The 288,358-nt window shown below is 44.4% G+C and overlaps 10 protein-coding genes and 1 pseudogene across 17 annotated transcripts; 3 read left to right on the forward strand and 8 right to left on the reverse strand.

Moving 5' to 3' along the window:
* Positions 1 to 15,495: 15,495 nt before the first annotated feature.
* LOC123439398 (cytochrome P450 84A1-like) lies at positions 15,496 to 17,858 on the forward strand. The gene is made up of 2 exons (XM_045116115.1): positions 15,496 to 16,468; positions 16,801 to 17,858. The coding sequence occupies exons 1-2, from the start codon at positions 15,530 to 15,532 to the stop codon at positions 17,470 to 17,472; spliced, it is 1,611 nt and encodes a 536-aa protein (XP_044972050.1). The 5' UTR covers positions 15,496 to 15,529; the 3' UTR covers positions 17,473 to 17,858.
* A 7,836-nt stretch (positions 17,859 to 25,694) lies between these two features.
* Positions 25,695 to 28,210, reverse strand: LOC123442753 (chaperone protein dnaJ 20, chloroplastic-like). The gene is made up of 2 exons (XM_045118884.1): positions 27,252 to 28,210; positions 25,695 to 26,158 (listed from the first exon to the last, which is right to left on the reverse strand). The coding sequence occupies exons 1-2, from the start codon at positions 27,711 to 27,713 to the stop codon at positions 26,018 to 26,020; spliced, it is 603 nt and encodes a 200-aa protein (XP_044974819.1). The 5' UTR covers positions 27,714 to 28,210; the 3' UTR covers positions 25,695 to 26,017.
* Positions 28,211 to 31,021: 2,811 nt separating this feature from the next.
* LOC123442752 lies at positions 31,022 to 36,132 on the reverse strand. Of its 2 annotated transcripts, XR_006630520.1 has the most exons (4): positions 34,949 to 36,132; positions 34,121 to 34,631; positions 31,396 to 33,007; positions 31,022 to 31,269 (listed from the first exon to the last, which is right to left on the reverse strand). XR_006630520.1 is itself a non-coding variant. In XM_045118883.1 (3 exons), the coding sequence occupies exons 1-3, from the start codon at positions 36,003 to 36,005 to the stop codon at positions 31,603 to 31,605; spliced, it is 2,973 nt and encodes a 990-aa protein (XP_044974818.1). In that variant the 5' UTR covers positions 36,006 to 36,132; the 3' UTR covers positions 31,022 to 31,602. The 2 variants fall into 2 exon arrangements, 1 of the variants encoding a protein (XP_044974818.1); XM_045118883.1 differs by having other exon boundaries at positions 31,022 to 33,007.
* A 386-nt stretch (positions 36,133 to 36,518) lies between these two features.
* LOC123441425 lies at positions 36,519 to 104,834 on the reverse strand (annotated as a pseudogene).
* Positions 104,835 to 105,321: 487 nt separating this feature from the next.
* On the reverse strand, positions 105,322 to 179,630 carry LOC123441426 (putative xyloglucan endotransglucosylase/hydrolase protein 1). The gene is made up of 3 exons (XM_045117867.1): positions 179,289 to 179,630; positions 105,811 to 106,010; positions 105,322 to 105,694 (listed from the first exon to the last, which is right to left on the reverse strand). Exons 1-3 carry the CDS (start codon positions 179,628 to 179,630, stop codon positions 105,322 to 105,324), a joined length of 915 nt encoding a protein of 304 aa, XP_044973802.1.
* Positions 179,631 to 193,549: 13,919 nt separating this feature from the next.
* LOC123439399 (xyloglucan endotransglucosylase/hydrolase protein 3-like) lies at positions 193,550 to 194,750 on the reverse strand. The gene is made up of 4 exons (XM_045116117.1): positions 194,570 to 194,750; positions 194,360 to 194,460; positions 194,036 to 194,235; positions 193,550 to 193,922 (listed from the first exon to the last, which is right to left on the reverse strand). Exons 1-4 carry the CDS (start codon positions 194,748 to 194,750, stop codon positions 193,550 to 193,552), a joined length of 855 nt encoding a protein of 284 aa, XP_044972052.1.
* A 4,913-nt stretch (positions 194,751 to 199,663) lies between these two features.
* Positions 199,664 to 205,195, forward strand: LOC123442754 (snurportin-1). Of its 6 annotated transcripts, XR_006630524.1 has the most exons (12): positions 199,664 to 200,040; positions 200,318 to 200,501; positions 200,616 to 200,866; positions 200,962 to 201,076; positions 201,231 to 201,323; positions 201,689 to 201,832; positions 201,920 to 202,034; positions 202,135 to 202,228; positions 202,359 to 202,421; positions 202,517 to 202,672; positions 204,688 to 204,750; positions 204,865 to 205,195. XR_006630524.1 is itself a non-coding variant. In XM_045118885.1 (8 exons), exons 1-7 carry the CDS (start codon positions 199,679 to 199,681, stop codon positions 202,031 to 202,033), a joined length of 1,263 nt encoding a protein of 420 aa, XP_044974820.1. In that variant the 5' UTR covers positions 199,664 to 199,678; the 3' UTR covers position 202,034; positions 202,135 to 202,845. The 6 variants fall into 6 exon arrangements, 2 of the variants coding, with proteins under 2 accessions (XP_044974820.1, XP_044974821.1); XR_006630523.1 differs by lacking the exons at positions 204,688 to 204,750; positions 204,865 to 205,195 and having other exon boundaries at positions 202,517 to 202,845; XR_006630522.1 differs by lacking the exons at positions 204,688 to 204,750; positions 204,865 to 205,195 and having other exon boundaries at positions 202,359 to 202,845.
* On the reverse strand, positions 202,273 to 206,835 carry LOC123442757. The gene is made up of 11 exons (XM_045118889.1): positions 206,158 to 206,835; positions 206,000 to 206,057; positions 205,840 to 205,907; positions 205,583 to 205,762; positions 205,378 to 205,474; positions 205,179 to 205,285; positions 204,903 to 205,036; positions 204,742 to 204,778; positions 203,114 to 203,637; positions 202,905 to 203,023; positions 202,273 to 202,634 (listed from the first exon to the last, which is right to left on the reverse strand). The coding sequence occupies exons 1-11, from the start codon at positions 206,407 to 206,409 to the stop codon at positions 202,537 to 202,539; spliced, it is 1,674 nt and encodes a 557-aa protein (XP_044974824.1). The 5' UTR covers positions 206,410 to 206,835; the 3' UTR covers positions 202,273 to 202,536.
* A 9,381-nt stretch (positions 206,836 to 216,216) lies between these two features.
* On the reverse strand, positions 216,217 to 217,623 carry LOC123442756 (RNA-binding protein 4.1-like). Its single transcript, XM_045118887.1, has 2 exons — positions 216,894 to 217,623; positions 216,217 to 216,583 (listed from the first exon to the last, which is right to left on the reverse strand). The coding sequence occupies exons 1-2, from the start codon at positions 217,285 to 217,287 to the stop codon at positions 216,540 to 216,542; spliced, it is 438 nt and encodes a 145-aa protein (XP_044974822.1). The 5' UTR covers positions 217,288 to 217,623; the 3' UTR covers positions 216,217 to 216,539.
* A 1,302-nt stretch (positions 217,624 to 218,925) lies between these two features.
* On the reverse strand, positions 218,926 to 224,515 carry LOC123442758 (pentatricopeptide repeat-containing protein At3g09040, mitochondrial-like). 2 transcript variants are annotated; one of them, XM_045118891.1, is made up of 6 exons: positions 224,232 to 224,515; positions 220,696 to 223,575; positions 220,526 to 220,621; positions 220,322 to 220,438; positions 220,120 to 220,206; positions 218,926 to 219,211 (listed from the first exon to the last, which is right to left on the reverse strand). In XM_045118891.1, the coding sequence occupies exon 2, from the start codon at positions 223,491 to 223,493 to the stop codon at positions 220,794 to 220,796; it is 2,700 nt and encodes an 899-aa protein (XP_044974826.1). In that variant the 5' UTR covers positions 223,494 to 223,575; positions 224,232 to 224,515; the 3' UTR covers positions 218,926 to 219,211; positions 220,120 to 220,206; positions 220,322 to 220,438; positions 220,526 to 220,621; positions 220,696 to 220,793. The 2 variants fall into 2 exon arrangements, with proteins under 2 accessions (XP_044974826.1, XP_044974825.1); XM_045118890.1 differs by having other exon boundaries at positions 220,322 to 220,441.
* Positions 224,516 to 286,986: 62,471 nt separating this feature from the next.
* LOC123439400 lies at positions 286,987 to 287,654 on the forward strand. Its single transcript, XM_045116118.1, has 2 exons — positions 286,987 to 287,104; positions 287,388 to 287,654. Exons 1-2 carry the CDS (start codon positions 286,994 to 286,996, stop codon positions 287,586 to 287,588), a joined length of 312 nt encoding a protein of 103 aa, XP_044972053.1. The 5' UTR covers positions 286,987 to 286,993; the 3' UTR covers positions 287,589 to 287,654.
* The last annotated feature ends 704 nt before the right edge of the window (positions 287,655 to 288,358 follow it).

Genomic DNA, 288,358 nt, shown 5'->3' on the forward strand with positions numbered 1-288,358 from the left:
CGTCGCGTCCACTTTAGATCGATCTGCTGCTCGTACTTCCATTTACCAGCGTAGAATTTCCTCATCAAGCATCCACCACGAGTGATCCATCTTGACGAATTTTACTCCACCTCTAGATCAACAACCACGACCTCTTCGAACTTGCTCTGATACCACTTGTTAGAATAAATCCGAGGTACGCGGTCGATCCATCGAGGAACAAGCAATCACAGCACGATGACGACATCGAGATTTGTTAACGAGGTTCGGCGAACTCGCCTACTCCCCGGGGCAATGACTAGGGGCGCTCCTCCCCGAGTGTGACAGCCCGATGCCGACGTTCCAGGAGATTCCCCCCTTTATTCCGTTTTCGTCGCGTGTCTATTTTCTTTTGTCGCATCATCATCACATCATGCGCATCATCTGCATCGCATCGGCATCTTCGTTGCTGCCAGTTTTCAAACTTGCATCCGTTGTTAGTTGCCAGTTCTCGCCGTTGTCCGTTCTCAGTTCGACCACACTCGCATGCGACCACGGCATCGTCAAATCTCTGATTTCAAAGTGTGCGTAAAACATTCTTCGATGAGGTTGAAATTTGATGTGCGGTCTTATTTTAATATAGCTAGGCCGCCTCTCGAATTTCGTCGCGATCGGAGACCGTCTCGTACCCGAACGGTCGACCGTAGCGGCATCGTATTCGGTCTACCGTCGGACGTTTGTCGGTGTTTTAAATCGCGTTGCCACGCCGCCCGTTTTCCCTCTCGTCTCCGGTAAACCACCCTACACGGCCACTTACCCGTTCCCGCGTGCGGAATCGTCCGAATCCGACCGCACGATTGGATCCGGAACGCAATTCCGGCTAAACTAGCCCCCCCCCCCATTTGTCTATAAATAGACCTTGTGCATTTTTTTAGACAGCCCCTCCTTCCACCTCGGGAAACGCGCCCACCTACCCCCTAACCCTAGCCACGCGGCCACTCTCTCCCACCAGCCGCCAGCCACCGCGAGCCCGCTGAGCCCATCTGAGGCCCGCCCGGGCCCGAGCCGCCGCCGCCCACGTTCTGCCCCCGATCTCCCCGAGCTCGTCTGCTCTGCGTGCCCATGCCCGCCGGCCACCGTTGCGGATGCCAGCGCGCCACCCCGTTCCCGTGCTGCTCTGCCCTGGGCCTCGCCGCAGCTTGCAGGAGTAGGCCAGTCCCGTCGCCGCCGCCCTCCCAGGTCGGAGCTCACTCTTCTCCTATCTTCTTCTTCTATCTCCCGGCGCTCACTCTCTCCCTCACAGGTCCCGGGCGCCATGCACGTGCAGCTCGCAGCATAGGGCCTCGCCCTCGCCGGAAAGGGACGGATCCAGCGCCGTCGGTCCAGATCTGTCCGTTTCCCCTCGGGTCCCGTCGATGGGCTCGCTCGCCGGAGCCCCCAGGAACCGCCGCCGCCGGCCTCCATGTTCCAGCGAGAACGGAGCCAGCGCTCGCGCTAGCGTGCTGCTCGCGTCGCGTCAGTGGGTCGCGCCACGCTCCTGCGCCGGCCTCGCCCTGCCTCGCCTCTCTTGGGTCGCGACTCCCCAAGGCCCAGCCGAGCGCCTCCACCTCCCTGCAGCCTTCCTCCACGTCTGGGCTGCAACCCACTAGGGTGAGCACCCCTGCCCTGAGCTATATGGCGCCTAGGCGCATTTTAGATATCTTGCGCCGCTGTTAGGCCCGTTAGTGTATTAGGTTATTTTTGGATTTTTATTTAATCCAGAAAATAAGTAAATATTTAGATGCCCGTATCTTTTATTCCGTGTGTCGGATAGCGACGTGTAGCATATGGTTTTCGGGTAGTTTTGCGTGTAGAATTCGATTATAAAACTTGCATATTTGTCGTTTAGCGTGTCGTATGCCTAGAAACGTGTGCTGTTCCAATAGGTTTCGTCCCGTTTTATTTTCTCGTGCGTGTCCGGATTGCCCGAATGCCTTAGATAAAATATCCATGTTTTAGGAACCACTTTTCCATGTATTTTAGAGTAGACGTTGGTATTTTTGCGTGTAGGGATTGCCGTTAGTTTATTTTTCCGTGCTTAGGACATTATCTCGCATGTACGTGTGACATTATTTTTGTTGTGCAACCCCACATATTTTATATGTTTTCGGGGTAGAAATGGATTTTCCTGTGCAATTAGTTTTAGCTTTTGTGTAAATTAGTTCGCGCGATATTTTGTCATGTTGCCCTCTTGTCTTTTTTGTAGGATTTATTCTATGCTTCGTTTGAAGGAGGTGTCAACTAGAGAGTTGATCTTTGATGTTTAGTCTAGCCCCTGGTATTTTTGGTTGCAATAGAAATGCATGTCTAGGTGTGGTTTGCTTGCTCTCAAGTTGCTAGAAATAGTGCTGATTTGGAGGTGCTGAAATATTTCTATGTCTGAAATCTGTTATATTTTGTTGTTGTCTTGTCTTGCTTCTATCTTTTGAACTGTAGCTCTTTTGAGGTTGGTGCAATGGAGTAAGTTGTAGACATTGTGATTCTCTAGCATGCGATATATTTTCATGCCATTGGAGTCCTGTAGCTATAGGTTTTGGTGTTGTCAATATGCCTTCAGATCGAAAACTGCACTTTCATGAAGTGTAATTTTCACCAAGTCTGAAATAGTGTGTGAGATGCCATTTTGTGTCTTCTTTCCCTAGTGATCCATGATGCCATGCTAGTTGTCTTTAGTTGTTTGTTGTAGTGCTTCTTTCCCTCTTTCGTGTCATGCCTTGGTTGATTATATTTGAGTTGAGTAGCTCGTAGTTGTGGGGTGTAGAAAATGCTATGTGGCTGATTTTGGCAGATTGTAGTCATTTTTTGTTTTGCTCGTAGTTTTTGAACGTAGCTCCATTTTGATCGTGTCCTATATGAAACTTGCTTAGAATCTCGTGTAGTTTAATTTTCTTTTGCTGTTTGTATGTTTTGAAGTGCTCGTGACCGTCGTTGCACACATATTGCATTCATGCCATCATATCTTGCGGTGCTTGTAACTTTTGATCCGTAGCTCCGTTGGAGATGTTCTCTATGTGTAAATTGCTTGTAACGACGCATAGAATCACGTGAACCTATTTGTTTTGGTGTTTAACAACAAATTAAATGTGTTAGTTCAGATCTGGACAGAATTGTAAATTAACATGTGAGGTCATCTCGGAGGTGTTATATGTCATTTCCGACCTCTTTTAAAATGCCTAGATAGGTAGTTTAATTATGCTTCACCTCTTGCCATGTTTAACCACATTTAATATTGCCGTTTATCTAATCGGGATAGAACTAAATAAATAAACGTGGAGTTTCGTCAATGTGCAACTCGTTGCATATTGAACTTCACTTAATGTGTAGTGTTTGATTGTGTGAATTGTCATGCCGTGACTTGCATGTATTCAACTGCTCATGCATCATATGTGTTGTGCATCGTGTGGTGTATTCCGTATGTTGATTTATGTTTTCGGTTTGCTTCGTCTCGATAGAGTCCCGCAGCGTGCCGGATTGTGAGGACCCGTTCGACTATGTCAGTTCGTCTGCTTCACGGAGGCATTCTTCTTCCAAGCGGGATCTCAGGCAAGATGACCATTTCCCCACATACCATTACTATCATTGCCATGCTAGTTTTACCGCTTCTATCGTTAATGTCTCGTTGCCTACCACATGTTAAAAATCAGCCTCTCAACAATGCCATGATAACCTTCAACCTATTCGACCTAGCAAACCACTGATTGGCTATGTTACTGCTTGCTTAACCATGTTGTTAGCGTTGCTAGTTGCAGGTGTAGTTGCTTCCATGTGAAAACATGGGTCCCTTGTAATATCACCATATTAATGCTATTTAATTTAATGCACATATATACTTGGTAAAAGGTGGAAGGCTTGGCCTTTCTAGCCTGGTGTTTTATTCCACCTTGCCCCCTTAGTTTCAGCTACCGGTGTTATGTTCCATATTTGAGCGCTCCTAACACGATCGGGGTTGTTATGGGGACCCCCTTGATAATTCGTTTTAGATTAAAGCTGGTCTGGCAAGGACCAACATTGGTACTACATTTGCTCAACATAATAATTCTTTTAAATTGAAATGCATAGGGAGTTAGCGCTACCCCAGGAGTAACTCTACATAATTCAGGGGGGCCAGTGCTAATGGTGTTGGTCCCAAAAGGGCAGACTGTGGGGCCACCACGGGGCAACTCGAGGTTTTATACCTATAGGCTTTTCCATCTGTCGTGTCCTGAGAACGAGATACGCGGCTCCTATCGGGTTCGTCGACACGTCGGGCGGCCTTGCTGGATTAGTTTTACCTTTGACGAGATATCTTCTGCATCGGGGTTCCGGTGATGCTTTGGGTAATCTCAGAGTGGAGGTTTTCCACTAAGGAATCCGAAGAGATCGCGAGTGTCGTGATCGAGGATTTCTATGCGGCTTGTGGTAATTTGTGATGGACTAGTTGGAGCACCCCTGCAGGGTTAAATCTTTCGGAAAGCCGTGCCCGCGGTTATGTGGCAACGTGGAAACTTTGTTTAACACTGGTTCTAGATAACTTGAAGTTAACTTAATTAAAATATGCCAACTGTGTGCGTAACCGTGACTGTCTCTTTCGTGAGTTCCTTCTGAAAACGGATGCGCTAACGCGCAACGGCTTTCGCGCTAGTTGCTCAAAAAATCGGGCAAATAGGCTTCCTTTTTTAAGTGAAATAGCCTTTTCTTTTCTTTCCTTTTCTCGTTTTACTGGGAAGGATCGAACCATGGGAACGAATGAACAGGGCTATCACCTTCTTTGGCCGGATCTTCCAATCTTTTTGAGGACACGGCGGGGTTATGTTTGACGTAGGTAGGTGTTCAGGATCATTCATTTGATCAACAGTAATTCACGTCCGTTATGCGTAGATCTTCCCCCTCTTATTTCTTGTACTCGTAAGTTTAGCCACCAAATATATGCTTAGCCGCTGCTGCAACCTCACCACTTAACCTTACCTCACCCATTAAGCTTTGCTAGTCTTGATACCTTTGGAAATGAGATTCCTGAGTCCCTTGTGGCTCACAGATTACTACAACACCAATTGCAGGTACAGGTAAAGGTTACTCGACGCGAGCGCGTTTATTGTTCATTTGGAGTTGCTTCTTCTTCTTCTTCTTCATCGATCTAGGATGGGTTCCAGGCCGGCAGCCTGGGACAGCAAGGATGGTCGTTGTTCTTCTTTTCTCGTTTGTTTTCGTCCGTAGTCGGACCCTGCTCTTATTCATGATGTTGATATATTGTACTGCTATGACTCTGATGTAGCTTGTGGCGAGTGTAAGCCAATTCTATTATATATCTCTTCTTTTCAGTACATGTACTTGTAACGATATCCATTCTTGCGACACCATGAGATGTGCTTCTATCCCTGACGAGGCCCTCGTGCCAAATTGAGGATAGGGTCGCATCTTGGGCGTGACAAGTTGGTATCAGAGCTGTACCGACCTAGGAGCCCCCTTGATTGATCGAACTTGGCCGAGTCGAGTCTAGTGAAAAAAAATACTTTGAGTCTAGTTATATATCGGAGAGTAGGATTCTTTTTTCTCCTCTTCTATGCTCTGCTGAGGAATCTTGACGTAATAATTTATTCTACTCCTCTTCTCACTCAAAATTTTTTTAGGATCACGCGGATATTTTTGGAATCTATATGATGCCGATGTGACGGAGTTCTGTCTTGGTGCCTCCTGTCTGACTTGATTTTCTTCCGGGGAGTTGAGCTCGAGAGGATTCTTGAGCACATCGTTATCATTCAGATTTCTTAGTGTCTCAGAACGAAGGATGTTTGTAATTGCTTCAATACTAGTAGTGGCGAGATAACCCTGATGTCCCCAGTACTGGTGCAGATTGTTCGGGAGTACTGCCATACTTTGTATCATTGTGATCACGAGGGTCTGTTGTAGATGAAGGTCCGAGATTTTGGTTGTGTATTGACGGATGTGATACAGGTGACGGGTTAGTATAGGAGTTGTGTGAATATTACTCCTTGTATTCGTGTACCACCTTGCATGACAAGATATTTCGGGAATTCATAGGTGGGAGTTCAAGTAGTTGCTTATAGGACAATCTTCCAACAAATGCATGATGTTAGGTTGGGGTTCGACATCTAGTGGATTCGTTTGTTGACGGTCGACTTACAGCGGTACACGTTGTGTCTTAAAGAGTCCTTGTAGCTTGCTACGACTCGGGGACGCTTCGTATGTCGGGTGCACTGCCTTGCACTTGATGGCTACTGTAAGGTTCGAGCCCGTGCGATCATGTCCACGAAAATATCGGACGAAATCTTTCTCATGAGTTTGTTCTGGCTATTTGTAAGCCGCATCCTTTGTTTTGTTGAATATGGTAATTCAAGTTGCTTCGATGTCAAGTGGTGATTTCAGATCTTTTCGAAGAGGTGTTCTCATATTTTTATGTGAGAGTGCAAATTCTTTTGTTCATTCAAATTGTCATATCAATTATTGTCAGCCGGAGTTGTTATGTTAATTCTTTTCCAACCGGTGTGTTTCTCTCCAAGTAAATTCAATCCTCTCTAATTTTGCAGGATCATTCTCTCATTTTATTCCGGAGTTCATCTCATCTGTCCCAAGTCGTCTTTGTTTTTTTCCCGCCCTCCCACCCTTTTTCTTCGGTGATTGGATTTCATCCAAGCGCATTCACTTCATTGTGCTTGTGCTATCTCTTCTTCCTTTCGTATCCGTTTATTCATTGTGAAGATTTTCAGGAGCTTAGTGTTCATCTTTATTGAGTCTTGTTATCTTTTCCGGTGAATTCAGTTCAAGCTATCTGTGTTCTTCATATCGTTTTCATCCTTTCAATTCTTTCCCATTATGGAGATTCTTATCAACCTATCTTGTTTATTCAGTTATCTCTATTCTATCTGGAGCGTTGAAGTTATCTCAGAATTCTTGTTCTCAATTCTTAATTATTTCGAGGTTCTCAACCTCATCTAGTTCTCTTCATACCGGTGCAATATCCCTCTTTCAAGCAATCTTTTCAACGGTGGTTTCTTCGAGTGGGCCCATAACCCACAGGTTTTTCCCAGGATCTTATATAGCTCTGTAATTTTTCCGGAGATCTCTATATTCTTTTCAACTATGATGTAATTATGATTTTCATCAGTCATATTCCTTCTTCAAGATCAATTTGAATTAGTTCTCATATTTGGATCAATCTTGCATTATTCTTTATTCCGGAGTGTCTCAGTTATTCTTGGTGGTGTTCTCCTCGTCATTGTCAGCTTCAAGACCGAAGGAGTGTTTTTCTCAATCTTGGTCCATTCTCTTCATGATTCATCGTTTCAGCCTTCTGGCATCGTCTTGAATTATTCCCAATCATGAGTAATTCTTTTCTTCCTATCCGGTGCATTTTTGAGTTGTTTTCATTCTCGTTCCTCCGAAGGCCATCATTTTAGAAGATTCTTCATTCTCAGCTTTCAGCTTTCATCCTCAATTCTTCTCCATTGTTGTCTCTTCGTTCGTCTCTCGTTTATCCGGTGTCTTGTTTAAGTTTTTCTCTTAGGTGGCTCATGATCTCTTCATTCTCATGTGTCTCCATTCATTCATGGTGGCCTCATTATTTCAATTCTTACCGGTGCTTCCTGCAATTTTGCCTCAAGTGGTGCTTATCTCTCTATCTCTTCAAGATTCTTTCAAGAGGAATAAGTTGTATGCTAAATCCGTTGCTTGTCATCAATTAAACTTTATGAAGGATAAGCATAACATAATTCTTATTCTTGTTCATAGTAATCTGAATTCTTCTTCCGGAGTGGCTCATGATATCAATTCTTTTTTCTCAAAGTGTTCTTCAAGATTCTTGTTGGAGTACCTCAAGTATTATTTCTCTTGCATTTCCAATGTGTTGTTCTTCCTTTATCCTTTGAGGTGGTATTATAGATTTCTTGTAGTGTAGGAGCCTCAAAGAGTTTTCCTTTCAAGAATGAGATAATTAAACCCACCAATTCTATGTTCATGGGATATTTTTTAACCCATGATTTCTTCATTGAGCTATTTCGGGTTGGATTTCACTTAAAGCTTTTCCTATGGATTGTGCTATCATGGTGCTTGTCACTAATCCAAGTTCTCAATGTATCCTCTTGGTGTAAGAAGTTTCATATCTTTGCTTTCAACCTATCCTTGTTTCTTTTAGTGGTTGGTGTCACCTCATATATGTTGAGATGAATTTCATAAGCCCACTACGATTTTGTTCTTCGTTGTTGGTTTTCCAACTACTACGTCAATTCTCTGTCCGGAGACTCTTCAGTTCTATTGTGATGGCAGTTGTCATTCTTTTCTTCATTCTCTTCTTCCGGTTGAGCTAGTTCATATTCTCTTGTTCCGCAGGCATTATGATGTTGCTCTTTGGGTCTATTAACTTGTTCTATCAAGATCTTGGTGTTCCCTTGCTCTATTTAGTTGTTTGTTATGTATATTGTATAATTCTCTCTTCTTATCGAATTTTTTGTCCCATTTTCCTACCGAAGTGCTGCCGAAATTTTCCGTGAATTCTTGCTTGTTTCTCGTATCATTCCTCATCTCTTTGCAACCTTCAAAGATCGTTGGTTTCACTCGTTTGTCAAAGAAGCGACTAAATATTTACCTCTTGTTCTTCTCATCCTCTCCCCCTTTCATTCTTGGATCTCGGGGCGAGATCCTCTTGTAGTGTAGAAGAGTTGTGACAGCCCGATGCCGACGTTCCAGAAGATTCCCCCCTTTATTCCGTTTTCGTCGCGTGTCTATTTTCTTTTGTCGAATCATCATCGCATCATGCGCATCATCTGCATTGCATCGGCATCTCCATTGCCGCCAGTTTTCAAACTTGCATCCGTTGTTAGTTGCCGGTTCTCGTCGTTGTCCGTTCTGAGTTCGACCACACTCGCACGCGACCGCGGCATCGTCAAATCCCTGTTTTCAAAGTGTGCGTAAAACTTTCTTCGATGAGGTTGAAATTTGACGTGTGGTCTTATTTTAATATAGCTAGGCCGCCTCTCGAATTTCGTCGCGATCGGAGACCGTCTGGCACCCGAACGGTCGACCGTAGCGGCACCGTATTCGGTCTACCGTGGGACGTTTGTCGGTGTTTTAAATCGCGTTGTCGCGCCGCCCGTTTTCCCTCTCGTCTCCGGTAAACCACCCTACACGGCCACTTACCCGTTCCCGCGTGTGGAATCGTCCGAATCCGACCGCACGGTTGGATCCGGAACACAATTCCGGCTAACCTAGCCCCCCTTATTTGTCTATAAATAGACCGTGTGCATATATTTTTTTAGACAACCCCTCCTTCCACCTCGGGAAATGCGCCCACCTACCCCCTAACCCTAGCCGCACAGCCACTCTCTCCCACCAGCCGCCAGCCACCGTGGGACCGAGCCGCCGCCGCCCGCATTCTGCCCCCGATCTCCCTGAGCTCGTCTGCTGTGCGTGCCCATGCTCGCTGGCCGCCGTTGCGGATGCCTGCGCGTCGCCCCGTTCCCGTGCCGCTCCGCCCTCGGCCTCGCCGCAGCTCGCCAGAGTAGGCCAGTCCCGCCGCCGCCGCCCTCCCAGGTCGGAGCTCCCTCTTCTCCTATCTTCTTCTTCTATCTCCCGGCGCTCACTCTCTCCCTCGCAGGTCCCGGGCGCCATGGACGCGCAGCTCGCAGCATAGGGCCTCGCCCTCACCGGAAAGGGACGGATCTAGCGCCGCCGGTCCAGATCTGCCCGTTTCCCCTTGGGTCCCGCCGATGGGCTCGCTCGCCGGAGCCCCCAGGAACCGCCGCCGCCGGCCTCCATGTTCCTGCGAGCACGGAGCCAGCGCTCGCGCTAGCGTGCTGCTCGCGTCGCGCCAGTGGGCTGCGCCACGCTCCTGGGCCGGCCTCGCCCTGCCTCGCCTCTTTTGGGCCGCGACTCCCCAAGGCCCAGCCGAGCGCCTCCACCTCCCTGCAGCCTTCCTCCACGTCTGGGCTGCAGCCCACTAGGGTGAGCACCCCTTGCCCTGACCTATATGGCGCCTAGGCGCATTTTAGATGTCTTGCGCCACTGTTAGGCCCGTTAGTGTATTAGGTTATTTTTGGATTTTTATTTAATCCAGAAAATAGGTAAATATTTAGATGCCCGTATCTTTTATTCCGTGTGTCGGATCGCTACGTGTAGCATATGGTTTTCGGGTAGTTTTGCGTGTAGAATTCGATTATAAAACTTGCATATTTGTTTGACGTCGTTTAGTGTGCCGTATGCCTAGAAACTTGTGCTGTTCCAATAGGTTTCGTCCCGTTTTATTTTCTCGTCCGTGTCCGGATTGCCCGAATGCCTTAGATAAAATGTCCATGTTTTAGGAACCACTTTTCCATGTATTTTAGAGTAGACGTTGGTATTTTTGCGTGTAGGGATTGCCGCTAGTTTATTTTTCCGTGCTTAGGACATTATCTCGCATTTACGTGTGACATTATTTTTGTTGTGCAACCCCACATATTTTATATGTTTTCGGGGTAGTTTTAGCTTTTGAGTAAATTAGTTCGCGCGATATTTTGCCATGTTGGCCTTTTGTCTTTTTCGTAGGATTTATTCTATGCTTAGTTTGAAGGAGGTGTCAACTAGAGAGTTGATCTTTGATGTTTAGTCTAGCCCCTGGTATTTTTGGTTGCAATAGAAATGCATGTTTAGGTGTGGTTTTCTTGCTCTCAAGTTGCTAGAAATAGTGCTGATTTAGAGGTGCTGAAATATTTCTAAGTCTGAAATCTGTTATATTTTGTTGTTGTCTTGTCTTGCTTCTATCTTTTGAACTGTAACTCTTTTGAGGTTGGTGCAATGGAGTAAGTTGTAGACATTGTGATTCTCTAGCACGATATGAATTTTCATGCCATTTGGAGTCCTGTAGCTATAGGTTTTGCTGCTGTCAATATTCCTTCAGATCGAAAACAACACTTTCATGAAGTGTAATTTTCACTAAGTCTGAAATAGTGTGTGAGATGCCATTTTGTGTCTTCTTTCCCTAATGATCCATGATGCCATGCTAGTTGTTTTTAGTTGTTTGTAGTAGTGCTTCTTGCCCTCTTTCGTATCATGCCTTGTTTGATTATATTTGAGTTTAGTAGCTCGTAGTTGTGGGGTGTAGAAAATATTATGTGGCTGATTTTGGCAGATTGTAGTCATTTTTTGTTTTGCTCGTAGTTTTTGAACCGTAGCTCCATTTTGATCGTGTCCTATATGAAACTTGCTTAGAATCTCGTGTAGTTTCATTTTCTTTTGCTGTTTGTATGTTTTGAAGTGCTCGTGACCGTCGTTGCACACATATTGCATTCATGCCATCATATCTTGCGGTGCTTGTAACTTTTGATCCGTAGCTCCGTTGGAGATGTTCTCTATGTGTAAATTGCTTGTAACGACGCGTAGAATCACGTGAACATATTTGTTTTGCTGTTTAACAACCAATTAAATGTGTTAGTTCAGATCTGGACAGAATTGTAAATTAACATGTGAGGTCATCTCGGAGGTGCTATATGTCATTTCCGACCTCATTTAAAATGCCTAGATAGGTAGTTTAATTATGCTTCACCTCTTACCATGTTTAACCACATTTAATATTGCCGTGTAGCTAATCAGGATAGAACTAAATAAATAAACGTGGAGTTTCATCAATGTGCAACTCGTTGCATATTGAACTTCACTTAATGTGTAGTGTTTGATTGTGTGAATTGTCATGCCGTGACTTGCATGTATTCAGATGCTCATGCATCATATGTGTTGTGCATCATGTGGTGTATTCCGTGTGTTGATTTGTGTTTCCGGTTTGCTTCGTCTCGATAGAATCCCGCAGCGTGCCGGATTGTGAGGACCCGTTCGACTACGTCGGTTCGTCTGCTTCACGGAGGCATTCTTCTTTCAAGCGGGATCTTAGGCAACATGACCATTTCCCCAGATACCATTACTATCATTGCCACGCTAGTTTTACTGCTTCTATCGTTAATGTCTCGTTGCCTACCACATGTTAAAAATCAGCCTCTCAACAATGCCATGATAACCTTCAACCTGTTCGACCTAGCAAACCACTGATTGGCTATGTTACTGCTTGCTTAACCATGTTGTTAGTGTTGCTAGTTGCAGGTGTAGTTGCTTCCATGTGAAAACATGGGTCCCTTGTAATATCACCATATTAATGCTATTTAATTTAATGCACCTATATACTTGGTAAAAGGTGGAAGGCTCGGCCTTTCTAGCCTGGTGTTTTGTTCCACCTTGCCCCCTTAGTTTCGGCTATCGGTGTTATGTTCCATATTTGAGCGCTCCTAACACGATCGGGGTTGTTATGGGGACCCCCTTGATAATTCGTTTTAGATTAAAGCTGGTCTGGAAAGGCCCAACATTGGTACTACATTTTCCCAACATAATAATTCTGTTAAATTGAAATGCATAGGGAGTTAGCGCTACCTGAGGAGTAATTCTACATAATACAGCGGGGGCCAGTGCTGATGGTGTTGGTCCCAAAAGGGTAGTCTGCGGGGCCACCATGGGGCAACTCGAGGTTTGGTACCTGTAGGCTTTTCCATTCGTCGTGTCCTGAGAACGAAATACGCGGCTCCTATCGGGTTCGTCGACACGTCGGGCGGCCTTGCTGGATTAGTTTTACCTTTGACGAGATATCTTGTGCATCGGGATTCCAGTGATGCTTTGGGTAATCTCAGAGTGGAGGTTTTCCACTAAGGAATCCGCCGAGATCGCGCGCGTCGTGATCGACGATTTCTATGCGGCTTGTGGTAATTTGTGATGGACTAGTTGGAGCACCCCTGCAGGGTTAAATCTTTCGGAAAGCCGTGCCCGCGGTTATGTGGCAACGTGTAAACTTTGTTTAACAGTGGTTCTAGATAACTTGAAGTTAACTTAATTAAAATATGCCAACTGTGTGCGTAACCGTGACTGTCTCTTTCGTGAGTTCCTTCTCCGATCAAGGACACGGTGGGGTTATGTTTGACGTAGGTAGGTGTTCAGGATCATTCATTTGATCAACAGTAGTTCACGTCCGTTATGCGTAGATCTTCCCCCTCTTATTTCTTGTACTCGTAAGTTTAGCCACCAAATATATGCTTAGCCGCTGCTGCAACCTCACCACTTAACCTTACCTCACCCATTAAGCTTTGCTAGTCTTGATACCTTTGGAAATGAGATTGCTGAGTCTCCTGTGGCTCACAGATTACTACAACACCAGTTGCAGGTACAGGTAAAGGTTACTTGACGCGAGCGAGTTTATTGTTCATTTGGAGTTGCTTCTTCTTCTTCTTCTTCATCGATCTAGGATGGGTTCCAGGCCGGCAGCCTGGGATAGCAAGGATGGTCGTCGTTCTTCTTTTCTCGTTTGTTTTCATCCGTAGTCGGACCCTGTTCTTATTCATGATGTTGATATATTGTACTGCCGTGACTCTGATGTAGCTTGTGGCGAGTGTAAGCCAATTCTATTATATATCCCTTCTTTTCAGTACATGTACTTGTAACGATATCCATTCTTGCGACACGACGAGATGCGCTTCTATCCCTGACGAGGCCCTCGTGCCAAATTGAGGATAGGGTCGCATCTTGGGTGTGACACTGAGATACCGCAACACCGGCCACCCGGGTGCCGGCACAAGCCGCCGGCTCCCCCTTGCGAGCCTGTCCCTATCTAGTCGTCACAGGTTACAACGTGGGGTGCCTCCTCATATATAAGAGGCTAAGGGTACGACGTGTCCGACTACGACACTACATGTATCCTACCCACACTACAACACCAAGTCCATATGTAACCCAACTCGTACATCAATATTCGACACAACTCTAAGCCTTCGCGGCAACTCCGACGACCTCGCAACACCGGCTCACAGCATGGCAGAGCCGTCGCAGCAACTTCGACGACCTCGCAGCACCGGCTCGCAACATGATGGTGCCATCAATGCAACTCCGGTGATCTCGCAGCACCGGCTCGCAGCACGACGGAGCGGTCGCAACAACTGCGGTGACCTCGCAGCACCGGCTCGTAGCAGGACCGAGCCGTTGGAGCAACTCCATCGACCTCGTAGCACTTGCTTGCGGCACGACGGAGCCGTCACAGCAACTCTAGTGACCTCGTAGCACCGGCTCGCAGCACGGCGGAGCCGTCGCGGCAACTCCGGCGACCTCGCAGCACCGGCTCGCAGCACGGCAGAGCCGTCGCAACAACTCCGGCGACCTCGCAGCACCGGCTCACAGCACGACAGAGCCGTCACAACAACTTCGACGACCTCGCTGCACCGGCTCGCAGCATGATGGAGCCATCAATGCAAATCCGGTGACCTCGCAGCACCGGTTCGTAGCACGACGAAGCCGTCGCAGCAACTTCGGCGACCTCGCACCACGGGCTCGCAACAACTACGATGACCTCGCAACACCTGCTCGCGGCACGGCGGAGCCGTCGCGGCAACTCCGGTGACCTCGCGGCGCCGGCTCGCGGAACGACGGAGCCGTCGCGGCAACTCCGGCAACCTCGCAGCACTAGCTCATAGCACGGCAGAGCCGTCGCAGCAACTCCGACGACCTCGCAGCACCGGCTCACAGCGCGGTAGAACCATCGCAGCTCACGCAACAAGCGCAATGGTAACCATCCGTTTCTCGAGTGAGATGTGAAACGAGAGAGTGGAAGACGAGAGACCGATTTAGATTAAAAAAATGAGTGGTGGAGGTGCTTCGGGAGGAGATAAAAAAAGAAATAAGCGGTTGTAGGCCTCATTAAACAGGTGTCCCTCGCGCGACGCTGCTACCGGTTAGGCTACGTGCATCCGAGTGTTTCGAAGTTGTTTCCCGTATATAAAGGGAATTGTTTATACCCGGCGCGCCGGCCGAGTCTTCCGCCGGTCGCGCGCGGGACATGAGATACACTTTTAATCAAGTGGTCCTCGTTCACCCATCCAGCCCATGTGTGGTAGACTCTTTTCTAGCCACATATCCAGTGCCTTATCCATCCACCAACCGCTCTTCTTCCTCCACCAGTTCTTCTCCTGGCCACTGAAAAAGCTTGGAGAGCATGGAATGAAAAGCTTCAATCCATGAGACAAAGCTTCAATCCATGAGACAAAGCTTCAATCCATGAGACAAAGCTTGTTCGGCGGCTCCAGCGAACAAGCCGACGAGCAGCTCCAGCGAGCGGCTCTGACAAGCGCGCCGACGAGCAGCTCCAGAGAGCGGTTCCGACGAGCATGCTGACTTGCACGCCGACGAGCGGCTCCGACGAGCGTGCTGGTGAGTACGCCGACGAGCAAGCTAGCAGGAGGCGGTGAGAGCGAGGTGAGGATTTTTTTTTCTGGATCGGACGATTTCATGTACATGTATCTTACGCTGGGGCGTTGACCGGTCGTAACGTCTGCGCCGGCACGCCGACCCAGAGGGTTGCCCATATATAAACCCTCCATGACGAAGAAAATTTATATAAAGCCGGCAGGCCGGCATCCTCAACTTCTCTCCTCGGTTCTACCCGAAAGCCGTTACTCCTAAAAACCAAACAGTAGAATAGAATACCCCAAGAGAAAAACACAAAGAACTAGAGCTTCTAGTTCGGTCGAGTATCAGGCTATCAGCAATGGTAGACTTGACCAAGATCGCCATGGAAATGGACTGGCTCCAAGATCCGCTGAGCTGGCTGTTCGTTGCCTCCGTGGTCTTTGTGGTGCTGCGGCTGCGCCGGCGGGACAGGGCGCCGCCTCTGCCTCCAGGGCCGAACCCGCTGCCGATCGTCGGCAACATGTCAATGATGGACCAGCTGACGCACCGGGGTCTCGCGGCGCTGGCCAAGAAGTACGGCGGCTTCCTCCACCTCCGCCTCGGCAAGGCCCACGTCTTCGCCGTGTCTACGCCGGAGTACGCCCGGGAGGTGCTGCATGTGCAGGACGGCGCCTTCCTGAACCGGCCGGCCAGCATCGCCGCCACCTACCTCACCTACGACCGCGCCGACATGGCGTTCGCGCACTACGGGCCCTTCTGGCGCCAGATGCGCAAGCTGTGCGTGATGAAGCTCTTCAGCCGGCGCCGTCCGGATACGTGGCTCGCCGTGCGCGACGAGTCCGCGGCGCTCGTCCGCGCCGTGGCCCGGCGGAGCGGCGAGACCGTGAACCTGGGGGAGCTCATCTTCAACCTCGCCAAGAACGTCACCTTCCGCGCCGCGTTCGGCGCCGGCGACGGCGGGAAGCAGGAAGAATTCGTCGCCATCCTCCAGGAGTTCTCCAAGCTCTTCGCCGCGTTCTGCATCGGCGACTTCATCCCATGGCTCAGCTGGGCGGACCCGCAGGGCATCAACGTGCGCCTCCGCACCGCGCGCGCCGCGCTCGACCAGTTCATCGACAAGATCATCGACGAGCACATGATGAGGGGCAGGAACCCCGACGACGCCGACGCCGACATGGTGGATGGCATGCTTGCTTTCCTCCCTGAGGCGAGGCCCAACAAGACCGCCGGCGACGGCAGGGAAGACCTGCAGAACACGCTCCGCCTCACCCGTGACAACATCAAGGCCATGATCATGGTTCGTATATCGAAACTTCCATCAATTATTTACTGCCATATATACTATGCGCCAAAAACACAGTAATTTTCTAAGAATTACTCCTAGTTTAGTTTTATTCAACTCTTTAGCTCCCAGATCTGGACATCAAGATCCGTGTAGAATTTTTGTTTTACATACAAAACGCTGTTTATTTGTTGATGTCATAAGACCGGACCGAGTGCATTTAAAACCTCAAAATTCAAAAGTGCATGTATATATGGGAAACTAAGATGAATTTGTTAGTACTAGTACAGTATGCTTTTTAAAATAAAATGTGCATGTATATGTATGTATGTATGTATGTACTGCAGGACGTGATGTTTGGCGGGACGGAGACGGTGGCGTCGGCGATCGAGTGGGCAATGGCGGAGATGATGCACTACCCCGACGACCTCCGACGTCTGCAACAAGAGCTCGCCGACACGGTGGGTCTCGACCGGAACGTGAACGAGTCGGACCTCGACAAGCTTCCCTTCCTCAAGTGCGTCATCAAGGAGACGCTTCGATTGCACCCGCCCATCCCGATGCTCAACCACGAGAATGCCGAGGACTGCGTCGTCGACGGCTACTCCGTGCCCCGGGGCTCCCGTGTCATTATCAACGTCTTTGCCATCGGCCGTGACATCAACGCGTGGAAGGACCCCGACATGTTCCGACCTTCACGGTTCATGGCGGGGGAAGGGGAGGCCGCCGGGGTCGACTTCAAGGGCGGGTGCTTTGAGTTCCTGCCATTTGGGTCCGGCCGCCGCTCGTGCCCTGGTATGGCGCTCGGCTTGTACTCGTTGGAGCTCGCCGTCGCGCAGCTCGCCCATGGGTTCAACTGGGAACTGCCCAACGACATGAAGCCGTCGGAGCTCGACATGAGTGATGTCTTCGGCCTCACCGTTCCTCGCGCCACCAGGCTCTGCGTCGTGCCCACGCCTCGACTTACCTGCTCTTTGGTTGCTGATGATGATGATGATGATGATGCGCGCCAGGTGTGATGCCATACGCGCATGCATCTATTATTTTTTTTTTTTGAAAGATCCAGCTGCTGGCTGGCATATATTAAGATAGCAGAAAGCATGGCGGGAATAAAAAGGGTGGGGTTGATCAAAAGATCAAAAGGACATAACAGGAAGAAATCGCGGAAAAAATGCTGAAAAACAGGAAAATCTGGCGCAGACTTTGTACTCCTCACGTGATTTTCCCGAACGGGTGCTCTAGGAAAACTGCTCCAGCTTGCCTCCAAGATTGGAGAGTTGTGGAGATGGAGGTGGATATGCTCGCGGCTCTTGCTGTTTTGTTTCTGAAAGTGCACTCATTTCTTTCTTTCCAGATTTCTGATAGAACGAGGACGATCATTGTCCTAGCTCCTTTTTTGTATTCTGGTCTTGCCTTGCTTATCATGCTCAAGCTAGCACCGAAACATGGCTCACCGTGGCGGAGCCTGCCTCATGTCATCGTCAAAGAGCCTAGGGCGAGGACCTGAGGGGATCTCCTACTCATCGCTAGCTAGCGATTGGGACAACCCACTATAGAAATAGAGACATGTCTCTTGTTTTCCTCTTGATTTTCGACTTTCTGGCTGGTTTTCTCCCAAGGACATCGACCACAATAGAAAGATAGTAAAAAACGTAGAGTTTAAAGATGTACTAAATTTCAAAAAATGCAAATGAAACTGAAAAATGTTCATGTTTAAAAAAGCATGAATTAAAAATATCCAATAATAGAAAGAAAAAAAGTTCTCTTACACAAAGTAGTTTCGAATTTTAAGAAATATTTTCACTTTTTAAAACAAAAGCATGAATTTAAAAATAATAATGTATACAATAGAATTTCTAAAAATATACAAAATTTACTTTTTTTAATAACGAAAAATAAAACCAAAAAAAGAACCAGACCATAGTGGAGAACAAGAGGGAAAAAGGATAACCTGAAAAACCCATGATAGTACGTGCCTAACAGAGAAAATGGAAAAATGGGATGTACTCGCTCCGAACAATAAATGGCCTGACCCATAGCGTTACCCTGGTACGGTTGCTCCATAGAACGTCACAAAGTGTTGTATTGTACGGGGGTGTGGCTATGTCTTGAGAGCAATTAAGTAAGGATGTGGCTAGACAGCACATGAACGCTTGATGGACTCCTCGAACACACCCACCATATTAAAAAATGGGCATGGCTAGGGAGCGTCCACGCGCTCGTTCGCTTGATGGCAAACATTTCCTTTTACGAAGGAAACCACGTGATTTTTTTTATGACTGCGTGATTCTCTAACAAACAAAGATCTAAAAAGGAAATCAATCAACATCTATGTGATGGGCATTTATTTGAGGTTTATTTTAAAAAATACTTTTGATTCGAGTGTCAAAATTGACATCCATTTTCATTGTTGGATTTCTCATGAGGAGTTTTTCAAAACTAGATAATACATTTCGTCGAATTTTTTTGTGAGCAACTTTAGATGCAATGGAGGCAACTTAGTGATATAGAGAAGCAACTTCTTCTTTTTTGGCCTAGTAAGACCGCCAATAAAGTTGGTTTGTGTAAATGAGAAAATTCACACAAAACATGAGGCACCTTTAGTGCTACATACAAGCAACTTCACTACATTATGTGTGCCTTTGGATTTTTCTAACATTATCTCGACTTTCCTATCATCGTTGTTCAGTTGCCTATGGTTGATGATTAGTTACCTATTGATGATGATTAGTTGTCTATTGTTGATGCTTCGCTGTCTATAAATACCATGAAATTGCCTACTATTGATGCACATTTTGCGTGCTATTGGTAATTAGCTGCCTCCCATTACTGCTCTGTTGCCTAACTTTGTAAAATAGTTGCCTACGGTATTGTGAAGTTGCTTATCTTCTCTAAGTTGCCTACAAACACTCTGAAGTTTCCTACCGGTGATGCCTAGTTGCCTACCAGTGCTATTTCAGCTGCTTACAAAACATTGAAAGTTCTCCATGAGTGTTGCAAAGTTGCCTATCTATGAAACATGGTTGCTTACCATACCGAAAAGTGTTGTATGCAACTAAGGATGATGTTAAGCTACTCGCTAGTCATGACAGGCAACTTAGGATAATGTTAGCATGTCTCAAAAACTAAGTTGCTTACAAAACTATCAACTCGGAGGCGAAACTAGTTATGGTAGAGTACTTGCTAGCTTTGGTAGGAACTTAGAGGCAAAACTAGTAAACTTGGTAGTCATGGTAGCCAGGTTTGAAGTTATTTCTGATGATAGGAATTCATACTACGCACACTAACAAAAAGTTGCTTTCCTATAGCACTAAAATTATCTCCATGGCATCCAAAGTTTCTCTAAATAAAATTTCACCGAAAGATACTCATATGGGATCTAGTTTTGCAGAACACATCACAAGAAACACAACCGTGAAACTCGATTTGAATTCCAATGTTCAAATCAACAGTTACAGATTTTTAAGTTTTTTGTAACCCCGAATAAATGCATTCACGTGGGATCTTGCTGAAAATTTGTGGGGCCGGAGGGTGCGGGGGACCAGGTGCTTTTCTTTCACGTTAATTCATCTATGTAAGCCCCACAATGGGTTTGGTTTTAATTCAGTCTCCTCGGTCGAATGGCTAAGATAGTGTGCGCTCGCAACAATGGAAAAGTGCAGGTGCACTTTCTAGCATTTGGGTTAGAAATTTGATGTGACATGTTATCCTAGCCTATCAAAAAAGGAAAGTACATAGTTTTCCATCCTCACTTTACCTCACCCTAGAGAGACCACTTGCATTTATTTGGGGTTTCAAAAAATTTAAGAAGTCATAACTTTTGATCTAAGTGTCATAATTTAGATCCGATTTTATTATTGGGTTTCTTTCGACGAGTTCTTCAAAACTAGATCTCATATGAGTAGGTTTCGACAAACTTTTTTTTGAGCAAATTTTTATGCTATAGAGACAACTTTAGTGCTATAGGAAAGCAACTCCTTGATCAATTGACTAGATTCACCTCTAGGCCGCCTACCATAAGGACAACTTCAATGCAGATCACCAAATAACCCCAAATGTCGGGATCGACCTCTGTAGACACCTTTAACCATCCATTCGAGGTAACTTAATATCGGAGGAGGAAACCATACCTGCCTACCACGAACCTAACACATCATCCACCATCTTCCAGATGTCGCCGATGCAGGCCACATTCTGCATACCTCCCAAGCTCCGCATCGGTTTTGGAGCAAATTAGGTCGCAATGGCAGAGCCTGAGGACGCAGATCCACCACGCGGCCACACCATCCTTAGTTGAATGGACTGGTTTCCAAATCCAACCCCAACGGAGATCGCCTCGTCGGGCAAGGATCTTAAAACATTTTATTCGACATCGCCATCATCACTGTTGAAGCCAATATGATGAACAACCCAAACCCTACAAGCTACTAATGTCTAAAACGATCCACACGCGTGGATCCGACAATCCCCCTCACCACCGACAATCGAGGTCATCGACGCAGGGAAGCCGCCGGAGGACGGCATCCCTCTTGCGACGGCGGAGGCTAGATATCTTTTCTTTATTACCTTTAAAGAAAGAAGACTTGGCTATCTAGTGCTCACAATTTGACAGTAGGACTCAGGATCGGATCCCAGTGTGCACTTTATTATTTTTCATCTTCCTATGTTGACATGTGGGGTTCCTGCATCTATTGTACATTCACATAGTGCCATGTGTATCACGGGGCATAGTCAAAACCATATGTGTAATGTATTCTCAAGTTTCGGGACCGTATTGTAGCATTCCGCGAGTTTGAGGATTGTTTTATTACGTGCCAATTAATATAAGGACCATACATGTAATGTACTCAGGTTTGGGGAACTGAAAGGTCATTTTTGGTGGCCTAGGAGTACGCCAAGTAGTCCATTCAACCGTCGCCACATGTCGTGAGTTGGGGAAAGTGAAAAGAATGGGATTTCAACCCTCTCTACACAAAATTCTACATAGGAGTATCACCTTGACCCGCTCGGTCAGTTCTCGTACATAACTTATCATGGAAGATAAGCTGAGTGAATAGCGAGTTTTCTTATTCCTGTCATACACATACGACCACAACCGCTCGGGTGTTCCATAGTTCCATGCACCCTCTACATTTTATTTGGCTTGTCAACAAAAGGTCAAGCTATTCAACAAAGTCCAAGATGGTCAACAAAAGCCAACCATTTTCAAGGAAATCAACATAAGTCCAAGACAATCAACAAAAGACCAAGCAATTTTTCATGTCACATGTTAAAGAAGAAGACAAAATAAAAAGATCAAACTCAACAATGAAGACAAGAAGATCAGAAGTCAGAGACTAGATGACGTGCAACTAGCCAAAAGCCCATCTATGTAGTGATGAAGTGGAGTGTTGCACCATGGACCATAGACGAGGACGTCAAGCCTCTCGAAACGCCTATATGGACCGACCCACCTATTTGTTAATCAGTGTCACTCGCTTGATGCGATTATTATTATTATTTCTCACGTTGATATGCTCAGCTCGGCTCATTATCGTTCTACTGCTCCGACTATCAGTTTTTTTGTTTTCAGAATTTTTGTTAATTTGTTTTTCAAGATTTTTAAAAAATATCAGGAATTCAAAAAAATATTCATGAATTTTTGAAAATATATCAATAAAAAAATTCCAAATTTTTTAGAGCAAACGTGATTTTTTTACATGACAAGAAAAGGAAGGGGGGAGTACACCCAGCAGCAAAGCATGAAAAGAAAAAGGAAAAATCAAACCAAAAGCATCACTTTTTAGGGTAACCACAACGGCAGTTCCTAGTTCCTATTCGGCGCTTAGGTCGGTGTCTAGCGACCTAGCGCATACCCCTAGTGTGCCTGTCCACAGGATGGGCCGGCCAAGTCTGTTTTTCTTTACCCGGTTTTGGAAAGGTTCTAGAACATTCTATGAACCGTTTTTTCCTTTTTATTCTTATGATTTTTATTCCAAATTTCTCCATTTTTCTATTTTTCATTTTCCTTTTAAATTTTAAATTTCCCTTCTTCTTTTTCATGTTTGCAAACATCCTTTCCATTATTTGGATTATATTTTTACAAAATTGGGTACTTTTTTAGAGATTGTAAACATTTTTGAATTTGTGAATAATTTTTATGACACCGTGAACAATTGTTAAACTTGTGAAAATTTTAAAAATATCCGAACATTTTTTTGAAATTGTGAACGATTTTTAAAAACTTGTGAACATTTTTGGAATCTGTGAACATTATTTAAATGGATGATAATTTTGCTGAATTGGTAAAGTTTTTTTGAATTGATGATCATTTTATTGAAATGGTGAACCTTTTTTGAATCAATGAACTTTTTTGTTTGACAAACACTTTTTTTGAATCAGTGTTTTTGCCCTTGACCATGCCCGAAAAGACCATTGCCGAAGGCAGCGCCAAGGAGATGTCCGGTGCTCGGGACATGCGGCCTGGCGAGAAATTGTTTGACACCCCCACCTTTGACTACTCTTCATGGACTAATGGGTCAAGCTTTATCATACTACCTCTCCTACATACCACCATCAGTGGTACCCTTAGTCATTTGTCAAGGCGCTCCCCCTTTATAAGGCCATCATGGGCATGTAATTCGGTCACTCTCATCATGTTAATAAACTTGAGGGGAGGGCACTAGAGATTTTAGAGTTTGCTCCCAAGACACTCAAGGATCGAGTCATAGATGTTGCATCGCGATTCAGATCGACAATAGAGATCTCGGCCTACTTCCAAAACACTCTAGGGTCAAGACTGTTATGGCGTATCGCAACTTCGACCCACCTTGACCGGGAGTTTAGGAGAGTGTTTCAGGGAGTCGTGTCATGACTCAAAGCGTGTGACGGTCCATCTTATTTTTTTAATACAATACAAACGTTCATATACACGCGCATACGTTCATCTTTATAAACGTACGCACACATATCCCTTATAAGCATTTTTAAAAGACCGAACCGACATATCATCTTAAGATTTATGAACTTACCATAGACGCCTCGTCGTCGATAGGAACGTCTCCTACCACTGAGAGCGCATCGTCAAAAATCCTGAAAAAATCCAGAAATAATCTAAGCACCAGGATTTAAACCCTGATAGGTTGGGATACCACTGTCCCTCTAAGAGCATCTCTAATAGCTGCCCTATATAGGGCAGTGTGGCATAAAAACTGTCATATAGGGCAGAAAAGAGGCAAAAACGTGCTCCAACAGTTGCCCTATCTTCATCAACTGCCTTATATTTTTTACAACACTGCCCTAAATTTGACCCAACTGTTGCAAATATACAACACTTGTGTGGCTGCCCTATTTACCCAACGACGCGCGCGCGCAGCCCAACTGCCACCCGAAAATTTCCCAGCCACTCCCGCCCCCGACCCCGCCGGCGCAAATCCGCCGCCGTCGCCGCAAATCCGCCGCCGTCGCCGCAAATCTGCCGCCCGTAGGCCGCGCCCCTGCCCAAAATCCGCCGCCCGTCCACCGCCGGTCCCTCCCGCACCTCGCCCCCGCCGGAATACCACTGCCCATCGCCGGAATCGTCGATCTGCCGACGTCGTCGCCGCTGTACGAATCCGGGGCACCGACGCCGATTCTGCCGCCGCCACGACCGCGACGACGCTCGTACGCTTCCCCTTGGCCGCCTGCAACACCCAGCGACGGCAGCAGCAGCTAGGAGAGGCTTGCTCCGGCGACGCAGCTGCCACCCACCAGCCCGGCCGCCCGCAAGGTGTTCGAGGTAATGTGTATTCAACTTTTTGTTTGATTTTTGTGATCGTAGTTTAGGATTGCACTTTTTAATATGGTCTAGTTTGTTTGTAGATGGTTTTGATTGAGGATTCATCCGATGAGGAATACGATTTGGAGGATGAAGAAGACATTGCTTTGATTTTGCTTTTGCACAAGAGGAAGAAGCCCAAGCACGGAGGTCCGGTCTATGGCAGTGAGGTGATTCGGAGGGAACGCATTGATGCCGACAACAAGCTCATGTGCACTTGATTATTACTTCTATGTGATGAAACTTGCTATTTGTGTGTTGATTTGTGAACAACTTTGTGAACCATTTGATGAACTATTGTTGTAATAATTAGTACTATTGAATTATTATTTGTTTGAATTATATTTTATCTTATTTATCATATTTTTTATGAGATATATGTGCAAAGATGTAGCAAAATAGGAGTAAATTGTTTTGCAGCCGTGCCCGATATAGGGCAGCTGCTGGGGCGGGTGCTGCTTTATCTTGGGCTGCTGGTAAAACGACTGCTGTTTTGCTGTCCTATATCTCGATTTTGCCTGCCCTATAATTGAAAAGAGGCTGCCCTATATATGGCATCTGTTAGAGATGCTCTAACCATATTTGAAAAACAGCATTGTGTAACACCCTCTCTAGTGTTTTATGATCGCCCTAGTAAAGATATCCCTAATTGAAAATCAGATACAATATGATTTTAAAATAGAACAACACTGAAGATTAATCGTCTCTTGACAACTCAAAGATGAGCGTTGATGGTGTTGCCTCGCCATCCCTCTCACGCACGCGCATGCATCTCCGTTGAACATTTCTTTTTTCTTGCTAGCTAGCTGAAGTTGTTATCCAGTTCTTTTCTTCCACGGTGGAGAGAGGTGCTCTGCCTATTTCCTGATGCTCAAAAGATATACTCCCTTAGTCCCTTCATTCCTAAATATAAATCTTTTTAAAGATTCTACTATGGACTACATACGGAGCAAAATGAGTGAATCTGTACTTTAAAATATGTCTATATACATCCATATGTAATTCATATTAAAATCTCTAGAAAGACTTATATTTAGAAACATAGGGAGTATACTGCATAGAGAAAGACTCCACAATCTGAAAAATCGTGTGCAGATGAACAAGTCAAACCGTCAAAAACAGTTAAACCATATAAAGGATACTGCATCTTCACTCCATCCATAGCTAAGTCCAGTGACTCATCAACTACAATCCACAAGCCACATCCAGAAGGATATCCATCAGCCATCACCAACATGACTCCGCCTAACGGGTGGCATCCAGAAGTACACTGCAAACAAAAATATCAACACCATCACTCACTCCAGAGTCCACACCACTCCTCTATCTGAAACCACTGAAAGAATATCCACGCGCGTATGGCTTCCCTTCTTTCTTTCTAAATACCAACCACTGAGAAAACACAACACAACACATCAACCGGAGAAAATTCCACAGGTCAAATCATCAGTTCGAAATACGACTAGCATTGATTATTTTCATCTCGTTATATTTACATTTCATCAGGCAAGATTCAAGGAGGAGCAACAACATAGGGTTCAACATGCAGCACGGCACCTACTAGAACTATGTATGCTGTGAGCTATGTATGGTAGTATGGTTTAACATGCATCAGGCAAAGACTCAAGCAGTAAGCTAGTGCCATGGCTGTACTCCGGTCCTAGCCATATGCTTCTTAATCATAGCCTTTCTAACTTTGCTACTCAAAGGTATAAACAGTTTAGATGCTACGGACGGCTAGTGTGTATGGCGTGTCAGAGGATCAACTGTCACGACTGTTCGGCCCTTCTTCTTCGCATCTGAGCTCCCCAGGATAGGTTCTCTTCTGCGTCCTTCACCGTGCTCCGCTTCTTCAGCTCGGATATTTGGCCTTCCCAGGACGTCCTCCATCCAGACTTCTCTTCCTGCTCCTGTGGTATGGTTCACAAAGGCGGGAAGTTAGTGGCGAGAAAGAGAAAGCTCTACAGCAAGTTGGAACTTGGCAAGGAGCATGACACAACGATGGTTGACAATTGCCACGGACATTGTTAATTCAACATCATCAACAATGATGCGAAAAGAGACATCACCAAAGATAGCTCACTCCTGCAATTCTCATCCATACACTTGGGACACCGCTTTCCAAATTATTAATCATTTTAGATTTCTTGTCAAATCTGACAACACCAAATTAACAAATCTCACTCATGCGGTTCTTTCTTTTTCTTCTGCAAATCATTAACACGAAAATGACTTGTCTAAATCCTCCTGAACAGACACCAACCATCATCATGCCACACACACATATCTTTTGCATCCGCTGAATTCATTCATATTTGTATATAACATCGTATACGGGAGGGTTTCTGTATTTCTTGTTATGTGTGTTTGTGATTGAATGGTTATACGTCAAGTATATGGAGTAGATAGTGGTCAAGCACCAAATATTGGTTCTAAACTAGAAGATCTCCACTCAAGTCTCGGCTCCTTAGCTGTAGAATACTCCTTGATTGACCGGCCAGGCATCTCAAGCCAGGCTGGAACGCCACATGCATGATATGCTAAACTATGAGCTTACAGGCGTCTTAACTGAATAATTAGGCCAGCACAGAGTAATTGGGGTGCTCTGTTGAGGAACCTTTGTTAAAGGTAGCGGTGAAGATTAGCCTAAAATATACTGTAAGTAATTAGGAGTTAACACAGGCTAAGCCTGGATACATGATTTAGTAACTACTCCAGTAGGAGCATCAAAATGTGAAAGCCCCGCTGCAACAAGTTCATTTGTAGAATCACCCGATGTCCAACTAGTTTGCAGAGGGTGCAGTTTGAAGGATCAATTAATAAGATGACGAGCTGAATTAAAACCGCAGGTGGATTCAGTCGCGGTCAGGAATCTGAGGGGGGCAGATCACGATGCGGACAATTTCCATCCATCCATCCATTATCATCCGCAGACAGAAAAGAAGAAGCGACAGAGATATTGGTGACGGGGGAGACAGACAGACAAGGGCGGGTGGGGGGTACCTGGTGGTAGAAGGCGGATGCGTCGTGGCGTCGCGCGGCGGGGGAGAAGGCGAGGCGGCAGACGCCGCGGGCGAGGGCGCGGTCGTAGGTGGTGCGGCGGCTGGGGTCGGAGAGCGTCTCGTAGGCCTCCTGCACCTGGATGAAGCGGCGGGTGTGCTCCTTGGCGGCGTCCGGCGGGGACACGTCCGGGTGGTACTTGCGCGCCATCCGCCGGTACGCCGCCCGCACGTCCTCGAAGGTGCTCCCCTCCGCCGATATCCCCAGCAGGTCGTAGAACGTCGGCTGCTTCTGCTGCTGGTCCGCCGTGGCCGTCCGCGCGGCCCCTCCGGCCGTGGCTGACGACGCCCGCGCCCGCGTCGACGCGCGGGGAGGGAGGGGCCGGAACCCCGCGCGGCCGCCGCCGCCGCCGCCGGCGACAGCACCGGCGAAGGCGGCCGCGGGGGACGCTGCGAGGTGGGGCATGTGTGATCTGATCTGCGCCTGAGCTTGGCCGTGCGAGCAGAGAGTGGTGGTAGTGGTGGTGGTCGGATTTTTAATCAGGATTTAGGAGAGAGGGGGGCGTGGAGAAGATATACATATTAGGGAGAGAGATCTCCTCCAACGAAAGAAAGATATGTGTGGGGTCGCTTTCCGGCCGTTTGTCCATTCCTTGCCACCACCTTGTTGGTGGTGTGTTGCACCGGAGCCAGCAAAATCGTCAAGAATTACTGTTTTGCATTTGAAACCAAGCAAGCCAAACAGTTATATGTGCTGCGGGTTCCGCGTTGGATGCCGTGCACACATCCGGGTCCGGCAGTAGCTTCCAGAAGCCATGCATCGGTGGCTGTAAATTTTTCTCCATTTTTTCCACTTTTAGAAAAATAGAGGAGATAGAGGAGATTATACGTCGACTCTTGCCACACGTCTGGTCCTTTTTTTGTCCCGCACAAAGATCGTCCAATCTGCCCGGTCTTATCATCTCTGACCGACTTGGACGGTATTATTATTATTATTATTATTAGATCCATCCATCTTGCTTCTCTTCCGTCCTCGTCTAGTCAAGCTGCTGCCGAACCACCCCTAGTCAAGCTGCTGCCGAACCACCCCTAACGACGCACCCAACCATATGTGGAAACGAACTTGGACAACTTTACGAATGTTGACTTGGCCTGATTTGATCTGAACGGGAAAAAAAATACAGACCAGCGCCTTAGCTTTAAGCGGTAAGGTTACGTAGGTCTAGATTTATTGTATGAAAACGACACAAAGCCAGGCGTGCATGCCCCTAGCTAGGCCATGTCAAACGAACGTTGATTGCCCACAAGCAACCCATCAAGGAATTACCATTGGTCAGGTGTGCACGCATCACATTCGTCCAAGAAATGTGCTTACACGACGATAAGACGTCGACGCGTTAATCATGATCCTCGCTCTTGAAAATGCCTAAACTATAGACAATGCGATTACATATATAAACCACACGTGAAACAAAAGGATACGCATACATACAGGCATGCATATTTAGACCGTGTCAACAAACATTCTTAACCACAAACGACCTTTGTGCAGGGCAAAAAGAGTTAGTTACAAAGTGCATAAATATATTTGAATTTTTTTTTTAAAAAAAGGGAGGGAGATAAGACGGCGACATGTTGTCATACACGGATATTATTCTCGGCGTCCATCATCCCAGGTTCCTTTTAAATGATTCACATGCACATCAACGGGATCCGATATGCCCTCCATTCGTCCACATTGTTATTTCAGGGCTCTCTTAGCCGCCTTCTACACAGTAAACAAAGCAACCCTCATCGTGTAACTGGAGAGGGATTAACAACGCGGCTCTCAGCTTGGACACAGGAAAAACATTTATGCTCGATGGAAACGAGGGACGACGCTTTGCCGACCACGACTAGATTCAATCAAATAATCCCAAATGCCCTAGTACCCTTTTAACAGCGGATGGAGGTCAGCAAGTACATGAGCCAATGAGCGTTGCTGATTGCTTGGCTGATGTCAGTCAAGTATCTGACACTCGGGCCTAAATATCCCTATTGTTAATGGTCAGGTATATCTAGTATAACCAACTATCTCGCAATAATTCATACATCAATCCGGAACCCAGCACCATATTGCCAGGGATGAATCCAAACAACAAGTAACTCGATGGTAAGATTTAATTTGGTAATCTTGTCAACTGGTAATAAAATACAATCAAAACTACGGTCTAGCAGGACAAACTCGCTATGTTCATTTATCCATCTTTGTCGGAACAAGGAAATACAAGCAACAAGGAAATACAAGCACATGAAAAGAGAAAAGGAAAACGATTACCAAGACTTATTCAGTAGCATGCCTGTAACTCGTTGATTTCTGGACCATCATAAAGAACACCAAATTTACCATCATAAAGAACCCAGCATAATAACACATTAAAGGCCAGATTTCTGGACTTGACTAAGTACTGCTGGTGTTATTGCTACACTACATCTCATGAAACAAGTATTGAGCATGTAGCACGTACATGCATGATGATACTTGTCACCTACTTCTCCCTAGACAGTTAGCACTGATATATCTAGAACTAAGCCCTCACAAATACTCCCTCCGTCCCAAAGTGACTCAAACTTGGTACAACTTTAACACTTATTTTGGGATGGAGGGAGTAATTCATACATCAACCCAATACCAAATGTCAAGGGATTCATTTCATAGATCATATATCCAAGCAACCACATTATAAGACTCGACGATACTTTTTAGTTTGCTCAGTCTGTCATCTGCTAGACACTACTCGATCATCCAGTTACAGGGCGACACTAGAAAAACTATCTAGCAGGTAGTTAAAAAGATGAGGATCCCTGGAATAAACTTGCTATGTCCATTGTCCAGTAGTCAACCTATTCAACAAAAGCAAATAAAGAAGGCAAAAAAGGCATCAAGTTTATAACTACAAAACTGACATGGTTGCACACTATTGTAACTTGTTAACAGTGAACAAAATCCTATCAAGAATCTAGTCCAATGGACAATGGAATAGGCTATATGGCACAAAAACATATCTCGACATCTATCAAGACTGGGTTTCTGGACATGGGTAAGTATTTCTGGTGTTCACTCTAACCAAGTCCACAGCATAAATCCTTACCTCTTCTACACACAAAGGAGCTTTTAAAGTTAGCATGGCCTGTCCCCTCCCAAACATGTTCCAAATTCCAATGGCAACCACCTTTCAAGAAACCTGCACATGTTTTTCCAACCACAGGACCAATCATAGCAGGTGAGCAGTAACTAGCAAAGTTACTCTTTGCAGAGGATAGGTGCTTCCGAAACAAACAAACATATATGCAAGTGCGAAAAGAAGACAAGGAATGATAATATTTGAAGACATGCTGCTTATCTCTGGAACTATCAAGGGAACACCCTGGAGTAAATGTTCCGACTTTATCAACAATTGCCTCACATCAGTCACAGACAATGCCTTCTCAAGCGAGCCCCTGTCACTCAGGAAAGGGGGAAAAGGAAAAAGGAAAAGGGAAGGAAAAAAGAAAAATCATGAATGCAATGGCACAAACTCAAGACATGTATTTTAGGCAGACTTGGTGAGAATTGAGCAGCACACAAAATAACAAATAAATTTTACAGCACAATTGTCTACATTCATCAGGAGTAAACAACCAATGAACTTATTTGTAACAAACAGATCAATTAAGCTGCTGAACTTCTTGAAGCATAAGATCATTACTGATAAAAGATGCACATGAGGGAATCATACGCAAAGACACAGCACATAAATGCAAACTCAATCAGAATATGTTCACAGTATGTAAATAAACATCTCTCAATCAGAATATGTTCACAGTATGTAGATAAACATCTCGGACCATTGCACCAGCCAAAGCATGCCAACTGAAATGTAGCATAGCCTAGAGACAAGTTGTTTAATCTTTCATAATGGACTTTACTTGAGTATGGATAAGTGCGCACTCCCTTGAATCTTCAATTCACACCGCAGAATCAGCTCCAACTCTTCACAAGCCTGCAACGACAAATATATATGGTTGGTTTGACCTCACTGTGCTAAATCACCTTACAATCTCCAGTGTTACATTTAAAAGTTTACTCCAAGGAGCAAATCTCCATCAATTAAGTTAACGAGGAATACATTTTTATAGATCAGATGAACACTCTGGTCGACACTGAAGCTCTCCAAAAGATCTTCATATCCTGCAAATAAAACTCCTAAATCAGAGAGGAGATAACAAACACCAGTTCAGCTATGCATCCATTGTATGAGTACACTCTGCAATCAGCCAACTGAACGATGTGGCAGGTACTGGTTAATATCACATGTCAGACTCTTCAGTGCCCCTTAAGCGCCATCTCCTTCAAGTCCATGTTGCCCATTAATGTCGGACACGGTAGAGCAGATATCTTCCTTGCCTTTCTGCTTTGATGCAGGCAATATTGCATCTGCTGAGGATTTATCTGTACCAGTTTCATCCGCAAATTTCTGGTCTTCCTGGATGACCAGATCTGCTTCTCCTAATGAAGCATTCCGCAGCCTAACTTCAGTGTCATGCTTGAAGCCATCAGAGTCCAAACCAGTTTCCGACTGATTAATAATCCTATCAGGAGAGCTCCCCTTATGAACTTTCTTTTTATCTGAAGACAGGGGATCATCAAGGGAAGAATTGTCTTTCCTAGCTCTTCTAGCACCCTCTTCTGATTTCTTTGATTCATGCTGGTCAGTACCATCCCTATGGTATTTTTCCCTGGAATGCCTTGAACTTCTATGGGACCGTGAAGATGAATGACGAGAACTTTTATCTCTAGAATGTTTCGATTCATCTTCTCTGTGTTTTCTGTCCTTTCGAGAAGAATCGGCTCTGTCATACTTCTTGTCATCTGTCTTCATCTTAGTATTCCTACTTGTGTCATGTTTCTGGATATTATAATCATCCTCTCCCAAGCTTCTCTTCTCATATTTTGACCTTGGAGAATCCACATCCTCAATACCGTCTTCATTCTTCCTCTTTTCATGCTCCACAGCAGCAGCAGCAGCATCATGTCTGGATTTCTTGTGATTGCCATTATCAATATCAAGCAATTCATCTTCAGATACAGATGAACTCCTTTTATGAGCAACAACAGAAGTGTCTGCATTCTTATCTTCCACAGCATCCTTTACAGACCTTTCATCTTTGCCACCTCTATTACTTCTATCAGATCTTTTTTTGTCATCCTGCACCTCGGAATTTTTTACATTCTTCTTATCACTGCTACGATGATGCTTTCTCTCCTGAGATCTGGATCTTGAATGCCTGCTACGATGAGAAGAACGCTGCTCACGTGTTGGTGATGATTTGCTTCCTTTATGATGCCTTGGTGACCTTGAACCAGCACGAGCTGCCCTTCTTGATTTCGATGGGCTTAAACTTTCTTCCCGTTGCCGCTTCGGTGACCGAGAATCAGCTCTTGATGGCTTCTTAGACCTTGGGCTTATACTTCTGCTCCTGTTCCTCCTTGAACTAGATGAATAATGATCACGAGACTGGTCACTCTCTCTTCTCCCAGACCTGCTATACTTGTCCCTATCATCCCTATATGACCGGTCACTGCCATACTTTGAGTAGTGAGATCTTGACGGAGATCGTGATCGGTGATCTCGGGGGCGTCTAACTGGCGGAGAGTAAGAGCGGTCCCGCCTACTCCGACGGTACTTGATAGGTGATCTTGACCGAGACTTGGATCTACGAGAAGGGGGTGATGGAGATCTGTAAAGCAAATAACGAACTGGTCAGGATTACTTCTGCAGTTAAACCCAAAGAAATGATGTTGTTGATAGTCCTATTCTCAGATCTCGCATTCTATTTCACATGCTTCACAAAACCATAGATGCATAAACGGACATGGTGAAATGCATGCCAAATAACAAACCATGCCATTTGAAACTGAAGCTATATCTTCAAAACAAAGCACGTGTCTCTATCTTTCCTACTTATAAATGTTGGAGTTGGTGGTGAGTTCACATGTGGGACCAACAATCTTCATCAACAAACAAATGCACCCCTACCCATATTGAGAATAGCAACCTTCCATGAACATAAATAAACAAATGTATTTGTGCTCACATGTGGGACGAAACACAAATAAACAATACACTACTATTCATGTGAGACTAACACTTGGGACACAAATAACAAATGCAGAAATGCGACTCCAACTCAATATAATGCTCTTGTTTTTCTTTTTCTTTTTTTCCCAGCCAAGTTATTTCAGTTATATATCACAGAACAAGAGAGTGAACAGATTGTAATTAGAAAACGATGATAGACCTTATCCTTCTACCGGATCCACGACCTTGTGCAGTACCATTGTCTATTCTCATATGTTTCAACATTCGAAATGTTGTGTTTGTAAAGGATCATGGTCACTTCAGATTCTCCAATGCCCGACGCATGATTTTTTGTGGTATTTTTTATCTTTCCAATAGTGAACTGCGAGCAAATTCCGCATGGCGCCACCGTATTTTAACAATTTTCTAAGTCAGTGACCCAACTCCTCGTACTTTATAGTTTCGTAGCAACACACGGGCATTGTGCTAGTCTCTTAAAAAATAAAGCATGAATAGGTCTAATAAAAACTAGAAGATCCTTTTCCACACAGACAACAACTAAAAGAACTGTCCAGATAAAACGTGCTTCTAATCTCATCTTGTAATGTACTCCCTCCGTCCCAAAATAAGTGGCTTTACTTTGTACTAACTTCAATACAAAATTAGTACAAAATTGAGTCACTTAATTTGGGACAGAGGGAGTATAAAGTAGACCAAAATTAGCAAGAAGAACAATCTGTTACCAAAATAATGAAAAAGATCAAAACATTACCTTGACTTCTCTTTGGCATCCTTTTCTTCCGCGCTTTCCCCACCAAAGCCCTCTGCTTTCAACTTCCTGCTTATCTCAGCAGCACGTGCAGCTGCTGCATCAGTGGCATTTTTCATGGTGGCTGCACGTACAGCGGCCTGCTGAGCAGCTATTGACGTCTGCATCAACAGTGACTGCTGGAATTGCATCTGTTGCATCTGAACAGCTTGCTGCATCATCATAGGTAAATTGCTATTTGCAATACTAGTTTTTTGAGGAAGAGATTTAGCCATCTCAACATTCAAGGGGCGACCACCAACATCCACGTTACTGAGGGCCAATGCCGCAGTTGCTTCTTCTGGTTTGGAGTACTCCACATAAGCAATATGCTTCGATTCTGTGATAGTACAATCAACAACTTTGCCACAGTACCCAAATAGCTGCTTAATGTTCTCCACTGTAAGAACTGGGCTCAGGTTGCTAATCTGAACAATTTTCTTCAGAGCCTCAGCTTTCTCGGCTTCCGTCATACCTACAAGGACTCAAGATGCAGGTGAGCAACATGACTAAAAAAATAAGTGCATGAAATCATTCATAAGAGCATACAGTATACAATAAACCTTAAGGCATAGTCATGCTAAATAATACTTACAAAATAGCGTCAAGATTTTTTAACTGAACTTGCTACATAGGCACGCAGTGTAATTTAAGAACCTTAGATTATACAGAGAGCATTAGAGGCTTGCGACCTAACATGTCTTCATTATTGATTCGGCAATTTTTAACCCTACTAATTCAACAATGAAGCGCACATGTTATGAGAATTCCTTAAGAATTGGCAGGTATTACCTGATGAAGCCTGCTCTGCAGCTTTGGAATCTGCTTGCATCTTAGCAGCATGTGCCTGAAGAGCCTGAGCAGCCATGATAGCTTGAGCGGCTGCCATGGCTGCAGCTGAGGGTGCCATGGGAGCATGGCTGAGCGCACCCATGGACGTAGTGGCAGCCATGACAGACACGAGCAGCTGCTGTGGCGGGTGGCTGAACTTGCAGCCCGTTCCCTTGGTGCACTTCCCATTGATGTGCTCCCTGCATATCTCCCCCAGCGAGGCACCAACGCCTGGCAGGACGACACCACCAGAAGCGCCAGAGGAGGCACCCGGGATGAGGCCGAGCAAGCCTGGGAAGGAACCGGGCATGGAGCCAGCGTAGTTTGGCATGTTAGGCATGGTCTGGTTGAGCATATTAGGGTAGGCGGATGAGGAGGAAGGGTACGCGGACGAAGTGGTGGGGAAAGCTGCGGCGGCGGAGGCGGCCGTGGCCACGCTGAAGAAGACGGGGAAGGGGCTCCCCATGATGGGCGAGCCGTCGAGCTCGATGTGGACCATGTAATTGCCGCGCTTGGGGACGGCATAGGTGACGCCGTAAGATCCGTCGCCGTTGTCCCGGACGCCGCCATCTAGGTCGTCGCCACCGACGCCAGCCGCGGGGCAGATGCGGACGCGTACGCGGGCGCCGCCTACGGAGACCCTCCGCCCGTCGCGGTCCTTCCCGACGACGGTGAAGGTGGCGGGCGCGCCCGCGGAGCCACCGGCGATGCCGGGGCCCGCGGCAGAGGACTTAGAGGGGTCGACGGGGCCGGGAGGCGCGCGGGGGCGGTCGTCGTCGGAGTCGGAGTCGGATTCGGGGTCGGGGCGGAAGGCGGGCTCGGCGGGCTCGGCGGGGGAGGAGGGCCCGTCGTGGCCCTCCGGGTCGGCGTCCTGGGGGGACTGGTCGGCGTGGGCGGTCGCGGAGAGGGCCTTGAAGGTGGCGTCGAAGGCGGCCTTGGCGGCGGCGGCGGTGTCGGCCTCGGACTTGAGCTTGGCCTCCTCGGCCTGGCGGACCCAGATGGGCTTGGGCGCCGCCATGGGGAGCGAGATGCGAGATCTCGGCGACGGCGGAGCTACGGTAGCTTCCTAGGGTTTGGCTCTTGGCTTTGGCTTGGCTTCGCGGAGAGGAGATGCGGGGAGGAGCAGATTGGATGCCGGGATAGATTAGGACGAGGGGAATCAGAGGACGACGGTGATACTGCCACCGCCTTCTTGGGCCTATGTGGGCTCTGCCTTGCACCTTCTTGGGCTTACACTGGCCTTCCTTTCCGATCAGGGGCAACCAAGATTAGATAACCAGGACGTGATCATGATTGTCTCAAAAAAAAAAAAAAAAAGGACATGATCATGGAAGTGGGGTGAGAATTCAAATCCGTTATTATCTCAATCAGTATATTTTTTCCTTCTTTCGCCCGGGAAGCACAAGGCCTTGCTTGTGGGTCCAGATCGAGCAAGACTACGTCCTATCCATCTACGCCTCTTAAAACACAATATGTGTTGCAAAAGCGCGACTATAGCCCCTATAATCTCCAACTCCTCATTTTTATGCAATTATGAAATGACCAAATTTGATGGATTTATAGCAGCATTCAAGTAAATACTAATTGAGATCATAGAAACCATGACCTTGTGATATAACACCTGATTCCAAATCAGTTAATGCTATAACTATAAATAAGGGACCAACCGACCAAGGTCTCCTTTGAATAGTTCGGAAATTGCATAGTCCAAACGAACCTATTTAAATATTTACTAGATTGTGATTGGTCATCATATTAGCAAATAAACATATTCCTAAGCTTAATACACGAAGACAGTAAAAGATTAGCTCAAGAGTACTAAGAAAGTGCTAACGGTAGTGGGACTCCTGCATGTAATAACAAGCTAAAAATGAAAATCGTGTCTTTGAAATCCAACTACCGTAATCGCTATAAAAATGAAAAATGGAAGAGCCATAATGATAAAGTGACTTGTCATTGTGAAGCTAATCATACCACCATACTCTGCAGATTGCGACATAATGAAAAAGTAAAATTGACTGAGATGTAACGGAAAAGATTTTGTTTCACATTTCTAGAAAGACCACATATTTATTTGTAGGTTTAACATCAAATCATAAATAAGCCTGACCAAGGATTGTCATGCATTTGCCACTGACTTTCCACCTCCCTTTTTCATAACAGCAAAATACAAAAGTACGGCCAAACCGAGAGTGAGCAGCATAGACAAGGATGGATTTGTAAATGAAAAGTAATGGTTGGCTATATTCAAATCAATTATTGGTTTACTCGCAAATTGGTCGAGCGGGCTCTCCAGAACATTTTGGACTGGAGCAACCTTAAAGGCCTCAACAACTGACTGGGGGCAACACCCTTAAATGAATTTATGGATCGCTTATTTGGCTACCTGACAGTGCGACTTTCCACATTTCTTCCCAAACATGAGTCACACCTCTCTCCCAAGTGAGTCCTTGAGCCTTAAAAAATAAATATGCGAAAGTTTCCTGAAGACTCCGGGAATCAGGGCCTAAAAACTGATCACATAAGTCAGAAACATCACATCCGGGTGGCAAAACCATTTATCACTTCCATAGGTACAAATCTATTAAGTTTTAAAATTCAGAAAACTAAGGCTCGTTAATCTCGCAAATGCCATACATTCTGAAAAGTTGGTCAATCGGGGCGGGCAGCTCCACCCCGTCGTATAGATGCCGGAAAACGAAATTCGGGTTTAACTCAAGATGGGTAAAACCTCTACTATAAGAATGGATGTGAGGGACTAACTTGTATCTGCTCGTTTTGTAGGGCAACTCAATCCTTTTGAAAGGGTTGCTCTAATGTTTCCTTTTCTTGTAGATAGTTGTACTAGTGGCATTCTATACACCAAATATTCTATACATTGAATATTCTTGAAAAGTTGAAAGTGTGTGTGAGTCTATCAACTACGTTACATAATGAATTGTATAAAGGTTACATAATGAATTGAATAAAGAAATGAAGGAGAACTAGTAAAGTAAACATGCACACGCCGTGAATTCACCTAGGTTGGGGTTGAGAAGCTCGTACAATTCATATATATTACCTGGTCGTTGAATCTAATATAAATTCAGTGGTGGGAGGGGTATCCCTTTTTTTGAATACATAGGAGGGGTATCCTTATTATCTTTAGCAACATATTTTAAACAATAATAGGGTTAACATGTTTATTAACAATAGTTTCTCTAACAATTTCAAGTTCACTGACCAGATCAACATATGTGTAATCACAATCAAAAATAGTTCCCAAAGGAATATAATCGCAATCATGAATAGTTCTCTAAATCATGTTCCCGTATATTAGATACCGTGTGAATTTTTTTATATATCGAACACCATGTGAAATGAAAAGACTTGTATCGAATAAATAGGCACCCCCCCCCCCCGGGTATGACCTCGCTCAATGTTCATTTGGTTCAGCTCACATGCCACCGTCCATAGTCTAAATTGGATACCGTGTGAAGCGCTACTTTCCACATTTCTTGACAAACATGAGTGAGACCTCTCTCCCAAGTGAGGCTTCCTTGAGCCTTAAAAAATAATTCTGCGGAAGTTTCCTGAATAATAGGGGAATCAGGGCCTAAATCTGATCACAAAAGTCGAAAACATCATATCCACGTGGCAAAACCATTTATCACTTCCGTAAGTACAAATCTATTACATTTTAAATTTCAGAAAACAAAGGCTCTTTATTCTGACCATTGCCATGCATTCTGAAAAAGGTGGTCAATCGGGGCGGGCAGCTCCACCCCGTCATATAGATGCCGGGAAACTAAACTCGGATTTAACTCAAGATGGGTAAAATCTCTGTTATAAGAATGGACGTGAGGGACTAATTTGAATTTGTTCATTTTGTAGGCTAACTCCAGCCTTTTGAAAGGGTTGCTTTATCGTTTTCTTTTCTTGTAGATAGTTGTACTAGTGGCAATTCTAGACAACAGATATTCTATAAGGACCCGGTTGACTACGTTGGTTCGTCTGCTTCACAGGGTCGTTCTTCTTCCAAGCGGGATCACAGGCAAGATGATCATTTCCCTAGATACCATTACTATCATTGCCATGCTAGTTGTATCATTTCTTTCGCTATGTCTCGTTGCCTACCACCTGTTAAATATTAGCCTCTCAACATTGCCATGAAACCTTCAACCTTCTACAACCTAGCAAACCACAGATTGGCTATGTTACCGCTTGCTTAACCAATGGATAGCGTTGCTAGTTGCATGTGCAGTTGCTGCCATGTGATAACATGGGTTGCTTGTTATATCATCCTATTAATTAATGCTATTTAATTTAATGCACCTATATACTTGGTAAAAGGTGGAAGGCTCGGCCTTCTAGACCAGTGTTTTGTTTCACCTTTGTCACCTTAGTTTCGGCTACTGGTGTTATGTTCCATAAATGAGCACTCCTAACATGCTTGGGGTTGTTATGGGGACCCCCTAGATTCTCGTTTTGGGATAAAGCTCTTCTGGCAAGGCCCAACGTTGGTACTATATTTGCCAAACATAATAATTCTGATAATACTAAAAACATAGGGCGTCATTAACCCGAGGAGTAATTCAACATAATAAAGGGGGCAGTGCTGATGGTGTTGGTCTCAAACTAGAGCACCGTGCGGGCTACCTGGGGAAACCCGAGATACCGTACGCTTCGCTTATCCGTTATGTCCTAAGAACGAGATACGCGGCTCCTATCGGGATCGTCGACACGCCGGGTGGCCTTGCTGGACTTGTTTTACCTTTCTCGAGCGTCTTGTGCGAGGGATTCTGAGGATACTTTGGTCTATCTCGAGGTTGAGGTTTTTCAATAGGAAACCTATGAGATCACGGGCTATCCCTGATCGAGGTCATTCCGGCGCAGCGTGTGGTAGTTTGTGATGGACTAGTTGAAGCACCCCTGTAGGGTTAAATCTTTCGGAAAGCCGTGCCCGCGGTTATGTGGCAATGTGGAAACTTTGTTTATCATCCGGTTCTAGATAACTTGAAGTTAGCTTAATTAAAACTTGCCAACTGAGTGCGTAACCGTGACTGTCTCTTTCGTGAGCTCATTCTCCGATCGAGGACACAGTGGGGTTATGTCTGACGTAAGTAGGTGTTCAAGATTTTTCATTTGATCATCAGTAGTTCACGTCCAATTATGCGTAGATCTTCCCCTCTTATTCTTGTACTCGTAAGTTATGTTGGGAAACATTGCATGGGAAACAAAAAATTTCCTACGCACACGAAGACCTATCATGGTGATGTCCATCTACGAGAGGAGATTTGGAACTACGTACCCTTGTAGATTGCACAACAGGAAGCGTTAAGAAACGCGGTTGATGTAGTGGAACGTCCTCACGTCCCTCGATCAGCCCCGCGAACCGTCCCACGAACCGTCCCGCGATCCATCCCACGATCCGCTCCGATCTAGTGCTGAACGGACGACACCTCCGCGTTCAGCACACGTACAGCTCGACGATGATCTCGGCCTTCTTGATCCAGCAAGCAAGATAGAGAAATAGATGAGTTCTCCGGCAGCGTGATGGCGCTTCGGTGGTGGTGAAGGATCTACTCCTGCAGGGCTCCGCCCGAGCTCCGCAGAAATACGATCTAGAGGTAAAACTATGGTGTCTAGATCTGAGTTGCACGTGGCAAAAGTTGTCTCAAATCAGCCCTAAAATCACCAGTATATATAGGAGGTAGGGGGAGGGACTTGCCTTGAGGGTCAAGCCCCCAAGGTGCGCCAGCCAAGAGGAGGAGTAGGACTCCTACTCCAATCCTACTCAAAATAGGATTGGAAAGTGGAGTCCGTCCCTTCCTTCCCACCTTTTTTTTCTTTGGTTTTCTCTCTATGGCACATAGGCCTTATTGGGCTGTCCCACCAGCCCACTAAGGGCTGGTGCGCCACCCATAAGTCCTTCGGGCTTCCCCCAGGAGGGTTGCCCCCCTCTCGGTGAACTTCCGGAACCCATTCGTCACTCCCGGTACATTCCCGGTAATGCCTGAAAACTTTCCGGTAACCAAATGAAGTCATCCTATATATCAATCTTCGTCTCTGGACCATTCCGGAAACCCTCGTTACGTCCGTGATCTCATCCGAGACTCCGAACAACATTCGGTAACCATGCATATAACTCAACTATACTAAAACATCGTCGAGCCTTAAGTGTGCAGACCCTGCGGGTTCGAGAACTATGTAGACATGCCCCGGGGTACTCCTCGGTCAATATCCAATAGCGGGACCTGGATGCCCATATTGGATCCTACATATTCTCCGAAGATCTTATCGGTTGAACCTCGGTGTCAAGGATTCATATAATCCCGTATGTCATTCCCTTTGTCCTTCGGTATGTTACTTGCGTGAGATTCTATCGTCGGTATCCGCATACCTATTTCAATCTCGTTACCGGCAAGTCTCTTTACTCGTTCCGTAGTACAAGATCTCGTGACTTACACTTAGTCACATTGCTTGCAAGGCTTGTGTGTGATGTTGAATTACCGAGTGGGCCCCGAGATACCTCTCCGTCACACGGAGTGACAAATCCCAGTCTTGATCCATACTAACTCAGCGAACACCTTCGGAGATACCTGTAGAGCACCTTTATAGTCACCCAGTTACGTTGTGACGTTTGATACACACAAGGCATTCCTCCGGTGCTAGTGAGTTATACGATCTCATGGTCATAGGAACAAATACATGACACGTAGAAAACTATAGCAATAAAACGACACGATCAATATGCTACGTTCATAGTTTGGGTCTAGTCCATCACATGTTTCTCCTAATGATGTGATCCAGTTATCAAGCAACAACACTTTGCACATAGTCAGAAAACCTTGACTATCCTTGATCAACTGGCTAGCCAACTAGAGGCTTGCTAGGGACATTGTAATGTCTATGTATCCACACATGTATCTATGTTTTCATTCAATACAATTATAGCATGGATAATAAACGATTATCTTTAAACAGGAAATATAATAATAACTATTTATCATTGCCTCTAGGGCATATTTCCAACAGTCTCCCACTTGCACTAGAGTCAATAATGTAGTCCTCACATCGCCATGCGACTTACATTGTAATAAATCGAACACCCATACAGTTCTGGTGTTGATCAGTTTTGCCCGTGGAAGAGGTTTAGTCAGCGGGTCTGCTACATTCAGATCCGTGTGCACTTTGCAAATATTCACGTTCTCTCCTTTGACTAGTTGCGGATGAGGTGGAAGCGTCGTTTGATGTGTTTGGTCTTCTTGTGAAACCTTGGTTCCTTTGCTAAGGAATGGCACCAGTGTTGTCACATAACAGAGTCAATGGATCTAGTGTGCTTGGCACAACTCCAAGATCTGTCATGAACTCCTTCATCCAGACACCTTCCTTTGCGGCCTCTGAAAAGACCTCGATGACGCCTAGAGGGGGGGGTGAATAGGCTATTTAAAAACTTCTTCAGATTTGGCTTGGACCTAATGCGGAAATAAACTAAGAGGGTACTTGTCAAGCACAAATCCTAAATGCACTAGGCACTGCAACGTGTATCAACAACACGATCTACCAAGATGGACACAATGCCGTTACTAACAAGCACAAGTAAGTTACACAAACTTACTTGAGCTATATCACACGACAAGTAGGTGAACAACACAACATACTAGATCACACTATATCACACGATATATCAAGGGCTGCAAGTATGTACGTGTGGATATAGAGGGTATGCTTGAATGATTAATCTTGTACAAGAAATAGCCAACACAATATAATGAGCACAAACAATATGCAATGTATGTATGCTCAAGTAACACAAGTAAACCACAAGTAAGGATTTAGGGTTAAGGATAACCAAGGTCACTGAGACGAAGATGTATCCCGATGTTCACTTCCTTGGAGGGAAGCTAGTCACCGTTAGAGAGGTGGATGTTACCACGAAGGCACACCAACGCCACGAAGGCTCACCCTATTCTCCCTTTGAGATAACACCACGAAGGCGTTTCTCAACCACTAGTGGTAAGCCTTTTAGGTGGCTTCCAAACCCTCACAAACTTTTCCGGGGGAAATCACACAGATTGATTCCTCTCAGAAGAACTCCTACCGCCTAGGAGTGTCCAACCTCCAAGAGTAACAAGATCACGGGGAATGCTCAAAACTTGCTCAAATCACAAGTAGCTTGGGTTGAGAGAAGGAGAGGGAGACGATCATTTGCATGCATTACAAAAATCCTGTAGTGTCATGCACTGGGGGATATCGTACAACATGGACTCAACCATGGGAGGATTATTCCTCGGATAAAAGTTGAAGCTTTGAACAAAAATATTGGTGAGGAGGAGGTATTGTGAGCACTTATCTTTAACGAACGCGGTACGACCTGCGTTCTCCACCAAGTAATAAAAGTCTTCATAAAGCCCGGCAGCGCGCAAAAATTCATCACTTGGCCACTCGCACGCTCGAACTTCTATGACTCGAGGAACCACGTACTTGGGGTGGTTCTTCTCATCCTCCTTGGGGTTACGGCTTGAAGAGCCTCTCAAGAACCTCCTCATCTTTTTCCTTTTCTAGCTCTGAAAAACTCTAAAATGTTTAGAGACTTCGAAATAAAAGTGAATAAAGATTAACCCAACTCATAGCAACTACTCCTACTAGTGCCTAGAGACCGTATCACATGCTAAAACTTCTTTGGACCAGCTAAAATCAACATTTAAAGCTCAAGAATAGGGTCACCAAGGTAGCAAGAATACGCAAAGGATAAAGCACTAGAGCAAAAAGTAATTGGACCAATGGAGGAGTCACTTACCAAGGAGTAATTTCCCCAAAACGGTTCGGAGAATGATGCTTTGAGCAAGGAGATCAAAAATCACAGCCAAATGAGCAAGAACACGGTTTTGAGCTGCGAAACAATTTTTTCTGTAGGTAGAGGAAGAGGATGGGAGCTGGAGTGAGTGGAGGGGGTCCCTGTGGGCCCCACAAGCTTGCTTGCCGCGGCCAGGGGGGTGGCAGCAGTGAGAGGGCTTGTGGCCCACTGGTGTGGCCCCCAGGCCAGCTCTCAGTCCCAATTTTTTTCAAATATTCCAGAAAAAATCATACTAGATTTTCAGGACCATGGGAGAACTTTTATTTTCGAGGTATTTTTCTCCGGGACGCTAAAACGGAAAACAGGAAAAACTAAACTAAACCTATCATTTTTCTTCTAAGCAAAAGGAATATGAAAGCTTAAAACAGAGGTATGTGACTCTTTGATTCATCCATTTCATGGTCATCGAAAGAAATCCGTCAATGGGGTTGATCAAATCCTTATGACAAAACTTTCTCGAATCGCAAAAGAGAACGAAGAATTTTCGAATGGCCACTAAGTCACCTCAATGGGGATATGAATCTCCCCAACAAGCAAATCATACTTCATCTTGACACGAGGAATAGGGCATTCAAAGCTCCCAATAAGAATCGATGAAGTTTTTTCGATAGCATTGATGCAATGTACTGGATATCGTTTCTTTGGAAAGTGCACGGTATGCTCATTACCGTTGACATGGAAAGTGACATTGCCTTTGTTGCAATCTATAACAGCCCCTGCAGTGTTTCAAAAGGGTCTTCCGAGGATGACAGCCATGGCATCGTCCTCGGGAATATCTAAGATAACAAAGTCTGTTAAGATAGTGGTGTTAGCAACCACAACAGGCACGTCCTCGCAAATGCCAACAGGGAAAGCAGTTGATTTGTCGGCCATTTGCAGAGAAATTTCAGTGGGTTTCAACTTATCCAGTTCAAGTCTACGATGGAGAGAGAGAGAGGCATAACACTAACTCCGGCTCCAAGGTCACATAAGGCAGTTCTTACGTAGTTTCCCTTAATGGAGCAAGGTATAGTGGGTACTCCGGGATCACCAAGTTTCTTAGGAGTTCCACCTTTGAAAGTGTAATTGGCAAGCATGGTGGAGATCTCAAGATCTGGTATCTTCCGTTTATTGGTCACGATATCTTTCATGTACTTGGCATACAGAGACATTTTGAGCATATCAACTAACCGCATCTGCAGAAAGACGGGTCTTATCATTTCAATAAAGCGCTCAAAATCCTCATCATCCTTTTTCTTGGATGGCTTAGGAGGAAAGGGCATAGGTCTCTGAACCCATGGCTCCCTTTCTTTACCATGCTTCCTAGTAGTGAAGTCATTCTTATCGTATCTCTTATGTTGTGGGTTATCAAGAATAACTGTAGGTTCAATCTCCACATCCTTATCATTGCTAGGTTGAGCATCATTATGAACATCGCTGTCCATATTGTCACCAGGTTCATGTTCATCACCTGATTGTGTTTCTGCATCAGACGCAGAAATATCATTTCGTTCTTCAGGTGTGACAGTATTTGGTGAACTAACATGCAGGTTTCTATCATCCTTCTTCTTCTCCTTAGGATGACTAGGTGCATCTGCATTAATTCCTTGAGAATCTTGATCAATTCTCTTAGGATGACCTTCAGGATACAAAGGTTCCTGAGTCATTTTGCCTCCTCTAGTAAGGACTCTGACATAGTTGTCATTTAATTCATTGAGCAGGTTATTCTGAGCTTTAAGTACTTGTTCTACCTGAGTAGTAATCATAGAGGCATATTTACTCAGAAGCTTCAGATCATTGACATTTCTGTCTACACAAGCACTTAAATGGCTAAGCATACGAGTACTTTGTTCCAAATGTCTGCTAACATAATCATTGAAACTCTGTTGTTTGGCAACAAAGTTGTCAAATTCATCAAAGCATAGGCTGGCAGGTTTATCAAAAGGAATATCACTCTCATCAAACCTACACAGAGAATTCACTTCTAATACCTGTATCGGGTTATCGAGACCATGGATCTCTTTGATAGGTGGTAGATTTTTGACATCTTCAGATCTAATGCCTTTCTCTTGCATAGATTTCTTGGCTTAGGAGGTGGTTCGGGACTGAGGAATAGAATACCTCTTTTCTTCGGAGTTGGCTTAGGAGTTGGTTCGGGAATAGTCCAAGCATTATCGTTGATCAAAATGTTATTCATTAGAGTCTCAGCTTGTTCTACAATTCATTCCCTAAAAACACAACCGGCACAACTATCTAGGTGGTCTTTAGAGGCATCGGTAAGTCCGTTATAGAAGATATCAAGTATCTCGTTCTTCTTAAGAGGGTGATCAGGCAAAGCATTCTGTAGCTGGACGAGCCTCCCCCAAGCTTGTGGGAGACTCTCTTCTTGGAGTTGAGCAAAGTTGTATATTTCCTGCAAGGCAACTTGCTTCTTATGGGTAGGGAAATATTTCTCACAGAAGTAATAGACCATATCCTGGGGACTACTCACACATCCAGGAGAAAGAGAAGTGAACCAGGCTTTAGCGTCATCCTTTAGAGAGAAAGGAAACGGCTTAAGGATATAGTAGTGGCGGATCTTCTCCTCACTAGTGAAAAGGGTGGCTATATCGTGTAGTTTGGTAAGATGGGCTACGACCGTCTCAGACTCATAACCGTGGAAAGGATCAGATTCGACTAGAGAGATTATCTCAGGATCGACAGAGAATTCATAATCCTTATCGGTGATAAAGATAGGTGAAGTGGCATACTTCGGGTCGTATTTCATCCTAGCTTTCAGAGATTTTTCCTTCCACTTGAGAACTAGTTTCTCAGCGTCATAGGCATCCTTACACGCAAGAAAATCCTCAGCTATCTCTCCCTCCATAACATAACCCTCAGGTATATCAGGCAATTCATATCTAGGAGAGCTAGATCTAGCAGGAGAAAAAGCAGGTTCTATCTCAATAGTATCGGCAGTTTCAGAAGCATCACGAGCATTGGCAGTAACTCTAGCAATATGAGCATAAAGGAATACCCCTAGTGGCACATCACGCAAAGTAGTATCTCTAGCAGTATCAAGCATAGCATCATCAGGCAAAATAGAATCTCTAGCATCATCAGGCAAAGCAGTATCAAGCATAGCATCTCTAGCAGTATCAGGCATAGCATCTCTAGCAGTATCATAAGCATCATCAAGCACACGCGACATATCAAGATTTCTAGCAGGAGGTGATGTCGCAAACTTACTCATAACTGAAGGTGAATCAAGTGCAGAGCTAGATGGCAGTTCCTTACCTCCCCTCGTAGTTGAGGGCAAGACTTTGGTTTTTGGATCTTTCAGATTCTTCATAGTGATCAGCAGATATAAATCCCAAGTGAGTCAGAGAATATAGCAATGCCTCCTCGGCAACGGCGCCAGAAAAATGCTGCTAACGGCAGTCCCCGGCAACGACACTAGAAGAATGTTGTTGACGAGTCCCTGACTTGATGCCTTCGCGACAACAGAGCGAGAACCGCTCCCAGTTGCTCAACAATTAGCAATTGTCTTGCAATGGCCCACGAGGGCGTGGGTTCGCGACAGTTTTCGAGGGTAGAGTATTCGACCCAAATTTGTTGATTCACCAGACAGGAGGTGAGAGGATACTCTCGAGTATTAGCAGCTGAATGTATCAGATTCAACCACACCTGAAAGATTAGTATCTGCGAGCAAAGTATCAACAACAAAGTAGTCTGATAACAACGGTGTCAGAAACGATCTGTTGATGACAGACTATTCCTAACTGTCGTATCAATGGCGCCAGAAGTTGCCCATGGACGGGAAATATTCTTCCCCGTCAACGTCGTGCGAACAAGTATTGTAGCAGGTAGCAGCAGTGTAACGAGTAACAACAGTGGCAAGGAACAGTAGTAGTAACATCAGTAGCAAGTAGCAGCAGTAGCAAGCGACAGTAGTAACAGCAGTAGCAAGTAGCAACAGTAGTAACAACAGCTGAGCAAAACAAGTAACAGCAGCAGTGGGACAAATTCCTAGGCAATGGGTCGGTGATTCGTTTGGATGATATTCATCATGCAACAGTTATAACACGGAGAGATATGTGGCTAGCTCCCATTCGTCAATGTGATGTAGGCATGCATTCCGTGTGTAGTCATACGTGCTTAGGGAAAAGAACTTGCATAACATCTATTGTCCATCCCTCCCGTGGCAGCGGGGTCCAAAAGGATACTGCAGGATATTAAGGTTCTCCTTTTAATAAAGAACCGGACCAACACATTAGCACTTGGTGAACACATGAACTCCTCAAACTATGGTCATCACCGGGAGTGTTTCCGGTTATTGTCACTCCGGGGTTGCCGGATCATAACACATAGTAGGTAACTATAACTTGCAAGATCGGATCTAAAAAACACATATATTGGTGACAACATAATAATTTCAGATCTGAAATCATGGCACTCGGGCCCTAGTGACAAGCATTAAGCATGGCAAAGTAGTAGCAACATCAATCTCAGAACATAGTGGATACTAGGGATCTATCCCCGTCAAAACTAACTCGATTACATGATAGATCTCATCCTACTCATCACCGTCCAGCGAGCCTACGGATAGATTACTCACGAACGATGAAGAGCTTCATCGAATTGGAGAGGGAAGAAGGTTGATGATGACGATGGCGACGATTTCCCCTCTCTGGAGCCCAAAACGGACTCCGGATCTGTCCTCCAGATGAAGAACAGGATGTGGCGGCGCCTCCGTATCGCAAACGCGACGAAATCTTCTCTTCTGATTTTTTTCTGGGAAAAAGTGAATTTATAGAGCTGAGTTGGGGGCGGCAGAGCCACGTGGGCCCCACAAGCTTGGTTGCTGATTGCAATCTTTGGCGATGGCTAGACGAATGCTGATGACAACGAACCTTCCCCTGCAACGGCACCAGAAGAATGTTGCTAGCACTCCCCGGCAAAGAAACTAGAAGAATGTTGCTGATGGCCCACCAACGCCTGGGTTCGCAGCAGTTTTCGAGGGTAGAGTATTCGACCCAAATTTGTTGATTCGCACGAGGGGAGGTGAGAGAATACTCTCAAGTATTAGCAGCTGAATTTGTTAGATTCAACCACACCTGAAAGATTAGTATCTCCAAGCATAGTAGTAACAGCAAAGTAATATGATAAAAACAGTGTCAGAAACGATCTGTTGACAGCAGACTATTCCTAACGATTGTATCAATGGCGCCAAGTTGCCTCGTTGACGGAAGTTGTCAGTTCCCGTCAACGACCAGTGAACCAAAATTGCAGCAAGTAGCAGCAGTGTAACGAGTAATAGCAGCGACAAGGAACAACAGTAGTGCCAGCAGTAGCAAGAGCAACAGTAGCAAGCGACAGTAGTAGCAACAGTAGCAGCAGAGCAAGACAAGTAACATCAGTAGCAACAGTAGTAGCAGCAGCAGAGCAAGACAAGTAACAGCAGCAGTAGGACAAACTCGTAGGCATTGGGTGGGTGATTTGTTTGGATGATATTCATCATGCAACAGTTATAACACGGAGAGATATGTGGCTAGCTCCCGTTCGTCAATGTGATGTAGGCATGCATTCCGTGTGTCGTTATACGTGCTTAGGGAAAAGAACTTGCATGACATCTATTGTCCATCCCTCCCGTGGCAGCGGGGTCCAAAAGGAAACTACGAGATATTAAGGTTTTCCTTTTAATAAAGAACCGGACCAACGCATTAGCACTTGGTGAACACATGAACTCCTCAAACTATGGTCATCACCGGGAGTGGTTCCGGTTATTGTCACTCCGGGGTTGCCAGATCATAACACACAGTAGGTAACTACAACTTGCAAGATCTGATCTAAAACACACATATATTGGTGACAACATAATAATTTCAGATCTGAAATCATGGCACTCGGGCCCTGACAAGCATTAAGCATGGCAAAGTAGTAGCAACATCAATCTCAGAACATAGTGGATACTAGGGATCAATCCCCATCAAAAATAACTCGAGTACATGATAGATCTCATCCTACTCATCGCCGCCCAGCGAGCCTACGAATAGATTACTCACGAACGACGAAGAGCTTCATGGAATTGGAGAGGGAAGAAGGTTGATGATGACGATGGCGACGATTTCCCCTCTCCGGAACCCAAGACGGACTCCAGATCTGCCCTCCAGATGAAGAACAGGTGGTGGCGGCACCTGCATATCGCAAACGCGACGAAAACTTCTCTTTTTATTTTTTCTAGGATGAAAGGGATCTTATAGAGCTGGAGTTGGGGGCGGCAGAGCCGTGTGGGCTCCACAAGCCTGCCCACCGCCACCAGGGGGGAGGTGGTGGAGCGAGGGCTTGTGGCCCACTGGCCCACCCCCTGAGGTGGAACTTGGCGGAGATATTTTTCTTATTTTCCAAAACTGCTCCCCGTAAATTTTCAGGGCGTTTGGAGAACTTTGATTTTTGCACAAAAATAACACCAAGGCGATTATGCTGAAAACAGCGTCAGTCCAGGTTAGTTCCATTCAAATCATGCAAATTAGAGTCCAAAACAAGGGCAAAAGAGTTTGGAAAAGTAGATACGATGGAGACGTATCAACTCCCCCAAGCTTAAAACCTTGCTTGTCCTCAAGCAACTCAGTTGACAAACTGAGAGAGAAAGAAAAACTTTGACAAACTCTGTTTGATCTTGTTGTTGCAACTATGTCTAACTCATAACCAGAATTTCAGCAAGATCACAAGTTAACCACATAAGCAAATGACACAAAGGTCTCACGGTAAACTAATATCAATGGCATAATCAACTAACGAGCAAATAATAATGAGTTTCAAATACCAACACTTCAATCAAAAGAAGCATGAAGCAATATGAATAGATGGTATCTCGCTAGCTCTTTCTGAGACTGCAAAACATAAATGCAGAGCACTTTCAAAGATCAAGGGCTGACTAAACATTGTAATTCATAGCAACGAAGATCCAGTCATAGTCATACTCAATATCAATCAAAAGCCAAGCATAAAAATGACAGAGGTTCTCTCTAATTGGTGCTTATATAAGAGGAGGATGACTCGACAGGAAAATAAATAGACAGACCCTTCGTAGAGGGAAGCATTGATTTGCAGAGGTGCCAGAGCTCAAGCTTTGAAAACAGAGATAATAATTTTGGGTGGCATGCTTTCATTGTCAACACAATGACCAAGAGTTCTCAATATCTTCCATGCTACTCATGCTATAGGCGGTTCCCAAACAGAAAAGTAAAGTTTTAACTCCCCCACCACCAATCAATCACACTCCACGGCTAGCCGAATCCTCGGGTACCGTCCATACTAACATCAATCCGGGGGAGTCTTGTTTTACAGTTATGTTTTCGATTTAAGCGTGGAATTGGGCATTCCAATTACCGCCCCCTTTCTCATGAATGACTGTGAATAAACACATGTCGAGGATAACACTCCTAGCATGGAAGATACCAATATCCCTCTGTCACCACATGAGCGGTCCGGGCATGCAAAACAGATTTTTTCTTGAAGGTTTAGAGAATGGAACATACAAATTTACTTGGAACGACAGGTAGATACCGCAAATAGGTAGGTATGGTGGACTCTCATGGAAAAACTTTTGGGTTTATGGAGGTGGATGCACAAGCAGTATTCCGCTTAGTACAAGTGAAGGCTAGCAAAAGACTGGGAAGCGACCAACTAGAGAGCGACAACAGTCATCAAGATGCAATGAGTTTGACTGACATTGAATGCAAGCATGAACATGATATAAATCACCATGAACACGAACATCATAGAGGCTATGTTGATTTTGTTTCAACTACATGCATGAACATGCGCCAAGTCAAGCCACTTGAAACATTCAAAGGAGAATACCATCCTATCATACTACATCATAGTCATCTCAAAATCTATGTTGGCATCCAAGACAAACCATTATAAGCTCTCAGATAAATAAGCATGGCATCAGAAACTATGATCTCTAAGTTGTCATTGCAAACATGGTTCTCTCACAACAAAGCTAAATCTGGGTCGACAAGCTAGTCATATTTACAAAAACAAAATAGATAGAGTTCATACCAGCTTTTCAGTCTCAGTCACTTCATCATATATCATCATTGTTGCCTTTCATTTGCACGATCGAACGATGTGAACAATAATAAGCGCATTGGACTAAGCTGAATCTGCAGACAAACACAAAGGAGAAGACAAAATAATATGGCTCTTTGAAAGCTAAACAGGTAAGCATGTAAGAACCACTAAACATTGTAACCAATATCTTCTACCTTGACACAAAGAAAAAGAAAACTATTTACACGGGAAAACTCCCAACAAGCAAAAGAAGAAAGAAAAATATTTTTGGATTTTCTCAAAAGGGCACAAAACAAGAAAACAAGAAAACGAAAAGAAACTAGCATGGATAATACAGTGGCAAAGTGTAAACACCGGCTAACAAAGTGAAAGCATAAGCATGAATGTAAAGTCGGTGAGAACACGTACTCCCCCAAGCTTAGGCTCTTGGCCTAGCTTGATCTACTCCCTTGGATGATCCTGGCGAAACCCAAAGTCATAATGGGTGTTATACTGGAGTGCTGCAGCCACTGCCTGAATAGCTGCCTCACGAAGTCGAGCAGCCGTCGCCTCCCTCTCATACTCCTCTGCCTCTCCTATGGTTATGTAGTATCTTCGTTTAACCTGAAAGTCAAAGAAAGCAGGAGCAGGAAGGGTAATATGGAAAACACGCTGCCGGTTAAATATCAAGCGGTATAGGAGGGATCCATGATCTCTCTCAAGGAACTGGTAGCGTGTTAGAGCGACACGATCAAGGTAGTCTGTACGGAGAGGAGGGTCTTCTGGACGGATGGATACCCCAAGAAAATTTGCTAAGCGTGTAGCATAAACTCCACCAAAGAAATCCCCCTCACTGGCATTTTTATTCAACCTCCTTGCTATAATAGCTCCCATATTGAAGCTCCTGTCACCTGTTACTACGCTCTTAAGGATACTAAGGTCGGAAGAGCATAGGTGACAATGTGCACCCTTGCCGTTAATGCACCTACCTATGAAGAGGGCAAGGTAGTGCAAGGCAGGGAAATGGATGCTTCCTATGGTGGCTTGCGTGATATCTCTGGTTTCTCCAACAGTTATACTCGAGACAAAGTCTCTGACCGAAGACTTAGGAGGATCATTAACACTACCCCAATCGGGTATCTTGCAAATCCTATTGAAATCCTCCAGATCGACGATATAGGATTTATCGTACAGATCAAACAGTATGGATGAGTCACGGCCAGCTAAAAATTCAAATCTATGCATGAAAGAGGCAGTGAGCATAGCATACTCTTCACATTTATCTGAGAGGAGTTCTTCTAACCCGGCATTGCGAGCAAGTGCATCAAACTCATCCTTGAAACCTGCTTCGATCATAAACTCACCGGAAGGCCATTCACATGGTTGTACCGGTGCGTCCCTTAGTTGAAAACGTTCGGGCTCCCGAAAAGAGAGACGAGGACCCTTCTTACTTGAGGAACCACCATGAAACTTCCCCCTGAACATAATTTCCTTATGCTGAAATTTTTGAAGTTCAAGAGAAAAGTGAATAAAGACCCACCACACCTTGTAACAACTACTCCTACTAGTGCCTAGAGACCGTATCACGCGCTAAAACTACTTGGGACCAGCTAAAATCAACATTTCTAGCTCAAGAACAGGGTCACCAAGGTAGCAAGAATTCGCGAAGGATAAAGGACTAGAGCAAAAACTAATTGGACCAATGGAGGAATCACTTACCAAGGAGTGATTTCCCCAAAACAGTTCGGAGAATGGTGCTTTGAGCAAGGAGATCAAAAATCACTGCCAAATGAGCAAGAACACGGGTTTGAGCTACGAAACAATTTTTTCTCGAGGTGGAGGAAGAGGCTGGGAGCTGGAATGAGTGGAGGGGGTGCCTGTGGGCCCCACAAGCTTGCACCCCGCCACCAGGGGGGTAGGTGGTGGTGGCAGGGCTTGTGGCCCACTGGTCTGGCCCCCAGGCCAGCTTTCAGGCCCAGAAATTTTCAAAAATTCCAGAAAAAATCATACTAAATTTTCAGGACCATCGGAGAACTTTTATTTTCGAGGTATTTTCTCCAGGATGCTAAAACAGAAAACAGTAAAAACTAAACTAATTCTATCATTTTTCTTCTAAGCAACAGAAAAAAGAAAGCTTAAAATAGAGGTATGTGACTCCTTGATTCATCCGTTTCATGGCATCGAAAGAAATCCGTCAATGGGGTTGATGAAGTCCTTATGACAAAACCTTCTCGAATCGCAAGAGAGAACGGAGAATTTTCGAATAGCCACTAAGTCACCTCAATGGGGATATGTATCTCCCCAACAAGCAAATCATACTTCATCTTGACACGAGGAATAGGGCATTCAAAGCTCCCAATGAGAATCGATGAAGTCTTTTCGATAGCATTGATGCAATGTACTTGATATCGTTTCTTCGGAAAGTGCACGGTGTGCTCATTACCGTTGACATGGATAGTGACATTGCCTTGTTGCAATCTATAACAGCCCCTGCAGTGTTTAAAAAGGGTCTTCCGAGGATGATAGCCATGGCATCATCCTCGGGAATATCCAAGATAACAAAGTCTGTTAAGATAGTGGTATTAGCAACCACAACAGGCACATCCTCGCAAACGCCGATAGGGAAAGCAGTTGATTTGTCGGCCATTTGCAGAGAAATTTCAGTGGGTGTCAACTTATCCAACTCAAGTCTACGATAAAGAGAGAGTGGCATAATACTAACACCGGCTCCAAGGTCACATAAGGCAGTTCTTACGTAGTTTCTTTAATGGAGCAAGGTATAGTGGGCACTCCGGGATCACCAAGTTTCTTAGGAGTTCCACCTTTGAAAGTGTAGTTGGCAAGCATGGTGGAGATCTCAAGATTTGGTATTTTCCGTTTATTAGTCACGATATCTTTCATGAACTTGGCATACGGAGACATCTTGAGCATATCAATTAACCGCATCTACAGAAAGACAGGTCTTATCATCTCAACGAAGCGCTCAAAATCCTCATCATCCTTTTTCCTGGATGGCTTAGGAGGAAAGGGCATAGGTCTCTAAACCCATGGCTCCCTTTCTTTACCATACTTCCTAGCAGTGAAGTCATTCTTATCGTACTTCTTAGGTCGTGGATTATCAGGATTAACCGTAGGTTTAATCTCCACATCCTCATCATTGCTAGGTTGAGCATTATTATGAACATCGCTATCCACATTGTCACCAGGTTCGTGTTCATCACCTGATTGTGTTTCTGCATCAGATGCAGAGATATTATTAGGTTCTTCCGGTGTAACAGTATTTGGTGAACTGGCGTGCAGGTTTCTATCATCCTTCTTCTTCTCCTTAGGATGACTAGGTGTATCAGCATTGATTCCTTGAGAATCTTGATCAATTCTCTTAGGCTGACCTTCAGGATACAAAGGTTCCTAAGTCATTTTGCCTCCTCTAGTAAGGACTCTGACAGAGTTGTCATTTAATTCATTGAGCAGGTTATTCTGAGCTTTAAGTACTTGTTCTACCTGAGTAGTAATCATAGAGGCATGTTTACTCAGAAGCTTCAGATCATTGACATTTCTGTCTACACAAGCACTTAAATGGCTAAGCATACGGGTACTTTGTTCCAAATGTCTGCTAACATAATCATTGAAACTCTGTTGTTTGGCAACAAAGTTGTCAAATTCATCAAAGCATAGGCTAGCAGGTTTATCAAAAAGAATATCACTCTCATCAAACCTACGCAGAGAATTCACTTCTAATACCTGTATCGGGTTATCGAGACCATGGATCTCTTCGATAGGTGGTAGATTTTTGACATCTTCAGATCTAATGCCTTTCTCTTGCATAGATTTCTTGGCTTCTTGCATATCTTCGGGACTGAGGAATAGAATACCTCTTTTCTTAGGAGTTTGCTTAGGAGGTGGTTCGAGAATAGTCCAAGCATTATCGTTGATCAAGAGGTTATTCAGTAGGGTCTCAGCTTGTTCTACAGTTCGTTCCCTAAAAACACAACCGGCACAACTATCTAGGTGGTCTCTAGAGGCATCGGTAAGTCCGTTATAGAGGATATCAAGTATCTCGTTCTTCTTAAGAGGGTGATTAGGCAAAGCATTTTGTAGCTGGACGAGCCTCCCCCAAGCTTGTGGAAGACTCTCTTCTTGGAGTTGAGCAAAGTTGTATATTTCCAGCAAGGCAGCTTGCTTCTTATGGGCAAGGAAATATTTCTCACAGAAGTAATAGACCATCTCCTGGGGACTACGCACACATCCAGGAGCAAGAGAAGTGAACCAGGCTTTAGCATCATCCTTTAGAGAGAAAGGAAACAACTTAAGGATATAGTAGTGGCGGATCTTCTCCTCATTAGTGAAAAGGTTGGCTATTTCGTATAGTTTGGCAAGATGGGCTCTGACCGTCTCAGACTCATAACCGTGAAAAGGATCAGATTCGACTAGAGAGATTATCTCAGGGTCGACATAGAATTCATAATCCTTACCGGTGACAAAGATAGGCGAAGTGGCAAACTTCGGATCATTTTTCATCCTAGTTTCCCGAGATTTTTTCCTTCCACTTGAGAAGTAATTTCTCAGCGTCATAGGCATCCTTACACGCAAGAAAATCCTCAGCTATCTCTCCCTCGATAACGTAACCCTCAGGTATATCAGGCAATTCATATCTAGGAGAGCTAGATCTAGTAGTAGCAAAAGCAGGTTCTATCTCAATAGTATCGGCAGTTTGAGAAGCATCACGAGCATTGGCAGTAACTCTAGCAATATGAGCATCAAGGAACACTCCTAGTGGAACATCAGGCAAATGAGTATCTCTAGCAGTATCAAGCATAGCATCATCAGGCAAAATAGCATCTCTAGCATCATCAGGCAAAGCAGTATCAAGCATAGCATCTCTAGTAGTATCAGACATAGTATCAAGCATAGTATCATCAGGCATAATATCAAGCATAGCATCTCTAGGAGTATTAGGCATAGTATCAAGCATAGCATCTCTAGCATTAGTATCACAAGCATCATCAAGCACATGCGACATATCAAGATTTCTAGCAGGAGGTGATGTCGCAAACTTACTCATAACTGAAGGTGAATCAAGTGTAGAGCTAGATGGCAATTCCTTACCTCCCCTCGTAGTTGAGGGCAAGACTTTGGTCTTCGGATCCTTCAGATTCTTCATAGTGATCAGCAGATATAAATCCCAAGTGACTCGGAGAATATAGCAATACCTCCCCGGCAACGGCGCCAGAAAAATGCTCATTGCAATCTCTGGCGATGGCTAGACGAATGCTGATGACAACAAACCTTCCCCTGCAGCGGCACCATAAGAGTGCTGCTAGCACTCCCCGGCAACAAAACTAGAAGAATGTTGTTGATGGCCCACCAGCGCGTGGGTTCGCAGCAGTTTTCGAGGGTAGAGTATTCGACCCATATTTGTTGATTCGCACGACGGGAGGTGAGAGAATACTCTCAAGTATTAGCAGCTGAATTTGTCAGATTCAACCACACCTGAAAGATTAGTATCCGCAAGCACAATAGTAACAACAAAGTAATATGATAACAACGGTGTCAGAAATGATCTGTTGACGGCAGACTATTCCTAACAATTGTATCAATGGCGCCAAGTTGCCTCGTTGACGGAAGTTGTCAGTTCCCATCAATGACCAGTGAACCAAAATTGTAGCAAGTAGCAACAGTCTAATGAGTAATAGCAGCGCCAAGGAACAATAGTAGTGACAGCAGTAGCAAGAGCAACAGTAGCAAGCGACAGTAGTAGCAACAGTAGCAGCAGAGCAAGATAAGTAACAACAGTAGCAACAGTATTAGCAGCAACAGACAAATACAAGTAACAACAGCAATAGGACAAACTCGTAGGCAATGGGTCGGTGATTTGTTTGGATGATATTCATCATGCAACAGTTATAACATGGAGAGATATGTGGCTAGCTCCCGTTCGTCAATGTGATGTAGACATGCATTCCGTGTGTCGTCATATGTGCTTAGGGAAAAGAACTTGCATGACATCTATTGTCCATCCCTCCCGTGGCAGCGGGGTCCAAAAGGAAACTACGGGATATTAAGGTTCTCCTTTTAATAAAGAACCGGACCAACGCATTAGCACTTGGTGAACACATGAACTCCTCAAACTATGGTCATCCCAGGAGTGGTTCCGGTTATTGTCACTCCGGGGTTGCCGGATCATAACACATAGTAGGTAACTATAACTTGCAAGATCGGATCTAAAACACACATATATTGGTGACAACATAATAATTTCAGATCTGAAATCATGGCACTCTGGCCCTAGTGACAAGCATTAAGCATGGCAAAGTAGTAGCAACATCAATCTGAGAACATAGTGGATACTAGGGATTAATCCCCATCAAAACTAACTCGATTACATGATAGATCTCATCCTACTCATCACCGCCTAGCGAGCCTACGAATAAATTACTCACGAACGACGAAGAGCTTCATGGAATTGGAGAGGGAAGAAGGTTGATGATGACGATGGCGACGATTTCCCCTCTCCGGAGCCCAAGACGGACTCCAGATCTGCCCTCCATATGAAGAACAGGTGGTGGCAGCGCCTCCGTATCGCAAACGCGACGAAAACTTCTCTTTTTATTTTTTCTGGGACGAAAGGGTTCTTATAGAGCTAGAGTTGGGCGCGGCAGAGCCGTGTGGGCCCCACAAGCCTGCCCACCGCCACGAGGGGGATGTGGCGGAGCCAGGGCTTGTGGCCCACTGGCCCACCCCTGAGGTGGAACTTGGCGCAAATATTTTTCTTATTTTCCAAAACTGCTCCCCGTAATCTTTCAGGACGTTTGGAGAACTTTGATTTCTGCACAAAAATAACACCAAGGCAATTCTGCTGAAAAGAGCGTCAGTCCAGGTTAATTCCATTCAAATCATGCAAATTAGAGTCCAAAACAAGGGCAAAAGAGTTTGGAAAAGTAGATACAATGGAAACGTATCAGTTGCCGCGTCCAGGGGGGTGGCCGCGGCAACAGGGCTTGTGGCCCACTGGCCCATCCCCTCCGGTGGATCTTTGCGCAGGTATTTTTCTTATTTTCCAGAAAAATTCTCCGTAAATTTTCAGGACGTTATGAGAACTTCCATTTCTGCACAAAAACAACACCATGGCAATTCTGCTGAAAACAGCGTCAGTCCGGGTTAGTTCCATTCAAATCATGCAAATTAGAGTCCAAAACAAGGGCAAAAGAGTTTGGAAACGTAGATACGATGGAGACGTATCATACCCCTTCTGTCACCGGGTAAGGTCACCGCACGGTATGAACCCAAAACCAAGCACTTCTCCCATTGCAAGAATCATAGATCAAGTTCGCCAAACAAAACCCACAACTCGAAGAGAATTACAAGGATATGAAATCATGCATATAAGAGATCACAAGAAACTCAAATAAGATTCATAGATAATCTGATCAGAAATCCACAATTCATCGGATCTCGACAAACACACCGCAAAAGAAGATAACATCGGATAGATCTCCATGAAGATCATGGAGAACTTTGTATTGAAGATCCAAGAGAGAGAAGAAGCCATCTAGCTACTAGCTATGGACCCGAAGGTCTATGGTGAACTACTCACGCATCATCGAAGAGGTCATGGTGTTGATGAAGAAGCCCTTCGTATCCGAATCCCCCCTCCGACAGGGCACCAGAACGTGCCCCAGATGGGCTCTTGCGGAGACAGAAGCTTGCGGCGACAGAAAAGTATTTTCGTGGATCTCTCGCGTAGTTTTGGATTTTTCGGGAATTTATAGGCGGAAGAGGTAGGGCAGACAAGCCACACGGGGCCCACAATCCTGCTAGGCGCGGGCCCCCTGGCCGCGCCTAGGGGGCTTGTGGCCTCCCCTGGTGGCCTCTGCCTTGGTTCTCACGTCCCGTGTGTATCTTCTGTTCCGGAAAAATGTTTTCGGAAGTTTTATTCCGTTTGGACACCGTTTAAAAATCTCCTATGGAAGGGGTCAAAAACACGGAAAAAACAGGAACTGGCACTTGGCACTAAGTTAATAAGTTAGTCCCAAAAAAGATATAAAGGGCATACAAAACATCCAAAGTTTGACAAGATAATAGCATGGAACCATAAAAAATTATAGATACATTGGAGACGTATCAAGCATCCCCAAGCTTAACTCCTGCTTGTCCTCGAGTAGGGAAGTGATAAAGACTGAATTTTTGATGTGGAATGCTACCTAGCATAGTTGTCCTTTGTAACTTCTTTCATGTGACATGAATGTTTAGATCCGTAAGATTCAAAACAATAGTGTAACATCCCAAAATTATAAATAGTGAAAAAGGAAAGAAATCGTGTTTAGATGGAAATAAACGGTGGCCCATTAAGACCTTTCCAAAAACTGGCCCAACAGGATCTTCTTCTTCCTCTATCTCCTTCCTCACGTGCACAGGACCTTCCTTAGCCATGGACACGGAAATCCTCCCTTCCCGATCTCCCTCTCCCTTCCATCCCGGCTCCTCCCGAGCCCCCTATAAGAACCCACCCGGCGTCCTCGTTCCATTTTCCCAAAGAGACGCCACCCTCATCGCCTCTAGCCGCCGGCCACCTCGCCGGAGTAACCCTGCCCCGGTCGAGTCCAGGAGCTCCCTGCCGACCTCCCCATGGCCCCTACCCTCGCTGCACCACACCCCTGCGCGCCCCACCCCTCCTCCGCCGATTCCCCACCCCGCCGGCGACCTCCCCACCTCGCCGGAGCAGCCACCTCGCCGGAGTTCTTCCTCTGTGTCAGCCACGGTGAGATTCACGAAATCCCGTATTGCAGTTTTTTCAGAAAAATGCAATCTTATAAAATTCATATCTATTAGTCTATAACTCTGAATTAGGTGATTCTTTTTGCGTTGGATCAGAAAGTTTATGTAGTTTCTGTAGATATATAATTTGTCTATGTTTGGATTTATAAAAATTGAGTTAGATCAGATTTGAATTAAAGCTTGTTTTGCTTATTCCGGGAGTTTAAAAATAGCTTTTAATTTGATTCTTTTTGCTGCTGCTTCCTATTGATCATATCATTCAGTAGTTTAAGTTTCAATTTTTTTAAATATTTTTACTTAGGGTTTTAAGCAAAACAGATTCTGTTTTAGCCTTTTTTGTTTTCTTGCTATTTCTTTTGTATTAATTGTTCTTAATTTGTTTTTTTTTGTAATTGTGACAAGTTATATTTTGTTTTTTGATATTTAGCAGTAACTTTTCAACAACAACAAAATTTTATTTTATTTATTCTTATTTGTTTGCATGGAATCAATTCTAGTTCTATACTAACTTGCGAATTGATTGCATTGCTAGTTTGATTTCCTATTTTGAAAATACTTATAAAAAATATTGTTTTGTAAATTTTACTTCTGTTATATTAGTTATTTTATATTTTGTTTTCTGTTATTTTTCTATTTTAGTGTTTTTCTTTCAGATATAACAAAAATTATATAGTGTTTGATGTAGTAGAAGGCTTCCTAGCTTCTTTGAAGTTTTCTTTGGATTTTTATCCGCCCTCTCTTATTGATTTTTGATTGCATCAACTTTTATTGCTGTTTGTTAATTGATTGCTAGAATGATTGCTAGTGTGAGTGCTTATGTGAATGATATGTTTGTTATATAGATTTCATCGGAGAGTGACGAGTAGTCTATCAAGTTATTTCTCGAGAAATTCTTCTTCGTCAACATCACCAGGCAAGTCACTTTGATCATACTATCACCTATGTTTTATGCATCGTAGTTCTACCATCCTATGCCCAATTGCATGCTGAGTAGGTACTTGGAAATTTTAGTTTAGATTGTAGTATCATGTGGTAGGCACACAACAACCCCGATACTTGGCCCCGGGACGACAAATTTCATATTGCTATGCTTGAGTAGACGGGATTTCGGTTGAGTGCATAACACGAGTGATGCGAGGTTGATTAAATAATCAAGACCGGTTAAGACAAGATTTTCAAGACCTCAGGACGCAATGCAACTCTGGGTGAAGGACGGTTGATCGGCTCTCTGGAGAACCCAGTGGATGACCCGGGATGCTGGGGACGGCCATGACATCCTGCGGAAAGCTTCACCCAGGCTCAAAGAAACGGACGGAAATATTCAAGACCCATTGCTTACCTGCACAGCCACAAGTCATTATGGGCTCTGGCTTGGTTGGACAACGCGACGACTCTGGACAGGCGGTGCTAGCAGATGTAGAAGAACGGTAGGATTGGATGGGCACCGACAGGGATTCAGAGGGACCCGTTGAAAGACCATGTTTTGATCATCCGGTCTTCAAACACCCTGAAGTGCGAGGACATACACGGAGGCGATCAAATCTTGTGGGGAACGTGCGCAAAACTCTGCAGAGTACTCAAACCTAATCGATTAGCCGTGTCCACGGTCATGGACAACTTGAGCCAAAGGAACTGAAGTTATCTGAATGTCTCAACACAAATAATAATATTGATGTGGGTATTATTGACAACATGGGTACGATAATTGGTTGGTGGAACCATCTCGTTAACAACCAACAATGTAGTAACATTTTGCTTCTAGCCCTCTCTTGATGTAGGAGAAAACTTGCTTTTCGCTAAAAACTTATAGCCCCACCTGCCATATATGCATATAGTATAGATGATTGCTTTTCACCCCTCTCTTATGTGACTTGCCGGCATATTCAATATGCTGACCTACACGGCTGCAACGTCTTATGTTGCAGATATTTTTCTTCGACGAGTAAGATTACGATTCAGGGTTACGGTCTACACTCAACTTGTCGTTGGTGTTTATTGGGACTCCACTCCCTTGACTGCTTCCGCTGAGATATTTAAGGTATATATCAGTTTTACGCTATTTACATGTGATTGCACTTTGATATATACATTGATGTACTGTGTGTGCCAGCATACTGATCCAGGGATGGCATAGAGACACAGAGGCTTGACTCGTTTTGAGTCGGGTCGCTACATAAATGGTATTCAGAGCACATGTTGACTGTAGGACGTGGCCCTAGAAACTGGAAACTTCCTAGGATAGGATCTCTCAACAATCTTATTTTCGAGAACACCTTTCACTTCTCATCTCTTCTGATTTCATCAAATGTTCTCTCTCACCACAAATAGTTATACAATCCCCTTACCCCTTTGACCTCATGAAAAATCAACGGAGTTCTACTTCAAAGTAAAGAGGATTTCATCATGCAATTGAAGCTACACAAATTGAAGACTCTCAAGACCCGAAGAACTCGAAGACCCTGAAGCGTTCGAATATTTATATGACCATTAGAAGTCCAAACCCCAATTATATACCCATGTTAGTTACGATGATTTGTGAGCCGTCATTGGTGTGTGTTTTCCAACGGCCACAACTAAAACCTATTCTCAAAAATATTGTTTGTATTGTGTGTATCTCCCTCCCTCTCTTACCCGTCTCATCCCCAAAACCTCCACCCTACCAGATGGAGTATGAAGCTGGACTTGTAGTCTCTGGACCAATGACCCAGCTGGAGGCTGAAATATGGATTCAGAACATGGAGAACCACTTCGGGAGCAACTTGATCTCAAGGAAGTATGAAGTGGAACACACTCTCTAGTACTTTACCCAAAGTGCTGCTATCTGGTGGAAAATGCACCATGCCATACAAGGATTTAGTGGAGCAGAAACTTGGGACGAATTCAAGAACACTCTGTTAAAATCCCGACTTATTCAGAAGTGCTATGATAATATGAAGGAGAAGGCTTGTGCATGCAAGATCTGTGGAGAAATAGGACACACTCAGGAAGAACACAAGCATGGATGCACTCATTGTGAAGAAAATCACCCAGTTGGGGAGTGCCCAAGCAGTCAGGTGACTTGTTTCCTTTGTGAAGGAACCACCCACTACCCAGCTCAGTGTCACATTTACCCCAAGGTGCAACAAGTTGTCAAGCAGCAGAAAGATGCAGTGACGGAAACCCTCAAGAAGAAGATTCTAGAAGGACCGGTGATGAACGAAAATATTGAAGACCCTGATGGACAAGGCCTGACCAGATTTTTCTCCAATGCATGCTACTCATGTGGAGAAGAAGGACATTATTCACAGGATTGCACGAAGGGAAGCCAAGAGTATCTGGGAAACTTCCCGACGGAAAAAGTGGAGTTTGATCCACTTGAAATAGAAGAACTGGCCAAAATAAAGGAGTCCGGAAAGAAGAAAAAGTACCCTCGAAAGAGCCAAATCTCTGCAGACATAGACCTGAGTCATGTTAGATGTTACAAGTGTATGGAATTCGGCCACCACAAATACATGTGCTCAGGAAGGAAGCCGGAAACCAAAGGAGCAAAAGCAAACACTAAGACGCCTCGAGACTTGTCAGAACTCATTTGCTTTCGTTGCAAGGAAGTAGGACATTTTGCTAGCGATTGTCCACAAAGGAAGAAAGCTAAGAAGGAGTAGTTAAGTTTTGACTGCAACAATTAGTGTAATATGAAGAACTCTTGTTTTTCACCCCTCTCTTATGTGACTTGCCGGCATATTCAATATGCTGACCTACACGGCTACAACGTCTTATGTTGCAGATATTTTTCTTCGACGAGTAAGATTACGATTCAGGGTTACGGTCTACACTCAACTTGCCGTTGGTGTTTATTGGGACTCCACTCCCTTGACTGCTTCCGCTGAGATATTTAAGGTATATATCAGTTTTACGCTATTTACATGTGATTGCACTTTGATATATACATTGATGTACTGTGTGTGCCAGCATACTGATCCAGGGATGGCACAGAAACACAGAGGCTTGACTCGTTTTGAGTCGGGTCGCTACAAATAGTTTGCTATTGACATGAAAACAATAATACTTCAAGCAAACTAGCAAGGTAATCATGAACTTTCGAAATAACAAGGCCAAAGAAAGTTATCCCTACACAATCATATAGTCTGGCTATGCTCCATCATCCCCACACAACTAATTTAAATCATGCACAACCCCGGTATTGGCCAAGTAATTGTTTTCGCACTCTTACTTTCTCAAACCTTTTTTCAACTCTAACGCAATACATGAGCGTGAGCCATGGATATAGCACTATGGTGGAATAGAGTGTGGTGGAGGTTGTGAGGCAAAAAGAAGGAGATGCTCACATTGACTCGGCATATCAAAGGGCTATGGAGATGCCCATTAATAGATGTCAATGTGAATGAGTAGGGATTGTCATACAAAGGATGCACTAGAGCTATAAGTATGTGAAAGCTCAAAAGGAGAACTAGTGGGTGTGCATCCAACTTGCTTGCTCACGAAGACCTAGGGCAATTTTGAGGAAGCCCATCATTGGAATATACAAGCCAAGTTATATAATGAAGATTCCCACTAGCATATGGTGGTGACAAAACGAGAGGCTCTCAATCATGGAGAACATGGTGCTTATTATGAAGCACAAGTGTGGAAAGAGATAGTAGCATTGTCCCTTCTCTCTTTTTCTCTTTTTTTTGTTTGGGCTCTTTGGCCTCTTTCCATATATATATATATATATATATATATATATATATATATATATATATATATATATATTGTGGGCAACTTTGGAATTTTTTTTATTTCCTCACATGGGACAATGCTCTAATAATGACGATCATCACACTTTTATTTACTCACAGCTCAAAGCTTAGAACGATGATGACTCTATAGGAAATGCCTCCGGCAGTGTACCGGGATGTGCAACGATCTAGCTTGGCGTATGACGTTTAAACATCTCGCTAGCTATCTTACGATCATGCAATGGCAATATGAGAGTGACGGCACAAGTCATGAGACGGAACGGTGTGAGTTGCATGTCAATATATCTGGGAATGGCTATGAAAATGCCATAATAGGTAGGTATGGTGGCTGTTTTGAGGAAGGCATATGGTGGGTTTGTGCACCGGCGAAAATTGCACAGTACTAGAGATGCTAGCAATGGTGGAAGGTGAAAGTGCATCTATACCATGGACTCACATTATTCATGAAGAACTCACGTACTTGTTGCGAAAGTTTTTATTAGTAATCAAAACAAAGTGCTAAGCGCATACTCCTAGGGGAAGGGTTGGTAGGTGTCAACCATTGCGCGATCCCGACCGCAACACAAATGATGACAATCAATAGATCAATTATGCTCCGACTTCCTAACATAGCGGTTCACCATACGTGCATGTTACGGGAATCACTAACTTCAACACAAGTATTTCTAGATTCACAACACCCTACTAACATAACTCTTAATATTACCAAATCCACGTCTCAAAACTAATTGAGAGGAATCAAACTTCTCTTTCTACTCAATGCACATGAAAATGGAAGTTCTATTGTATCCTATTTGGGTACCTATCACCTTTGGGACTACTTTCATAGCACAAGCCAACTACCAAGTTACGCACCGCCGTGCTCTAAAAGATCTAAGTGAAGCACACAGAGCAAAATTGTCTAGCTCAAAAGATATAAGTGAAGCACAATGAGTATTCTAGCAAAATCACGATGAGTGCGTGTCTCTCTCAAAAGCTGTGCAGCAAGGATTATTGTGACACAACCAAAAGAAAAGACTCCTACGATACAAGACGCTCCAAGCAAAACGCATATCATGTGGTGAATAAAAATATAGCTCCAAGTAATGTTACCGATGGATTGAAGACGAAAGAGGGGATGCCTTCCCGGGGCATCCCCAAGCTTAGGCTTTTTGGTGTCCTTGAATTTGGCTTGGGATGCCTTGGGCATCCCCAAGCTTGATCTCTTTCCACTCTTTATCCCTTTGTCCATGAGAACATCACCCAAAACTTGAAAACTTCACAACACAAAACTTAAACATAAACTCGTGATATCATTAGCACAAGAAAACAAACTACCACCTCTTTAGGTACTGTAGCAATCTTGATTTCTATTTATATTGGTGTTAGATTACTGTATTCTCACTTTTCCATGGCTAGTACCCCCCGATACTATCCATAGTTTCATCAAAACTAGCAACCAACACAACAAAAACATAATTTGTTAAAAACAGAGCAGTCTGTAGCAATATGTATACTTCATATACTTCTGGTACCTCAAAAATTCTAAAAACTTACGAAAGCCTGGGAAAAGGGCATATCAACCATCAGCAAAAAGAATCAACTCAAAAGCTCTTTCTGGATAAAAATGAACAATAATTTCAAGAGCGAAACATTTCTGTCTTTTTCCAGCAGGATCAAACAACCAACACCAAACTAGTCATAAAGGTTTTGCTTGGATCAAACACAAAAAGAAACACAAACACACAATCATAACAGAATTATAATGGTGTGGACGCAACAAAACAGAAAGAAAAAGATAAATTCATTGGGTTGCCTCCCAACAAGCGCTATTGTTTAACACCCTTAGCTAGGCATAAGGTGATGGAATCACGTATCGTCGTCTTTGGTACTCAAACCATAAGTAGCCCTCATCATGGATTCATAAGGCAATCTTATTTTATTTCTAGGAAAATTCTCCATGCCCTTCTTTAAAGGAAATTGAAACCTAATATTCCCTTCCTTCATATCGATGATAGCACCAATAGTCCTTAGGAAAGGTCTACCAAGAATGATACGGCATGTAGGATTGCAATCAATATCAAGCACAATGAAATCCATGGGTACATAGTTCCTATTTGCAACAATAAGAACATCATTTATCCTTCCCATGGGTTTCTTGACAGTAGAATCCGCAAGATGCAAATTAAGAGAGCACTCCTCAATCTCATTAAAGCTTAGAACATCACATAAAGACTTTGGAATCGCGGAAACACTAGCACCCAAATCACACAAAGCATTGCATTCATAGTTTTTGATTTTGATTTTGATAGTAGGTTCCCACTCATCATGAAGCTTTCTAGGAATATAAACTTCCAACTCAAGTTTCTTTTCAAGAGATTTTATCATAGCATTGACGATATGATTGGTAAAGGCTTTGTTTTGGCTATAAGCGTGTGGGGAGTTTAGCATGGATTGCATCAGGGAAATGCATTCAATCAAGGAGCAACTATCATAATTGAATTCCTTGAAATCCAAAGTAGTAGTTTCATTACTACTCAAAGTTTTGATATCTTCTACTCCACTTTCAATGCTTTTAGCATCAAGATAGATGGACTCCGAATCATTGGGGCGTTTTTCAACCAAAGTGGATTCATATCCAGCCCCATCATCATTAGGTTTTACACAAGAAAACAAGGATTCAATGGGAGTCACACCAAGCACTTTAAGATCTTCGTGATTCTTATCACGAGAACACGCCTTTTTAAGCCATTCATGTCTAGCATGAATTTGGGTGGTTCTTTCTTTGCTCTCATTCATGGAAACACGCATAGCTTTCAAAGTTTCATCCATACTGATCTTGGGAGGAGCACATCTAACTTTCAAAGCATCAATATCAAGAGACATTCTATCAACGCTCCTAGCCAAATCATCAATTTTGAGTAGTTTTTCCTCTATGGACGCATTGAAAATCTTTTGCGAGTTGATAAACTCTTTGATATTACTCTCTAGATCAGAGGGTAATTTATTGTAATTTCCGTGAGTATTGTTGTAGGAGTTGCCAAAGTTATTAGAGGGGTTAGTAGGAAAAGGCCTAGGAACATAGTTTCCTCTAAAAGCATTGTTGTTGCCAAAATTATTCCTACCAACAAAATTAACGTCCAAGCTCGCATTGCTACTCTCAATCAAGGAAGACAAGGGTATATCATTAGGATCTAAAGGAGCACCTTTACTAGAAACCAATTTCATTAACTCATCCATCTTAGCACTCAATGAGTTAATTTCTTCTATAGCGTGTACCTTCTTACTAGTAGGTGACCTTTCAGTGTGCCACTGAGAGTAGTTTGTCATGATATTGTCTAGGAGTTTTTTGGCTTCTCCTAATGTGATTTCCATGAACGTTCCACCTAAGGTGGAGACCAAGATATTTCTAGAAGCGAAATTCAAACCAGCGTAGAAGATTTGTATAATCATCCAAAGACTCAAGCCATGAGCGGGACAATTTATAATCATCAATTTCATTCTCTCCCAAGATTGTGCAACATGTTCATGATCAAGTTGCTTAAAATTCATGATATAATTACAGAGAGAGATAATTTTAGCCGGCGGAAAATACTTGGATATATAAGCATCTTTGCACTTGTTCCAAGAATCAATACTATTTTTGGGCAAAGATGAAAACCAAGTTTTTGCTCGATCTCGCAACGAGAACGGAAAAAACTTCAATTCAATCACATCATTATCCACATATTTCTTCTTTTGCATATCGCAAAGCTCAATGAAGGTATTAAGATGGTATGCGACATCTTCACTAGGAAGGCCGAAGAATTGCTCTTTCATAACAAGATTCAGCAAAGCAACATTGATTTCGTATGATTCCGCACTAGTGGTGGGAGCAATGGGAGTACTAATGAAATCATTATTATTAGTATTCGAGAAGTCACAAAGTTTGGTGTTTTCAGTCATGGTGACTTCAGCAAGCAAACAAGCACACAAGCGAACAAAAAGCAAGCGAGAGAAAAGGGTGAACGAAAAAGGCAATTTTTTTTGTAAATTTTTGTTTTTTAGAAGTGGGGGAGAGGAAAACGAGAGGCAAAAAAGTAAATGCAAGAGATGAGTTTGCGACACTTACTTGGATGAGCATCACCTAGAATAATCCCCGATGCCAGAGATTGACACGTTGACAAGAGACTATTCTTTGACTTGATCCTCCCCGGCAACGGCGCCAGAAATCCTTCTGCTGCCTCTTGAGCTTGCGTTGTTTTTTCCCTTGAAGAGGAAAGGGTGATGCAGCACAGGAGCAGTAAGTATTTCCCTCAGTTTGAGAACCAAGGTATCAATCCAATAGGAGAATCAAGCCAAGTGTACAGAGTACCTGCGCAAACACAAACGAGCTTGCACCCAACGCTATAAAGGGGTTGTCAATCCCTTCAAGATTGATTGCAAAGTGAGATCTGAAGGCGGAAAGTGCAACGAAGTAAAAGTGTAAGGCTGAAAATATGATGTGAAGTAGACCTGGGGGCCATAGTGTTCACTAGAGGCTTCTCTCAAAATAGCAAATATTACGGTGGGCGAACAAATTACTGTCGAGCAATTGATAGAACCGCGCAAAGTCATGACGATATCTAAGGCAATGATCATACATATAGGCATCATGTCTGAAACAAGTAGACCGATACTTTCTGCATCTACTACTATTACTCCACACATCGACCACTGTCCAGCATGCATCTAGTGTATTGAGTTCATGACGAACAGAGTAACGCCTTAAGCAAGATGACATGATGTAGAGGGATAAACTCAAACCAATGATGTAAACCCCATCTTTTATCCTTGATGGCAACAACACGACGCGTGCCTCGCTACCCCTTATGTCACTTGGTGAGGTCACCGCACGGTATGAACCCAAAACCAAGCACTTCTCCCATTGCAAGAATCATAGATCAAGTTGGCCAAACAAAACCCACAACTCGGAGAGAATTACAAGGATATGAAATCATGCATATAAGAGATCAGAAGGAACTCAAATAAGATTCATAGATAATCTGATCATAAATCTACAATTCATCGGATCTCGACAAACACACCACAAAAGAAGATTACATCGGATAGATCTCCATGAAGATCATGGAGAACTTTGTATTGAAGATCCAAGAGAGAGAAGAAGCCATCTAACTACTAGCTATGGACCGGAAGGTCTATGGTGAACTACTCACGCATCATTGGAGAGGTCATGATGTTGATTAAGAAGCCCTCCGTATCTGAATCCCCCCTCCGGCAGGGCACCAGAACGTGCCCCAGATGGGATCTTGCGGAGACAGAAGCTTACGGCAGCGGAAATGTATTTTCATGGATCTCTCGCGTAGTTTTGGATTTTTTGGGAATTTATAGGCGGAATAGGTAGGGTAGACAAGCCACAGGGGCCCACAAGCCTGCTAGGCGCGGGCCCCCTGGCCGCGCCTAGGCGGCTTGTGGCCTCCCCTGGTGGCCTTTGCCTTGGTTCTCACGTCCCCTGCGTATCTTCTGTTCTAGAAAAAAAAATCTTTTTGGAAGTTTTATTCCGTTTGGACACCGTTTAAAATTCTCCTCTGAAAGGGGTCAAAAACATGGAAAAAACAGGAACTGGCACTTGGCACTGAGTTAATAAGTTAGTCCCAAAAAAGATATAAAGGCATACAAAACATCCAAAGTTTGACAAGATAATAGCATGGAACCATCAAAAATTATAGATACGTTGGTCAAAAGCAATTCAACTAAAGTTGAAGAAACCGACACCCGCCAGTCATCTTTATATAACGAGGTTGCATGTCAAGCGATGAAACCAGTCTTTCGTAAGCGTACGAATAATGTCGGTCCGGGCCGCTTCAATCCAACAATACCGCCAAATCGAGAAAAGACTAAGGAGGGCAGCAAATCGAACATCACCGTCCACAAAACCCTTTGTGTTCTACTCGATATTACATCTATGCATGAACCTAGCTCATGATGCCACTGTTGGGAAACGTTGCATGGGAAACAAAATTTTCCTACGCACACGAAGACCTATCATGGTGATGTCCATCTACGAGAGGAGATTTGGATCTACGTACCCTTGTAGATCGCACAACAGGAAGCGTTAAGAAACGCGGTTGATGTAGTGGAAGATCCTCATGTCCCTCGATCCGCCCCGCGAACCGTCCCACGAATCGTCCCGCGATCCGTCCCACGATCCGCTCCGATCAAGTGCCGAACGGACGGCACCTCCGCGTTCAGCACACGTACAGCTCGACGATGATCTCGGCCTTCTTGATCCAGCATGCAAGACGAAGAAGTAGATGAGTTCTCCGGCAGCGTGATGGTGCTCCGGTGGTGGTGAAGGATCTACTCCTGCAGGGCTCCGCCCGAGTTCCGCAGAAATACAATCTAGAGGTAAAACTATGGTGTCTATATCTGAGTTGCACGTGGCAAAAGTTGTCTCAAATCAGCCCTAAATCACCAGTATATATAGGAGGGAGGGGGAGGGACTTGCCTTGAGGGCCAAGCCCCCAAGGTGCGCCGGCCAAGAGGAGGAGTAGGACTCCTACTCCAATCCTACTCAAAATAGGATTGCAAAGTGGAGTCCTTCCCTTCCTTCCCACATTTTTTTTCTTCCTTTGGTTTTCTCTCTATGGCGCATAGGCCTTATTGGGTTGTTCCACCAGCCCACTAAGGGCTGGTGCGCCACCCATAAGTCCTTTGGGATTCCCCCGGGAGGGTTGCCCCCCTCCCGGTGAACTTCCGGAACCCATTCGTCACTCCCGATACATTCCCGGTAATGCCCGAAAACTTTCCGGTAACTAAATGAAATCATCCTATATATCAATCTTCGTCTCCAGACCATTCCGGAAACCCTCATGACGTCCGTGATCTCATCCGGGTTAGTTGATGATCGAACTTGGCCGAGTCGAGTCTAGTGAAAAACTGCTTTGATTCTAGTTATATATCGGAGAGTACGATTGTTTTTTCTCCTCTTCTATGCTCTGGTGAGGAATCTTGACGTAGGAATTTTAGTTATGCTCCTCTTCTCACTCAATTCTTTTTAGGATCTTGCGGATATTTTTGGAATCTATACGATGCCAATGTGACGGAGTTCTGACTTGGTGCCTCCTGCTGTGTTGATTTTATTCCTGGGAGTTGAGCTCCAGGGGATTCTTGAGCACATCGTTATCATTCAGATTTCATAGTATCTCAGGACAGAGGATGTTCGAAATTGCTTGAATACTAGTAGTGGTGAGATAAGCCCGACATCCCCAATACTGGTGCAGAGAGTTCAGGGATACCACCATACTTGGTATCATTGTGATTACGAGGGTGTGAGATAGATGAGTTTTCGAGATCTCTGGTTATGTGTTGACGGATATGATACACTGGACGAGTTAGATGCTAGGAGTTGAGTGATAAATTTCTCCTTGTATCCATGGACACGATTGCATGACCAGAAAATTTCGGAAGTTCTTAGGTGGGAATTCAAGTTTTTTACTTATAGGACAATCTTCCAACAAATGCATGATGTGAGGTTGGGGTTCGACATATAGTGGATTCGTTTGTTCACAGCCGTCTTACATCGGTTCTCATTGTGTCTTAAAGAGTCCTTGTAGCTTGCTACGACTCGGGGACACTTCGTATGTCGTGTGCACTGCCTTGTACATGATGGCTACTGTAGGATAGAGCCCGTGCAAATCTATCCACGAAAATATTTGATGGAATGTCTTTCATGAATTTGTTCCGGCTTGTTTCGTAAGCCTCATCCTTTGTTTTGTTGGATTATGGTAATTCGAGTTGCTTTGATGTCAAGTGGTGAATTCATAACTTTCCAAGAGGCGTTCTCATATTTTTGTGGGAATGTTGATTCTTTTGCTCAATCAAGTTGTATTATCAATTCTTTTCATCCGATGTGCTTCTCTTCAAGTGAATTCAATCCTCTCCAATATTTGCAAGGTCAATCTCTTATTTCTTTCCAGAGTTCATCTCATCTGTCCCAAGTTGTTTGTGTTTTTCCCCGCCCTCCCGCCCTTTTTCTTCAGTGATTAGATTATCATCCTAGTGCCTTCCTTTTCAGTATTGCTTCTGCTATCTTATCTTCTATGTTGTTTCCTGTGATTCTTGGTGAAGATTCTTAGGAGTTATAAGTTCATCATTTTTCATTCTTGTTCTATTTTCCGGTGAATTCAATTCAAGCTCTTCGTGTTCATCATATCATTTTCATTTGTTCAATGCTTTCGGTGTTGGAAATTCTCTTCAAGCCTCTCTTGTCATTCATCTCTCTCTATTCTATCCGGAGTGTTCAAGATATTTTAGAAGTTTCTATTTTCCATCCTTCCGATTATTTCGAGGTTCCCAACCTCATCAAGTTTTCTTTATACCGGTGCAACATCTCTCTTCTCTAATCAATTGTTTCAACGGTGGTTTTCTTTTGAGTGGGCCCATAACCCACATGCTTTTCCGAGGATCTTTCCTGGCTGTTCTAACCTTTTCCGGAGTTCTCTAAATTCTTGCCAACTATGACGTAAGTATGAATTTCATCAGTCACATTCCTTCTTCAAGATCGCTTCAAATTTATTTCTCAGAATTGACTCAACGTTTCCTTATTCATCATTTTGGAGTGTCTTGGTAATTTTGGTGGTGTCCCTTCACTTCATTCTCAGGTTGGAAGACCGAAGGAGTGTTCTCTCAAATCTTGTCCATTCTTTCAAGATTTTCATTTCAGCTTTGTATTATCCTCGCAATTGTTCTCGATCATGAGATTGCTTCCATATCTATCCGATGCATTTTAGATTTGTTTTCATTCTCGATCCTCCGAAGGCCATCATTTCAGAAGATTTTTTCGTTCTCACCTTTCAGCTTTCGTTCTCAAATTCTTCCCAATTGTTGTCTCTTCGTTCGTCTCTCAATTATTCTGGTGCCTTGTTGAAGTTTTCTGTTAGGCGGATCATGACCTCTTCATTCTCAAGGTGTTCTTCAAGATTCTTGTCATAGTACCTCAAGTATTCTATCTTTGCATTCCAAGTGCAATTCTTCTCCCTTATTCTTTGAGGTGGTGTTATAGCATTCTTGTTAGTGGAGAGTCTCGAAGAGAAGTTGTTTCAATCATGAAATATGTAAACCCACCAAATCCTTTGATTATGAGATATTTTGACCCATGGTTTCTTCATTGAGTTATCTTGGATTAGATTTCACCTAAAGCTTTCCTAAGGATTGTTGCTATTATGGTGATTATTGTTGTTCCAAGTTCTCAATATATCCTCTTGGTGTAAGAAGTTTTGCCTCTCTTGTTGCATCCAATCAATCCTTGTTTCTGTTAGTGGCTGGTTGTCACCTCATAATTGTTGAGATGGTTTTCACAACTGCACTACAAGCTTGTTCTTTTCGTTGTTGATTTGCCAACAACTTCATTCAATTCTTCCTGAAAGGCTGCTTGTCAAATTCAATTGTGATAGTAGTTGTCATTTTCTTCTTCATTATTTCTTCTCAAGATCTAGTTTCTGTTCTGTTGTTCCGGAGTTGTGGTGATGTTGCTCTCTTCAAGCTATCATCTTGTTCTATTGAGATCATGTTCTCTCCTTGCTTGTTCAATTTAGTTAGTTTGTTGTGAATCTTTTCAAGATCTTTCAATCTTATCGAATTTTGCCTCAATTTCCTACCGAAGTGCTGCCGAAATTTTATTTTAATTCTTGCTTGTTTCTCATATCATTCCTCATCTCTTTGCAACCTTCAAAATTCATTGGTTTCACTCGTTTGTCAAAGAAGCAACTAAGTTTTACCATTTGCCTTTTCTCTTCCTCTCCCCCTTTCATTCTTAGATCTCGGGGCGAGATCTCTTGTTAGTGTAGGAGAGTTGTGACAGCCCGAGACCGACGCTCCAGAATATGCCCCTTTTATTTCGTTGCCGCCGTGCGATTAGATTGTGTGTCACATTCATCATCGCATCATGCACATCATTCGCATTGCATCGGCACAACGTTGCCACCAGTTTAAAAAACTTGCATCTCTTATTTGTGCTGGTTCTCTCTGTTTCCGTCGTTAACCGTTTCGAGACCAACACAACACGCATGAGCCCGCAACATCGTTAAAATATTGTTTTTAAAGGTGTCTAAAGAATATTCTCGGATTAGGTTGAAACTTGGCGTGCTGCCTTATTTTTATGTAGGTAGGCCGCGTGCCAAATTTCATCGCAATCCGAGTCCATTTGATACCCGAACGGTCGACCGTAGCAGCACCATCATCGGTTTACCGTCAGATGCTTTTTCGGTATTTAAAAATCTCGTTGCGGGGCCGCTAAACCCCTCTCTTCTCTCAACACATCATGGTTACACAACCCACCTAGCCCATTAACACCACCCGTACGTCCGGAGCCGTCCGACCAAGATCGAGCGGCTCGAATCGAGCTGAAATCCCCTAACCCTAACCCCAATCTTGTTTAAACATCTTCTCGTGCCCATTTTGGACCTTCCCTAACCTCCCATCTCACATTCCGTGCCTCCCCAGCCAGCCGCCGGCACTTGGCGCTCGCAGACCACCGTGAGCTCCCGTGAGCCGCAACGCATAGCCAACCCGCGCTCGCCACCTGGCCAGCCTGCCCCCGCGCCGCCATGGCCTGCTCTGGCCCACAGATGGCTTGACCCTGGCCGAACCGGGCCCGAGCCAGCCCGAGCGCGCCCGAGTGCTCGCCTACATCTCCTTCGAGGCACCATCCCCGCCTTCGCCCGCCCCCGGTGAGTTCCATCCAGCGGTCGCCGTCCGTCGAAGCCCTAACCCCGCCGGAGAAGCCGCCCCGACCTCCCTATCTTCCCTCTTCTCCTACCCTCGATGTCACCCCCATTCGTCTTCCCTGTTCTTTGCAGGAACACCGGGCAGCCATGGCCATGGAGCTGCCGTAGCCGCCGCCCCGTGGAGTCCCGTAGGCGGATCTGGTCGGGAATGGAGCATTCCCCTCGCCGACGTCTAGATCGCCCCTAGACGGACTCCCCGCCGTCGTCCACCCCCGGCCTCGTCGGGATCGGTTGCGCCACCACCTCCCTGTGCTCGGGCAGCAGAACGGGGACGAAATCCCGTTGGCCATCGCGAGTGGGCCTGCGTCGCCCCCACGCGGCCCAGCCCCAAGGTGAGCCACCCCCGAGCCTCTATTCCCCGCGCTCGGTGCTGCATTGATATTTTGTGTCCATGCCCCTCTTAGGCCCATTAGGACAATTCGACGCGAGCAGTTTTTTCTTTCTTTTAACATGCGATTTAATTCTTTTTCAGAAAAATGCATTATTTTAAAATGTACGTAACTTTCAAACCGTGCGTCAGATCAGAATAGTTTATACATGTAAAACGTGTAGAATTTTGTGAAGATTAATATTTGTTAATTCTCATGCATATTTAAGACTATTAGCCATGCTATATGCATTGGTTTGCATGCCGACGTTTTAGAAATGGTTTACTTCATAGTTATTTAACCGTAGCTCCGTTGGAGACGAGCCATATATGTAAATGGACTAGAACGACGAGTAGAATCAAGTGAAACACTTTGTTTTGCAGTTTAACTAACATAGAATGTCGTTAGGACAAATATGGACAGATTTCAAAGCTAACACATGGGGTCAGTTTGGAGATGCTATATGATGTTTCCGGCCTCATTTAAAATGTCTAGATAGGTAGTCTATTTGTCCTTCACCCCTTGCCATGTTTAATGATGACCCACAAGTATAGGGGATCAATCGTAGTCCTTTTGATAAGTAAGAGTGTCAAACCCAACGAGGAGCAGAAGGCTCTGATAAACGGATTTCAGCAAGGTAATAACTGCAAGCACTGAAAGTAGCGGTAACAAGTGATGGTGTAGTGAGGTGAAACATAGCAAGCGAAAAGTAACAACTAACAAGTAGTAGCAATTGTACAGCAAGTGGCCCAATCCCTTTTGTAGCAAGGGACAAGCCTGAACAAAGTCTTATAGGAGGAAAAACGCTCCCGAGGACACACGGGAATTTCTGTCATGCTAGTTTCATCATGTTCATATGATTCACGTTCGTTACTTTGATAGTTTGATATGTGGGTGGACCGACGCTTGGGTACTGCCCTTACTTGGACAAGCATCCCACTTATGGTTAACCTCTCTCGCAAGCATCCGCAACTAAAAAACAAGAATTAAGACAAAGTCTAACCATAACGTTAAACTAGTGGATCCAAATCAGCCCCTTACGAAGCAACGCATAGACTGGGGTTTAAGCTTCTATCACTCCAGCAACCCATCATCTACTTACTACTTCCCAATGCCTTCCTCTAGGCCCAAATATGGTAAAGTGTTATGTAGTCGACGTTCACATAACACCACTAGAGGAAAATACAACATACAACATATCAAAATACCGAACGAATATCAAATTCACATGACTATTATTAACATGACTTATCCCATGTCCTCAGGAACAAAAGTAACTACTCAGAAAGCATAATCATAATCATGATTAGAGGTGTAATGAATAGCATCAAGGATCTTAACATAAACTCTTCCACCAAATAATCCAACTAGCATCAACTACAAAGAGTAATCAACACTACTAGCAACCTTACAAGTACCAATCGGAGTCGCGAGACAAAGATTGGTTACAAGAGATGAACTAGGGATTGGGGAGGAGATGGTGCTGATGAAGATGTTGATGAAGATGCCTCCCCTCCGACAAGAGGAGTGTTGGTGATGACGATGGCGACGATTTCCCCCTCTGGGAGGGAAGTTTCCCCGGCAGGATCGTCCTGCCGGAGCTCTAGATTGGATTTGTTCAAGTTCCGCCTCGTGGCGGCAGCGAAACCACGCAAAAAGGTCCCGAATGATTTTTTCTGGAACGAAACCCTTCATATAGCCAAAGAGGGGGGCTAGTGGGCCGTCAAGGAGCCCACAAGCTTGCCCTCCGCCACCAGGGGGGTGGCGGTGGCAGGGCTTGTGGCGCCCTGGTAGCCCCCCTCCGGTACTTCTTTCACCTAGTATTTTTTATAAAATCCCAAAAAATTCCACGTAACTTTTCAGGGCATTTGGAGATGTGCAGAATAGTGGACTAAGATTTGCTCCTTTTCCAGTCCAGAATTCCAGCTGCCTGAATTCTCCCTCTTCAAATAAACCTTGCAAAATAAGAGATAAAAGGCATAAATATGGTACCACAAAGTAATATAACAGCCCATAAAGCAATAAATATCAACATGAAAGCATGATGCAAAATGGACATATCAACTCCCCCAAGCTTAGACCTCGCTTGTCCTCAAGCGAAAACCAAGTTCCTTAAACATGTCCACATGTTGAGGGACGAAGGTGTCGATAAAACATAATATGGACATGAGGGCATCATGATCACACATAGAACAGCAATACATCATAAAGATTCTTATGGGAAAGTAACAATTCCTTCACTAAGCAAAGCATGAAGCAAAAACCTTACCGAGAAGTAACGAACAACAGTGCAAAGTCATTGAAGCAATTGCAATTTATCACAACATCAGAAAGAGTCAATAAGAGCTTCTAAGGCAAACCCACATACTCAATTATCTCATTTGTTTTCCACAATTGTTACAACTCACGTGGTACTCATGGTGTCAAAGTTTTAGCTGGACACAGAGGAAGATAGGGGCTTATAGTTTTGCCTCCCAACGATTTACCTCAAGGGTAAAGTAAACAATAATAAAGCATAAGTACTCAACTCCAAGTTGATATACGAATATAGATCTTTCCCAAGCATGTGACGGTAGCTAAGACAAAGGCAAAATAGGGAATTGGTGAAGATCACCATGACTCTTACAAGGGAAAATGGTAAAGGTACAAGATAGGCCCTTCGCATAGGGAAGCAGAGGTTGTCATGCGCTTTTGAGGTTTGAATGCGTGTCCTCTTAGTGCGGAGGAACGTCACTTTATATTGCCTCTTGTGATAAAGAACTTTATTATGCAGTCTGTCACTTTTATGTCTTCCTCATCACAGGATCGTACAAAGCTTATTTTCCACATACTAATAGATCATACATATTAGAGAGCAATTTTTATTGCTTGCACCGATGATAACTTACTTGAGGGATCTTATTCAATCCATAGGTAGGTATGGTGGACTCTCTCGACAAAAGTGTGTTGAAGGTCTATGGATGCACAAGTAGTATCTCTACTTGGTGCGGGAGTTTTGGCTAACATGAGGTGGAAGCAATCGTCACATGCTAAGGGATCTCTAATCATATAACATTGTTTGGAACCAAGCAAACACAATTCATTATGTTGTCTTCCTTGTCCAACATCTACTCCTAAGCATGTAATAGTTTGGTGAGTGCTCACAATTGTAAAAAGTGTTTAAGATGATATATTTATATGTGAACCTCTCTTTCCTTGTTACTTCTTATTAATTGCAACAATGACTGAGGTCTATGTTGATTTATTCTCAACAAGTTTCAATCATCATACGTGTCATATGTGAAGCTATCACTTTCCATAAGATCGTCTCATGATCTTTCATGCTATCGTTCTTTTCATATTTTTGATCATGGCACAAAGCAAAGCCCTTGAATAAGATACTCTTTATTATATAGATCGCAAGCTAGAATACATCGGGGGTGAGACAAAAGCAAAAGACTCAAACTAAACACTAAATTATTATTCCTCTAAGAGAAGAAATAAAAACTGAAAAGGAAAGAACTAAAACAAAGGTAAAAGCAAAAGATATAAAGGTGATACGATACGAGGGCAACTGCCCCAAGCTTGGCAGAAGCCAAGGGGATTGCCCATACCAATGCTTAGTTGTCTTGCTTTGGCGGTGATGGTCGTGGAGTTGTTGCCTTTGATTCCAAGAGAGCTATCAATCTTTGATTTATACCTTTGAGATCTGCGACATGGTTTTCCAGCAAAACAACTTCATGAGAAAGGGAAATATTTCGAGCACGAGTTGTTTCGCAAAACCTCAAGAGTTCAATCAAGGATGGAGACACCACGTGGAGGAAGGGTTGGAGAAAATCTACTCCTTCTACGTCTTCAATGTTGAACATAGGTTGAACTTCCTCACTAGCTTGGGTTGTCTCCTTAGCTTGGTCCCTGGCTTCCGTGACTTCTACTCTTTTCAGATCAGCATCTACTTCCTCATGAACTTGGTGAAGATCATTCTCCCCAACAGATTCCTGAGACATCTTTGCTCTAAATCTGCGGCAGACAACAAGCTTGAAACGAAAACAAAGGAAAACTGCGCGATACGGAGGTCAAAACCTTCGGGCGAATATATATTGATTTTTCTGGACCAGAAGGAGTGCTCCGCAAGAAAACATAGTCCGGGAGGCACACGAGGTGCCCAAAAGCCCTCCCTCCGCCACCAGGGGGGTAGGTGGCGGTGTCCAAGCTTGTGGCCGCCTCGTGCGCTCTCCGGACTGCTTTTTATTTTTCTAATTTTCCAAAAATTCCAAAACGGAGGAAATTTCGTATTTGAGAAGCATCGGAGTCCAATTTCTTACTGATACGTCCATTTTGCATCATGCTTTCATGTTGATATTTATTGCTTTTTGGGCTGTTATATTACTTGTGGTACCATATTTATGCCTTTTCTCTCTTATTTTGCAAGGTTTATTTGAAGAGGGAGAATTCAGGCAGCTGGAATTTTGGACTTGAAAAGGAGCAAATCTTAGTCCACTATTCTGCACATCTCCAAATGCCCTGAAAAGTTACGTGGATTTTTTTGGGATTATATAAAAAATACTGGGCGAAAGAACTACCTGAGGGGGGCTTCCAGGGCGCCACAAGCCCTGACACCGCCACCCCCTGGTGGCGGAGTGGGGGCTTGTGGGCTCCCTGACGGCCCACTAGCCCCCTCTTTTGCTATATGAAGCGCCTTGGTCCAGAAAAAATCAGACGGGAGCTTTTTCGTGGTTTCGCCGCGGCCACGAGGCGGAACTTGAGCACATCCAATCTAGAGCTCCGGCAGGACGATCCTGCGTGGGAAACTTCCCTCCCGGAGGGGGAAATCATCGCCATCGTCATCACCAACACTCCTCTCGTCGGAGGGGAGGCATCTTCATCAACATCTTCATCAGCACCATCTCCTCTCCAATCCCTAGTTCATCTCTTCTAACCAATCTTCGTCTCGCAACTCCGATTGGTACTTGTAAGGTTGCTAGCAGTGTTGATTACTCTTTGTAGTTGATGCTAGTTGGATTACTTGGTGGAAGAGTTTATGTTCAGAGCCTTGATGCTATTCATTACACCTCTGATCATGATTATGATTATGTTTTGTGAGTAGTTACTTTTGTTCCTGAGGACATGGGATAAGTCATGTTAATAATAGTCATGCGAATTTGATATTCGTTCGGTATTTTGATATGATGTATGTTGTCTTTTCCTCTAGTGGTGTTATGTGAACGTCGACTACATAACACTTCACCATATTTGGTCCTAGAGGAAGGCATTGGGAAGTAGTAAGTAGATGATGGGTTGCTGGAGTGACAGAAGCTTAAACCCCAGTCTATGCGTTGCTTCGTAAGGGGCTGATTTGGATCCACTAGTTTAATGCTATGGTTAGACTTTGTCTTAATTCTTATTTTGTAGTTGCGGATGCTTGCGAGAGAGGTTAATCATAAGTGGGATGCTTGTCCAAGTAAGGGCAGTACCCAAGTGCCGGTCCACCCACATATCAAACTATCAAAGTAACGAACGCGAATCATATGAACATGATGAAACTAGCATGACAGAAATTCCCGTGTGTCCTCGGGAGCGTTTTTCCTCCTATAAGACTTTGTTCAGGCTTGTCCCTTGCTACAAAAGGGATTGGGCCACTTGCTGCACCGTTTCTACTACTTATTACTTGTTACTTTTTGCTCGCTACGTTTCACCTCGCTACACAATCACTTGTTACCGCTACTTTCAGTGCTTGCAGTTATTACCTTGCTGAAATCCATTTATCAAAGCCTTCTGCTGCTCGTTGGGTTCGACACTCTTACTTATCGAAAGGACTACGATTGATCCCCTATACTTGTGGGTCATCAAGACTCTTTTCTAGCACCGTTGCCGAGGAGTGAAGCGCCTTTGGTAAGTGGAAATCGGTAAGGAAACATTTTTATACTGTGCTGAAATTTATTGTCACTTGTCACTATGGAAACTGTTCCTTTGAGGAGTTTGTTCGGGGTATCTTCACCACAAACGGAAGCACGATGAGTTGTTCCTCAACCTGAGGTACCTACTGAAAATATCTTTAATTAAATTCCTTCGGGTATGCTTGAGAAACTGCTGGCTAATCCTTTCACAGGAGATGGATCTTCACATGCAGACTTGCATCTGATCTATGTAGATGAAGTTTGTTGTTTATTTAAGCTTGGAGGTTCGCCCGAGGATGAGGTAAAGAAGAAAGTCTTTCATTTATCTTTGAAGGATAAGGCGTTGACATGGTATAGGCTATGTGATGATACTGGATCATGGGGCTATAATCGGTTGAAATTGGAATTTCATCAAAAGTTCTATCCTATGCATTTAGTACATCGTGATCGTAACTTTATTTATAACTTTTGGCCTCGTGACAGGGAAAGCATAGCTCAAGCTTGGGGGAGGCTTAAATCAATGCTATATTCATGCCCCAATCATGAGCTCTCGAGAGAAATCATCATTCAAAACTTTTATGCTCGGCTTTCTCATGAAGATCGTACCATGCTTGACACTTCTTGTACCGGTTATTTTATGAAGAAGGATACTGATCACAAGTGGAATTTATTGGAAAGAATCAAATGCAACTCTGAAGATTGGGAGCTAGAGGAAGGTAAGGAGTCAGGTATGAATTTCTAGTTTGATTGCGTTAAATGTTTTGTTGAGACAAACACTTCTAGAGATTTTAGCTCTAAGTATGGACTTGACTCAGAGATAGTAGCTTCTCTATGTGAATCTTTTGCTGCTCATGTTGATCTTCCCAAAGAGAAGTGGTTTAAATATCATCCTCCTGTAGAAAGCAACATAGCCAAAACCAATCTAGTTGAGGAGAAGTCATTGCTTTTAGTGATCCTGTTGTTCCTTGTGCTTACACTGAGAAACCACCATACCCTGCTAGGATAAAGGATCATTCTAAAGCTCCAACTGTGATACGTAGGGGTTACATTAGACCACTTGCACCCCCTGAGGAGATTAGAGTTGAACCTAGTGTTGCTATTATCAAAGATCTCTTAGCTGAAGACGTAGACGGGCATGTTATCAAATTCTGTGAGGACTGTGCTAGAATTGCTAAACCTCACGCGAAAGACAAACACGGACCTGTAGTTGGCCTACGCATTGTTTCTGTCAAGATAGGAGATCACTATTACCATGGTTTATGTGATATGGGAGCTAGTGTCAGTGCAATACCCCGTTCTCTATATGATGAAATCAAAGATGAGATTGCACCTGCTGAGTTAGAACCCATTGATGTCACTATTACGCTAGCTAGTAGAGACACTATCTGCACTCTGGGAATTGTGAGAGACGTAGAAGTCCTGTGTGGAAAGACGAAGTATCCTACTGATTTCCTCGTCCTTGGTACTGCACAAGATAGCTTCTGTCCCATCATATTCGGTAGACCCTTTCTCAACACTGTCAATGCTCACATTGATTGCATTAAGCAGACTGTCACAGTTAGTTTCGAGGGTGTGTCTCATGAATTTAACTTCTCCAAGTTTGGAAGACAACCTCATGAAAGAGAGTCGTCTGGTAGAGATGAAATTATTGCTCTTGCCTCTATTGTCGTACCTCCTACGGGTCCTTTAGAGCAATATCTTCTTGATCATGAAAATGATATGCATATGGAGGAGAGAGATGAGATAGATAAAATTGTCTTAGAACAATATCATATTCTCAAGAATAATCTGCATGTTGAACTGCTTGGGGGTCCTCCCCCACCAAAGGGAGATCCTGTGTTTGAGGTTAAACAGTTGCCTGATACTCTTAAGTATGCCTATCTTGATGAGAAGGAGATATATCCTGTCATTATTAGTGCCCTCCTCTCAGAGCACGAAGAGAAGAAGTTACTAAGGACTCTGAGGAAGCACCGCGCTGCTATTGGATATACTCTTGATGATCTCAAGGGTATTAGTCCTACTCTATGTCAACACAAGATTAAAACCGACCCTGACTTTAAACCAGTTGCTGATCATCAAAGGAGATTAAATCCTAAGATGAAAGAGGTCGTTAGAAAAGAAATATTAAAGCTTCTGGAAGCAGGAATTATTTATCCTGTTGCTCATAGTGATTGGGTAAGTATAGTACATTGCGTACCTAAGAAGGGAGGTATCACCGTCGTTCCTAATGATAAGGATGAACTAATCCCACAAAGGATTATTACCGGCTATAGGATGGTGATAGATTTCTGGAAACTGAACAAGGCAACTAGGAAAGATCATAATCCTTTGCCGTTTATAGACCAAATGCTAGAAAGTTTATCAAAACACACACACTTCTGCTTTCTAGACGGTTATTCAGATTTCACGCAAATACCTGTTGCACAATCTGATCAAGAGAAAACCACTTTTACCTGCCCTTTCGGTACCTTTGCCTATAGACGTATGCCTTTTGGCTTATGCAATGCACCTGCCACCTTCCAAAGATGTATGATGGCTATATTCTCTGACTTTTGTGAAAAGATTGTCGAGGTTTTCATGGATGACTTCTCCGTTTACGGGTCTTCCTTTGATGATTGCCTCCGCAACCTTGATCGAGTCTTACAGAGATGCGAAGAAACCAACCTCGTCTTGAATTGGGAGAAGTGCCACTTTATGGTTAATGAAGGTATCGTCTTAGGACACAAGATCTCTGAAAGAGGCATTGAAGTTGATAAGGCTAAGGTTGATGCAATTGAGAAAATGCCTTGCCCCACAGATATCAGAGGTATACGAAGTTTCCTAGGTTATCCTGGTTTCTATAGAAGGTTCATTAAAGACTTCTCTAATATTTCTAGGCCTCTTACCAACCTCTTGCAGAAGGATGTTCCTTTTGTTTTTGATGAGGATTGTGAGGAAGCCTTCGAAATACTTAAGAAGGCTTTGATAACCGCACCTATTGTTCAACCACCTGACTGGAACTTTCCCTTTGAAATCATGTGCGACGCTAGTGATTATGCTGTTGGTGCTGTTCTAGGACAAAGAGTTGACAAGAAGTTGAATGTCATTCACTACACTAGTAAAACTCTAGACAGTGCCCAAAGAAACTATGCCACTACGGAGAAGGAATTTTTAGTAGTCGTGTTTGCATGTGAAAAGTTCAGATCTTATATAGTTGACTCCAAAGTCACTATTCATTCTGATCATGCTGCTATTAAGTATCTTATGGAGTAGAAGGACACTAAGCCTAGGCTGATCAGATGGGTTCTCCTGCTACATGAATTTGATTTGCACGTCGTTGACTGAAAGGGTGCTGATAACCCTGTAGCAGATAACTTGTCTAGGTTAGAGAATGTCTTTGATGACCCACTACCTATTGATGACAGCTTTCCTGATGAGCAATTAAATGTCATCCGCACTTCACATAGTGCACCGTGGTATGCTGATTATGCAAACTATATTGTAGCCAAATATATACCACCCAGTTTCACCTATCAGCAAAAGAAGAAATTCTTCTTTGATTTGAGACACTACTTTTGGGATGATCCTCACCTTTATAAGGAAGGAGTAGATGGTGCTTTTAGACGTTGTGTGCCTGAACATGAACAGGGACAAATCTTGTAGAAGTGTCATTCCGAAGCCTACGGAGGACACCATGCTGGAGATAGAACTGCCTATAAGGTATTGCAATCAGGTTTCTATTGGCCCACTCTCTTCAAGGATGCCCGTAAGTTTGTCTTGTCTTGCGACGAATGCCAAAGAGTAGGGAATATCAGTAACCATCAGGAAATGCCTATGAACTATTCACTTGTCATTGAACCATTTGATGTCTGGGGCTTTGATTATATGGGACCCTTCCCGAGTTCCAATGGGTACACTCACATCTTAGTTGCTGTGGATTACGTTACTAAGTGGGTAGAGGCTATCCCCACTAAAAATGTTGATCACTACACATCTATTAAGATGCTTAAAGAAGTCATATTCCCAAGATTTGGAGTCCCTAGATACTTGATGACTGATGGCGGTTCACACTTCATTCATGGTGTTTCCCGCAAGATGCTAGCTAAGTATGATGTCAACCATAGAGTTGCATCCCCTTATTATCCTCAGTCTAGTGGTCAAGTGGAGTTGAGTCATAGGGAGATCAAGTTGATCCTACAAAAGACCGTCAATAGATCTCGAAAGAACTGGTCTAGCAAACTTGACGATGCACTATGGGCTTATAGGACTGCTTATAAGAATCCCATGGGCATGTCACTGTATAAAATGGTTTACGATAAAGCCTGTCATTTACCTCTTGAGATGGAACACAAAGCTTATTGGGCAATCAAAGAGCTCAACTTTGATTTCAAACTTGCCGGTGAGAAGCATTTGTTTGATATCATCTCGTTAGATGAATGGAGAGCCCAGGCATATGAGAATGCTAGGTTGTTCAAGGAAAAGGTTAAGAGATCGCACAACAAACGAATACAAAAGCGGGAGTTCAATGTAGGAGATTATGTCCTGCTGTACAATTCTCGTTTGAGATTCTTTGCAGGCAAGCTTCTCTCTAAATGGGAAGGTCCCTATGTTATCGAGGAAGTATATCGTTCCGGTGCCATCAAAATCAATAACACGGAAGGAAATTTTCCTAGAGTGGTAAATGGGCAAAGAATCAAGCATTACATCTCTGGTACTCCCATAAATGTTGAGACCAATATCATCAATGTCATAACTCCAGAGGAGTACATAAGGGATGTTTATCAGCCTGTTTCAGACCGAGAAAATGAAGAGGTATCTGTTTCGGTAAGAAATTGGACTCCAATGCTTTTCCAATAGGAAATTTCTTCTGTTTTGGAATTTTTGAAAATTGGAAAAATAAAAAGTAGTCCGGAGAGCGAACGAGGCGGCCACAAGCCCTGCCACCGCCCCCTACCCCTTGGTGGCGGAGGGCAAACTTGAGGGCACCTCGTGTGCCTCCCGGACTCCGTTTTCTTGCGGAGGCCTCCTTCTGGCCCAGAAAAAATCTATATATAGTCGTCCGAAGGTTTTGATCTCCGTATCGCGCGGTTTTCCTCTGTTTTCGTTTCGAGGTTGTTGTCTGCCGCAGATTTAGAGCAAAGATGTCTCAGGAATCTGTTGGGGAGAATGATCTTCACCAAGTTCATGAGGAAGTAGATGCTGATCTGAAAAGAGTAGAAGTCACGGTAGCCAGGGACCAAGCTAAGGAGAAAACCCAAGCTAGGGAGGAAGTTCAACCTATGTTCATCATTGAAGACATTGAAGGGGTAGACTTTCTCCAACCCTTCCTCCACGTGTTGTCTCCATCCTTGATTGAACTCTTGAGGTTTTGCGAAACAACTCGTCCTCGCAATATTTCCTTTTCTTATGAAGTTGTTTTGCTGGAAAACCATGTCACAGATCTCAAAGGTATAAATCAAAGATTGATAGCTCTCTTGGAATCAAAGGCGACAACAACACCACCATCACCACCGAAGGAAGGCAACTAAGCATTGGTATGGGCAATCCCCTTGGCTTCTGCCAAGCTTGGGGGAGTTGCCCTGGTATCGTATCACCTTTATATCTTTTGCTTTTACCTTTGTTTTAGTTCTTTCCTTTTTCAGTTTTTATTTCTTCCCTTAGAGGAATAAGTCTTTAGTGTTTAGTTTGAGTCTTTTGCTTTTGTCTCTCTCCCGATGTATTCGAGCTTACGAGCTATATAATAAAGAGTGTCTTAGTCAAGGGCTTTGCTTTGCGCCATGATCAAAAGTATGAAAAGAACGATAGCATGAAAGATCATGAGATGATCTTATGGAAAGTGATAACTTCACGTATGACACGTATGATGATTGAAACTTGTTGAGAATAAATCAACATAGACCTCAGTCATTGTTGCAATTAATAAGTAGTAATAAGGAAAGAGAGGTTCACATATAAATATATCATCTTAGACACTTTTTACAATTGTGAGCACTCACCAAACTATTACATGCTTAGGAGTAGATGTTGGACAAGGAAGACAACGTAATGAATTGTGTTTGATTGGTTCCAAACAATGTTATATGATTAGAGATCCCTTAGCATGTGACGATTGCTTCCACCTCATATTAGCCAAAACTCCCGCACCAAGTAGAGATACTACTTGTGCATCCATAAACCTCCAACCCAGTTTTGCCATGAGAGTCCACCATACCTACCTATGGATTGAATAAGATCCTTCAAGTAAGTTGTCATCGGTGCAAGCAATAAAAATTGCTCTCTAATATGTATGATCTATTAGTGTGTGGAAAATAAACTTTGTACGAACCTGTGATGAGGAAGACATAAAAGCGACAGACTGCATAATAAAGTTCTTTATCACAGGAGGCAATATAAAGTGACGTTCCTCCACACTAAGAGGACACGCATTCAAACCTCAAAAGCGCATGACAACCTGTGCTTCCCTCTGCGAAGGGCCTATCTTGTACCTTTACTTTTTTCCCTTGTAAGAGTCATGGTAATCATCACCAATTCCCTATTTTTGCCTTTGTCTTGGCTACCGTCACATGTTTGGGAAAGATCTATATTCATATATCAACTTGGCGTTGAGTACTTATGCTTTATTGTTGTTGACTTTACCCTTGAGGTAAATGGTTGGGAGGCAAAATTATAAGCCCCTATCTTCCTATGTGTCCAGCTGAAACTTTGACACCATGAGTACCACGTGAGTTGTAACAATTGTGGAAAACAAAAGAGATGACTGAGTATGTGGGTTTGCCTTACAAGCTCTTATTTGACTCTTTCTAATGTTGTGATAAATTGCAATTGCTTCAATGACTATGGACTATTGTTGGTTACTTCTCGGTAAGGTTTTTGCTTCATGCTTTGCTTTGTGATGCATTGTTGTCCTATGTGTGATCATGATGCCCTCATGTCCGTATTATGTTTTATCGACACCTTCATCCCTCAACACGTGGACATGTTTATGGAACTTGGTTTTCGCTTGAGGACAAGCGAGGTCTAAGCTTGGGGGAGTTGATACGTCCATTTTGCATCATGCTTTCATGTTGATATTTATTGCTTTTTGGGCTGTTATATTACTTGTGGTACCATATTTATGCCTTTTCTGTCTTATTTTGCAAGGTTTATTTGAAGAGGGAGAATTCAGGCAGCTGGAATTCTGGACTGGAAAAGGAGCAAATCTTAGTCCACTATTCTGCACATCTCCAAATGCCCTAAAAAGTTACGTGGATTTTTTTGGGATTATACAAAAAATACTGGGCGAAAGAACTACCGGAGGGGGGCTGCCAGGGCGCCACAAGCCCTGACACCGCCACCCCCTGGTGGCGGAGTGGGGGCTTGTGGGCTCCCTGATGGCACACTAGCCCCCCTCTTTTTCTATATGAAGCGTCTTGGTCCAGAAAAAAATCAGACGGGAGCTTTTTCGTGGTTTCGCCGCTGCCACGAGGCGGAACTTGAGCAGATCCAATCTAGAGCTCCGGCAGGACGATCCTGCCGGGGAAACTTCTCTCCCGGAGGGGGAAATCGTCGCCATCGTCATCACCAACACTCCTCTCGTCGGAGGGGAGGCATCTTCATCAACATCTTCATCAACACCATCTCCTCTCCAATCCCTAGTTTATCTCTTGTAACCAATCTCCGTCTCGCAACTCCGATTGGTACTTGTAAGGTTGCTAGTAGTGTTGATTACTCTTTGTAGTTGATGCTAGTTGGATTACTTGGTGGAAGAGTTTATGTTCAGAACCTTGATGCTATTCATTACACCTCTGATCATGACTATGATTATGTTTTGTGAGTAGTTACTTTTGTTCCTGAGGACATGGGATAAGACATGTTAATAATAGTCATGTGAATTTGATATTCGTTCGGTATTTTGATATGTTGTATGTTGTCTTTTCCTCTAGTGGTGTTATGTGAACGTCAACTACATAACACTTCACCATATTTGGGCCTAGAGGAAGGCATTGGGAAGTAGTAAGTAGATGATGGGTTGCTGGAGTGACAGAAGCTTAAACCCCAGTCTATGCGTTGCTTCGTAAGGGGCTGATTTGGATCCACTAGTTTAATGCTATGATTAGACTTTGTCTTAATTCTTATTTTGTAGTTGCGGATGCTTGTGAGAGAGGTTAATCATAAGTGGGATGCTTGTCCAAGTAAGGGAAGTACCCAAGCGCCGGTCCACCCACATATCAAACTATCAAAGTAACGAACGCGAATCATATGAACATGATGAAACTAGCATGACAGAAATTCCCGTGTGTCCTCGGGAGCGTTTTTCCTCCTATAAGACTTTGTTCAGGCTTGTCCCTTGCTACAAAAGGGATTGGGCCACTTGCTACATCGTTGCTACTACTTGTTACTTGTTACTTTTTGCTCGCTACTTTTCACCTTGCTACACAATCACTTGTTAACGCTACTTTCAATGCCTACAGTTATTACCTTGCTGAAATTCGTTTATGAGAGCCTTCTGCTCCTTGTTGGGTTCGACACTCTTACTTATCGAAAGGACTACGATTGGTCCCCTATACTTGTGGGTCATCACTTACCGAAATAGGGTCTGAAACAGGCTGATAAACATCCCTTATGTACTCCTTTGGAGTTATGACATTGATGATATTGGTCTCAACATTTATGGGAGTACCAGAGATGTAATGCTTGATTCTTTGCCCATTTACCACTCTAGGAAAATTTCCTTCCGTGTCATTGATTTTGATGGCACCGGAAGGATATACTTCCTCGATAACATAAGGACCTTCCCATTTAGAGAGAAGCTTGTCTGCAAAGAATCTCAGACGAGAATTCTATAGCTGGACATAATCACCTACATTGAACTCTCGTTTCTGTATTCGTTTGTTGTGCCATCTCTTAACCTTTTCCTTGAACAACTTGGCATTCTCATATGCCTGGGCCCTCCATTCATCTAATGAACTGATATCAAACAGCCGCTTCTCACCAGCAAGTTTGAAATCGAAGTTGAGCTCTTTGATTGCCCAATAAGCTTTGTGTTCCACCTCAAGAGGTAAATGACAGGCCTTACCGTAAACCATTTTATACGGTGACATGCCCATGGGATTCTTATAAGCAGTTCTATAAGCCCATAGTGCATCGTCAAGTTTGCTAGACCAATTCTTTCGAGATCTATTGACGGTCTTTTGCAAGATCAATTTGATCTCCCTATTACTCAACTCCACTTGACCACTAGACTGAGGATGATAAGGAGATGCAACTCTATGGTTGACATCATACTTAGCGAGCATCTTGCGGAAAACACCATGAATGAAGTGTGAACCGCCATCAATCATCAAATATCTAGGGACTCCAAATCTTGGGAAAATGACTTCTTTAAGCATCTTAATGGAGGTGTGGTGATCAACATTCTTAGTGGGGATAGCTTCTACCCACTTAGTGACGTAATCCACAGCAACTAAGATGTGAGTGTACCCATTGGAACTCGGGAAGGGTCCCATATAATCAAAGCCCCAGACATCGAATGGTTCAATGACAAGTGAATTGTTCATAGGCATTTCCTGATGCTTACTGATGTTCCCTATTCTTTGGCATTCGTCACAAGACAAGACAAACTTACGGGCATCCTTGAAGAGAGTGGGCCAATAGAAACCTGATTGCAATGCCTTGTGGGCAGTTCTATCTCCAGTGTGGTGTCCTCCGTAGGCTTCGGAATGACACTTCTGCAAGATCTGTCCCTGTTCATGTTCAGGCACACAACGTCTAATAACACCATCTACTCCTTCCTTATAAAGGTGAGGATCATCCCAAAAGTAGTGTCTCAAATCAAAGAAGAATTTCTTCTTTTGCTGATAGGTGAAACTAGGTGGTATGTATTTGGCTACGATATAATTTGCATAATCGGCATACGACGGTGCACTATGTGAAGTGCGGATGACATTCAATTGCTCATCAGGAAAGCTGTCATCAATAGGTCGTGGGTCATCAAGGTCATTCTCTAGCCTGGACAAGTTATCTGCTACAGGATTATCAGCACCCTTTCGGTCAACAACGTGCAAATCAAATTCCTGTAGCAGGAGAACCCATCTGATTAGCCTAGGCTTAGTGTCCTTCTTCTCCATAAGGTACTTAATAGCAGCATGATCAGAGTGAATAGTGACTTTGGAGTCAACTATATAAGATTTGAACTTTTCACATGCAAACACGACTACTAAAAACTTCTTTTCCATAGTGCCATAGTTTCTTTGGGCACTGTCTAGAGTTTTACTAGCGTAGTGAATAACATTCAACTTCTTGTCAATTCTTTGTCCTAGAACAACACCAACAGCATAATCACTAGCGTCGCACATGATTTCAAAGGGCAAGTTCCAGTCAGGTGGTTGAACAATAGGTGCGGTTATCAAAGCCTTCTTAAGTATTTCGAAAGCTTCCTCACAATCCTCATCAAAAACAAAAGGAACATCCTTCTGCAAGAGGTTGGTAAGAGGCCTAGAAATCTTAGAGAAGTCTTTAATGAACCTTCTATAGAAACGAGCATGACCTAGGAAACTTCGTATACCTCTGATATCTGTGGGGCAAGGCATTTTCTCAATTGCATCAACCTTAGCCTTATCAACTTCAATGCCTCTTTCAGAAATTTTGTGTCCTAAGACGATACCTTCATTAACCATAAAGTGGCACTTCTCCCAATTCAAGACGAGGTTGGTTTCTTCGCATCTCTGTAAGAATCGATTAAGGTTGCTGAGGCAATCATCAAAGGAAGACCCATAAATGGAGAAGTCATCCATGAAAACCTCGACAATCTTTTCACAAAAGTCAGAGAATATAGCCATCATACATCTTTGAAAGGTGGCAGGTGCATTGCATAAGCCAAAAGGCATACGTCTATAAGCAAAGGTACCGAAGGGGCTGGTGAAAGTAGTTTTCTCCTGACCAGATTGTGAAACAGGTATTTGCGAAAAGCCTGAATAACCGTCTGGAAAGCAGAAGTATGTGTGTTTTGATAGCCTTTCTAGCATTTGTCAATAAACGACAAAGGATAATGGTCTTTCCTGGTTGCCTTGTTCAGTTTCCGGAAGTCTATCACCATCCTATAGCCAGTAATAATCCTTTGTGGGATTAGTTCATCCTTATCATTAGGAACGACGGTGATACCTCCCTTCTTAGGTACGCAATGTACTGTACTTACCAAATCACTATGAGCAACAGGATAAATGATTCCTGCTTCCAGAAGCTTTAATATTTCTTTTCTAACGACCTCTTTCATCTTAGGATTCAATCTCCATTGATGATCAGCAACTGGATTGAGGTCAGGATCAGTTTTAATCTTGTGCTGGCATAGAGTGGGACTAATACCCTTAAGATCATCAAGAGTATATCCGATAGCAGCACGGTGCTTCCTCAGAGTTTTTAGTAACTTCTTCTCTTCGTGCTATGAGAGGAGAGAACTAATAATAACAGGATATATCCCCTTCTCATCAAGATAGGCATACTTAAGAGTATCAGGCAACTGTTTAAGCTCGAACACAGGATCACCCTTTGGTGGGGGAGGATCCCCAAGCAGTTCAAGAGGCAGATTATTCTTGAGAATAGGATATTGTTCTAAGACAATTTTATCTATCTCATCTCTCTCCTCCATATGCATATCATTTTCATGCTCAAGCAGATATTGCTCTAATGGGTCCGTAGGAGGTACGGAAATAGAGGCAAGAGCAATGATTTCATCCCTTCCAGACGAATCTTTTTCATGGGGTTGTCTTCCAAACTTGGAGAAGTTAAATTCATGAGACGCACCCTCGAAACTAACTGTGACAGTCTGCTTAGTGCAATCAATGTGAGCATTGACCGTGTTGAGAAAGGGTCTACCAAATATGATGGGACAAAAGCTATCTTGTGCAGTACCAAGGACGAGGAAAACAGTAAGATACTTCGTCTAACCACACAGGACTTCTACGTCTCTCACAATTCCCAGAGGGCAGATAGTGTCTCTATTAGCTAGCGTAATAGTGACATCAATGGGTTCTAACTCAGCAGGTGCAATGCCATCTTTGATTTCATCATATAGAGAACGGGGTATTGCACTAACACTAGCTCCCATATCACATAAACCATGGTAACAGTGATCTCCTATCTTGACAGAAACAATGGGCAGGCCAACTACAGGTCCGTATTTGTCTTTCGCGTGAGGTTTAGCAATTCTACCGGAGTCCTCACAGAATTTGATAACATGCCCGTCTATGTCTTCGGCTAAGAGATCTTTGATAATAGCAACACTAGGTTCAACTCTAATCTCCTCAGGGGGTGCAAGTGGTCTAATGTAACCCTTACGTATCACAGTTGGAGCTTTAGAATAATCCTTTATCCTAGCAGGGTATGGTGGTTTCTTAGTGTAAGCACAAGCAACAACAGGATAACTAAAAGCAATGACTTCCTCCTCAACTAGATTGGTTTTGGCTATGTTGCTTTCTACAGGAGGATGATATTTAAACCACTTCTCTTTGGGAATATCAACATGAGCAGCAAAAGATTCACATAGAGAAGCTACTATCTCAGAGTCAAGTCCATACTTAGCGCTAAAATCTCTAAAAGTGTTTGTCTCAACAAAAGATTTAACGCAATCAAACTGGAAATTCATATCTGACTCCTTACCTTCCTCCAGCTCCCAATCTTCAGAGTTGCGTTTGATTCTTTCCAATAAATTCCACTTGTGATCAATATCCTTCTTCATAAAAGAACCGGTACAAGAAGTGTCAATCATGGTACGATCTTCATGAGAAAGCCGAGCATAAAAGTTTTGAGTGATGATTTCTCTCGAGAGCTCATGATTGGGGCATGAATATAGCATTGATTTAAGCCTCCCCCAAGCTTGAGCTATGCTTTCCCTGTCACGAGGCCAAAAGTTATAAATAAAGTTCTGATCACGATGTACTAAATACAGAGGATAAAACTTTAGATGAAATTCCAATTTCAACCGAGTGTAGTCCCATGATCCAGTATCATCACATAGCCTATACCATGTCAACGCCTTATCCTTCAAATATAAAGGAAAGACTTTCTTCTTTACCTCATCCTCGGGCAAACCTGCAAGCTTAAATAAACCACAAACTTCATGTACATAGATCAGATGTAAGTCTGGATGTGAAGATCCATCTCCTGTGAAAGGATTAGCCAGCAGTTTCTCAAGCTTAACCGAAGGAATTTCATAAAAGATATTTTCAGTAGGTACCTCAGGTCGAGGAACAACTCCTCGTGCTTCCGTTCGTGGTGAAGATACCCCGAACAAACTCCTCAAAGGAACAGTTTCCATAGTGACAAGTGACAATAAATTTCAGCACAGTATATAGATGTTTCCTTACCAATTTCCACTTACCATAGGCGCTTCACTCCCCGGCAACGACGCCAGAAAAGAGTCTTGATGACCCACAAGTATAGGGGATCAATCGTAGTCCTTTCGATAAGTAAGAGTGTCGAACCCAACGAGGAGCAGAAGGCTCTGATAAACGGATTTCAGCAAGGTAATAACTGCAAGCACTGAAAGTAGCGGTAACAAGTGATGGTGTAGTGAGGTGAAACATAGCAAGCGAAAAGTAACAAGTAACAAGTAGTAGCAATTGTGCAGCAAGTGGCCCAATCCCTTTTGTAGCAAGGGACAAGCCTGAACAAAGTCTTATAGGAGGAAAACGCTCCCGAGGACACACGGGAATTTCTGTCATGCTAGTTTCATCATGTTCATATGATTCACGTTCATTACTTTGATAGTTTGATATGTGGGTGGACCGGCGCTTTGGTACTGCACTTACTTGGACAAGCATCCCACTTATGATTAACCTCTCTCGCAAGCATCCGCAACTACAAAAGAAGAATTAAGACAACGTCTAACCATAGCATTAAACTAGTGGATCCAAATCAGCCCCTTACGAAGCAACACATAGACTGGGGTTTAAGCTTCTGTCACTCTAGCAACCCATCATCTACTTACTACTCCCCAATGCCTTCCTCTAGGCCCAAGTATGGTGAAGTGTTATGTAGTCGACGTTCACATAACACCACTAGAGGAAAATACAACATACAACATATCAAAATACCGAACAGATATCAAATTCACATGACTATTATTAACATGACTTATCCGATGTCCTCAGGAACAAAAGTAACTACTCACAAAGCATAATCATAATCATGATCAGAGGTGTAATGAATAGCATCAAGGATCTGAACATAAACTCTTCCACCAAATAATCCAACTAGCATCAACTACAAAGATTAATCAACACTACTAGCAACCTTACAAGTACCAATCGGAGCCGCGAGATGAAGATTGGTTACAAGAGATGAACTAGGGATTGGAGAGGAGATGGTTCTGATGAAGATGTTGATGAAGATGCCTCCCCTCCGATGAGAGGAGTGTTGGTGATGACGATGGCGACGATTTCCCCCTCCGGGAGGGAAGTTTCCCCGGCAGGATCGTCGTGCCGGAGCTCTAGATTGGATCTGCTCAAGTTCCGCCTCGTGGCGACGGCGAAACCACGAAAAAGCTCCCGATTGATTTTTTTCTGGAACGAAACCCTTCATATATACAAAAGAGGGGGGCTAGTGGGCCGTCAGGGACCCACAAGCTTGCCCTCCGCCACCAGGGGGCGGTGGCAGGGCTTGTGGCGCCCTGGTAGCCCCCTCCGGTACTTCTTTCGCCCAGTGATTTTTATAAAATCCCAAAAAATTCCACGTAAATTTTCAGGGCATTTGGAGATGTGCAGAATAGTGGACTAAGATTTGCTCCTTTTCCAGTCCAGAATTCCAGCTGCCTGAATTCTCTCTCTTCAAATAAACCTTGCAAAATAAGAGAGAAGAGGCATAAATATGGTACCACAAAGTAGTATAACAGCCCATAAAGCAATAAATATCAACATGAAAGCATGATGCTAAATGGACGTATCATTTAACAACATTTAATATTGCCGTGTAAATAAACGGGAGTGAACTAAATAGTTAAATGTAGAGTTTCGTCAATATGTAACTCGTTGCATATTGAGCTTCACTCAACATGTAGTGATTGATTGTCATGAATTGCCATGCCATGCCTTGCATAATTTTACCGGTCATGCATCATATTAGGGTGTGCATCATATCGTGCATGTGTTGTGGTGAATGTCGTGTGATGATTCTTGTTTCTGCTTTGCTTCGTCTCGATAGAGTTCCGCAAGCGTGTCGGAATGTGAGGACCTTTCGACTACGTCGGTTCGTCTGCTTCACGGAGTCGTTTTTCTTCCAAGCGGGATCACATGCAAGATGATCATTTCCCTTGATACCATTACTATCATTGCCATGCTAGTTGTCTCGTTTCTTTCGCTATGTCTCGTTGCCTACCACCTGTTAAATATTAGCCTCTCAACATTGCCATGAAACCTTCAACCTTCTACAACCTAGCAAAGCAGTGATTGGCTATGTTACCGCTTTCTTAATCAATGGATAGCATTGCTAGTTGCAGGTGCACTTGCTTCCATTTAATAACATGAGTTCCTTGTTATATCACCTTATTAATGCTATTTAATTTGATGCACCTATATACTTGGTAAAAGGTGGAAGGCTCGGCCTTCTAGCCTGGTGTTTTGTTCCACCTTTGCCACCTTAGGTTCGGCTATCGGTGTTCTGTTCCATAAATGAGCACTCCTAACATGCTTGGGGTTGTTATGGGGATCCCCTAGATTCTAATTTTGGGATAAAGCTCGTCTGGCAAGGACCAACATTGGTACTATATTTGCCCACCATAGTAATTCTGATAATACTGAAAACATAGGGCGTCATGAACCCGATGAGTAATTCAACATAATACAGGGGCCCAGTGCTGATGGTGTTGGTCCCAAACTAGAGAACCGTACGGGCTACCTGGGGCAACCCGGGACTTCAGTTACCGTATGCTTCGCTTATCTATCGTGTCCTGAGAACGAGATACGCGGCTCCTATCGGGATCGTCAACACGCCGGGCGGCCTTGTTGGACTTGTTTTACCTTTCTCGAGCATATTGTGCGAGGGATTCCGAGGATACTTTGGGCTATATCAAGGTTGAGGTTTTCCAATAGGAACCCGAGGAGATCACGGTTATCCCTGATTGAGGTCACTCTCGCGCAGCGTGTGGTAGTTTGTGATGAACTAGTTGGATCACCCCTGCAGGGTTAAATGTTTCGGAACGTCGTGCCTGCGGTTATGTGGCAGCGTGGAAACTAAGTTAACTTAATTAAAACTTGCCAACTGGGTGCGTAACCGTGATTGTCTCTTTCATGAGCTCATTCTCCGACCGAGGACACGGTGGGGTTATGTCTAACTTAAGTTGGTGTTCAGGATCATTCATTTGATCATCAGTAGTTCACGTCCAACTATGCATAGATCTTTCCCCTCTTATTATTGTACTCATAAGTTAGCCACCTCATATAAATGCTTAGTCGCTTGCTGCAGCCTCACCACTTAACCTTGCCTCACCCATTAAGCTTTGCTAATCTTGATACCTTCGGAAATGAGATTGCTAAGTCCCTTGTGGCTCACAGATTACTACAACACCAGTTGCAGGTACAGGTAAAGAGTTACTTTGACGTGAGCGCGCTGATTTTTCTTTTGGAGTTTCTTCTTCTTCTTCTTCATCATCATCGATCTAGGATGGGTTCCAGGCCGGCAACCTGGGATAGCAAGGATGGATGTCATTCTTTTATCGTTTGTTTTCATCCGTAGTCGGACCCTGCTCTTCTTCATGATGATTGTATATTGTTGTATTGAGGTGATATTGTTGTAGCTTGTGGAGAGTGTAATCCAACTCCTTATGCTCATATTTTCAGTACATGTACTTGTAACTATATCCATTCTTGCAAAACGACGAGATGCGTTTCTATCCCTGTCGAGGCCCTCGCGCCAAAATAAGGATAGGACCGCATCCTGGGCGTTACACAAGGCCTTTCTCAAGCCGATGTTTTAATTTGGAGTTCTCCTCCATAAGATGTGCATGCTCACAACAGGGGTTAGTAACATGGACATTATCAATTAAAACAAATGGAGAGCACAGGCTATTTCCTTAGTGAGTTTTAGTTGGAGTTGAGAATGAGACTCTTTTAAAGAGACATGAGCACTCTTCAAGGCCTTGTGAGCCCGGTCAAGTGTTGCAAGCTCTTCTTTGAGTCTAACATGGTCAAGCCCAAGTGCACCCTCTTCGGATTGAAGCACACGGGTAAGAACAATAGAATGATCAAGATATTTCTTTAACTTACCAAGGTCATCGTTATGTCACTCCTCAAGAGTCAAACAAAGTCCTTGATCTTCTTCAAGATCAATAGAAAGATCCGCAATCTCATCGGCATAGTCACGACTATGACCTTGTAATGTAGAGATAGTTTCTTCATGAGATTCAATGAGGTCATTAGCCTCTCCGAGTTGTTCCAAGAGAGTGACATAATGCTTCTTGGATTTACCCTTGAGTTTCCCCATGAATTTACCAAAGGAGTTTTCCTCCTCCTCTACCTCTTCCTTTTCATCTCTGCTATCCATGGTAGCGGAAATGGTAGCTTTGATGTTGGTAGTTTGAGCGTTAGAGGTTACCTTGTTGGATGCCTTGGTCATGAGGCACTTGGCAATGTGGTTCTCATTGGGGGCCTTGAAGAGAGACACCTTGTTTGGATAAGAGGATGCAATGGCCATCGTGGCCATTCCCATCGCTTCACCACTTGTCTCATCGTCATCATACTTATCGGAGAGGTACTCTTCTTGAACCACCAACACCTTCTGGGGAATCTTCTTGGGGAAGTTGTTCTTGTTTGGGAAGGACTTGGTCTTGTCTTTGCGAATGAGCTTGCCACCATTGTCTTCCCTATGCTCATAGGGACAATCTGCCACATAGTGACTCACATTCCCACAAATGTAGCAAGTTCTCATGCGTTGCTTTCCCTTGGACCCATTTGAGTTGTTTTTGAAGAAGTTGGGCCTTGAGTTTTTCTTGTTGCCCCAAAACTGCCTTGATGTAAGAGCCATGTGCTCGTGGTAAGCATACTTGGTGTCTTTAGGACAAGTTTCTTCTTCGTCTTCCTCATCTTCCTCCAAAGCATCCTTGGCCTTCAAAGCAAGGTTGGGGGAGTCTTTTCTTGACCGTTGAACCTGGGCTAGAGTATTTTCAGCGGTCTTGTTCAATATGTTCATGGAAACAAAGTCATCCAACACATCACTTGAGGACAAGGAATGAAAGTTCGGCCTTTGACGCATGATAGAGGATATGGGCTTGTTGAAAGGCATGATGGCTTTGAGAAACTTACGCTTAATCCAAGTTTCAACCACATCTTTGCTCCCATTATCCTAAAGAGCAACAACAAGAGTTGTAACTCTTCGATATAGTTCATGATGGTCCTCATCCTCGATCATAGAAAATTCATCGGTCTCACCAAGAACCACTTCATATTTGGATAGTTGAATGCTAAATCTTCCCTTGTACATGGAGATGATGTGCTCCAAACAATCTATGGCACGAATGAAGGGATGCAAGTGAGGAAGGTCTTCAACAAGTACTGCTGCTTGAAGAATGAGCAAGGCGGAGTGACTAAGCTGATTGTCGGCCTCTTCTCTTGGCGTGAAGTTTCTTGGATCATGCGGGTAGTACCGCTGCTCAATGATTCTCCAAATTTGTGTTGAGTTGTGGTTCAAATGATACTTGATACGAAAAACCCAATTAGCAAAATAATTCTTAACAAGCTTAGGTGTAGGACCGAGGTTAATAATATGCGGAGGGTGCACCGGTCCTCCATAGACCATGGGAGGAGGAACTAAGGCAAAGGCATTTGCCCCACTCGTTGCTTGAGGCGATTTAACTTTTTCACTACTAGCATTTTCCGTCTCGAAATTGGCCCCCGTAACCGAAGTTGTGGGATTAGCCACCAAGAACGGGTCGGTAGGCGGTTTGTAAATATCAAGGAAATCCTTAAACATGTTCTTGACGTCGATAGCCACTCAGGATTTAAATGTGGACATGACCTCATTTAATTCCTGTCGGGTGACCAAGTTGGCAACAACTCCCTTGGGCACCTCCTCAACCCGGTCCCCATCGTCAACCATACTCTTTGGATGGTGAAACCCTTAATAAAGATACGAGGCTCTGATACCAATTGAAAGGATCGATATGGTTTACTAGAGGGGGGTGAATAGGCAACTAACAAATTCTAAACTTATCTTTAAACAAATTAGGTTTAGCAACAAATAGGTTGTCTAGATATGCAACTAAGTGAGCAACCTATATGATGCTAACAACAACAATAATAAGCAAGAAGTAAATACAAGTAGAGGTAATAAATAACCACAAGGGGAACCGATGAAGACGAGGATGTGTTTCCGAAGTTCCTTCCCTTTGACGGGAAGTACGTCTCCGTTGGAGTGGTGTGGAGGCACAATGCTCGCCAAGATGCCACTAAGGTCACTGTATTCTCCTCACGCCCTCACACAATGCGAGGTGCCGTGATTCCACTAAGCGGTTCCCTTGAAGGTAGAGACGAACCTTTACAAACAAGGTTGAGGCAATCTCCAAAACTTAATTGAAGGCTCCCAACAAGACCACGAAGCTTTACCACAATGGAATATGGCTTCGAGGTGACCTCAACCGTCTAGGGTGCTCAAACACCAAAGAGTAACAAGATCCGCGAGGGATTAGTGGGGGGGGGGAATCAAAGTTTTCTTGGTGGAAGTGTAGATCAAGGTGCTCTAAACCAAATCCTAGAATATAAACAACTTTTGTTGTATAGGGACAGAGATCGGTCTAAAATGGAGCTTGGAGCAACAATGAAGCTTAGGAGGGAAAATGTGAAGTTTTCAGGGAAGAAGAACCCATTTATATAGTGGGTGAGGGAATCTGCCCGTTACCCACCCCCTCTGCACGAGTCAGAGCGGTACTACCGCTCCCGGGAGCGGTACCACCGATGATAAGAGGTAGTACCACTCAGGGGAGCGGTACTACTGCTCAAGTTGAGGGAGGCAGGGCGAGAGCCGAGGCAGTGCAGCTAGTACCGTCGAGGGCGGTAGTAGCAAGAGGGCGGTACTACCGTCTAGTACTAATGCAAAACTCGCCCACAAATGTGTTCGCATTTCTGGAGAGCAGTACAAGCCAGCGGAACCAGCAGAGCACAACAGCTCTGAGCGGTACTACCGCTGACCGGGCGGTACTACCGGTGATAAGAGGTAGTACCGCTTGGAATTTGCATGGCAGGGTTAGGCAGGGTAGAAAGCTCCATCGAAGCAGAAAAGGGGTGAGAAAAAAAGTGTACGTGATGATTCCACCAAGATTTTTCCAAAGCGGATCCCCTCTTAATAGTACGGCTTTTCCTACGACTCAAGTCCACCGACAACAAAGCGTAAGAGCGAAATCCGTCTTCACATCAAAACACCGAGGGGCACGAATCGTCTTGTGCCAACAAAGAAAATATCTGAAAAGCTTACCGCACACGATTTGTCCGCAAAAGTGTCGTCACCAATCACCAAAACTACTGGGGTGGAAATATGCCCTTACAAACGTAATAACTTTATTCCTCATATCATAGCAAGGTCGTTTACGTAGTCTAGAAGAACAAAGTCAGGGACGGAAATCTCCCAAACCTCAGAAAAGCTAGTGCTTACACAATGCTTTGCTAATCCATCCGCTACCGTATTAGCCTGTCTATTACAAAACTCATAGCTAATATTCACATACTCCATTGCCAAGAGGGAACATTCTGTCACCACAAGAATATCAACTCCTATGAAAGCTTCTGGGATAGAAACAACTTCCAAAGCATTCATACAATCCGATTCAATGATAATGTTTGCGCAACCCAGGTTCGCTTCTAGATATAGCCCAGAACGGATGGCCAGGAGTTCAGCTGATCCCGCACTCGAGACATGAGGTAGTGCTTTGTTGCTGCCCCCAAGAACTTGCCATGATCGTTCCAAGTGACAACTCCACATGCTCCACGAAAAGTCTCCTCATGCAATGATGCATCCACATTCACTTTTATAACTCCCCTACTTGGATTCTTCCATCTTTGGTCATTCTTGCGGATGGCCTGTTTTGGTGTATTTGATCGAACAAAATTTGTAGCAAGTACCCAGATTGAGATGGTTGTTTGCTCTGGAGTCATAACTGTCTCCCCCTTCGCCACTTGCCTCTTTTGCCACCAAATAAACCACATAGCAACCAAAATGAGCTTGACAATAGGAATGTCATGTAGTATCATATTCAGACGGATCAAAATATCCAGGCTGATGGAGCCAGACCGGTCCTGTACAACTGCTTTGTCAATCTCCCTTCATAATCCAAGAGATGACCACACTTGCCGCGATCTTCCTCATGTGAACAAGCAACGTTGAATGTCCTCCAGACCCACTTTGCAAATTGGGCATTGAGGGATCAAGGGTCTATGTCTGTCCGCCAGTACACCGTAGCACGGTAGAATTCCCCGAAGAACTTTCCAACCAAAGTGTTTGATCTTTCCCGGTAGCCTGAGGTGACATAATTCCTTCCAGACCCCATTAAGTTGAGCATTCCCTGGACAGTTTGGGTTTGAAAAGTGGCGCCCAAACTAGTGTTCAAATTCTGCATGGTATGCCGAACGAACACAGAAAGTTCCAGACTTTGTATAGTCCCATGCCACAAAATCTTCAAGCGCTTCAACATTTAGTGGAATCTGTAATATTCTGCAAACATCAACTAAAGAGAATACACTGTGAATGAGTGCTTCATCCCACTGACCCGTATGAGGATCAATTATATCTTCCACTTTTGACAACATTATTCCACCTCTAGGGGTGATAATCTTCCTTGACGGACTTGATGGGATCCAAGGATCGTCCTAGATGCTAATATGTGACCTAGTGCCCACCCTTCAAATACATCCTCTCTTGAAGGTTTGTATCCTAGCAACCACACTCTGCCATGTGAATGAGGAGCCTTTCTTCGGGCCAGCTCTCAAAAACATTCCCATCAGGATAATATTTCATACTTAGAACACGGGCACATAAAGAATCAGGATTCTGGATGAGACGCCAACATTGCTTTGCTAATTGAAGGCACCATATGAATCTCCACATTGATCCACATTACTAAAATTAATTACACCATTGATATATATATGATTGATCAATCTTAGCCTCACGATTTATGTTACTCCCACGCTGAAAAAATAGACCAAACAACATAGACGTGACAAATATTTTTTTTATTTCCATGTGACAAAGTCCAAACATGAAACCTACATGGTGTTCAGAAAAAATAAATTAAATCTACACGTATGACCTACATGATTCCACGTGCTGGCTGCTCTCCAACCTGAGTAGCATCAGTACAGCTGTACAGGTATACGCCTCAGAGCCAGGATTTCATTGGCCGTCCACCTGCAGGCTGCTCTCCAACCTGAATAGCATCAGTATAGCTGTACAGGTATACATCTCGACCTGATTCATTATCCCTGAAAAATTTCTCTGTATTCGTTCTCTCCACATTTGAAAAAAGATTCATCTGATCTTCCATCACATCCATGTATTCAGATGATACCGTAGCAAAACTTAAAAACCCACATCAAGATTCACGGTGGATTCCCCAGCAGCTACATGTTCTGACGATGTCCACAAACGTCTGATGGGTATCCTCATGTGTATCTTTTTTATTTGAGGGATAGTGAATCCGTAAGCATCAATTTCTGATGGCAATATGCAAATATAGGGATTGTGATTTTTCTTATGTAATTTTTTACAGCTAAGTTGGAATTACTTATTTAATGGTGATTATTATAGAAGCAGAAGTGTTGATGTTTTCCTGATTCTCAGAGGGAAATAAAACCTAGATCTGTGGATGTTTACGGATCCTAAATGAGCGATCTCCATGAAAACAAAAATACCAACTTGGCATGTAATTTAAAAACATGGAAATCTGCAAATGCGATGCAAAACAAGAATGTACGACGGTCGCCGATCTCATGCGTTCGTGAGCGTCTTGTAATAATAATCTGAAACCATAAAGCTACTGGTTAGTTATTGCCGCACTCCCCCGGTAGATGGAAGCTCGGCCTAGACATATCGGCACAGTAGTCGTAGGTCATGTACTTGCTCTTGGCGTTCTTGTACGCGGCCTCCTGCGCGGGCGTCAGGCTCCGGATCGTGTTCCACGACTGGCTCAGCGAGCCACACGGCGCGCCTTCGGTGGCAGGGCAGCCGTAGACGTCGAAACCCTGTAACACGGCGGTGAACGGCGCACGGTTCCAGTCGACCCTGTATTTGCCGTTGTCCGTCGCCCAACCGGAGCCGTCCCAGAGGCTCCCTCGGATCTTCATCGGCCTCGTCAGGAACTGGCCGGGCGTGAGGTTCTTCAGCACCCGTATGGGCGTGTCATCGACGAACATCCTGCGGTCGATCATGGTTGCATCTTGCATGTGATAAATATACATACAATACATGCATTGATCCGCTGGTGCAGATTGAGAAAGCACTAGCTTGGGGATGATTATTGATGGACTTACACGAGCTGGTAGGGGTTCCAGAGTATCTTGTAGTCATGGAAATCGGCTCCTGGGTCGAACCAAAGGTCGAACTTCTGCTCCCTCTCGCCTTTGCCGTTCAGGAAGATGTTGGTCTGGAGAGCGACCGGCTTGCCCTCCACGTTACCCAAGAACTCGAAATCCACCTCGTCGTGGTCACCGTACTCGGGTTCCGTCGTGAGCTACAAGAATACATATGCATCTGAGTTATAGTTTTCATCAAACGGAGGATGAGGAAGGGAAGCCATGGCTGCAAACTGGAAGCCATTGTTAGCTGCATTGGTCAAAGAGATCTACCTACGTGTGCTTCCTGCTTAACCAGGTTCTGAGCTCCTTCTCACAATGCTTCACTCACGCCATGACCCTTATATATAAGGGTAGATGTGTCACATACACTAACGCTATTCTAAAAAATAATCAGCTAAGAATGGTAGTAAGTAAATAATTGGCAAAAATGCAAATTGCTGGGCAATTAAAACATTGAATTGCCACACACTAGAAAGTACTAGAGTAATGTACGTATCTTGTAGCATCTTTTTTTTTTGTTGCTAAATTTGACATATTCTCAAACACTGCATTTTGGCATGTAATAAAGAAATGATATGCATTGTTTGATAGTTTACAGTTATTTTGCATGCTTGTAAATTCACAATAATATTTCTTTGCTATGTTTGGCATATTATCATTGCATTATTATATGAATTATTGCCTATAATTTTAATATAGACCACCCCTCTTAATTGCTCTTGTATGAAGTTGGAATTGTATTATCAAATAGGAAATATATATTTTCTCTCCTCTTCTAAAAAACATAACGCCTTCTCTACCTTTTATATACTATATCTAAAAATAATGTAAGGTTTCATCTTATGTCAGTTTTATAAAGTCTAAAAAATGATGTAAGGTTTCATCTCAAAACCGTATGGTCACTGTTACACGAACCATACCATATACCACACACAGTCGTCAGAACCTATTAAACCATGCTTCAGTCCATATAAGAGCCTGCATACCTTGCCCGTGGTATGTGAAGTACCAAAATCTGGTATTATATACACTTATTTCTATAGTTCACCATTGCGCCTTCTATACTTTATATATATATATATATATATATATATATATATATATATATATATATATATATATATATATATATAATATTTTCTAATATAGTCTAATCTAAAAAAGGCTTAAGGTTCCATTTTCCGTATATTTTTTCCATTCATCCTTTGTCCACCCTCCCTTCGTATGTTACATCAATCGTTACACCAGTTTTTCATCCCTCGTGATTTTTGTTAGAAACTAATTAGTAGATTAGTTTATTAGCAAAGGGATGTGTCCAACCCCGAACAGTCGTGTCTCTTCTCTCTCTCTATTACCAACAGACACCTATTCTGGAGGGATGCCTCCGAACAGACACCTCTTCTTCGCACCTCTTCCAGATGTATATATACCTGAGAATCAATATAAATAGGACTAATCGTCCATTCACTTTCATTCAATCTCGTCTTACTCTAACACGTTATCAGCATATAGTCTCTACCGTTAGTGAAAGAAAAGACCGAGACCACTACACCAGCCGATGGAAACATCGAGCGGGCGTGAGACACTCTAGCACCGCTCACAATTACACAACAGAGAATGAATCTCTACAAAGGACTTGCATGCATGCACCCGACATGCATGAATCTCTACGCAGGACTTGCATGCACTAGTAGAAAACAGGGCTATCGTTCGTCCCTGGCCAGCCCATTAGTCCCGGTTCTTCAAGAACCCGGACCAATGGGGGGTATTAGACCCGGTTCGTGAGCCCAGGGGGCCGACCGGGGCCTCGTGGCCATTGGTCCCGGTTCGTGTAGAACCATTTGTCCCGGTTCGAGCCATGAACCGGGACCAATGGTCCTCGCTGCTGGCGCACAACCATTGGTCCCGGTTCGTGGCATGAACCGGGACAGAAGGGGTGGCTTTAGTCTCGGTTCATGCCACGAACCGGTACAAATAAGTTGCCTATATATACCCATCGCCGCGGCAGAGCACTCTGTTTTTTTGGCCGGCGAGGGGAGGGCATTTTGGTGCTCTAGCTCAGCTCCTATGCACATGAAGTGTTCGATGAAATGCCCGAGCCACACTAGTTAAGCTTTCTCCTCTCGAAGCTCGACCTAGGAGCTTCATTTTTCCTGAGATTTGTCTAGATTTAGGGGTCCGTCACGCCCCGTCCCCGTTTTCACCGCCGTTGATCGCCCGCGCCGATCTTGTCGCCGGCACCACCGTGGTGAGCCTCTTGTTCTTATCTTCTTTATGATACTTGTCTGATTTTCTTACTTTAGATGGATATTTGTCTGATTTTCTTAATTTTGACACACATAGTTATATGTAATGCATGCAGATGAACCGGCAACGGATGTATGGTGACAGACACACCTCCGAGTACATTAAGGGCGTGCATATTTTTCTCCAAGTGGCTAAGACAAACAAGCAGAATGGTTTTATGTGTTGTCCATGCAGTAAATGTGGGAATACGAAGTCCTACCCTGACCGGAAAATCCTTCACACCCACTTGCTTTACAAGGGTTTCATGGCACACTATAATGTTTGGACGAGGCACGGAGAAATAGGGGTTATGATTGAAGACGACGAAGAAGAAGAGGACGATGACAACTATGTGCCCCCTGAATACGGTGATGCTGCAACGGGGGGAGCTACTGAAGATCAAGAGGAACCAGATGATGTGCCCGATGATGCTGCAACGGGGGAAGCTGCTGAAGATCAAGAGAAACCAGACGATGTGCCCGATGATGATCTCAGCCGGGTCATTGTCGATGCAAGGACGCAATGCGAAAGTCAAAAGGAGAAGCTGAAGTTCGATCGCATGTTAGAGGATCACAAAAAAAGTTGTACCCCAATTGTGAAGATGGCAACACAAAGCTGGGTACCGTACTGGAATTGCTGCAGTGGAAGGCAGAGAATGATGTGCCTGACAAAGGATTTGAGAAGCTACTGAAAATATTGAAGAAGAAGCTTCCAAAGGATAATGAATTGCCCGACAGTACGTACGCAGCAAAGAAGGTCGGATGCCCTCTAGGATTGGAGGTGCAGAAGATACATGCATGCCCTAATGGTTGCATCCTCTACCGCGGTGCGTATGAGGATTTGAACGCATGCCCGGTATGCGGTGCATTGCGGTATAAGATCAGACGAGATGACCCTCGCGATGTTGACGGTGAGCCCCGCAGGAAGAGAGTTCCTGCGAAGGTGATGTGGTATGCTCCTATAATACCACGGTTGAAACGACTGTTCAGAAACAAAGAGCATGCCAAGTTGATGCGATGGCACCGTGAGGACCGTAAGAAAGACGGTAAGTTGAGAGCACCCGCTGACGGGTCGCAGTGGAGAAAAATCGAGAGAGAGTACTGGGCTGAGTTTGCACGTGACCCAAGGAACGTATGGTTTGGTTTAAGCGCGGATGGCATTAATCCTTTCGGGGAGCAGAGCAGCAATCACATCACCTGGCCCGTGACTCTATGTATGTATAACCTTCCTCCTTGGATGTGCATGAAGCGGAAGTTCATTATGATGCCAGTTCTCATCCAAGGCCCTAAGCAACCCGGCAACGACATTGATGTGTACCTAAGGCCATTAGTTGAAGAACTTTTGTAGCTGTGGAATGGAAAAGGTGTACGTGCGTGGGATGAGCACAAACAGGAGGAATTTAACCTGCACGCGTTGCTGTTTGTAACCATCAACGATTGGCCCGCTCTCAGTAACCTTTCAGGACAGACAAACAAGGGATACCACGCATGCACGCACTGTTTAGCTGACACCGAAAGTATATACCTGGGAAGCTGCAGGAAGAATGTGTACCTGGGCCATCGTCGATTTCTTCCGACCAACCATCAATGTCGAAAGAAAGGCAAGCATTTCAAAGGCGAGGCAGATCACCGGAAGAAGCTTGCCATGCGTACCGGTGATCACGTACTTGCTATGGTCAATGATTTACACGTAATCTTTGGAAAGGGTCCCGGCGGGCTAGCTGTTCCGAGTGACGCTGGGGAACACACACCCATGTGGAAGAAGAAATCTATATTTTGGGACCTACCCTACTAGAAAGACCTAGAGGTCCGCTCTTCGATAGACGTGATGCATGTGACGAAGAACCTTTGCGTCAACCTGCTAGGCTTCTTGGGCGTGTATGGGAAGACAAAATATACAACTGAGGCACGGGAGGACCTGCAACGTTTGCACGAAAAAGACGACATGCCTCCAAAGAAGTATGAAGGTCCTGCCAGTTACGCTCTTACCAAAGAAGAGAAGGAAATCTTCTTTGAATGCGTGCTTAGTATGAAGGTCCCGACTGGCTTCTCGTCGAATATAAAGGGAATAATAAATATGGCAGAGAAAAAGTTTCAGACCTAAAATCTCATGACTGCCACGTGATTATGATGCAACTGCTTCCGGTTGCATTGAGGGGGCTTCTACCGGAAAACGTCCGATTAGCCATTGTGAAGCTATGTGCATTCCTCAATGCAATCTCTCAGAAGGTGATCGATCCAGAAATCATACCAAGGCTAAGGAGTGATGTGGTGCAATGTCTTGTCAGTTTCGAGCTGGTGTTCCCACCATCCTTCTTCAATATCATGACGCACGTCCTAGTTCATCTAGTTGACGAGATTGTCATTCTAGGCCCCGTATTTCTACACAATATGTAACCCTTTGAGAGGTTCATGGGAGCCCTAAAGAAATATGTCCGTAACTGCGCTAGGCCAGAAGGAAGCATCTCCATGGGCCATCAAACACAGGATGTCATTGGGTTTTGTGTTGACTTCATTCCTGACCTTAAGAAGATAGGTCTCCCTAAATCGCGGTATGAGGGGAGACTGACTGGAAAAAGCACGCTTGGAGGGGAGACAATAATATGCAGGGACAGATATTCTTGGTCTCAAGCACACTGCACGGTTCTATAGAACTCTACCTTGGTGACCCCTTGTGTCGATGAACACAAGAACAGTCTGCCCTCCAAACACCCGGAGCAGTGCGACGACTGGATTACATGTGAACACATCAGGACTTTCAGCAGTTGGTTGGAAACACGTCTCAGAGATGAAAACACTGTTTGTGATGAGCTGTACTCGTTGTCCAGGGGACCATCTTCGACTGTTACGATTTGGAAAGGATACGAGATAAATGGGAATACATTTTACACAATCGCCCAAGATCAAAAGAGCACCAACCAAAACAGCGGTGTCCGCTTTGATGCAGCCACCGAGAGGGGAAAGGACACATATTATGGTTACATAGTGGACATATGGGAACTTGACTACGGAGTAGATTTTAAGGTCCCTTTGTTTAAGTGCAAATGGGTCAATCTGTCAGGAGGCGGGGTACAGGTAGACCCACAGTACGGAATGACAACAGTGGATCTGAACAATCTTGGGTACACTGACGAACCGTTCGTCCTAGCCAATGATGTGGCACAGGTTATCTATGTGAAGGACATGTCTACCAAACCGAGAAAAAGGAAAAAATAAGGAAGCGAATACATCATACGATGAGCCAAAGCGCCACATAGTTCTTTTAGGAAAAAGGGACATCGTGGGAGTGGAGGGCAAGACAGACATGTCCGAAGATTATGAAAAGTTTCAGAAATTCCTCCCTTCAAAGTCAAGGCTGACCCAAGCATCCCGATAAATGATGAAGATTATCCATGGTTATGGCGCAATAAGGAAAGGACACAAGCGAAGAAAAAGTGAAGACTTTCTCCACAACTATTATGATGATACCATGCCAACTTTCAACCTTTTTGTAGTTCATTTGAAATGAATATTGTAACAGACAGGTGAGCACTGCGCTTCTCCCTTCATCGTCTCTACACTCAGGGCTTATAAACCGCTGCGAGTGCCTCTCGCTTGGCGAGGTGGGACTAAAAAACAGCTGCAGAAATAATCAACTAAAAAACTCTTTTACCGGTTCATGCCACAAACCGGTACTAAAAGGTGCTCGTGGGGCCCAGCCTTAAAATCTGTACCAAATAAAATGCCTTTGTACTAAAATTATATCGAATTTTGTTCAAAACATTAAAAGAAAAAAGAATTATCATAGAAGAAAATAAATAAGTAATTAGAATTTTGTTACAAACTTTAATAGCAAAAAGAATTATCGTATAAGAAAATAAATAAGTAATTAGAAACAAAAAAGAAAGCAAAAAAACTGGGAAAAAATTAAAATAAAGGAATCAACTAAAAAGCTTTTATAAACGTCTAGTATTCGTACCGCTCGACATTGCAGCCGCGGCGGAGCTTATAAACAGGCTCGGCAGCCCTTCGCTTGGCGAGGTGGGACTAAACATCCAACCGCACCGCGGCTATGGCACGCACATGCCTTTAGTCCCGGTTGGTGGCTCCAACCGAGACTAATGCCCCTCTTTAGTCCCGGTTGGTGCCACCAACCTGGACCAATGCAACCCTTTAGTCCCGGTTGGTGCCAAGAACCGGGACCAATGCTTCTGCTATATAAGCCAACACTTTGGAAATTTTCAGATTTGACGGCGCCGCGAGCTCATCCACGCCCGACGACGCCGCGAGCTCATCCACGGCGCCGCCAGGCTGCCCCGTCGCCGTCGCCCGTCGCCGTCGCCCTCCGTCCCCTAAGCCCACACCGTCGCCCTCCGCCCCCCGCCACCGTCGTCGTCGCCCTCCGCCACCCCCGAGCCGTCGCCACTCACCGTCGCCCTCGCCCTCCGCCCCCGCCGCCGTCGCCGTCGCCCTCGCCGCCCACACCGTCGCCTTGGCCGCCCCCAATGTGAGCCGCCGCCATGGCTCTGTTTTTTTATTTATTGTTTTAGTTTTTGATTTGTAACATTTGATTTCTATATACATATATAGTTGTAGAATGCTCATTTCATGCATGTATGTTTGAATTTTTCATATATGTATGTTTGCAGAGACCGGGGGTCTTAACCTTCTTTTCAAACAAAAATATACCCATATGACCAACGTCTGATGGGTAGCGTGAGTCGTTGCCTTCTTTGTGCGCGATATTTGGCACAAATATGGCCTCAAATCAAAAAAGGTTCAACAAGAAAGTTGTTTGTATCACCCATATATATAAATTTGAAATTGGGTGCACCTCCATCCGAGATCATATGTGGACTGTGGTACCCAAAAATGAAATTGTTGTCTCAACCATACTTAATCCGAGTTCGGTTAATTTTTAAAGAATGTTTAAAGGATTTGGAATACTTCCATTTTATGGGAAGTCCAGCAACATCATAAATAGATGTGAGGTCACGGTGCATTGAACAACACATAGCAAAATATTCAATCAACCACTTTTTACATTTATATACCTTTTTATCTCTCCCTTGTTTATATGCTTTCACGTTCTTCATTGTTCGTCATTCTTGCTATGAATAGATCATCAGCATGTGTTTGTTATCCGATATACCCAACCACTTTGTGTAGTGGCCAATAATTCATATGGTGTTTCTAGATCGTTCAGTGAATATACTCTATCAACCATCCCTAGTTTTATCATTCATGCATCTAATTACATGCAAAGGACAATTCAAACTAATATCCACTAGTCAACAACCCGTGCATTTGCACGGGCTAGATTTAATGCATGGTTACTTAGCAATGGTCTCGTGAAAGTATATTGATTTTGGAAATAGTGGTTAGTCTTATACTTGTCAGATTTTTTGTTATGTGTGTAATTCCTTCAAAATAGATGTGAAAACCAAAGTGCTAATTTTTGTGGGTATCTTAAAACGGAAATCAAATGCTTTATAATTTTAACATTTAAATGAAATATAATAAAGCATAGAATAGTTTCATTCAACGTATTGATTTTGGTTTTTTTCCATGCCTTATATAAATGTTATTTTTTTAGTTCATTTTACGATGCCTATCCTGCATCCTCGTCGTCGACTCGGCGGAGGACACCTCCTTGATCAGAGGGGCCATGTCCAGGACTGGGCTCCGCCCGGCTCGTATTGGGAGGTGCTACCTTCTGGGGAACGTAGGTTGGTGAGGAGGCAGCCCGTTGTTGACCTGATCCTTGTTTGGTGGTGGTCGCGTGGGCCAGTGACGGTGCCGAGGCTTTCGGACACCGCGGAGGTGGTACGTCACCGTGTCAGCGAGGAGGACGAGCACGTCCGTCGCTACATGGTTGCATTGGAGGGCAGGTTCGACAATACCTGGCAAGTTCTTCAGGGATCTCACTGGAGCTATGATCCTGTGATGGTTCCTTCTCTTTGGGTGTCCACCGTCCGCGACGATACCCGACGGGCGCTACGGTTCTAGCTGTATTAATGATGCTTTATGTATGATAGTATTCGAGGAGTATTAATTAGTGATAATATTCGACGATGTATGGACACAAGAGATCGATGATGTAGTCTTGCTTATAATTGAATGCATGCTAATTTGAATACTACTTTATTTTACGATTTGTTTTTGCTTATTGAATGTTCAAATTGGAAAACTACTCCTACTTTGAATGCTAAAATTAGAGAGCACTATGCAGAAATCTAGGAGCCCCCCTCCATCATCTGCGCCGTTGTCCCCGTCACCGACCCGCCTCCGACCTCGAGTCAGGGTCTATATTGTTTTATGCTATTTTACCTTAAATAGGGTATTTAATTAGGTCATCCCTAATACTAATGGTCATGTTGCTGGAAATGTTGTATGATAATGTTGTAAAGGGTAGTAATTGGTCTCTTCTGCTGCTTTTCAGAGATGGAGTTCTTCACGGTTATACTAGAGAAATCCTCCAGGCTGGTGCTGCCGCACAATTTTGTGAAGATGTTGGACGGCCATCGGCCACAGAACATGAATCTGAGGCAGGCCGGCAACGGGCTTCGCAAGCTGTGGGACGTGGAGGTGGTGTTCGACGCGGATGGCCGCATGTACCTAGATCGTGGCTGGAAGCAGTTCGTCCGTGCTTACGACCTGGGGATCGGGCACTTCCTTGTCTTCAGGTACGACGGCAACGCCACATTCGCCGTGAAGGTGTTCGACATGACTATGTGTCGGGGGCGCTACCAGGACGACGATGATGCCGGTACGCTTTGTCTCTTCTTCATCTCCATTAGGCTATCTCTTACACCCATTTTTAAAAAACTTTTTTGCATTTGGCAAGGCAATGGGAGCAGGAGCATCGAGTACTGCGACAAGTGCTATGTCTACGGCAGCAGCGACTCTGGTAGCAAAAGAAGCAGCGACCCTGGCGACAGCAAAAGTAGCAGCGACGATGGCCTCGCGATGGATGTCCCACAGCTGGGCGACAGGGCCATGCCAATTGTGGTAGAGGAGTACATCCCACAGCCTGGCCTAGGGCTTCGCCGCTCTAAGCGCATCAAGATGATGAAGGAGAAGGTGAAGAAGCAGGAGTGGATATCTTAAGAACCTGATGGCTTTAATCTTTATGGTATAAACCTTTTAAGTACGATAGTGTTGAACTGCTACTTCACTTTTAAGTATGATGGTGGTGTGCCTGATGAAATTTTGTGCATGCTCATGGATGATCCTTGTTATTATGATGTATGATGATGCATGATTAGTAGGACTTGTTATTATATATGATGATGTATGATGCGAGCATGAAGAGTTATTATATATCAGCGGGTGAAATGAACATAGCAGTAGCATTGGTAAACCAAGCATGAAGATAAGAGAGGACACTTCTCTCTATTAGCTAGCTAATAACAACCTAAATTAACCCCCAAAACCCCTAAACCAGCCACTTTCAAAAAAAACCTCAGCTGCAGCCAGTTTCTGACGCGTGGATGCCTTTTGGTCCCGGTTTATGTCACCAACCGGGACCAAAGGCCCCCCTGCCTGGGCTGCCCGCAGCGGCCACGTGGATGCCCATCTGTCCTGGTTTGTGTAAGAACCGGGACTAAAGGGGGGAGGCATTAGTAACGACCTATTAGTCCCGGTTCAAGAACCGGGACAAATGCCCTGTTTTCTACTAGTGATGCATGCATCCCTCGAGGGAAATCGGATGAGGAAACATTAATTTATTGTCCTTTTGTGATTAAGATCGGTAATCTGAAGATTGTGATTTCATAAATGGCAACCGTCGGTGGAAAGCTTCCTGCGCGGCGGCACCATGGAGCGTGTATCCATCCGTACAAAGACTAATCATGAGAATATTAATTTGTATGTCTTCTTGTGATTAGCAAATACAGAGACCACTGCTACTGCCGACGATCACAAATCACGGAGCAGAGGCTGTTGCTCCCATGGCATGCCGGAGAGGCCTCCAACGTAGAATCCTGCAGAGCGACGACGCCTTCTTGTGATTAATTCCGTTTGTCTTCTTGTGATTAAGAGGAATCCCATCTATTCTGCCTTATGCTAGAATCCCTTCATCAAATCATCCATGAAGAGGCCGACGGCAAGCATGGTTGCGTGACGCCAGCGGCCAATTCCGTGAAGAGGCCGACTTCACTTCATCCACATCGCGAAGGCATTACTTCTACTTGCAAAAATGATGTCCGGCGTGACGAGGCCTCGATCCATGCGAGACACCCTGACTACGGGAGACAACACCCGCCTTGACGAAACGGCGGGCTCCATCCCGGAGCGCACGGCGACCCTCGGCCCCGTCGCTATCCTCTAGCGCGCAGCCCCGTCATGGCCATCAACCGGCTCCAACAGACAAGACACGAGTCCCGGTGGTGCGTCCTCAGACGCGACCATCGTCCAACACGACGACCCGAACTCTTGATCACGCTTGATCGCGGGCCCTCGCGCCAGCCAAGAGGCAACATCCTCCCCGATGGCGACCCAAACGAATCAGTTTGATTCTTATCCACGCAAAGGAAGACAATCCCTTACATATCCCCATTGAGCCCTCAGGCTTAGAATACGTTGCAGGTTAATCGTTATACTTTCTGCGAATGAAATTACAAAAATATGTTGGCTGCACTTTGAAGCCCTCTGATTTTCATATATTACATAAATATGTCAATTATTAAGGTTTGCATCCATATGTATTATCACAGTAATACTAAATGCAAAAGAATATTTTGCGTGCATTTATTCCTTCGGAATTTAAGACAATATATACGTATTTTCCGCAAACATTTCCTAAGGCATGCTTTTTAGGAGAACAACTATTTTTGCAATTAATTTTAATTTTTGCAAATCTTATTGTAATTCAAAAAAGGATCATGTATTCTCATACTTAATATGATGGCACACAAGTTTATTTGTGGATTACAAGGTATTTGATGGCATCTGCTGCATATTTTTGCAGATTATCCATCACTACTGTAAGATCTACGTTTTGTCATTTTGGCAAGATGACTATCTTCAACGTGCTCTTCCAAATATTAATGTGTATATAGCACAAATTTTTATTTGTGAATCACAAGGTATTGATGACATCTACTGCACAGTTCGCAGATTATTCATCACTACTATGAGGTCTACATCTTGTTTGTGTTTACAAGATGATTACCTTCAAAGTGCTCTTTCAAATATTAATATTTAATGAGACTACCTCAAGATATCATAAGGTAATACTGGCATCTATTGCAAAATTTTGCAAACTACCCACTAATACTGCAAGGTCTACATCATATCATTCTGACATATGACTACCTTGAAAGTGATTTTCTTAAAAACAGCATAACATAAGGTAATAGAATTATGAACATCTAATGACAAAAGTCAGACTATGTTTTCCATTACTGCGAAATCTACACCATATTTGTGATTATCTTCAAAGTGTTATTCTATATCAATTGAGGTCTACACATATAAGGCAGCAGCCAAACAAGAACTTGCTCCTCTGAAGCATTTATTGTTGTTGTTCACTAAAATATTTTACTCTCATATTAAATATTTTTCTTGCACATTTTGCTTGAATATGTCATAGGAAACTATGAAAATATTTGCATATACGTGTGATTACCTTCTACTACATTCGTAAAATGCATGGCAATGGAGCCTACGTCACTATTTCTAATTATAGTGTCATCCATCCATCAAGATGGATGCCATAATTTACAGTGAGTGTCTCAAACACTATTGCAAGATCCACATTACATCGTGGTTGTTATTTTCATAGTGACAAAGCAATGTTAAAATTACAAAGTCTATCTTTTTGGCCGTGACTCTAAAGTTACACTTTTTATCACGAATGAAGCCCAAAACATTAGCAACGATTTCATCGCATGCACTATATTCACTACAGGAATCTGAGAATTTGCCGTCTGCCATGGCTGACGGCAAAGGCTTTGCCATCCGTTAGCAGACGACAAAATAGAGAGCAAAAAAAATATCTGGTGAAGAGGTTCTTTGTCGTCTGCTTTTGTAAGGCGGACAGCAAAGAATCTTTGCCATGAGGGGGCAGACGTCATACTAAATGGGATGATAGATCCACAGACGGTCCCGTTAAGTGTTAACGGCAGGCCTCCCATCTTTGTCGTCTGCCCCCCCCCTTTGTCATGAGGGGGCTGACGGCAAAGGGGGGACCCAACCCCTCTCTCTCTCCCCTCTTTGCCGTCTGCCCCCCCCATTGCCATGAGGGGGTTGACGGCAAAGGGGGGACCCAGCCCCTCTCTCTCCCCTCTTTGCCGTCTGCCCCCCCCCCCTTTGCCATGAGGGGGCTGACGACAAAGGGGGGACCCAGTCCCTCTCTCTCTCTCCCCTCTTTGTCGTGTGCCCCCACCCCTTTTCCATGAGGGGACTGACGGCAAAGGACGGACCCAGCCCCTCTCTCTCCCCTCTTTGCCGTCTTCCCTCACCCCTTTGCCATGAGGGGGCAGACGGCAAAGGCTGAAAACAACCCCTTTTTATTTTATTTCCTATTATATCCAGCAATTTTCACAATAATCAGGATATATATATATATATATATATTTGACAAAAATAAATTTGTTTCCGTACTCATAACCATATTAAAATAACTTTCATCCATAGTACATACATACTATGCAAGTTGCATCCGTACCAAACCATATATTACACCAGTTTCATCCATGCATACAAAGTTTCATATATATCCATATACTACAATAGTTTCAATACAAGCTTCCGTGAAGCCATGGTACAAGAAATCATATTCAAGCATTTCATCAATATAATCCAAGCTTCCCGTGAAGTGAATGTAATCTGCAAAATGACAAATAAGAAAGTTAGAAGAAGAATACTAGATGAAGAAGTATATATAGGTTATTTCGGAGATAACTTAGCTAAGTATAGGCCATTTAATAGCTGATTTAGGTGGAATAGGTCATCTTGGAGCTACATAGCCTTATTATGTCATTTAGGGGAGAACTTAGCTAAGTATAGGTCATTCTAGAGCTAACTTGGATAAAATATGTCATTTTGTAGCCAACTATGATTATTAATCCATTTTGACCTTATTATGTCATTTTGGAGCTAAATTAGTCATTTTAATGAGCTAACCAAGGTTCTTATGAAGTTTTTACCTAACTATGCTAATGATGTCATTTTGGAGGATAATTAGCTAAGTATGTCTTTGTTGGGGAAAATAACCTACGTAGAACAAGAAAGAGAAGAAGCAAGAAGAGAAGAAGCAAGAAGAGAAGAAGAAGGAGAAGAAAAAGAAGAAGAAGAAGGAGGAGGAGGAGAAGGAGAAGGAAGAGGAGAAGAAGAGAAAACAAGAAGGACGAGAAAAAGGAGAAAAAGGAGAAGGAGCTTATCTCCTCCTTCTCCTTCTTCTCCTTCTTCTTCCTCCTTCTCCTTATTCTTCTTCTTCTCTTCTTCTTTTCTTCTTCTTCTTCTTCTTCTTCCTTCTTTTAAATTTTCCTCTTTCTTCTCCTCTTGTCCCCTTCTTTAGGCTAAATTAGCTAATTATGCCTTTTTGGAGCTAATTATGACATTTTGAGGATAATTAGCTAAGTATAGGTCATGTTTTATTAAATAGACCATTTTGGACCTAACTAAGCTAATTATGTCATTTAGGTGGAATCCTAGCTAACTATACGTCATTTCGGAGCTAACTTGGGTAAAATATGTCATTCCGGAGCAAACTATGCTTATTAAGCCATTTTGGATCTAGCTAAGCCAATTATAGGCCATTTAATACCTAAGTTAGGGGGAATAGGTCATCTTGGAGCTAAGTTAGCCTTATTATGTCATTTAGGAGAGAACTTAGCTAAGTATAGGTCATTTGTTTATTAAATAGGTCATTTTGGAGCTAACTAAGCTAATTATGTCATTTAGGTGGAAGCCAAGCTAACTATATGTCGTTTTGGAGCTAATTTGGGTTAAATATGTCATTTTGGACCTAACTATGCTTATTAAGCCATATTGGAGCTAAATTGGCTAATTATATCATTTAGGTGGAAGCCAAGCTAAGTATACAATATTCATGAGCTAACCAAGGTTCTTATGCCATTTTGAGCTTATTATTTCATTTTTGAGAAAAATGGTCATTTTAATGAGCTAACCAAGGTTCTTACGATGTTTTCACCTAACTAAGCTAATTATGTCATTTTGTAGGATAATTAGCCAATTTAGTCTTTGTTGGATGAGTCTAAGCTACGTAGAAGAAGAGAAAGACAAGAAGCAAGAAGAGAAGAAGAAGGAGAAGTAAAAGAAGAAGGAGGAGGAGGAGGAGGAGAAGGAGGAGGAGAAGGAGAAGGAAGAGGAGAAGAAGAAGAAAAGAAGAAGGACAAGAAGAAGGAGAAGAAGGAGGAGAAGAAGGAGAAGGAGCTTCTCTCCTCCTTCTCCTTCTCCTTCCTCCTTCTCCTTCTCCTTCTCCTTCTCTTCTTCTTCTTCCTTCTTTTCAATTTTCCTCTTTCTTCTCCTCTTGTCCCCTTCTTCGGGCTAAATTAGCTAATTATGCCTTTTTGGAGCTAATTATGTTATTTTGAGGATAATTAGCTAAGTATAGGTCATCTTTTATTAAATAGACCATTTTGGACCTAACTAAGCAAATTATGTCATTTAGGTGGAAGCCTAGCTAACTATAGGTCATTTCGGAGCTAACTTGGGTAAAATATGTCATTCCGGAGCAAACTATGCTTATTAAGCCATTTTGGATCTAGCTAAGCTAATTATAGGCCATTTAATACCTAAGTTAGGGGGAATAGGTCATCTTGGAGCTAAGTTAGCTTTATTATGTCATTTAGGAGAGAACTTAGCTAAGTATAGGTTATTTTTTATTAAATAGGTCATTTTGGAGCTAACTAAGCTAATTATGTCATTTAGGTGGAAGCCAAGCTAACTATATGTCGTTTTGGAGCTAACTTGGGTTAAATATATCATTTTGGATCTAACTATGCTTATTAAGCCATTTGGAGCTAAATTGGCTAATTATATCATTTAGGTGGAAGCCAAGCTAAGTATATAATATTCATGAGCTAACCAAGGTTCTTATGCCATTTTGAGCTTATTATTTCATTTTTGAGCTAAATTGGTCATTTTAATGAGGTAACCAAGGTTCTTATGATGTCTTCACCTAACTAGCTAATTATGTCATTTTGTAGGATAATTAGCCAATTTAGTCTTTTTTTGATGAGTCTAAGCTACGTAGAAGAAGAGAAAGAGAAGAAGCAAGAAGAGAAGAAGAAGGAGAAGTAAAAGAAGAAGGAGGAGGAGGAGAAGGAGGAGGAGAAGGAGACGGAAGAGGAGAAGAAGAAGAAAAGAAGAAGGACAAGAAGAAGGAGAACAAGGAGGAGGAGAAGGAGAAGGAGCTTATCTCCTCCTTCTCCTTCTTCTCCTTCTTCTTCCTCCTTCTCCTTCTCCTTCTTCTTCTCTTCTCCTTCTCTTCTTCTTCTTCTTCCTTCTTTTCATATTTCCTCTTTCTTCTCCTCTTGTCCCCTTCTTCGGGCTAAATTAGCTAATTATGCCTTTTTGGAGCTAATTATGTCATTTTGGAGGATAATTAGCTAAGTATATGTAATTTTTATTAAATAGACCATTTTGGAGCTAACTAAGCTAATTATGTCATTTAGGTGGAAGCTTAGCTAACTATAGGTCATTTCAGAGCTAACTTGGGTAAAATAGGTCATTTCGGAGCAAACTATGCTTATTAAGCAATTTTGGATCTAGCTAAGCTAATTATAGGCCATTTAATACCTAAGTTAGGGGGAATAGGTCATCTTGGAGCTACGTAAACCTTATTATGTCATTTGAGGAGAGAACTTAGCTAACTATAGGTCATTTTTTAGTAAATAGGTCATTTTGGAGCTAACTAAGCTAATTATGTCATTTAGGTGGAAGCCAAGCTAACTATATGTCGTTTTGGAGCTAACTTGGGTTAAATATGTCATTTTGGAGCTAACTATGCTTATTAAGCCATATTGGACCATTATGCGGTTGTTCAGCAAAACACTGAAAATAACATACCATTATCATCATCACGGCGGTGAAGCACGGTGGCTCTGGCTTGTTTCACCTGGAGAAGGCTCCACTATAGAAGGGTCGTGTGATGCGTTTCGGGAGATATTCTGCACCAAACATCGTTTGCAATGTGTCGTTAGCATGAGGACACTCTTAAGATCACTGCACTGAGATGAAACTCACCGTCCCCACCATGTTAATGACTGGCATCGCCGGAGGGACTTGGCCGGTCTTCTCGCACACAGACTGTACATTTGGTTTCGACAAGTCAAACTTTTTAGTTATTAATGAAACGGACATTAAAATGCAAGATTTGATATAATATGAAGAAGAAACTTACCACGAAGAGCTCGTATATGGCCCTGTTAGACGCATCATTCCGTGCCCTCTCCGCCTCCACCAATGGAGTTGTCCTCTCCTCCAGCTCCCTCATCTCCTTATCCTTCTCCGCCAAAACCGCCTGCATTGCCTCTCTCTCTTTCAGATAGCAGCGTGCAACACAACTCATTGTCAACATTGTAATCATATTGGTTCCAACGCACAACATAATGCGGAAAGATAGTTGAGTCCATTAAACTAACCTCGATGGCGAGCTCGACTGGCCGTGGATGAGGTGTTATCTCAGGACAGGAGCTCGTTTGGCGTGCCTTTATCTGCCGGAGAGTGCTAGGACAACATATAAGGCCGTCTCCAATGGCGATCGAGCCATGGGGGCTCCTGTTGCCAGCTATCATCGCTAGCTCTGGATCAATAGGCCCCTCGCTCGGGTTAAAGTCCTCCTCTTTCCTCGCCTTCCCGTGATCTCTGTACTTCACGAGCTTGTGGTGGGAGGAGATGTTGGTGAAGTTTTCTGGATGCTCGAGGTCAGACTCAGAGAATGACTTGACCTTCTTGGATCGAACTTTTTTTGGATCGCCATCATTGTACTGAGGCTTCGGGTTATGCAAATGATGATTTTTGGCTTCGTAGTGTGATGTCACGAAGTTTGTCGCCTCCTCAGTAATGAATGCCTCAGCCATCGATGCTTTAATTCTACGTTTATTTTTACACTTAGCTCGAAGCGTCTTCTGCATCCTCTCAGTTGAGTAGCACCATCGATTTTGAATAGGCCCCCCATTCTTGCCTCGGTCGGGAGATGCAAAATCAAATGCTGCATGGGATTAAAGAAGCCCGGTGGAAAGATCTTTTCTAATTTGCAGATCAACTCCGCCGCCAACTCTTCCATTTCATCTAGCACGCCAGGCGATAGTTCTTTCGCACAAAGAGAACGAAAGAAATAGCTCAGCTCTGCCAGTACTAGCCATTCATCCTCAGGGATAAAGCCACGCAACATCACCGGCATTACCCGCTCAATCCATATGTGCCAATCATGACTCTTGAGACCAAATATTTTCAATTTCTCAAGGCTCGCTCCCCTCTTTAGGTTCGTAGCATACCCATCGGGGAACATCAATCGCATTTTCACCCACAATAGCATTTCCCTCATAGTTGGCCTTTCAAGATTGAACCATGCCTTTGGCTTCGCTATGCTTTGCTTTCCTTTCTGTTGTCGCAAGTTTTGCAACGGTCTATCACATAGATCCTCCAGGTCGATTCTAGCCTTAGGATTATCTTTTGACTTCCCCTCTATGCCGAACAATGTACCAAAAATGGCCTCCACAATATTATTTTCAGTGTGCGTCACGTTGATGTTGTGTGGGCAAAGGAGGTCTTTGAAGTAAGGCAGATCCCATAAGCATGACTTGTGAGTCCAGGCGTGTTCCGTATTATGCCCTTTGAAGTATCCTGGACGCAAAGGATCAGGCTCGAGAGCGTTTAACTGATCAAGGGTCTATTGGCCTGTCAACGCAGCTGGTGCAGTGTTTTTGACAACTCTACCTTTGATGAACTTCTTCTTGTCTTTTCTGAACTTAGGGTCAGGATCCAGGAATTGTCTATGCATGTCGAAGCAAGAAAACTTGCGACCAGCCTGCAGCCAACGGAACTCAAGAGCTGCCTTGCATGTGGTGCACGGGAACCTTCCATGCACACACCAGCCAGCGAATAGCGCAAACACCGGATAATCATGCGCCGTGTACATGTACCACACATGCATTTTGAAATTAGTTTTGGTAGCCGCGTCGTAGGTCTTGATCCCATTATCCCAGGCTTCTTCCAACTTATCCTTAAGCGGCTGCATGTACACATTCATATTCTTCCCCGGATAGTTGGGCCCTGGAATTATCAACGTTAGGAAAATGTTCTTTCTTTTCATAATCTCTCCGGGTGTCAAATTGAGTGGAATGACAAATACAGGCCAACAACTATATTGTGCTGCCATCATACCATACACATTGAACCCATCCGTGCTGATGGAAACTCTAGGATGCCTTGGATCTTCTGATTTGTCCTTATGTAATGCATCGAAGTGCCTCCACGCAAAACCATCTGAAGTGTGTACCAGCATCTTGTACCCATCCGCATCTAGTTCGGTTCTTTTGCCCAATTTGTGCCATGTTATCTGTCTGGCCGTCTCTTCGACCATGAAAAGACGTTGAAGTATTGGTACGATTGGCAGATACCTAAGAACACTAATGGGGATTTTGGTCTGATTCTTCTCACTCATACCATTGTCTACCAGAATATACGTGGAAGAATTGCAAATGGGGCAATAGTTCAAGGCCGCATACTCAAGCCTAAATAAGGCACATCCATTCTCACAGGCATGTATCTTCTCATAGGGCATCTTAAGTACACGGAGGATTTTCTCTGACTGGTACATGTTTGCAGGCAGTACATGGCCTTTGTGTAGAAAGCGTCCAAATATCGTCATCATCGCGGCGTAGCATTCTCTGCCTAGGTTGAATTGAGCCTTCAGAGCTATTACTTGCACGATGGCATCCAGCTGACAAAGCTCGGTCTGCTCGTGGAGTTTACGTTTTGAAGACTCCAACATTTCATAGAAGGTTTGCAGATTCCTCCATCTCATCGTCCGGATCCCGAGCATCATCAAAGTCTTGCACCATGTCTTCGATCCCGGTACCATGCTCGTCGGTGCGACGACGAATCACCTCAGCTCTGGCACGTTGGTCAGACTCACCATGAAAAGTCCATACCGTATAATTAGGCGTAAAACCCCACTTCTGCAGGTGTTTACCCATTTCAAACTATGTCTGCTTTTTCCAGTTGCGAAGTTGGGACAGGGGCACCATGTTTTTTGCTGGCCATTTGCAAATGCGGCTCTCACAAACCCCCTGGTTTTTGTTAACCATTCATTGGTCATGTCTTTCTAACTAGGGTGACTAGTGTACATCCAAGCACGATCACTCATGTTGCCTAGCTACCTATGGGAGCACAAGAAATAAATATATAATTCATCATCTATATTCATCCGCTAATCAAGTTGTTCAGTTTTATTACATCCATGCAACCTACACGCTAATAGGTAAAGATAGGTCCTAATCCCACCCGAGTATGTATAGATTGGGTTCGTTTTCCCATGCTCTGCTCCAGATGCGACGCAGAATTCCGGCAGCACCTCCCCGTTGTTCTCCTGATACACGTCTCGGCAATAAGCAGAGAGGATGTGTACCCGGAGAACAACAGGGAGGCACTGACGAAATTCCGCATCGGATCCGGAGCACAACATACGGGAAAACGAACCCAATCTACACATACTTAGGCTGTCCATGGATAATGTTGGACAATTCAAAAGGATGGCGGTTATAAATATGCAAAGACATGCATATTTATAAATGTCGCCCTTTCGAACGGGAGACGCATACTGGTCACGCATACTCATGATTGAAGAAACCTATATCTAGCAAGTTTCATCGGCACGAAGACCGAAACAGAGCAAATTAAGGGGGTAGGAGGAGAAGCCGTTTGTGCTCACCAACAAACAAAGGGGCGTAGCTCGTCCAACACACGTTGAGGTCGTCGAACAACTGCACATTGAAATTCACACGATCAACACAAATACGATGTTTTTATAATTAACATAATCCGAAAATATGTGGCCTAACTCATAATTTACAAAACTATGACCCCCGTCGGCTTAGTGGCGTCGATGTGGGTGGTGTCGGGTGTCGGTGGCGTCAATGGTCGGTGGTGTCGGGGGTCGGGGGTTAGTTGTGTCGGTGGTCGGGGGTCAGTGTCATCGGGGGTCGAGGGTCACTGGCGTCGGGGGTTAGGGTCTTTTCGGTCAACAAGAGGCCGAAGAGGTGTCATGGTCGGGGTTGGGGGTCAGTGGCATCGGGGGTCAGGGGTAGGAGGTCGGGGGTCGAGGGTCAGTGGCGTCGGGGGTCGGGATCGGGGTCGAGGGTCAGTGGCTCGGGAGTCGAGGGTCAGTGGCGTCGGGCGTCGGGGGTCGGGGGTTGAGGGTCAGTGTCGTCTGGAGTCGAGGGTCAATGGCGTCGGGGGTCGGGGGTTCGTGGAGTCGGGGGTCGGGGGTCAGTGGCGTCGGAGGTAGGGGGCGAGGGTCGGGGGTTGGTGGCGTCGGGCGCCGGGAGTCGGGGCGGGGGGTCGGGGTCCTCTTCTTTCTTCTTCTCCTCTCTCCTCTTTTTCTTCTTCTTCTTCTTCTTGATCTCTTATTATTATTATTATTTGTCTTTTTTCTCCTCCTCCTCCTCCTCCTCCTCTTCTTCTTCTTCTTCTTCTTCTTCTTCTTCTTCTTCTTTCTTTTATCTTTCTCCTCCTCTCCTCTTTCTTCTTCTTCTTCTTCTTCTTCTTCTTCTTCTTATTTCTTCTAGTTTATTATTCTCTTATTTTCTTCTAAGTTTTTTTCTATCTATTTTTTTCTTTTCTATCTACTTTTTCTACCTATTAAACTAACTATCTAATTTAACATAAAAAACAGGAAAAAAAATAAACCTAGCACTAGACTACATATTCTTCTTCTACTTTTTCTACTTTTTCTTTTTATTATTCAGACATTCTAGCAAAAAAGAAGAAGAAAAAACAGGAAAAAACAAAAAAAATGGAAAATAGTACTAACCGGAGGGGAGAGCGCCGGGGTCGCCGGCACAGGGGAGGTGAGGCTGGGGCGGCGACCGGGAGGGACGTGGGAGGGGGCGGCGGCCGGGAGGTCGGTGACAGGGGAGGGGGCGGCCGGGAGGGAGGTGGGATGGGGGCGGCAGCAGGGAGGGAGGTGGGAGGGTGCGGCGGCCAGGAGGGACGTGGGAGGGGGCGGCGGCAGCCGGGAGGGAGGTGGGAGGGGGGCGGCGGTCGGGAGGGAGGTGGGATGGGGGGCGGCCGAGAGGGAGGTGGGAGGGGGGCGGCGGTCGGGAGGGAGATGGGAGGGGGGCGGCGGCCGGGAGGGCGGCTGCGCGGGTGGCTGGGGAGGGGAGCTACGGCGGCGGCGGGTGGGCACACGACGGCGAGAGAGAGAGAGAGAGAGAGAGAGAGAGAGGGTAGGCGGGCAGGGAGTGGGTGCATGTTGGGAGCCGTTAGAGGCGTCGGAGCCATTAGGGTCATGCCCCCTTTGCCGTCTGCAAAGGGAGGGTGGCGGACGGCAAAGGGCGGGGTGGGTGGGGTGGGGTTTCGGCCGTTTGGGGGGGGGCTTTGTCGTCTGCCCACCCTTTGTCGTCCGCATAGGGCTCCTTTGCCGTCCGCCAGCGGATGGCAAAGAGGTGGCCGACGGCAAATTAAACCTTTGCCACCTTTGCCATGCGTCAGCACACGGCAAAGGCAAGGCAGACCGCAAAATTCTGAATTCCAGTAGTGATTGGAGGTTTACACCACATGTTCACCAAGCATCACCTTGACAGATTGTGCTCAACAAGATCATTTCATCCATATATTTTATTTTACTCTAAGAAGTAAATTAAACAATGCATGATCATTTCGTTTAACACATGGCTATTCTATTGAGGCACATATGCATTGTATATGTCACCAACTTCACTTAGTTATCAAACTAAGTACATAATGGATGAATATTTATTAACCTTGAATATTTCCCTTAAGAGAAACATGCTGCCATGAGCACATCGCGAATAATCACCCATTCGTTTCTCTAGACCTCAAGTCTATCGAGCTCACATTTTTGTCACTCAATCAACTTTAAGTTGAGATCTCATGATCAAATATTTTCATCTAAAGATCCAGTTGAAAAGCCCTCAATACACTTTACATCTTCTTATGATAGTCCTACCATTTTCATGATGAAGAAACATGGAATTTCATAAAATCATCAAATTCACCCAACGGGTGCTATTCCATTATTTGAAATTCTTACTAGTATTGTGAATAATAATCAAGTCATTGGTCACAAAATAGAACCATGATGTATTCAAAGTCTAGTGGAGGCTAAAATACAACCAAAGACGTAATTATTTCTTAATAGGGAATATATCGTTTTCAAACGATTAAAGACAACTCTCAAGTTTGTCTAATGTGTGGTTATTTAAACATCGTACCTATGACTACCAAACCCTCAAACATATGGTCAAACCACACCACAAATTTATTAAAAAAGCAAAGAAGTCATTGGGATAAATTTGAAAAACTACAAACTTATAACTGGAAACTATTCTCGTAAATGATTGTTCTCAAATCTTCCTCAGAAGGAGAACCAAAAATCTGGTGCAAGAAAAGGTTGGTCAATTTCTTTGCACCCAAGATATGTTTGCATATATAAAAAAATATCACTAATATTGGAGACGTCATGTAATCTCCTGATTATTCCCAAAATATCATTAGCCTATGCTTGTATTATTACATGTAGAGTGATGTCCAATATCCTATTTTTCGGGCATGATATTTGATAAATTTTGAATGTATGAATCAATTCATACTCAATATTGTTGCGTACACAATGATTTTCTAAGTATTAAGAAATTAAATATTAAGCTTGATATCCTTAGCCATCCTGGTTTGGGGATGATTAGAAAATTATTGATAATTCTATTGGTCACAACTTAACAAGTTGCAAAATTTTCCAAATCATCAGATTTTATGTGCACCACATGTGCCATAGGGGAAATTAATTTAAGGAACTCTCACCTTACAATTCTAAATGAGCCAACTCATTCTTCCTTGAACACATTCAGAAGATATGTGGATTACTCAACCATTATGTGGTATTATATAGATACTTCATGGTACTCATGGAAACATTTATAAAATGATTTCCAGTGTGTCTCTTGTCACACAAACCATGAACGATATAACTAAATTAATTGCTCAAATTCTCAAAGTAAGAGCAAGTTATTGTAAACAAGGGATAAATCCATTCAAATGGACAATTCCGTTGAACTCATTTCACAAGCAATGTCTGATTATACATAATACTTTAGGTACATACACATAGTGGCTTAGTTCAATATCTTATCAAAGTTAATGAAATTAATAATATGACCAAACTTATAGAATCGTAATTTACTAGCCTCATGCTAGACAAATACGGCATTACACACCGTAAGTATGATATAAATCATACCAACTGCATAGCATACTACTTTCCCCTTGTAGTAATTACGTGGAAATCAACAAAGTATTTCCTATCTACGATAATTCGGTTACATACCGATATCACCACTCCAACATACATCAATGGGCTCTCACAGAACATTAGGGATCTATGTGAGGAATAACAATTTATTCGTCAATCAAAATTATTCATAGCCCGTATGCTGATTGCATGAGCAATAAGGACATTTCTGGCATTAGGGGGAGATAAGTACCACAAAGAATGCCAAGAAATAAATTAGAAATGTTATTCAGATTCAGTCCTTATATCCACGTACTCAAAGAATCTGAACTAGAAGTTTAGAATCACATATTTGCAACTCATTGCAAATCTGCCACATATGTTTAATGATGACAAAGGTGTCACTCAATTTTATATTCCTGCAGTAAAGTGTCAAAAAGAGTGGAGGTGCCTGATAAAACACTCTTCTTCCCAAATGAGAGAAATAGGGGGAGAAATCTGACCACACGAGATACTTTCTCGCATATGCTTCCGCGGAAATAGAGGAAATCAAATCCTCTATCAGTAAATTTAATTCAACATCAAGTTGAAAGACACCTCACTGGATGCTCATCATCCAAAGCCCGATATAAATGTGCACAAATGTTTTCGTGTCGGGACATCGAAACACCTTGACTCCATTGTTGTAGGAAATCACAAGGAGATAAAAGGAATAAATACATTTCCACAAATTTCATTGATTCCTCCAGAATCATATAACATAATTCTACATTTCTCGACATATATTTCTTCTGAAAATTGCTAAAACTTTTTGGGCCCTGAACCAAAATCCATGGTATAGTGCCTCTTGTACTCATATTGGTTCACATAAAAGGAAGCAAGTAATGAAGAATAATACTCGCTCATCAAAGAGTGGTATTTACCACAGTAATACCTACTCCTCATAAGTATCTCCCATATGGAATACTAAAAACTTCTCATTCATAGACAAAGTCAATGAGGTGGTGAAAAAGCGAGGTTTTTAGCAAAAGGCTTCACGCAGAGACCCGACATCGATTAAGATGTAACATACCTTCTTGGTATGAGTGGAACTATGTTTCGATAATAAATACCATTGCCAGTACAAATAATATTATCCATGCAGTTGATGGATGAAGTGGCTACGTACTCATATGAGTCACTCATTTCGGAAATCTATATTAAAGTCCCTGAAAGGCTTACATTTCCAAATCCAAAATAAATTGCAACATATTTATGTAAAATTTGAGAAGTCACTCCATGGCTCGAAATAGTCGAAAATCATATGGTACTATCGACTAAATAATTTTCTTCTTCCGAAGGATTACTAAAAGAATGATGATTGTTTATGTGTTAACAAAGGAATCCCAAATTTGAAACCCTTATATCACCTCAGTGTATATCGATGATATCATCATCAATGTATCTACAAGGCCTAAACAAACACAAAATCATCTCAAGACGGAAAATTTGGATTTAACCAAATTTAGCTTAAGTTACATTTGTTGGAAATATGCCCTAGAGGCAATAATAAAATGGTTATTATCATATTTCCTTGTTCATGATAATCGTCTATTGTTCATGCTATAATTGTATTAACATAAAACATTAATACATGTGTGAATAAATAGATCACAATGTGTCCCTAGCAAGCCTCTAGTTGGCTAGCTCGTTAGTCAATAGATGATCATGGTTTCCTGATCATGGGCATTGGATGTCATTAATAACGGGATCACATCATTGGGAGAATGATGTGATGGACAAGACCCAATCCTAAGCATAGCACTAGATCGTATTGTTCATATGCTAAAGCTTTTCTAATGTCAAGTGTCTTTTCCTTCGACCATGAGATCGTGCAACTCCCGGATACCGTAGGAGTGCTTTGGGTATATCAAGCGTCACAACGTAACTGGGTGGCTATAAAGGTGCACTACGGGTACCTCTGAAAGTGTCTGTTGGGTTGGTACGAATCAAGATCGGGATTTGTCACTCCGTGTGACGGAGAGGTATCTCTGGGCCCACTCGGTACAACATCATCATGAGCTCAATGTGACTAAGGAGTTAGTCACACGATGACGTCCTATGGAACGAGTAAAGAGACTTACCCGTAACGAGATTGAACAAGGTATTGGTATACCGACGATCGAATCTCGGGCAAGTTCTATACCGACAGACAAAGGGAATTGTATACAGGATTGACTGAATCCTTGACATCGTGGTTCATCCGATGAGATCATCGTGGAGCTAGTGGGAGCCACCATGGGTATCCAGACCCCTCTGATGGTTATTGGCCAGAGAGGTGTCTCGGTCATGTCTGCCTGTCTCCCGAACCCGTAGGGTCTACACACTTAAGGTTCGATGACGCTAGGGTTATAGGGAATTGTTATACGAGGTTACCGAAAGTTGTTCGGAGTCCCGGATGAGATCCCAGACGTCACGAGGAGCTCCGGAATGGTCCGGAGGTAAAGATTGATATATAGGATGGATGGGTTTGGACGCCAGAAGTGTTTCGGGCGTCACCGATAACGTACCGGGACCACCGGGACCATCGGAGGTGGCCCCGGGGGTCCACCGAAGGGGGGAACGACCCCAAGAGGTTAGATGGGCCAAGTGCGAGAGGGAACCAGCCCCTAGGTGGGCTGGTGCGCCTCCCACACCCAGCCCAATGCGCAAGTGGTGGGGAGAGGGGACAACCCTAGGCGCAGGTGGGCCTTAGGCCCACCAGGTGGTGCGCCACCCCCTCCCTCCCTAGCCCCCCCCCTTTCCCATCTGGTGGCCGTCGGCCCCTAGGGAGGGAACCCTAGGGGTGGCGCAGCCCCTCCCCCTCCTCCTATAAATAGAGAGGGGTTTTGGCCCTTGGGAGACAGACTTCTCCCTCTCCTTCGGCGCAGCCCTACCCTTCTTCCTCCTCCTCTCTGTCGGTGCTTGGCGAAGCCCTGCCGGGAGACCTCTTCTCTCCATCAACACCACGCCGTCGTGCTGCTGGAGTTCTTCCCCAACCTCTCCCTCCTCCTTGCTGGATCAAGGTGCGGGAGACGTCACCGGGCTGCACGTGTGTTGAACGCGGAGGTGCCGTAGTTCGGCACTAGATCGGGATCACACCGCGATCTGAATCACTGCGAGTACGACTCCATCAACCGCGTTCTAGTAACGCTTCCGCTTAGCGATCTTCAAAGGTATGAAGATGCTCTTACCCCTCTCTTGTTTCCGGTCTCTCCATAGGAAGATCTGAATATGCGTAGGAATATTTTGAATTTATGCTACGTTACCCAACAGTGGCATCCGAGCCAGGTTTTCTATGCGTAGATTCTATGCACGAGTAGAACACAAAAGTTGTGGGCGATGATTTGTCAATTTGCTTGCCACTACTAGTCTTATTCTTCTCCGGCGGTATTGTGGGATGAAGCGGTCCGGACCGACTTTACACGTACGCTTACGTGAGACTGGTTCCAACGACAGACATGCACACCGTGCGTAAAGGTGGCTAGCGGGTGTCTGTCTCTCCTACTCTAGTCAGATTGGATTTGATGAAAAGGGTCCTTATGAAGGGTAAATAGCTTTGGCATATCATCGTTGTGGTTGTCACGTAGGTAAGAAGGCGTTCTTGCTAGAAACCCAAATCAGCCACGTAAAACTTGCAACAACAATTAGAGGACATCTAACTTGTTTTTGCAGGGTTTGACATGTGATGTGATATGGCCAAAGTTGTGATGTTGCATGTATGATGTATGAGATGATCATGTTATTGTAATAGGTTTCACGACTTGCATGTCGATGAGTATGACAACTGGCAGGAGCCATAGGAGTTGTCTTAATTTATTGTAAGAGATGCAACGCCATGTGCTTACTACTTTTACTTCATTGCTAACGGTTAGCTATAGTAGTAGTGATAGTAGTAGTTGGCGTGACGACTTCACGGAGACACGATGATGGAGACCATGAGGATGGAGATCATGGTGTCACGCCGGTGATGATGATGATCATGCGATGCCTGAAGATGGAGATCGAAAGGGCAAAGATGATAATGGCCATATCATGTCACTATATGATTGCATTGTGATGTTTATCATGTTTTTCATCTTATTTCTTAGAACGACGGTAGCATAATAAGATGATCCCTCTTAAAATTTCGAGAACGTATTCCCCTAAGTGTGCACCGTTGCAAAGGTTCGTTGTCTCGAAGCACCACGTGATGATCGGGTGTGATAGATTCTAACGTTCGCATACAACGGGTGTAAGCCAGATTTACACACGCGAAACACCTAGGTTGACTCGACGATCTTAGAATGTACATACATGACCTCGAATACAAGAGACTGAAAGGTCAAACATGAGTCGTATGGTTGAATACGATCAGCATGAAGTTGCTCACCATGGTGACTAGTCCGTCTCACGTGATGATCGGACACAGGTTAGTCAACATGGATCATGTATCACTTAGATGACTAGAGGGATGTCGATTTAAGTGGGAGTTCATACTTAATTTGATTAAATGAACTTAATTGTCATGAATTTAGTCTAAAAGTTGTCTTTATAAATATTGTAGATGGCCAACGTCAACCTCAATTTCAACGCATTCCTAGAGAAAAACAAGCTGAAAGATGATGGTAGCAACTATGCGGACTGGGTTCACAACTTGAAGCTCATCCTTGAAGCAGCTAAAAAGGCTTATGTCCTTGATGCGCCGCTAGGTGACCCTACCGCTCCCGCAGCAGCCCAGTGACAGCAGTAGCAAGTAGCAACAGTAGCAAGCAACAGTAGTAATAGCAGTAGCAGGTAGCAACAGTAGTAGCAGGAGAGCAAGATAAGTAACAGCAGCAGAGGGACAAACTCGTAGGCAATGGGTCGGTGATTCGTTTGGATGACATTCATCATGCAACAATTATAACACGGAGAGATATGTGGCTAGCTCCCGTTCGTCAATGTGATGTAGGCATGCATTCCGTGTGTAGTCATACGAGCTTAGGGAAAAGAACTTGCATGACATCTATTGTCCATCCCTCCCATGGCAGCGGGGTCCAAAAGGATACTACAGGATATTAAGATTCTCCTTTGAATAAAGAACCGGAACAACGCATTAGCACTTGGTGAACACATGAACTCCTCAAACTATGGTCATCACCGGGAGTGGTTCCGGTTATTGTCACTCCGGGGTTGCCGGGTCATAACACATAGTAGGTAACTACAACTTGCAAGATTGGATCTAAAACACACATATATTGGTGACAACATAATAATTTCAGATCTGAAATCATGGCACTCGGGCCCTAGTGACAAGCATTAAGCATCGCAAAGTAGTAGCAACATCAATCTCAGAACATATTGGATACTAGGGATCAATCCCCGTCAAAACTAACTCGATTACATGATAGATATCATCCTACTCATCACCGCTCAGCGAGCCTACGAATAGATTACCCACGAACAATGAAGAGCTTCGTGGAATTGGAGAGGGAAGAAGGTTGATGATGATGATGGCGACGATTTCCCCTCTCCGGAGCCCAAAACGGACTCCAAATTTGTCCTCCAGATGAAGAACAGGATGTGGCGGCGCCTCCGTACCGCAAACGCGACGAAATCTTCTCTTCTGATTTTTTTCGGGACGAAAGTGAATTTATAGAGCTGAGTTTGGGGGCGCCATAGGCACGTGGGCCCCACAAGCTTGGTTGCCTGGCCGCGGCAACAAGGCTTGTGGCCGACTGGCCCATCCCCTTGGGTGGATCTTTGCGCATGTATTTTTCATATTTTCCAGAAAAATTCTCCGTAAATTTTCAGGACGTTACGAGAGCTCTCATTTCTGCACAAAAACAACACCATGGCAATTTTGCTGAAAACAACGTCAGTCCAGGTTTGTTCCATTCAAATCATGCAAATTAGAGTCCAAAACAAGGGCAAAAGAGTTTGGAAAAGTAGATACGACGGAGACATATCAACCCCCCAAGCTTAAAACCTTGCTTGTCCTCAAGCAACTCAGTTGACAAACTGAAAGAGAAAGAAAAACTTTGACAAACTTTGTTTGATCTTGTTGTTGCAACTATGTCTAACTCATAACCAGAATTTCAGCAAGATCACAAGTTAACCACATAAGCAAGTGACACAAAGGTCTCACGGTAAACTAATATCAATGGCATAATCAGCTAGCGAGCAAATAATAATGAGTTTCATATACCAACAATTCAATCAAAACAAGCATGAAGCAATATGAATAGGAGGTATCCCGCTAGCTCTTTCTGAGACCGCAAAACATAAATGCAGAGCACTTTCAAAGATCAAGGGCTGACTAAACATTGTAATTCATAGCAACTAAGATCCAATCATAGTCATACTCAATATCAATCAAAAGCAAAGCATAAAAATGACACAGGTGCTCTCTAATTGGTGCTTATATAAGAAGAGGATGACTCAAGAGGAAAATAAATAGACAGGCCTTTCACAGAGGGAAGCATTGATTTGCAGAGGTGCCAGAGCTCAAGCTTTGAAAACAAAGATAATAATTTTGGGTGGCATGCTTTCATTGTCAACGCAATGACCAAGAGTTCTCAATATCTTCCATGCTACTCATGCTATAGGCGGTTCCCAAACAGAAAAGTAAAGTTTTAACTCCCCCACCACCAATCAATCACACTCCACGGCTAGCCGAATCCTCGAGTACCGTCGATACTAACATCAATCCGGGGGGAGTCTTGTTTTACAGTTATGTTTTCGATTTAAGCGTGGAACTGGGCATTCCAATTACCAGCCCCTTTCTTGTGAATGACAGTGAATAAACACATGTCGAGGATAGCACGCCTAACATGGAAGATACCAATATCCCCCTGTCACCACATGAGCGGTTCGGGCATGCAAAACAGATTATTTCTTGAAGGTTTAGAGAATGGCACATGCAAATTTACTTGGAACGGCAGGTAAATACCACAAATAGGTAGGTATGGCGGACTCTCATGGAAAAACTTTTGGGTTTATGGAAGTGGATGCACAAGCAGTATTCCGCTTAGTACAAGTGAAGGCTGGCAAAAGACCGGGAAGCGACCAACTAGAGAGCGACAACGGTCATCAAGATGCAATGAGTTTGACTAACATGGAATGCAAGCATGAACAGGATATAAATCACCATGAACACGAACATCATAGAGGCTATGTTGATTTTGTTTCAACTACATGCATGAAAATGTGCCAAGTCTAGCCACTTGAATCATTCAAAGGAGAATACCATCCTATCATACTACATCATAGTCATCTCAAAATCTATGTTGGCCTTCAAGACAAACCATTATAAGCTCCTAGCTAATTAAGCATGGCATCAGAAACTATGATCTCTAAGTTGTCATTGCAAACATGTTTCTCTCACAACAAAGCTGAATCAGGCATGATGAGCTAGTCATATTTACAAAAACAAAATAGATAGAGTTCATACCAGCTTTTCCAGTCTCAGTCACTTCATCATATATCATCATTATTGCCTTTCACTTGCATGATCGAACGATGTGAACAATAATAAGAGTGCCCGTGCATTGGACTAAGCTGAATATGCAGGCAAACACAAAGGAGAAGACAAGGTAATATGGCTCTTTGAAAGCTAAACACGTATGCATGCAAGAGCCACTAAACATTGTAAACAATATCTTCTCCCTTGACCCAAAGAAAAAGAAAACTATTTACACGGGAAAGCTCCCAACAAGCAAAATAAGAAAGGAAAATCTTTTTGGGTTTTCTCAAAAGGACACAAAACAAGAAAACAGGAAAACGAAAATAAACTAGCATGGATAATACAGTGGCAAAGTGTAAACACCGACGAACAAAGTGAAAGATTAAGCATGAATGTAAGGTCGGTGAGAACACGTACTCCCCCAAGCTTAGGCTTTTGGCCTAGCTTGGTCTACTCCCAAGGACGGTCCTGGCGAAACCCAAAATCATAATCGGGGTTATACGGGAGTGCTGCAGCCACTGCCTGCATAGCTGCCTCACGAAGACGACCAATCGTCGCCTCCCTCTCATACTCCTCTGCCTCTCCTATGGTTATGTAGTATCTCCGTTTTACCTGAAAGTCAAAGAAAGCAGGAGCAGGAAGGGTAATATGGAAGACACGTGGCCGGTTAAATATCAATCGGTATAGGAGGGATTCATCATCCCTCTCAAGAAACTGGTAGCGTGTCAAAGCGACACGGTCAAGGAAAGTTGTATGGAGCAGGGGATCTCCTGCGCGGATGGGTACTCCAAGAAAATTTGCTATGCGAGTGGCATAGATGCCGCCAAACAAATCTCCCTCAATAGTGTTCTTATTCAGCCTCCTTGCTATAGTAGCTCCCATGTTGAAGATTTTGTCACCCGTAATTGTGCTCTTAAGGATACTAAGGTCGGAAGCGCATAGGTGACAATGTTCAACCTTACCTTTAATGCATCCACCTATGAAGAGGGCAAAGTAGTGCAAGGCGGAAAATGAATGCTTCCTATGGTAGCTTGCGTGATGTCTCTAGTTTCTCCAACAGATATACTAGAGAAAAAATCTCTAACCAAAGATTTAGTAGGATCTTTAACATTACCCCCATCAGGTATTCTGCAAATCCTATTGAAATCCTCCAAATCCATGGCATGGGATTTATCATACAAGTCAAACAGTATGGATGAGTCACGGCCAACTGAAAATTTAAATCTACACACGAAAGAGGCAGTGAGCATAGCATATTGTTCACATTTATCTGGGAGGAATTCTTCTAACCCGGCATTGCGGACAAGTGTATCAAACTCATCATTGAAGCCTGCTTCGATCATGAACTCATCGGAAGGCCATTCACATGGTTGTACCGGTGCGTCCCTTAGTTGCTAAGGATCGGGCTCCCGAAAGGAAAGACGGGGACCCTTCTTACTTGAGGAACCACCATGAAACTTCCTCCTGAACATAATTTCTCTTTGCTGAAATTTTGAAGTTCAAGAGAAAAGTGAATAAAGACCAACCACACCTTGTAGCAACTACTCCAACTAGTGCCTAGAGACCGTATCACGCGCTAAAACTACTTGGGACCAGCTAAAATCAACATTTCAAGCCCAAGAACAGGGTCACCAAGGTAGCAAGAATACGCGAAGGATAAAGAACTAGAGCAAAAACTAATTGGACCAATGGAAGAGTCACTTACCAAGGAGTACTTTCCCCAAAATGGTCCGAAGAATGATGCTTTGAGCAAGGAGATCAAAAATCACAGCCAAATGAGCAAGAACACGGGTTTGAGCTGCGAAACAATTTTTCCTGGAGGAAGAAGGAGAGGATGGGAGCTGGAATGAGTGGAGGGGGGGCCCTGTGGGCCCCACAAGCTTGCTCCCCGCGGCCAGGGGGGTAGGCCGCGGTGACAGGGCTTGTGGCCCACTGGGGTGGCCCCCATGCCAGCTCTCTGTCCCAGTATTTTTCAAATATTCCAGAAAAAATCATACTAGATTTTCAGGACCATCGGAGAACTTTTATTTTCGAGGTATTTTTCTCCGGACGCTAAAACAGAAAACAGGAAAAACTAAACTAAACCTATCATTTTTCTTCTAAGCAACAGAAAGTGAAAGCTTAAAACAGAGGCATGTGACTCTTTGGTTCATGCATTTCATGGTCATCAAAAGAAATCCGTCAATGGGTTTGATCAAATCCTTATGACAAAACTTTCTCGAGTCGCAAGAGAGAACGGAGAATTTTCGAATAGCCACTAAGTCACCTCAATGGGGATATGAGTCTCCCCAACAAGCAATTCACACTTCCTCTTGACACGAGGAATAGGGCATTCAAAGCTCCCAATAAGAATCGATGAAGTTTTTTCGATAGCATTGATGCAATGTACTTGATATCGTTTCTTCAGAAAGTGCACGGTATGCTCATTACCGTTGACATGGAAAGTGACATTGCCTTTGTTGCAATCTATAACAGCCCCTGAAGTGTTTAAAAAGGGTCTTCCGAGGATGACCGCCATGGCATCGTCCTCGGGAATATCCAAGATAACAAAGTCTGTTAAGATCATGGTGTTAGCAACCACAACAGGCACATCCTCGCAAATGCCGACAGGGAAAGCTGTTGATTTGTCAGTCATTTGCAGAGAGATTTCAGTGGGTGTCAACTTATCCAGTTCAAGTCTACGATAAAGAGAGAGCGGCATAACACTAACACCGGCTCCAAGGTCACATAAGGTAGTTCTTACGTAGTTTCCTTTAATGGAGCAAGGTATAGTGGGCACTCCGGGATCACCAAGTTTCTTAGGAGTTCCACCTTTGAAAGTGTAATTGGCAAGCATGGTGGAGATCTCAAGATCTGGTATCTTCCGTTTATTGGTCACGATATCTTTCATGTACTTGGCATATGGAGACATTTTGAGCATATCAACTAACCGCATCTGCAGAAAGACGGGTCTTATCATTTCAATAAAGCGCTCAAAATCCTCATCATCCTTTTTATTGGATGGCTTAGGAGGAAAGGGCATAGGTCTCTGAACCCATGGCTCTCTTTCTTTACCATGCTTCCTAGCGGTGAAGTCATTCTTATCGTATCTCTTAGGTTGTGGGTTATCAGGATTAACCGTAGGTTCAATCTCCACATCCTTATCATTGCTAGGTTGAGCATCATTATGAACATCGTTGTCCATATTGTTACCAAGTTCATGTTCATCACCAGATTGGGTTTCTGCATCAGACGCAGAAATATCATTTGGTTCTTCAGGTGTGACAGTATTAGGTGTACTAACATGCAGGTTTCTATCATCCTTCTTCTTCTCCTTAGGATGACTGGGTGTATCTGCATTAATTCCTTGAGAATATTGATCAATTCTCTTAGGATAGCCCTCAGGATACAAAGGTTCCTGAGTCATTTTGCCTCCTCTAGTAATGACTCTGACAGAGTTGTCATTTAATTCATTGAGCAGGTCATTCTGATCTTTAAGTACTTGTTCTACCTGAGTAGTAATCATAGAGGCATGTTTACTCAGAAGCTTCAGATCATTGACATTTCTGTCTACACAAGCACTTAAATGGCTAAGCATACGAGTACTTTGTTCCAAATGTCTGCTAACATAATCATTGAAACTCTGTTGTTTGGCAACAAAGTTGTCAAATTCATCAAAGCATAGGCTAGCAGGTTTATCAAAAGGAATATCACTCTCATCAAACATACGTAGAGAAGTTACTTCCACTACCTGTATCGGGTTATCGAGACCATGGATCTCTTCGATAGGTGGTAGATTTTTGACATCTTCAGATCTAATGCCTTTCTCTTGCATAGATTTCTTGGCTTCTTGCATATCTTCGGACTGAGGAATAGACTACATCTTTTCTTCGGAGTTGGCTTAGGTGGTGGTTCGGGAATAGTCCAAGCATTATCGTTGATCAAGATGTTATTCAGTAGTGTCTCATCTTGTTCTACAGTTCGTTCCCTAAAAACACAACCGGCACAACTATCTAGGTGGTCTCTAGAAGCATCAGTAAGTCCGTTATAGAAGATATCAAGTATCTCGTTCTTCTTAAGAGGGTGATCAGGCAAAGCATTCTGTAGCTGGACGAGCCTCCCCCAAGCTTGTGGGAGACTCTCTTCTTTGAGTTGAGCAAAGTTGTATATTTCCTGCAAGGCAGCTTGCTTCTTATGGGCAGGGAAATATTTCACACAGAAGTAATAGACCATATCCTGGGGACTACTCACACATCCAGGAGCAAGAGAAGTGAACCAAGCTTTAGCGTCATCCTTTAGAGAGAAAGGAAAGAGCTTAAGGATATAGTAGTGGCGGATCTTCTCCTCACTCGTGAAAAGGGTGGCTATATCGTGTAGTTTGGTAAGATGGGCTACGACCGTCTCACACTCATAACCGTGGAAAGGATCAGATTCGACTAGAGAGATTATCTCAGGATCGACAGAGAATTCATAATCCTTATCGGTGATAAAGATAGGTGAAGTGGCAAACTTCGGTCGTATTTCATCCTAGCTTTCAGAGATTTTTCCTTCCACTTGAGAAGTAATTTCTCAGCGTCATAGGCATCCTTACACGCAAGAAAATCCTCAGCTATCTCTCCCTCCATAACGTAACCCTCAGGTATATCAGGCAATTCATATCTAGGAGAGCTAGATCTAGCAGGAGCAAAAGAAGGTTTTATCTCAATAGTATCGGCAGTTTCAGAAGCATCACGAGCATTGGCAGTAACTCTAGCAATATGAGCATCAAGGAACACCCCTAGTGGCACATCAGGCAAAGTAGTATCTCTAGCAGTATCAGGCATAGCATCTCTAGCAGTATCAGGCATAGCATCTCTAGCAGTATCAGGCATAGCATCTCTAGCAGTATCAGGCAAAGCATCATCAAGCATAGTAGTAGCAGGCATAGTAGCATCATAAGCATCATCAAGCACAGGCGACATATCAAGATTTCTAGCAGGAGGTGATGTCGCAAACTTACGCATAACTGAACGTGAATCAAGTGCAGAGCTAGATGGCAGTTCATTACCTCCCCTCGTAGTTGAGGGCAAGACTTTGGTTTTTGGATCCTTCAGATTCTTCATACTGATCAGCAGATATAAATCCCAAGTGACTCAGAGAATATAGAAATACCTCCCCGGCAACGGCGCCAGAAAAATTCTGCTTACTGTGACAACAGACCTTCCCCGGCAATGGCACCAGAAGAATGCTGCTAGCACTCCCCGGCAACGAAACTAGAACAATGTTGTTGCAGGCCCACCAGCGCGTCGGTTCGCGGCAGTTTTCGAGGGTAGAGTATTCGACCCAAATTTGTTGATTCGCCAGGCAGGAGGCGAGAGAATACTCTCGAGTATTAGCAGCTGAATGTATCAGATTCAACCACACCTGAAAGATTAGTATCTGCAAGCAAAGTATCAGCAGAAAAGTAGTATGATAACAACGGTGTCAGAAACGATCTGTTGATGGCAGACTATTCCTAACTGTCGTATCAATGGCGCCAGAAGTTGCCCGTTGACGGAAATTGTCTTTTCCCGTCAACGACGAGCGAACCAGAATTGTAGCACGTAGCAGCAGTGTAACGAGTAACAGCAGTGGCAAGGAACAGCAGTAGTGACAGCAGTAGCAAGTAGCAACAGTAACAAGCGACAGTAGTAACAACAGTAGCAAGTAGCAACAATAGTAGCAGCAGAGCAAGATAAGTAACTGCAGCAGTGGAACAAACTCGTAGGCAATGGGTCGGTGATTTGTTTGGATGACATTCATCATGCAATAGTTATAACACGCAGAGATATGTGGCTAGCTCCCGTTCGTCAATGTGATGTAGGCATGCATTCCGTGTGTAGTCATACGTGCTTAGGGAAAAGAACTTGCATGACATCTATTGTCCATCCCTCCCGTGGCAGCGGGGTCCAAAAGGATACTACAGGATATTAAGGTTCTCCTTTTAATAAAAAATCGGAACAACGCATTAGCACTTGGTGAACACATGAACTCCTCAAACTATGGTCATCACCGGGAGTGGTTCCGGTTATTACCACTCCGGGGTTGCGGCGTCATAACACATAGTAGGTAACTACAACTTGCAAGATCGGATCTAAAACACACATATATTGGTGACAACATAATAATTTCATATCTGAAATCATGGCACTCGGGCCCTAGTGACAAGCATTAAGCATGGCAAAGTAGTAGCAACATCAATCTCACAACATAGTGGATACTAGGGATCAATCCCCATCAAAACTAACTCGATTACATGATAGATCTAATCCTCCTCATCACCGCCCAGCGAGCCTACGAATAGATTACTCACGAAACATGAAGAGCTTCATGGAATTGGAGAGGGAAGAAGGTTGATGATGACGATGGCGACGATTTCCCCTCTCCGGAGCCCAAAACGGACTCCAGATCTGTCCTCCAGATGAAGAATGGGATGTGGCGGCGCCTCCGTATCGCAAACGCGACGAAATCTTCTCTTATGATTTTTTTCGGGACGAAAGTGAATTTATAGAGCTTAGTTTGGGGGCGGCAGAGCCACGTGGGCCCCACAAGTTGGTTGCCGCGGCCAGGGGGTGGCCGCGGCAACAGGGCTTCTGGCCCACTGGCCCATTCCCTCCGGTGGATCTTTGCGCAGGTATTTTTCATATTTTCCAGAAAAATTCTCCGTAAAATTTCAGGACGTTCCGAGAACTTCCATTTCTGCACAAAAACAACACCATGGCAATTTTGCTGAAAACAGCGTCAGTCCGAGTTAGTTCCATTCAAACCATGCAAACTAGAGTCCAAAACAAGGGCAAAAGAGTTTGGAAAAGTAGATACAACAGAGATGTATCAGGTACTAGCCATGGAAAAGTGAGAATACAGTAATCTAACACCAATATAAATAGAAATCAAGATTGCTACAGTACCTAAAGAGGTGGTAGTTCGTTTTCTTGTGCTAATGTTATCACGAGTTTCTGTTTAAGTTTTGTGTTGTGAAGTTTTCATGTTTTGGGTGATGTTCTCATGGACAAAGAGATAAGGAGTGGAAAGAGCTCAAGCTTGGGGATGCCCAAGGCATCCCAAGCCAAATTCAAGGACACCAAAAAGCCTAAGCTTGGGGATGCCCCGGGAAGGCATGCCCTCTTTCGTCTTCAATCCATCGGTAACATTACTTGGAGCTATATTTTTATTCACCACATGATATGTGTTTTGCTTGGAGCGTCTTGTATCGTAGGAGTATTTTATTTTTGTTGTGTCACAATCATCCTTTCTGCACACCATTTGAGAGAGACATGCACTCATTGTGATTTTGCTAGAATGCTCATAGTGCTTCACTTATATCTTTTGAGCTAGATAATTTTGCTCTATGTGCTTCACTTAGATCTTTTAGAGCACGATGGTGCGTGACTTGTTAGTTGGCTTATGATATGAAAGTAGTCCCAAAGGTGATAGGTACCCAAAGAGGATACAAAAACCTCCATCTTCATGTGCATTGAGTAGAAAGAGAAGTCTTGATTCCTCTCAATTAGTTTTGAGATGTGGATTTGGTAATATTAAGAATTATGTTAGTAGGGTGTTGTGAATCTAGAAATACTTGTGTTGAAGTTAGTGATTCCCGTAGCATGCACGTATAGTGAACCGCTATGTTAGGAAGTCGGAGCATAATTGATCTATTGATTGTCATCCTTTGTGTTGAGGTCGGGATCGCGCGATGGTTAACACCTACCAAACCTTCCCCTAGGAGTATGCGTTTAGCACTTTGTTTCGATTACTAATAAAAACTTTCGCAATAAGTATGTGAGTTCTTCATGACTAATGTGAGTCCATGGTATAGATGCACTTTCACCTTCCACCATTGCTAGCCTCTCTAGTACCGCGCAATTTTCGCCAGTGCACACACCCACCATATGCCTTCCTCAAAACAACCACCATACCTACCTACTATGGCATTTTCATAGCCATTCCGAGATATATTGCCATGCAACTCCCACCGTTCCGTCTCATGACTTGTGTTGTCACTCTCATATTGCCATTGGATGATCGTAAGATAGCTAGCGAGATGTTTCAACGTCATACGCCAAGCTAGATCGTTGCACATCCCCGTACACTGTCGGAGGCATTTCCTATGAAGTCACCATCGTTCTAAGCTTTGAGCTGTGAGTAAATAAAAGTGTGATGATCATCATTATTAGAGCATTGTACCATGTGAGGAAATAAAAAAAAGAGAAAAGAAGAGGCCAAAGAGCCCAAATAAAAATAAAGAGGCCCAAGAGCCCAAATAAAAAAAGAGAAAAAGAGAGAAGGGACAATGCTACTATCTTTTCCACACTTGTGCTTCATAATAGCACCATGTTCTTCATGATTGAGAGCCTCTCGTTTCGTCACCACCATATGCTAGTGGGAATCTTCATTATATAACTTGGCTTGTATATTCCAATGATGGGCTTCCTCAAAATTTCCCTAGGTCTTCGTGATCAAGCAAGTTGGACGCACACCCACTAGTTCTCCTTTTGAGCTTTCACATACTTATAGCTCTAGTGCATCCTTTGTATGGCAATCCCTACTCATTCACATTGATATCTATTAATGGGCGTCTCCATAACCCTTTGATACGCCGAGTCAATGTGACCATCTCCTCTCTTTTTGTCTCACAACCAACACCAAACTCTATTCCACCTATAGTGTTATATCCATGGCTCACGATCATGTATTGCATGATAGTTATAAATTGGTTTGAGAAAGTAAGAGTGCGAAAACAATTACTTGGCCAATACCGAGGTTGTGCATGATTTAAATTAGTTGTGTGAGGATGATGGAGCATAGCCAGACTATATGATTTTGTAGGGATAACTTTCTTTGGCCTTGGTATTTCGAAAGTTCATGATTACTTTGCTAGTTTGCTTGAAGTATTATTGTTTTCATGTCAATAACAAACTATTGTTTTGAATCTTACGGATCTGAACACTCATGTCACATGAAAGAAGTTACAAAGGAAAACTATGCTAGGTAGCATTCCACATCAAAAATTCAGTCTTTATCACTTCCCTACTCGAGGACGGGCAGGAGTTAAGCTTGGGGATGCTTGATACGTCTCCAACGTATCTATAATTTTTGATGGTTTCATGCTATTATCTTGTCAAACTTTGGATGTTTTGTATGCCTTTTATATATTTTTTGGGACTAACTTATTAACTCAGTGCCAAGTGCCAATTCCTGTTTTTCCGTGTTTTTGACCCCTTCCAGAGGAGGATTTTAAATGGAGTCCAAACGGAACAAAACTTCCAAAAAGATTTTTTTCTGAAACAGAAGAAGATCGGGGAACCTGAGAATCAGGGCAGGGGCCACCAGGGACCCCACAAGCCCCATAGCCGCGGCCAGGGGGTCGCGCCTCCCAAGCTTGTGGGCTCCCTGGGCCACCTCTGCCCTAGGTTTTTTGCCTATATATTCCCTAAAATCCCAGAAAAAATTAGGAGATCATCGAAAGTACTTTTCCGCCGCCGCAAGCTTCTGTCTCCGCAAGATCCCATCTGGGGCACGTTCTGGTGCCCTGCCGGAGGGGGGATTTGGATATGGAGGGCTTCTTCATCAACACCATGACCTCTCCGATGATGCGTGAGTAGTTCACCACAGACCTACGGGTCCATAGCTAGTAGCTAGATGGCTTCTTCTCTCTCTTGGATCTTCAATACAAAGTTCTCCATGATCTTCATGGAGATCTATCTGATGTAATCTTCTTTTGCGGTGTGTTTGTCGAGATCCGATGAATTATGGATTTATGATCAGATTATCTATGAATCTTATTTGAGTTTCTTCTGATCTCTCTTATGCATGATTTCATATCCTTGTAATTCTCTTCGAGTTGTGGGTTTTGTTTGGCCAACTAGATCTATGATTCTTGCAATGGGAGAAGTGCTTGGTTTTGGGTTCATACCGTGCGGTGACCTCACCCAATGACAGAAGGGGTAGCGAGGCACGCATCGTGTTGTTGCCATCAAGGGTAAAAAGATGGGGTTTTCATCATTGGTTTGATATTATCCCTCTACATCATGTCATCTTGCTTAAGGCGTTACTCTGTTTGCCATGAACTCAATACACTAGATGCATGCTGGATAGCGGACGATGTGTGGAGTAATAGTAGTAGATGCAGAGAGTATCGGTCTACTTGTCTCGGACGTGATGCCTATATGTATAATCATTGCCTTAGATATCGTCATTCCTTTGTGCGGTTCGGTCAATTGCTCGACAGTAATTTGTTCACCCACCGTAATATTTGCTATTTTGAGAGAAGCCTCTAGTGAACACTATGTCCCCCGGGTCTACTCCACACCATATTTTCAGCCTTACTCTTTTACTTCGTTGCACTTTCCGCCTTCAGATCTCAATTTGCAATCAATCTTGAAGGGATTGACAACCCCTTTATAGCGTTGGGTGCAAGCTCGTTTGTGTTTGCGCAGGTACTCTGGACTTGACGAGATTCTCCTACTGGATTGATACCTTGGTTCTCAAACTGAGGGAAATACTTACTACTCCTGTGCTGCACCACCCTTTCCTCTTCAAGGGAAAAACCAACGCAAGCCCAGCCTCCGTCAACGTGTCAATCTCTGGCGCTGTTGTCGGTTGCCGTAGCAGTACCCAATAGTTTCCTTAGGGTATCCTATGAAGACGCACTTTTCCGCTTTGGGTTCGAGCTTCTCTGGTTGAAGTTTCTTCAGATAAGCATCGCAGCCCCAAACTTTCAGAAACGACAGCTTACGTTTCTTGCCAAACCATAATTCATAAGGTGTCGTCTCAACGGATTTAGACGGTTCCCTATTTAAAGTGAATGCGGCGTTTTCCAATGAATATCCCCAAAATGATAGCGGTAATTGGTAAGAGACATCATAGACGGCACCATATCCAATAAAGTGTGATTACGACGTTCAGACACACCGTTACGCTGCAGTGTGCCATGCGGCATGAGTTGTGAAACAATTCCACATTTCCTTAGGTGTGTGCCAAACTCGTGACTCAAATATTCTCCTTCACAATCAGATCGTAGAAACTTTACTTTCTTGTCACGTTGATTCTCCACCTCACTCTGAAATTCCTTGAAATTTTCAAAGGTTTCAAACTTGTGCTTCATTAAGTAGACATACACATATCTACTCAAATCATAAGTGAGGGCGAGAACATAACAATAGCCACCGCAAGCTTCAACGCTCATTGGACCGCATACATCGGTATGTATTATTTCCAATAAGTTGGTGGCTCGCTCAATTGTTCTGGAGAACGGAGTCTTCGTCATCTTGCCCATGAGGCACGGTTCGCATGTGTCAAATGATTCAAAATCAAGTGACTCCAAAAGTCCATCTGTTCGGAGTTTCTTCATGCGCTTTACGCCGATATGACCAAGGCGACAGTGCCACATGTATGTGGGACTATCATTATCAACCTTACATATTTTGGTACTCACACTATAAATATGTGTAACATCACGATCGAGATTCATGAGGAATAAACCATTGACCAACGGGACATGACCATAAAACATACCACTCATATAAATAGAACAACCATTATTCTCATATTTAAATGAGTAGCCATCTTGCATCAAGCGAGATCCCGATACAATGTTCATGCTCAAAGCTGGTACTAAATAACAATTATTAAGGTTTAAAACTAATCTCGAAGGTAGATGTAGAGGTAGCGTGCCGACGGCGATCACATCGACCTTGGAACCATTCCCGACGTGCATCGTCACCTCGTCCTTAGCCAGCCTACGCTTGTTTTGCAGTTCCTACTTAGAGTTGCAAATGTGAGCGACAACACTGGTATCAAATACCCAAGAGCTACTACAAGTGCTGGTAAGGTACACATCAATAACAAGTATATCACATATACCTTTGACGTTGTCAGCCTTCTTGTCCGCTAAGTACTTGGGGCAATTCCGCTTCCAGTGATCGGTTCCCTTGCAATAATGGCACTCAGTATCAGGCTTAGGTCCTTTCTTTGGCTTCTTCCCGACAACAGGCTTACCGGGCGCAGCAACTGCTTCGCCGTCTTTCTTGAAACTTTTCTTACCTTTGCCCTTCTTGAAACTTGTGGTCTTATTGACCATCAACAGTTGATGCTCTTTCTTGATTTCTACCTTTGCAGATTTCAACATTGAATACAACTCGAGAATATTATTTCCCATCCCTTGCATGTTGTAATTCATCACAAAGCCTTTATACAAAGGTGGAAGCGACTGGAGGATTCTGTCAATGACCGCATCATCCGGAAGTTCAACTCCGAGCTGAGTCAAGCGGTTGTGCAACCCAGACATTCTGAGTATGTGCTCACTGACATAACTATTCTCCTCCATCTTACAGCTAAAGAACTTGTCGGAGACTCCATATCTCTCGACCCATGCATGAGCTTGAAAAACAAGTTTCAGCTCCTTGAACATCCCATATGCTCCGTGTTGCTCAAAGCGCCTTTGGACCCTCGGTTCTAAACTCTAAAGCATGTCGCACTGAACGAGAGAGTAGTCATCACTCCGCGATTGCCAGACGTTCCTAACATCCTGGGTCGCCGCGGGAATGGGAGGATCACCTAGTGGTTCATTAAGGACATATGCCTTCTTGGAAGCCAGGAGGATGAGCTTTAAGTTACGAGCCCAGTCCGCATAGTTGCTCCCATCGTCTTTGAGCTTTGTTTTCTCTATGAACGCGTTGAAGTTGAATGGGACATTTGCGTTTGCCATTGGATCTACAATATTTGTAAAGACAATTTTAGACTAAGTTCATCTAATCAAATTACTAATGAACTCCCACTTAGATCGACATCCCTCAAGTCATCCAAGTGTTACATGATCCACGTCGACTAGCCCGTGTCCGATCATCACGTGAGACGGACTAGTCATCAATGGTGAGCATCTTCATGGTGATCGTATCAACCATACGACTCATGTTTGACCTTTTAGTCTCCCGTATTCGAGGCCATGTCTGTACATGCTAGGCTCATCGAGTCAACCTAAGTGTTTTGCGTGTGTAAACTGGCTTACACACGTTGTATGCGAACGTTAGAATCTATCACACCCGATCATCACGTGGTGCTTCGAGACAATGAACCTTCACAATCGTGCACACTTAGGGGAATACTTATCTCAAAATTTTAATGAGGGATCATCTTATCTTGCTACCGTCGTTCTAAGAAATAAGATGAAAAACATGATAAACATCAAATGCAATCATATAGTGACATGATATGGCCAATATCATCTTACTCCTTTGATCTCCATCTTCGGGGCACCATGAGCAGCATCGTCACTGGCATGACACCATGATCTCCATCATCATGATATCCATCATTGTGTCTCCGTGAAGTCGTCATGCCAACTATTACTTCTAATACTATAGCTAACTCTTAGCGATAAAGTAAAGTAATCAACATGGCATTGCATCTCATACAATAAATTAAGACAACTCCTATGGCTCCTGCCGGTTGTCATACTCATCGACATGCAAGTCGTGAATCCTATTACAAGAACATGATCAATATCATACATCACATATGTAACATCACATCCTTTTGGCCATATCACATCACATAGCATACCTTCAAAAACAAGTTACACGTCCTCTAATTGTTGTTGCAAGTTTTACGTGGCTGGTTAGGGTTTCTAGCAAGAACTTTTCTTACTTACGTGACAGCCACAACGTTGATATGCCAATGCTATTTACCCTTCATAAGGACCTGATGACCCACAAGTATAGGGGATCAATCGTAGTCCTTTCGATAAGTAAGAGTGTCGAACCCAACGAGGCGCAGAAGGATCTGACAAGTGGTTTTCAGCAAGAAAAAATCTGCACGCACTGAAATTGTCTGTAACAAGTGACTGTGTGGTGAGATGATTCGTAGCGAGCAACAAGTAACAAAATAGCAACGGTGCAGCAAAGTGGCCCAATCCCTTTTGTAGCAAGGGACAAGCCTGGACAAAGTCTTATAGGAGGAAAAACGCTCCTGAGGACACACGGGAATTGTTGTCATGCTAGTTTCATCATGTTCATATGATCCGCGTTCGTTACTTTGATACTTTGATATGTGGGTGGACCGGCGCTTGGTTACTGCCCTTACTTGGACAAGCACCCCCACTTATTATTAACCGCTCTCGCAAGCATCGCAACTACGAAAGAAGAATTAAGACAAAGTCTAACCATAGCATTAAACTAGTGGATCCAAATCAGCCCCTTACGAAGCAACGCATAAACTAGGGTTTAAGCTTCTTTCACTCTTGCAACCCATCATCTACTTACTACTTCCCAATGCCTTCCTCTAGGCGCAAGTAATGGTGAAGTGTTATGTAGTCGACGTGCACATAACACCACTAGAGGAAAAACAACATACAACGTATCAAATTACCTAACGAATACCAAATTCACATGACTACTGTTAGCATGACTTATCCCATGTCCTCAGGAAGAAAAGTAACTACTCACAAAGCATAATCATATTCATGATCAGAGAGGTAATGAGTGGCATCAAGGATCTGAACATAAACTCTTCCACCAAGTAATCCAACTAGCATCAACTACAAAGAGTAATCAACACTACTAGCAACCTTACAAGTACCAATCGGAGTCGCGAGACGGAGATTGGTTACAAGTGATGAACTAGGGTTTGGAGATGAGATGGTGCTGATTAAGATGTTGATGGTGATGAGTCCCCTATGATGAGAGGAGTGTTGGTGATGACGATGGCAACGATTTCCCCCTCCGGGAGGGAAGTTTCCCCGACAGGATCGTCGTGTCGGAGCTCTAGATTGGTTCTGCTCAAGTTCAGCCTCGTAGCGGCGGCGAAACCACGAAAAAGCTCCTCCTTGATTTTTTTTCCCTGGACGAAACCCTCCATATAGCAAAAGAGGGGGGCCAGTGGGCCAGTGGGCTTGTGGGCACCCCCTGGTGCCCCTCTGGCACTTCTTCGGCCCAGTATTTTTATAAATTGGGGAAAAAAATCCCCGTTGATTTTCACGACGTTTGGAGTTGCGCAGAATAGGTATCTCAACTTTGCTCCACTGTCAGGCTAGAATTCCAGTTGCCGATATTCTCCCTCTTCATGTAAAACTTGCAAAATAAGAAAGAAAAGGCATAAGAATAGTACCGTGAAGTGAAATAACAGCCAAAGAAGCGATAAATATCAACATGAAAACATGATGCAAAATGGACGTATCAACTCCCCCAAGCTTAGACCTCGCTTGTCCTCAAGCGAAAGCCTAGCTCAATAAATATGTCCACATGTTTAGGGAGAGACGTGTCGACAAAACAAGATACGAACATGCGTGCATCATGATCAAGCTCAGAACAGCAATACCTATTGGGGAACGTCGCATGGGAAACAAAAATTTTCCTACGCGCACGAAGACCTATCATGGTGATGTCCATCTACGAGAGGGGATGTGTGATCTACGTACCCTTGTAGATCGTACAGTAGAAGCGTTAGTGAACGCGGTTGATGTAGTGGAACGTCCTCACGTCCCTCGATCCGCCCCGCGAACAATCCCGCGATCAGTCCCACGATCTAGTACCGAACGGACGGCACCTCCGCGTTCAGCACACGTACAGCTCGACGATGATCTCGGCCTTCTTGATCCAGCAAGAGAGACGGAGAGGTAGAAGAGTTCTCCGGCAGCGTGACGGCGCTCCGGAGGTTGGTGATGATCTTGTTTCAGCAGGGCTCCGCCCGAGCTCCGCAGAAACGCGATCTAGAGGAAAAACTATGGAGGTATGTGGTCGGGCAGCCGTGAGAAAGTCGTCTCAAATCAGCCCTAATTGCTCCATATATATAGGAGGAGGGAGGGGGACCTTGCCTTGGGGTCCAAGGGACCCTCAAGGGATCGGCCGAGCCAAGGGGGGGAGGACTCCCCCCCCCCCAAACCGAGTTGGACTTGGTTTGGTGGGAGGAGTCCCCCTCCCTTCCCACTTCCTCCCTCTTTTTTTTCTTTTCCTTTGATTCTTTATTCTTGGCGCATAGGCCCCCTTGGGGCTGTCCCACCAGCCCACTAAGGGCTGGTGTGTCTCCCCAAAGCCTATGGGCTTCCCCGGGGTGGGTTGCCCCCCCCCCGGTGAACTCCCGGAACCCATTCGTCATTCCCGGTACATTCCCTGTAACTCCGAAAACCTTCCGGTAATCAAATGAGGTCATCCTATATATCAATCTTCGTTTCCGGACTATTCCGGAAACCCTCGTGACGTCCGTGATCTCATCCGGGACTCCGAACAACATTCGGTAACCAACCATATAACTCAAATACGCATAAAACAACGTCGAACCTTAAGTGTGCAGACCCTGCGGGTTCGAGAACTATGTAGACATGACCCGAGAGACTCCTCGGTCAATATCCAATAGCGGGACCTGGATGCCCATATTGGATCCTACATATTCTACGAAGATCTTATCGTTTGAACCTCAGTGCCAAGGATTCATATAATCCCGTATGTCATTCCCTTTGTCCTTCGGTATGTTACTTGCCCGAGATTCGATCGTCAGTATCCGTATACCTATTTCAATCTCGTTTACCGGCAAGTCTCTTTACTCGTTCCGTAATACAAGATCCCGCAACTTACACTAAGTTACATTGCTTGCAAGGCTTGTGTGTGATGTTGTATTACCGAGTGGGCCCCGAGATACCTCTCCGTTCACACGGAGTGACAAATCCCAGTCTTGATCCATACTAACTCAACTAACACCTTCGGAGATACCTGTAGAGCATCTTTATAGTCACCCAGTTACGTTGCGATGTTTGATACACACAAAGCATTCCTCCGGTGTCAGTGAGTTATATGATCTCATGGTCATAGGAATAAATACTTGACACGCAGAAAATAGTAGCAACAAAATGACACGATCAACATGCTACGTCTATTAGTTTGGGTCTAGTCCATCACGTGATTCTCCTAATGACGTGATCCAGTTATCAAGCAACAACACCTTGTTCATAATCAGAAGACACTGACTATCTTTGATCAACTGGCTAGCCAACTAGAGGCTTGCTAGGGACGGTGTTTTGTCTATGTATCCACACATGTAAATGAGTCTTCATTCAATACAATTATAGCATGGATAATAAACGATTATCTTGATACAGGAATTATAATAATAACTATATTTATTATTGCCTCTAGGGCATAATTCCAACAGTCTCCCACTTGCACTAGAGTCAACAATCTAGCCCTCACATCACCATGTGAATTACATTGTAATAAATCTAACACCCATACAGTTCTGGTGTTGATCATGTTTTGGCCGTGGAAGAGGTTTAGTCAGCGGGTCTGCTACATTCAGATCTGTGTGCACTTTGCATATATTCACGTCCTCTCCCTCGACGTAGTCGCGGATGAGGTTGAAGCGTCGTTTGATGTGTCTGGTCTTCTTGTGAAACCGCGGTTCCTTTGCTAAGGCAATGGCACCAGTGTTGTCACAGAACAAGGTTATTGGATTCAGTGCGCTTGGCACCACTCCAAGATCCGTCATGAACTGCTTCATCCAGACACCCTCCTTAGCCGCCTCCGAGGCAGCCATGTACTCCGCTTCACATGTAGAATCTGCTACGACGCTTTGCTTGGAACTGCACCAGCTTACTGCACCCCCATTAAGAATAAATACGTATCCGGTTTGCGACTTAGAGTCGTCCGGATCTGTGTCAAAGCTTGCATCGACGTAACCTTTTACGGCGAGCTCTTCGTCACCTCCATACACGAGAAACATCTCCTTAGTCCTTTTCAGGTACTTCAGGATATTCTTGACCGCTGTCCAGTGATCCACTCCTGGATTACTCTGGAACCTACCTACCATACTTATGGCCAAGCTAACATCCGGTCTAGTGCACAGCATCGCATATATGATAGAACCTATGGCTGAAGCATAGGGGACGGAGCGCATATGCTCTCTATCTTCATTAGTTGCTGGGCACTGAGTCTTACTCAATCTCGTACCTTGTAGAACTGACAAGAACCCTTTCTTGGACTGTTCCATTTTGAACCTCCTCAAAACTTTATCAAGGTATGTGCTTTGTGAAAGTCCTATCACGCGTTTTGATCTATCCCTATAGATCTTAATGCCTAGAATGTAAGCAGCTTCTCCTAGGTCCTTCATAGAGAAACTTTTATTCAAGTAATCCTTTATGCTCTCTAAAAACTCTACGTTGTTTCCAATCAGTAATATGTCATCCACATATAATATTAGAAACGCCACAGAGCTCCCACTCACTTTCTTGTAAATACAAGATTCTCCAACCACTTGTATAAACCCAAATGCTTTGATCACCTCATCAAAGCGTTTGTTCCAACTCCGAGATGCTTGCACCAGTCCATAAATGGATCGCTGGAGCTTGCACACCTTGTTAGCATTCCTAGGATCGACAAAACCTTCGGGTTGTATCATATACAATTCTTCCTTAAGGAAACCGTTAAGGAACGCCGTTTTGACATCCATCTGCCAGATTTCATAATCGAAAAATGCAGCTATTGCTAACATGATTCTGACGGACTTAAGCATCGCTATGGGTGAGAAAGTCTCATCGTAGTCAACTCCTTGAACTTGTGAAAAACCCTTTGCCACAAGTCGAGCTTTATAAACGGTCACATTACCGTCAGTGTCCGTCTTCCTCTTAAAGATCCATTTGTTCTGAATGGCCTTGCGGCCCTCAGGCAGTACCTCCAAAGTCCACACTTTGTTCTCATACATGGATCCTATCTCGGACTTCATGGCTTCCAGCCATTTGTTGGAATCTGGGCCCACCATTGCTTCTTCATAATTCGCAGGTTCATTGTTGTCTAACAACATGATTGATAAGACGGGATTACCGTACCACTCTGGAGCAGCACGTGGTCTCGTCGACCTGCGTGGTTCGACAGAAACTTGAACTGGAGTTTCATGATCATCATCATTAACTTCCTCCTCAACCGGCGTCGCAATGACAGAGGTTTCCCCTTGCCCTACGCCACCATCCAGAGGGATGAGAGGTTCGACAACCTCGTCAAGTTCTATCTTCCTCCCACTCAATTCTCTCGAGAGAAACTCCTTCTCGAGAAAAGCACTGTTTTTAGCAACAAACACTTTGCCCTCGGATTTGAGAAAGAAGGTGTACCGAACTGTCTCTTTTGGGTAACCTATGAAGACGCATTTTTCCGCTTTGGGTTCCAGCTTTTCAGGCTGAAGCTTTTTGACATAAGCATCACATCCCCAAACTTTAAGAAATGACAACTTTGGCCTTTTGCCATACCACAGTTCGTATGGTGTCGTCTCAACGGATTTTGATGGTGCCCTATTTAAAGTGAATGCAGCTGTTTCTAATGCATAGCCCCAAAATGATAACGGCAAATCAGTAAGAGACATCATAGATCGCACCATCTCTAATAGAGTACGATTACGACGTTCGGACACACCATTACGCTGTGGTGTTCCACGCGGTGTTAACTGTGAAACAATTCCACATTGCCTTAAGTGAGCACCAAACTCGAAACTCAGATATTCACCCCCACGATCAGACCGTAGGAACTTGATCTTCTTGTTACGATGATTTTCCACTTCACTCTGAAATTGCTTGAACTTTTCAAATGTTTCAGACTTGTGCTTCATCAAGTAGACATAACCATATCTACTTAAATCGTCAGTGAAGGTGAGAAAATAACGATATCCGCCGCGTGCCTCCACGCTCATCGGACCACACACATCGGTATGTATGATTTCCAACAAGTCACTTGCACGCTCCATTGTTCCTGAGAACGGAGTCTTAGTCATCTTGCCCATGAGGCATGGTTCGCACGTGTCAAGTGAATCAAAGTCAAGTGAATCCAAAAGTCCATCAGCATGGAGTTTCTTCATGCGCTTTACACCAATATGACCTAAGAGGCAGTGCCACAAAAACATGGCGCTATCATTGTTAACTCTAACTCTTTTGGTCTCAATGTTATGTATATGTGTATTGCTATCAAGATTCAATATGAACAATCCTCTCACATTCGGTGCATGACCATAAAAGATGTTACTCATAGAAATAGAACAACCATTATTCTCTGACTTAAAAGAGTAACCGTCTCGCAATAAACAAGATCCAGATATAATGTTCATGCTCAACGCAGGCACTAAATAACAATGATTCAAGTTCATCACTAATCCTGACGGTAACTGAAGTGACACTGTGTCGACGGCGGTTGCATCAACCTTGGAACCATTTCCTACGCGCATCGTCACTTCATCTTTCGCCAGCCTTCGCCTATTCCGCAGTTCCTGTTTCGAGTTGCAAATATGAGCAACAGAACCGGTATCGAATACCCAGGCACTACTACGAGAGCCGGTTAAGTACACATCAATAACATGTATATCAAATATACCTGATTTTTCTTTGCCCGCCTTCTTATCTGCCAGATACTTGGGGCAATTGCGCTTCCAGTGACCCATACCCTTGCAATAGTAACACTCTGTTTCCGGCTTAGGTCCAGCTTTGGGTTTCTTCGTCGGATTGGCAGCAGGCTTGCCGCTCTTCTTCGAATTGCCCTTCTTGCCTTTGTCGTTTCTCTTGAAACTAGTGGTCTTATTCACCATCAACACTTGATGCTCTTTACGGAGTTCAGACTCTGCGACTTTCAGCATCGCAAACAACTCGCCGGGAGACTTGTTCATCCCTTGCATGTTGTAGTTCAACACAAAGCCTTTATAGCTTGGCGGCAGTGATTGAAGGATTCTGTCAGTGATAGCTTCTTGCGGGAGTTCAATCCCCAGCTCAGCTAGACGGTTTGAGTACCCCAGACATTTTGAGCAAATGTTCACTGACAGATGAGTTTTCCTCCATCTTGCAAGCATAGAATTTATCGGAGGTCTCATACCTCTCGATCCGGGCATTCTTCTGAAAGATAAACTCCAACTCCTGGAACATCTCAAATGCTCCATGACGCTCAAAGCGACGTTGAAGTCCCGGTTCTAAGCCATACAAGACTGCACATTGAACTATTGAGTAGTCCTCCTTACGTGCTAACCAAGCGTTCTTAACATCCTGATCAGCCGTAGCGGGTGGTTCATCTCCTAACGCAGCATTAAGGACATAATCCTTCTTCCCAGCTTGTAAGATTAGCTTAAGATTACGAGCCCAGTCTACAAAGTTGCTTCCATCATCTTTCAACTTAGCTTTCTCTAGGAACGTATTAAAATTCAGGATGACTGTCGCGTGAGCCATGATCTACAACACAAATATATTCAAAGTGGACTTATACTATGTTCAAGATAATTTAGAGTTTAACTTAATCAAATTATTCGCTAAACTCCCACTCAAAAAGTACATCTCTCTAGTCATTTGAGTGGTTCATGATCCACTTACACTAGCTCAAGTCCGATCATCACGTGAGTTGAGTATAGTTTCAGTGGTAAGCATCCCTATGCTAATCATATCATCTATATGATTCATGATCGACCTTTCGGTCTCATGTGTTCCGAGGCCATGTCTGCATATGCTAGGCTCGTCAAGCTTAACCCGAGTGTTCCGCGTGCGCAACTGTTTTGCACCCGTTGTATGTGAACGTTGAGTCTATCACACCCGATCATCACGTGGTGTCTCGAAACGACGAACTGTAGCAACGGTGCACAGTCGGGGAGAACACAATTTCGTCTTGAAATTTTAGTGAGAGATCACCTCATAATGCTACCGTCGTTCTAAGAAAAATAAGGTGCATAAAAGGATTAACATCACATGCAATTCATAAGTGACATGATATGGCCATCATCACGTGCTTCTTGATCTCCATCACCAAAGCACCGGCACGATCTTCTTGTCACCGGCGCCACACCATGATCTCCATCAATGTGTTGCCATCGGGGTTGTCGTGCTACTCATGCTATTACTACTAAAGCTACATCCTAGCAAAATAGTAAACGCATCTGCAAGCACACACGTTAGTATAAAGACAACCCTATGGCTCCTGCCGGTTGCCGTACCATCGACGTGCAAGTCGATATTTCTATTACAACATGATCATTTCATACATCCAATATATCACATCACATCATTGGCCATATCACATCACAAGCATACCCTGCAAAAACAAGTTAGACGTCCTCTAATTTTGTTGTTGCATGTTTTACGTGGTGACCATGGGTATCTAGTAGGATCGCATCTTACTTACGCAAACACCACAACGGAGATATATGAGTTGCTATTTAACCTCATCCAAGGACCTCCTCGGTCAAATCCGATTCAACTAAAGTTGGAGAAACCGACACTTGCCAGTCATCTTTGAGCACGGAGTTATTCGTAATGATGAAACCAGTCTCTCGTAAGCGTACGAGTAATGTCGGTCCAAGCCGCTTCAATCCAACAATACCGCAGAATCAAGAAAAGACTAAGGAGGGCAGCAAAACGCACATCACCGCCCACAAAAACTTTTGTGTTCTACTCGAGAAGACATCTACGCATGAACCTAGCTCATGATGCCACTATTGGGGAACGTCGCATGGGAAACAAAAATTTTCCTACGCGCACGAAGACCTATCATGGTGATGTCCATCTACGACAGGGGATGAGTGATCTCCGTACCCTTGTAGATCATACAGCAGAAGTGTTAGTGAACGCGGTTGATGTAGTGGAACGTCCTCACGTCCCTCGATCCGCCCCGCGAACAATCCCGCGATCAATCCCACAATCTAGTACCGAACGGACGGCACCTCCGCGTTCAGCACACGTACAGCTCGACGATGATCTCGGCCTTCTTGATCCAGCAAGAGAGACGGAGAGGTAGAAGAGTTCTCCGGCAGCGTGACGGCGCTCCGGAGGTTGGTGATGATCTTGTTTCAGCAGGGCTCCGCCCGAGCTCCGCAGAAACGCGATCTAGAGGAAAAACTATGGAGGTATGTGGTCGGGCAGCCGTGAGAAAGTCGTCTCAAATCAGCCCTAATTGCTCCATATATATAGGAGGAGGGAGGGGGACCTTGCCTTGGGGTCCAAGGGACCCTCAAGGGATCGGCCGAGCCAAGGGGGGGAGGACTCCCCCCCCCCAAACCGAGTTGGACTTGGTTTGGTGGGAGGAGTCCCCCTCCCTTCCCACTTCCTCCCTCTTTTTTTTCTTTTCCTTTGATTCTTTATTCTTGGCGCATAGGCCCCCTTGGGGCTGTCCCACCAGCCCACTAAGGGCTGGTGTGTCTCCCCAAAGCCTATGGGCTTCCCCGGGGTGGGTTTCCCCCCCCCCCCCCCGGTGAACTCCCGGAACCCATTCGTCATTCCCGGTACATTCCCTGTAACTCCGAAAACCTTCCGGTAATCAAATGAGGTCATCCTATATATCAATCTTCGTTTCCGGACTATTCCGGAAACCCTCGTGACGTCCGTGATCTCATCCGGGACTCCGAACAACATTCGGTAACCAACCATATAACTCAAATACGCATAAAACAATGTCGAACCTTAAGTGTGCAGACCCTGCGGGTTCGAGAACTATGTAGACATGACCCGAGAGACTCCTCGGTCAATATCCAATAGCGGGACCTGGATGCCCATATTGGATCCTACATATTCTACGAAGATCTTATCGTTTGAACCTCAGTGCCAAGGATTCCTATAATCCCGTATGTCATTCCCTTTGTCCTTCGGTATGTTACTTGCCCGAGATTCGATCGTCAGTATCCGTATACCTATTTCAATCTCGTTTACCGGCAAGTCTCTTTACTCGTTCCGTAATACAAGATCCCGCAACTTACACTAAGTTACATTGCTTGCAAGGCTTGTGTGTGATGTTGTATTACCGAGTGGGCCCCGAGATACCTCTCCGTTCACACGGAGTGACAAATCCCAGTCTTGATCCATACTAACTCAACTAACACCTTCGGAGATACCTGTAGAGCATCTTTATAGTCACCCAGTTACGTTGCGATGTTTGATACACACAAAGCATTCCTCCGGTGTCAGTGAGTTATATGATCTCATGGTCATAGGAATAAATACTTGACACGCAGAAAATAGTAGCAACAAAATGACACGATCAACATGCTACGTCTATTAGTTTGGGTCTAGTCCATCACGTGATTCTCCTAATGACGTGATCCAGTTATCAAGCAACAACACCTTGTTCATAATCAGAAGACACTGACTATCTTTGATCAACTGGCTAGCCAACTAGAGGCTTGCTAGGGATGGTGTTTTGTCTATGTATCCACACATGTAAATGAGTCTTCATTCAATACAATTATAGCATGGATAATAAACGATTATCTTGATACAGGAATTATAATAATAACTATATTTATTATTGCCTCTAGGTCATAATTCCAACAATACCAACATATAATCTCTCATACTAAAGTGATAATTCCTTCACAAAGTAAAGCATGGATCAAGAACCTTACCGAGAAGTAACAACCGATAGCCTTTAGTCATTGAAGCAATTGCAATTTATCACAACATCAGAAAGAGTCAAATAAGAGCTTGTAAAGCAAATCCACATACTCAATCATTCTTTCGTTCTCTACAATTGCTACAACTCACGTGGTACTCATGAGATCAAAGTTTCAGCTGAACAGAGAGAAACATAGGGGCTTATAGTATTTCCTCCCAACTGCTTACCTCAAGGGTAATGTCAACAATAATAATTCATGAATGCCTAACTCCAAGTTGACATATGAATGTATATATCTTTCCCAAGCATGTGACGGTAGCCAAGACAAAGGCATAATAAGGAATTGGTAAAAATCACCATGACTCTTTCAGGGACAAAAAGTAAAGGTACAAGATAGGCCCTTCGCAGAGGGAAGTGAGGTTGTCATGCGCTTTTGAGGTTTGGATGCGTGTCCTCTTAGTGCGGAGGAACGTCACTTTATATTGCCTCCTGTGATAAAGAACTTTATTATGCAGTCTGTCGCTTTTATGTCTTCCTCATCACAGGTTCGTCTAAAGCTTACTTTCCACACACTAATAGATCATACATATTAGAGAGCAATTTTTATTGCTTGCACCGATGACAACTTACTTGAGGGATCTTATTCAATCGATAGGTAGGTATGGTGGACACTCATGGCCAAACTGGGTTGAAGGTTTATGGATGCACAAGTAGTATCTCTACTTGGTGCGGGAGGTTTTGGCAAATATGAGGTGGAAGCAATCGTCACATGCTAAGGGATCTCTAATCATATAACATTGTTCAGAGCCAAGCAAACACAATTCATTACGTTGTCTTCCTTGTCCAACATCTACTACTAGGCATGCAATAGTTTAGTGAGTGTTCACAATCATAGATGGTGTCAGAGATGATATATTTATATGTGAACCTCTCCTTCTTTATCACTTCCTATTAATTACAACAATGACAAAGGTCTACGTTTGCCTACCCTCAACAAGTTTCAATCCTCATTCTTTTTATATGTGAAGCCATCACTTCCCATAAGATCATTACATGATCTTTCATGCTTTTGTACTATTCTCACTCTTTTGATCATGGCAAGAGGCAAAGCCCTTCAACTAAGACACTCTTTATTATATGGCTCGCGAGCAAGAATACATCGGGGGTGACACAAAGCAAAACTCAAAACTAAAACACTAAGACTTTGAAACTACTAGAGAAAAAGAAAACTAAAAAGGAACGAACTAAAACAAAGGTAAAGGCAAAAGATGTGATGGTGATACGATACCGGGGCAACTCCCCCAAGCTTGGCACAAGCCAAGGGGATTGCTCATACCAATGCTTAGTTGTCTTCCTTTGGTGGTGATGGTGGTGGAGTTGTAACATGAGTTTGATCCTCCGTCTTCCAAGGCATAGGTGCTCCACCGTGGAAAGATGATCGAGACTCCGGAATCCTCAAATCTGCAGCCAACCTTATTGATTTAAATCTATACTCATACTCACAGTTTTGGTTCTGCACGTCATAGATCTGGCCCTGGAGTTGATCAACCCTGTCATAGAGCCTGGAGAGGTGCTTCCCAATGTCATTGGCATCAATCCTGTGCTTGTTGGTGAACTCCGTGATCATCATGTGGTTGGCGTTGAGTCCACGCTCCACCATCCCTTGGCACTTGAAGACTTGTTGCTCCATTGCTTCGAGCCTCATCTGCACGCTTCCGGTCTTCTTAGGCCCCTCAACATAACGGATGTGCAACATCCTGATACGTCTCAAACGTATCTATAATTTTTGATGGTTTCACGGTGTTATCTTGTCAACTTTGGATGTTTTGTTTACCTTTTATATCTCTTTTGGGACTAACTTATTAACTCAGTGCCAAGTGCGAGTTCCTGTTTTTTCTGTGTTTTTGACTCTTTTCAGATCTGATTTTGGAACGGAGTCCAAACAGAATAAAATCCCCGAAATGAATTTTTCCAGAACGGAAGAAGATCGGGAGGCTTTAGGGCCAAGCAAGTGGGCCCACAGGGGGGCCACAAGTCCTGTTGCCGCGGCCAGGGGGCAAGGCCGCGGCAACCAAGCTTGTGGCCCCCCTGGCGCTCCCCTGCCCTAGGTCTTTGGCCTATAAATTCCCTAAAAATCCAGAAAAAATCAGGGCGTCCACAAAACACTTTTCCGCCGCCGCAAGCTTCCGTTTCCGCGAGATCTCATCTGGAGACCCTTCCCGGTGCCGTGCCGGAGGGGACTTTGGAGTTGGAGGGCTTCTTCATCAACATCATCGCCCCTCCAATGACTCGTGAGTAGTTCACTTCAGACCTACGGGTCCGTAGTTAGTAGCTAGATGGCTTCTTATCTCTCTTGGATCTTCAACACAAAGTTCTCCATGATCTTCATGGAGATCTATCCGATGTAATCCTCTTTGGCGGTGTGTTTGTCGAGATCCGATGAATTGTGGATTTGTGATCAGATTATCTATGATATATATTTGAGTCTTTGCTGATTTCTTATATGCATGATTTGATATCCTTGTAAGTCTCTCCGAGTCTTGGGTTTTGTTTGGCCAACTAGATCTATGATTCTTGCAATGGGAGAAGTGCTTGGTTTTGGGTTCATACCATGTGGTGACCTTTCCCACTGACAAAAAGGGTAGCAAGGCACGCATCGTGTTGTTGCCATCAAGGGTAACAAGATGGGCTTTTATCGTAGATGTGAGATTGTCCATCTACATCATGTTATCTTGCTTAAGGTGTTACTCTGTTCTTTTGGACTTAATACACTAGATGCATGCTGGATAGCGGTCGATGTGTGGAGTAATAGTAGTAGATGCAGAAAGTATCGGTCTACTTGTTTTGGACGTGACGCCTATAAATATAATCATTGCCATAGATAACGTCACGACTTTGCGCGGTTCTATCAATTGCTCGACAGTAATTCGTTCACCCACCGTCTACTTGCTTTCATGAGAGAAGCCACTAGTGAGCACTACGGCCCCCGAGTCTATTCACACCTATCGTTTCCACTTTCGCTTTTACTTTGCTTTGTTTCTTTGTTGCTTTCAGTTCTCACTTGGCGAACAATCTATAAGGGATTGACAACCCTTCATAGCGTTGGGATCAAGATTTTTGTGTTTGTGCAGGCACTTGTGATACTCTTTCACTGGATCGATACATTGGTTCTCAAACTCAGGGAAATACTTACCATCGCTGCGCTACATTACCCTTTCCGCTTCGAGGGAACACCAACGCAAGGCTCCAAGGCCACGGGGGAAATCCTTTGCATATTTGCCTAGGAAGTCCCTTAAGGCGTAGCCGTAGGAGAAGGATTCCTGGTGCTGTTGCTGAGGAGAATCAAGACAAGAATAGTCTCCCGTCAGCACGCTTGTTTCTGGCACCGTTGGAAGGTCTTTTGTTGAACTAGCAGAAGTATTTCTGGCGCCGTTGCCGGGGAAGGAGAGATCTATCCAAGTAGGTCTCACAAACTCATCTCTTGCATTTACTTTTTTGCCAGTTGCCCCTCGTTTTCCTCTCCCCCACTTCACATTTGCCGTTTTCATTTGCTTTTCTCCTTTGCCGTTTTCTTTTGCCTTTTGCCTTTTTGTCGTTTTCCTTTGCCGGTTTTCTTGCTTGCTTGTGTGCTTGTTTGTTTGTTGAAGTCGTCATGGCTGAAAACACCAAACTTTGCGACTTCTCGAGTACCAATAATAATTATTTTATTAGTACTCCAATTGCTCCCGCCACTAGTGCGGAATCGTATGAAATCAACGCAGCTTTGCTGAATCTTGTTATGAAAGAGCAATTCTCTAGCCTTCCTAGTGAAGATGTCGCATCCCATATCAATAGCTTCATTGAGCTTTGCGATATGCAAAATAAAAGAGATGTGGATAATGACGTGATTAAGTTGAAGCTTTTTTACTTTCTCGTTGCGAGATCGCGCAAAAACTTGGTTTTCTTCTTTGCCTAAAACTAGTATTGATTCTTGGGATAAGTGCAAAGATGCTTACATATCCAAGTATTTTCCGCCGGCTAGGATTATCTCCTTACGTAACGATATCATGAATTTCAAGCAACTTGATCATGAACACGTTGCACAATCTTGGGAGAGGATGAAGTTAATGATTAGAAATTGTCCCGCTCATGGCTTGAGTTGGTGGATGATTATACAAATCTTTTATGCTGGCTTGAATTTTGCCTCTCGCAATATCTTGGACTCCGCCTCAAGTGGAACGTTCATGGAAATCACGTTAGAAGACGCTACAAAACTCCTAGACAATATCATGACCAACTACTCTCAGTGGCACACTGAAAGGTCACCTGCTAGCAAAAAGGTACACGCTATAGAAGAAATTAACTCGCTTAGTGCTAAGATGGACGAGTTGATGAATTTGGTTGCTAGTAGAAATGCTCCTTTATATCCTAATGACATGCCACTATCTTCCTTGATTGAGAGTAGCAACGCTAGTTTGGACGTTAATTTTGTTGGTAGGAACAATTTTGGCAACAACAATGCTTTTAGAGGAAACTATGTTCCTAGGCCTTTTCCTAGTAACTCCTCTAACAATTATGGCAATTCCAACAACAACACTTATGGAAATCACAACAAATTACCCTCTGATTAGAGAGTAATATCAAAGAGTTCATCAACTCTCAAAAGATTTTCAATGCGTCCATAGAGGAAAAACTACTCAAAATTACGATTTGGCTAAGAGCGTTGATAGGATGTCTTGTGATATTGATGCTTTGAAAGTTAGATATGCTCCTCCCAAGGTCAACTTGGATGAAACTTTGAAAGCTATGCGTATCTCCATGAATGAGAGCAAAGAAAGAACCGCCCAAATTCGCGCTAGGCATGAATGGTTTTAAAGGGTGTGTTCTAGTGATGCAAATCACGAAGATCTTAAAGTGCTTGGTGTGACTCCTCTAGAATCTTTGTTTTCGCGTGTCAAACCTATTGATGAAGGGGCTGGATATGAATCCACTTTGGTTGAAAAACGCCCCAATGATTCGGAGTCCACCTATCTTGATGATAAAGGTGTGGAGAGTGGAGTAGAAGAAATCAAAATTTTGGGTAGTAATGAAACTCCCACTTTGGATTTCAAGGAATTCAATTATGATAGTTTCTCCTTGTTTGAATGCATTTCTTTGATGCAATCCATTGCAAACTCTCCACACGCTTATAGCCAAAGCAAAGCCTTTACCGCGCATATCGTAGATGCTATGATGAAATCTCTTGAAGAGAAGCTCGAACTAGAAGTCTCTATACCTAGAAAACTTCATGATGAGTGGGAACCTACTATCAAATCAAGATCAAAAACTATGAGTGCAATGCTTTGTGTGATTTGGGTGCTAGTGTTTCCACGATTCCAAAGTCTTTATGTGATATTCTTGGTTTTCATGAGATTGAAGAGTGTTCTCTTAATTTGCATCTTGCGGATTCCACTGTCAAGAAACCCATGGGAAGGATCGATGATGTTCTTATTGTTGCAAATAAGAACTATGTACCCATGGGTTTCATTGTACTTGACATAGATTGCAATCCTTCATGTCCCATTATTCTTGGTATACCTTTCCTAAGGACTATTGGTGCTATCATCGATATGAAGGAAGGGAATATTAGATTTCAATTTCCTCTAAAGAAGGGCATGGAGCACTTTCCTAGAAATAAAATAAGATTGCCTTATGAATCTATGATGAGGGCTACTTATGGTTTGAGCACCAAAGATGACTATACGTGATTCCATCATCTTATGCCTAGCTAAGGGCGTTAAACAATAGCGCTTGTTGGGAGGCAACCCAACGAATCTATCATTTTTATTTCTGTTTTGTGTTTTCCACACTTTCATAATTCTGTTATGATTGTGTTTTTTGTGTTTCTTTTTGCGTTTGCGCCAAGCAAAACCGTTATGATTAGTCTTGGGGATGATCGTTTGGTCATGCTGGAAAATACAGAAACTTTCTGCTCACGAAAAGAATTTTCATTTTTTTCTGTAAGAGATTTTGAGTTGATTCGTTTTTCTGCTGATTGCTACGCAAATTCTTCAGACTGTCGTAATTTTTCAGAATTTTTGAAGTACAGAAGTATATGAAGTATACAGATTGCTACAGACTGGTCTCCTGTTAACAGATTCTGTTTTTGTTGCGTTGGTTGCTTATTTTGATGAAACAATGGATAGTATCGGGGGGTATTAGCCATGGAAGATTGAAAATACAGTAACCCAACATAAGCATAAGTAGAATTTAAGTTTGCTACAGTACCTAAGGAAGTGGTGGTTTGCTTTCTTATACTAATGTTATCACGAGTTTCTGTTTAAGTTTCGTGTTGTGAAGTTTTCAAGTTTTGGGTGAACTTCTTATGGAGAAAAGATAAAGAGTGGCAAGAGCTCAAGCTTGGGGATTCCCAAGGCACCCCAAGATGATTCAAGGATGTTGTAAAAGCCTAAGCTTGGGGATTCCCCGGGAAGGCATAACCTCTTTCGTCTTCAATCCATCGGTAACGTTACTTGGGGCTATATTTTTATTCACCACATGTTATGTGTTTTGCTTGGAGCGTCTTGTATCGTAGGAGTCTTTTATTTTTGTTGCGTCACAATCATCCTTGCTTCACACCTAGAGAGAGAGACATGCACTCACCGTGATTTTGTCGAGCTTCACTTATATCCTTTGGTAGACAATTCAGCTCACATGTGCTTCACTTATATCTTTTGAGCTAGTTACTTTTGCTCTATGTGCTTCACTTATATCTTTAAGAGCACGGCAGTGCATGGCTTGGTAGTTGATCTATGCTATGAAAGTAGTCTCAAAAGGGATAGTTATCCAAAGGGATACGAAAACTTCCACCTTCATGTGCATTAATAGTTAGAGAAGTTTGATTCATCTCAACTAGTTTTGAGTTGTGGTTATGGTAATGTTGAAGTTATGCTAGTAAGGTGTTGTGGATCTAGAAATACTTGTGTTGAAGTTAGTGATTCCCGTAGCATACACGTATGGTGAACCGCTATGTGATGAAGTCTGAGCATGATTAGTCTATTGATTGTCATCCTTTGTGTGGCGGTCGGGATCGCGCGATGGTTTATACCTACCAACCCTTCCCCAAGGAGTATGTGTTGAATGCTTTGTTTCGGTTACTAATAAAATTTTTGCAACAAGTATATGAGTTCTTCATGACTAATGTTGAGTCCATGGTTTAGATGCACTTTCACCTTCCACCATCACTATCTTATTTAGTGTCGTGCAACTTTCGCCGGTACACAAAACCCACTGTTAGCCTCCCTCAAAACAGCCACCATACCTACCTACTATGGCTTTTTCAAAGTCATTCCGAGATATATTGCCATGCAACTACCACCATGACATGTGCCACCACGTCTACATTGCCATTGCATGATCGTAAGATAGCTAGCATGATGTTTCCATTAATGTCCATGCCATGCTAGATCATTGTCACGGTACACTACCGAAGGCATTCCATATAGAGTCATCGTTGCTCTAAGTTTTGAGTTGTAAGTGTGATGATCATCATTGATGGAGCATTATCCCATGTGAGGAAATAAAAAAGGTCAAAGATGCCCACCAAAATAAAAAATAATAATAATAAAAAAGAGGCCAAAGAGCCCATTCAAAAAAAATGAGAGAAGGGACAATGCTACCACCTATCCACACTTGTGCATATTAAGCACCATGATATTCATGATTGAGAGTCTCTCGTTTTTTCACCACCATATAGCTAGTGGGAAATTTTCATTATATAACTTGGCTTGTATATTCCAATGATAGGCTTCCTTAAAATTTCCTTAGGTCTTCGTGAGCAAGCAAGTTGGATGCACACCCACTAGTTTTCTTTAAGAGCTTTCACATACTCCTAGCTCTAGTGCATCATTTGTATGGAAATCCCTACTCATTCAGATGTATATCTATTGATGAGCATCTCCACAGCTCATTGATATGACTAGTTAATGTCACAATCTTCTCCTTGTTTGACTTGCAACCTCCACCACACTTCACACCACTTATAGTGCTAAAACCATGGCTCACGCTCATGTATTGCGTGAGAGTTGAAAAAGTTTGAGAAAGTAAAGGTGTGAAAACAATTACTTGCCCAATACCGGGGGTGTGCATGATTTAAATTTCTTGTGCAATGATGATAGAGCATAGCCAGACTATATGATTTTGTAGGGATAACTTTCTTTTGGCCTTGTTATTTTGAAAGTTCATGATTACCTTGCTAGTTTGCTTGAATTATTATTGTCTCCACGTCAATAGAAAACTATTGTTTTGAATCTAATGGATCTGAACATTCACGTCACATAAGAGGAGTTACAAAGGACATCTATGCTAGGTAGCATGAAAGCATCAAAAATTCATTCTTTATCACTTCCCTGCTCGAGGACGAGCAGGACTTAAGCTTGGGGATGCTTGATACGTCTCAAACGTATCTATAATTTTTTATGGTTTCGCGCTGTTATCTTGTCAACTTTGGATGTTGTGTTTACCTTTTATATCTTTTTTGGGACTAACTTATTAACTCAGTGCCTAGTGTCAGTTCCTGTTTTTTCTGTGTTTTTGACTCTTTTCAGATCTGATTTTGGAACGAAGTCCAAACAGAATAAAATCCCCGAAATGATTTTTTCCAGAACGGAAGAAGATTGGGAGGCTTGAGGGCCAAGCAAGTGGGCCCACAGGGGGCCCACAAGCCCTGTTGCCGCCACCAAGGGGAGGCCGCGACAACCAAGCTTGTGGCCCCCTGGCACTCCCCTGCCCTAGGTCTTTGGCCTATAAATTCCCTAAAAATCCAGAAAAAATCAGGGCGTCCACAAAAACACTTTTCCGCCGCCGCAAGCTTCTGTGTCTGCGAGATCTCATCTAGAGACCCTTCCCGGTGCCCTGCCGGAGGGGACTTTGGAGTTGGAGGGCTTCTTCATCAACATCATCGCCCCTCCAATGACTCATGAATAGTTCACTTCAGACCTACGGGTCCGTAGTTAGTAGCTAGATGGCTTCTTCTCTCTCTTGGATCTTCAATACAAAGATCTCCATGATCTTCATGGAGATCTATCCGATGTAATCCTCTTTGGCGGTGTGTTTGTCGAGATCCGATGAATTGTGGATTTGTGATCAGATTATCTACGATCTATATTTGAGTCTTTGCTGATTTCTTATATGCATGATTTGATATCCTTGTAAGTCTCTCTGAGTCTTGGGTTTTGTTTGGCCAACTAGATCTATGATTCTTGCAATGGGAGAAGTGCTTGGTTTTGGGTTCATACCGTGTGGTGACCTTTCCCAGTGACAGAAAGGGCAGCAAGGCACGCATCATGTTTTTGCCATCAAGGGTAACAAGATGGGCTTTTATCATAGATATGAGATTGTCCATCTACATCATGTCATCTTGCTTAAGGCGTTACTCTGTTCTTTTGGACTTAATACACTAGATGCATGCTGGATAGCGGTCGACGTGTGGAGTAATAGTAGTAGATGCAGAAAGTATCGGTCTACTTGTTTTGGACGTGATGCCTATAAATATAATCATTGCCATAGATAACGTCACGACTTTGCGCGGTTCTATCAATTGCTCGACAGTAATTCGTTCACCCACCGTCTACTTGCTTTCATGAGAGAAGCCACTAGTGAACACTACGGCCCCCGTGTCTATTCACACCTATCGTTTCCACTTTCGCTTTTACTTTGCTTTGTTTCTTTGTTGCTTTCAGTTCTCACTTGGCAAACAATCTATAAGGGATTGACAAACCCTTCATAGCGTTGGGAGCAAGCTCTTTGTGTTTGTGAAGGTACTTATGATATTCCTTCACTGGATCGATACCTTGGTTCTCAAAACTGAGGGAAATACTTACCACGGCTGTGCTACATCACCCTTTCAGCTTTGAGGGAACACCAACGCAAGGCTCCAAGGCCACGGGGGAATCCTTTGCATATTTGCCAAGGAAGTACCTAAAGGCGTAGCCGTAGCAGAAGGATTCTTGGTGTCGTTGCTGAGGAGAATCAAGACAAGAATAGTCTCCCATCAGCACACTTGTTTCTGGCGCCGTTGGAAGGCCTTTTGTTGCAGTAGCACATCCCCTCATGCATCTCGATAGATTGAGGGTGTTGCAGCACTTCCGTGAGGTAGGGATTGCTGACCTTCTCGAAGATCTTGTCCTTCGGAGCTTTTGGGGAAGTCATGGCGATCTAAATCTGCAACAGAAACAGGCTCGAAATGAAAAACAGAGGAAATCTGTGTGATGTAGGGGTCAGACCAAACGGAAGTATATATAATGATTTTTTTCCGGACTAGAAGGAGTACCCTGCACGAAAACGGAGTCCGGGAGGCGCACGAGGTGGCCACAAGCCCTCACGGCGCGGCCAGGGGGTGGGCCTGCGCCGTGCAGGCTTGTCGCCTCCTCGCGCACTTTCCGGACTACCTCCAATTTTTGTATTTTTTCAAATATTCCAAAACGGAGAAAATTTCCTATTGGGAAAGTTTTGGACTCTGTTTTCTTACCGAATCACATACCTCTTCGTTTTCGGAGTCTGAAACGGGCTGATAAATGTCCCTTAGGTATTCTTCTGGAGTTATGGTATTGATGATATTGCTTTCAACATTTATGGGAGTACCTGAGATATAATTCTTGATTCTCTGCCCATTTACCACTCTCGGACAATTACCTTCCGTGTTGTTGATCTTGATAGCACCGGAACGATATGCTTCCTCAACAACATAGGGACCTTCCCATTTAGAGAGAAGCTTGCCTGCAAAGAATCTTAACCGAGAGTTATATAGCAAGACATAATCACCTACATTGAACTCATGCTTTTGTATCCTCTTATCATGCCACCTCTTAACCTTCTCTTTGAAAAGCTTGGCATTCGCATAAGCGTGAGTTCTCCACTCATCAAGCGAGCTAATATCAAATAACCTCTTCTCACCGGCAAGTTTGAAATCAAAGTTGAGCTCTTTGATTGCCCAATAAGATTTATGCTCTAGCTCAAGAGGTAAGTGGCATGCTTTCCCATACACCATTTTGTACGGAGACATGCCCATGGGATTCTTATAGGCAGTTCTATAAGCGCACAGTGCATCATCGAGCTTCTTAGACCAATTCTTTCTAGACCTGTTGACAGTCTTTTGCAGAATCAGTTTAATCTCTCTATTACTTAGCTCTACTTGACCACTGGACTGAGGGTGATAGGGAGACGCAATTCTATGGTTGACATCGTACTTAGCAAGTGTTTTACGGAAAGCACCATGAATAAAGTGTGAACCACCGTCGGTCATTAGATATCTAGGGACTCCAAATCTAGGGAAGATAACTTCTTTCAGCATCTTGATAGAGGTGTTGTGATCAGCACTACTAGTGGGGATAGCTTCTGCCCACTTAGTGACGTAATCAACAACAACTAGGATGTGAGTATACCCATTGGATTTTGGAAAAGGTCCCATATAATCAAAGCCCCAAACATCAAATGGTTCAATGACAAGTGAATAGTTCATAGGCATTTCTTGACGTTTGCTAATATTACCTATTCTTTGACATTTGTCACAAGACACGACAAACTTACGTGCATCCTTTAAGAGAGTGGGCCAATAGAAACCTGATTGCAATACCTTGTGTGCAGTTCTATCTCCCGCATGGTGTCCTTCGTAGGCCTCGGAGTGACACTTATATAGGATTTGTCCCTGTTTATGTTCAGGTACACAACGTCTAATAAAACCATCTACTTCTTCCTTATAAAGGTGAGGATCATCCCAAAAGTAATGTCTCAAGTCAAAGAAGAATTTCTTCTTTTGCTGGTACGTGAAACTAGGTGGTATATATTTGGCAACTATATAGTTTGCATAATCAGCATACCACGGTGCACTACATGAAGCATTGATGACATTCAATTGCTCATAAGGAAAGCTATCATCAATAGGTTGTGGGTTATCAAGAACGTTCTCCAACCTCGACAAGTTATCTGCTATTGGGTTATCAGCACCCTTTCTGTCGACAACATGCAAATCAAATTCTTGTAGCAAGAGAACCCATCTGATAAGTCTAGGTTTAGCATCCTTCTTATCCATGAGATACTTAATAGCAGCATGATTAGTGTGAATAGTGACTTTGGAATCAACTATGTAAGACCTGAACTTTTCACATGCAAACACGACTCCTAAAAACTCCTTCTCCGTAGTAGCATAGTTTCTCTAGGCAGTGTCTAGAGTTTTACTAGCGTAGTGAATAACATTCAACTTCTTGTCAACTCTTTGCCCTAGAACAGCACCAACGGCATAATCACTAGCGTCACACATGATCTCAAAAGGCAAGTTCCAATCAGGTGGTTGAACAATAGGTGCAGTTATCAAAGCCCTCTTAAGTATTTCGAAGGCTTCCTCACAATCCTCGTCAAAGACAAAAGGAATATCCTTTTGCAAGAGGTTGGTAAGAGGCCTAGAAATCTTAGAGAAGTCTTTAATAAACCTTCTATAGAAACCAGCATGACCAAGGAAACTTCTTATCCCTTTGATATCTGTGGGGTATGGCATTTTCTCGATTGCATCAACCTTAGCATTATCGACTTCGATACCTCTTTCAGAAATTTTATGTCCTAAGACGATGCCTTCATTAACCATAAAGTGGAACTTCTCCCAATTCAAGACAAGATTGGTGTCTTTACATCTCTGTAAGACTCGATCAAGGTTGTTGAGGCAATCATCAAAGGAAGACCCGTAAACAGAGAAGTCATCCATGAAAACCTCGACAATCTTTTCACAAAAGTCAGAGAATATAGCCATCATACATCTTTGAAAGGTGGCAGGTGCATTACATAAGCCAAAAGGCATACGTCTATAAGCAAAGGTACCGAAAGGGCAGGTGAAAGTGGTTTTCTCCTGATCAGATTGTGCAACTGGTATTTGGGAGAAACCAGAATAACCGTCTAGAAAGCAAAAGTGTGTGTGTTTGGACAGCCTTTCTAGCATTTGGTCGATAAAAGGCAAAGGGTATGATCTTTCCTAGTGGCTTTATTCAATTTCCTAAAATCGATCACCATCCTATAGCCCGTAATAATCCTTTGTGGGATCAATTCATCCTTATCATTAGGGACAACAGTAATGCCTCCCTTCTTAGGGATGCAATGCACCGGACTCACCCAATCGCTATGAGCAACAGGATAATTGATACCTGCTTCCAGGAGCTTTAGTATTTCTTTTCTTACTACTTCTTTCATCTTAGGATTTAATCTCCTTTGATGATCAGCAACTGGTTTGAAATCAGGATCCGTTTTAATCTTGTGCTGGCATAGGGTAGGACTAATGCCCTTAAGATCATCAAGAGTATATCCAATAGCAACACGGTGCTTCCTTAGAGTTTTTAGTAACTTCTCTTCTTCATGCTCCGAGAGGCTAGCACTAATAATAACAGGATATATCTCCTTTTCATCAAGATAGGCATACTTAAGAGTATCAGGAAACTATTTAAGCTCGAACACAGGATCACCCTTTGGTGGGGGTGGATCCCCAAGCAGTTCAAGAGGCAGATTATTCTTAAGGATAGGATATTGTTCTAAGACAACTCTATCTATCTCATTCCTTTCATCCATATGCATATCATTTTCATGCTCAAGCAAGTATTGCTCTAAGGGATCAGTAGGAGGAACGGCAATAGAGGCTAAGGCAATAGTTTCATCCCTACTAGGCAAGTCCTTTTCATGAGGTTGTCTACCAAACTTAGAGAAATTGAACTCATGTGGCACACCTTCAAAGCCAACAGTGACAGTTTGCTTCTCACAATCAATATGAGCATTGACGGTATTGAGAAAAGGTCTACCAAATATGATGGGACAAAAGCTATCTTGTGCGGTAGCAAGAACGAGGAAATCAGCAGGATACTTCGTTTTACCACACAATACTTCAACATCCCTAACAATTCCCACAGGGCACATAGTATCTCTATTGGCAAGCTGAATAGTGACATCAACAGGCTCTATCTCAACAGGTGCAATCTCATCTTTGATTTCATCATATAAGGATTGAGGTATTGCACTAACACTACCACCCGCGTCACATAAGCCATGATAACAATGATCTCCTATCTTAACAGAAACCATAGGCATGCCAATGACAGGCCTATGTTTGTCTCTAGCGTGAGGTTTAGCAATTCTAGCAGCATCTTCACAGAAGTGAATATTCTGTCCCTCAACTTCTTCAGACAGAAGATCTTTGATAATAGCGATGCTAGGTTCAACTCTAATTTGCTCATGGGGTGTAGGTGTTCTAATATAGCCTCTACGTATCACAGTTGAAGCTTTAGAATGATCCTTTATCCTAACAGGGAAAGGTGGTTTCTCAATGTAAGCACTAGGAACAACAGGATCATTATAGGCAATGACTTTCTCTTCAACAGGAGTGGGTTTAACTACATTGACTTCTAAAGTAGGATGATATTTAAACCACTTCTCTTTGGGGAGATCAATATGAGCAGCAAAGGATTCACACAATGAAGCTACTATCTCAGAGTCAAGTCCATACTTAGCGCTAAAATCACTAAAGGTATTTGTCTCAACAAAGGATTTAACGCAATCAAACGTGAAATTCATACCTGACTCCTTACCTTCTTCAAGCTCCCAATCTTCAGAGTTGCGTTTTATTCTCTCCAATAAATTCCACTAGAAGTCAATATCTCTCTTCATAAAAGAACCGGTACAAGAAGTGTCAAGCATGGTGTGATCATCATGAGAAAGCCGAGCATAGAAGTTCTGAATGATAATTTCTCTCGAGAGCTCATGATTGGGGCATGAATATAGCATTGATTTAAGCCTCCCCCAAGCTTGAGCGATGCTTTCTCTGTCACGAGGTCAAAATTTGTAAATATAATTTCGATCACGATGTACTAAATGCATAGGATAAATTTTTTGATGAAATTCCAATTTCAACCGATTGTAGTCCCATGATCCAGTATCATCACATAGACTATACCATCTCAACGCCTTATCCTTCAAAGATAAAGGAAAGACATTCTTCTTGACCTCATCCTCGGGCACACCTGCAAGCTTAAATAAACCACAAACTTCATCTACATAGATTAGATGCAAGTCTGGATGTGATGTTCCCTCTCCTGTAAAAGGATTAGCCAGCAGTTTCTCAAGCATTCCCGAAGGAAATTCAAAGCAAATATTTTCAGTAGGTGCAGCAGGTTGAGGAGCAACCATTTGTGCTTCCGTTCGAGGTGAAGATACCCCGAACAAGCCCCTCAAAGGATTAGTATCCATAGTGACAAGTGACAATAAATTTCAGCACACTATATGAATGTTTCCTTACCAAGTTCCACTTACCAAAGGCGCTTCACTCCCCGGCAACGGCGCCAGAAAAGATTCTTCATTACCCACAAGTATAGGGGATCAATCGTAGTCCTTTCGATAAGTAAGAGTGTCAAACCCAACGAGGAGCAGAAGGATCTGACAAGTGGTTTTCAGCAAGGAAAAATCTGCACGCAATGAAATTGTCGGTAACAAGTGATTGTGTGGTGAGATGATTCGTAGCGAGCAACAAGTAACAAAAGTAGCAACGGTGCAGCAAAGTGGCCCAATCCCTTTTGTAGCAAGGGACAAGCCTGGAGAAAGTCTTATAGGAGGAAAAACGCTCCCGAGGACACACGGGAATTTCTGTCATGCTAGTTTCATCATGTTCATATGATTCGTGTTCGTTACTTTGATAGTTTGAAATGTGGGTGGACCGGCGCTTGGGTACTGCCCTTACTTGGACAAGCATACCACTTATGATTAACCCCTCTCGCAAGCATCCGCAACTACGAAAGAAGAATTAAGACAAAGTCTAACCATAGCATTAAACTAGTGGATCCAAATCAGCCCCTTACGAAGCAACGCATAAACTAGGGTTTAAGCTTCTGTCACTCTAGCAACCCATCATCTACTTACTACTTCCCAATGCCTTCCTCTAGGCCCAAGTAATGGTGAAGTTTTATGTAGTCGACGTTCACATAACACCACTAGAGGAAAAACAACATACAACGTATCAAATTACCGAACGAATACCAAATTCACATGACTACTATTAGCATGACTTATCCCATGTCCTCAGGAAGAAAAGTAACTACTCACAAAGCATAATCATATTCATGATCAGAGAGGTAATGAGTGGCATCAAGGATCTGAACATAAACTCTTCCACCAAGTAATCCAACTAGCATCAACTACAAAGAGTAATTAACACTACTAGCAACCTTACAGGTACCAATCGGAGTCGCGAGACGGAGATTGGTTACAAGTGATGAACTAGGGTCTGGGGATGAGATGGTGCTGATGAAGATGTTGATGGTGATGAGTCCCCTCCGATGAGAGGAGTGTTCGTGATGACGATGGCGACGATTTCCCCCTCCGGGAGGGAAGTTTACCCGGCAGGATCGTCCTACCGGAGCTCTAGATTGGTTCTGCTGAAGTTCCGCCTCGTGGCGGCGGCGGCTCCTCCCGAAAGCTTCCTTATGATTTTTTCTGGAACGAAACCCTTCATATAGCAAAAGATGAGCGCCGGAGGGGCAACAGGGGGCCCACAATCCACCCAGGCCCGGTCAGAGGGGTAGGTCGGGCCTGGCAGGCTTGTGGCCTCCTGGTGGCGCCCCTCTCGTACTTCTTCTGCCCAGTATTTTTCATAAAATCCAAAATAATTCCTCGTTGATTTTCACGGCTTTTGGAGTTGCGCAGAATAGGTATCTCAAACTTGCTCCTTTTTCAGGTCAGAATTCCAGCTGCCGGCATTCTCCCTCTTCATGTAAACCTTGCCAAATAAGAGAGAAAAGGCATAAGTATTGCACCGTGAAGTGAAATAACAGCCCAAAAAGCGATAAATGTCAACATGAAAACAGGATGCAAAATGGACGTATCAGCATCAAACGTCACTTCATAATTGGGTGATCATAAAGGTGCTCTATAGGTATCTCTGAGGGTGTCTGTTGGGTTGGCATGGATTGAGATTGGGATTTGTCACTCTATATGATGGAGAGGTATCTCTCGGCCCTCTCGGTAATACAACATCATAAGAAGCTTGCAAGCAATGTGACAAAGGAGTTAGTCATGGGATCTTGTATTACGGAAAGAGTCCCAAAGCGACAAGGCACCCCAGAGGTGCCTTGAAGGAAGGGGACTCCTCCCTTCCTTGTGGAGGGAGGACTCCACCCTAGCCACATGCCCTCCATGGAGGAGGGGCCAAGGGCTGCACTCCGACCCATCCCCTTGCTTCCTATATATAGTATAGGAGAGGGGGGAGGCGGACACAACAATCCCACGCCCCGGCGACACCCTCTCCCTCCCGTTACCCCGTTCCTCCGCAGATCAGTTTTTCAATAGTGCTTGGCGAAGCCGTGATGAAACATGCGCCACCACCATGTCGGTGTGCTGGTCATGATCCCGTCTACTTCTCCTCCCTTGCTTGCTGGAATAAGAGGGACAAGAAATCATCGAGACGCACATGTGTTGAACGTGGATGTGTCGTCCGTTCGGTGATGGATCAGATTGGATTGCGATTGGATCGTAAAGAGTATGACTAAAGCAACTCCACATGCTAGCATAAAATTAATAGCCGGAATGAGAAAAAAACTACAAAAGCATGGGGGAGCTCACCCAACACTTCAAATGCATGGTGGAGCTCTAGCTTAGCCCCTTTAATACATTCCCTCCTCTAACTTTGGTTCGACCTCATCTTTACCCCCAAAAATATAGTGCTCAATTATATTCCATTTCCGTTAGATGATATTGTGAGAATACCCTTTCGTGTCGTTTTTGTCTATTCAAAGGCCTTTGACAGTCAATGAGCTCTTATGTAGTCATGTGTACCCCTTGCTGCCTATACAGGTGGGACCCACCCAAAGAAAAGAAAAAAGAAAAAACTACCTCCCATCTCTACTACTTACACATGGGCCCCACCCAAAGAAAATGAAAAAAATAAAACTCTCTCTCTCTCTCTCATCTTCATCCCCGGTGAGCTCTCCGACAGTCTGCGTGTAGCCCTGCCTTCCACCGCCGGAGAGAAGCCCCACGTCGCTAGTTCCTTCCTCTCTCTCTCCACGAGGCCTCCACTCGCCCACACGGCAAGCAACAACACGGCAGCGTGGTAGCAGCAGCAGGATGGAAGCGTGGCGGCGGCAACAGCAACACGATAATGTGGCGCAAGGAGCAGCGGTGGCAGGCGGCGCAATGAGCGGCGTGGCAGCGACGGGCGATGCAAGCAGCAACACGATAGTGCGAAAAGAAACAGCGGGTAGCAGCGGCTGCAAGCAGCAGTGACGGTGAGTGGCACAAGCAGCAAGGCCATCCACCACCACGGGCGACGCCATCATGGCTGCAGGGACCCGATTGCTTTTCTTAAAAATATTATAAGGACCGATTGCTTTCTTAAAAAATGAGGAACGCTACGAATCCATCAGTAGATATCTAATAAAACATCCATCAGCACGATAACCGTCAGATTTCTACCTGCGCAGTCCCCAATAGCCATCCGATCTAACTCCCGGCACACAGTTCGGTCACCTCCTTCGATACATTAATTCCCGAAATAACAAACCAGTTGCGGAAACAACCGCTTTGTTTCGGCCCCGACGAAGCTGCAGATGGTTATAGACTTTTTTCTATCACAAAGATTTAATACGGGGTGATCGACAGATTGAGCTGACAGTTTTTGCAACAAGCATAATGTTGCGTTCGGATGTTTGCAACAGAGACCGTGTTGCGAAACTTTTGCAACATAGACATTATTGCAGAAATTTTTCTGCAACAAAGCTAATGTTGCAGATTTTTTTTAACTTTACCTCGGTTTTATGAAAAATGTTCTGCAACATAACTGATGTTGTAAAAAAAATTCTTGCAACAATGAAGATGTTGCAGGAAAAAACCCAAATCCAGTTGTTCGTCTTCCTAGCCAGACGAGCCCCGAAACACCCCTACTATTATCCAGTATTAGGAATGTTTGTCCCGAAACAACAGGTGAGTTGCAGAAAAATGTAAACGACTACGGCAGACGTGAGAACGTTGTCACCGTCTGATCAACACACAATCAAACGGCCACGGAACCGGTGGACGGCCCCGCGCGATCAACCGGTAGAAGTTAATCTTTTCCCCTAAAAAATTACAAGAACCCGATTGCTTTCTCTACAAAAGTTAGAGAACTGATTGCTTTCTCTAAAAAAGTTATAGAGTACCACCTATATATGACATAGGCAGCAAGGGATTAAATGTCCACATAACAGCTCACTGACATCAAACCCTTTTGACCGAATGAAAACGGCATGGAGGGGTATTTTCATATAACGCCATCTAATGGAAAAGAGGTTCAGTTAAGCACTATTTTCTTTAGAAATAAAGATAAGTTCGGAACAAAGTTAGGGGGGGTGAATTTAGCCCTTAATATTTGTATATATATGAGTGTGAATGATAGTTGCACTCAAGGACCCGACCATACACCGACCAGATGTTGGTAGACTCCACTATAACACATCCACGGTTTCGTTAAAGTTGAGGGCGGCTAGCTGACCTAGCTTGCAGTTTGTTCCGTTCGAGTAGTTTGGGGCCAGCCTGGTCTTAGAAGTCAATATTCAATGGCCAGGGGTGTGACACGGAAAAAAATTGTATGAGACCGGGTCATTTTGCCCAACACGTGAGACCTTACTCGTAATGCGCCACATGGCAATCCGAATCTCAAAGCAGTTATGTTCTTCCTGCAGCTTCTTCACTGATTGTCATCTCGTCAAAAGAAGCGATGTACTGGGAGGCACTCCAGCTATGAACTCAACCGAAAATTCAACCCCATTACGAACCTCGTGTCACCGGGAAGAAGAGCAATTAGTTCTGTGTGACACCTAGCATTGTATGCTTGTAATTTTTTCAAACATCTCTCTAGGCATCTTGCACTGTACATGGCCTTAGTTCTGTGACGCCTAGGCACAACTATTTAACCCAAATGTAGCATTTTTTTCCAAACGCCGTAAATGTACCATCACTAAAGTTCAGGCCTGACTTACACCGAAAACTTAAAAACATGAGAGTAACTTAACTTTCTCTACATCCGGGGGAGTGCCACACATCTCATCTTCGGTGAGCATTTTACAAAACCACTTGCTTCGAAGACTTATAAGTTGTGTGTATTATTGTTATCCAAATTATGCACCCCGAAGGCCTCGTTAGTCTCGACAACTAAGACTAACACGAGACGGCCCGAGCCAGGCTCGGGCTCTAGCTTGCCGCTTCTCAAGAAAGACATAGCAAAATATGCAAAAACAACCTAAGGCCGCTTCTCAGGAAGGACATGGCAAAATACGCACAAAAATCTAAGTGACTATGACTTGATATCGAAGAAGCGAGGCAGATCGTGGGATTATAGCATCTGAAGAGCCAATATGGCTTTGTCTCCGTCCTTTTTTCGAAAAAGAGGATGACCCCCGACTGATACGTCTCCAACGTATATATAATTTTTGATTGTTCCATGCTATTATATTATCTGTTTTGGATGTTTTATATGCATTAATATGTTATTTTATATTATTTTTGGGACTAATCTATTAACCTAAAGCCTAGTGCCAGTTTCTGTTTTTTCCATGTTTTGAGTATTGCGGATAAGGAATATTAAACGAAGTCCAAACAGAATAAAATCTCCGAAATGATTTTTCTTGAAACAGAAGAAACCTGCCATACTTGGAGAAGGGGGCAGGAGACCTGCCGGGAGACGAAAAGCCTGCATGTCGCGCCCTAGGGGGGTCGTGCCCCCTGGCTTGTAGGCCCCCTGCAGGCCTCCTAACCCTAATACTCATCCTATAAATTCCCAAATATTCCCCCAATACAAAAATGACACCAAAAAATACTTTCCCGCCGCCGGGAGCCTCTGTTCTCGTGAGATCCAATCTCGGAGCATTTTCCGGTAATCTACCGGAGGGGGATCGATCATAGAGGGCATCTACATCAACTCCATTGCCTCTCCGATGATGCGTGAGTAGTCCACCACAGACCTACGGGACCATAGCTAGTGGCTAGATGGCTTCTTCTGTCTCTTTGTTCTTCAATACCATGCTCTTCATGATCTTCATGGAGATCTATCCGATGTAATACTCTTTTGCGGTGTGTTTGTCGAGATCCGATAAATTGTGGGTTTATGTTCAGATTATCTATGAATATTATTTGAATATTATAAGAATTCTTATATGCATGATTTCATATCTTAGCAAGTCTCTTCGAGTTATTAGTTTGGCTTGGCCAACTAGATTGGTAATTCTTGCAATGGGAGAGGTGCTTAGTTTTGGGTTCAATCTTGCGATGTCCTCACCAAGTGACAAAGTAGGGGTAGCGAGCATTCGAGGATAAAAAGATGGGGTTTTCGTCATATTGCTTGAGTTTATCCCTCTACATCATATCATCTTACCTAATGTGTTACTCTATTCTTCATGAACTTAATACTCTAGATGCAAGCAGGAGTCGGTCGATGTGTGGAGTAATAGTAGTAGATGCAGAATCGTTTTGGTCTACTTGACACGGACGTGATGCCTATATGCATAATAATTGCCTTGGATATCTTCATAATTATTCGCTTTTCTATCAATTACTCGACGGTAATTTGGTCACCAACCGTATTATTTTCCTTCATGAGAGAAGCCTCTAGTAAAACCTATGGCCCTCGGGTCTATTTTCCATATTATACTTTCAGATCTACAAACCAAAAATACCAAAAATATATTGTTGCTATTTATTTACTTTTGTTTTACTTTTAGTTATAGCAATCTTTTATATCTATCTCTATCAGATCTCATCCTTGCAAATAACCGTGAAGGGATTGACAACCCCTTTTTAGCGTTGGGTGCAAGTGTTTGATTGTTTGTGTAGGTGCTAAGGTTGGGGCCTTGCTTGTTCCTCCTACTCGATTGATACCTTGGTTCTCAACAAACTAAGGGGAATACTTATCTACTTTGCTGCATCACCATTTCCTCTTCAAGGGAAAACCAACGCAAGCTCAAGAAGTAGCACCGACTTCTGCATCTGAAAGATACATGCAGTCATTTTAGTAATTATTCACAAAGACCTTAAAAAGTAGTACATCAAGAAGTCTGAAGTCATCATCTTAGCAACATCTGTCGCTACTCATATCCATTTGATGAAGGTTTCGGTAGTCCGAATCTAATAACAAACAGACATCACACAAATGCCTAACATATAAAGTCGGATGCCCCAACCAAGCCACATACTAGGTTTGGAACGCAAGCCGGTCTGACGCACTTTCATAATACGTCGCCGCCATCTTCCATGGATCCATCTTTTGTCTCGGGCCTTTATGCTTTTATTATGCTAGTTTAGATTTAGAAACGTGTTTAGCGCAAAACGCATTTAGTGCTCAGCATCGAAGTGATAGGATGACAGCATGGCAAGATTGCTTGGGGATCTGTGTCTCTCATCCTTTTATATATTAAAGTTTAGATGATTTAGTGCTACAACTTCCCCTACGTGTAGCCTAGGGTTTTTCTCATCCCTGCCGTCTCCATCGCCAAAGAGTCCCCCGTTACGATCGAAGGCTCCCCCGGCTAGCGATCGCATGCTCGTGGCCGGTGCGTCCCACCCCGGTGGATCGCGCGTCTCCTCTCGGTGGCCAGTGATGGATCCAATGGCGGATACCCTGTCTGGGACCACCGGTGGTGGCGGTGGTGCCGGTAAATCGGATCTCAGTGACTACATGGAATGGCTCAACCTGGAGGACGAAGAGTTTGATGATCTGGTGATTGAAGAGGATGATCATGTGATCAATGAGGGAGTTTGTTGGTTAGCCATGGATAGGGTTCACACGAATAAAACCTTCAGCCCGACTGCTTTCTACAAATATATGTGTGCGGCTTGGAACCCGATGAAGCACGTGAGGTTCGGGCCCGTCGGACCGAACATGTTCGACGTTCACGCGAACTGTCTCGGAGACTGGGAGTGCATGGTGGCACAAGGGCCATGGCTTTTCGGGAACTGGTTAGTACTCATATGTCCATATGATGGTTTCACCAAGGCGGAGGAGGTGCCCATGCTGTTCATGCCAATCTGGCTTCAAATTCACAAGTTGCCAGATGGGTTTTGTAAAAACAATATGGTGGAATCGCTGCTGCGGAACTGTGGGGATATCTTGGAGATGAGATTGAACGGTAACACCTGCGGTGATTATGTGAGGGTTAGGGTTTGCCATGACATCCGCCAACTCCTCACAAAGTTCGTCGGTATTGTAAGGGGGGAGGAGAGGCAGGTGTTCCTTATTCGATATGAGAAGCTTGCTCGCTTCTGCAGCGTTTGTGGCTTAATTGGACATGACTACAAGGAGTGCGACTTCGGGGTTCATGATGAGAAAGATACGAAGTTTGGACAATGGTTGTATGCTGATGGTCCGAACAGAGAAAGAGTTGAGGAGGCGGGGCGTGGGAATGAGAAGCAGAAGCAACATCTCACCCCAAAAAAGGAGAAGGAAGTGAAGAAGGCTACAGACCCGTACCTAGTCGACACGGTGACTAGCCCATCGAAGAACGGCCCGAGGGACATGCAAGTTGATCCGCCGGCCCAGAAGAGGCTGGCCATGGATTCGGTTAGTACAGAGAAGGAGAAGAATGTCTTACCTGCAGCTACGCTAGCTCTGACTCAAGGGTTGGGCGAAGATGGGGGGGGGCGAGAATACCTCACCTGGCAACAGCTCAAACAGCAAGAGAGTGAGGATTGGATCCCAAGATCTGTCTAAAGAAAGATCGGCAGCCTCCCTCGAAGAGGACCATCGGGCACAATGAGTATCTTAATGTGAAACTGCCGAGGGGAACCGCCGAACAGTTTGTGAGGTGTTGGCCCTCTCAAAAACCAATTCCCTGGGGCTGATTTTTCTGTCACAAACTCGTCAAGCCTCAAACAAGATGGAGAAGCTAAAGTGGAGACTTAAAATGAAGGGCTTCACTTGTGTTTCAACTTTCAAATGATGGCCTTAGTGGGGGGCTAGCATTATTTTGGGACGAAAATCTGCAAGTAATCGTGTTAGATTCTTGTGCATGGTATATTGATGTTAAAATTGTGGATAATGCTAATGAAAAAGCTTGGAGAACAACATTTGTGTACGGAGAGCCACGGGTGGAGCATCGTCATCGCATATGGAGTGCCTTGTCAACTCTCCGGGCAGTGTCTTCTAATCTGTGGCTTGTGTGTGGAGATTTCAATGAGGCAATGTGGCAACATGAACACTTCTCGCAGTCGCAACATTCTGAAAATCAGATGCTCCATTTTTGTGTTTGCTTGGAAGCTTGCGATCTCATGGACTTGGGTTTCTCGGGGACACCGTTCACATACGATAATGGGCAGCTCGGAGAAAGGAATGTGCGCGTCTGACTTGACAGAGCGTGTGATGATGCTGTGTTGAACGAGGCCTTTCCGTTTGCACAGGTGGTGCACCTGGCGGCTTCATGTTCAGATCATGTGCGCATCCTGGTGCGGCTAACTCATGTGGAACCAAGATGTCCAAAAAATTCCCCCAGGTATGAAATTATGTGGGAACGGCACCCGAGTCTTGGGGCAGTGATTACAGAGAGTTGGGGTAAGTGCAAGCCGGAGGGACATCTTGGGGCTGTGCGAGATGCCTTGAAGGAGATGATGCAGAAACCGCGGTCTTGGAGCAAGGAAATTACGGCCATGTCATGTCCGAGATTGAAAAGCTTCGTTCTGAATTGGCGGACCTGCAGACTCACGTTGCGTGTAGGGCGACCATTCGGCAGAAGATGTTTCAACTTGACGAGCTTCTATACCGGGAAGAGATGCTCCGGTTGCAGCGATCTCGCATAACGTGGCTCAAGGAGGGGGAGAGGAACACATCTTACCTTCATCGGCGGGCTATATGGCGCGCGCGCCGTAACCATATTCAACGTTCAAGACACAGCGACGGGACATGGTGCTCGGTTCCCTCTCATATGGAGTTGATGGCTACTTCATACTTCAAGGAGGTTTTCATGAAGGACCCGACCCTTACCCCGGAGCCGGTTCTGGAGAATATTACTGGAAAAGTATCCCCTGCGATGAATGAGCGCTTATGTTCGCCGTTTTCCGAGGAGGAAGTGTCTAATGCGCTCTTTGATTTAGGCCCGTTGAAGGCTCCTGGCACGGATGACTTTCCAGCAAGGTTTTATCAGCGCAATTGGGTTGTTATGAAGGGTGAGATCACATCGGTGATACTGGAATTCTTTAATACAGGTGTGATGTCAGAGGGCGTTCACGAGACTGCTATTGTGTTGATCTAAAAAGTTCCTTTTCCCAAGGATCTTAAGGAGTTTCGTCCGATAAGTTTATGCAATGTGATCTATAAAATTCTCTCAAAGTGTTTGGTGAACCGCCTTCGGCCTCTGCTGGTGGACCTAATTTCTGAAAACCAGAGTAGACTCATCTCTAATAATTCCATCATCGCATTTAAGTGCATTCAGCATATCCAATCCTTGAAGCAGAATAGGCCCGCTGTGTGTGCATACAAGCTGGATTTATCCAAGGTCGTATGATCGGGTGGACTAGGATTTTCTTGAGAAGGCCCTAGTCAAGTGGGGGTTTTCGGCGGAGTGGATCACGTGGATTATGGCTTGTGTGAAATCAGCCACATATTCGTTGAAGTTCAATGGAAAGTTATTCGAGGAGTTCTCACCATCACGGGGGCTTCGACAAGGTGATCCATTGTCACCGTTTTTATTCTAATTTGTTGTTGATGCTCTATCTGCTCTTATTTCCAAATTTGTTGGGGACGGCGTCCAGGCCCGGCTCTGAGGGGGGAGGGGTGGCTGCCCCGGGCCCCTGAACGCTAGGGGGGGCCCAGCCTGCATGTTGATCCGCTGAAATCGTCCCTTGCTTTTCCAAACAAAAAAAGGATCGCTCCTTCCAACTGTGGCACTTAATCTTTGGGATTGTGTGTGGTTCCTTATCTAACGGCGGCATGGTCTACGGTGGCGTTAGAAATCCAGAGGTTGGGCAAATCGGCAGCATGTATAGGGTTTTACGACAACCAGCTAACAGGTGTGCCATGCTTATCTCACTAATTGACTGATTGGGAGTTCTGCGGGTCAGCAACTAGGTAGCAACATGGGGTTCTGCTGTGCCTTCTTTTCCACTGATTCTGCGTATGATTGGGGTCATTACATTGTTAATTCTAGCTAGGCGAATTTATGTTGAAATGGTGCCGAAAATCGATGGTTAATCCTCTGCCTGTATTATATCATCTTCCCACATTAACTCTGATTTCGTCAGATTAGTCCAAGTCTGACTGTCCAGTTTTGCCTGTAGAAATACTACACACTTGTAGAACCAAGGAAAAACGATTTCGTCAAAAGATAACTTATTGTCTGCTATCTGTCTAACTTAAATATAAAAATGGGAAAGCCATAAGATAGCATACCACTGTTCTTCTTTACATCAATTTCAATCACCAGCTAACATCATATACCTATTACTCCTATGTGTGAGGCCACATACGTAATTCAGCTATATTGATGTCATTTTGTAGTATTGTGGACTCGTAACCTCACTTATTATTTTGAAATTCTAATCAACAAATTCATGAAGGCTTATGCTCTCACTGATTTTTTATTCATCAACTGAATCACACCATTTTTTCAGATAGATTGCACCTTTTTGTCATTCGACATCCATGATAAAAAACACTCCAAAATTATACACTAGTAGAAAAAGGGGCTTCCGTCCCAGCTCAATTTACACATTAGTCCCGGTTCCATTACGAACCAGGACTAATGTTAGCATTAGTCCCGGTTCGAACGCCAAGGGCGCCGGTCGGTCATTAGTCCCGGTTCGTGTCTCGAACTGGGACTAAAGAGCTTGGAGGCTTTAGTCCTGGTTCGTGTCTTGAGCCGGGACTAAAGGGTAGACCTTTAGTCCCGGTTCGAGACACGAACCGGGACTAAAGGGGTTTTGTATTTTTATTTTTTCCTGTTTTTAAATTTTATTTCTGTTTGTAGTTTCTGTTTTAAATTGCTTATATCTTTTAGGATATTTAATTTTCTTTTGAGTGATTCTTTTTGCATTAGATTCAAAATTTTGTCTAGTTTCTGTTTGTGCAATTAGTTTTTAAATTTGAATGGTTTAAATTTGAATTTGTTCAAATTTGCTTCAAACCCAAATTGCGAATAACTTGAGTTTACAAATAGTTTTTAATTTAATTCTTTTTTCTCCTAGTCATCTGTTAGATTGTTATCATAGTAAGATTTATTTGGTTATTTTTAGAATAATTTAAATTTGGATTTTAATTAAAACAATATTGTTTTGCTTATATAGTTGTTTTAGTCATTTAATTGTTGTTTTTTATTATTTTTAGTTAGTACTTTCTGTAGATTTTAACATGTTATAGTATGGTGCATATTGCATGCATAAAAAGTCCAGAATTAAAATCATTTTAATAAAATGCCTTTGTAGCAGATGGGTTTTCGTATGAAACCTTGATACTTCGAAGGATGATCCAGTTTGTACACGAAGTGCATCCAGTTTTTATCGTAACTCTCTCAACTTTTTAGCACATGCCATGTGGGTGAAACTATGATACCATGCCAACTTTCAACCTTTTCAGAGTTCATTTGTAGTGCTTTTCAATTTCAGGGTCAATTAGCTGAAAAAAGTAAGTAAATGCATGAAAAATACCAAATGAAGTCAGAAAGTATTGAAAATTTATGATGTGGCTTTACATGGTGTATTTTGAACACACAAAAAGTATGGAGTTCAAATAAGTTCAAAAAAATGAAATCCCTTTGCAATAGATGAGTTTTCGTTCGAACCCCTGATACTTCGAAAGAGATTGTTCATTTTGTACACGAAGTGCATCCAGTTTTTGACGTAACCCTCTCAACTTTTTAGCGCCTGCTATGTGGGAGAAATGATGATACGATGCCAAGTTTCAACCTTTTCAGAGTTCATTTGTCGGGCTTTTCAATTTCAAGGTCATTTAGGTCAAAAAATCATTAAATGCATGAAAAATAGCAAATGAAGTTATAAAGGGTCGAAATTTAGGATGTGGTTTTTGAATGGTTTATATTGAATGCACAAAATGCATAAAATGTCTGAAGTTGAAATAAGTAAAAAAATAAAATATCTTTCTAGCAGATGGGTTTTCGTCCGAAACCGTGATACTTCAAAGTAGATGGTCCAGTTTGTACACGAAGTGCATCCAGTTTTTGTCGTAACCCTCTCAACTTTTTAGCACAAGCTATGTGGATGAAATAATGATACCATGCCAAGTTTCAACATTTTTAGAGTTCATTATAGTTCTTTTCAATTTCAGGGTCATTTAGCTCAACATAGCAAATAAAGTTAGAAAGGGTTAACTCTGGCTTGGTTAACCTTAGTTGTAATTCTGGCGGGGACGGTGCTAGCAAATGTAGTCGATGGGTATGATTGGACTCTTGGCTAAAGGGGGATTCTGAATTTTTCAAACTCTACCCTCCGGGACCGTCTTTTTTAGTTTTGTAGAAAATAAACAAAATTGCTAAAATCTTCAAAAAATAAAATCCTTTGAGATGTAGTTAGGTTTTAGTGCCTAGTTGGTATACAAATTTTGAGATATGAATTTTGACCGTTTTTTCAAAAAAGGGGAAAATGTAAAACGGCCATAACTTTTGCATACGACGTAAAAAAAGTTTAATATATCAAAAAAAACTAGAGAAAATTGGGAATCGATTTCATCGGGGCTTGCCCGGTGAAGTTTTCTCAGATGCTCAAAATTCCAAATGTAAAAAAAGTTATGGCAAAAAGATGTTTTTTCCACAAAAATAAGAAAAAATAATTTTATTTAAAATCTTTAGGTTGTTTTCATTGAAATTCACTATTATTATTACTTATTTTGTTTATTTTAATAATTGTTTGAATTCAAAAAATTAAATCATGTGACATGACATCAAACCCTAGGTTGTTTAGGATTGATAGCTTACTATTGTCAGGAAAACAACAAGTGCAGACTTGGCAACTAGGGACGATAGAATCAGGAAGTTAAGCGTGCTCGGGCTGAAGCAGTGAAAGGATGGGTGACCGGCCGAGAAGTTAGACGATTTGAAATGAGTAATCTATGCTAGAGTAGTGAGGATGGGTGATTAGAGATTAAATTGTCAAATAAATCAAAGATTTAAAAATTGAAATAAAACATAAAAACAAATCAAAGAATATTCAAAAATAAAATTTGAAAAATAAATTAAAAAGGTATCTTTTTGGATCAAACAAACAAAATAAACAGACGGGTCCTTTAGTCCCGGTCCGTGTTAAGACCCGGGACTAAAGGGTCTGCCCCTGAGGGCGCTCCGAGGCGCCCACGTGGAGCACCTTTGGTCCCGGATTGGGACAGGACCGGGACTAAAGGTTAGGCCTTTAGTCCCGCCTCTTTGGTCCCGGTTGGTGAACCGGGACTAAAGCCCCTTACGGGCCGGGACTATAGGCCCTGTCCCCACTGATTAAATTGTCAAATAAATCAAAGATTTAAAAATTGAAATAAAACATAAAAACAAATCAAAGAATATTCAAAAATAAAATTTGAAAAATAAATTAAAAAGGTATCTTTTTGGATCAAACAAACAAAATAAACAGACGGGTCCTTTAGTCCCGGTCCGTGTTAAGACCCGGGACTAAAGGGCCTGCCCCTGAGGGCGCTCCGAGGCGCCCACGTGGAGCACCTTTGGTCCCGGCTTGGGACAGGACCGGGACTAAAGGTTAGGCCTTTAGTCCCGCCTCTTTGGTCCCGGTTGGTGAACCGGGACTAAAGCCCCTTACGGGCCGGGACTATAGGCCCTGTCCCCACTAGTGATATGTATCATTTGTTTTTTGGAAAATCAATATATATCAAGTTTGGTCAATAGAAATCTCTCTTTATTGATACTAATACTTTTATATTAAGGGCCCCGTCTTTAAGTTCGCCCCGGGCCCCTGAAATCTCAGAACCGGCCCTGACGGCGTCTTGAGGGGACTTAGCATATGGCGGGGTGCACCGGTTATCTCTCACTTGCTCTTTGCGAATGATACAATGTTGTTCTTTGAGGCTTCAGGCCAGCAAGCTAGCATTGTCAAAGGTTTGTTGAACACTTACACTTCGGTGACGGGTCAACTTATTAACCAAGAAAAGTGTTCCATCTTGTTCTCTAACAATTGTAATGCGGCGGTGGCGGAGGAGGTGAAAGGCATATTGGAAATCACACAGCAAGTTTTTGAACCCAAATACTTGGGCTTACCGGTACCTGAAGGATGAATGCATAAATGGCAATTTGAAACACTTCAGGAGAGATTGAGAAAAAGATTGATAGATTGGAGCGAACAGTTTGTGTATGTGGGCAATAAGGAGATCTTGATCAAAGCGGTTGCGCAGGCCATCCCCACCTATGTAATGAGCGTCTTCAGGCTGCCAGCGTCTATTTGTGATGGGTTGACAAGGATGATGCGGCAATATTGGTGGGGGTGGAGCATGGTAAGAGGAAGATGGCGTGGCTGAGTTGGGAAAAGATGATGTTACCCAAGTCTATGGGGGGCATGGTATTTCGCGATATGAGGGCCTCCAACCAGACTTTGCTGGCCAAGCAAGCTTGGCGCTTGTTGGACTGTCCAGATAGACTGTGTGCTAGACTCCTCAGAGCTAAATATTATCCCCATGATAATCTATTGGATACTGTGTTCCCTGCTACTTCGTCTGCAGTCTTGAATTGGTGAAGAAAGGCATCATTTGGCGTGTGGGAGATGGTATGTTAATTAAAACTTGGAGAGATGCTTGGTACCGAGGGGTCTCAACCTTCGGCCAGTCACACCAAAGCGGAACTGTCATTTCAATTGGGTGGCTGATTTCCTGGATGAACATGGTGCTTGGAATGTGCAAAGACTGAGAGAACACTTTTGGGACATGGACGTTCATGCGATTCTAAAGATTCGTACCTCGCCAAGGAATGGCCAAGACTTCCTTGCTTGCTTCCCGGAGAGGAGCGGGCAGTTCACCGTGCGAAGTGCCTATCGGCTTGCTACCTTGGGTACTATCCCTGATGTCGAGGGCGCATCAAGCGTCATCCCATACGAGGAGTGGCCGATCTGGCGCTGCATTTGGGGTGCGAGAGTGCCCTTGAAGATGAGGATCCTCTCCTGGAAGGTAGTCTCGGGTGCCTTGGCTACTAGTACCGTCATATTGCTACAAGGGATACACATCCCTTATGTGCAAAGGAGAAGGAAACCAGCTTCCACGCCTTAGTTGTCTGTGATCATGGGCGGGAGGTGTGGCTACAAATGGGATCGGTGTGGCGACTGCCGCGGCAGGAGCTGCTGCAAGACTCAGGGCGGGGTTGGTTACTGAATGTGTTGGCAAGCTGTGATGAACTGATGCGAGACTGTGTGATCATGCCGATTTGGCCGATTTGGTCCCTCTGGTTTGACTTAGTGCACGGGAAAGAAGTGCCTACGATGGCTGCAACAGTCCTATATCTGCAGAGTTATTTGCAGTCCCTAGATCTCTCCAGGAAGTACTCGACGAAAGAGATTATCAAAGGCAAGATGCCTTTGGCGCTGGAGGAACCAGCCGTTGTGCTGAAGGAGATCTAGGCCCCTCCATAGACGAGGCCACCATCGGAGCAGGTGGCGTTGTTTGTCGATGGTTCTTACCTCCAATCTGATGGTTCTGCAGCGGTGGGTATGATCACGAGGAGACACGATGGGACCATTATATTTGCGGCTTACCGTTGCATTTTTAATTGCAACGATGCACTGGAGGTGGAGTTACATGCGATTATGCAGGGTATGGCTCTGGCTATCCAGCATTGTGAGCTTCCTGTCATAGTCCAATCGGATTCCTCTCTGGCACTCTCTGCTTTGTCTAGTGACAGCTTAACCAGATCTTTCTATGGACATCTAATTACTAAGATTCGTCATCTTATGGTAGATAGAATTTTTATTCCCTTGAAAATTAGTCGTGTGCAAAATAGTGTATCAGATCGAGTGGCCCTATATAGTCGTATAGAGAGCACTACTGATGTATGGCTTGGTCGAGGTCCACCATGTGTCGACGATCTTTTGCCTTGTAACCCTATACAAATTGAATAAAACTCATTTACCAACGCAAAAAAAATTAGTTTAGATGATTTATTTTAGATTTGGATCACTGGAAAATGTTTCCTTCTTCCTTGCTACTATATAAAATAAAAATAAAATTAGGTCATATTACGTTCGTAGTAACAGAGAGTTGATGGATTCCTTGTATCTGATCCGAAACCAGACCAAAGGCTAGTTAGTTGTTGTTGCACTCCCCCGGCAGCTGGGCGTACGCCCTATCCTTATTGGTACAGTAGTCGTAGGTCGTGTGCTTGCTCTTGGCGTCCTTGTACGCGTCCCACTGCGCAGGCGTGAGGCTCTGGATCCCGTTCCACGGCAGGCTCGGCGAGCCACACGGCGCGCCTCCGGTGGCGCGGCAGCCATCGACGTCGAAATCCTGAAAAACGGTGGTGAACGGCGCACGGTTCCAGTCGACCTTGATCTTGCCAAAGTCCGTCGCCCAGCCGGAGCCGTCCCAGATGCTCGCCCGGATCTTGAACGGCCTCGCCGGGAACTGGCCGGGCGCGAGGTTCTTCAGCACCCGTATCGGCGTGTCGTCGATGAACACCCTGCGATCGGTCGATCCAGGTAAACGCGATACATAAACATGAATTGATCCGCTCAGGCTCAGCAGATGGCAAAATTAAGGAGTAGCTAGGGGATGATGGATGGACTTATATACACAAGCTGGTAGGGGTTCCAGAGTATCTTGTAGTCATGGAAATCGGCTCCCGGGTCGAACCAAAGCTCGATCCTCTGCTCCCTGTCGCCTTTGCCGTTTAGGAAGATGTTGGTCTGGAGAATGACCGGCTTGCCGTCCACGTTGCCCAGGAACTCGAGATCCACCTCGTCGTGGTCACCTTGCTCGGGTTCCGTCGTGAGCTAGATGTACAAGATACATTTATATCTGACTCCTAGTATTCATCATCAAACTACAGGAAATGGCTAGGCTAGCATATAACATATGCAGCATGAGCATGTAGAAACCGCATGTTGCAACACTCACATAGAAGGCCGTTACGACTCCGGCACTATACCCGGGCGGTGTCTTGATCCTCATGTGGAAGAACCCTGAACCATACGCCTCCTTGGAACTAAATCCAGCCCCTGCATTGCAAAGAAGCAAATTTTGGGTCAAGTTCAATCAATTTTTTTTTGTCCAATTCAATCGATCAAATAAGTACAATATGTAGCGGGAAAAAAAATGATAATGTACCAGAGCTCTTATCCAAGACGATGTGAACTGATGTCCCCTGATCAACTAGGTGATTGCTATCTGTACCCCCTACTGCCACGAAGTTATCGTTGAACACCGCCGCAAGTGCCGCCGAGCTGAGTACCAAAGACAGGAGGGGGAGGATGAGGAGGAGAACCCATGGCTGCAAACTGGAAGCCATTGCTAGTTGCATTGGACAAGAGATCTATTTACGCGTGTGTGCTTCCTGCTTAACCAAGAGCTCGCCTCTCACACCGCCTCAATGCATTAGACCACGGCCCTTATATAAGCTAGATTTGTCACACTCTTGTTTGCACAAACTAGGGGCTGTTAAAAATTTAATCGCCTAGAAATAGTAGTAATTGACGAGCAAAAAAGTAGTAATTTATAAACAAATGTTAGGAAAAAGGTAAATTATTGCAATTAGAAAACATTTACTAGAAATAACTATCAAACATTGCATTTTTGGCACGCAATTAATTCATTAATTATATGTATTATATGATAGTTTTAAAGTTTTTTGCCACTAACTCTTGTAGATTCGCCTATTATTTTAACCCCTGGCCCATCACTCTTAATTGTTGTTGTATGAAGTTGGAACTGAATTAATTATTCCCAAAAAGGAAATAGTTATCTTCTCTCTTCATCTCAAAACCGTAGTGTATTTCATGAAAAAAATATCATTCATCCATAGCATGAAACTTCTTAAATTGCAAATTTCATTTGTTCCCTTTTTTGATAATACATATTATCGCCATTTTTGGAAGTGTATTTGGAGAACTCGCGTAACAATATACAACAGTGCATAAAACAATCTCTTGAAAACATAATTATCTCCTTTGCACCAGCTCCATCATCTACTTGTTTGGAAAATCTCCACAACACATCAAAGCCTCTTGGAATGATTTAATTATTTATTAACTTTGAACCAGAACTTTGGTTAAAATCTTGGAGAACATTTAAAATCTACCGGATTATTTCTTTCCACGCGTCAACCTCCTCCCCTCGCTGCCACGTGCCTCTGTACCTAGCGTATCTTTATCGTTTCCCTCCTGGAAGCATCACGAGCCATCCATCCCGGGCCCTGTTTGGAACCACAATAGATTATAATAATCTGAATTATGAAGATAGATTATATAATCTGGTTTATAAAAATAATCTAGGTGGTCATGTTTGGAGGTCAGATTATATAAACTGTAATCCATGTTTTATATTGTACAATGACATGTTTGCCCTCTGTTTTTTAGCTGCAAAGGTAATAATCTAGGTGGACATGTTTGGAGGACACTGACGGTGGCAGTAGGTAATTATCTTTAAGTTTCCAAGGGTAATGGGTCATTATTAATCCATAATCTGATTTTAGCTCGGGTAGAGTAGATTATGAATTTTTAATAATCTGGTCATCTAGTTTTTATAAACTGTAATATAATTTATCCTGTTTGGAGACATAATAGATTATAAAAACCGGATTATATAATCTGAATGGTTCCAAACAGGGCCTTATCCATTCGGGTTGTCTCCTTCATCAACCCAAGCACACAACCACGAGTCCACCACCCCCATGCGAGCTTGCTGTCACCTGCTCCATCATCACACCGTTACCACAGAGAGCTTGCCGTCATCTGCTCCAAGCACACCGCCAAGATGTCGTCGCAACTGCGCAAGGCGAGCCGCCGGCCGTTGCAAGAGCAGACGCGCACCGGGCGGCGAGGTAGGGCCGCGGGCGTCGATGCTCCCATGGGTGCAGTCGGCCGGACCCGAGGATGGTGGAGGTGCTGCAGCAGGGTCCGACGACGTTCTGTCCACGCTTCAAGCTGCGTGGTGCTCCAATGGGGCATCGCCGGGGACCTATCGGTGCTGCAACAAAACATCGCCGGGGGGGGGGGGGGGGGTGTGCTGCGCTGGAGCTCCGTCGGGCCGCAATGGTTCGCTAGAGTTGCAACGAAGCTCCGGCGAGGTTACAATGAAACGTCGTTGAGCGCCGTCGGAGCTGCAGTGAAGCTCCGATGGGGTCGTCGGAGCTCCGACAAGGTTGCAATGAAGCGCCGTCGGGCGTCGTCGGAGTTGCAGTGAAGCGCCATGTGGATCGTTGGAGCTCCGATGAGGTTACAATGAAGCGCCATCGAGCGTCGCCGGAGCTGCAGTGAAACAACACTGCAAAACCCGTCCGAGCTCCTGTGAGGCTGCAATGGAGCTCCTGCGAGGCTGTAATGGAGCTGCTGCCTGTTGCCATTAGAGCTGCTGCGGCGTGGTGCTACCCAGGCGGCTTAAATTTGACTAAAATCACCTGGATGATTTGTAGTAGCCGCCTAAAATCTTTCTAGAAATTTCAAATTTGCTTGAAAAATCAGTTTAAGTTTGTTCCGTAAATGTAGCTCCATTCCATTTTTTTCTCCGCCCATATTCTCTCCTATTTAAAAAGATCATAATGTTTTACGTCAAAATCCCTCCACTTTTACCAAAAATGTAGAGTATTACAAAGTTATACTAAGTCAGCTATCGTTAATATGGATCGGAGGGTATCAATAGTCATAACATGAAATCAATATCGATAAATTTGTTATGGAATATACTTTCATATTATACTACTATACTTAGTTGGCAGTGAAATTTATTATAGAATATACCCCCGTCCCGAAATACTTTCATATGAATGAATGTATCTAGATGTATTTTATTTCTAGATACATCAATTTTATATATTTATGTGATAATTAATTCCGGACGAAGGGAGTATATTTTTATAGACAAACATAATAATATGTGGAGTAAAGAGAAATGGAGGAGATCCTCCCCCCCCCCCTCTCTCCCTCGCGTCACTATGCTCGGGCGACCCGAGGGGCGAAACCCTAGTTGTGCCGCCTCCCTTCCCTCTTCGATCCCTCCTCGCCGCCGCCTAAGGCGGCCGCCGGTCAAGCCTGGAGCACTGCTGATGAAGGTGGTGGCGGGGCCCTAGCTGCTTCGCCTCGCTCGCAGGGGGCCTCGGGGCTGTGGGGCGGCGGCCCCGACTGGTGTGGCGCCTCCGGCCTTCGGCTGCTCGTGGTGCGGGCCGACGTTTCTCGGCCGTGTGGACAGCGAGACCACCGGAGGATGCGGGCCAGGGCACTGCGGTGGCGTCGGCTTCGACTGCGTGAGATCTGGCCATCTCCACGCTACACCTCTCTAGCAAGCTCATCCCCCCACATCCGGCCTGCTTCGACATGGGGCTCCGATTTTCGTCGGGTGGGAGCGGGCGCAGGGATGCAAGGCCGGGGGAAACCCTGCCAGCCTTGTCGGCTATGACGACGGCGACGCCGGCGGGCGCCGCTCACCTTCCTGGAGGCACCGGCCAGGTCTTGTTTCCCATCCCCTTCCCCTTTGTCCCCCGGGGGTAACACCTCAACTCTGTTGGATGGCGGCGATGCCTCTGGTGTCGTAACCTTCTTGAAGGCACCATTTTGGGAACAAGGATGGGATGTGGGCTTCGCGGCGATGTGGACAGAGTGTGTACATTCGGACTGCTTACCTTCTGCATTTTCAGAGCTCTGGTTTCTCGCGTTGCTTTGCTCTAGGCGAGTCATCGGCGGCAAGTGGTGGGGTCGCCTGGTTCCACTCCTCTGGGTTTGTTGGTTGCCAGCCATCCAGGTTCAAGGGTGAACATATCCATCATTCAACAATGCGACGCCCTCGAGACGGACGAGGAGGCAAGGGGCCTTCTTTGATGATGGATCTGGTTTTGACTTCGTCTCCTCCAAGTCCTCGTGTTCTGTCAACGACATGCCTTGCATTGTTGTGGGTTCCCTTTTTTGAGCCGGTTGTTGCCTTCTCCTCGGTCCTGTGCGTGCAAGAGGTCGCTACCATCTCGTGCTCAATGTCTGATTTCTAGCTTTTGAATGCGAGCCTTGTGAGCTTTTCTCCGGTGCCTGTGTATCTTTTTTCCTTTTTTTTTCTAGTCAAGGTATGGATGTAATCATGTATCGTAATCCTGATTGGTTGATGACTTTGTTAATTTCAATGCCGGACTCTTTTTAAAGGGGACTGTTATGCATCTATCGGTGGATATTTATTAAACATCCACCGCCTCGACAGCCGTTAGATCTCGTGCGTAACGTTCGATCCGCTCCGTCCGATCCGCTCCTGTACTTAATTCCTGAAACGACGCTCGAGTTGCAGAAACTTTCCCTTTGTTGCAAGAAATAAACTTTGGATCCGTTAATTCCTGAAACAACGGTCGAGTTTCAGAAACAATTTGCTTGTTGCAGATTTTTTTTTCTTCGTCTTTCTGTAACATAAGTATTTTTACGGAAGAATTTTTTGCAACAACGGTCGAGTTTCAGAAAATTTTGCAACGAAAGTAACGTTGCAGAAGCAGGGGCGGCGACGGAGGGGCACGCGAGGCCGCGGGCAAGCTGGCGGTGCCGCGCGCAGGCCGGCGGCGGAGTGCGGCGGGGTGAAACGCAGGCCGGCGGCGCCGCCGATCAGGGGTGGCGGGCCTTGTGGCAGGCCGGCGGGGTCGCGGGCGGGCGACGAGCAGGGGCGGCGACGGAGGGCACGTGAGGCCGCGGGCAGGCCGACGCCGGAGGCCGACGGCGGAGGGCGGCGAGCCGTAGCAGGCCGGCGGGGTCGCGGGCGGGCGACGAGCAGGGGCGGCGACGGAGGGCACGCGAGGCCGCGGGCAGGCCGACGCCGGAGGCCGACGGCGGAGGGCGGCGAGCCGTAGCAGGCCGGCGGCGGCGAGGGTTGTCGGGCCGAGGCGGAGGCGGAGACATGGACTGGGCAGTTTTCCGAAACAACGCTCCAGTTGCGGAAACAACGATCCAGTTTCAGAAAAGTCAAGAAACGATTGCGATGGCGGGATCGAACGGACGAACAGGTGGTGGATGAATCGCGCAGATCCGCCGGTTGAAGGATAGACTTTTCCCTTTCTAAAGCCTTCGATTCTAAGAAAAGAAAAGAGAAGAGAGGAGTGGAGAGAGTGATTAGATGTTGGAATCCGTATCTGACCGTGTCCCCGTTCCAAATTCGGGGGAAAGAAAAGAAAATCGGATAACCCAGCCCGTTTCGGTCTGGCCCCGAATCAAAGACCATCGTCATAAAGGGGCCCCTGTGCCCGAAGCCGTCAACCCAGCCATGGCGCCGCCGCAGCACGACCCGCGCCGCCCCTACAAGCGCCCCGCCATCTCCGACCAGCAGCGCCGCCGCGACTCCGCGCTCCACACCCAGTCCGCCCGCCGCGCCGACGCCCAGGCGCGCGCGCGCAGCCTCGCCAACTCCCTCCTGTCTCCCCAGCCGCCCCCCTCCTCCCCCGCCGCCTCCGACCAACCCCCGCCCTCCCCCGACGCCCGTGACGAACGTGGCCATGACCCCACCGTCGCCGACGTCGCCTCGGCCACAGCCAAGCTCCGCGGCCCCGACCAGCGCCGCTGGTTCGCCCGCCAGATCATGCTCCCCGAGTGGATGGTCGACGCCCCTCCCCACCTCGCCCGCGACTGGTAATCCCCCCCTCCCCATCTCGACTCTATTCGATTCGGCTCTAGACTCCTCCAAAGAAAGATGACTCTTTGATTATGGATAGCAATACGCATACCCTTGCTAGTTCATCCTCACCCTACTGTAGCAAATTTTGTGCTCTTCTAGCTAGATTACAGTTGACCACACATTTACCTTAGCCTACTGTCGCGAAACAGCACTGGTAGCATTACACTGACAAGTCAAGTTATCACAGATGGAGAAGGATTGACATTGTTTCAACAACTTTTCTGTATGCAGGCACGTTTCTGCCAGACCTGCCGGCAAACGATGCATGGTCGTGTCGTCGAACGGCATCACGATTAGCAGGCTCCGTAACGGGACCATTCTTCACCGGTTCCCCTCGGCCTTGCCCAACGGGTCAAAGAGAGGACTCTCTGGCCCGGCAAGCTCCTACTCTATCCTCGACTGCATATTCCATGAGGTAACCAAGCAAAACGATTTTTATTCGATGCCACTGGCTGCTGGAATAATTTGCTTGCTTGCTTTCGGGCCTGTTTCTAATCTCTTTGTTGCATCTTGTGTTGTTGTGCTGCAGCCCGATGAGACGTACTACATCGTTGATATGATTTGTTGGCGAGGCTATTCGCTGTATGATTGCACTGCCGAGTTCAGGTTTTTCTGGGTGAACTCTAAGCTTATGGAGACTTCTGCTGGTGATCCTCCGTCGACATACCATCGGTATAGATTCAGTGCTGTCCCTATGTATGAGTCGACGCTTGATGGCCTTCAAGCAGCATATTCAGGAAGCACACCTTATGTTAAAGATGGCTTGCTGTTCTATAACAAGTAACTTCTGTTTCCATACCTTTATTAATATGTTCACCCATTTTACAGTTTACAACATTGAATTGACTGATGAGGTGATTTTGTTCTCTTATCAGGCATGCACATTATCAAGCTGGAATCACCCCCCTTACATTAGTATGGAAAGACAATATCTGCAGCCAATACCTTCTTGACACGGATAGTGAGGGACAAGTTCCAACTGAGCAACACGTAAGTTTTGTTTCTCTATTATTCTATTCATGTTGTAGCGACTAAAGATTACTCTTTCTTAAAAATATGTTTTTTTCGATAATTTTTGTGCCTACTACCGCTGCACTTCATCCCTTGATATTTTTACTGACCTTGCTTTGTCATGTGCTATCAGGTTGTGTTGGAACTGCAAGAGGATGGAAAGCTAGTTACTTCTGATGATCCTCCAATTGCATTTGGTAGCTTGGACAACGAATTTATCCAGAAGGTACGATTTCAAAATGCAGCTTATTCCAACAAACTATAAGTAAATTAGCATGCAGGATGTGAGTCGTGTTATTTCCCTCCCTGTTAGGTGCAAATAAACTTCAATTTTTGAAATGTGTTGCCGCGTCGCCTACCATGTAGAGGCTTAGAGCATCAACTTATAGCTGATTATTATCATCTGGTTCATGTCCATGCTCGTTCCTTAATTCTGTGGTGATGCATTTAGGTTTGACAACTTGATGTTTTGGACGTCACATGCTCTTTCTCATTTTACAGGCCTTCCTGTACAGTGATCGCCTGTCTGTATCCCACTTCTGAATATGTTTTAAGCATAAACATACTCATGTGATCATGCTTTTTGTGCAGTCAAACCTGCGGCCAGGTAACCTTCTTCGCTTCAGTGTAAGAGATGAAAGTGTGAAACTTGTGGATGGAAAGATGGAGATTGGTGAGCTGCAACTTGCCGGAAAGTTGAACCGTTCTCGTACTTTTGCTGACAGCCTCTCCAAAGTAAGTGACGACATGTCCATGCCCTGTTTCAATCAATGTTCTTGTATCCATTGCATGTAGTTTACTTGTTGATTTTGTTTGTTTCAGGTTTTATTCCAGTATGCTGCCAGGCATGCTCCTCTGAGAATTGAGGATTTGGTAGCTTCTGTTCAATCAAACAGTATGGAGATTGAATCCACAGATGTTGAAATGCAAGGTTGAGGTGAGGGAGCGCCGATTTCAGTCTTTCTTGTGCAGCGGATTGGCTCCCCTTATTCTGCAGTTTATGTGTGTTTATTTTTCACCTTTTTGAACGTGTGTAGTGGCAGTCATTCAATGCTGAGGCAGTACATGTGCCAGTTTTGGCGTTTGACTGGATACCATGTTAGGTTGAAGTAGATGCAAAGCGAGACCAAGGTTCGGCTCACTCTCTTATTAATGCGTGGTGTTGAACCAGACACTTGTAAAATCACTCAATACCTTATATTTCATGGACGAATTTCAGTACCAGGTTTTTGATTAAATACCCATATGTGTCTGCTTTTAGGAAACCTGCTGATAACGAGTCATGGTTTTACACAAGGGCGAGACAATTGTACCGACTCTTGTGGTTGTAACTTCAGTTGTCAACTGATCTAGCGTACACGGTAAAAAAGAGAGGTTTGATGGTTCCTTTTGTAAATAATACTTGTCTGCATATGGCAGGGGTGAGTTCGTTGTGGCATTCAGGTGGCGATTTGAGCAAACGACGTGATGGTCTGGAAGCCGTGATCCTCAGGGAGCGGCGCGTTCCCAGGTCTGATCGATATAAGCACCTCAAGACCTGCAAAACCAGTAGATGAATCAAGCTACCTCTGACCTGTGAGTATGCGAAAGACAAGCACTATGGATCTACGGCGCAGCTTATATTTTATGAAGCGCTGCTTGTTTATCATGAGCCTAAAACATATATTACTGGCTGCTTTTGAGCTGGGTGGAGGTTTTTCGAACGAAATGCTGTGTTCTATTCAGTTATATAAAATGCTGTTTGAGAATTGGTGAGTTAAATTAAATCAAGGGAGGGGGTGGTGTGATCAGTATGGTTGCTGCTGACCTGCATCCCTTGCAGCGGTGGCTTCTTGGTAGACATCGGTGAGGAAGAGTATCTGGGACGGGCTGTCGACGCCGAGGGTCTGCCAGATCTCGTAGTAACTCCGAGACTCTTTCTTGCCTCTGAAACACCATCATCCATGGCATCAAGTTCACTTCAAATTGAGATGAAATTGAATGTACAATGGTGGTACATTTGTGACTTGTGCGTACCCAACATTGGTGTCGAAGAAGGCGGAGAGGTACCGCCGGAGGTCGCCGTGGGCGACGGTGTTGCCGAAGATGAGCCGTTGTGCCTCCCTGCTGCCACTGGAGTAGATGTAGCTCTTGATGCCTCTTGCGTCCCACTCCGCGAGGGCTTGGACGACGTCGTCGTAGACCTCCCCCTTGATCTCGCCGCTCTCGAAGCCGCGCCGCCACACGTGGCCCTGCAGCTGCTTGAGCGCCGTGAGCTTCCGGTCCGCGTTGATCATGGCCTGCACGTTGGCCACCAGGGCGTCGATGGTCTTGTCCTGGTCGGTGTCATCGGGCGGTGGGAGTGGGACGGCGCCGGGGACCCCGTCGGCCAGGTCTTGGAGGATCTGGGCGTGGAGGAGGGCGATGTCTTCTTGGGTCTGTTTGGTGTGGTATGTGGCGGCGAGGTGGGCGCGGGCGTTGGCCCGCGCGTAGGGGAAGAGCACGTCGGCGACGAAGGAGATGGGGGTGGTGGTGCCTTCGATGTCCATCACAACACATCGCTGCAGACAAGCATAGGTTTACATACTTACATCCATCCACCAGTAAGTAATTCAGCTACCTTGTGCTACAATGGATTCAGTTAGTTCCCCAGCACGAAAGAGCAGTAGAGGGTGCGCACTATGTCTTTTGCCGTCAAGCAGTAGTTGCTGTCAGCTGCTGCGACGCCGCCGCCAGCGAGTGCTTGTCGGAAGTAACGACGAGACGGAGGAGAGGCCGACGAGGAGCGTAGGAGGGGGCTCGATCCGCGCCGGAATCCCGCCCTGCTGAACCCCTGATTGCCAGGATTGGTCGATTCAATTCAGTTGGAGTCCAACAGCTTAGGCAGGAGGAGAAGCTTCTTACCTACCCTGCCGCTGGAGCCGGAGGTGCGGGTTTGGTGATGCCGAACAGTAGAAGCATCTCGGAGGAAGCAGCAGCCGGCGCCGGAGCCGGAGAAGAAGCCGCAGGTGGAGGCCACAGGAGGACGAAGCATGTCGCCGCTGCTGGTGATGAGTCACGCACGCACTAGTGGTGGTTGGCGCTGCGTCGTCGTCATCCCATGACTCCACTCTCTGTCTCTATTCCTGGGCCTGGATCAATGGATGTGGGGAGCCTGATCGATTTTCTTGGTCACCTTTTTTTTTTCTCTCTCCCTCCTTTTCCTTTGTTTTCTTCTTCTAGTGATGAAGACGACATTTCTTGGTTATACCAAGTCAAAAACAAGCAGCCTCACACCTCTCCAGCAAAAAAATAAAATAAAAAAATCATCATCATAGATTCAGTCCTGCCATTCGATCAGGGTTCACCAAGAGCGGATGGATAGAATGCACCTCATGAATGGCCATTCACAAGTTTGATTGAAACATTTACACCCAATCTAATTCCAGTCACATGTACCGATCATGTATATACATACACACACACTATACCCAACTCTACTGATTCCTTAGCTTTGTACCACCACCAGCGCACCCACCCGCTCCAAGGCTAGCTTCTACTGTAATTCAGTTCATTTCATTCATACACAGGCAGGCAGGACAGACATCCTACTGAAACATCTTGTGCAACAGGGTCCTGTACTCCTGGCTCCGCGACCACTCGTCCATCTCCCGGGCTCGCATTACGGGCAAAGGGTGCGACAGCTCCCTCGTCTGAGCGTTCCTGCAAACACAAGCACAAAACAAAACCACATCAACGATTGTGTTCATCTTCACAACAATCTCACCATGTCAGTTAATACCATGCAGCTTCGCGAGATCACGGGTTCATGCGGAAGAGAACTGACCGGATGTACCACCCGACCGGGTTCGACGATGCCTTGTCGTACGACCGGGCTTGCTCCAGGAAGGCGTCCACGTTCAGCTGGTCCGACAGCGAAGGGCATCCTCCCGCCAGCTTCATCAGGACCGAGATGACAACCTCTTGACGGTAAGGTAAAACATAGGGCGTATCAGGTTCAGATTACATGCTGGTTGATGCTAAAACAGTTACATTCATCGGGGATTATCAGCTAGTAATAACCATTGCAAGAACAAACTTCTACACTGAATGTGGATTGTACCTTGGGATCTTTTACTACGAGAAGAGCCGCCCTGTCGCAAGTCAGCTCCGCGGCGCGCAGCCACCTGAACAGCTGTTCTTCAAGGAACCCAGCAACCATACCGAAACCTGAAGAAAATGCACACATGCACTTACCGTCAGATGAATCGCATAGCAGCCTCGCAAATACATGACATTGTGTGAAAGATTAGAAGGCCTACCAGGGACAGTATATGCCCCCATTGTTAGTATGTTGGCAAAGGTGAGCCAGACTCCATGATCGCACTTGAGGTGACCCAGCTCATGTGCCAAAACAGCCTAACCAAAACACACATCTCCACATGAGTAATTCACATGCATTCAGCATGTAGCGGCTACTAGAAATGTGTTAGTAATTCATCAGCCTATTTGGATGGTCCTTCTTGCCTGCAATTCCTTTCTGGTGAGCAGCTCCACGAGGCTCGTGTGGACGACGACGAACGGCCTTTTCCCGTTTATCGCTAGGGTGTAAGCGTTAGGGACGGGATTCTGCCGTATGTACAAGTCGGGCGCCTCCGTGTTCAAGATCTTCGCGGCTTCGACCATGAGCTGGTGAAGTTCAGGCAACTGAAGACAGAAGCAGCATGTCATGCGTTCAGTCCGGGTGCGTTAAAACGTCGTGATTTCGACATGATCGGTTATACCTGGTTTTCAGAGACGAGAACCGACGATCCAATGTTTTGAAGAACCATAACTTGCTCGGAAACCGGCCCTACATCAGCAAGACAGTGTTAGCTTCTGGAAGTAGACCGTGCATCTTGGGTTGTGAAATGATAGACGAGAAGCAGAGAACTGGAGTAGTACCTAGCAAAGCCTTGCCTATATCATTGAGCCCTGGAATTGCTTTGAGCAGCAAGGTGTTCTGCAAAGCAAGAAAATGATGAGGGGCAAAGAAGAAATCAAGCAACACACGCGGCAAAGAGTAGAAAAGGAAACAAATACCGTATGAAGTAGGAACGGACCTGCTTGTCGAGCGGGTGGCGGATGTCGTCGGCGTCGAGGCCCCGGGCGGCAGCGGCAGCGGCCGCAGGGGAGGCGGCGCGGGCGGAGATGGCGCCGGAGCGCGTTGCGACGATCTGGTGCTGGTGCTGGCGGTGGCGCCGGCTGTATGCGGCCGTGGAGGGGGAGGAGGAGGAGGAGGGAGGCTTTGGGGCCCAGCCGCGGCGGCGGTGGACGGTGTGGCGAGGGAGCGTGGGGGAGAGGCAGGCCGCCATGACCGTGGTGCGGAGGCAGCAGTAACCGGCGGTAAAACGAGGGAGCTGCAACTGTGATTGGTAAGAAAAGAAAGGAGGCGGTTGTTTGTACGGTTGTCATCTTCATCTTCTTCCTCCACGTCGCCGTCGGCGGTTCAACATGCAGTACGTGTTCCGTCTCACACCGCTCTCTTGCCATGAAACTTCTGGCCCAAATGTCGCCTCGCACGGAGAAGGAAGACGCCACCTCATTCGTTGAGTAACGAAAGAAGAAGAAAAGATGCTGGATTTATGGCCACGCTTGGCTCCTGGCACGCGTGGAGTAGCCACCACAGATATGAAGGGATTGGGTTGGCAACGGAACGAGCTACTCGTTCTATGCATGTCTACCAAAACAGAGCAGCGTATGAACACGTTGCGCCGAAAATGTCTAATGGAGTTTTGGTGGCAGGGAGGACGATATTCATCGCATATTTTCTTCTCTGCATGCAAGCCATGGAGTTTTGGTGGCAGGGAGGACGATATTCATCGCATATTTTCTTCTCTGCATGCAAGCCTGCTCTGCTCCCGTTCAAGGAAAACGAATTTCACGATCTTTCTGAAAGGAAAGGAGGATTAGGAAAGTCCTAAAAAAGGCTCAAAAATACAACCCAACTCAACTATGTACAAATGAGTGTTTGATGGACCGAAATGTCTCCTCTGTGTGCATAGTTTAAACCTAATATATACCAAATACATGAAAACTTTCATAACAATACATTTTTATACGTGGCGTGCACACAAAAAAGGAAAATACGTACTTCAAACTGTGTTTTCCAAACTTTCTAAAATGACAAGACTCCAAGGAGCCAGGGAGCTGAAAATCCCGTTTTAGTGAACACGCGCAAGATCGATCCGAACCCGAATTCAGAGATTACTTTGAGTCTAATTGGGCCCAGTTATTTGCACTTCCTTTTCTTTTCCGAACAAAATTTAGATAAGACAAAACAAGACTCGTTGGGCCGAGCGAAAATGCAAGTGACCTTCTGCAACGTACAAAGATGAGGGGCCAATATGAGGTGTTGCGCAACGTACAAAAACGGCAAGGGATGTATTCATCAGAAATAAAATAAGAATAAAAAAGTTCCTCCGGATATAAACCTGAACAGTCCGCCGTTGTGAAACGATCATCATTGCAAAACTACCAAAAACTAGTAGTAAGAAAACCAAACCTTCTTTTTAAAGGGACCTGCTTATCCACTAACTATAGCTACCTAGGTGATAATATATATAATCAGTCTGAGATGAACATCATTCCTGTCCGCAGCAAGAATTTTCAATGTGCACAAACCTACGTGCCATTGTGACTTGTCCACAGCAAGAATTTACTCAACGACACCCCTCATCATTGTGCGATTTCTAATGTCCGCAGCCAATGGAGCGCACGGAAGTATGGCGGCAACGGTGATTGCAGTTCCGCCCGGTCATCGGTTAGCCAGGCCGGGAGATGCGCCACTCAAAATTCCTGAACAATAGAAGCTGAAACATGAGAAAAAAGGATCCACATTTATTTGTAAAGTCTCTATTCCTCGGTGATCAAAGCGCAAGGATCTTTGACGCATTGCCCCAAATGCCTCTAGAAAGATCCGAAGTATTTGGAGCTGTAGTTGTACGGCTGAAGCAGAACAAAAGATGCACTAAAACCAGCTAGAAACGACAAGGACGTGTGAGCATGCATCCCTACAGAAGGGGCAAGTTGGAAGATCTCTTTTATAATATGGTAGGCATGTATGGATAGTCAATTTGTCATCACTCGAGCACAATCAACATTAAGCTTTTGTAACTTCTAGAGCAATAATCACATATCCTTTATAACACTATGCTACCTAGTTTTAGAAAGCACACATTCAATTGAGGTTTTCAATTAGAATTAGGTCACCCGATTTTGACCGATCAATAATTTCTCAAAGCCCCCCCCCCCCCCCCCCCCCAATTCAATTCTTTTATATCTCCTATATCATTAAGCTCCCCCATTCAATTCTTTTGTATCTCCTATATCACTAAGCTCCCCAAGGGTGGAAGCCTCGGAGTCGATTGAGCGTTTGATTTGGTTGTGTATTCGATTTTGAGTGGGTCATCGCTACGACTGGAGAGCTTTACATACTCGAAGCTTCGAGGATCAGGTGGGACTGCATGTCAGCTGGTGGTCGATTGGGTTCCGCACCCCCCTTCTCCCAGCCGCCACCGTTCTGCTCAGGCGCAACTGCCCCTCCTCTTCTCCCCAGGTTCCGTTTCATCTACCCCGCCTCATCCTCTTCGCTGCAGCGCCGTACTCTACCAATTCGGAACACATCCCTTTGAACCAACGGGCGACCGTGTCAACTCTCAGCAGGAGCTGTTGTAGCCTCTCCACCTTCTGCTTCGAGTATAGATGATCCACATATTTGTTCATGAGGAAAGAGATGAATCGGCTGGCAAGGTCACCTGTAACGGCGGATATTGCAAGATCCATCTCAAAGTCTTCTCAGCTAGGTGTGTCTGAATACTAACTATAGCCTATAGACCGAAGGTGAGATGAAGAAACTTAATTACTTCATGCCTATGGCAGCTGTTACATCGCATTTATGGAAAAAAAGTTGACTACTGGGATCAAGGTGCCAAGAAGAAAGATCCTAGTTTCACGTCAATCCAAGGCAAAATGGACGAATGAGCTTTCAACATCGCAGTATAATGATACAGAAGTAAACAAATGGACGAATGGTGTCTTTTATTTTTTTACATTGCGGAAAAAAAAAAGACAACCCCTGTATGAGTGTATGGTCATCCGTCATCTTATTGGCCAAGCCTGCCGTCCGCTCGAGGCAAGTGTGGTGCAAAGATATGTTTATCTTTCGGGTCAATCTCATTATACATTATCGTTCCTAAATTTTAAGGCATCACAATTAATCGAGTCTTTAATTTAGAATTGGGTCACCCAATTTTGATCAGGTTAATATTTTTTTCATTCAGTTCTTTTAGTTCTGTATTTCCTATAATTTTGAGGCTCCTTCACTCAGTCGAGGTATTTTATTTTGGATTTGGCTTACGATTTTGACAGGGTCAATAATTTTTTAAATCAATGAGCAGCAATCGGTCTATAAAAACATATTAATCCCGCACACCCCTTCCTCACCACCTAGAAAAAAGTAAGCAATCATGTGATATCGTAACACTAGTATAGTATATGCAACCACCGACGCACAAATTTCCCCATATTATAAATATATGTTGGTTAGCGGATAACACATAGCACACTATGAAAGTACCATCAAATCACCACATTATAAATAAAAATAAACACACTCCATCATCTCCCTCACCCGCCAAATCAAATATTCCATAAGTTCCAAAATATAAAAAGTATTATTTTTTGTAAAATCAAATTTCTTGAACTTTGATCAAGTCCAGAGCAAAAAGTATCGACATACACAATATTAACAAAGGTATGGAAATACATTTCATGGTGAATCCATCATACCAATTTTATATTATAGATTTTGATATATTGTGAAACAGGGTATGTTTTTTAAGAAATTTGATGCTCTTCACACGGCATGGATTTTGATGCTCTTATCTACTAATTTGATCAAACTTAAATAGTTTGACATTTTTAAAAAGTTATATACCTTATATTTTAAAACAGCGTATGTTTTTTCAATAAATCCAACAATACCAACTGCTCAGCAAGGCGCCCGACACTTCTAGTCTAATACACATACTCCCTAACTTTTAAGGTCTTACATTCAATTGAGGTCACCAACTTGGAATTGGATCACCGATTCTATTCGGATCAATGATTTAAGGGTTTCTCCTCAATTATTTTATCATCTAATACAACATGCTCCCTAATTTTAGAGTTCTCACATTCAATTGAGGTGATACACATTCAACTGAGGTCTCCAGTATGAATTTGGGTCATCGATTTTGACCGGGTCAATGATTTAAGAAACTCTCACTTCAATTCCTTTATAGTCTATCTAACACACCATATTGCCTAATTTTGGAGCTCTCCCGTTCAATTGAGGTGTTCGTTGATTCTCGATTTTGACCTTGTCAAAGATTTCCCATGGAGCTCTCTAATTCAATTGAGCTAATTTATTGATTTTGGATTTGATTCATGATTTTGACTGGGTCAACAACTTCTCAAATTAATTGAAAGCAACCACTCTGTAGAAACACCGTACACCCTCTCACCACCTAACAAAAAAGGCCAACACATGCACTGCAACACTAATATAGAACATGCGTCCACCAACACAGATTTTTTTTCACGTATGCATTGATTAGCAGATAACACAAAATCACACTGCCAATAATCACACCAAAACACCGTATTATAAAAAGGAAAACACACTTCACTATTTTCCCACGCGTCAAACCAATTCTGATCTTAATGAAATCCCAACAACATAAACAACGTAACAAATCGCCTAAAACTTCTAGTTATATATTATATCGGCTCTGTGAAATTTACTACGGCCGAGCAAAAGGATTACATCATACATTTGATAGTGAGATATTTATTTTTTACTAAAACGGATATAAGAAAAGAATGGCGCTGAATTAAACAAAGGAAAGTGATCATAAGTATAGTAATGTTGTATTAAAAACGAAAAAACAACAATATTCACTGGGATAAGATTGAAATGGTCAAATAAGATCTCCATATCTCGATGAATCTCAAACTGGGATGTGTCAATATTCAGAATTTCTAATAGCTGCTATAATGCTTTTACAAAATAGAGCTTACCTGAAAGTAAGTAGCTCTAATCTCAGTTGAAATTTTGAGAGCCAATTCAAAAGGCGTCAGATTGTCAGCACCTGCAACATCTGAAGGGACAAGAATACCAGTTTTGTGTAAATCATGTAATAACATTCAACATCAATGTTGAATTTACACAACGATAGTGTCAGCAACAAAGGAACGGTATGACCTTTTTTCTAGTACTACAACAATCACTGAATGTTAAGCTGGCCCAGGACCATGATTATCAAGGAAAAGATATCCCCTTTCAGTCAAAAGCTGTAAAAAAGCACATGACATATCTAGCTAAGCAATGTTGCAAAATTATATGTCTACAATGGCCTAAAGCATGTCAGAGAATTGTCATTGAATGAGATCAAAATAAAAACAATGTTGGCAGATGAAGCTTTGCATTCTCAATAATCTCTCCCTAATAATAAAGCAAATACGGTTTCTGGTCGTCCGTCTTGAAAATTACCCCTAAAGTTTGCATAAATTACCCACCATGCCACCGGTAAGTAATTAAAAACGTTTGACAAAGCGAAAAATCTTGGACTGGGCCGGCCCATGTAAAAACCTACTATATTACGCTCTGCATGGTGGGAGAATATCCAGCACACCATCTGGGCCGGCCCATGCACAGGCGCCTGCTTTTAGTTCCGTTTATTTATTTATTTTTAGTTTCGTTTATTTTTTTATTTTAAATAATTTAGAACTTCAAATAATCTTTAATATTTTAATAAACTGAAAATTATAAATCAACATATTTAAAAAATTAAAATGTTTGTGACTTCAAAAACTGCTCGGAGTTTTGTGAAAAATGCTCGCATATACAATAAAATGTTTGCAATTTTAGAAAAATGTTTGTACAATAAGAAAAGTCCATGATCTCAAATACAATTCCATGTATTAAAAATTATTAAAGGCATTTAACAAAATGATTTCTAATTCAAAATATGTTAATGCATTTTAAAAATGTCCTAAAATTTTAAAAATAGCTAATGCCTGTTTTGATAGTTTCTTTTTTTTATTTAAAATTTTCCATTCCATTTTTGTTTACTTATAATTTAAATAATTTAGAATTACAAAAACTTTTGCATATTAAAAAATAGGAATTTTGAATTAAAATGCTGACGAATTTTTATTTTGAATTAAAAATAGGGTTCAAAAAAAGCGCCGGATTTTTATATTTTTTTTGTGACAATATACATGTGTGAATTTTGAAGAATTAACTGTTGGATGGATCGGATTATTATTGTATGTTTTCTAAGAAAAAATCTTGAAATTCAGAATAAATCTTTGAGTTACCAAGATTTTTGACAACCATGATATATATTTTTTGAAAATGTAAAGATTGCTTCAACTTGTGAATAAATTTAAAAGAAGAAACATTTTCTTACATTTGTGCACAAAATTTCTAAATCAAGCGATGATATGTGAACATAATGTGGTCACCATCATTGGAAATTATGTTTTTTTTCTTCCATGGCAACGCACGGGCCATTTTGCTAGTTTGAACCTAAGAAATTATCTAAATCTCTAAGCTTTCAACCTGATTGACAGAGGGACACAACAACTTATGGAAATAATAGCTAAATCATGATTTGTAGCATTGCATTGTAGTAATGTGCATATTGTGGAACTTAACATATATCTGTAGTAACAACAGATGTAGGAAAGATTTGCTACAACCTATTTAATGGAAGGTTCCAACAAAATATTAGATAGATCGGTCAAGTCACAAACCTGCATTTCCACAGGTGCAACACCAATAACTCAAGATGCTGGAGCTCCATCCAGCTATGCTCATTTGTTTCCAGGAGCCAACAAAATAGCAAATCAAAAGCCCTTTTAAGTAACTGCTACTGAACCCACAATGCTTAAAACAATGAAACATGGCAGGATGCTGCTAGGTAGTTTTCATTGCAATCTAACCGAGTAAAAAAATATAAATAGGGAGATGTAGCTTACCCATGTCATACAAAATAATACGGTGTGGCATGCAACCCAATGCGGCAGTTCTAAAAAGTTAGCTCACAAGAAAGACAGCAGAGTGATTATTAACAATCATATCTGAAACACTGGCAGATATATAGTTCACATATAACTGTCCATCGATTTATGTAGAAACGGGGGGAGAGAGGAATACGGGAGGGAGAGAGGAGTACCTCCAGCACAAGTGTTTTGTGTGTGGCGGCTGTCTCAGAAACGGGAGATGGGTGGGAGCCTCCTTTTAGGTTAGTCCCACTACATGGGCCTGGGCCCTAAGAGATAACTTGTATGGGCTGGGCCATACCGGTTCAACACTCCCCCTCAAGATGGGTGGTAGATATCTATCATTCCCATCTTGTCACATGCCAAGTTACAATCCTTTGTTCCCAGACCCTTTGTCAAACAATATGCAAACTGCTGCCCAGAACTGACATGAGTAAGGTTGATGACCCCGGCATCAAGCTTCTCCTTAATGAAGAACCGATCAATTTCCACATGCTTTGTCCTATCATGTTGAACTGGGTTATTAGCGATGGCTATAGCTGACTGATTGTCACACCACACCTTCAAGGGCCCCTTCCTCAGAAGTTTCAACTCGCTCAGTAGGTACTTCACCCAGAGCATCTCACACAACCCTTGAGATAATGCTCTATACTCAGCTTCTGCTGTTGATCTAGACACAACCGGCTGTTTCTTGCTTCTTCATGATACCAAATTTCCTCCCACAAACACGCAGTAACCAGAAGTTGATCTTCTATCATCTTGACAACTGGCCCAGTCAGAGTCACTATAGCCATCCACCTCAAGATGTCCACTCTTCCCAAACCACAACCCTTTACCCGGAGTCCCCTTCAAGTATCTCAGGATTCTGTGCACAATATCAAGATGCCCACTCCTTGGTTCATGCATGTATCTGCTCACCACCCCCATAGCATACGTAATGTCAGGCCTGGTATGACACAAGTACAAAACAACCTTCCAACCAGTTTCGGATACTCTTCCTTATTCACTAGCTCCCCTGATTGTGCTGTCACTTGGTGATTTTGTTCAATCAGAGTAGGGGTAGTACGACATCCCATCATGCCCACGTCACTCAAGAGATCCAAGGTGTATTTTCGTTGGCACAAAGAGATTCCCTTCTCTGTCCGAGCCACTTCAATGCCAAGAAAGTATTTTAGGTTACCCAAATCCTTTACCTCAAACTCCTTGCTCAAACAACCCTTCAATCTCTCTATTTCCTCCTCATCATCTCCAGTGATGATAATGTCATCCACATAAACAACAACAATGGTGATCTTCCGGTCAGAGTGCTTGTAGAACATCGTGTGGTCACCGTTACACTGACCATACCCCATACCACGGATAGCACGTCTGAACCTATCAAACCAGGCCCTTGGTGATTGCTTCAGTCCATACAAGGATTTCTTCAGCCTGCATACCTTCCCCGTAGTCTCTAAAGTACCAAAACCTGGTGGTATTTCCATGTACACTTCTTCTTGCAACTCACCATGCAAGAAGGCATTCTTGACATCTAATTGATGCAACTTCCACCCAAAGTTTGCAGCACAGGAGACCAATATCCTTACCGTGTTCATCTTTGCCACGGGAGCAAACGTCTCATCATAGTCAATTCCATAAGTTTGACTATATCCTCTGGCGACCAATCTGGCCTTATACCGTTCCACCTTCCCTTCAGGATTCTGCTTCACTGTTTAGATCCACTTACAACTCACTGCTTTATTTTCTGCCGGCAATGTGGTTAGCACCCATGTCTTGTTTTTTCCTTAGTGCTTCCAACTCTTTTATCATCGCTTCACGCCACCTCGGATCTTGCTTTGCAGCCTTCCAATCCTTTGGAATTGACACAGTTTGAAGGGAGGCAACAAACGACTTATATGTGGGTGACAAAGCCTTATAAGACACAAAATTGCCAATATCAAGATCATCACAAGCATCATCCTTTGGTAGAGCCTTCCTTGCTACTTCACCCTTTCTTGCCGCTTCACATGTAGCCTTTCGCAATGCAATGGGCAGCTCCACTATGTCAGATGAGCTCGTCTCACTATCTTGCTGCTCCCCCTGCACTCTTGCCTCATTGCCTTGTTGCTCCCCCTGCACTCTTGCCTCACTGCCTTGCTGCTCCCCTTGCACGCGTGGTTGCCGTCGAGAGTACACTAGGGTGTTCGTCTGCCATCGATCCCGAACAGGAACCAGAAGAGCACCAATCTTAAGTGTATCGACGGTTGGCTCGACAGGAACCTACACATCATCATCAGTGAGAGTACTAACCGGAATTGTCCCCACTATTGGTTGGACCTGAACTTGCACATCATTAGCAGTGTTATTGCCCACAGAATCACCCTGAGTATGAGACACATCCTTCTCCCCCTCTTGACCATCGTGCACATGATGTAGGTGGTCAAGCTCTGCAAATAGCAGTCTGAGATCAGTCGGCGTACCATAGAATGGCTCGGACTCCCTGAAGGTAACATTCATACTCACGAACCTGGGTTTTTCAGAGGGAGACCAACATTTATACCCCTACTGACTAGAAGAGTATCCCAGGAAGACACACTTCACTGCCCGAGGATCAAGCTTTCCAACAGATGGTTGGTGATCACGAACAAAGCAAGTACTGCCAAACAACTTTGGGGAAACAACAAACTTATTATCTCCAATGAGCAACTCAGACGGAGATTTCATACCTAATATCCTGGAAGGCGTCCGATTGATCAGGTACGTGGCTGTCATAACTGCTTCATCCCATAAGAACTTATGCACATTCATGGTAAACATTAATGACCGAGCAACCTCAAGAATATGACGATTCTTCCTTTCGGCCACTCCATTCTGAGGTGGGGTGTCCGGACATGAAGTTTGATGAAGAATCCCTTGGTTAGCCATGAAATCCCCAAAAATATTGTTCACATACTCTATACCATTGTCAGTCCTGAGCACGTTGACCTGCACCTGAAACTGGTTCTTTACAAGAGCATGGAAGTTCTGAAAACAGCTAAACACCTCATCCTTGTGACGCATCAAGTAAATCCAAGTCATACGAGAATAGCAGTCAATAAAGGTAACAAAATACTTCTTTCCATTCATTGACACTACTGGGCTAGTCCATAGATCCGAATGAATGAGCATAAAAGGAGATATGCTCCTAAGCCCCTTACTCACATATGAGGCTCGTGTGTGTTTTGCATATTCGCAAGCATCACATGTCAACTTGCCCTTGCCTATTCCACACATAACATCCGGAAAGATTCTACTCATCTTATCAAAAGATACATGACCCATTCTACAATGATGGATCATCGCCTGCTTCTCCTTGTCCTCCATGGTCGCAACACACACCAAGTCCGGTTGCACCTCCTGGTCCATGTACCAGAGCCCCCTACGCCTGGTGCCAGTCCCAACCGTCTGGCTCGTCTGTCGCTCCTGAATCAAGCAACCGAACTTGTCAAGGATCACACGACAGTCTATTTGATCAATGAGAGCACTGAAGGAAAAGCTGGCACATGCAAAACTGACGATAATGAGATGGTTGAAGTGCATTTGACTGTGTCAACCCCTACGACAGGCTGATTGGTACCATCGTCAGTTTGTATAGTGCCCTTGTGAGTAGGAGCATGCTTATGGTAAGACTCAAACACACAGGAATTACCCGCAACATGCTTAGATGCTCTAGAGTCCAAGACCCACTCTAAAGCACTCTCATTAGGAGGAAGACATGCCTTCATCGAATTACCTTCATCAGTGGAGGCCCAGTGAGCAAAGTCTCCATAGGCAGCCTCATCAACTCCCTTGCCCTGTGACGTCCCAGTGTCCTCTTCAACTACCATATGCGCCCTGCCCCCTGAGTTTCCTGAGTAGCCACCTCTGCCCCTAGAAAGTTGACCCCCTGAGTTCCATGGGTATCCACCTCTGCCTGGAGCATACCTTCCTCTGCCAGTGCCCCCTCTGTTGTATCCCCTGCCTCTACCACGAGTTGGACATTCCCTCTTCCAATGACCTACCTCCCCACAAATATGACATTTGTTGGGATCTCCCCACTCCATGCGCTCAGTGACTGCAAATGTCGAAGCCAGCACAAACTTCACGTTTGCATGCGCAAGAGATAGCCTCACCTCCTCTTGAGACATTGTTGCAATAGTCTCCTCAATAGTTGGCAGGAGAGGTTGGTGCAACAGGGAAGCCCCCTGCCATGAAAGCAACCTTTGAGGCCTTCCAACAGTTTCAGCACGCGCCTGCGTGCAATCCACTTGCGCCCTGACTCGATGCACGCCGCATCATAGAGTTCCAGAGGATCACAGTTATCCTGCTCTGCCCACAAAGCCTGCAGCTCTGCTACATATGCCATCACTGACATGTCATCGCCTTGGCGCAGCCGACTGATCTTCCCCTCAATTTGAGCAATTAGCATGAAATTACCCTTGCCTGAGTATTGGGTGGATAGAGTCTTCCATATCTCGGCGCACGTGGATAGCCCCTCCACAGAGCGACCAATGGAGGGCACCACTGAGTTCAACAACCAACCAACAAGCACATAGTTTATGACCTTCCACCGCTTTCCCTCCGCGATAGTCTTGTCTCCGGGTTCATCAACCGCACCCAATAAGTGCCCATCAAGTTCCTTCTGTTCCACAACCAGCAATGCCCTCCTGGACCAGCTCAAATAATTTGTGGCCCCCTCTAGCTTCATGTCCAGGGTGACATTTCGAGCTCCTGAGCCACTTCCTGTCGAGGAACGATGGCCCCAGAGTTGGAGTTGGACTCCGCGAGGATCTTAGCGAGCTTCTCGAAAGCCTCAGCAAGCGCATTTGGTTCAGCCATCTCCGATCCGGTAAACAGCAGCAGCAGCCCTCAGTAGCACAGCCCTACAGCTGCACGGTTGGTCCCTTTACGCCCCTGGCTAGCAGCAGCACCCAACAACTCAGCAGCTCCAAGTGCAAGCAGCAACCACAGCCTCTTCCTCCAGCAGCAGTTCTCTCCCTTCTTCCTCTGCAAACAACAGCAGTTCTCTTCCTCCCTCCTCTGCAAACAGCAGCAGTTCTCTTCCTCCTTCCTCTGCAAACAGCAGCAGTTCCAGAGGATCTTGGCCTCCAACAGCAGCCAACCCCCGCAGCAGCTCTCCAGCTCCCGGTCCCCTGCAGACACACGCACACACAACAACACAACAAGGAGCTGCCCTTCTCCACTACCCTTCTCCTCTTCTCCTCCCGCAGCACCACAGCCCGTTGGAGACCAAGCCGCTCCTCAGCTTCCTCTTCCTGCCGCGCAGCACAGCAGCTCCACCTCTCCTTCTTCCTCTGCCGCGCAGCACAGCAGCTCCACCTCTCCTTCCTCTCCAACGAGCCGCACCTCCTGCGCAGTCACGCCGCGCCTCCCAGATCCGCCGTTGCCTCGCCGGACGCCGCCCAGATCCGTCGCCACCTCGCCGGACGTCGCCGTCGTCTTCTCAGGCCCCGCCGTCGCTGGCCTTTGATACCATGTAGGAACGGGGGGAGAGAGGAGTACGGGAGGCAGAGAGGAGTACCTCCAGCACAAATGTTTTGTGTGTGGCGGCTGTCTCACGAACGGGAGATGGCTGGGAGCCTCCTTTTAGGTTAGTCCCACTACATGGGCCTGGGCCCTAAGAGATAACTTGTATGGGCTGGGCCATACCGGTTCAGCAATTTATACTGGATAAGATAAGACCTTCCGCAAATCCTGGCCATCGGACATACTGAACACACTATCCTGCAAAAAACAACTTAAAAATGCTCATAGTGAGGCATAAAAAAATGAATGTGCACTATTGTTTTTTTCTTCATGGTACCTAAACGGTTCAGAGGTCCGCATGGATTTTTTTTCTCGAGAAAACACAAAGACTTTGGTGTTTACATGCCTCCTAGGAGGTGGTTTTCAGTTTATGTTACAATGATCTTAGTGGACATCCCAGGTGCTTGGGATCACCAATCAAAGGCCTGAAGTCCCAGCCTGAGCCCATAGGGCAGCCTAATTCGCAAGTAGAAAAATATGATCAGGATGCAAAGTTATCTTTTGTGCTCCCGCGAGACTAATAACCTGAAAAGGAACAAAGAATACATATCTGTTAATAACATGAACACACAGGACTAAGGACAATAGTGATCTACATTAAACACATATGACTTGCAATCATGAGTGAAATACTTCGCATGAATAAAGTTCAATCAAGTTTGTAGCTCACTGTGCCTCGTGCGATGATACCATTCGTCAAGTTCCAAAGCACAAAAGATGCCAAACCAACACAAGCATCAAGCTTCATACGAAAATTTCGAGACATGTGGAATATCAGCGTGGATATGGTGAAACACATAACTAACTGACTGAAAGAAAGATCTATGCCATCGCTGCATGGACCTCAAGAACGTTCAATTTTGCCACAGTAAAAGAAAACACAGCAAGAAAGCATGATTTCAGTACAGTATGATACAAAAATGAAAATAAAAGACAGTATCTCGATGCAAATACTGGCAAACTTGGACAAACCCTGTGTGAACACATAAGCAGTGCAATCAACAAAATTCATGAATCGGCAATGTCCTGCAGAACTGTGCTACCAACTAGTGTATTTTTTGCTTGGGTGATGTACTCCCTCCGTCCGATGAAAAGTGTACATATAGAAATTTTAGGACAAATTATGGAGTGAAGTAAAAAATGCATTGGAAAGGTGCAAAGGCATCATCTCTCCCCTCTTTAATTACCCAATCCCCAATGAGTTAAGTGCATGTAGAAATTAAGAAGACCATGTGTAGAATGTTATTGGTCTTGATTACCGTGTGAAATGAGACAGAAACATTTTTTCTACTTTAAAATGCATTGGGAAGATGGAAGTACACTCTTTTGTGGACAAATTTTAAAGCCAAACATACACTTTTCACCGGACAGAGGGAGTATATGGCTTATGATGGATGGCATGGAAAGGAAACAGAAAGGGGAAAAAAACAGACCAGCTGAATGCATAAATAAGAGATCGGAAAACTGCAGCTGTGCCACCTAGTTGTGGCACCACATCAAATTCGTCAAATAAGCAACATCTGCAAATTTTTAGACAGGAAATCAAGATTAGAACAGATAAAATAAAATTGTATAATCAGAACTACAAACTCACAAAATACAAATGTGTTAAAATGAATGCAAAAGGTGAAGCACCTGAGCATATATGAGTTCTAGTTGCCCCCTGAATCTTCACTGGTACCGCGTCCCCACATCAAGACTGTGACTTTGTGGTAACTTCACAAGCCATCTTGGTATGGTATCAAGTATCAACTACTAGATATGAAATTTTTCGAGCCATCAGAAGCTTACTACCATATTGAAAATTACTTCTCTGAAAGAAATAAACTAGAAACGAACCTGAACAAAGCGGTTTCATCACAGGTAATTAGGCTCCCTTGAGCCGAAATGCAGGGTGAAACCAATAGTCCATAAAGCTGTGCTGATGCAGTGGTGCTACAATTGCAGAAAATAAAGTGATCAGAATCAAAATCGCAAATAAATATGACCAAGCGTATCAAATTCTTTACCTCGGTAACCAAGCATCTACCCAAGTTCTGGATTGGCCAGAAAATGACATCAGGGCCTCATTCTTCAGAGCATTTTAGTTCAAAAGGGTTTTGAGTCATCAAGTAAACATTTCAGCAGAAATAAGCATATCATATTCCTCAATGTCATCATCTTTCTTCATCATTCCAGTAAGATCATCAAGCTTTTCATAGATGCTAAGAGAGTCAGGGTGTTTCTTGTCTTGTACAAGAAATAAGCTTGTCTTGTTCCCTACTGTGACCCAACTGCATCCCGGAAATTTTGTTACTCCATTTTCTCGCATTGCTTCTCTGGCTATCTTAGCTTCACCCCAGTTACCAGCTGCAGCATGTAAGTCTGAAACCAACACATATGTAGACGGGTTTTCTGGTTCCAACTCAGCAAGTTTTTTTGCTGCAACTTTCCCCCTTTCTTCATCATTGTGCATTCTGCATGCTGCAAGGTATGTCGCCCAGATCACACCATCAGGTCTGAAGGGCAACTGGTTAATAACTTCTTCAGCCTCTTCAAGATGACCACCTCGTCCAAGGAGATCAATAAAACACGCATAATGATCTACTCTAGGCTTTAATCCATAGACTTTGTTCATAGAATCAAAGTAATGTCGACCCACAGAAATTAAGCCAGCATGAGCACAAGCGATTAGGACACCAAGTAATGTAACTTCATCAGGCTTTAGTTGTGACTCCTGCATTTTCTGAAAAAGCAGAAGTGCATCGTCAGCATAACCATTCTTTGCAAATCCAACAATCATGGAGTTCCATAACGTGATGCCTTGCTTGTTTTCCAATTGTTTGAACACTTCAAAGGATGAGGTGATATCACCACACTTGGAGTACATGTCTATGAGGGCACTAGTGGAAGTTTCATAAGAATAAAATCCAGATTTAATGATGAGCCCATGTATCTCTTTCCCATCGTTCAGAGCTGTCATCTCTGAACAAGCTTTGAGAATACTAGCGAATGTCGCCTCATCTGAGTGAACATCATAACTGCGCATTCTCCAAAATGATAGCAATGATTGAGAACTGTAACCATTTTGAGCATACCCTGAAATGATAGCTGTCCACTCAAGCAGGTTTTTGTGATCTGGCATCTCTGTCAAGAGTTTGTTGGCATCCTCGAGCATTTTGGACTTCAAATATATCCGGATCAGTGAAACACCAAGGGAAGAATCATCATTCAGAAGACCAGACTTCAATATGTAACAATGAGCTTGTTTGCCAACAATTGAACTGAGAAGTCCAGTGCAACCAGAAAGAATGCTTGAAAATGTAAAGCTGGAGGGCTTTAAACCATCTCTAAGAACCTGCTGAAACAACTGTATAGCTTCATCATCTCTATTGTTCTGCACAAGACCCGCAATCAGAGCATTTATTGGGACTATACTACTTGCATCTACCTGTGCCAAAACCTTCCTACAAGATTCCACATCTCCATGCTTAGAATATAAATCAATCAGAGAGCTACCCACAGCATGATTTGAGCAGATACTATACTTCATTGCTAGGCAGTGGATTTGCTTTCCAGTCTCAGTAGCTCGAATATTGGAACATGCATTAACTATAGTAGCAAAAGACACTTCATCTGGTGTTATACCACCCTCATTCATCAATCCAAGCATACCAATTGCTTCTTCCTCTTCTCCATTACGTGCAAGTCCAACTATAAGGGCATTCCAGGATACACTATCCTTGTAAGGAATCAGATTGAATAATGTTTTCGCATCATCTATAGCTCCAAATTTGGAGTGCATATCTAATGTTGCATTAGCAACAAGCAAGCTTGTATCTATGCATTTCTTGATTGTCACACACTGCACTTGTCTTCCCAGGCAATATGAATCCAAGTAGGCACATGCACCAAGAACGCTGACAAACGTGAACTCATCAGCCTCAAGACCAAGCCTCATCATATACCAAAACATTTGGATGGCCTCTTCTTGTAGCTCATTTCGAACAAGCCCATTGAGCATCGCATTCCACATGACAGTGTTCCTCTCACGGGAGAAATCAAACACATACCTCGCCTCACTAATGCGACCACATTTCGCATACAGGTTGATCAGAGAACTGCCGACGAAAACATTTGCATCCAAGCCATGCCTTACCGAGGACGCGTGGAATTGTTGACCTTCAACAAACGCCCTCATATTGGCTGCTGCACTTAGCATGCTGGCGAATGTCGATCTACTGGGCCATAATCCCTGCCTCCTCATATCCTTATACAATCCAAAGACCCCATGCTCAATCCCACTCTGTTGCGCATAACTGGAGATGACAGCGTTCCAAGCAACCGTGCTAGGCGCCGGCATCCTCTTCAGCAAGGCCTTTGCGTCATCCAGCCTACCCAAGCTCGCAAGAATGGAAATGACGGTGACACATGTCACTTGGTCCGGAGAAGATCCCATCTTCAACATTCTCGAGAACAAAGACAATGCTTCCCAGTAGCTTCCAGCTCGGTGGTACCCAGAGATCATGCTCGTCCAGCACACGGTATCCGGGCATGTGATTCCACCGAACACCCTACGGGCATCCCCCACGCAGCCACACCTGGCATACATGTTCACCAGCGCTGTGGCACAGAAGGCGCCCGAGAAGAAGCCGCTCTTCACCGCGTCACAGTGCACCTGTGTGCCGCAGGCGAGGATATCCAGCCTCGCGCACGCTGACAGGACCGCCGCAAGGTCAAACTGGTCCAGACGGCCACCAGCTGAGCGCTTGATGTGCTTGAACAAATCAAGAACCACCGTCGCTGGATTTGCCCGGACCATCGTCATCGAACCTCCCGAACAAGCCCAATCGATTGAGGCTGTGTTTGCCTCGGCTGTGGTTTGACAGAAAGCAGCTTTGTGAAAATACCTGTGGGAGAGAAGCCGTGAGCTGTGTGCTGACTGCTGTGAGAAAGTTGTAAAGCCATTTGGCAAAATGCTGTCTAAACTGTGGCTGTGAGTGTAAACGTCTGAATACGCCTAAACACAGGAGGGGATGTTTACACGCTGTTTAGCAATAAGGATCTCATTAAATGTTGGTTTAGCTATACATGACCATATTGTAGCTAATTAACACCTAACCAAGCTTAACTTCTTCATAGTATTTTTGAGCCGTATGAACATGGATTTTTCACACTTTGGACAGAAAAATAGTTGTGTGCATCGCAGCGCCCTCAGGAAAGTGCGAGCACACAGATTGATTCCAACTTTCCATCAGAAGTAGTAAAAATCACCAGACACGGAACACTTGAAACAGTTAAGCAAGTACAGCTTTGCTCACTAAAGTAGCATCGTTTCAATCTGTGATTATCATGAACTTGCCAATTAAGAATTGTCAGCAGCAGTACAGTACCAAGCTGAAGCACGGGTAAGAAATGTATCTTGGCATCAATCTTTCCCCAGTCATAAATGTATGTCTCGGGTTAGGTTCCAGAACAACAAAACAGATTAGTGGCTAATTTAACACACATAACTAGTACATCCGGCAGCCTCGATAACTAATAATGATCGTACGGCACGACTTACAGGGCTTCACTTGTTTCCGTTCAGGTTGCGGAACAAGGGACGGCCAATCGCCGACGGCAGCAGGATGTGGACGGCGAGGTCCGGCGTCAGGACGTACGGGGAGGGAGGGAGCGGCTGATTGGGGGCGCTCGAGCTCTGGCGGCGGAGCTGAAGCCTGCGGACGACGTCGGGGGCGGGGTTCAGGGGCGGATGGTGCTCGGGGGCGGCTGGAGGAGAGGCAGGGCCTGCGCGGGAGGCGAATGGTGGACGGGGCAGCGAGCGCGACGACGGAGCGCTGCCGGCGGCCACGAAGAGGGCGGGGCGGGGCGGGGACGGGGGGGCGTCGGAGGGACGGCGCGAGGAGTGAGACGTGAAGGGCCGAGCCCAAGCTCATGCCCCCGTATTGGGCTGTTCGTTCGTTTGGGCTGCTTGGCCTGAATGGGTCGGGGCGGCCGGGAGAGAGAGCTCCTACCTGCTGCTCATTGCGGCAGGGGCTCCTGCGCCGCACAGGGCGGGCGCCCCGACTGGGCTGGCCCAGTTTTGTTTCTTCTTTATTCTGTTACTTTTTTCCTTTTCTGTTTATTTCCTTATTTGGTTCATTCTTTATTTCCTTTTTCCTTTTCTTTAAAATCTGAAAGCGCGTACGAAATTTGAAAGCATGAACATTTTTTGACTTTTGAGAACAAATTTTGAAAAATAAAAAAAAAAAATGCAAGCGCGAACAATTTTTTAAAGCACAAATATTTTTTAAATCATGAGAAGAAATTTTTAAAAGGAGAACAATTTTGAAAAGCCCCGAAAAAATTTGACAGCACGAACATTTTTTGAATTTTGGGAACAAATTTTGAAAATCAAGAACAATTTTAAAATATTGTGAACAAATTTGGAAGCGCGAACAATTTTGAAATATCGTGAACAAATTTGGAAGCACGAATACTTTCTGAATCTTGAAAACAAAAAAATTTAATGGAGAACCATTTAAAAAACGGACAATTTCGAAGCCTGAATTGTTTTTCAAACATGCACATTTTTTGAATCTTTAGAGTAAATTTTGAAATCGAGAAACATTTTGAAAATTCCTGAACAAATTTAAAAGCACGAACAATTTTATAAAGCATGAAAACAAAATTAGCCTTGAAAACACAATTTTAAAACGGAGCACAAATAATTTTTTAAACACGCACATCTTTTAAATCTTAAAAACAAATTTTGAGACCGAAAACAAATTTGAATTTTTGGAACAAAATTTGAAAACCAGAACAATTTTTGAAAAATACAGAACATTTTTTGAAAATCCAAAAACGATTTGTGAAAGAGAAACAGAAAAGAATAAGAAAAGGAAAAGAAAAATAGCGGTTCAGGAAACCTTCTAGAAGTTTTCTAAAACCGAAAAAAACTGTCTGTAACATGTTTCCAAAACCGTGGCACAGCATCAATGTGCGAGCCCATTTGAAACGATCCCCACTCGTTCTGTGCAAAGCCCCAACACCGCTTTCGTACAGAGCGGGGAATAGAGTTTTCCACCGGAAGAGGGGAAGCCTCGTTGAAGGGGAGAGCAAATTGAGCCGTCCAGGCACGCCAGAGCCACAGCCTCTCTTTTTTTACATCTTCTGTATTATTTTTCACTTTAATTTTAACTTTTGTTTAGACAATCAAAATATTATATATACATATATATATATATATATACATATATATTAAATAACACTTTATAGAAAACATTTGAATTTCTTGAACAAGCTTTAAATAAAATTTAAATTTATATAGGGAAGATGTTTATGATGAATAAAAAATATAAAAATATACAATGTAAGATGTGTATATAAATATTGAACATGTATTAAAAGATTAATCCAAGCATTTAAAAAAATGTTAAACAAGTGTTGCAAAATGTTATACTTGTATTATAAAATGTTAAATGCGTATATATAAAATGTTGATCATGTATTAAAAATCTTAAAATTGTATTAAAATGTTAATGTGTATAGAAAACATGTTGACCATTTACTAAAAAAATGATAAAATTGTCTTTGTAAAAATTTAAATGAGTATAACCAAAATGTTAAACTTGTATTAAAAATATTGAACTTGAATTTGAAAAGTATCAAATGTATATAAAAATATGGACTATGTTTAAAATAAATTATACTTGAAATTTTTGAAATATGTACAAAAAATGTTGAAAGGACGTGGATGTCGTCTATAGGGGGGATGAATAGGCGCTTTAAAATAATTAAGGTTTAGTCTTGAACAAATACGGAATAAAACTAATGTTTAATATGTCAAGCACAAAACCTCAAACAACTAGGCTCACCTATGTGCACCAACAACTTATGCTAAGCAAGATAAACAACTAAGTGATAGCAAGATATATGACAAGAGACAATATGGCTATCACAAAGTAAAGTGCATAAGTAAAGGGTTCGGGTAAGAGATAACCGAGGTACGCGGAGACGATGATGTATCCTGAAGTTCATACCCTTGCGGATGCTAATCTCCGTTGGAGCGGTGTGGAGGCACAATGCTCCCCAAGATGCCACTAAGGCCACCGTAATCTCCTCACGCCCTCGCACAATGCAAGATGCCGTGATTCCACTAAGGGACCCTTGAGGGCGGTCACCGAACCCGTACAAATGGCAAACCTTGGGGGCGGTCACCGAACCCGTACACGTGGCAACCCTTGGGGGCGGTTACCAGTACACGTACAAATTGCTCGGGGTAATCTCCACAACCTAATTGAAGACCCCGACGCTTTCCCGGAGCTTCACACCATAATGATTGAGCTCCGAGACACCACCAAGCTTCTAGGATGCCAAAGCATTCACGAAGAACAATATCTAGGGTACTAAGTACCAAAGGTAATAAGTTTCTCAAACTTCACTTCCACGTATCACAGTGGAGAACTCAAACCGATGCAACCAATGCAATGGCAAGAACACACGAAGTGGTCAAGTCCCTCACACTCAAATCCCTCCACAACAACGAAAGCTATGGAGAAATATGAGAGGAAGAACAAGGAGCTCACAAAGAACTCCAAGATCTAGATACAAGGGGTTCCCCTCACATAGAGGAGAAAGTGATTGGTGGAGATATGGATCTAGATCTCCTCTCTCTTTTCCCTCAAGAACAAGCAAGAATCATTGGAGGGATTGAGAGTAAGCAAGCTCTAAGAATGTCAACAATGGAGGTAGAACAAGAGCTCAACGGATAGATTAGGCCAAGGGGGAAGAAGACCCCCTTTATATAGTGGGGGAAGGAATCAGACCGTTACCCCCACTTACAGCCCGAGCCCAGCGGTACTACCGCTGACCCTCCGGCGGTACTACCGCTGAGCCCATGGTAGCACAAAGATACTACCGGGCCAACCACCGCCAAGAAAGTCTTCGCAAAAATGTCCGACGCAGTACAACCGCAAAGATGACGGTACTAAAAACTTGGAGCGGTACTACCGCTGGGACAGCGGTACTACCGCCAGCTCTAGCGGTACTACCGCTAGGGCCAGCGGTACTACCGCTCGCCACTGAAACGGCCATAACTTTCGCATACGAGCTCCGAATCGAGCAAACCCGAGCTTGTTGGAAATCTTAAGACCATGCAGATATGAAAATGCCAATGATATAGAGATGTGAGTCCTCTATGAATGAAGAACCGGCAAAAACTCCAACATCGAAAACATCATAGTAGATGCATATGGACTCCGTTTTCGATGAACTAGAGCTTGTCACGAAGATGACCATAAGCTCTAAAACTCACAAAGAGAAACACCAAACAAGAACCAAGAAGTATGATGCAAGGATGCAAATGGTTTGAGCTCTCAACGAACGATACGATCAAGCTACTCACTCGAGAGCCCCCCTTGATAGTACAACAATCTATCGTAAACAGAAAACCTATCAAGGGCAAACCTATACCTTGCACCTCGTCCTCTTGAGCTAGATGATGATGATCTTGGCTTCCTCAAGATGGACCACCTTTCTTGATTTTGTTGGCTTGATGAAGACTAGTTGATTGCTCCCCCATACTCACTATGGGTGAGCCACTCTTCAGCATATCTTCACAAGTCCATTGCCACCACAATGGATGGCAAGCTTCAAGCATGATATCTTCGTGCTGATCCACTTGAACTTGCACATCGCAATCTTGATGACGATCACAACTTGACGTCATACTTCATGGGTTGTATGAGACCTTTCCTTTGATGCAAGCCCATGGAAACACACCTAACCCCCACATAGAACTCTCACGAAGACCATGGGTTAGTACACAAACACGTAATGGACAATGCTTACCATACCATGGGATCACTTGATCCCTCTCGGTACATCTTGTACGCTTTGTGTGTTGATCATCTTGATTTACTCTTTGTCTGAGATCTTGATCAACCATGTGTCTCTATGACCATTCTTTGGATAATACCTTGAATACTATCTTGGTCATCGTATAAACTCCTTGAACCCAACAGATGGACTTTAAGAAGTGCCTATGGACAAATCCTACAAATGTAACTTAAGGCAACCATTAGTCCATAGAAATTGTCATCAGTTACCAAAACCACATATAGAGATATATGCTCTAACAAATGTTTAACATGTATTAACAAAGGTTAGAGCTATATTTGATTTTTTTAATTAAGCATTTGAGAAAAATGTTTAATCTATATGTTAAAAGTGTTGACCATGTATTCAAAAATGTTGATCTTGTATTTAAAAAGTATTTAACGTGTATTAGAAATATAATAGATATATACCAAAAATGTGTGTTGAAAAACAGTGAAAACTAAAAAAACAAAAAAAGACGTTAAAACAAGAAAAAAAAGAAGAAAATGCCAATGAAAACTAAGAACAAACAAAAATAATAAAATAGAGAAAATAAAAACCAGCAAAAACAGAGGAAAAACGAAGAGTGCAGAGTAAAAAAATATGAAAAAAACGATGAAGAAAACCGGGTGTTTTATCTCAAGTATGGTGCTCCCTATATATTGGATGCTAATGCACCGGCCCAGTTTCTTGCATGAGGTGCTATTTCCTTCCGTGAGAGTTGTTTCTATCTCACTTGAGGCGAGATATAGCTCCCGCGTCGGGGGCTGATTCCGTCCATCCATAAAGCTCACGAAGATAGTTTCCAACACGTGGAATAAGTGAATAACGCGTGGCGACTCGCGATGTCACGCGGCGACTGGAGGCGTACTGAGGCCGACGACGGCGAAGTGCTTCTGCTGCAATTCACCTCCTTCCCGCCCTCCCATTCCTTATTTCTGCTCAGCCACAAGAGGGAGCCTCCCCTTCCCCGTCCACGTCCTCCAACGCCAGCGTTGGCCTAACTTGGAGCCGCCCACTAGGAGCGTAATTTACCTTGGTGTTACTGTCGTCCGTGTATGGGGTAGCACCCCATAGCCGGATGTCGGATGTTTGAACCTACCGCCACTTTTTAGGATATTCAAGAGGACTCGGTGCGGTATTTCGGTGGAATTGCTACCCCCGGAAACCCCACCGACCGGACTAACTCTATCCCTATTGACGAGTAGATCTAGGCCTTTGAATTTCGCCAGATGGACTTTGACTACTGGACTCTTCAACCTCGTTGCGATAGGTCAGACCATAGGAACATCGCCGAGCACGGTCTGGACACAACCCACCATTAGATTCCCTCCCGTCGACCCGACCCGCACGTTTCCCCTCCTCCAAGTGACTGTGGCAGTGTCGTCCGTGGAGGGAGGGCACACTCTGAAACCCCAAGAAGGGCGTCTACGCATGCCACAACACTTTCATACATGCATGAGGACCGTGTGCAAGATCTGGTGGCATAGCTACCCTAGAAGGTCCCGACCAAACTTGTTAACATGCAGAGAATAATCCATGAATAGTAGTTTATTAAGATAGTTAGATATCTTTCAAAATTATGAAAAAAATACCACACATCTTGTATCACATGTCTCTATACTCTGTAAGAAATTCATGAATTTTTCAGGCTCGCACTCTTCACAACAATTCACGAATCAGCAAAATCGACGAGCGTTACCTTGGTGTTACCACCGTCCGTGTAGGGGGTAGCACCCCGTAGCCGGGTGTCGGGTGTTTGAACCTACCGCCACCCTTTAGGACATGCAAGAGGACCCGTTGCGGTGTTTCGGTGGCACTGCTACCCTCGGAAGCCCCACCGATTGGACTAACCCTAGCACCGTTGACTAGTAGATCTAGGCCTTTGACTTTCATTGGACGGGCTTTGACCAGTGGACTCTTCCACCTGGTTGCGATAGGTCAGCTCATAGGAACATCTTTGAACACGGTCTGGACTCAACCCACCACTATATTCCCTCCGGCTCGACCCCACCCGCACGTTACCCCTCCTTCAAGTGACGACAACACTCCCGTTCGTGGAGGGGGCACACCCCGGATCCCCAAGAAGGGCGTCCACGCATGCCACAACAATTTCGCACATGCATGAATACCCAATGTGAGATTATGATTAAAAAATCATGTAAAAATTGTCCGAATCTATGGAAGTATCAATTACTTGTGATTTTTACTAAGTACAAGGACCTATATGCAAAAGTACATGAGGTTACATTTTGACATACTCAAAATAAAAACAAATCGGATAGTCATAATCTATGAAAATTTCTGCTCCAAATTCATATATAATTTGTGTATGTGTAAGTTTATATAAATTAGATTTAATTTAATCAAATATATAAAATATATAATATGTCGGCGGGGGCCGTCGGCATAGGTTTGCCAGGTGGATATTTTGCTGAATAAAAAAAGTTTAATAGATATGCCGACGACAGTCGTTAGAGCTGTCAACGTAGTTATAACGGCGTCAACCTTTCGTTTGTGCCTGGATCGGCAGGACCACCTATGTGCCGACGGCCCCCGTCTACATAGACGATATGTCGACAACCATTCTACGTCGACGGCCTTCGTCGAGATAGATGAAGGTATGCCGACGACTTTACAACCATATATGTTGTATGCTGACGGGGCCATCGACATACAACCATATATGTTGTATGCCGACGGAGCCATCGGCATACAACCATATATGTTGTATGCCGACGGAGCCATCGGCATAAAAATGCTGTCGCACGGGAGTTAGGTCCAGTTCTTTTGACCGATTCTTTTAGAATCTTAAGAATCGACCCTTCATCCAGCTTCTTTCAAAATATTGTATCGTTATGTTTTTTTACAATCCTAACTGTTCACATTCTTAGGATTGTAGAAAAAGAATATGAATTCAAGATTTTGAAAGAAGGTGGGTGGGTTCTTAAGATTACGGCCATGAAGCGGTCCGTGCGCACCATCAATGACTTCGTGTACGCCGTCATCGACAGGAAGATCGAGCAGATGGGCAAAGATGGACACGAATTCGTACGTAAGCTTTCCTTCCTCTTGCATTGCAACATTGGCCTGCAGGTGGTAGCATATTAGTCGTGAGATTTCTTGATTTTTGCAGGCTAAGAAAGGGGACATACTGTCGAGGTTCCTGGTGGAGAGGGAGAAAGACGACCCCACGACTGCGTCGACAGCAAGTACCTACGGGACATCATACTCAACTTCGTCATCGCCGGCCACGACACCACGGCGGGGACGCTGTCGTGGTTCCTCTACGGGCTGTGCGGCAACCAGCGCATCCAGGACAAGATCGCGAGGGAGGTGTGGGAGGCCACCACCGGCGATCACCGCCAGGACGCGGGCGGCGGCGCACGGGAGTTCACGGCGTGCCTGACCGACGATGCCATCGGCAGCATGCAGTACCTCCACGCTGCGCTCACTGAGACCCTCCGGCTCTACCCGGCGGTGCCCGTCGTGAGTTCATCGGCATGGAGCATTTTCACGCCGAGTGAAATGATGAGGTACACCATTGATTTGGGTGTGTAGACTGGGCTCGTAATCTAAGGCTCATCCTACAAGCTGGGAAAAAAGAATTATGTCCTTGATGCAGCGCTAGGAGATGAACCACCCGCTACGTCTGATCAAGATGTTTTGAACGCTTGGCAAGCACGTAAGGAGAACTACTCAGTAGTTCAATGTGCAGTCTTGTATGACTTAGAACCAGGACTTCAACAACGCTTTGAACGTCATGGAGCATATGAGATGTTCTAGGAGTTCTAGTTTATCTTTCAGAAGAACGCCCGGATCGAGTGGTATGAGACCTCCGATAAATTCTATGTTTGCAAAATGGAGGAGAATTCGTCTGTGAGTGAACATGTGCTCAAAATGTCTGGGTACTCAAACCGTCTAGCTAAGCTGGGGATTGAACTCCCGCAAGAGGCTATCACTGACAGAATTCTTCAATAACTGCCACCTAGCTACAAGAGCTTTGTGTTAAACTATAACATGCAAGGATGAATAAGTCACCCGGCGAGTTATTCGCAATGCTGAAAGCCGCAGAGTCAGAACTCCGGAACGAACATCAAGTGTTGATGGTGAATAAGACCACTGGTTTCAAGAAAAGCGGCAAAGACAAGAAGGGTAACTCCAAGAAGAGCGGCAAAGCTGTTGCTCCTCCAACGAAGAAACCCAAGGCTGGACCTAAGCCGGAAATTGAGTGCTATTATTGCAAGGGGACGGGTCACTGAAAGCGCAACTGCCCTAAGTATTTGGCTGATAATAAGGCGACCAATGTCAAACCAGGTATATGTGATATACATGTTATTTATGTGTACCTAACCAACTCTCGTAGTAGTGCCTGGTTATTTGATACCGGTTCTGTTGCTCTTATTTAGAACTCGAAGCAGGAACTATGGAATAAACGAAGGCTGGCGAAGGATGAAGTGACGATGCGCGTGGGAAATGGTTCCAAGGTTGATGCAATCGCCGTCGGCACAGTCTTACTTCAGTTACCATCCGGATTAGTTATGAACTTAAATAATTGTTATTTAGTGCATGCGTTAAGCATGAACATTATATCTGGATCTTGTTTATTGCCACTACAAGGAATATGCTAATACACGACGCTATATTTTCGTCGCTACATCGTCACGGTTTTTAGTTTACGACAATCTCACGACGAAAAACCAAGCGTCGAAAACAGAGCGTCACAAATGAACAACAGCGATGTTTTGATCAAAATCGTCGTTGTTGAGGCATAGTTTATGCCTAAGTAATTTTGGTGATTGATGACAGTACCGTACAGGACTAATCGTGTGTGTCAAGGTGTCAGGTAACACTCGTCAACGGCACAAGACGACATGTCTCCTCTCTTCTGGAACGGAAGCACGACGCTCTCTACGATTCTCTTTATTTGAGTCATAGGAAAGCCGTACTATTAAGAGGGGATCCATAGTGGAAAGGTTTGGGTGGAATCTATCTTTACACATGCACACTTCACATTCTCCCCTTCCTTGTTTGGAGCGGCCCTCGCCTATTTCGTCTTGAGTTTTTCTGCAAAATGGTCCCCAGCGGTAGTACCGCTGGCTCCAGCGGTAGTACCGCTGGCTACAGTGGTAGTACCGCTGGACTGCTAGCGGTAGTACCGCTGCACCCAGCGGTAGTACCGCTAGCCAGCGGTAGTACCGCTAGCCAGCGGTAGTACCGCCCCTGGTCAGCGGTAGTACCGCTCCAGGTGTTTTGTTCCACCTACCTAGCGGTAGTTTGTGGACAGACCCTTTTGCGAAGACTTTCCCAGCGGTAGTAGTGCTCGTGCACTACCAAGGGGCCGGCGGTAGTACCGCTGGTGTCAGCGGTAGTACCGCTGGAGGCTCAGCGGTAGTACCGCTGGTGTCAGCGGTAGTACCGCTGCAGGCCCAGCGGTAGTAACGCCAGGCAGCGGTAGTACCGCTCAGGCTCAGCGGTAGTACCGCTGGTTCTCGGGCAGAGAGTGGGAAAACGGTCTGATTCCCCCCCCCCACTATATAAAGGGTTCTTCTAGCTGAGGAACCCTATCTCTTACCTCTCTAAGCTCCATTGTTGCTCCACAAGCTCTAAAGTGCCCGATCTCTCGCCCTAGCCAATCAAACTTGTTGATTCTTTAGGGATTGGTTGAGAAGGCCTAGATCCACACTTCCACCAAGAGAAAAGTTGATTCCCCCACCAATCCCTTGCGGATCTTGTTACTCTTGGGTGTTTGAGCATCCTAGACGGTTGAGGTCACCTCGAAGCCATATTCCATTGTGGTGAAGCTTCGTGGTTTAGTTGGGAGCCTCCAAGCTTTGTGTGGAGTTGCCCCAACCTTGTTTGTAAAGGTTCGGTCGCCGCCTTCAAGGGCACCTATAGTGGAATCACGGTACCTTGCATCGTGCGAGGGCGTGAGGAAAATACGGTGGCCTTAGTGGCTTTTTGGGGAGCATTGTGCCTCCACACCGCTCCAACGGAGACGTACTTCCTGTCAAAGGGAAGGAACTTCGGTAACACATCCTCGTCTCCATCGGTTCCACTTGTGGTTATCTCTAACCTTTACTTTGTATTTGCTTTTGCTTGTGACTATATCTTACTTGTCTTAATAGCTCTTGTTGTTAGCTTCTATAGGGGTCACCTCTTTGTCATATTATTTGTGAACCCGTATAGTGTTTACCTTAACTTGTTAAGATTAATTAAAAAGTGGTCGTTGTCTATTCACCCCCCCCCCCTCTAGCTAACCATATCGATCCTTTCAATTGGCATCAGAGCCACGTCTCTTTATTAAGGGTTTAACCACCCGAAGAGTATGGAAGGCGGAGAGGAAGTTAACCGTGGGCAACCCGAGGACATGGACTTGACTTTGGTCACAAGGGACGACTTGAATACGGCTATGGCCGCCCTCAAGACGTCCTTAACGAGCGAAGTCAAAACCATGCTTAAAGAATTAATTGATGGTCTTAAAAGTTCACCCGAACCGGCTTTAGTGGTTAAACCCACCATTTACGATTCGGAGGCCAACTCCTCTAAGGAAGCGGCTAAAGGTATGCAACCTGCTTCACCTCACGAAAAGGATGGGACTGGAACATATGCGTCGGTTCCACCTCCCATGACATATGGAGGACCCGTTCTCGCACCTCGTCTTAATCCTGTTGGTCCTCCTCCTAAACTTGTAAAAGGTGACTTTGCTAACTGGGTATTTTCTATTAAGTCTCATTTGAATCACAGCTCAACAAACTTGTGGAGAATTATCGAGCAAGGATATTATCCCCATGACCCAAGCAACCTCACTCCAAGAGAAGATGCAGACAATCAATATAATCACTCTGCGTTGTTTATTCTCCAGTCTGTTGTACCACCTGAAGATTTCCCCACTTGCGTCCCTTCACATTGGCCAAGGATTGTTGGGAGCATATTATGGTACTGTACAAGGGAAGCTCAAGTATTCAACGATCCAACTATGAAGTGATACTTGATAAGGCCGATGAGTTTGTGATGAAGGAAGACGAGGACCCTCGTGATCTCTATCGGAGAGTGACTGCTATAGCTGTGGCACTAAAGGATCATGGGAGTAAGGATGTGGATGATACATGGGTCAAGCGCAAGTTTCTCAAAGCCATCATGCCTTTCAATAAGGCCATGTCATCTGTCATTCGTCAGCGGCCAGACTTCCACTCATTGTCTTCCAGTGAAGTGTTGGATGAGTTCATTGCAATGTCAATCATGAACGAAACAGCCGACAATGCACTTGCTCGTGTCCGATCAAAAACCACTTCACCCAACCTTGCGTTGAAAGCAAGAGCAATGCTTGAAGAAGAAGAAGAAGAAGAGGAGGAAGAGGAGAGCTGCCCTGAAGACACAAGGTATGCTTATCATGAGCACATGGCTCTTGCATCAAGGAAATTCTGGGGAAATAAAAGGAACTCAAGACCCACCTTCAACAAGAACAACTCGAGTGGATTCAAACCCAAACAACGAGTGAGGACATGTTATAACTGTGGCAACGTGAGTCACTTCGTGGCAGAATGTCCCTATGAGAAGAGGGAAGACAACAGAGGCAAGCTAATTCGCAAAGACAAAACCAAATCATTTCCAATCAAGAACAACTTTGTGAAGAAACCTCACCCAAAAGGGATGGTGGCCCTGGAGGAGTATCCTTCTGATGATGATGGCGATGATGATGATACAGTGGCAACGGCAACTGTTGCTATCGCCACTACCTCTTCCCAGAAGGTGTCTCTCTTCAACGCCCCCAACGAGAACCACATCACCAAGTGCCTCATGGCAAAAGGTACCAATCAGGTAACTCCCGTCATTAAGACCAACATTGCTTCTGCTCCTTCATTGTTAAATTGTGTAGAAGGTAGTGATGTTGGAGAGCTTAATGAGCATGATCTTGATAAGTTTCTATGCACTATCAAGGGAGACCCCAAGAAGCACTTTGTTGCTCTCTTGTAACAACTGGGTGAGGCCTCTGACCTCATTGAGTCTCATGTGGAGACTATCTCTGAGCTACAGGGACATAGCCGTGACTATGCCGATGAAATTGCCGAATTATCTAGTGCTCTAGAAGAAGAGCGCACTCTTCGTTTGGCTCTTGAAGAGTCATATAACGATGACTGCGCTAAAATGCAAAAGAAACTAGATCATGATGTTGTTCTTACTCGCATGCTTAAATCTGAGAAGTATGCTCTTGAAGTTGGTCGTGACAGACTCAAAGAAGATTTTGACATACTTGACAAGGCCCACAAAGCCTTGAAAGGTGTTCATTTCTCTCTGAAAGAGTCTCATGATCAACTCCAAGCAAAGCTTACCAAGGAGATCTCTACTTGTCCTCCCTTTGTGTTAATTGATAATACTTGTGCAACTAACCCTTGTTTTGAGCATGTTCATCTTATGGAGGAAAATGCCAAGTTAAAAGAGAAACTTGAGAAGGGCCTTGCGGCATGCAGACAAGGTGAGAAGAGTCTGAACGATCTCTTGAGCACTCAAAAGGGTGTTGTAGGAAAGGAAGGACTTGGACTTACCTCCAAGTCAAAAGGTAAAAAGAAGAACAAGAACAAACGATCTCTCACCCTCATGGACATCTTTGTCAAAGAGGGTGAAGGGACTCAGAAGGTGAACAGGAAAAAGGTGGACCATGGGAACCCCAAGAAGGGCAAAAATGTTCCTACTAACACAGCCGGCAAACTCAATTCTTCTTATGTTTTATGTTGTGCTAGTGATGGGCATGTTTATGCCAGATTTGTTGGTTCCTACGATGAAGATATTGAATGGGCTATCTGGGTTCCTAAGACCCTTGTCTCTAACATGAAAGGACCCATTAAAAAATGGGTACCTAAAACCAAGCCTTGATCTTTTGCAGGAATTTGCTTCCGGTGGGGTGTCATGGTTGCTCGATAGTGGAGCAACAAATCATATGACCGGAAGCAAGGACTTAGTGGTGGATGTGCATCCTTCTCCATCTATGCCCACCCATGTCCAATTCGCCGATGCATCCTCGTCAAAGGTATTGGGATTTGGTAAGGTGGTCGTCTCTCAAGATTTATCTATTGAGAAGGTCATGCTTGTTGAGTCACTTGCCTACAATTTACTTTCAGTTCGTCAACTTGCAATCATGGGTTTTTCCACTTTCTTTAATATTGACACTGTGGTCCTCCTAAGGAGCAAGACTCTTAAAGTAGCCTATGTTGGACATGTCGAAAATGGTCTCTATGTGGTGAACTTCTCAAGGCGACCCACTAAGACTGCGACATGTTTAATGGCTAAAGTTGACGTGGGCTGGCTTTGGCATCGCCGGTTAGCTCATGTCAATATGAGATCTTTGCAAAGTCTCCTGACAGGGGACCATGTTCGTGGACTAACAAATGTGAGTTTTGCTAAAGATCGTGTTTGCAGTGCTTGCATTGAAGGAAAGATTCATGAAACTGCCCATCGTCCAACGACTCTTATCTACACTAAGAGGCCATTGGAACTCCTCCATATGGATCTGTTTGGTCCTCCAACATTTGATAGTCTTGGAGGCAGAAAATATTGCTTAGTGATTGTTTACGACTACTCAAGATATACCTGGGTATATTTCTTCAAAAGGAAGAGTGAAACTCAACAAACAGTCATCAACTTTGCTAATGAAGCGCAACGTCAACATGAAGCAAAGATTTTGATGATTAGGAGTGACAACGGCACCGAGTTCAAGAACTACACCCTAGATGAGTTTCTAGGTGATGAGGGAATAAAGCACCAATATTCTGCACCATATACCCCTCAGCAAAACGGCGTGGCAGAAAGGAAGAACCGGACCTTGATAGACGCTGCAAGAACAATGATGGCAGAATTCAAATCTCCATACAACTTCTGGGCAGAGGCCATCAACACAGCATGTCATGCGTCCAATCGGCTCTACATCCGCAAAGGCTTGAACAAGACTCCGTATGAGATTCTAACTGGAAACAAGCCCAATCTCAAGTACTTCCGGATATTCGGTTGTAAGTGTTTCATTCTTAAAAAGGGAGCTCGGTTATCTAAATTTGATTCTAGAGCACATGAGGGTATCTTTGTTGGTTATGCTACAAACTCTCATGCTTACGGTGTCCTCAACAAGTCCACCGGACTAATTGAGGAGACGTGTAACGTAGAGTTTGACGAAAATAATGGCTCCCAAGTGGAGCAAAGTGGTCTTTGTGATATAGGTGATGAAATTCCTCCCGAAGCCATAAGAAGAATGGGGATTGGTCAAATACTCCCCGTTGAGGAACCCCTTGTGGCCGAAGGAGAAGGACAATGCTCTACTCAAGTGGAGCCATCACCCCCACAAGCCCCGCACGCTTCCGATGGACAAAGAGAAGACTCTCAACAAGTTGATCAAGCTCACGGTCAAGATCAATTGCCTAACAATGGTGATATGCCCCATGATATTCAAGCACTACTACCAGACCCTGAACCAGCACAAGATCAAGATCAAGAGCAACCACTAATACAAGATCAAACTAGTGAACCTGCTCAAGTCGAAGGACAAAGTGATCAGGAGACTGTCTCACAATTCCCGTCTGGAGCTCCAACAACCGGCTCAATACGCAAGGGCAAACAAAAGATACAAGTCGATGCTCCCCCGTTATCTAATGAAGAACTCTTGGAGCGTCGAGCAGCCAAGAATGCGAACAAGCTGAAAGCCAAGTCACATCTTATGAAGAATGTTCTTGGTAGTTTAAAAAGGGGAGTATCTACCCGTCAACAGCTTTGGAATTTTGTGAGCATCACGCGTTTGTTTCGTATTGTGAACCTCAACAGGTACAGGAAGCGCTCGATGATGAGGATTGGCTTATGGCCATGCACGAAGAACTTAACAACTTCGAGCGCAACCAAGTCTGGGATTTAGTGCCACGACCAACGAAGAAACATAATGTCATTGGGACCAAATGGATATTTAAGAACAAGCAAGATGCAAATGGAATTGTGATTCGAAACAAGGCAAGATTGGTGGCTCAAGGCTACTCCCAAGTCGAGGGTATCGACTACGGTGAAACCTTTGCCCCTGTTGCTCGTCTAGAATCTATTCGCATGTTACTTGCTTTTGCTTCTCATCATAACTTCAAATTACAGCAAATGGATGTGAAAAGTGCATTTCTTAATGGTCCTTTAAATGAGTTGGTATATGTCAAACAACCCCCGGGATTCGAACATCCCAAGCTCCCCAATCATGTGTACAAACTCAATAAGGCACTCTATGGCCTTAAACAAGCCCCACGCGCGTGGTATGAGTACCTTACTGAGTTGTTACAAGATCGTGGGTTTGAAATTGGGAAGATTGATCCCACTCTTTTTACTAAGAGGGTTAAAGGGGATTTGTTCATATGCCAACTATATGTTGATGATATTATCTTTGGCTCTCCTAACATTTCATTCAATGAAGAATTTGCTGCGCTAATGACTGAGAAGTTTGAGATGTCCATGATGGGAGAGTTGAAGTTTTTCCTCGGATTCGAGATTAAACAAGGTCTAGAAGGGACATTCATCAAGCAAGCCAAGTACACTCAAGACATGCTCAAACGGTTCGAGCTCGAAGATGTCAAACCGGTCAAGTTCCCCATGCCAACCAGATGCAAGCTTGACAGTGATCCCAATGGTAAAGCAGTGGATCAAAAGGTATACCGCTCCATGATTGGATCCCTCCTTTACCTTTGTGCATCTAGACCGGATATTATGTTGAGTGTAGGGATATGTGCACGGTTTCAATCCGCACCAAAAGAAAGTCATTACATGGCTGTCAAACGAATCTTTCGATATTTGGCTCATACCCCAAACTTTGGCCTCTGGTATCCCAAAGGAGCAAACTTCAATCTAGTTGGCTATTCTGACTCAGATTGGGCTGGAGATTGTGTGGAGAGGAAGTCAACATCTGGAGGGTGCCAATTCCTTGGTCGCTCTTTGGTAAGTTGGTCTTCAAAGAAGCAGAACTGTGTCTCCTTATCATCCACCGAAGCTGAGTATGTGGCAGCTGCAAGTTGTTGTGCACAATTGCTATGGATGAGGCAAACTTTAAAGGATTATGGTGTCACTTGTGACAAACTGCCTCTTCTATGTGACAATCAAAGCGCCATCAAGATTTCCCTCAACCCAGTGCAACATAGCAAAACCAAACATATTGATATTCGTCATCACTTCATCCGTGAACATATCAAGCTAGGTGATATTGATGTTCACTTCATACACACTGAAGAGCAACTTGCAGATATTTTCACCAAGCCACTAGATGAAGCAAGGTTCCGGGAGTTAAGGCATGAGCTAAATATCATTGATTCAAGTAATGTGGATTGAAACTAGGCATGTTGCACTTCACTTTACATTTCATCTTGGTCTAGATGTAGGCATGGACATAGGGGGAGTGTTGTTCTCTTAATGAACTCTCCCCCCCCATTATGCGTAAATCAATCTAGTCTTTCACTTTCGCCATTGTCAAATGGCACTTGTGCTTCAAAGACGAGCATTGGTCATGAACCCAAGGATAATTCTTCGCGGTGTCATACCATTGTCTCAAACATAGGTGGCCTCGGCCACCGCCCCTCCATCCTCTCTTGCGTATAAAGGAGAGGATATAGAATGACAAGTCAGTACATCTTCTTGGATGTCATTCCTTTTTACTCACTTGTCATGTGCCCAAGTTTCCCTTTTTTCCTTAGCCGTGTTGAAACATATACAGCGGTACTACCGCCAGGGTAGCGGTACTACCGCCAGGACCCCAGCGGTACTACCGCCAGGGGTAGCGGTACTACCGCCAGGACCCCAGCGGTACTACCGCCAGGTATGGTGGTACTACCGCCAGGATTCAAAATCTAACACGACCGGCTAGAAAATTTCTAGGGTTTCAAGGGGGAGCGGTACTACCGCCAGGACCCCAGCGGTACTACCGCCGCATCTGGCGGTACTACCGCCAGGCAGCGGTACTACCGCTGGCCCGTACCCCTTGGGCTATATAAAGGGAGGGGGAGCCCGATTTTTGCATCTGTTTCTTCTTCCTCGCGGCTCCTCCCTCCCCTAGCCCGAAAACCCCCTGTTTGGATCTCACTTCGTGGAGCTCCTTCTCCCCGTTGGTGTGGAAGGGTTGCTTCATCTCTTCTTCCTACTCCAAGAGCCATGAATCCCGGTAAAGCTCCTCCCTTCTTCTATTTGGTTGTTCTTCGTGTTCTAGGGTTAGGAGCATTGGGGATTGGATTCATTTTGTTGATCCTATGGCTAGTTATTGGATGGCATGAAGGAAATATTGGAGGGGAGTATAGGTCCAATGGTTTGTTGTTGAGATTGCTGCCATGCTCTAGGATTTTATCGTCTTAGATCGAATACTTGAACTTTTGGATTAGATCTAAAACGTGCTCACTCTTGCCTAGGCATGTTTGTACCTCTTGTTACTATGTGTTCCTCATGACAGTAGGGCTGGGGTGTACGTCTTAGTGTTCATATTCAGTCCATGCCCTCGAAAACGAGTTTTTATATGTCAGATCTGAAAGTCAAACCCCCAGCAGTACTACCGCCAGGGGGTAGCGCTACTACCGCTATGACCCCCAGCGGTACTACCGCCAGGGGTAGCGGTACTACCGCTATGACCCCCAGCGGTACTACCTCTAGGCCCCAGCGGTACTACCGCCAGGGATGGCGGTACTACCGCCGGGAGCATTCACGGTGTATTTTTTTTGTTTTGTTTTATGCTTAGCAATGCATGTTTACTTTTTCTGCGTTTTCAAGTTTCATTGCCTTGACTTTTCTTGTCGCCTCTTTTTCGCTTTGTGGTCTGTGTCACAGGTGGCTCTGCTCGCCGTTCGAACCCCCCACGGGACACGGCATCCAAACAGTTTCGCAACACAGAGGCGCCCGAGGGGTCTGCCACGTCTGGTCTGCCTCCCAAGAAGAAGTCCTTCAAGAAGGCCGCTCACAAGGAGAAGAGGGTCAATATCCGTACTATGTCCCCCAAGGACTTTCTGCAATTTCGCACCAAGAACCCCTATCTCAAGGAGAGGGAAGTGATCGATGGGGTTGAAAATGTCTGGGTGAAGGACCAGTGCAGGATTTATCGGGATGTTATTGCTTCCTTCAAGAAGAACCATGTCTCTGTTCAGTGGATTGATCTGACACATCTTCAGCGGAACATGGACTACTTTGGCGATGCCCTCTCTCTGGTTGACAAATTGGGCATCAAAGACATCATCACCTTCAAGACGGACTTTGATCCCACTGCAGTGGCTCAGTTTTATGTCACAGTCCATTTCTCACCTGATGATCAGCATTCCATGATCTGGATGACTGGGTCAAAAAGGATGACCGGTTCCTGGACTGAGTTCATGCAGTTTCTTCACATTGACTTTCAGGGTGCTGACACTCCTCTTGGGCTGCGTCCTCATGCTGCAGCCCCCACCGATAGGGCCTCCGCAAAGGACAGACTGCAGTCACTGTATCTGAGAAAGGGGGTGCTTCCCAAGCACCTGGACATCATGCATCGGATCTTTCGCAACACCCTTTTCCCTCGGATTTGCAACTTCGATGAGGTCCATGGCTACTTGGCTGAGATGCTGTTACTGTGTGAGGATGCTATGTCTCAGGAGTCTGCTCAGCTGGATATTGCAGATGTGATGTTCACAGAGCTCTGGAACTGCATCATCAATCGTAAGGTTCCTATCTACGGGCCTTACATGTTCGCATACATTTGCCATAAGTGGGAACAGGCTTTTCCGGATGAGGTGCTCTGCGCACAGTCTGATTACATTGTGCATGACCCAATCAGGCTTCGCGTCAAGGACAAGTGGGCCAATCCATCTACATCCTCTCAGCACATGGATACAGATACAGAGACCGCTGCTGACAGAGGAACTGCCTCTCAGTCCCGCTCGTCTGCCATGCCATCTTGGGCTATCAAACTACAGGACAAGATGAAGACACTTTTCTGTATGCAGGCCAAGGGACAGTACCAGACACACGTGGCTCAGAAGCAGAGCCGCCAGAGGCATAAGCGTGTTCTCAGGACCTTGGATGTGGACATCTCCAGCGGCTCAGAGGACGACATCACTCCGGAGGCCACTTGGATGCAGGCTCAGGGGTACCAGTGGTCTGGCGATGAGGCAGCAGAGGAGGAGCAGACCGACCAGGAGGGGACAGACGAGTCTGGTGATCCTGAAGACGAGGAGTAGTTACCTGTGGCATTAGGTGTGCCCCTTTTTGGTGTCTTGTGCCAAAGGGGGAGAGAGTCTAGGATTTGCTTTCATTTCGAACTTTGCATTGCTTTGCTTTATCTCGTATGGTTTGCTTTGAACTTGGTTTGATTCGTTTGCTATCTTGTGTGAGACATGATCTTTCTTATGTGAGATTAGATTTATTTTCATCATATGCTGTGAGTCATATGTCATATATCTCTATCTTTTTATTCTCATATTATTATGTATGCAAATCCGGTATTGTCATCAATCCACCAAAAAGGGGGAGATTGTTGAGGCATAGTTTATGCCTAAGTAATTTTGGTGATTGATGACAGTACCGTACAGGACTAATCGTGTGTGTCAAGGTGTCAGGTAACACTCGTCAACGGCACAAGACGACACGTCTCCTCTCTTCTGGAACGGAAGCACGACGCTCTCTACGATTCTCTTTATTTGAGTCATAGGAAAGCCGTACTATTAAGAGGGGATCTGTAGTGGAAAGGTTTGGGTGGAATCTATCTTTACACATGCACACTTCACATTCTCCCCTTCCTTGTTTGGAGCGGCCCTCGCCTATTTCGTCTTGAGTTTTTCTGCAAAATGGTCCCCAGCGGTAGTACCGCTGCACCCAGCGGTAGTACCGCTAGCCAGCGGTAGTACCGCCCCTGGTCAGCGGTAGTACCGCCCCTGGTCAGCGGTAGTACCGCTTCAGGTGTTTTGTTCCACCTACCTAGCGGTAGTTTGTGGACGGACCCTTTTGCGAAGACTTTCCCGGCGGTAGTAGTGCTCGTGCACTACCAAGGGGCCGACGGTAGTACCGCTGGTGTCAGCGGTAGTACCGCTCGAGGCTCAGTGGTAGTACCGCTGGTGTCAGCGGTAGTACCGCTGGAGGCCCAGCGGTAGTACCGCCAGGCAGCGGTAGTACCGCTCAGGCTTAGCGGTAGTACCGCTGGTTCTCGGGCAGAGAGTGGGAAAACGGTCTGATTCCCCCCCCCCACTATATAAAGGGTTCTTCTAGCTGAGGAACCCTATCTCTTACCTCTCTAAGCTCCATTGTTGCTCCACAAGCTCTAAAGTGCCCGATCTCTCTCCCTATCCAATCAAACTTGTTGATTCTTTAGGGATTGGTTGAGAAGGCCTAGATCCACACTTCCACCAAGAGAAAAGTTGATTCCCCCACCAATCCCTTGCGGATCTTGTTACTCTTGGGTGTTTGAGCATCCTAGACGGTTGAGGTCACCTCGAAGCCATATTCCATTGTGGTGAAGCTTCGTGGTTTAGTTGGGAGCCTCCAAGCTTTGTGTGGAGTTGCCCCAACCTTGTTTATGAAGGTTTGGTCGCCGCCTTCAAGGGCACCTATAGTGGAATCACGGTACCTTGCATCGTGCGAGGGCGTGAGGAGAATACGGTGGCCTTAATGGCTTTTTGGGGAGCATTGTGCCTCCACACCGCTCCAACGGAGACGTACTTCCTGTCAAAGGGAAGGAACTTCGGTAACACATCCTCGTCTCCATCGGTTCCACTTGTGGTTATCTCCAACCTTTACTTTGTATTTGCTTTTGCTTGTGACTATATCTTACTTGTCTTAATAGCTCTTGTTGTTAGCTTCTATAGGGGTCACCTCTTTGTCATATTATTTGTGAACCCGTATAGTGTTTACCTTAACTTGTTAAGATTAATTAAAAAGTGGTCGTTGTCTATTCACCCCCCCCCTCTAGCCAACCATATCGATCCTTTCAGTCGCAACTTTTACGATGATTCATGGATCGTCGTAACCTTTACGACGATCCTAAATCGTCATTGACAATCTAATCCAGTCCTACGTGGCAAAATTACGACGAAATCAAAACATCATAGTTGAAATCAGCCCAACCCATTTCAATTGATCACATGGGTTGGTTTTATTTTTTTGAGCTTTTTCTTATTGGGCCTTAGCCCATTTATAGCCACTTTTAGTTTTTTCCTTTTTGAATTTTTTTTGGGCCCTGGCCTTTTAGTGCCCAAATACATTTGGTCCAGTTTTAGTTTTGGCCTTTTTTATTTTTGAATTCAGCAACTTTTTTTTCCAGAACTTGGTTTCATTTCTATTTATTGGGCCTTTTCAACCAATTATTTTTCCAATATTAAATGCAGCACTATTTCATATTCAAATCAAGAAAACTCCAAGTTGAATTAAAATCATCCATCATATAACATCACATAATACATCTCCAGGTTTACATAATACAATAACTCATCTGATTCAGAGTTGACAATCAGATACCAGTTTTCACAGCTGAAGCATCAACCCAAAAGAATCTCAAAAGAAAATACAGAAATTAGCACTCGCTGTGAAGAAGTCATCATGCTCTTGCTTCCCCACTCCTAGTTTTGCATCCCTGATACCAGCTTTTATGGGCTCTAGTATACCTGCATCCAAACAAAGTAATGTATTGTTGAGGCGCAGGAACTAGATGGCAATGCTAAATTGTAAAACGTCTTTCGAAGAACAAAATATCATCTCACGTGTAACAATAACAGTGAGTAGCTAGATGAGGTGCAAGCTAGCTGAAACACCATTCGTTAAGTACCAAAACTACTCCCTTGGATAATAAGTGACCACCAGGAACTACCCATACATATATTCAGCAAGTTTGCATCAGGTAGGCTAGTGTTAGCTAGCATGACAAGCAGAGAAATGAGCAAACTTTAAAAACAAACAGTGGCATGATGATTATGAAAGTACTCTAGCAGACTAACCAGACAGCCATGGAACGATGGCCATAGACCCACACCATGACCGTGGCTCGAAGGCCACGAGGATCATCAGAGCAACCGGGGACAGGAGGCACAGAGCAGAGGAGGGAGAGGAGCTCACCGTGCCGATGCCAAACAGCGTCGCCGGCAGCAGCGGGGCAGTCCAATGGAAGACGCCGAAACTGAGCCTACCTCCATGCACCTTGCCTGTAAGAGATGGTAAAGTAGTTTCAGATATCACATTATTGAATTGCTTGCAGTGTGACATGAGCTAGCCAAAAGTATGTAAGGGACTAAAAAGTTTTAGAAGTCTAGAATCATATATGCCCTAGCATGCATCTCTCAAATAGTTAATTAATCAGACTTGCACTGTTGTACTAACAAGTATGAGCTTTTAATTTGTACTCAAAACTGAACCTAGAGGATATATATGATAATAGAGGAAGTGGAACCTTACCAGGAAACTATAAACACCGATTGCAATATACTGATACAAGTTCTTCCCAAGAAACGGAGACAAGAAAGCATAGAATGCTATACACAGCAAGAACACTGTTATAGAAACCACCTGCCGAAACAAAAACCATTCAAAGTTTATAGAAGAAGAAAGAGCGTTCAGTATATCAAACCATCGACCGAACGACTGCCAAGAAAATACAAGTCACAACCAACCAAACATAACCTGAACCGAACACTGACAAACACCACTAGGGCTAAAACTAGACAAAACAAAACAGAAAATACCGCTTGGGTATGATCTAATTAAGTGTTAGAGCATATATCTCCATATGTGGTTTTGGTAATTGATGACAATTCCTATGGACTAATGGCTGCCTTAAGTTATATTTATAGGATTTGTCCATAGGCACTTCTTGAAGTCCATCTGTTGGGTTCAAGGAGTTTATATGATGACCAAGATGTTATTCAAGGTATTATCCAAAGAATGGTCATATAAACACTAGGTTGATCAAGATCTCACACAAAGAGTAAATCAAGATGATCAACACACAAAGCGTATAAGATGTACCGAGAGGGATCAAGTGATCCCATGGTATGGTAAGCATTGTCCATTACGTGTTTGTGTACTAACCCATGGTCTTTGTGAGACTCCTATGTGGGGGTTAGGTGTGCTTCCATTGGGCTTGCGTCAAAAGGAAGATCTCATACAACCCATGAAGGATGACGTCAAGTGGTGATCGTCATCAAGATTGTGGTGTGCAAGTTCAAGTGGATCAGCACGAATATATCATTGAAACTGTTGTCAATGATCATGTGTTGATAAGGACAACCTCATGTGCTAACAAGGACAAAATCAAGATAAGCATTCCTGAGCACTACACGCTTGATTCTTGTGGATGTTCACATGGTGGACAAATGAAGATGAATACATAAGCTAGGCTTTCCACATTGTGTATGGGAAAGCTACTTGAAGACTTCATCATGTCTTGCTTTCAACTTGAGCCAAGAAAGAACAACAACATCAAGCTCAGGTGAAAGGGCTAACTCAAAGGTATCAGTTCCTTTGACGTTAGTGGTGCGGAGTGATGATCAGCGAATAAAAGTATACACTCAAGTATGGATCATCAGTACTCTTTTATGATTCTTGAGTCCTTAGGGATCCCGCACTATTAAGAGGGGATCACAGGTTTTGCGATGAACTTGCTCAAACTACATCTTCACTTTCTGCTCAGACCACATCTCCACTGCTTTGCTGTTATCTGAAAACAGAACCAGTGCCTCGGACATCCGGCTTCCTCCGGACGTTCGAGGGCCGGACGACCGACTACCTCAGAAATTCGAAATCCTATACCAGAGAAATCAGAGCCATATAACTCGGACTTCCGGCTCCCTCCGGACGTCCGAGGCCCGGATATCCGACCAACTTCGGAATTCCGGAACTATGCACCAGAGAATCTTGAGCCATATAACTCGGACTTCCGGCTCTCTCCGGACGTCTGAGGGCCCGTCAAGGGTCGGACGACCGACCAGCTTCGGAAATCCGGAGCCCTGCACCAGAAGAACATGAGCTCTATAACTCGGATTTCCGGCTCCCTCCAGACGTCCGACCCCCGTCGGAAATCTGGAACCTACCACCAGTAGAAGTTGAGTTGTATAACTCGGATTTCCGGTCCTCTCCGGACGTCCGGTGGCTGTTTAATTCAAAATAGTTTCAGTCGTATCTACAGGCCTCGGACGACCGACCCCTGTCGGACGTCCGACCCCTCGCGGACGCCCGGACTTCCGGCAACTGTCGGACGGCCGGACCCTGTGTGACTTAAAGTGTACCCAACGGCTGTATTTCACTCCCCACTATAAATACCCCCTCCCAATTCGTGAGAGGGTTGCCCAACACAGCCTTATCCTCATAAGAACACACTTCTGCCTCACACACATTTGCTCACACCAAATCTTAGATCCCAAGAGCATTTGTGAGCCCCTTTGAGAGTTGTTCCAATCAAAAGATAGATCGTCTCCCTCTCCTCCTCTCACCCCAAGCTATTTGAGATTTGAGCAAGTTTTGAGCATTCCCCGTGATCTTGTTACTCTTGGAGGTTGGAGACTCCTAGGCGGTAGGAGTTCTTCGGAGAGGAATCAATCCGTGTGATTACCCCCCGGAAAAGTTTGTGAGGGTTTGGAAGCCACCTCAAAGGCTTACCACTACTGGTTGAGAAACGCCTTCATGGTGTTATCTCAAAGGGAGAATAGGGTGAGCCTTCGTGGCGTTGGTGTGCCTTCGTGGTAACATCCACCTCTCTAACGGTGACTAGCTTCCCTCCAAGGAAGTGAACATCGGGATACATCTTTGTCTCAGTGGCCTTGGTTATCCTTAACCCTAACTCCTTACTTGTGGTTTACTTGTGTTACTTGAGCATACATACATTGCATATTGTTTGTGCTCATTATATTGTGTTGGTTATTTCTTGTACAAGATTAATTATTCGAGCATACCCTCTATATCCACATGTACATACTTGCAGCCCTTGATATATCGTGTGATATAGTGTGATCTAGTATCTTGTGTTGTTCACCTACTTGTCGTGTGATTTAGCTCAAGTAAGTTTGTGTAACTTACTTGTGCTTGTTAGTAACTGCATTGTGTCCATCTTGGTAGATCGTGTTGTTGATACACGTTGCAGTGCCTAGTGCATTTAGGATTTGTGCTTGACAAGTACCCTCTTAGTTTATTTCCGCATTAGGTTCAAGCCAAATCCGAAGAAGTTTTTAAATAGCCTATTCACCCCCCCTCTAGGCGTCATCGAGGTCCTTTTAATTGGTATCAGAGCTAGGTCTCTCTTTAATTAGGTTTCACGACCTAGAGAGTATCGATGTCGACTACTGGATTAGTGCACAATGGCATCTTTGACTCTGATGGCACAAATTATACCCTATGGAGAATTCACATGCTTCATCACTTTCGGGCCATGGGCCCAAATACTTTACGAATTGTTCTTGTAGGGATTGCCGACAAAAAGGATGATGCATCTTCATCTACTAATGAAATGTATCTTGATTGTGAGGCTTTTCTTGCCATTCATCGAACCATAAGTCCTGAAGTGTTTAAGTCTATCTCGACTTGCAAGTCAGCTCATGAAGTTTGGACTAAACTTGAAGATATATATGGTGGGTCCAATATTGATGAAGACGGTATTATGATGAAGGAGTTGGTGCATGAGCTCTTCACTCTTTTCGATCTTAAAGAATCTACCACTACTTCCATATCCGATCTCTTGCACACCTCAGCATCTTCAATCTCACAAGGTAATGACATGGTGAGTGAAGAAATATATGTTGATGAAAATGTCATAGCCTCTATGGACACGAGCACCACACATAGTGTAAATTATTGTGCTGATAGGTCATGCATTTCACCTAAAGATTCCTCGAAAAATGTTAGTGGTGATATGCCTGCTTCCTCGTGTCCTCTTGATCAAAATATCTTGTTTCTCCCTAGTTGCTCTATGACTAATCATTTAAGGGAAATCAAGAAATATGAAGTACTTTTGACTAATGAAGAATCTGATTCACCAAAAGAATCGTCATCAACTCCTCTAGTTCACATGTGCCTCATGGCAAGAGGTAATAATGAGGTATCATCTTCCCTGTGCAATAACGATGATATTTGCGATGAGGATGATGATGATGACTTGACTGAAATATCTATGTGATCAGTAAAATTCTTAATAAAGCTAAAAATAACACTATTCAAAGATTTCAAGATGTTCTTGGTTACTTTGAAAAGTGTAATGATTCACTTAATCATGAACAAGCTAAAAGTGAACAACTTGAACATGAACTTGAGAAGAGTCATCAAGCATGTAGAGACTTAAGATCTTCAAAAGGAGAGATTAAAGTTGCTCATGATAAACTTAAAAAGTATTTTGAGGTTCTTCTCCTTGAATGCAATAATGTCAAGGGAGAGCTCATCAAAACCTCTAAGATCTATGAGGAGCTTCAATCTACTCATGGGAAGTCTCTGTTTGCTACTTACTCCTCTCATATTGTTGATGATACTTGTACATCTAACTCTACCTCATTTGAAGTATCAACATTGAAGGAGAATGTTGAGCTACGTGCTCAACTTGATTTACTAACTAGCAATTATGGGAAGTTGGAAGAAAACCATGTAATGCTCACAAGCTCTCATGCCGATCTTCTAACATCCCATAATGTGCAAAAGTTAGCTCATGAGGCTATCGTCACCAAGGTAACATCAAGTGAGCCTCATGTGGACAATGGCACTACTTCTAGTCAAAGTACTATATTTCCGTGTGCTAGTCCTCGTAATTCGTCTACTCATAATGTTGCTACCTCGTGTGATGAATTACTTTCCTTGCCTTGTTGCTCTAACATTGAAGCTTACACTTCCTCTAGTACTTGCATTGATACTAACCGTGTAGAGGAAATCAAAGAGCTCAAGGCCCAAGTCACTTCTTTGAAGAAAGACTTGGAACAGTGTCATGAAGGGATGCCCACACTCAACAACGTCCTGTGTGAGCAAACATCTCCGAATGACAAAAATGATGTTGGAGTAAACTCAAACAAGAACAAGAAGGGCCTAGAACAAGTCAAGAATTCGGCCAAAATCATTTGCTTTAAGTGCAAAGTTAAAGGGCACCATGTTAGATCTTGTCCTCGGAAGACGAAGTCTCAAAGTCACAAGAAACAAGGGAAGCGGACACAAACTCAATCACATACTCAACTACAAGTTGAAGGAAGGCCTCTTCCCAATAAGACCCAAGCCAACACTCCTCGAGTTGAGAAATCAACTGGGAAGAAAGCAAAGGGTAGATGTTGCTACTTATGTCGTGAGAAGGATCACGTCGCTTCGTCTTGCACAAGAGGTAACTTATCCAACCCAATCACTATTGATGATATCTATTCCCTTGGGAAGGATAAGGTTGGCAATGTGTTTGCCAAGTTTGTTGGTACTCAAAATGGTGTCAAGAAAAGAACCATTTGGGTTGCCAAGCCTATTGTGATTAACCTCTTAGGACCCAACGTAGTTGGGGACCAACAAGCTCAAACTTGATCAGTAGGTGACTATGGAGGACATTAGAGACTTGGATACATAATGAAGAATTAAGTGGTCTTCATCATTCATATTATCTCAAGCCAAGTCATTTGGATTATCGAGTTTCTATCTTATATCCAATGTGCCTCCTTACGGTAACTTATACTTAAATTGTTTACATTGTTAGGTGCTTGCCCCTTTTGCATGTTGTGGTTTTGTACCTTGCATGCGTTTGTATATGTTGTGCTTCCAACTTGCTTATCTTGAGTAATCGAGTATGTGTATGTTGGTTTGCACATCATGTACATGTGAGTCTTGTATTGAGCCTATTTGCATCTTGTCTGTATTTTTGTTGGCTCTTGTGAGAGATTAATGGATTATCCCATTGTGGGGGAGTGATGTGCTTTGCACACCTCACAATCCTATAAATGTGTATACATGGGGAATACCACTTAGTTTTGATGCTTCAAGATTATCTAGTGTCTATTTGGTATGTCTTACTCATGAGAAATTCAAATTCTATATGGTTCATTAAGTATCTCTTGTTGGTTTTAATTTGCCACTTGTTAATGTTATTGGTTTATCACATTATGGGGGAGTAATATGCTATGTTCATATTACAAACCTAGAAAATGTGTACATTTGACGTATTGCCACTTAGTATTGATATTGTAAATTATCTTGTTCCTAGGTGGCATGTTAGCTCTACAAGTGTCATTTGCTTGCGTTTTATGGGTAAAGATGATCTTGGATATATTTGTGATCTACCAATGAGTATCATTTCAAAAATACTTCTTGTCCTTGACAATTGGTATTCCCATCATGAGATTGGAATTGATAATCATCTTTACATTGGATTTTGTGTTTCGTTTGTCTTTCTTGCCTCTTATGAATCTATTTTTAACCTTTCTAGTGTGGTTATAGATATAGAGAAAGTGATGATCCCATCGTGTGCATTTTGTATTCAAATGCAAATTCTATATAATGCACGTCCCTTGGGGGAGCTATCCTATTCTCTTTAAAACACTCTCTTTATTCACCCATCATAAAATCATTTGATCCCCATCAAGTGTGTGTTGATGGGAGGCAAGTCTTTCTCTTTATGATGCTTTGTGCCATCATGAAAATTTGTAGAGGGTTTTGTTTGTTGGAACCTAGCTCTCTCTTGGAAACTAGATACCTCGTGTTTGTTTTTCTTCAATTGGTTTCTTGTTGCTGGCATGTGTCAATGGATATCTCATTCCTTGATGTATCTTTTAATTGATATCCTTCAAGTGATAGTTATTTTGTTTTAGGATCTTATTATCACTTGATACCTTGTCTTTTGATGACTTATCAACTTTGTGTTGAGTTGATTCTTGAGAGTCTTGAGCATGCGTATCTAGCTACTATATACAACTTCTTTTGCTTGCTTTCCTCCTTTGACCCAATATATAAGGGAAACTCCACCCTGTCATAAATTGGCTAAGGTGTGCATGAAATGCAAATTCATATCTATATGCACATATGTGTGTGGAGTTTGTCCTATGTATTGCTGGTTTTCTAACTCTTTGGTCCCAATGAGTTTGGGCACCATTTTGTTTGTTTTTTTGTTGTTCCAGGAACAACTGGAGATGCACTGGATGCTCGGCTCACCTATAAGGAAGATGTTGAGACCATGTGATTATTGGAGCCAAGTTAGGATGATCAAAGAACAACTATCTACTACATCAATCCAATGTTGTCTCGGTAACAAGTATCCACTTCATGCATTCTTTTCTTGCAAAGGACCCAACCTGTCTTTTCTTTTCCAGGTTGTATCATGGCATGAATCTCTTAATTCGTTCTTGCAGTACTTGTTTGCCTTCTCAAAGCATCCGAACGATGATGTCTTACTACTAGTTGGGATGTCTTTGATGTTCGTATGTTGGAAGTTCATATTATACAATAAGAAAATATTAGGCCATGTGCTATGCTTCCAAGCAAAAGATCTCATTGATATATTTATGACTTCCTTTTGGATATCTAGTTTGTTCCTTCTTGTAACCATTTTGTGTGTATATCCTTCTTTGTGGATAAATATCATCATGATTGTATTCCACTTAGAATTTTTTACACATGAGAGAAGTTACATCTCTAATTGATATCCTCTTTTCTTTCACGTCCATCGTTACATTTCCTTTTTCAGTTTTTGGTGGCTTCGTGGAAGGATTTGTTTTGAGTGTGTATCTTATTTTCCTACATCTTGATGCACTCTTTGGCCATGAAGATTATTTTTCCTCATGCTTGTCTTGATGAGGGTTTTGCCATTTTCAATTAGTATCCCTCCTCTTGACAAGGTTCTTACTTCCTAACTTCACAATGGGTTGTCACAAGCGTTGGTTCTTATTTTGTTTATTAGTAAGCTTGTGAACCCATTTTCTAGTATGTGTGTGTGGGAATGATATGTCTTGCACTTTGTATCTCATTTCATCAAGACTATGATGAGTAATGCTTACTTTGTTTGAGTCTATTCTTAAGTTGCTTCTATTACATGTTGCTCAACCATTTGTTTTGTGCAATTCATATGCTTATTGTCTCATCTATCCTCTTGCACTCGTTGTGTGTTTTATAAATTCTGGGGGAGCAACGATCCTATTTTGTGCACCTGTGTCAAATACAAAAATCTCATATTAGTGCACAAATCATGGGGAGCTTCTCTAGTTTTTGATAAAGCACTATGTTGCCTTTATCATAATATCTTTTATTCATGTGGTTCGAAGGACCATATGATTGTTTGTTCCATCTGGAATCTTTTGATTGCCTGCCTCTATCTTTGTATGTCTTTGTGGCATACGATTCTTTTTGCAATTTTTGGGTCCTTAATATAGTTTGTTTTCCTCCAACTACTTATCATTGTATTTGTGTATTTTTCTGCACTCATTTGCTGAGAAGTACACACTTTTTGGAGGACCACCTACTATATTTGCTTTCTAAACTTTTCGTCCATTTTGGCAATCGATGCCAATGGGGGAGAAGTATAGAGAGTTTACTTTGGATATGTTTAGAGGGTTTGCTTTTATTGCGTAAGCATTTACATCTTTCTCACATGCATTATTACCTTGCATGTGTGCGCTTGGTTATGCTTATTTCCTTATATAAACTCTCTTGAAGTGGTTGTCTTCAATTACCAAAATGGGGGAGATTGTTAGAGCATATATCTCCATATGTGGTTTTGGTAATTAATGACAATTCCTATGGACTAATGGTTGCCTTAAGTTATATTTATAGGATTTGTCCATAGGCACTTCTTGAAGTCCATCTGTTTGGTTCAAGGAGTTTATATGATGACCAAGATGTTATTCAAGGTATTATCCAAAGAATGGTCATAGAAACACTAGGTTGATCAAGATCTCAGACAAAGAGTAAATCAAGATGATCAACACACAAAGCGTATAAGATGTACTGAGAGGGATCAAGTGATCCCATGGTATGGTAAGCATTGTCCATTATGTGTTTGTGTACTAACCCATGGTCTTTGTGAGACTCCTATGTGGGGGTTAGGTGTGCTTCCATTGGGCTTGCATCAAAAGGAAGATCTCATACAACCCATGAAGGATGACGTCAAGTGGTGATCGTCATCAAGATTGTGGTGTGCAAGTTCAAGTGGATCAGCACGAATATATCATTGAAACTATTCTCAATGATCATGTGTTGATAAGGACAACCTCATGTGCTAACAAGGGCAAAATCAAGATAAGCATTCCTGAGCACTACACGCTTGATTCTTGTGGATGTTCACATGGTGGACAAATGAAAATGAATACATAAGCTAGGCTTTCCGCATTGTGTATGGAAAAGCTACTTGAAGACTTCATCATGTCTTGCTTTCAACTTGAGCCAAGAAAGAACAACAACATCAAGCTCAGGTGAAAGGGCTAACTCAAAGGTATCAGTTCCTTTGACGTTAGTGGTGCGGAGTGATGATCAGCGAATAAAAGTATACACTCAAGTATGGATCATCAGTACTCTTTTATGATTCTTGAGTCCTTAGGGATCCCGTACTATTAAGAGGGGATCACAGGTTTTGCGATGAACTTGCTCAAACTACATCTTCACTTTCTGCTCAGACCACATCTCCACTGCTTTGCTGTTATATGAAAACAGAACCAGTGCCTCGGACATCCGGCTTCCTCCGGACGTCCGAGGGCCGGACGACCGACTACCTCGGAAATCCGGAATCCTATACCAGAGAAATCACAGCCATATAACTCGGACTTCCGGCTCCCTCCGGACGTCCGAGGCCCGGATATCCGACCAGCTTCGGAATTCCGGAACTATGCACCAGAGAAACTTGAGCCATATAACTCGGACTTCCGGCTCTCTCCAGACGTCCGAGGACCCACCAAGGGTCGGACGACCGACCAGCTTCGGAAATCTGGAGCGCTGCACCAGAAGAACATGAGCTCTATAACTCGGATTTCCGGCTCCCTCTGGACGTCCGACCCCTGTCGGAATTCCGGAACCTACCACCAGTAGAAGTTGAGTTGTATAACTCAGATTTCCGGTCCTCTCCGGACGTCCGGTGGCTGTTTAATTCAAAATAGTGTCAGTCGTATCTACAGGCCTCGGACGACCGACCCGTGTCGGACGTCCGACCCCTCGCGGACGCCCGGACTTCCGGCAACTGTCGGACGTCCGGACCGTGTGTGACTTAAAGTGTACCCAACGACTGTATTTCACTCCCCACTATAAATACCTCCTCCCACTTCGTGAGAGGGTTGCCCAACACAGCCTTATCCTCATAAGAACACATTTCTAACTCACACACATTTGCTCACACCAAATCTTAGATCCCAAGAGCATTTGTGAGCCCCTTTGAGAGTTGTTCCAATCAAAAGATAGATCGTCTCCCTCTCCTCCTCTCACCCCAAGCTATTTGAGATTTGAGCAAGTTTTGAGCATTCCCCGCGATCTTGTTACTCTTGGAGGTTGGAGACTCCTAGGCGGTAGGAGTTCTTCGGAGAGGAATCAATCCATGTGATTACCCCCCGGAAAAGTTTGTGAGGGTTTGGAAGCCACCTCAAAGGCTTACCACTACTGGTTGAGAAACGCCTTCGTGGTGTTATCTCAAAGGGAGAATAGGGTGAGCCTTCGTGGCGTTGGTATGCCTTCGTGGTAACATCCACCTCTCTAACGGTGACTAGCTTCCCTCCAAGGAAGTGAACATCGGGATACATCTTCGTCTCAGTGACCTTGGTTATCCTTAACCCTAACTCCTTACTTGTGGTTTACTTGTGTTACTTGAGCATACATACATTGCATATTGTTTGTGCTCATTATATTGTGTTGGTTATTTCTTGTACAAGATTAATTATTCGAGCATACCCTCTATATCCACATGTACATACTTGCAGCCCTTGATATATCGTGTGATATAGTGTGATCTAATATCTTGTGTTGTTCACCTGCTTGTCGTGTGATTTAGCTCAAGTAAGTTTGTGTAACTTACTTGTGCTTGTTAGTAACTGCATTGTGTCCATCTTGGTAGATCGTGTTGTTGATACACGTTGCAGTGCCTAGTGCATTTAGGATTTGTGCTTGACAAGTACCCTCTTAGTTTATTTCCGCATTAGGTTCAAGCCAAATTCGAAGAAGTTTTTAAATAGCCTATTCACCCCCCCTCTAGGCGTCATCGAGGTCCTTTTATTAAGAGATCACTGTTTTTTCTTTCAAAAATGCAGAATATTATGTCGTGAACAATACTATATATATCGAATATTATGCGGCGAATAAATATATGTCGTGAGCAGTATTGAAACTAAACAACTACTGAAACTAAATAGCTACTGAAATTTCGCCTTAAAGAGTACACGGTGGCATCCCAACATTGGGTTCGTATGCATAAGTCGTGAGTACTTGTACCAAATAATTGTGTAACTGAGAAGAGCTTCTAAATTACTGCAGGACAAACGGTTGTAGAGCAGAATCATACTTGGTAAACAATGCATGAACATCCAAGTCCTTCTCCTTTACTTTTGGACCAGTGTTGTACCAGCCAACAACATGCTCCTATATAATTCAAAACGACAGAAAAGTGACGGCTTAGATGTAACAACAATGAAAGAGTAAAAAAGAACGGTTGCGATTTGCTTGAAAGAATACGTCTATATACATGTCTCCCTATCCCATAAGTTCCAAAAACAAATATGACTAGGCTCACTATTGGAATCGGGCAGACAGAAAAAAACACCATGGACTCATATGCTAGAGGTAACCTGGAGTCCGAAACTAATACATATAAGTGTCTCTCTCTTTCCTTATAATTCAACACAAGATTTTTTAGGTGAACTCATCATAAGCCGTAATCAAAGGGATGGCCAGCTGACGTTGGCAACAAATCAAGGACCAACATTTCTTTCATCTAGCACTTCTTAATTTGCACACAAAGGAGCCAAAAGGATTCGTGCAGCCAAACAAAACATCACGTCATGTTCTTTCATACATATTAAATTTCCCTGTCCGTTAATTCTTAGATATAAACGGTTGACATTTAGAGATTTAATGTGACACAAAAATATTTGTGTACAGATAGATATTGTGTTGCCCATGTCAAGTCTGTCACGCCCATGTACCTTTAATGGAAAAGCACAATCAGAATCACGTAATGAGAAGGGTATGTATTTTTGAAGCTACGTAATAAGGACATGTACTATTGTGACTTCCCATAATATATGCCCATACGTACAACAGTGTTTTTTTCCAAACTACATCTATCTATAATTCAAAACGATAGAAGCATGAGAGATAGAAGTTGAATGGATATAGAAAGAGGAGTCCGATCGTATCACATATGAGTTGATTATAGAATATAAAAGAGGATACAACTTCTACTGGATTGTACTATAAGCAAGCGAGAAAAATATTGTCCTTTATTCGACCTCACGCCAAGCTCTCGCGTATTATTCAACTCCTTTCCTCTTGAAAGCCGAATTACTATACGATAGTTGAGGGCAACCGGCACATAACACAGTCTAAAGCCATGTCCACATACACTGATTTCTTGAGTGCAAATGTCAAAATGAGCTACCACGTTCTTCCACATAGACTAAATTATCTAATCCCCTTATTTTTTCCTCTACCATTGAAATTAACAGTAGAGATTTTAAAACATATGCATGTATGCGTATGGGCAAGCACACGCATACCAATTTGGAAAGGCATGGAGATATAATGGCCTTTAGCGATTCAGCCGAGCAGGGAGATATGATGAACTCCTGTGTAGAATCGATATGCGCCAGCAACATAAGAATGGCTGAGCGGCTTGAGACTCAATAATGCATGCATGCATGGCAATCACGTACAAATCTGACTGATCTAAAAAATACGTCCATGTCAAGCAATCCTTGAAGCCTAATCTCATGCCATATCATTTGAGTTTTTTTCTAGGAAAATTGTTGAATTTAATACGCCAATAATTTACATTCTGTAGAAGGTACACATTTGTATACATAAATTTAATCAGGGTATTTTTGACTGGCATGAAAGTTAAATACAGAAATAAAAAGCACATATTACAGTGTGATATCAACTTGAATTCCACATCATTGTCAAAAGAAACCATTATTTCATAGAGATATGGGTTGGATGGAAAGTTAGCTATGAAAATCTTAAAACTTACGGTCCTCTAATATTTTCTTGCGATGCTATCTGAGCGATATAATCAACTCATATGTTCCAACCTTTGCTCCCCACATAATAAGCTTTCCTTGCGATGCTATCTGAGCGATATAAGCCCTTTAAATAAAGTAGTAAAATTGTGTTAATCCACAAATGTTGAAAGGAAGCTAATACTATAAAACAGGGGGAATCACGCAACTTAAATTGAGCATGGACTTACAGGATGTTAACAGCAAGAAGGACATTAGTCCACAACCTCTTCTTCGAGTTGATCCCACGAGGCCTTCTTGGCTGTAAATGTCCTCTTCTTCAAACTGGCTGTACCGGGCTCGCTAACTCCAAATTGATAACAAACTGGTGGGTATTCCCTACTATTCTTCGGGATACAGATCCGTATGATATATTAGATCTCACGACCTCCAGCGTAGCCCAGGGGATATACGGGAAGGGGAGGATGAGGAACTCACCATGGCTAGGGATGGTCGCCGCCCGCGTAGATCCGGCGAGGCCTGAGAGGAAGGGTGGGGGAGGGTGGGCGTGGCCGCGCGGATCTGGCGGCGAGGGACGACGGGGTGGCAGCCGGTCGTCGGAGAAGGGAGGATCGCCGAGAGAGAGAGAGAGAGAGACGCGGGCGCGAGCGGCGTCGATCGGCGTGTGGGCTGGGCGGGCGCACCGCGCCCTTGCGCCGCGAGAAGCCCCTGGGCTGTATCGGCATGCAGGAAGGTCCACCCTTCATCGGAGGGGGCCCTCGCCCCGCCGCATCAGGCGGTGGGCTCCCTGTCGCGTGCCGGATCGGGGAAACCTCCTCTTCCCACGCGCGGCACTGCGTGTGTGCTCAACCGCGCCACATCCACAGATCAGGGCGGCCGTGGGATCGCACGCGCTTGTAGGGTTTGGCTCGGGCACGCGGGTGGGAAGAAGCACGGGATAGGGGAGGAGCGGAGCAAGCGGATCCATGTCGTGTGGTTGGCACCGTCTATCCCCACCAGAGGTCGCTTGGATCAGGGCGTCGTTGGTGGTGGCGGCGGCCAGAGGGATTCGTGCAGGAGAGGGATGGGGACGAGGGAGGAGTGTGTGGCTGTGTGTGAGGGGTGGGGATCGGATAGTTAGGGTTTGGTTTTTCGGGAGATGCTCCACCGTTGGATGGACCCGTGATGGATGGCTCAGATTGCGTCCGGTGGGGTGATCCGCGTGGAGGAGGTTCCTCGCGTTTCATTGGTTCGCTGGCTCTTCTTATCCTCCGTGAGGTCGTCATGTATATAAAAATTAGACCTAGTCTCTGGAATTTTTCAAATAAATTTTTAAATATGTATACAATTTTTTCACTAGAGTTAGACCGTATTTTATGGATGAGATCCAATTTGTATGCATTTCCGATCTTTCTAGCTATTTTTAACCATTTTCCGAGTGGAAAATATGGATTGTTAGATGGGGTTAAAAATTTGTGGAGATCTATGTTTTGGGAACATAGAAGATGTGAAAAAAATTCAACTCATGAGGATATTCCTATCTAGTACTTCCTTCACAAAGCTATTATATGAACCTAAACTTTGGAAATTTGCTGAGAACGATTTACTAGGCAAATCGTTACGGAAGTTTTCATGAGGCGGCAATGATTTGGGTAGGAAATAGTGCACAAAAAAATATGAGGGTAATCAAAAAAATAGAAATAACACTTCCTTCACAAAGTGCTGTTCTGAAGAGAATAGGAAAATGAATATTACAGAATTATTTTTGAACTATGGAAGAAGGGTTTTCACATATTTGAGGAATGTATGATCGAAAGTATTTATGAGAATTTTTCGAGAATTTTTGGAATGATAGAATAGTAGCTTGCTTCACAAACTAGGATGAGGTGGGATAGAATGGACCCACGAGTGACATGTCAACATAGTTAGAACATGTTACGATATTTTTATAATCGTCGTAGAAGTTATGACGATCTCATCTTATGCGGTTACGACGTTTTTGACTCATGTCGTCGTAATTTATATGTAGATTTGATCCCCTCAAATGGTTTACGACGATCTTGGATGAAATCGTCATAGATTTATGATGAATTCATCAACGACATCTTAAAAAACGTCATGTATGAGCATATTTCTTGTAGTGTGCGAGACAGTTACTCATTTAAGTCAGAATAATGGTTGTTGTATTTTGTGAGTAATATCTTTTATGGTCATGCACCCAATGTGAGGGGTTTGTTCATATTGAATCTTGATTGTGATGACACACATATACATAACATTGAGACCAAAAGATGTAGAGTTAACAATGGTAGCGCCACCTTTTTGTGGCACTGTTGCTTAGGTCATATTGGTGTAAAGCGCATGAAGAAACTCCATGCTGATGGGCTTTTGGAGTCACTTGATTTCGAATCACTTGACATGTGTGAACCATGCCTCATGGGCAAGATGACTAAGACTCCGTTCTCCGGAACAATGGAGCGTGCAAGTGACTTGTTGGAGATCATACATACTGATGTGTGCGGTCCAATGAGTGTGGAGGCGCGCGGCGGATATCGTTATTTTCTCACCTTCACTAATGATTTGAGTATGGATATATCTACTTGATGAAGCACAAGTGTGAAACGTTTGAAAAGTTTAAGCAATTTTAGAGTGAAGTTGAAAATCATCGTAACAAGAAGATCAAGTTCCTACGATCTGATCGAGGGGGCGAATATCTGAGTTTCGAGTTTGGTGCTCACTTAAGACAATGTGGAATCATTTCACAGTTGACACCGCGTGGAACACCACAGCGTAATGGTGTGTCCGAACGTCGTAATCATACTTTGTTTGATATGGTGCAATCTATGATGTCTCTTACCGATTTGCCATTATCGTTTTGGGGTTATGCATTAGAGACAATTGCATTCACTTTAAATAGGGCACCATCAAAATCCGTTGAGACGACACCATATGACCTATGGCATGGCAAGAGGCCAAAGTTGTCGTTTCTTAAAGTTTGGGGATGCAATGCTTATGTCAAAAAGCTTCAGCCTGGAAAACTGGAACCCAAAGCGGAAAAATGCGTCTTCATAGGTTACCCAGAAGAGACAGCTGGGTAGACCTTCTATCTCAGATCTGAGGGCAAAGTGTTTGTTGCTAAGAATGAAGCTTTTCTTGAGAAGGAGTTTCTCTCGAAAGAATTGAGTGGGAGGAAGATAGAACTTGATGAGGTTGTGGAACCTCTGCTCCCTCTAGATGGTGGCGCAGGGCAGATGAAAATCTCTGTCGAGGCAACACCGGTTGAGGAGGAAGCTAATGATGATGATCATGAGGCTTCGGATCAAGTTACTATCGAACCTCGCAGGTCGACAAGATCACGTAGTGCTTGTGAGTGGTACGGGAATCCTGTCTTATCTATCATGTTGTTAGACAACAATGAGCCTGCGAATTATGAACAAGCAATGGTGGGTCCGGATTCCAACAGATGGTTAGAGGCCATGAAGTCCGAGATAGGATCTATGTATGAAAACAAAGTGTGGACTTTGGAAGTATTACCTGAAGGTCGTAAGGCTATTCAGAACAAATGGATCTTTAAGAAGAAGACGAACGCAGACGGTAATGTGATTGTTTATAAAGCTCGACTTGTGGCAAAGGGTTTTTCACAAGTTCAAGGAGTTGACTACGATGAGACATTCTCACCGGTAGCGATGCTTAAGTCCGCCCAAATCATGTTAGCAATAGCTGCATTTTTCGATTATGAAATCTGGCAGATGGATGTCAAAACGGTGTTCCTTAATGGTTTTCTTAAGGAAGAGTTGTATATGATGCAACCCGAAGGTTTTATCGATCCAAAGAATGCTAACAAAGTATGCAAGCTCCAGTGATCCTGTCGTGGGTATAAGTCTCACAGTAGATGTATGGGGTACGAAAGGATGGGCAGAGCCTTAGCTACGGCGAGGTTGTATGAGTTCAGGCCCCTCTACGGTGGAGGTAAAAGCCCTACGTCTCAGTGCTCTTGGAGCTTGATGTCGAGTGGAATATGGATTACAGTGAATTGCTAACCCCTGCACCAGTGGGGAAGGGCGACTTATATAGAGTGCGCTGCCCTTCACAACGGTTCGGTGCGCAGGGGTAGAGTAGTGGTGATTAAATGTCTACGTTACAGGTAACATATGCCTTAAATGCTAATAAAGGTACATGAAAGCGCATGACCGTTGCCCTCCAGGGGGGTTACGATGTGCAGAGTGGAATCCAGTCGGTACGTTTAATACGCTCCGAATGCTCATTTCCGACTAGATGATGGAGGAATCGTCACTGGCTGGATGATGGAGGAATCGTCACCGACTGGATGAAGGGAAGTCCTTAATTCAGTCGGAACTGACTAAGGGCCTTGTCCCTTATGAGGGGTAGTCTTTGGGTAGGACCTATAGGGCAGGCCTATGATCCTACCCTAGGACTATAACCACATCATTAGTCCCCGAATGGATCGGGGTTGGAACGACGAAGCGACGCTTGGAGTACGGATCCGACTGGTATGGATGCGACTTTGGCGTTGTTTGCCTCGATCCATTTTATCCTCTTGACCAGTGATCCGAGTGGATATATTTGTGAAACGAACCGTCAGAAACCAAGTGTTTCCGTGGAATCTTTTGACGTGACCGGTCAACTGACAGCGGCGGATTTTTTGGGATCCTCAAATTTCGGTTGCCGCGCGCTCAGCGGGGATGACGACATTGTCATCGAGTAGTATCTGCCGCCTCGATTTCCGCGCCTTCATCTCCTCCACTAATATCGCAGCAACCGGTCGGGGGATAAGATTTCGGGGCCACCTGCTAGTGACCCAGTCGGAACCTTATTTAAACCTTCCCAGCGAGGGTTTCTCGTTGCACTCGCCTGATAACTCGCACTCGCCCCGCTTCTCCCGTGACTTCGTGCGCATCCCAAGCTCCTTCCTTCTCCTCCTCCCTCGCGGATCTGCAACCTCCACCATGACGAAGGGGCAGACAAGCAAGCTTGAGGCGCGGAAGACGAAGAAGGCGGCGGCTCCTGCTCAGCGGCGGCAGCGAGCACTGCCGGTGGGTTGGATCCAGGGGGATTTCCTCCCCTCCACGGTGACGGCGGCAGACACGCTGGAGCTGGTGGAGCAAGGCCTGATCGAGAACAAGTCGTGGAGACTGCCGGCAGAGGGCCAGACGGAGCCGGCGCCTCAGGAGGATGAGCGCGTCCTGCTGCTCAGTCACGTGTACCGAGGCTTCTCTTTGCCTCCTCATCCCTTCTTCAGAGGTATAATGAACCACTTCAGGGCGCAGCTCCACCATTTTCCTCCCAACGCAATAGCTCATCTCTCTGCCTTCGTCGTGCTTTGCGAGTGTTTTATCGGTTGCCCTCCTCATTGGGGGCTCTTTAAGCATATCTTCTCCGCTAGATCCCAAACCATCCAAAGACTTAGCCAGTCGGACGACAGAACTCATCTCCTCCAGCTCTGCGGAGGCTTAGGCTTCCAAAAGAAAAGCAAAAGTAGCTATCCCGCTCTTCAGTTGTCTGAATTCGTTAGGAACTGGCAGTCGACTTGGTTCTACTGCTAGGACGTCGCTTGTCCGAATGCTGCAACGGGACTGCCTCCTTTTAGCTTAGACCGACCGGCTCCGCCTAGGCAGCTTGCGCTCACGAAGATGGAAAAGATCCAGATTCAGCCTCTGGTCGACGCGCTGGTAGATGTCGTCCGCAAGGGAGTCACCGGCATAGATTTGCTGGAGGTTTTTCTGGGTCGGCGTATCCAGCCTTTGCAAGCTTGACACCACGCCATGTGGCACTACACGGGGCCTGAGGACTCCACTCGGACTCACCCCGAGTGCGTGACCGGGGAGGTTGTGACGGCGTGGGTTCGCGCCATCACAGGCGCCTGCGATAACCCCAGAGGAGCCCGACGAGTGAAGCCCTTCCGTGCGGACAACCCTCCTCCGAATGAGGTGAGAATACCTTGCCGAGTGCTTACAATTCCCTTAGATTTGCCACTTTTTCTTGCATCACTGTCTGACGTTTGATGTTGTCGACTGTATCTTGTGCAGGCGTGGACCAACTGGTATTCCCCCGTCTCGAACGGGAATCCGGCTGAGGAAGAGGAAGGCAGCATGGAGAGCGTCGAGTATGTCTCAGACAGCGGGGAGACGGAGGAGGAGTCTGAAGAAGAGGAGGGGGAAGGCGAGGAGCAGGGCTCGCCACCCCCACCACTAGTGCCTCGAACTAAGCGCCATCATGAACCCGTGACTTCGTCGGCTCCTCCAGTGGCCCCGAGTGCCCCGTCAGCTCCCGTGACTCCGTCGGCTCCTCCAGCGGCCCCGAGTGCCCCGTCAACTCCTCCCGTGGTTCCGAGCGCCTTGCCAGCTACTCCCGTGGCTCCGAGTGCTCGGAGCACAAAGAGGACCAGGGACGCTGCCGCTGAGCCTGCGGGCCAACCTTCCAAGGTGGCCAAACCGAGTGGATCCAAACCTCGGAAGGCTTTGCCGTGGATGAGGATCGCCGTTCCCGTTGCCTCAGCGTAAGTGTCTTGTTCTCTTATCTTCTTTCAGTATTTGATTGAACTCATGTTTATTGGTCAAGTGGATTTTACTCGACAGAGCTGCTACCTCTGCCACTTCTCCGCCACGCCATGAGGACGATCCCATGGATACGAACAACGTTGCCACATCCCAGCAAGGTACGTCGTGATGACTCCGAGAGCCCAAATTATTGTTTCGCGAATTCTGTCTTCGATCTTGCCTTTTATCTGTGGTCTCACGTCGTTCAGTCGGGCTTCCTTCAGAGGTGATTCACGTGGAGGAGGACGACCAGAAGAGGTCCAAGCAAGCTGCGGTGCTTGTCCTTGAGGCTGTTCCATCTGCTACTACTCCCGCCATGGACGCGCCGCCAGCCGAGACGATGTCGTCGACTGAAACGGCGCTCATCGCTGCTGAGCCGACTGGAGCAGGACTTGGGATGCCCAAGGAGTCTCTTGTAGTGCCAGGTCTGTCGACCGTCCAGTACGACGCCCAACGCCTCCCAGAAGATCAGGTGGGAGCTGCCAAGGGGGCCATGGTGCAGGCGGAGTTGATGGCGGGTGATGCCAAGAGAGCGTACGACTCCATCGCGCCTGTGTACAAGCGAAGCTTGGAACTCCGGGAAGATATCCGAGTAAGTGGGTTAGTAAGTATTTACTTTCCTCTTGTAACCCACTGGGTGTTTGAGCAATATACTCGGATGCAGTATGATTATTTTGCAGTGGGTTCACTCTTAGTGAACCCAGTGGGTGTAGTCCCCGAGACTTCTGTCGAGTTCTTGCACCGGCAGTTTTCTTTATATACATTTTCTTTAACTTGATCAGATCAAAAAGAATCTGTTGGAATGTTACCGGTGAGGGAACTCCGAGTGCACCTACTGGAAGTAGTCCCCGAGAGTAATTTTACTCAGGTCGGGTAGTAGTAGCCTCTTAGGCTTGTTTTTGTTATTTAACTCAATAGGGCGGACCTGTTTGAGCTTCATGGCAGTGGGGTCACTCTTAGTGAACCCACTAGGTGTAGTCCCCGAGGCTGCTGTCGACTGCTTGCGTCGGCAGTGGTCTGAAGAACTTCGAGCTTTTATTGTCTTCCTTGTTGAATTTGTCTGACCTTCTCTTGGTTCTGATTTGCAGAAGACTTGCGAGATGGATCAGCGTACAACGCTCTGAAGGCTGAAAAGGTTCAGCTTGCTGCGGAACTGGAGGTAGCTCTTCATGACTTGGCTGGTGTGAAGGGCGCTCTGGCGGAACGAGAGAAGTCCTTGGAGGAGTCCCGTGAGGCGAACAAGGCATTTGTGGCCGAAATGGAGAAAATGGGGAAACAAAGGACCGAGCTGATGGGAAAGATGAAGGTGATGAACACGCGGTGCATAGCACAGGAGAAGTACGTCAGTGACTAGGCCGGGAAGATGATTGCGCTTCTCGGTTGTAAGTTCTGTTTTTACGAGTGCTTCTTGACTGTGTATTTCATTCTGCGCTTACTTTCTGCTCGTCTTGTCTTTGAAGATTTTTGTATGGACGCTGAAGCTGAAGCAGCTGACGTTGAGCGGTCGGTTATTCCGAACGTTCCACTCGGCGAGGACGCCAATCGAGACATGCTCCGAGCGCACTTTCGCCTGGGCAAAGTGGGACCTTTCATAGGTCGACTGAGAGAGGTCGTCGGCCGAATCGATAAGGAGTTGTGGCCCGAAGACGAGTCCCGGCAAGAGATGGAAGGGTTGATGACTCGGCTGGAGGACGTCCCGAACCGAGTGCAGGCGTGGAAGAAATCTGTTGCTCGCTGTGGTGCGGACGTGGCGCTGTCGCTGGTCCGAGTGCACTGCAAGGAGGCTCGCGAAGAGAAGTTGAAGGCGCTGCAGGTCGCCAACACCAAGAAGCTTCGATTCGAAGATTTCATGGAGACCTTCCTTGAGAGCGCCACTCGCATCGCAGACGGGATCGACCTCGACACTTTCGTGGAGCCTACTAGTCCCAGTGCCAGCCCTGGAGACGCTTGAGAAAACTTTTACCTCGGTATGCCGAGTGTTACTTGTATCAAACTTTGGCCACTGTTGTTGGCCGTCACATTCGCGGTTTGGTGTGGATAATCTTGATCTATACCGAACCGACTATCTTTAAACCAACTTTTAATTTAGAACCGAATATTTTGCTCTTCCTTTGCCAAAGAATTGTTGACACGATTTTGGCTCGTGGTTTTTGTTTGGTGTTTCTTGGTGAAGCCAATGGAAAACATGCGGAGCATGTAATTGTCAGTTGTCTTGACATCTGCATGAGCCTCAATGAGGGTCTGCTAAGCCTCCAAGTGGATCTCTAGGATACACTCAAAGGGAGTTCTTTACTTAGACGATTCGTTATCGCAGCTAAGTTTTAAAGCGTGACCGTAAGGTCGCACTCGGAGCGAGTTGCTACTCATGTAATTGTCAGTTGTCTTGACATCTACATGAGCCTCAATGAGGGTCTGCTAAGCCTCCGAGTGGATCTCTAAGATACACTCGAAGGAAGCTTTTTACTCAGGCGATTCTTGATCGCAGACAAGTCCCCGAGTGCGACGTTTATAGCACACTCGAAGAAAGTTGTTGCTTAGGCGATTCTAGATCGCAGCTAAGTCCCCAAGTGCGACGTTTAGTGCACAGTCGAAGAAAGTTTGTACTTAGGCGATTCTTGATCGCAGCTAAGTCCCCGAGTGCGACGTTTAGTGCACACTCGGAGAAAATTAGTACTTAGGCAATTCTTGATCGCAGCTAAGTCCCCGAGTGCGACGTTTAGTGCACACTCGGAGAAAATTAGTACTTAGGCGATTCTTGATCGCAGCTAAGTCCCCGGGTGCGACGTTTAGTGCACACTCGGAGAAAATTAGTACTTAGGCGATTCTTGATCGCAGCTAAGTCCCCGAGTGCGACGTTTAGTGCACACTCGGAGAAAATTAGTACTTAGGCGATTCTTGATCGCAGCTAAGTCCCCGAGTGCGACGTTTAGTGCACACTCGGAGAAAAATTAGTACTTAGGCGATTCTTGATCGCAGCTAAGTTCCCGAGTGCGACGTTTAGTGCACACTCGGAGAAAATTAGTACTTAGGCGATTCTTGATCGCAGCTAAGTCCCCGAGTGTGGCGTTTAGTGCACACTCGGAGAAAGTTTGTGCTTAGGCGATTCTGGATCGCAGCTAAGCTCCCGAGTGCGACGTTTAGTGCACACTCAGAGAAAGTTAGTACTTAGGTGATTCTGGATCGCAGCTAAGTTTTTTTTTTAGACCGGAGTCTGCGACCGCGGAAGAATTTTGAATCTGCAAAAACTCAATCTGCTTTGTATTACTTCAATGATACTTGTTCTTTACATTGCTTCAGTCGACGGTCACGTGTAGAAGCGCTTCAGGAGATCTCCGTTCCATGCTCGCGGCTCGTCCGTTTCCCTGTCGGGGTTGTAGAGTCGATATGCTCCGTTGTTCAGCACCTTGGAGATGATGAAGGGTCCTTCCCAGGCGGGAGCCAACTTGTGAGGTCTCTGCTGATCCACTCGGAGCACCAGGTCGCCTGCTTGGAATGTACGACTCCTGTCGTGTCGCGCGTGAAAACGCCGCAAATCTTGTTGATAAATGGTTGAGCGAGTCAGTGCCATCTCGCGCTCCTCCTCTAGAAGATCCACTCCGTCTTGCCTTGCTTGCTCTGCTTCAGCTTCGGAGAAGAGTTCAACTCGTGGAGCATTGTGAAGCAAATCACTTGGGAAGACTGCCTCTGCCCCGTAAACGAGGAAGAACGGGGATCGCCCTATAGATCTATTTGGGGTTGTGCGGAGACCCCACAACACCGAAGACAGTTCGGTGACCCATGCGCCGGCAGCATGTCCTACTTCTCACAGGAGTCGAGGCTTCAAACCTTGCAGAATAAGTCCATTCGCCCGTTCTGCTTGCCCGTTTGTTTGGGGATGCGCCACAGATGCAAAATCCACTCGGATACCTTGGCTTGTACAGAAACCTTTGAATCTGTTCGAGTCAAAGTTTGTGCCATTGTCAGTGATTATGCTATGCGGCACCCCGAATCTGGAGATGATGTCCCTGATAAACTTGATGGATGTAAGGGCGTCGAGCTTCTTGATGGGCTTGGCTTCAATCCACTTTGTGAACTTGTCGACTGCCACCAACAGATGTGTGAATCCCCCTTGGCCTGTCCTGAATGGACCGACTGTATCTAATCCCCACACTGCAAACGGCCAAACAAGAGGGATTGTCTTCAACGCGGACGTTGGCTTGTGGGATTTGTTCGAGTAGAACTGACAGCCTTCGCATCTGTCGACCATATCCTTCGCCATTTCATTCGCCTGCAACTAGAAGAAGCCAACTCTGAATGCTTTGGTGACGATTGCCCTTGAGGAGGCATGATGGCCGCAGGTTCCCGAGTGAATTTCTTCCAGGATTAACAGTCCCTCCTCAGGGGAGATGCATCGTTGAAGGACGCCTGAAACACTTTCCTTGTACAACTGGCCATCAATGACAGTGAACGACTTTGAGCTGCAGACAATCTGTCTGGCTTGGACTTCGTCTTCTGGTAATTCTTGCCTCAGGATGTATGCAATGAATGACACAGTCCAATCGGGGGTGATGGCAAGAATCTCCATGATCAAATCAACCACAGCAGGAATTTCGACCTCAGTCGGATCTGTCGAGCTCTTTGGTTGTACTGGTTCTTCTATGAAAGGATCTTCTTTAACTGAGGGAAGGTGAAGGTGCTCGAGGCAGACGTCACTCGGGACTAGTCTCCGACTGGATCCAAGTTTCGCCAATTCATCAGCTGCTTGGTTTTTCAGTCGCGGAACATGGTGGAATTCCAGACCTTCAAACTTTTTCTCGAGCTTCCTCACTGCATTGCAGTATGTGGTCATGGTGGGATTCCTCACGTCCCATTCCTTCATCACTTGATTAACTACCAAATCTGAATCGCCGTAGACCATCAGGCGACGGACGCCGAGTGCGATGGCCATGCGCAATCCATAAAGGAGAGCCTCATACTCTGCCTCATTGTTGGAGGAATCGAAGTGTATCTGCAACACATACTTGAGTTTGTCACCCTTTGGCGATATGATCACAACGCCAGCGCCGGAGCCATTCAACATCTTGGACCCATCGAAGAACATTGTCCAATGAGCCGAGTAGATGTGGGTCGGTTGCTGTTGTTCTACCCATTCTGCTATGAAGTCAGCCAGAGCTTGAGACTTTATAGCTTTCTTGGCCTCGAACTTGATATCGCAGTATAACATCTCCATCGCCCACTTCGCCACTCGGCCCGATGCGTCCCGATTGTGGAGGATTTACGACAACGGAGCATCAGAAACGACAAACATCGAGTGGTCTTGGAAATAATGAGCCACCTTCTTCGCAGTCATGTAAATCCCGTAGGTAAGTTTTTGGTAGTGGGGATACCTCTGCTTGGAAGGAGTCAGGACTTCGGAGACATAATACACTGGCCGCTGAACCTTGTATGCTTTGCCTTCTTCTTCGCGTTCGACTGTGAGAACAGTGCTCACGACTTGATTTGTAGCCGCGATGTACAGAAGAAGGGGTTCTTTACTGACCGGAGCACTAAGAACCGGCTGGGTGGAAAGTAGGACTTTGAGGTCATCGAATGTGATTTGGGCTTCATCTGTCCACTCGAAAGTATCTGATTTCTTCATGAGTCGGTACAGAGGAAGTGCCTTCTCACCGAGTCGACTGATAAACCTGCTCAAAGCCGCTAGGCAACCTGTGAGCCTTTGAACATCGTGTATTCTGACCGGCCGCTCCATTCGGACGATGGTCCCGATCTTTTCGGGGTTGACGTCGATCCCTCGTTCGGAAACGAAGAAACCGAGTAACTTTCCGCTGGGAACACCGAATGAACACTTGGCTGGGTTGAGCTTGATATCGTACCTACGAAGGTTGGCGAATGTTTCTGCCAAGTCAGTCAGCAGGTCGAAACCTTTGCGTGACTTGACTACGATATCATCCATATATGCCTCCACATTTCGACTGATCTGGTCAAGGAGACATTTTTGGATCATGCGCATAAAGGTTGCTCCTACATTCTTCAAACCAAATGGCATAGTGATGTAGCAGAAGCACCCGAATGGGGTGATGAAGGCTGTTTTTAATTCATCGGGGCCATACAGACGGATCTGATGATAGCCCGAGTAGGCATCAAGGAATGACAAACGCTCGCAACCCATGGTCGAATCGACAATTTGATCGATGTGGGGGAGCGGGAAATGGTCTTTCGGGTAGACCTTATTGAGATGCTTGAAGTCGATGCACATTCGGAGAGACTTGTCCTTCTTGGGCACCATGACAAAATTAGCGAGCCACTCGGAGTGATGTACCTCGTGAATGAAGTTGGCTGCCAAAAGCTTAGCCACCTCTTCTCCGATTGCCTTCCTCTTGTGCGCTGCGGACCGACGCAGGCGTTCTCGGACAGGCCGAGCAGCAGGATCCACATGCAGTCGGTACTCAGCCAACTCCCTGGGTACACCTGGCATGTCAGCGTGCTTCCATGCAAAAATGTCCCAGTTCTCACGGAGGAATTGGATGAGCTCGGCTTCCTATTTAGGATCGAGGGTGGTGGAGATGTTCGTCGGAGCAGCGGTGTCGTCCGTCGGGTGGATGCTGACCTTCTTCGTCTCTCCTGCCAACTGAAATGCGGACTCCGAAGCTGGCTTCTTAGAACGCATCAAGTCAGCGGGGTCGACTGTCTTCTTGTACTCGTCGAGCTCGAGGACAGCCATCTGTTGATCGGCGATTCTCGATCCCTGCTGCAGACACTCCTCGGCCCGCTGTCGATTGCATGTGATAGTGATCACACCTTTTGGGCGTGGCATCTTCAGCTTTAGGTACACGTAACATGGACGGGCCATGAAACGCGCATACGCCGGGCGGCCCAGAATTGCGTGGTACGCACTCTGGAAGTCCACCACTTCGAACGTCAGTTTCTCCTTGCGGAAGTTCTTGTCGGAGCCGAAGGCGACGTCCAACGCGATTTGGCCGAGTGACTTGGCCTTTCGTCCAGGGACGACTCCATGGAACTGCATGCTGCTCTTGCTAAGTTTAGACATCGGAATGCCCATCCCCTTGAGAGTGTCAGCGTACATGATGTTCAAGCCGCTGCCACCGTCCATGAGGACTTTGCGCAGTCGGACTCCTTCCACCACCGGGTCGACGACCAGGGCCTGTCTCCCTGGGGTGGGTACGTGTGCTGGATGATCCGACTGGTCAAAGGTGATCGCAGTCTGACACCATTTGAGGAACGTGGGGTTGGTCGGGGTGGCCATGTTCACCTCCCTGTTCACCAACTTCAGTCGACTCTTGCTTTCAACGTCAGCAAAAATCATCAGCGTGGCATGGACTTGGGGGAACGAATCCTCCTTGTCCTCCTCATCCTGTTCATTGTCCTTTTCACTCGGCTGCGCTTCGCCGAACCCCTGGATCAGGAGGCGACACTACCGAGTGGTATGCTTCGGGAATATGGCGTTGCCCTCTTCATCCATCTTCGTGTGGACTGGACATGGCTGGTCCAGGATGTGGTTTCCGAACTGCTTTTTCTTGGGGGTGAACTGAGCCTTCCCCTTGCCCTTGAACTTGGCATTGGTAACGGTTGCGGCCTCTGCCTGCGGAGTGGTCGGAGCTTTCTGCTTCTACTTCCGAGTGCTGTTCCCATCTCCATCGGCGGCTGTCTTGTGCTTGCCGCTACGAATGCGGTCCTCTTCTTCGCCATTTGCATAGCGTGCCGCTATCTCCATCATCTTGCTCATGGAGATGTCGCCTGTTCGACCGAACTTCAGGTACAGATCTCTGTACCGCACGCCTGCCTGGAAGGCGCAGACTGCTTGGTGCTCTGTGACGTTCTCCACCATGTGGTAGAGGGTTGTCCAACGCTGGATGAAATCGCGCAGGGGCTCATTCTGCTTATGGACAGAGTGTTGGATCTCCACGAGACCAGCAGGGCGTTTGCACGTCTCCTCGAAGGTCCTGATGAAGACTCGGGCCAGATCTGCCCAACTGTAGATGCTTGAAGGAGCCAACTGGTTCAGCCACGCTCGTGCCGAGCCGTCGAGCATCAGGGGGCGATGTTTCATGGCGACCTGGTCGTCTCCACCGCCGATCTGGACTTCTACTCGGTAGTCGTCCAGCCACGTTTCTGGCTTGGATTCTCCTGTAAACTTGCTGATCCCCGTCGCCAATCAGAAGTTGGGAGGGATGTCAGCCGAACGGATGGCTCGACTGAAACACTCGGGGCCAGAGACGATGGTCATGCTTCCACTCGGACGGTCTACATCATGACCATCGCGGTGGGCCCGGCTCCTGTCGACTCTCCTCTGGGCAATATATCCTCTTGTGTCAGGCCTTGGATCATAAGTGTCACCGACCGAACGCTGATCATCATGGTGTCGGGGTCAGTAGGGCCCACCCCGCGGAGGGGTGCATGAACGGCGACGATCTTCGGGATTCATGGAACGGCTGCCTCCCCAGTGTCGCTGATGAGAACCGGGGCTGTGAACTGACCGATGCGTGTTCGCGCGAACGGAACTATTGTGGATCCTTTTGTGCAACTGAGAAACCGCCGAATTTTGCTGCTGCGCCGTGTGCAGCAGGGCACGGATCTGCTCGATCCCTCTGCCAGCCTCTGAATCAGTCGCCTGGAGGGAATCGGCTATCTTGGCGGCGGCAACCAGGTTGAGGACGGGTGTGCGGAACACCTCCACGTTGCTCTGACGAGTGCGCCGACTGGCAGAACGGCGGGGCTGACGGCAGAATGGATGTTTCGCCGACCTCGTGCTCGTTCCGGCCGGTTTGGCGGGGGCTTTCATGGGAGTTGGCCATGTGCACTTCGGCTGCAGGCCCGCGACCCACGTACTCGGAAGGAAACTCAGTCGGAACTGAGTCCGAGCGCTGGGACGGCGGAGCAACTACAACCGACTCGAGGACCGCCACTTGTGAAGACGCGCTCTGGCGCGCCTGGGCGTGTTGCACCCAACGCTGGAGCCGCGGACGGCGAGACTGCTTGTTGCGGCGCGTGACGGGGGCGAAGGTCGACACTGGAGCCGACTGCTGGAGAAGAAGGATGCCGCGGGCGCCGGCACGGAAGTGCGTAGCTCCGCGACTGGGGAGCGCCTCGACGTCGAGAGGAGCATCCCGAAGCCATGCCGAATCGTCGACGATGAAGGAGAGAGCACCGAAGAGGATCTCATGACCCATGCACAAATATCCACCGGACGACATGATGAAAAGATGTAGTCGCAAACTCGCCGAAAGTCGCTTAGACGCCTGCCCAATGGTGGGCGCCAACTGTCGTGGGTATAAGTCTGATAGTAGATGTTTGGGGTACGAAAGGATGGGCAGAGCCTTAGCTTCGGCGAGGTTGTATGAGTTCAGACCCCTCTACGGTGGAGGTAAAAGCCCTACGTCTCAGTGCTCTTGGAGCTTGATGTCGAGTGGAATATGGATTATAGTGAATTGCTAACCCCTGCACCAGTGGGGAAGGGCGACTTATATAGAGTGCGCTGCCCTTCACAACGGTTCGGTGCGCAGGGGTAGAGTAGTGGTGATTAAATGTCTACGTTACAGGTAACGTATGCCTTAAATGCTAAGAAAGGTACATGAAAGCGCATGACCGTTGCCCTCCACGGGGTTTACGATGTACAGAGTGGAATCTAGTCGGTACGTTTGATACGCTCCGAATGCTCATTTCCGACTGGATGATGGAGGAATCTTCACCGACTGGATGATGGAGGAATCGTCACCGACTGGATGAAGGGAAGTCCTTAATTCAGTCGGAACTGACTAAGGGCCTTGTCCCTTATGAAGGGTAGTCTTTGGGTAGGACCTATAGGGCAGGCCTATGACCCTACCCTAGGACTATAACCCCATCAAATCCATTTATGGACTGGTGCAAGCATCTCAGAGTTGGAATAAGCGCTTTGATGAGCTGATCAAGGTATTTGGGTTTATACAAGTTGTTGGAGAATCTTGTATTTACAAGAAAGTGAGTGGGAGCTCTGTAGCATTTCTAATATTATATGTGGATGACATATTGCTGATTGGAAACAATGTGGAGTTTTTAGAGAGCGTAAAGGATTACTTGAACAAATGTTTTTCAATGAAAGACCTAGGAGAAGATGCTTACATATTAGGCATTAAGATCTATAGGGATAGATAGAGGTGCCCAATAGGACTTTCACAATGCACATACCTTGATAAAGTTTTGAAAAAGTTCAAAATGGGGCAGTCCAAGAAGGGGTTCTTGCCAGTATTACAAGGTATAAAATTGAGTAAGACTCAGTGTCCAGTAACTGCAGAAGATAGAGAAAATATGAGTACCGTCCCCTATGCTTCAGCCATAGGGTCTATCATGTATGCAATGTTGTGCACAAGACCGGACGCCAGCCTGGCCATAAGTATGGCAGGCAGGTTTCAAAGTGATCCAGGAGTGGAACACTGGGCGGCGGTCAAGAATATTCTGAAGTATCTGAAAAGGACTAAGGAAATGTTTCTCGTTTATGAAGGTGGCGAAGAGCTCGTCGTAAAGGGTTACGTCGATGCAAGCTTTGACACTGATCATGATGACTCTAAGTCTCAAACCGGATACATATTTATTCTTAATGGGGGTGCGGTAAGCTGGTGCAGTTCCAATCAGAGCGTCGTAGCAGATTCTACATGTAAAGCGGAGTACATGGCTGCCTCGGAGGCAGCTAAGGAGGGTGTCTGGATGAAGCAGTTCATGACAGATCTTGGAGTTGTGCCGAGCGCACAAAATCCAATAACCCTGTTCTGTGAGAACACTAGTGCCATTGCTCTATCAAAGGAACCAAGGTTTCATAAGAAGACCAGACACATCAAACGACGCTTCAACCACATCCGCGATTATGTCGAAGGAGAGGACGTAAATATTTGCAAAGTGCACACGGATCTGAATGTTGCAGATCCGCTGACTAAACCTCTTCCACGAGCGAAGCATGATCAACACCAGAACTGTAGGGTGTTAGATTCATTCCAATGTAAATCGCATAGCGACGTGAGACTAGATTTTTGACTCTAGTGCAAGTGGGAGACTATTGGAAATATGCCCTAGAGGCAATGATAAAATAGTTATTATTATATTTCCTGTTTCAAGATAATCGTTTATTATCCATGCTATAATTGTATTGAATGAAAACATAAATACATGTGTGGATATATAGACAAAAGAATGTCCCTAGTAAGCCTCTAGTCGACTAGCCAGTTGACAAAGGATGGTTAAGGTTTTCTGACCATATGCAAGTGTTGTCACTTGATGACTGGATCACATCATTAGGAGAATGATGTGATGGACAAGACTCAAACTATAAACATAGCATGTGGTCGTGTCATTTTGTTGCTATTGTTTTCTGCGTCTCAAGTATTCATTCCTATGACCATGAGGTCATGTAACTCACTGACATCGGAGGAATACCTTGTGTGTATCAAATGTCGCAACGTTACTCGGTGACTATAAATGTCCTCTACAGGTATCTCCGAAGGTGTCCGTTGAGTTAGCATGGATCAAGACTGGAATTTGTCACTGCGTGTGACGGAGAGGTATCTCGGGGCCCACTCGGTAATACAACATCACATATAAGCCTTACAAGCAATGTGGCTAATGTATTAGTCACGGGATCTTGTATTACGGAACGAGTAAAGAGACTTGCCGGTAACGAGATTGAAATAGGTATATGATACGTCTCAAGCGTATATATAATTTTTGATGGTTTCACGGTGTTATCTTGTCAACTTTGGATGTTTTGTTTACCTTTTATATCTTTTTTGGGACTAACTTATTAACACAGTGCCAAGTGCCAGTTCCTGTTTTTCAGATCTGATTTTGGAACGGAGTCCAAACGGAATAAAATCCCCAAAATGATTTTTTCCAGAACGGAAGAAGATCGGGAGGCTTGAGGGCCAAGCAAGTGGGCCCACAGTGAGCCCACAAGCCCTGTTGCCGTGGCCAGGGGGGAGGTCGCGACAACCAAGCTTGTGGCCCCCTGGCGCTCCCCTGCCCTAGGTCCTTGACCTATAAATTCCCTAAAAATCCAAAAAAATCACGGCATCCACGAAAACACTTTTCCGCCGCCGCAAGCTTCCGTTTCCGCGAGATCTCATCTGGAGACCCTTCCCGGTGCCCTGCCGGAGGGGACTTTGGAGTTGGAGGGCTTCTTCATCAACATCATCGCCCCTCCAATGACTCGTGAGTAGTTCACTTCAGACCTACGGGTCTGTAGTTAGTAGCTAGATGGCTTCTTCTCTCTCTTGGATCTTCAATACAAAGTTCTCCATGATCTTCATGGAGATCTATCCGATGTAATCCTCTTTGGCGGTGTGTTTGTCGAGATCCGATGAATTGTGGATTTGTGATCAGATTATCTATGATATATATTTGAGTCTTTGCTGATTTCTTATATGCATGATTTGATATCCTTGTAAGTCTCTCCGAGTCTTGGGTTTTGTTTGGCCAACTAGATCTATGATTCTTGCAATGGGAGAAGTGCTTGGTTTTGGGTTCATACCGTGTGGTGACCTTTCCCAGTGACAGAAAGGGCAGCAAGGCACACATCATGTTGTTGCCATCAAGGATAACAAGATGGGCTTTGTCGTAGATATGAGATTGTCCATCTACATCATGTCATTTTGCTTAAGGCGTTACTCTGTTCTCATGAACTTAATACACTAGATGCATGCTGGATAGCGGTCGACGTGTGGAGTAATAGTAGTAGATGCAGAAAGTATCGATCTACTTGTTTTGGACGTGATGCCAATAGATATAATCATTGCCATAGATGACGTCACGACTTTGCGCGGTTCTATTAATTGCTCGACAGTAATTCGTTCACCCACCGTCTACTTGCTTTCATGAGAGAAGCCACTAGTGAACACTACGGCCCCCGGGTCTATTCATACCTATCGTTTCCACTTTCGCTTTTAGTTTGCTTTTTTACTTTGTTGCTTTCAGTTCTCACTTGGCAAACAATCTATAAGGGATTGACAACCCCTTTATAGTGTTGGGAGCAAGCTCTTTGTGTTTGTGCAGGTACTTGTGATATTCCTTCACTGGATCGATACCTTAGTTCTCAAAGCCGAGGGAAATACTTACCACCGCTGTGCTACATCACCCTTTCCGCTTCGAGGGAACACCAACGCAAGGCTCCAAGGCCACGGGGGAAATCCTTTGCATATTTGCCAAGGAATTCCCTAAAGGCATAGCCATAGCAGAAGGATTCCTGGTGTCGTTGCTGAGGAGTATCAAGACAAGAATAGTCTCCTGTCAGCACGTGTTTCTGGCGTCGTTGGAAGGTCTTTTGTTGCATCAGCAGAAGTATTTCTGTCACCGTTGCCGGGGAAGGAGAGATCTATCCAAGTAGGTGTCACAAACTCATCTCTTGCATTTACCTTTTTTGCGAGTTGCCTCTCGTTTTCCTCTCCCCCACTTCACATTTGCCTTTTTCATTTGCCTTTTTCGTTCGCCCTTTTCTTTTGCTTGCTTTCTGTTCGCTTGTGTTGCCATGTCCCCTCAATATTCTTGCATCTTCGCTTGCTGGAAATCTATTGATATGGATCCTCATCCACTAGCTAATCTCTTTAAGAGATCCACTTATGTGGAAACAATTGCTAGTGAGTTGAGTGCACTTGACTTTCTCTATGGAGTTTTGCTTGAGATGCGTGAATCTGAAAATCATGATGAAGAAATTCATGAAGTGATTCACGAGGGCTCCTTGGATGAAAAGCATGATTGCAATGGTTTCACTATAAATTCTATTAGTGACAATCATGCTAAAATTATGCAAAACCCTAAGCTTGGGGATGCTAGTCTTGCTATGACCACTACTTGTTGCAAAGATCATGATTGGGGTGATGATTTTTATTTTGATCTTGAAAATTTGTTCAAGCCTCAAGATGAATATGATATTTGCAATATTATTGAAAGTGGGTTTGGAGAAGTCATGAGTTTAGTCGATGATAATCCCACTATTTTTGAAAAGCGTCAACTTTGCATGCATGTCGATCATGGAAAGAATATCCTATGTGATAGTTACATTCTTGAATTCGAATATGGTCCCACATGTAATTGCTACGAGAGAGGAAAATATTTTGGTAGAAACTTTCATGTTACCAAATTACCTCTCGTTATGTGGAGATTGCTATTGTCTCTTTCTTCTTCCTTGCATAGGGAAACTATTGGTTGTCTTGACAATCTGTTTTACTATAAAATGCCTATGCATAGGAAGTATGTTAGACTTAGATGTGGTTTTCACATGCTTTAGGATGCTCTCATTGTGCTTCAATTCTTGTCTTTTGTGAGAGCATCATTGAATGCCTAGCTAAGGGTGTTAAACAATAGCGCTTGTTGGGAGGCACCCCAACGAATCTATCCTTTTTCTTTCTGTTTTGTGTTTTCCACACTTTCATAATTCTGTTATGATTTTGTTTTTTGTGTTTCTTTTTGCGTTTGTGCCAAGCAAAACAGTTATGATTAGTCTTGGGGATGATCATTTGGTCATGCTGGAAAAGACAAAAACTTTCTGCTCACGAAAAGAATTTTCATTTCTTTTCTGTAAGAGCTTTTGAGTTGATTCTTTCTGCTGCTGATTGCTACGCAAATTCTTGAGACCTTCGTAATTTTTCAGAATTTTTGAAGTACCAGAAGTATACGAAGTATACAGATTGCTACAGACTGGTCTGTTGTTAACAAATTCTGTTTTTGTTGTGTTGGTTGCTTATTTTGATGAAACTATGGATAGTATCGGGGGGTATTATCCATGGAAGATTGAAAATACAGTAACCCAACATCAACATAGGTAGAATTTAAGTTTGCTACAGTACCTAAGGAAGTGGTGGTTTGCTTTCTTATACTAATGTTATCACGAGTTTCTGTTTAAGTTTCGTGTTGTGAAGTTTTCAAGTTTTGGGTGAAGTTCTTATGGACAAAAAGATAAAGAGTGGCAAGAGCTCAAGCTTGGGGATGCCCAAGGCACCCCAAGATGATTCAAGGATGCCGTAAAAGCCTAAGCTTGGGGATGCCCCGGGAAGGGATCCCCTCTTTCGTCTTCAATCCATCGATAACGTTACTTTGGGCTATATTTTTATTCACCACATGTTATGTGTTTTGCTTGGAGCGTCTTGTATCGTAGGAGTATTTTATTTTTGTTGTGTCACAATCATCCTTGCTGCACACCTAGAGAGAGAGACATGCACTCACCGTGATTTTGTCGAGCTTCACTTATATCCTTTGGTAGACAATTCAGCTCACATGTGCTTCACTTATATCTTTTGAGCTAGTTGATTTTGCTCTATGTGCTTCACTTATATATTTTAGAGCACGGCGGTGCGTGGCTTGGTAGTTGATCCATGCTATGAAAGTAGTCTCAAAAGGGGTAGTTATCCAAAGGGATACGAAAACTTCCACCTTCATGTGCATTGAATAGTTAGAGAAGTTTGATTTATCTCAACTAGTTTTGAGTTATGGTTATGGTAATATTGAAGTTATATTAGTAAGGTGTTGTGGATCTAGAAATACTTGTGTTAAAGTTAGTGATTCCCGTAGCATGCACGTATGGTGAACCACTATGTGATGAAGTCTGAGCATGATTAGTCTATTGATTGTCATCCTTTGTGTGGCGGTCGGGATCGCGCGATGGTTTATACCTACCAACCCTTCCCCTAGGAGTATGCGTTGAATGCTTTGTTTCGATTACTAATAAAACTTTTGCAACAAGTATATGAGTTCTTCATGACTAATGTTGAGTCCATGGTTTAGATGCACTTTCACCTTCCACCATCACTATCTTCTTTAGTGCCGTGTAACTTTCGCCGGTGCACAAAACCCACCATTAGCCTCCCTCAAAACAGCCACCATACCTACCTACTATGGCTTTTTAAAAGTCATTCCGAGATATATTGCCACGCAACTACCACCATGACATGTGCAACCACGTCTACATTGACATTGCATGATCAGAAGATAGCTAGCATGATGTTTCCATTTATGTCCATGCCATGCTAGATCATTGTCACGGTGCACTACCGAAGGCATTCCATATAGAGTCATCGTTGCTTAAAGTTTTGAGTTGTAAGTGTGATGATCATCATTGATGGAGCATTGTCCCATGTGAGGAAATAAAGGAGGCCAAAGATGCCCACCAAAAAAAAAGAAAAAAGAAAAAATAAAGAGGCCAAAGAGCCCATCCAAAAAAATGAGAGAAAAAGAGAGAAGGGACAATGCTACCACCTATCCACACTTGTGCTTATTAAGCACCATGATCTTCATTATTGAGAGTCTCTCGTTTTGTCACCACCATATAGCTAGTGGGAAAGTTTCATTATATAACTTGACTTGTATATTTCAATGATACGCTTCCTCAAAATTGCCTTAGGTCTTCGTGAACAAGCAAGTTGGATGCACACCCACTAGTTCTCTTTAAGAGCTTTCACATACTCCTAGCTCTAGTGCATCATTTGTATGGCAATCCCTACTCATTCACGTTGATATCTATTGATGAGCATCTCCACGGCTCATTGATATGCCTAGTTAATGTGACCATCTTCTCCTTTTTTCTCTTGCAACCTCCACCACAGTCCACACCACTTATAGTGCTAAAACCATGGCTCACGCTCATGTATTGCGTGAGAGTTGAAAAAGTTTGAGAAAGTAAAGGTGTGAAAACAATTACTTGGCCAATACCGGGGTTGAGCATGATTTAAATTCGTTGTGCAATAAAGATAGAACATAGCCAGACTATATGATTTTGTAGGGATAACTTTCTTTTGGCCTTGTTATTTTGAAAGTTCATGATTACCTTGCTAGTTTGCTTGAATTATTATTGTCTCCACGTCAATAGCAAACTATTGTTTTGAATCTAATGGATCTGAACATTCACGTCACATAAGAGGAGTTACAAAGGACATCTATGCTAGGTAGCATGAAAGCATCAAAAATTCATTCTTTATCACTTCCCTACTCGAGGACGAGCATGAGTTAAGCTTGGGGATGCTTGATACGTCTCAAACGTATCTATAATTTTTGATGGTTTCACGCTGCTATCTTGTCAACTTTGGATGTTTTGTTACCTTTTATATCTTTTTTGGGACTAACTTATTAACTCAGTGCCAAGTGCCAGTTCCTGTTTTTTTCTGTGTTTTTGACTCTTTTCAGATCTGATTTTGGAACGGAGTCCAAACGGAATAAAATCCCCAAAATGATTTTTCCATAACGGAAGAAGATCGGGAGGCTTGAGGGTCAAGCAAGTGGGCCCACAGGGAGCCCACAAGCCCTGTTGCCGCGACCAGGGGGGAGGCCGCGGCAACCAAGCTTGTGGCCCCCCTGGCGCTCCCCTGCCCTAGGTCTTTGGCCTATAAATTCCCTAAAAATTCAGAAAAAATCAGGGCATCCACGAAAACACTTTTCCGCCGCCGCAAGCTTCCGTTTCCGCGAGATCTCATCTGGAGACCCTTCCCGGTGCCCTGCCGGAGGGGACTTTGGAGTTGGAGGGCTTCTTCATCAACATCATCGCCCCTCCAATGACTCGTGAGTAGTTCACTTTAGACCTACGGGTCCGTAGTTAGTAGCTAGATGGCTTCTTCTCTCTCTTGGATCTTCAATACAAAGTTCTCCATGATCTTCATGGAGATCTATCCGATGTAATCCTCTTTGGCGGTGTGTTTGTCGAAATCCGATGAATTGTGGATTTGTGATCAGATTATCTATGATATATATTTGAGTCTTTGCTGATTTCTTATATGCATGATTTGATATCCTTGTAAGTCTCTCCGAGTCTTGGGTTTTGTTTGGCCAACTAGATCTATGATTCTTGCAATGGGAGAAGTGCTTGGTTTTGGGTTCATACTGTGTGGTGACCTTTCCCAGTGACAGAAAGGGCAGCAAGGCACACATCATGTTGTTGCCATCAAGGGTAACAAGATGGGCTTTGTCGTAGATATGAGATTGTCCATCTACATCATGTCATCTTGCTTAAGGCGTTACTCTGTTCTCATGAACTTAATACACTAGATGCATGCTGAATAGCGATCGACGTGTGGAGTAATAGTAGTAGATGCAGAAAGTATCGGTCTACTTGTTTTGGACGTGATGCCAATAGATATAATCATTGCCATAGATGACGTCACGACTTTGCGCGGTTCTATCAATTGCTCGACAGTAATTCGTTCACCTACCGTCTACTTGCTTTCATGAGAGAAGCCACTAGTGAACACTACGGCCCCCGGGTCTATTCATACCTATCGTTTCCACTTTCGCTTTTAGTTTGCTTTTTTACTTAGTTGCTTTCAGTTCTCACTTGGCAAACAATCTATAAGGGATTGACAACCCCTTTATAGTGTTGGGAGCAAGCTCTTTGTGTTTGCGCAGGTACTTGTAATATTCCTTCACTGGATCGATACCTTGGTTCTCAAAACTGAGGGAAATACTTACCACCGCTGTGCTACATCACCCTTTCCGCTTCGATGGAATACCAATGCAAGGCTCCAAGGCCACGGGGGAAATCCTTTGCATATTTGCCAAGGAATTCCCTAAAGGCGTTGCCGTAGCAGAAGGATTCCTGGTGCCGTTGCTCAAGAGTATCAAGACAAGAATAGTCTCTTGTCAGCACGTGTTTCTGGCGCCGTTGGAAGGTCTTTTGTTGCATCAGCAGAAGTATTTCTGTCGCCGTTGCCCGGGAAGGAGAGATCTATCCAAGTAGGTGTCAGAAACTCATCTCTTGCATTTAACTTTTTTGCGAGTTGCCTCTCGTTTTCCTCTCCCCCACTTCATATTTGCCTTTTTCGTTCGCCTTTTTCGTTTGCCTTTTTCGTTCGCCCTTTTCTTTTGCTTGCTTTCTGTTCGCTTGTGTTGCCATGTCCCCTCAATATGCTTGCATCTTCGCTTGCTGAAAATCTATTGATATGGATCCTCATCCACTAGCTAATCTCTTTAAGAGATCCACTTATGTGGAACCAATTGCTAGTGAGTTGAGTGCACTTGACTTTCTCTATGGAGTTTTGCTTGAGATGCGTGAATCTGAAAATCGTGATGAAGAAATTCATGAAGTGATTCACGAGGGCTCCTTGGATGAAAAGCATGATTGCAATGGTTTCACTATAAATTCTATTAGTGACAATCATGCTAAAATTATGCAAAACCCTAAGATTGGGGATGCTAGTCTTGCTATGACCACTACTTGTTGCAAAGATCATGATTGGGGTGATGATTTTTATTTTGATCTTAAAAATTTGTTCAAGCCTCAAGATGAATATGATATTTGCAATATTATTGAAAGTGGGTTTGGAGAAGTCATGAGTTTAGTCGATGATAATCCCACTATTTTTGAAAAGCGTCAACTTTGCATGCATGTGGATCATGGAAAGAATATCCTATGTGATAGTTACATTGTTGAATTTGAATATGGTCCCACATGTAATTGCTACGAGAGAGGAAAATATTTTGGTAGAAACTTTCATGTTACCAAATTACCTCTCGTTATGTGGAGATTGCTATTGTCTCTTTCTTCTTCCTTGCATATGACAACTATTGGTTGTCTTGACAATCTGTTTTCCTATAAAATGTCTATGCATAGGAAGTATGTTAGACTTAGATGTGGTTTTCACATGCTTTAGGATGCTCTCGTTGTGCTTCAATTCTTGTCTTTTGTGAGAGCATCATTGAATGCCTAGCTAAGGGCGTTAAACAATAGCGCTTGTTGGGAGGCAACCCAACGAATCTATCCTTTTTCTTTCTGTTTTGTGTTTTCCACACTTTCATAATTCTGTTATGATTGTGTTTTTTGTGTTTCTTTTTGCGTTTATGCCAAGCAAAACAGTTATGATTAGTCTTGGGGATGATCGTTTGGTCATGCTGGAAAAGACAGAAACTTTCAGCTCACGAAAAGAACTTTCATTTTTTCTCTATAAGAGCTTTTGAGTTGAGTCTTTCTGCTGCTGATTGCTACGTAAATTCTTGAGACCTTCGTAATTTTTCAGAATTGTTGAAGTACCAGAAGTATACGAAGTATACAGATTGCTACAGACTGGTCTGCTGTTAACAGATTCTGTTTTTGTTGTGTTGGTTGCTTATTTTGATGAAATTATGGATAGTATCGGGGGGTATTATCCATGGAAGATTGAAAATACAGTAACCCAACATCAACATAAGTAGAATTTAAGTTTGCTACAGTACCTAAGGAAGTGGTGATTTGCTTTCTTATACTAATGTTATCACGAGTTTCTGTTTAAGTTTCGTGTTGTGAAGTTTCAAGTTTTAGGTGAAGTTCTTATGGACAAGAAGATAAGGAGTGGCAAGAGCTCAAGCTTGGGGATGCCCAAGGCACCCCAAGATGATTCAAGGATGCCGTAAAAACCTAAGCTTGGGGATGCTCCGGAAAGGCATCCCCTCTTTCGTATTCAATCCATCGGTAACGTTACTTGGGGCTATATTTTTATTCGTATGCATAGGAAAAATTTTATTTTCCCATGCAACGTTTTTCAATAACAAACGTTTATGTTGAGAAAAGCCAGAAAATTGAAAAATAAAGTGGAAAAAAGAGGGCATGACAAGGACCCTTTGGCTATCAATTTTTTTTATGTAAGTGTGTTGGTGTACTTTGATGTGATGGATGTGTGGGGGAAACCCAACAGATAATGCAGCTTACCAAACGAGACCCATAACTAGCGAACTCCACTTGTAACACGTACGTACATGCCGGGGATGCATTGGTAGCGAACTCCGCGCCGGTAAACGGAGAAAGACAGGAGTCGTGCGTTTCCTGCTCCATCGTCTACGACTCATCATCGCGAAGCAATCGCGCGCGCAAGTTATTAATAATCCACCAACCCCAGCAGCACGCCGAGTCGACCAAATTAAAGAAGAACCACGTACGGACCCTCCTGCCCATGGCGCCGGCGTACGATCTGCAATGCAGCTTGCTAGAGGAAGGACGGCTGCCGCCACGCCTCGTGCCAAAGCCCAAGAAAACCAACCCTCCGTGGGTCCGCGCATTCAGGGTACGTACGTACGTTATGCCAGCCACACGTTAAGCTATCATCATCGTATTTTTTTTTTCGGAAATCCTATATCTGACGACTGTTCGTTGAGAGAGAGATGTCAAGCAGCAAACCCGTTTTACTTGCAGTCTTAGTTCAAGAAACGAGATCTAACGGCGGCGGTAGTTTTAAACGAAAATTGCCTTCTCATGTCGCGCTGAAGAAACTATCACCCCTTCATATCGCCTTGACTTGATACTGTGTTCAGTATAAGAATTTTTTTTCCTTTTATTTCCTTGTGCAGGCGTTCGGCAACACGGCCTGTGTACTAGTGATAATCTTCATCTCCGCGGTCCTGGTTTCACGGAGAAGGGACATGGACCGCCTTCACCTGTTTGGCAATTGCGCCATGATCGTGCTCCTCTCGTTTGGCTTCCCTGTCATTGCATACTTCTTCACAATGGACCTTGATGATGGTCTACCTCAAGGCGCATGCAATGCATGATGCATGGCTTGATTATACTCCGAGCCTTACAAGCAAGTCTTTGACGGTGGTGGTTGTGCCCCTAGCCCCTAGCACATATATTTTGTGTACATCCCTCGCTCGTTACTTCGGATTCTCGAAACAAAAAGAATCTTTAGAATGTGATTCCAATTTAGCACCTTCTGCTTTGAGATTTTGTAAAAGACACCTAGAAGCTTATTGTTCCTCATCAGAGGCTTTGGATGAGTGACTTCACAAATTATGATCTCACATCCAAAACCTCGCCCATAACTATTCCCAAGGTTTGGTGGGGGTGGTCGTGCACGGATTTGGGCGATAGCTTTGGAGTCAGCAGGGGCCGATGCCAGTGACGACGACGTCCTTGGATGTCGTATCTTTTTTAAGGAGGGTTTGAAGATCTTGCCTTTGATCCTCCCGGGAAGAGGGCATGTTAGGTGTTGGTGGTCTGCTTGTGTTGTGTTGGTGGTTGTTTTTTCTTTTGTTTTCTTTGTTTTTGTTATATGCTTTTCGCTCTCCGTATTTATTTCTTGTGTATAGTTGGTAGTAGACCCAAAATTTCGGAGATCAAAACGACCAACATGTGCAAAAAGAGCATGCCAGTACTTAAGAACTAAAGGATCATACATATCTCACATCGCAAACTCTAGAGTTGTTACCCGTGAAAAGAATTTTAACTTACAAGTGTGATATTTTTGCACCCTCCAAAAGCAGCCACGAGTAGGAAGTCAATTTGTACCTCCGCATTCAGCACACGTACAACTCGATGACGT

This window comes from Hordeum vulgare, chromosome 3H (genome assembly GCF_904849725.1).
Source record: "Hordeum vulgare subsp. vulgare chromosome 3H, MorexV3_pseudomolecules_assembly, whole genome shotgun sequence".
In the NCBI taxonomy this organism is placed as follows: Eukaryota; Viridiplantae; Streptophyta; class Magnoliopsida; order Poales; family Poaceae; genus Hordeum; species Hordeum vulgare.

Coding starts and splice junctions, on each gene's coding strand:
- LOC123439398 (XM_045116115.1), top strand. CDS start 15,530: ATGGTAGACTTGACCAAGATCGCCATGGAAATGGACTGGCTCCAAGAT. Junction 16,469..16,800: donor ACATCAAGGCCATGATCATG/GTTCGTATATCG, acceptor TATGTACTGCAG/GACGTGATGTTTGGCGGGAC.
- LOC123442753 (XM_045118884.1), bottom strand. CDS start 27,713: ATGCCCCACCTCGCAGCGTCCCCCGCGGCCGCCTTCGCCGGTGCTGTC. Junction 26,159..27,251: donor CATCCGCCTTCTACCACCAG/GTACCCCCCACC, acceptor ACCATACCACAG/GAGCAGGAAGAGAAGTCTGG.
- LOC123442752 (XM_045118883.1), bottom strand. CDS start 36,005: ATGGCGGCGCCCAAGCCCATCTGGGTCCGCCAGGCCGAGGAGGCCAAG. Junction 34,632..34,948: donor TGCAGAGCAGGCTTCATCAG/GTAATACCTGCC, acceptor GAGTCCTTGTAG/GTATGACGGAAGCCGAGAAA. Junction 33,008..34,120: donor GATGCCAAAGAGAAGTCAAG/GTAATGTTTTGA, acceptor TTTGCTTTACAG/ATCTCCATCACCCCCTTCTC.
- LOC123441426 (XM_045117867.1), bottom strand. CDS start 179,630: ATGGCGTCGCCCGTGGTGGTGGATGGCCTTGCTGCTTGTGCCACTCAC. Junction 106,011..179,288: donor GGCAGGGCTACACGCAGACT/GTCGGAGAGCTC, acceptor GTATTCTTGTAG/CTCACGACGGAACCCGAGTA. Junction 105,695..105,810: donor TGGAACCCCTACCAGCTCGT/GTAAGTCCATCA, acceptor GATCGACCGCAG/GATGTTCGTCGATGACACGC.
- LOC123439399 (XM_045116117.1), bottom strand. CDS start 194,750: ATGGCTTCCAGTTTGCAGCCATGGGTTCTCCTCCTCATCCTCCCCCTC. Junction 194,236..194,359: donor GAGTCGTAACGGCCTTCTAT/GTGAGTGTTGCA, acceptor TTGTACATCTAG/CTCACGACGGAACCCGAGCA. Junction 193,923..194,035: donor TGGAACCCCTACCAGCTTGT/GTATATAAGTCC, acceptor GACCGATCGCAG/GGTGTTCATCGACGACACGC.
- LOC123442754 (XM_045118885.1), top strand. CDS start 199,679: ATGGCGCCGCCGCAGCACGACCCGCGCCGCCCCTACAAGCGCCCCGCC. Junction 201,077..201,230: donor AAGTTCCAACTGAGCAACAC/GTAAGTTTTGTT, acceptor ATGTGCTATCAG/GTTGTGTTGGAACTGCAAGA. Junction 201,833..201,919: donor TTGCTGACAGCCTCTCCAAA/GTAAGTGACGAC, acceptor TGTTTGTTTCAG/GTTTTATTCCAGTATGCTGC.
- LOC123442757 (XM_045118889.1), bottom strand. CDS start 206,409: ATGGCGGCCTGCCTCTCCCCCACGCTCCCTCGCCACACCGTCCACCGC. Junction 205,475..205,582: donor TCACCAGAAAGGAATTGCAG/GCAAGAAGGACC, acceptor TGTTTTGGTTAG/GCTGTTTTGGCACATGAGCT. Junction 203,638..204,741: donor AGCTGTCGCACCCTTTGCCC/GTAATGCGAGCC, acceptor GCTTGTCTGCAG/CGATGTGTTGTGATGGACAT.
- LOC123442756 (XM_045118887.1), bottom strand. CDS start 217,287: ATGTCTCAAGAGGAGGTGAGGCTATCTCTTGCGCATGCAAACGTGAAG. Junction 216,584..216,893: donor CTGGGCCTCCACTGATGAAG/GTAATTCGATGA, acceptor TGCTTGATTCAG/GAGCGACAGACGAGCCAGAC.
- LOC123442758 (XM_045118891.1), bottom strand. CDS start 223,493: ATGACGATGGTCCGGGCAAATCCAGCGACGGTGGTTCTTGATTTGTTC.
- LOC123439400 (XM_045116118.1), top strand. CDS start 286,994: ATGGCGCCGGCGTACGATCTGCAATGCAGCTTGCTAGAGGAAGGACGG. Junction 287,105..287,387: donor CGTGGGTCCGCGCATTCAGG/GTACGTACGTAC, acceptor TTCCTTGTGCAG/GCGTTCGGCAACACGGCCTG.